The 284978-nt window shown below is 49.7% G+C and overlaps 7 protein-coding genes, 1 long non-coding RNA gene, 1 other non-coding gene and 4 pseudogenes across 19 annotated transcripts; 9 read left to right on the forward strand and 4 right to left on the reverse strand.

The window, feature by feature from the left end:
- Positions 1–13382: 13382 nt before the first annotated feature.
- On the forward strand, positions 13383–14356 carry LOC142423210 (keratin, type I cytoskeletal 19 pseudogene; annotated as a pseudogene).
- A 7245-nt stretch (positions 14357–21601) lies between these two features.
- SOX12 (SRY-box transcription factor 12) lies at positions 21602–24864 on the forward strand. Its single transcript, XM_075563832.1, has one exon. It carries the CDS (start codon positions 22104–22106, stop codon positions 23034–23036), a length of 933 nt encoding a protein of 310 aa, XP_075419947.1. The 5' UTR covers positions 21602–22103; the 3' UTR covers positions 23037–24864.
- An 8698-nt stretch (positions 24865–33562) lies between these two features.
- NRSN2 (neurensin 2) lies at positions 33563–41056 on the forward strand. The gene is made up of 2 exons (XM_075563834.1): positions 33563–35460; positions 38934–41056. The coding sequence occupies exons 1-2, from the start codon at positions 35269–35271 to the stop codon at positions 39357–39359; spliced, it is 618 nt and encodes a 205-aa protein (XP_075419949.1). The 5' UTR covers positions 33563–35268; the 3' UTR covers positions 39360–41056.
- Positions 41057–53409: 12353 nt separating this feature from the next.
- LOC142422410 (ferritin light chain 1-like) lies at positions 53410–54301 on the forward strand (annotated as a pseudogene).
- A 15133-nt stretch (positions 54302–69434) lies between these two features.
- Positions 69435–86178, forward strand: TRIB3 (tribbles pseudokinase 3). 3 transcript variants are annotated; one of them, XM_075563837.1, is made up of 4 exons: positions 69435–69809; positions 78007–78282; positions 80622–80914; positions 84981–86178. In XM_075563837.1, the coding sequence occupies exons 2-4, from the start codon at positions 78007–78009 to the stop codon at positions 85471–85473; spliced, it is 1062 nt and encodes a 353-aa protein (XP_075419952.1). In that variant the 5' UTR covers positions 69435–69809; the 3' UTR covers positions 85474–86178. The 3 variants fall into 3 exon arrangements, with proteins under 3 accessions (XP_075419952.1, XP_075419950.1, XP_075419951.1); XM_075563835.1 differs by having other exon boundaries at positions 69436–69677; XM_075563836.1 differs by having other exon boundaries at positions 69713–69843.
- A 1754-nt stretch (positions 86179–87932) lies between these two features.
- On the forward strand, positions 87933–88095 carry LOC142423724 (U1 spliceosomal RNA). The gene has a single exon (XR_012779324.1). It is a non-coding gene; the product is annotated as a U1 spliceosomal RNA (small nuclear RNA).
- A 3906-nt stretch (positions 88096–92001) lies between these two features.
- Positions 92002–113595, forward strand: RBCK1 (RANBP2-type and C3HC4-type zinc finger containing 1). 8 transcript variants are annotated; one of them, XM_075563839.1, is made up of 13 exons: positions 92002–92053; positions 92638–92727; positions 93604–93748; positions 103793–103886; positions 103990–104188; positions 105114–105235; positions 105361–105534; positions 106099–106259; positions 106452–106563; positions 108999–109178; positions 111472–111570; positions 111785–111928; positions 113076–113595. In XM_075563839.1, exons 2-13 carry the CDS (start codon positions 92706–92708, stop codon positions 113154–113156), a joined length of 1533 nt encoding a protein of 510 aa, XP_075419954.1. In that variant the 5' UTR covers positions 92002–92053; positions 92638–92705; the 3' UTR covers positions 113157–113595. The 8 variants fall into 8 exon arrangements, with proteins under 8 accessions (XP_075419954.1, XP_075419958.1, XP_075419959.1 ...); XM_075563843.1 differs by having other exon boundaries at positions 92003–92053; positions 93607–93748; XM_075563844.1 differs by lacking the exons at positions 92002–92053; positions 106099–106259 and adding an exon at positions 92075–92273 and having other exon boundaries at positions 103990–104027; positions 104152–104188.
- Positions 113596–116392: 2797 nt separating this feature from the next.
- Positions 116393–135703, reverse strand: TBC1D20 (TBC1 domain family member 20). 2 transcript variants are annotated; one of them, XM_075563847.1, is made up of 8 exons: positions 135511–135703; positions 125506–125691; positions 123941–124021; positions 120411–120597; positions 120171–120272; positions 119280–119421; positions 118153–118340; positions 116393–118025 (listed from the first exon to the last, which is right to left on the reverse strand). In XM_075563847.1, exons 1-8 carry the CDS (start codon positions 135575–135577, stop codon positions 117770–117772), a joined length of 1209 nt encoding a protein of 402 aa, XP_075419962.1. In that variant the 5' UTR covers positions 135578–135703; the 3' UTR covers positions 116393–117769. The 2 variants fall into 2 exon arrangements, with proteins under 2 accessions (XP_075419962.1, XP_075419961.1); XM_075563846.1 differs by having other exon boundaries at positions 123941–124112; positions 135511–135674.
- Positions 133661–135572, forward strand: LOC142462192 (uncharacterized). Its single transcript, XR_012787240.1, has 2 exons — positions 133661–133766; positions 134841–135572. It is a non-coding gene; the product is annotated as an uncharacterized LOC142462192 (long non-coding RNA).
- Positions 135576–137027, forward strand: LOC142422612 (cytochrome c oxidase subunit 6A1, mitochondrial pseudogene; annotated as a pseudogene).
- An 8613-nt stretch (positions 137028–145640) lies between these two features.
- CSNK2A1 (casein kinase 2 alpha 1) lies at positions 145641–192005 on the reverse strand. The gene is given in 14 exon segments (XM_075563849.1): positions 145641–146917; positions 146919–146995; positions 148710–148796; positions 150684–150832; positions 151532–151632; positions 152883–152984; positions 154473–154583; positions 156833–156916; positions 158291–158350; positions 159605–159655; positions 160133–160234; positions 167538–167649; positions 169758–169962; positions 191851–192005. Coding segments are annotated over 13 exon segments (1194 nt in total). The 5' UTR covers positions 169859–169962; positions 191851–192005; the 3' UTR covers positions 145641–146860.
- On the reverse strand, positions 168038–168193 carry LOC142423509 (U4 spliceosomal RNA; annotated as a pseudogene).
- A 70424-nt stretch (positions 192006–262429) lies between the features above and the next one.
- Positions 262430–267650, reverse strand: TCF15 (transcription factor 15). Its single transcript, XM_075528347.1, has 2 exons — positions 267129–267650; positions 262430–262504 (listed from the first exon to the last, which is right to left on the reverse strand). The coding sequence occupies exons 1-2, from the start codon at positions 267648–267650 to the stop codon at positions 262430–262432; spliced, it is 597 nt and encodes a 198-aa protein (XP_075384462.1).
- Between the last annotated feature and the right edge of the window lie 17328 nt (positions 267651–284978).

Genomic DNA, 284978 nt, shown 5'->3' on the forward strand with positions numbered 1-284978 from the left:
GGATTTTGTAGCAGTACTTTTTGACTTACCCTGGTAACCCTGTGTACGTATTTATGTATGTGTGTGCTTCGTGGTTATGCACCACTGGAGAACCCAGCCTAAGACTGCCGTCAAGTATTGTGCTCTTGCCTCGAACTGATAGGTGGTGACATTTTTTAGCAAACTATGGTAATGTCTTGAAAGAAACGAACAGGGTGATAGTGTTGGAACCCGCTGGCATCAGGCAGATTCCTTCTCCTGTTGGTGGTGATGGAGGTGTTGGTAGGTGCCACTGAGTCAGTTACGACCCATAGCGACCTTATACACAGCAGAAGGAAACACGGCAGGGGCCTGCAATACCCTCACATTCTTCCTGTCCCTGCGCCCACTGCTGGAGTCGTGGGGTCCATCCAGCTCAGTGGGGGGCCTTCCTCTCTTTCGCTGCCCCTCCACTTGCCCAAGCATGTTGTCCTTCTCCAGAGACCAGTCTCTCCAAAGTCTGTCAGACAAAGAAGGGAGCCGAGACCTTGCTTGTCTGATCTTAGTCTGGAAGGGCCACTGAGACCTGCTCACTCTGAGTGACCTTGCTGGTGTTCGAAACACCAGTGACACAGCTTCCAGCGTCACAGCAACACACAAGCCACCGCAGCACGACACACCAACAGACAGGTGGTAGAGAGTCCTACTCATAGCAACCCAGTGAACCAGGGTAGGACTGCCCCGTAGAGTGTTCAAAGCTGCAAATCATCTTTCTCCCATAGACTGGCTGGTGGCTTTGAACTGGCAACCTTCCGAATGGCAGCCAAGGGCTTAACTACTGTGCCATCAGGTCACCTTTTAACAATTATTAAAGAGAATCAAAACTCACTGAAATGTGGATGTAATGCTTATCTTGAGCTGTTGTGTTATATGTATGTGTACACACACATATGCCCATTACCATTGATTGTGATTCATAGCCACCCTGTGGAAGAGAGCAGAACTGCCTCAGAGGCTTTCCAAGGCTGCACTCTTTGCAGGATTAGCGTGTACTGCCTCCTTTGGAGCTGCTAGTGTATTTGAACCATCAAACGTTTGGTTAGCAGCTAAGTGCTTAACAGCTGGGCCATGTGCATTCCCTGTGTGCATATAGGGATACCATTTTGGTTCCAGAAAAGTCAAATGTCTCCAAGAATCAGGTATATTGGGCTGTACAAAGTGATAGACTCAAATTCACTGTCATCAAATCTGAGCTGTATTTCAGTATTCCTCTAAGACAGGATGGCAGAAAGCCTCGTTTCTCTCCAGCAAGAGGGAACAATCTAGAGCATCAACCATCGGATCAATGGTTATACATTACACTGCTAGCCTCAAGGTTATCAGTTCAAAACCAGCAACCACTCTATGGGAGAAAAAGGAGGCTTCCTGCTCCCGTAAAACTTTATAGTTTCAGGAACCCACCGGACAGTTCTCCTTTGTCCTGCAGGGTTGCTACGAGTCAAAATTGACTAGATGACAGGGAGGTTTTTTTGGTTTAGTTTTTGGTTTGAACACGATTGATTATACCCTGCCCTTCACCTCTTCCTGAGACCAGTGTTTAGTTCTGTCGTGCCTAGGGCCACGAGGCGGAGTCAGAACATCAGGGATACCAGTGCACAGGGTAGTATCTGCCCTACTACCCAATCATCACATCTTATTAAGATGCAAATTTCATTAGCTTGGCCTCCAAAAGGAAAGAAAGGATTTGCAACGTAAAGTGGAAGAAAAGCTATGGTCAGGTTAGTTTGGGTCAGATTCATTTAAAGTAAAGCTTGGACTTCATGGGTAAGAACACTCCAAAAGTAAAGCAGGAGAGCAGCTGTTACGGCTCGACTCTTGTCAGCTGTTCTGATGGTCTCTCTCTGACACAAGGCAATAAGGGGCCCCTGTGGCCCAGTGGTTACAGGCTGGGATGAGATGTACAAGGTTGGCAGTTAGAAACCCCCGGCCATTCTGTGGGAGGAAGATGGGGCCTTCTACTCCCATAAAGAGTCGTGGTCTTGGGAAGTCACAGGGGTGCCCCTATCCTGTCCTTTTGAGACTTTGGTTTTGACTCAGGAAAGCTGATCTGGTCTTAGGGGTCAAGGATAACTTTGAAAGGAAAGTGATGTTTGAACTGAAATCCAAAAAATATATATCAAGGTAACAGAGCTGGAGGTGGGGATTGAGGAGTGGCAAAGAAATCAGCTTAGGCCAAAGGAATACCACCATCCATTCTAGAAAGTTCCCGAAGCCCGACGTATGGGGATTTGGGAACAGAAACCAAATATTGGGGAAAGGGATGGACCGAAGGTCAAGCATTGGAATGACTCCTAGGGTGCCACAGAAGTGGCCTTCCAGAAGCTACTATCTCCTCATCAGAAATACACGTGGGAGCCTGGAGGCCACCAGGGGAAAACTCAGGACACACGCCATGCTGAAGAAGATGCTGCAAACAAAGACCCAGTGCCAACACCAGGAGGGGCAATGGTGTGTCTTGGCCTTTCCTAAACCCAGGACAACACTCAAGAATCTCTACAACTACACTCTGAGTAACCAAACTGTTTGCCTTACTTCTGCCTCCTGTAATTGTAATTGTTGCAGCCCTAGCTGCAGGGGCGTGGGGAAATGTTTTAGCTTTTCATCATCCAAAGAACAGGAAGGACATAGAATGGGAATGGACGCTGCCTGTCGACCTACCATCATCAGCATAGCCAGTGCAGTGCGGCTACCGTGCTGAGATAAAGAAGGAGATTGTGGTAGTTATACAATCTGTGTCAACTTGTGAAGGGGTGGAGTCTAGCCTGTCAATCAGATCACAGCTGGCTGACTTCATTTGGAGGGACCAGGGAGATAAACAGCTCACGGAGACCAGATACACTCACTCCCTGCGAGACACTACTGATGATGAGCCTGATGGAGCCACACTGATGCAGCCAGGGCGCTGGAGCTGGAGGAGCCACATGAAAACCCCTGCCAGTGCTGAGATGCCTCCACCACCACTGGATCCACAAGACTTCCCACCCACTGGCCTGTGATCTTCTTGCATTCGGCATCATTGCATGTGTTTTGTGAATCTGAAGAGGAATTTTTAGATTGATATCGGACATAAAGGCTAATATCGGACTAACACAGAGATGATGACACAAGATGAGGCAGGAGATTTCTGAGTGGTCTACAAGGCCCCTGCATGGCATAAATGGGACTCGACAGTGAATCACAAGTTCAGTGATTCCAACCCACCCAGAAGTCCCACAGAAGAGAGGCCTGGCATTAAGTTTCCATAGAAATTCCAGCCAAGAAAACCCCACAGAGCTCATAGAATCGGTAGCACATGGAATTGCCATGAGTCGAAAACAATTCAGTGGCAGTGGGTCTGGTATACTGGTTGTTTTGTTTCCATTTCTTCTTAAGCCATGCAAAGAATTTGGACTTAAAGTCAAAGCCCTCGCCTCTCCTTCCACAGCTACCTGAATTGTGCCCCGAAAGTGGGAGCATCTTGGTAGAGGAAAGACTAGGGCTGACGGGAACCCCTTCACTGTGATCCTGTAGTACCCATAACAAAACCCCAGTGAGGCTGGGCCTGCCCTCCCAGGGAACCCCTCTGCATGAGGGACAGCAGCTGCAACTGGAATGTGGCAGGGCGCTAAAAAAAAACCCCCAAACTTTGGTCCTTAAAGAAATGGCATCTTCTCCTCTGGGTGGGCCTAGTCTGTGCTTTGTGGGAATTTTTTTTTTAAGGGAAAACAAAATTGGGGCTTAGGAACTATAAAGAACCCTAGGAAGATTTCTCAGCAAGGGAGTGACTCGATCGGGGTCTTATTCTTAAAAGATTATCCGGGATACTTGGTGGAGAATGAGGTAGCGGGGCTGCCAAGTGGAGACCAGGAGGCCCGTCTTGCACCTGGATGGTGGAGCACGACAGAGCCAGGCTGGAAGGCTCGCAAGGCTGGAGGGTTTCGGTCAGTCAGACGTGGGGCTGTGGTTCTCAGGCACCGGGGAGAAGGGCGAGGGTCAACCCGACTCCTACATTCCCAGCCCCTTCCCTGACATGCAAGGCAAAGAGGAAACCCACGTTCGGGGCGGAGGTCTTGAGTTTGATTTTCAAAGTGTTGCATGTGAGACCTCCCTAGAGAAGTTCTAAGTGGGGCGGTATGGAGACAGGTGGGTGGATCATTAAATTCCCAGGTGAGTTCTAGGCAGGAAGAAATAAAACTAGGAGTCGTTACAGAGCAGTGACTTTCGTACTCTTTGGAAACCCTGAGTGGTGCAGACCGTTCACTTGACAGCTGGCTTGCAGAAAGGTTGTAGGTTTGAATCCAGCCACTGAAAACCCTGTGCAGCACAGCTGTACTCTGACCCACGTGGGGTCACCATGAGTTAGAACGGACTTGGTGGCATTTCGAGTAGTTTCAAACTCTTAACTATCTCTGATGATAAGAAATATGGTTTCCATGGTAGGCATATGATCTATGTGTACATAATATGTATGGGCATTATATAACATGTAACTGAACAAGTTTCTCAAACAATATTCACTTTCAGGGTGTGCAGCACACCCTGATATTTTCTCGTTGATTGCTTCATTCTTTTAGAAATGTCTCTGTGACCCATTACTTTGACATCACAGTCTCCTAATGGGCCATGCGAGGAGGCAGAAGGGAGGACGGTACAGCAGCTAAGATCACGCCTTGATGTGTGAGAGTTTTCCACGATGGAAAAGAATATGGTAACGATTCAACTAAGGGACAGCCAGAAACAAAGACGGAAACAAGAGGTTGTACCCCAAAGCCATGGAGTCGATTCTGGCTCATAACAACCTTTCTAGGGACGTTGGCAGGAGCGGATGGCCTCATTGTTCTTCCACAGAGTGACTGGTGGGTTTGAACCACTGACCTTGTAGTTAATAGCCCAGTGCTTTCTCAACTGTGTGACCAATTATCTAAACCAAGGGAGGATAACCGTTGCAAGCAGCAGGGGTGAACAACTGTACTAAGGACTACAAGAGGTCAAGTATGATCAGCATAGAGAAGTGTCGAGGAAATTAGCACTGATGAGTGGTCACTGGATTGAATAATATAGAGATCTTCGAGGAACACCTTATAGCGGTAGAGTGATGGGGGGAGGAGGCCAACTAAGGAACAAATGATGTTCTTAAAATGCTTATCTGCACTCTGACCGTTGTACCCCCAGGCCATGCTCTGGAGCTGCCTATCCCCCTGAGGACTCTACTTGGCATCCAAGTCTTTTCACAAGAGATTCCCAGGCATGCTTTCCGACCTGATTCTCCCTTCCTGCCAATTCCACTCAGGGCTGACAAAAAGCCCCCAGAAGGGGTTGGGCATGGCATCAGTGTGAACTGGCAGGGATGAAGCTAAGGCGATCCTGGGTCAGATCATCCCACGTTGCCACTGGAGTCCCACCAGGGTGTGCCAGATAATGTGCAAAACCATAGGAGCCAGAAAGCACCCCTTGCTGGCTTGTCAGTGTGGCCGAGAAGGTGTGGAGAAGGACGTGTTAGCAGCGGACAGGCACAGCTAGACTGTGCAAGAGAATGCAGGCTTTGCAGAGTCTTAAGACATGGACTAAAATCTTTGGATCTTAGAATCTTTGGAAAGTTGGAAGGTTTAAAATGTAACTCTTTGGACAGCAATCTGTTAGGCACTATCATAAAATTCAAATTCACATAATCTTTTAAACACACCATCATCATTTATAAGAAATTAATTATACCTCAACCTGAACGTGTGCACAAGATCGATATGTGCCCCAAAATGCCCTGCAGAATCGCTTGGAGTTGCCAGGACTGGAGATAAATCAATCGCCTATCAATGGGGGAATGGGTCAAATAGGCCATGGTACATTGAAACAGTGGAATACTGTCCAGCTGGTTATAAGAACAGTTCTCTGTGTATTCATGTGGAACAGTCGCTAAGACACTCCAAAGTGAAATATGCAAGGTATGGTACACTATTGTTTATTATTCAAAAGATCGATGTGTACATGTGTTTCTTTTTTTTTTTTTTTGTACATGTGTTTCTTTGATGACAGACAAAGGCATGCAACTGTGATCAGACTAAATGAGGGATAAGGTTGTGAAGAATGGGAATTCCATCTAATTGGACTTCTATGGAACCTGTACATAGACCAAGAGGCAGTCACTGAGAAAGAACAGGGAGATTCTAAGCTTAGGTTTAAAGTCAGAAAAGGTACACAGCCATTGCAGGCAAAACAGCCTGGCACTGATTCAATGACAGCTAGACAGACTGACAGAACAGACTTGAAAATCCAGAGGTAAATCCATCCACATACTGGCAGGGAGAGTCTCTTGAACAAATAGTGCTGACAAAACTAGATATATCCATTTGCAGAAGATTGAAACAGGACCCATATCTCACATCATAAAACGAACTCAAGATGGGTCAATGACCTAACTATAAGCCCTACAACTACAAAAGATCATCAGGGTTCAAAATAGGGACAAACTGAAGGGCCTAAATATATGGCTAAAGCACACTGTCCAACATTACTGTAAAAGAAAACAGCAGAAGGCAAAGTAGATGGACAGGGACCTCCTCAAAATTCAGACACTCGGTTCTCTTTTGTACTCTTGGGGGATCAAAATATTTCACCAAAAGGGTACCCACAGACTTGGGGAAAAATTTAGATAAGGAACTAATCTCTGAAATTTATAGAACACATGAACATCTCTACAAGCAAAAAAAGACACCCCCGTTTGTTTTATTTTTTTATTATTTTGTAAATCATTTTATTGGGAGCGCTTACAGAAATCATAACATCCTATAGTTCCATCACATCAAGCAGCATTGTACAATTGCGACCACAATCAGTTTCCAAACACCTTCTTCTGGAACTCCTTGATATCAGCTTCCCTTTATTCCGCCCGCCCCCCCAAACCCATATTCCTATTTTTTAAATCATTTTGTTGGGGGCTCATACAACTCTTATCACAATCCATACATACATAAATTGTATAAAGCACATTTGTACATTTGTTGCCCTCAACACTCTCAAAATGTTTGCTTTCCACTTAAGCCCTTGGTATCAGCTCCTCATTTTTGCCCCTCCCTTCCTGCTCCCCCCTCCCTCATGAACCCTTGATAATTTATAAATTATTATTTTGTCATATCTTACACTATCCAACCTCTCCCTTCACCCACTCTTCTGTTGTCAATTCCCCAGGGAGGAGGTTATATGTAGATCCTTGTCTTCGGTTCCCCCTCTCTACCCCACCTTCCCTCCACATATTCCTATTTTTTTGCCATAAAAAGTCAAACCAGTTTTAAAAAGAACGGAGGACATGAACAGACAGTGCATCAAAAATGCCATTCAGGTGCCTGACACACATGAAGCAATGTGCGGTCATTAGCTGGTCCAGAGATGCAAATAAAAGCAACAATGAGATCTCACCTCCCCCAGCATTAATCTCACTGCCATAGGGAACATGCCACTCAGAGCACCCCTATGGAGACCCTATAGAACTGCCACTTGTGAGTTTCTGAGACTGTACTTCGATATGGGAATTGAAGCCCCATCTTTCTCCTGAGGAGCAGCCGGTGGTTTCCGACTGCTCACCGTGCAGTTAGCAGCCCAACGTGTAACCACGACATGATCAGTCATCAGTCCAAGAACACCAGCAGTCTCAGAAACCCACCAGGGCATTTCCACCCAACGAGTCATATCGCCTCCATGGCAGTGAGCTATACCCCTTGATGTTGAGTTTTGCTTTTAGCTAGTTCACATATTACCTCTGGTTGGCCAAGAAGGATCTTGCACATCCTCAAGATGAAATCTGATCCCACTGAAGGCCGGGCTCTGCCTCCTCTCTGTCTGCACTCATCTCCTACGCCTGTGGCCTCGCCCCCTCACTCTGGCTTCCCCAGTCCATGCTAGTAATTTCTCAACGGTGCCCTCATCTATCCCACAGCCTTGGAAACCCTGGGGGTGGGGGGGGCGGGGGGAGCAGTTCTCCTCAGTTGTGCCCCCGTGAGCCGTGGGTATACCATCGGCTTAGTGCCTGAGCTTAGTGCCCCTTCTTAACTGGAGCGTGGTCTGAGCTCCTAGATGAGACCCTCTCAGGCTCTCCCCAGCTCCCTCACCCCTTCTTCCAGCAGCTGCGGAAGCTATGGTGATAGGTCATGTATTATTACTCTCTGCCTCTGCCGCTTTGAGCTCCCTGAGGGCCGGAACAGCCATGCCAGATTTTGGGTTTTTTTTCTCTTTTTTGTTCATAGTTTGTAGCAACACAGGGAAAGCCCAATAAGTATTTATTGTGCGAATGATCTAAAAATGGCCTGGCTGAGCCGTCGGATCGATGCACGTGTCCATTTTTCTTCTTGAGTGACACTCTCAGTGTGCAAAATCACCGACTGTGTATTGAAGAGGGGTGTGTGCATCCCTTTTCATAAGGCATCAATGATTCTCACCTTTAATTATGTTTTCCTGCGGTCTGGAAAGTCAGTTGCACTTTTGCTCCAGCCTCACAAATACCCATTTGGCTCTGCCATTTTCTACCTCAGTTGACCGGCCTGTCCTCTCTTTCTGTGCAGGCATGACATCGTGGGCTCCCAACCTGTGTGCCTCACTGTGAGGCCCACGGGAGGACCACTCGGTTCCTGGGCTCAGAATGCCTGCCTTCTGAAGCTTGGCTCCAAACCCTCCTACTTCTGAGCCCCCATCCCTTCTCATGAGATGAGGATTCTACAGGCATAACAGGAACTGTCAATGTAGAAATTGTGTCCATCCCTTCTAGAACATTCTGAAGCACTCCAGAATTACTTTCCAAAAGGTCACCGGGTTTGAGTAGGCTTCATCTCAGGATCCATCCACCTGAGGACAAATTGATGCACATCTAGAAGTCTGAGTGCAGCTGCTAGAAGGGGACACGGTGAACAGAATTTGTGTGCAGGCGCTAGTGGGAAGTGGGGGTGCTGGACAAGGGCTGGATGTAGAGGGCAGTTCTCCGGCCTGCACAATCTGGCACAGCACACCGAGTTCTAGAATTCTCTATTCCAATTTGGCTGTCTTTCCTGGTTCTTCTTTTTTTCCCTTGTATTATTATCATTTAATTAAAAGATCATTTTATTGGGGGCTCTTACAGCTCTTGTAACAATCCATGCATCAATTGTATCGATCATATTTGTATTTATGTTGCCATCATTATTCTCTAGACATTTACTTTCTATTGAGCCCTTGGTATCAGCTCCTCCCCCCCCCCAACTTCCCTGGTTCTTCTCCCTCCCCAGTTCTTCTGAAAGTCTATTTGTCAAGAAAGCAAACCGAACACATTACACTTGCTAGAATGATGGATAACTCCTGACTAAGTAGAGACCTGTGGTAAGCGGCCTTCCAATCGTGCTTTTGCCTTTTGGGCCGCGCAAGGGCTCCCATTTGGCTTTGTTGCTTCCTATCTCACACAAACCAGGTCATTTCTCTGAGCCTCGGTTGCTTATCAGGAAAATGGGTCTAATGGTAACTACTTTCCCCCCCCCCCCCCCCCCCCCGGACTGGTGAGAAAATAAAAGAATCCATGTCAAGGGCTAGGCAGAGAGCCAGGCCCTCAATAAACAGCGACATCATTGTAGTCTCTCTTCTTTGGTGCCCTCTGGCTATCAGCCACAGTGTTCTCTAAGACTTCCAAATTGGTCCTCTCTTGCAAGAGGCCACTCTTTTGGAACGTGGCCACTCTATCCCCCATCCCCCAAAGACCTCCCCATTCTCTCCCCCTGTTCAAATCTGATCCCTTCCCCTCTTCATTTATGATAACAATTACTGTTGACTGGCCTTTTGCTTTGTTTGAGCCATTGTATTAACAACGTTACATGCATCCTCTGAGCCCAGTTCTGACGCCCACTCAATGAAGTGGGTTCTGTGTATTATTCCCCCCAAACAAAGACGCTGGGGTCTGGAGAGCTGAAGCACTCTTGCAGCTGCCCTGTGGCAAAATGCAGCGGGAATTTGAACGCAAGGCACCCAATCCCGCCAGGGCCTCCAATGCAGGGCCATCCCATCAGGTCAGCTGTACACGTTTGTCTGTCTGTCTGTCGTCTTTCAGCCCAACAGCAAGGGCACATTGTCCCGTCACCAACCCTTTTCCCTTTTTCTTTCTTTCATTGAGCCTTGTGTATTGAATGCCTACGATGTGCAAAGTGTTACCAGCAGAGAGCTCGGGCGAGGATCTTACATGTATTTCTTCTTTTTGCCCGTTTGACTAATTTGCTCGTTTGCTCAAGCCCGGTTCCTCAAGCCCAGTTTAAAAACTGCACTGCTGAATTGAATTGGTTTGGTCCAAAGCCTGCCGGGTCCCCTCTCCCAGCCCCCACGCCTCCTAGACCGGCCCTCAAATCCAAGCCGCCCAGCCCCCTCCGGAAGGGGGAGATGGGGGTGAGCGCTGAAATCTGAGTGGCTCTTTCAAGCCTCTGTTGCCGTAGAAACCGTCCGCTCAGGCCTAAGCGGTCCATGACACCATCCTCCAGCGACCAGCCAATGGGCTGCAGGCGCCCCGCCCCACAGAGTCCGGGGGCCAGCTAATGGGCGGGCCCTCGACTTGCAGCCGGCCCTCGGCCCAGGGACATCACCAATGGGCTGAGACCTTGCTCTGCCTCCAGCTTCTATGTAGGAACCGACTCGGTTTTTTAAAAAAGGAAATCTCCAAATTGGAAAGGACTAACTGTAACGTCTCTGTCAGTTCCAGCCTGTACAATCCTTCGCTGGTATTTTATGTAAGGAGAGCAAAAATGCTTCAATTACGCAACAAGATGTGCCATTCTCTGCTAATACAATTGTGGGCAAAGAGAATTTAGGCAGTGGAGTTGACATTTAAATCTACTTGCTCTGTGAGGTTTGCTTTCCTTACAGAGTTTTTTCATGTGCATTACAATAATTAAGGAGCTAGGCATCTTCCCTTGCTTGTAACTCAAATACATACAAATGAGTGACCTTGAATTTTTTTTAATTTCTGCTGAATTCATGAGGCAATAACCCAATTAATTGGTAGCCTATATGTATTGAACCAATTTAAGTTCTGGATTCAGAACATATTAAAATTGCAAAACAGCTGAACATTTTTCTGAACCCATGGAAGAAATTCTACTTTTGAGGCCGGGGGTATATTGCTGCTTTGACACTCCAAAGTACACATAAACAAACTGTGCTTTTTAACAAATTTGTGCCATTAAGTGTTTTTTTTTTTTGGTGTAGCTTTTGATTTACAGAAAAATTGTGAAGATATTACCATTTTCATAAGTCCCTCAGCCCAGTTTCCCTATTATTAACATCTTTTGTTAATATAGCATATTCTTTCAATTAATGAGCCAATAGTCATGCATTAACTAAAGTTCATAATTCAGATTTCCTTATTATCATTTAAATTTTATTTATTTTTAATTTTTGTTTTTTTTCTGTTTCAGAATCCCAAGCCAGATACCACGTTACAGAATCTCTCCATCAGGGTGTTGGGGGACAGCGCTACACCACAGATATGGAGACACACAGTGGCTGTGGTTTGGAGGGCCTCCGGCAGCCGTGGGTGGATCAGGTTAACACCCCTCATGCCTCAGAATAACCATTACGGGACCCCTATTCAAACAGAATCTCCTTCCCTACCTTGTCACCTTAATGGCTCCTGAATCTTCCCCAACCCCAGTGTACCAGTGCCAGTAAAATCACTCTCCTCTTGGGGTCTTCTCCCCAGTTCTGGCCTCATCTCTGCTTTATGTTTCTCTTAGATGCAAACTCAAAATTCTCATGGATTGGCAATGCAGCAGCCCACCGGGGTTTCAAAATGTACCCTCTACTCACCACCACCCCAAAAAGAAAACACATTTTAAAATTTGGGGGGACTGCTGACCATTTAAGGGAGATCAAAAGGGCAACATTTTCCCAAGGAAAAAGTACAGAGGGTTAGGAAAGGAGGTGGAATGGAAACAGACCCAGGGGGCCTTGGGATCCGTGATGGGACAGGGAGCGGGTGGCAAGGACCGAGAGGAAGCAATGTGTGTGAAGTGTGGAGTGCAGACCTGCTGTCTGCACTGTCGGCCTTCACCTAATGCACAGTAAAAGGGTGGGTGGGAGGGCTGGTTTTGAAAAGTTGGGGAGACTGACTCTTTAGTTGGCCAAGATGGAAAAAGCTTCATCTTCTATATGAATGCTCACAGAAATATAACGCAGGCCAAAAGGGAAGTTTTATCTTTTAAAAAAATCTTTTCTAATAGTTACGTTTAAACAAGAAAGGAGGAATGGTTGACACGAATTTGAGTGTGTTTTATTTAACCCCAAAATAGCCAACACATACTTTTGGCATAAACAAAAATCAACAGGAAAAATTTCCATGTCATATTTTCCATTTAAAAAAAACATCAAGCCTTGAAATCTGGTGTGTATTGTACACTTACAGCACATCTCAGCACTAGCCACCTTGCAAATGTCACCGATCCTCTGTACAGTTCTATGCCATCATTCATTCCACCAGGGCTTAACATCAACCCACAATCCTCCTCTCTGAATGTTCTAGAGCAGTGGTTCTCGACCTTCCTAATGCTGCCACCCTTTAATACAGTTCCTCATGTCGTGACACCCCCCAAAAAAACCATAACTTTTTTTATATAAAATTATTTTAATTGTTACTTCATACTGTAATTTTGCTACTGTTATGAATCAGGCGACCCCTGTGAGGAGTAATGATGATTAGATGGATAAATGAACGCACCTAGTCTGTATTCTCTCTTCATGATGGACGTCTTAGAGGACAATGCCAGCTTGTAACGGCTGTAACAGGTCTACCTGGAAGTACAGCTGGGGTGGGTGGCTGGTGTGGATGGCCATGGCGACTTGTGCGGCCACCCCTCTCCTCCCTAGGTTGGGTCCTTTCTTTGTTGCTATTTGCAATATGTGTTTGTGTGCCAGGAACACTTGGGGAGTGTAAACAGGGAACCCGCCTGCTGTTAGCAAAGAAGCTGGAGATGGGAGGCCACTCGGGACACTGCTGAAGAAAACCCGGCCATCTACTGAAAGACAAAAAACCCGGCGACGGGCGCGGGGTTATCATGAGCCGAAGTCAACTCCATGGAAACCAGTTGGTTACCGGTTTGCCAAGTTCTGCTAGGTGCCCAGAGCACATTGGTGAGAGGACCCAGATGGGTCCTCTGACCTCAAATAAGGTGCCCTGGTGGGGTAGGGGCTACACGATGGGGCTGCTACCTGCAAGGTGGGCAGCAGTTCGAAACCACCAGCTCCTCAGTGGGAGAAAGACCAGGTTTTTCTCTTCCTGCAGTCGGCAGCTGCAAGGGCCAACGTCTTCAGCCTTTTCCGTCTCCAGCAATCTCTCCAGGACCTATCACCACTCTCCGGCCTCGTCCTTCCTCCGGGGACATGGGTGGCAGGACTCCATGCGCTTTGGAGTTGGTGATGCCTTCTGCGAGTCCATGGGGGCTCTGGTGGCTGCGGTGTGTTCTTCGTATCCCCATTCTCCGGGGGTTACGGCGGCAGCTATGCGGGCGTCCTGGCTTCCTCTCCAACACCAGACTGGAGGTGAAAATCTGCGACTGGTCCCCGAAGCACCATGGGGGCCCCACCTGGGACTACAGTCACTACTACAAGACCATCCAGGCACTACAGGACAAGATTCTTGGTGTCACCATCGAGAACGTCAAGATTGTGCTGCAGATCGACAACGCCCATCTGGCTGCAGATGACTTTCAGACCATGTTAGAGATGGAGCAGACCCTGTGCACGAGCTTAGAGACAGACAGACATCCCCGGGCTGCATAGGGAGTGGGACAAGCTGCCCCTGCTCGGCGTGGACCTGGGGTGCAGAGATGGAAGGGCTGAAGGGAGGGTCTGACCTCCCTGAATAAGAATCACAGGTTGGAAATCAGCGTCTTGAAGGCTCTGGTCAATGGGGAGGTGGATTCTGCACCCAGCAATGACCTGCCAAGATCCTGAGCGACATGAGAAGCCAGTCTAAGATCATGACCGAGAAGGACCGGAAGGATGCCAAAGCCTGGTTCATCAGCCAGACCGAGGACCTGAATTGGGAGGTCACTGACCACAAAGAGCAGCTCCCGGTCAGTGAGATGGAGGTATCCGACCTGCAGTGGAGACTACTGAGTCTGGAGATTGAGCTACAGTCGCAGCTGAGCATGAAAGCTGCCCGGTTGGGCCCCAAATCGGGCCTCCGTTTCTGTCAGGAGGATGTGCACACCAACCTGGAGCAGCAGAATCAGGAATACCAGCTGCTCGTGGGCATCAAATCACACCTATGACAGCCTGGCAGCCTGCTCCTGGGCCAGGATTCTCACTTACTACATGGATCATCAGGGTCCTCTGAGTCTTGGGCTTCCTACCCTACCCTCCTGCAGATGGGACTCCTGGGCTGGTGTATGGACTGGTGGGGCCCTTAACCTTGTCTCTTTCCCAGACTGCCAATGAAACTTATGGCATGAAAAGAAAGAAAGAAAGAAAAGACCAGGCTTTCTACTCACATACAGAGTTACAGTCTCAGAAACTCACAGGGGCAGTTCGGCCCTGACCTATAGGATCTCTATGTGTCAGCCTCCATTCAATGACAATGAGCTTGGTGTTGTTTGGTTCAGACCTCAAAGAGCTTTCCTTTTGCACAGATGAAGGGTTAAATACCCTGAAGAGGAGTGCTATGTGGGGGCACATGGACAGGAGGTGGTGGAAGCAGCCCCTGCAGGGAATGAGGGGTGACTCGTCTGGAGAGAATAATAAAACATATTGGTCTAACCTCCAGAAAGTGGATCTAAATCATGTCAGTGATAAAACACTCTTCTCTGGAATCTTTTGTTGGTCTAATGTACATTTTAATATTCATATGCGTCAAATCAGCACATTTTAATTACTTATACATTAATAAGCATTATATTCTACAAGGAAGTTAAAAGAGAGATCTCCCAGGTACAGCCAGCCCCCGATATGACTGGCCTACTCAAACTATGCAGGTCAGTTGGTAATAGCTTGGAATGGTGAAGGCCACTGGCCCCCACGCCCCACGACTATATTTAAACAGTAGTCTAAAAACAGGCACTATCGCTCAGTGATTGTGAAACTGGCGGGTTAGAACCTGAATTCCTTCAATTCTATGGGACCACTTGAAGCCTGTGTATTTAAAATTTCAAACAGTGAGGCAAAGAATCCACTGTTCGGTGTAATACGATTGTATGGTAATGGCTGTTATTATTTAGCAAAATTCTATGTTTTAGTAAAATTCACCCCAATTAAAAAAACAAAAAGGAAAATAACACTGCCATTAAGTTGTCATATATTTAAAATTGAAATAGATTTTTATTTTAAAGTGTTATTTCTCTTGTTTTAAAACTGTAATTATTTAATATGGTTAACATTATAACAAATCACCATAGGGTGATCTTTTTATTAAAAAATATGAATATAATTGAAAAGAATGGATCCAACCCTTTTTTCTTTTGGGGGATATTGTAACATTTCTTTTTTTAAATCATTTTATTGGAAGCTCATACAATTCTTATCACAATCTATACATACATCCATTGTGTAAAGCACATTTGTACATTTGTTGTCATCATTCTCAAAATGTTTTCTTTCTACTTGAGCCCTTGATATCAGCTCCTCCCTTCCTGCTCCCCGTCCCTCATGAACCCTTGATAATTTATAAATTAGTATTTTGTCATATCTTACACTGTCCAAAGTCTCCCTTCACCCACTTTTCTGTTGTCCATACCCCAGGGAGGAGGTTATATGTAGATCCTTGTAATCGGTTCCCCCTTTCCCTCTACTCTCCAGGTATCGCCACTCTCACCACTGTTCCTGCAGGGATCATCTGTCCTGGATTCCCTGTGTTTCCAGTTGTTCTCTGTACCAGTGTACATCCTCTGCTCTAGCCAGATTTGTAAGGTAGAATTGGGATCTTCCCCCACGACCCTTTAGTAAGGGAGTGTCCAGTTGCCAACAGATGGGCTTTGGGTCCGCACTCTGTACCTCCCCTCATAACATTTCTCTTTTTATTGACATGATTCTGGACACAAAATTTAGATGTACTTTCTACATCTCTTTCTGATCACTAGCAAGTACTTATTACATTTCATAACTGCTACTGAAAATTTTACCTTCCCTAAAGGTGATAGGTATTAAAATGTTGTCTGCATGTTGTATGCGCTAGCTAGGTCACTGGTGGGCTGAAGGAAAAAAATGACAGAAAATAAAAGAAAACAAACCCCATGGAGTTAGGAAAACATTCAGAAGCCAAACAGGCAGGAATGTTGCTGGGAAGATCCTGGAAACTGACCCTGTGTGGGGAGGCAGACAGAAAGGAAGAAATGGGTGGGAAAGGCAAGCCAGAGGTCCAACTGTAAAAACCCTGGTGAGCTCAGCTGAGAGCCTGATGTTGATTCTAACTGCAAATGGGGACCCCCTGGAAGGAGGATGGACAAACAAACCGGAAGTGGAGGCCGCAAGGAGGAAGTGGGAAGAGGGCTCTTGTTACATTTAGGGTATTGCTGTTTGTTACTTTCAGGAAGCAGAACGCGTAAAAGTTGTGGAGTTGGAAATGAATATGTTGTGTAAACTTCCACCCAAACCACAACTATATATATAATTATATATAATGTATATATATATACACACATTAATAAAAAGGAAGCTGTTGTATTTATGACCACAAGCTATCATTGCTCCGGGGCTTCAGAGAGGGGATGGTATTGAATGGAAGGAGGTCTAGGGGAGGCAGAGGGAACTCCTAGCAGGCCAAGAAGCTGCCCTGTGAGAGCTGGTGGTGGCCTGGACCTGTGGCATTGCAGCTGCAGCTATCTGAGTGAACAGCTCACTGCCCCTCTCCTGGGGCAGTCTGGTTTCAACAGCTCGATGGTACAGAATTCACTGGTCCACTGCGTTTAGATTCTGCAGCACCCATTAGAAGGGTGCAGAGTCATCTGTATGTGCTGACAACCTGGTGAAACACACTGCTGTGTTTCAGATTTTTGTTTCCAAAAATGGCCCTCTTTCTCTGGGCTCCCATAAGAATTTGAGTGCACCCATGAGAGCGCACTGGTTTGGGTTCATTCAGTAAATACTTACTGAACATCTGCTAGGTGCCAGACAGTCTCCTGGAGACAGAGTGAACAAGACAGGCCAAAAAGCTCTGCTCTCTTGGGAGTTGACATAGCTAGTGGAGAGGAGATTGGGCAAAACAAAACATTGTGAACAATGTTGAGAGAATGAGTAATTGGGCCTGGGGACTCAAGACCACTGTCTCAGGAGACCCCAGTTTCAACTGGCATAACACAGTCCACAATGACAATGTTCTACATCCTACTTTGGTGAGTAGTGGCTGGGGTCTCAAAATCCCACGCACTGCCACCGAAGATGCAAATATCGATCTCTTCCCATCCGGAGGGAAGATGAATTAATGCAAAGCGAAAGACATGGAAACAATGAGTCCAATGAACTAATGGACCATGGAGACATCAGTCTCCATAACCCTGAGACCAGAAGAACTAGATGGTGCCCTGCTACCACCACCGCGTGGTCTGCAAAGGACCACATTAGAAAGTGCTGGATAGAGTGGGGTGGGGTGGGGGCTGGCAGGGATGTGTGGAGCAGAACTCAAAATCATAAAAGAAACCAGACTTACTGGTTGAATAGAATGGAGGGAGCCCCCAGCACTACGGTCCTGAGTACCCCCTCTGGTCTGAAATTAAACTTCCCGTAGTAAACTAAACCATGTAAGATCAAATGGGCATTATTTACCTAATGACTACGTTCAGAGGGTCACACAAGATGGACCAAGGGAAATAGGAAACAAGGGGAGGAAGCAGGATCCGTGAGGGTACATTGAGGAAGAAGGCAGGTAAGTTGAATGAGTTGAAATAAAATGTGTATAAAACGTTGAATGTAAAACTGATTATTTAAATTAAAATTTTAAATGAAAATATGTTGTCTTCACCTAAATCAATAAAATGTTGTGTTTTTAAAAAAGAGTAAACAAAATAAGCTCAGCATGTGACTAAGTGCTCAGTCCTTCTGGTAGCCCCTGTCTCCCCAGATTAAGTCTAGCACAGGCCACTTTACAGGGCACCTGGCTTCCAGGTGGGAGAAGCTTAAGGCCCAACCTGAGGTGACACGACATCACTTCCATCATATTCTTTTGGTCAAAGTAAGTCATAAAACCAGCCCAGTTTTGAAAGAGCTCTTTTTGGAAGAAGAAGTAGTAATGTCACATTGCAAATGGTATGAAAGGGCAGGATTGTTGTGTATGAACTTATATGACATAAGCAAATATATAGAAGCCTAAAGATTATGAATGGTTACCACAGGTGGGGGGACGAGAAAGGGGGGAGTTCCTTGCTTAGGGGGCATTGTTGTTATATTAACGGTTGGCAGAAAGCTGAGAAAGGAGAGCAAGAATGGATGTGCAACTTGAAGAATGTAATCTCGTTTGGCATCTACCACCACTTCAGCCTTGTTCTGTTACTTAGAAGCCAGTCCACTTGAGACAGCCCACTCTTAAAGGGGGCAGAGAAGGACCTGGGCATCTCCTATTGAAGGGAGGCATATCAAAGACCACCACAACTTTGGGGCTGATCTTTGTGCCTCCAAATTTCCCTCAAGTATAACTCTGATCATGTCACCTTCCAGCTCAGAAACGTTACCTAGCTGTCTGAAGCCCAGGGACCACTTGCCAGTAAGTTGGCTTCTAAAGCTTAAATTTTGCCCTCTCACTCCGGCTCCACATAAAAACCTCTTGGGTTCCCCAGGTATGGGTCCCTCTCTCTGCTCTTGGAGACTTCCCATTCTCGGAATCTCTCAACCCACCACCCCATTGCTTGGCCGTCTCGGGGGACTTGCACGGTTTCTTTTGCCTGGAATACTTTCCCCCCAGGTCTCTGCACTGATAGCTCCTTCTCATCATGCCAACCCCTGATCAAGTCAGCCCCTACCGCAACCCCCACCCCATCTCATCGCCGGTGTCCTGGTCACTAACCATTCCCCAGTCATCTATGACCTTGTTTTATTTCCTTCACGGCACTTAAACTACTATCTGAAATGATGTCACTTGTTTTACTGCTGTGTTCCGTTGACCTAGTTCCCTAAGGAGTCCTGGTGGAGCACCGGTTAAGTACTGGGATGCTGACTCCCTCAGGCTGGCTGTTAGAACCCACTTGTTGGATCTCATAAAAGAATTACCGTCTAGAAAACGCTTACGTGGGCAGTTCTACCCTGTCAAATGGGGTGGCATCGCACTCCTTGAGGACAGAGGCCCTATCTCGGTCACTGCTGCAAACCCATCAACCTGGTTTCAGTCTCAGCGCCTGGCACCTAGTATGTGGTCAATAAATATCTGTGGAACTAAATGTCTTTTTCTATGGAATTATTTTATTCCACACTGGGAAGATGTATGTTGAAAAAGAGAGGATGAAGATGTTACCTCCCTCCCTGAACTCCCCACCCCATCTTGTCCTCTTCAATGCCGTCTGAGGGATTCTTCACACTGCTACCCAGTCTTTTCAGACTTCTAGCGATCTCCTGTGGGCTTCCCAGAGCCCTGTGAGTTCCTGAGGTTGTTAGACAGGGGCTTTGGAGGGCCCAGACACTGCACTTACCAATTCCTCTCTTCTCAGCATCTTTCACAATTCCTGGGAAACAGTATTAATGTTTGTGGAATGGAAGGATGGATGGTTGGAGAAGTGGAGAGTGGAGGGAGGGAGGAAGAGAACAGAGGGACAGTGAATGGATATTTTTCCTGACTGATAGGAGTGGCACTGCATTCTAAAGCAGACAAGCTGGCGATGAATAAGGTCAAGTACACGTTCTGTATTTTGGAAATCAGACAGCTGATGATCCTATTGCTTCTAACAGCTGCAGAGCCAGAGTAAGACCTTTGGAAGGCCCTAAGCATTAAACAGATGACAGTCCCCATCAGGTATCATTTAAGGGAAAACAAATACTAAATGGGGGCAGTTCCCAAACTTTGTTAATTTCAGAAAGCTTTGATTTTCCCCAGGACACCTTTTTGGAAATGTCAAACCCACACAGGCTCCCTTCCATTTTTCTCATTTTGTTCATGTCTCTATGTTATTGATTCCCTAGGAACCCACTGGGAAATCTAGCCCCGTATAGTGCACATTTACTAGGTGTCAGGGACGTGCACTATTTCATTATCTCAATCTGTGAACCCACCTCTGAGGGAAGGACTGTATTATGCCCATCCTAAGGATCACCCGAAAGGAGACCCGGGAGAACGATGAAAATTTGACTCCACCGACATGAAGTCCCTAAGCAATGCGGTCTCCCAGGTTGCAGCTGTAAAATCAGAGTGCAATACATTCAGCAGAGGGAGCAAGCGCAGGGCCCTCTCCTCTTTTCAAGAGCCCGGTCCCTTTTAAAGTCACTCACGGTCTCCTACCCAGGAAACTCTCATTAGCCTCGCAGGAATCCCGGATAGCAACACACTCCACTCCCCATGGCTTCCACAGAGCTGCACTTCCCCCACTCTGCCCTCCCCAGTCCCACAACCTCCAGCTCGGCTTTTGAAAGAAAGGATGACCTGCAGCCTGAGGCGAGTGCGCCTCGGTCCCAGATCGTACCCACTGGGCCCCGGAGTAAAGCCACCCTCGAAACTCTAATTCTGACCCCTCCCATCGACCGGGCCCACCGCGCGCCATGAAGGTGACCTCCTCCCCTGGAGGAACACGCCCGGCGGTACCCAGGCGGGCTCGCACGTGGGAAACGGGCAGTGCGCGCCCCCTCCTCCCTGCCACGCGCCTGCGTATGGCCCCGCCCCTTGAACTGGCCCCGCCCCCGCGCTCGCGCACGCTTCTCCAAACGGCTGGGGGCGTGCGGGGGGGCGGGGGTGAGAGACGCACCCAAACTGGTCGCTTGGTTAGGATGTGGGGTTACAGCACCCACGCATCCTCCGGCCCGAGACTGAAGAGCACGAGGATCGTTCTGATCCGAACCCCTGGCAAGCAGAAGAGATCCTCAGCCTTTAGGTGCGCAGAGCCCGGGAGGAGAGGGCTAGGACCGAAGTCCGCGACCACGGGCTTTGTAAAGTGGTCGTCATTCATTCTTTCTCGAGATTTTTGTGGCCGCTCGAACGACCTGGAAAGAAACATGGGGGGTTGTCCATTGGATCCCAAAGCATTTATTGAGTCCATAAGGCGCCGCGTGTTTTCTCTGAACAAGATGGATCTGTCTCCTTGAGGACTTTGTCTCAAAGACCTTAACCTGAGCCTAGTCCCCACCTCCTCCAATTCGGAGCTGGGACCATTCGAGAAGACTTCCTCAAAAGGGGGGTGGGGAGGATGGAGGTCCTACCTGCGGGCAAATATGCCGGAATAAGCTGACTTTTCAAAGGCAATGCAGCGCGGGGAGAACCTTTAGGAGCCAGATGGGAAGCTCGCCCGGCGTTCCCCCCACCCTCCCCCGAGCCCCTAGCCTAAGAAAAGAAACCGACCTCATCCGTCTCCCCCGCCCCCCGCCCCATCCCAGCGCGAGACCGCCCAACCCCGCAGTCTGAGCCCCGCCCCACCCCCGCGGCCAGCGATTGGGAGATGCAAATATCAGGTTCTCTGCCCAGCAACCGGTGACGCGCCGGGTGAGCGCGAGGCGTGGCCCGGCCGCAGCCCAAGCGGGCACCTCGGTGTTTACACGGGGCGGCCCCGCGCGCGCCGCAGCGGCCCGCAGACGGCGAGGGGGGAGGGGTGGCGCGCGCGCGGCGGGGCCGCGCGGGAAGAAAGACACTGGAAGGCGGCGGCGGGACGGGGAGCGGCGCGCACGGGCCGCAGCAGTGAAGGCGGCAGCAGAGCGAGCCCGCGGGGATCCGGGGGCTGCAATTTCCACGCCCCCGCAAAACAATGTGTGGCGTGCAGCGCGGCGCAACTTGCCGTAGGCGGCGGGGGCGCGCCGAGCCCGCTTGAGCCGGCGCTGCTGACCTTCTCCCCCCGCCGTCCGTTGGGCCGGAGCGCCCTGCTCCTCTTTCCCCAGCTCGTGGGGGCCGGGCCGAGCCGCGGGGCGGGGCCGCCCCTCCGTCGCCGCTGCCTCCTCCCCCACCCCCAGCCGCGGAGGATGCTGACTGCCCCCGGCGGCGTCTAGCGGCCCCGGGCCCAGGCGCGATGGTGCAGCAGCGGGGCGCGAGAGCCAAGCGGGACAGCGGGCCGCCGCCCCCGGGGCCCGGGACTACTGAGGAAGGGGCGCGCGAGCCCGGCTGGTGCAAGACCCCGAGCGGCCACATCAAGAGGCCGATGAATGCGTTCATGGTGTGGTCGCAGCACGAGCGGCGGAAGATCATGGACCAGTGGCCCGACATGCACAACGCCGAGATCTCCAAGCGCCTGGGCCGCCGCTGGCAGCTGCTGCAGGACTCGGAGAAGATCCCGTTCGTGCGGGAGGCGGAGCGGCTGCGCCTTAAGCACATGGCGGATTACCCGGACTACAAGTACCGGCCGCGCAAAAAGAGCAAGGGGGCGCCCGCCAAGGCGCGGCCCCGCCCCCCCGGCGGCGGCAGCCGGCTCAAGCCCGGGGCGCAGCTGCCCGGCCGCGGGGGCCGCCGAGCGGCGGGAGGGCCTTTGGGGGGCGGAGCGGCGGCGCCCGAGGAGGAGGAAGACGACGAGGAGGAGCTGCTGGAGGTGCGCCTGGTCGAGACCCCCGGGCGGGAGCTGTGGAGGATGGTCCCGGCGGGGCGGGCCGCCCGGGGACCGGTGGAGCGTGCCCAGGGCCCGCCGGGAGAGGGGGCAGCAGCCACCGCCGCCTCTCCAACCCCGTCGGAGGACGAGGAACCCGAGGAAGAGGAGGAGGACGGGGCGGTTGCGGAGGAAGGCGAAGAGGAGCCGGTGGCGTCGGGGGAGGAGCCGTTAGGCTTTCTGGCCAGGCTGCCCCCTGGCCCCGCCGGCCTGGACTGCAGTGCCCTGGACCGAGACCCGGACCTGCCGCCCCCATCGGGCACGTCGCACTTCGAGTTCCCGGACTACTGCACCCCTGAGGTTACCGAGATGATCGCCGGGGACTGGCGCCCGTCCAGCATCGCCGACCTGGTTTTCACCTACTGAGCCCACCGTCAGCGGGGCGCGTACGCCCCCAAACCAGCTGTTTACATACAGGAATCAGGTATTGGGGCCCCTCGGAGGCCGAGGCTGGCACCCCATCTCCCGCGCAGCCTCCATCCCCCTCCTAGACGTGCCCATCCCCCTTCGAATCCAGACATGCCCCTCCCCCGCAGACACACCCCAAGGCTGCCCAGCCCCCACCCCCTCTTTAACATTAATGCTCCTCCCCACCTTGCCCCATCCCGCACAGCCACCAGCAGCCAGCCCCCCTCCGATACACCTCCAGCCCTCTCCTAGGAACCTGCACCCTTCCCCCACTTTGCACACGCCCCTCCTCGTGGCCGGAGGACACGCCCCCCTGCTCCCGAATCCCTCTGCTTTTGCCTGGCCCGCCCCACACATTCAGTTTTGGGGGCGCTGCGGCTGGGCGGCCCCCGCGCTCTCCTCCCATTCCCGCCCTCCTGCTGGAGGGGGAGGGGCGCGCTACTCCCGGGGTCAGGCCCCGCCCCCTCCTCGCGCATGCTTAATGCTTCTTGGGAGGAGGGGGCTGGTCCTAGCCCGAACCGCCCGCCTCGGCCCCCCGCTTCGGAAAGAAGCGTGGACGGACGGGGAAGGGCATGGAGAGCCTTCCTGAGAAATCCTTTGATCTGGGAGCCACGCCACTTCCTCACCAGCCAACGGGGGGCGTCACTGCCTTATTGGGAGGAGCACTTGGAAGGGGAGAAAGAGACCATTTGGTCTGCTGGGGTGGTTTAGACTCTGGAGCTCTCCCAAGTGGCCCTGCTCTGCACCGCTCCCCTACTGCGTGACCGCCCCCACATCCAATTTTCCCCCAGAGACTTCTCCTTTCCCCACCTGGGAGTCGAGGGTAGGAGCTTTCTCTGGAAGCCCACCAAGAGAAGGGGCTGGCTGCCCAAGAAAACCCGGAACCAAGACCTCTACCAGACTGTTGGTGGCCAGGTCCCCTGATGCTCCCTTTTCTCTGGAGAAACGCCCTATCACTTCAGGGTACCCTCCCAGCTGGGGCCCCTCCCTAGGCCCCCTCTCCATACTCACCGCCGCAGTCTTCAGTGGGAGAAGCGGGCACTTTGGTGCTATGGGGCGGAGACTGAGTTCTAACAGATGGGCTGGCAGGACGAGCCAGGCGTTTCAACTGCTGGCTTGCTAGGGGACCATCGCTGGAGCCGGCGACGTGGAGCCGGTGCAGTCAGAGCAGTGGGGGTGGACCCTTGGCACCGCAGTGCTTCCACGTGAGAAAATGGGGGTAGGAGGAAATGGTGTCCACCTCAGGGTGCCCTCAGGACCCTGCCCCTGTTGCCCTTCATTTACTCCAACTAACTCCTTGCTGAAGCCCCGCCCCTCCGGCCTCCCCATGCCCCCTCTGCCCTCACTACCTGTATCTCACCGGCCGTGTGTTCACCCCGCCGCGGGGTGCTGCACACACTCATTCACACACACAAATCTCAGGAACAAACGGTCCCAGAGTCCTCCGGGACCCCTGCCCAGGGTCTCTGCAGGTCTCTGCCTCACGCGTTCCCGTCGCTGACAAAGCCACCAGCTGCCTCCTTTAAGCTTGGTGCTCCGGCTCTGGGCCTTTTCTTGCGCGCGCGCTCTCTTTCTCTCTCTCTCTTTTTTTTTTTTTAAGAAAAAACAAAACAAAAAAGACAATGAAAAAAATGTCATGTGAGTGAAGAGGTGTCGCTGTCTGTGGTCTTAGAGAACTAGTCTCGTAGCAGAGGGGAGGGGTCCCTCCTTCTGGGGCACTGGCACCCACCCAGCAGAACTTGCGCCAGTCTGATGCCAGGACTGAATAAAGTGTATTTGCCCCGACCTTGCCCTGTGGCTCTGCATGTCTGTGCATTTCCTCACTGCCCCTGCACTGTTTGCCAAGTTCAAATTCAGACGATTTAGCTCTATGCCAGCCCCTTGCAAGAAGAACTGGGTGTCCCAGACTAAAGCCCTTGGTCCTTCTAGCCTCAGGCTCCTCCATTTAGACCTCCCTGGTCCTTCTTGTAGGATGGAAAACCCATCCCTTCAGGGGCTGGGCTGGACACTGGCTTCATGAGTCAATTCAAAGTGGTGGCGACCCACCACCTCCCAGTTGTGACCCTGTAGGAAGTCCAGGATGACCCAGATGGTCAGTTTTTCAAGAGAAACTGGAAATCTGGATGCTTTGTTGAATCAATCTGAATTTTAAAATGAAAGCTGGCTTGAAGATCACTAAACCCCAGTGATCCCTCTTGTGTGAGACAGGTGTGCAGGCAGCGCTGGTCCAAGGTGGCCAGCTCAACCTTGCTCTCGGTGAGGATTACAAAGCAAGGGTTGCACACACGCAGTCTTTGCCCAAAGCCCAGCTCCACTGTGGAGCACCTGTGTGACCTGGCCCCTCAGCATCTGTAAAAGGGGAACGTAATACAGAGTATCTACATCATGGCCGGGAGGTGAAGTTTGAGGCAAGCAGCCTTTAGGATGGGCTCTCTAAAGCGCATTACTCCATTGCCCTGAGGAGGAAACTGGTTCAAGAGGGTCACACAACTTGGAGGAGGACATGTAAGCAACCCAGGTCAGAGGCAGGTCCCTGATTCCCAGTGGGTTTTGGTGCAGTATCATTTCAGGATACTGCCTTGTCCGTCCCCGTCCCCCCCCCAAGCCTGCGGGCAGCACAGACCCTCAGCTTGGATGATGGGATAGGTCCCAGTGCCTGGCACAGACCTCAGGGCCTGCCACAGCTGCAGGAAAAACCACCTGGCCTTCAAGTTATGTCCTCCCAGGGCAGCCTGAATATCCTATCTGAGGTGAGATAGAAAGACCTGGCTAATTCCTAGGTTTGGTTTTTTGAATCTCCTGAAGGGTTAAGAAAGCAATATCTTCCCCTTCATTGCTCCTCTACCCAATCGAGTTCTAAACATGAGCAAATTCCCTTCAAGAGCCAAGGCTCATCTGGAAAGGGTCTTTGGGAGCTGGGAGCCTACAGAGATTGGGCCTGGAAGTGGAGGAAGTACAATTGCTTCCCCTTGGTGTGTCTGTTTGGAAGCAAGATGGCAAACCCTTTAAAAAGGGCACCAAGGCGAAGGTTGAGAAGTACAGGCAGTGCTTAGATTCTAGCTGTCAGTTCCTCTCAGGGTCTGCTGCAGCTGCAGAGAGCCGCCGAGCCAGTCGATAGGGCCTCCCAGGACAGCTGGAATCTGTTCTCTGAAGTAAGGTATAAGGGTTTGACCATTTCCTAGCTGTTTCAGCCCAACTTGGGACAGAGGCAGACTGCTCACCGCAGGGCTCCACAGTGTGGCCAGCAGGTATGGACGGCTTTCTCCTCGGCCCAAACCTGCTTGCTCCTGCTTCTTTCCACAGGTGTTCATCCCTAATAAACATCTTACACCCCAAACTCAGTCTCAGTGTCTGCTTCTGAACTCAAGTATGCAACGGGAGGGTGCCAGGGCCTGGGGGCCACTGCGCTGGTCACCTTGGATGCCCTCAACATCGGGGGAGTCTTCCTTCTCCCAACACCACAGGCTCCAGCCTTGAGGCTGCACCCCTTTCCCGTCTGCAAAGCAGTTGGCATCAACTAGGACAGCGATTCTCATCCTGTGGGTCTCGACCCCTTTGGGGGGGTCGAATGACCCTTTCACAGGAGTCGACTAATTGCTAACAGGAGCAAAATGACAGTTGTGAAGTAGCAATGAAAATGTTACAGTTGGAGGGTCACCCCCACTTGAACTATTAAAGGGCCGTGGCATTAAGAAGGTTGGGAACTCCGGCTCCGCCAGCAAGTCATTCCAGAGCTTCCCTTCTCTCCAGGCATGCAGTTTGAACTTGCAGTCCCCTCCCTGGTCACAGCCCTGGGAAGGAGGTTATCTGTGTGCTTGACCCTGGTGCCCTGCTCGGAGGGAGGCAGGGTAACATGTCGGACTGAGTGATAGATTGTTCTAGAGCACTGGGATTTGGGGCAGGCCTGTTTCCCTATGTAAAGTTGGGGGGCGGGGGGGGCGGGCAGTGTCGAAGTAAAAGTAGAAGAGAAACTTTTTTTTTTGTTCCTCCCATTTCAGATTCTGACCAGTGAAAGGTGGGGCAAGGAGTGGGGGTTGGGGAGAACCTGCATATGGGTTTGCTGGGGACACCTAGTGGTTGGAACGAATTGAAAGCCCGGAGTCCTGGCCTGTAAAGGTGTTGGGGTGGTGGGCCTGGCTCACTCCAATCCTGTGGACATTGCCTCCTCCCTGGTTCGGCCCTTTGCCTGGGCGATTCTGTAACCGTCTTGGTTCCAAGGCTTCACAGATAACCACACGTGAATGTGCTGGCGTTGTGTCGCTGCATAACAAGTTGCTATTCAGTCTTTGTTCCCCCACAGCGGCCCAAGGGATCTAGTTAGAGTAGAAGACTGACACTCCTCTGCTCAAAAGCTTCCTGTGGCTGCCATCTCAAGATAAAGTACAAGCTTACAAAAAATAAAATTTTTTAAAAGTCCAAGCATTCGTCATGGTCTGTGAAGCCATGTTGGAACGGGCCTGGCCCATCTCCGACTGCCCTTTCTTTCTTCCCTGCGGCAGCCACACGTCTTTTTGCTGGCCCTCCTCCGGGCCAAACACCCTCACAGCTCTTGTGCACCTGCTATTCCCTCTGCCTGGAATGCTCTTCCAGATAACCACGTGGTTCATGTCCATCAGGTCTTTCAGGTCTAGAGTAGCCACCTCCAAGAGTTCTCCCCTGACTCTCCTGTACAAATATCAGTGCCCCCTTTTGACATGATCCCTTTCCTTGGCTTTATTTGTCTTCAAAGAATTTCTCCCTACCTGGCATTTCAGGTATGTTGTTTCTAGTTTGCCTTTGTCCATCGGGTAAGTAGGCAAGCTTCATGAAGGGCTGGCCTCTGCTCGTTCAGTCACCCATCTGCATCAAACAGTCCCATAGACAGACAACCTTACTGCCATCAAGTCGATTCCAACTCATAGTGACCCTGTAGGATGGCATAGAGCTGACCCTGTGGGTTTCCATGACTTACTCTTTACAGGAGTCATGTGTTAGACCAGGTTGGCTGGAGAAACAAATTCTTTGACACTCATGTGTATTAGCGCTTTATACCAAAGAAAACATCGCAGCCCAGTCCAGATCAAGTCCATAAGTCTGATATTGGCCTATACATCCAATACTAGTCCATGAATCCATCTTCAGACTCACGCAGCACATGCAATGATGCAAAACTGCAGGAAGATCAGAGGCTAGTGGGTGCAAAGTCTTGATCCAGTGGCAGTGGAAGCATCTCCAGAGCTATCGCAGATCTCAGCGTGGTTCCACGTGGCTTGTCAACAGGAAAGTAAAAGCAGAGAGATAGTGTGTGGCCCACCTCAAGGGAGAACAGTTTCAGAAAGCCATTTACTTGGTTGCCCTCCAACCAAGCCGGGACCAGATAGACAGTCTAAACCACCCACGTGTTCCCACTGGAGCCACGTTGACACAGGAAATCTCACTATCACACATAGGCAGCCACTAGCACTGCTCTAAGAACAATCGCCTACCGTTTCTGCGCGTTTAGACACCGCGCCAATGGCACTGCACCGATTCAACAGATAGATGGTCACCGCACATGTCACGATGCTGGGCTCTTGCTAGACAGCTGGGATGGAGCATCCCTCTCCCGAGGATTCTTACAGACTACTGAGGCCGGAGAGACAGGCAAGAAGCAAAGGAACCTCTTAATGAGAAGACCTCTGGCCTTCAAGGCGCTGTGACAGACTGAGTAACAGGTTAGGGACGCATGGGGTGGGATCAGAGAGGGCTTCTCGGACCAGGTGGCAGTGGAGCAGAGAGACTTGAATGAGAAAAAGCTGCAGATTGGCTGGTAGTTTTGAACTGCTGATCTTGATATTAGCCCAACTTGTAACCACTGCACCATCCAAGCTCCTTAATCACTGAATATGAAAAGGTGGAAAAGACAGACCTGGTCTCTTTGGACCTCACAGGTCTGAAGAGAAAGACATAAACACAGGAATGGACAGGTCACCGCCAGGGGGAGCTAAGGATGCTATGTCCCCAAGCCCCAGTAGACTCATGGTTTCAGACCATAGCCACCCTTTCTTCGACATGCCTCCCATCCATTCCCTTCCCCTTGAATCTGGGCTGGCCTTTCTTACCCACATCACCAATAGGAGGTCATGGAGGTGATGATTGGAGGGTTGCCAAGGCTAGGTCACTGAACATCATGTAAGAGGTCCAGATGACTCAAGATCATTACACCACATGGACAGATGGCCTGGGGTGCTCCCGTAAATAGGCTCAGCCCAGGCCTCCGATGTACGGCTTTGCTCTTGTTGGGAAATCTGAGGGTCTTTGTCAGAGGAAACCAGCCTCCAACAACCAAGGGACCAGTAGGCACAATTGGACGGCGATAATGTATACAGATTATAGTAAAGTCATAGAGGGTAAGATAGGAGAGAGAGAGTAAAATAAAGGAGTCAGACAGACACATTTTATGGTAGCATGCTCACCTCAGCTCCTCTTGATGGTCCACGTGGAACTGGGAGAAGTGATTGAGAACTTTTACTATCTTGGGACATTAATAGGATATTAATAATAAGACATGCATATTCAGTAGTTACATGCATCACAAGGTGGGTGGGATCTACATTAAGGACCCTGAGTTCATAGATGAAGAAATCGAATACCTGTATTGGGGGGTTTGAGGGGGCTTGGGTGACATGGCGGGAAGAGAGAAAAGGATGTCTGTTTATAGGGAGATATAATCAACCATGTGCTTATAGGAGGTAACTTTAAGGTAGCACTATTATGGGAGGGTATAGTGGGGAACAATATTAATTATGAGAATGTGACTGGGACTTACCTCCAACTCACAAGGGTGAAGGCCTCCCTCCCCCCAGAACCCCAGCCTGCCAGGCTTCTTAATATATGAGAATAAAAGATTCATCTGTGTACACTCTCTTCCTGTGCTTTGCTCCCCACAGGTCTTTGGTTAGTCATCTCGCCTCCTGAGGCCTCAGTTTCCCCTTTTATACCTTGACATGGCTGGATTAGGAGCCTTTAAAAATTTGCCCAATCTCGTACGCGACGAGTCACACATTTTAGACGTTATCAGGTAAGACCAGTCCCTGGAAAAGGACATTCTACAAAGTGGCGAATAAGAGCCCCTTGATGAGCTGGATCAGCACAGTGGCTCCAGCACAACCGTGAGGATAACACATAACCAGGTGGCGTTCGTTCCATTGTTCGCAGGGTCGCTATGAGTCAGAGTCAACTGGATGGCACCTACCGACAACATGGAAAGGTGCTCGATGCGCCTAATCAAACCTACCTGTCTTCTAGCGTCCAGATTGCCTAGCAGTGGATGCCAACCCTCTCCCCATCCTTGGAGGTTTCTTAGCAACCCAATTTCTCATCCTCAGCTGTTTGCAGGGTTTCCTTTTAACTAAATGTCAAGCTCTCTTTCTCTTCCAAAACCACTCCCCCCCACACACACAAAAAACAACAACCCAAAAACTGAGCCTGTGAGCTCTTTGGAGACCCAGATAGTGATGGATTCAAACCTGGAGTGGAAAGACCCGGTGTGAGGTAAGTGGGGGTTTTGCTAAGTGACTTGAAGAAGTCACCTGACGGGCTTGTAGCTCCTGGACAAGGCTTCTTTTCCTGCTCTTCTGTCTGTATTTGGTTCCAGTGCTGAATTTATTCACTTACTTGATAAATGTTGAGCACCTAATAGCTGCCAGGCACTGTCTTGGGCATTAGGGATCAATGAGTAAAATAGACATCCCCTCTGTCCTCGTGAGCATTTACGTGCTGGTGGATGGAAACACACAATAAGTCAACAGATAAGAACATACAAGAAGTATACACAAGCTGTCATGGTGAAGGGGAGAAAGCGTGGAGGAGGGGTTACAGTTTCAGATGAAGTGTTTATACTAGTCAGGTAGATGAGGGGAGGCCTGGTCTTGAAGGGGGAAGACAGTGTACCTACTCCCTTCCTCCCCAGTCTCCCATTGGCGGTCAATGGATAGAATATCAACTTCCTGTCGGAAGGACCCCTGGTTCTGGTTCTGCTCCCCTAACCCAGCTCCCTTTCCGGGTCAGGGAGACTGATCCTTCAAAGGGATAATAAGAGGATGCAGAAAGTGAGGGGGCACGCGGAGGGGAGGGGGGTGCTTTAGGGAGTCACATGCCCCTGGGTCTCTGAAAACTAGAGGGAGGGAGGGTGGTCCTCCAGGGCCCCTCCTGCCCAAGGAGATGTTTGAAAGAAGGGAGTCTGTGAAGGCAATAGGTACTTCGTTTCTCCATCCAGCTGGGGGCTCTTTGTCCTTAGGGAGGGAGACCCAGAGAGAGATGAAGGTTTGGTGCAGAAAAGAATCTTCATTGAGGGGGGAAGGGAGCCTGTGGGGTGATGGGCCCGGGTTCTTGGTGGGGTCTTCAGGAGGGGGCCTGGAGTCCCAGTGAGGAGAAGGGGGCTCTGGGACGGGAAAGGGACTCGGGGAGCTGCAGGGGCACGAGAGGCAATCTGCAAAGGCAGCCCCAGTGGCTGGCAGGCGCCTCCCCCTCCCCCTTCCCCCGCGCTGGCCCCACGGCGGCGCAGGCGCGGACCTGCGCGCTCCCGCTCGGCTCCCGCGCGCGCGGCGGCAGAGGCAGCGGGCGGAGAGGTGAGCTCAGCCGCTGCTCGCCTCGCGGCCTGACCCTTCCCTCGCCCTCCCCAGGGGTATGGAAACCGCCCCCCCCCCAGGCCTGCACCCCCGGCTCTGGCCGCACCCCCTCGGCCGGACAGACACTTGCTTCCGGCTTTAGGTGGGGGTCTCAGGGTAGTGGCCGGGTTGGGGTGGTTAAGAGGGTGGCGCGCCTGGACGGCTCCCGCCCACCACCCTTGGACGCCTCCAGGTTGACCGGCTGGGCAGTGTGCAAACAACGAGACCCCCACCCTGCTCTCTCTTGGAGACTTAGTCCCACCCCGGGCTGCCTCAGTTTCCCCCTAGGGGAAGACTACCTCGAAGGAAATGGGTCTGGCCCCAAACTGGGATGGGAGTCGACGGGAGATGGCAGAGCCAGAATTCACTTCCTGATCGATGGCCCCTCTCCCTCCCGGGGAGCGCCCCTGCTCGGAACCGGGAGGTCAGGGTGGGCGGGGTTATGGGGGAAGGGAAGGAGACCCGAGAGAGGCTATCCATCTTCAGGTCCTCGCGCCTGTCACCACCCGGTGTGCCTCTCCCGCCCCATCTCCACCACCACAACCCCCCACCCACCCAGGACCCCGCAGCGCCCTCCTCTGCCCCCTCCCCGCCAGCATCCTCTTCCCTGGGCCAAGGACACCGCCCAGCGGTTCCCATGGCAACCATGGTTGGTCCCGGGTTCCCCAGCATCCTCTTGTTCTCTCCCCCAGCCCGCCAGACTGTACCCCCCACTGCCTCCCTGAAATGGGAGAGGGTAGGGCCAGGCTGGCGGGGCGGGAGACAGCATCAAGGTCACCTTCCTCGCCCGCTACAGCAGGACTGAGCGGTTTTATATACCTTTAGGGGCGCGGGGCGGTGAATTGCAGGGGAGGAACCAACCCAGGCTAATATCCCCCTCGCCTCCATCCCGCTGCCCCTTCCCCGAGGGCCATTTCCGAACGGCCGCTGCCCTCAGGTTCCGGGAGAAGCTCCGGCGCCATCCATTCTCCCAGCCCTGAGCCCTCCAGGGTCGCTCCGCCCTCTCCCGGCGGCCCCTCCTGCTCCCCGCCGTGCGCTCTCGCACGGTCAGCCCGGATCCTGATTCCTCCCCAGAACTGTGGGTGAGGGGATTATGGGAGAGCTTCGATTTATGGGCAGGCTTTGTCCACAGCATTCATGTGTGTTCGTGTGGGTTCGCGAGGCAACCCCCTCAATATACTTTGTAAAGGGGGGGTGTGCCTTTATGTGCGCATTGCTGGTGTGTGTGTGTGTGTATGTGTGTGTGTACTTGCACCTTCGCCGTGTCTTTGTGCTGTGTGTATCTATGTTTCGCGGTGGCACGTCTGTGTGTCTCTGGGTGGCGAGTGTGTTTCTTGGCGGTGCTGTGTGCATGTGTATGTTGTATGGGCTCTAAGTTTCTGGAGAGGATTTGAGGTTCACATATGATTGGAAGGGCCTAGAGATCTTTCTTACCTTGCGGAGCAAGCGCATGGTTTTATTTCATTGGAAACTGCTCAAGGGGGCTGAGGACAGGTGTGTGGGAGGGGATGGGGGGAAGCACCCCAGCACCTCCTCGACTTTATTTTAATGATGTTGAATGTACACAACACAACAATTCCGCAGTGACTACATGTGTAATTCTGTGACATTGATCACATCCCACAGATTGTGCATTCTTTCATTTTATTGATTTTAATAAATCATTTTATTGGGGGCTCTTACAACTCTTATCACAATCCATACGTCAATTGTCTCAAGCACGTTTGTACATATGTTGCCATCATCCTTTCCAAAACCTTTTCTTTCTACTTGAGCCTTTGGTATCAGCTCCTCTTTTTACCCCTCCTTCCCCCAACTTCCTCCCTCCACACATTCTTGGTGCCCTTTTCCAAATGATTCCATCCCGTTAGCATAAAATCTCTGCCCCCGAAGCCCACCAGACTGCCCGTCTCCCTGCCACCCTAAAAGCAAAAGTCCCCCTTCTCAGCTCCAACCCACCCTCAAACTCCAGACTCACTACCATTGAGTCACCTCTGACCCTCCGTGACCCTCTGGACGGAGTAGAACTGCCTCTGTGGGTTTTCTGAGGTTGTCAATCTTGAAAGTCTCATTCCCCTCCCCCACTGCACCCCCTGCCTCCGAGTGGTGCCTGACAACAGGTTCCACCTGTGGAACTTAACTTAGGGTTCACTGTCCAGAACATACCCCACTACCCCACCAGGCTTGTAGCCACACATGACCTTTGGTTCCTGTGGATTTGCTTATTTCACAGAAGCAGAACCGTGCGGTGTTTGCCCTTTGGTGTCTCACCGACTCCCCTCAGCCTGCTGTGTTCCACGGTCAGTGGTGTTGGTGTTTGAGGCAGGGCTGTATTTCTCTGCATGGCTGAGCAGTATTCCCCGTGTGTGTGTGTGTGTGTGTGTGTGTGTGTGTGTGTGTGTGTGTGTTTCCTTTTGTCTGTCTGTCATCTGTTTATTTCTGGTGTTCCCCCCTCGGGGAACCTTGTTGTGAAAGAGCTGTGCTGTGGACTTGGCTCCTGTCTCTTGGCTGAGTGTGCTCACACAAGGACCTTCCATTCTTGAGCTTCCTCATCTCCCTCTAAGAAAGCAAACAGTCCTTGAGCCAACGAACCCCTAATCCTGAGGACCCCTGACTTTCACCTCACTTGGGATGAAATCCCTTGGGATGAAATCCCTTGGGACTTGGAGATTTGCTTTGTGTTCCAAGGGCAACCTAGGAAAGGACCTTCTAGGACTTTGTGACATCAGAGACCTGACTGATGAACAACTGTCAGCTGGGACAGTTCTCTCCAGGAAGAGCCTTGAATGGGATGGGGGGGGGGTGAGAATCTGTAAGTAGCATGAGGCTGAAGATCTGTTGTCCAAGATACAGGGCCCAAAATGCCCCAACAGAAATATTAGTAGAGAAATCACAGCAATAATAGAACAGTGATGGTTTCAGTACTGGGTAGAATCACTTTATGAAGCAGGTGTGATGATTAGCCGTGTTGTACAGATGAGGAAATTGAGCCCACAGTTCCAGCCACTGTCTCTCTATCTACCCTATCTCTCTATCTACCTATCAAAGATCTATCTACCTATATAGATAAGCATAGATTGAGACACAGATCTCTATCTATCAAAGATATATAAATCAATAGATCGATAGGGGAGGAGCCTTGGTGGTGTCATGGGTTAAACATTGGGCTGCTAATCACAAGGTCAGCAGTTTGCATCCACAAGACACTCCACATGAGAAAGATGTGGCTCTGTACTCTCATCAACCGTTATCGTCTCGGAACCCATGGGGACAGTTCTGCCCTGCCCTATAGAGTTGTTATGAGTCAGAATGGGCTTGATAGATAAGTGATAGGTAGATAGCTAGCTAGAGTTACCTAGATAGCTAGCTAGAGATAGCTAGCTAGAGATACCAGCTCTTGAGTCAAGCACTTCGTTGCATTGGTTCATTGGCAGTGTACTGAGGGAAAGACAGGTTGGGGTTCCAGAAGGCCAGGATGTGCTATGAGTGTTTGGTGTTGAGAAGTGAGGGGACCTTGGGCAGCTGTCACTGATGCCTCCCCTGTCGGCCGCAGCCAGGGATCCATGATGCTGAGCTGTGATCGTTCCTGGCGCTGCAGCCACAGCCCCGAGGTGGACAATGGCAAGTGGTATGGGGTGCGGTCGTATGTCCACCTCTTTTATGAAGACTGTATGGGTGCTGCCCTCAGCGACGATCCTGAGGGGCCCCCGGCCCCGTGCCCACGTCACAGACCCTGGCCCTCGCTGTGCTGGAAGGTAAGGCCGGAGGAAGAGCAGCACCTATGGCTTCCTGGCGGTGATGGGACTGAATGGAAGCTCAGAAGGGTGAGGGAAAGGCACGGAGCAATCTGGAGTCTTGCAGAAAGCCCAGCTCCCACAGCTTGACGCGATGAAGAGAAAGTGCTGTTCATTCTAGAGATGAGACCAGAGACTGAGGGACCGAGGCCTTCAAACCATCGCCCTGAGGAGGTCTCGAAGTTTCCCTTCGCTTTCAGACTACCCTTGGCACCCACTCCCTCTGGCCCATGCTCAGCCGCAAGTGCTTCCGTCCTGTTCCCTGACTGATGGTTACCACGCTGGCCCTAGACCTCCACTTCACGCACCAGCAGGGTCGTTCCTTCGGAAACGAGGCAATGCTTCTCGTTCCCAGACGTCCTGTCAAACATCACATGAGTTCTGACCCGGTCACTTGCTCATCCGTGAGCCAATGACCATGGCTGGGTGCTGGTGTACACTGCCTGGCTCAGGGAGAAAGATCAGGCCTAGATGTTGTTGTTAGTTCCGACTCATAGAAACCCTGTGTGCAACAGAACAGAAGCCCTCCCAGTCTTATGTTTGAGCCCATGGTTGCAGCCTCTGTGCCAGTCTGGCTCCTTGAGGGCCTTCCTCTCTTTCGCTGGCCTTCTGTGTCATCAGCGACATGATGGCCTTTTCCAGGATCCAGCTTCTCCTGATGACCTGACCAAGTACAGGAGATGAGTCTCACCATCCTCTCTTGTAAGGAGCATTCTGGCTGTACTTCTCCCAAGACAGCTTATTCTTATTCTTGGCCAACACCGTCCTTCAAACGCACCATTCTGCTCGAGTCCTCCTTATTCAGTATCCGAATTTCACGTGCGGAGAAGGCGATTAGAAATCACCATGCCTTCTTATATCAGGCGCACCTTAGTCCTCAAAATGACATCCTTGTTCTTCAAAAATGTAAAGTGGTCTCCGGCAGCAGATCGGCCCAAGGCAATATGTTGTTTGCTTTCTTTTCGTTTGCTCCCTGCCAACGTCATCTCATTTCTTGATTGCTGCTTCTATGAGCATTGATCGTGGATCTAAGCAAAATGAAATCCTTGGTGACTTCATTCTGTCTTTCGTTCTTTACACGTGGGTAAAGGTGTGGAGAGGGCGGTGAGCCAAGTCTCTACAATGGGCACAGCTCTTTGCTGAACCTCGTAGGAGATAGAGGCATAGGGCGAGGTACCAACCCAGGCAGAGCAAATACCAATCTCAGACCGGGTATGCAGAGAATGCCAGGAGAGGAAGTAGCCTTTGTCCGGAGAGCCAGAGGACACATCCAAGAAGGGGTGAGCATGTAGATCAATTTTGTGAGCATTTTCTCACTGTGACGCACTGCCCTCTTGTGAGGGAGTCCTGGTGGCATAGTGGTTATGCGTTTGGCTGCCAACGGCAAAGTTAGCAGTTCAAAACCACCATCCGCTCTGAGGGAGAAAGAGGAGGCGTTCTACTCCCATAGCGAGTTAGTTTTAGAAATCCTACCCCGTCCTGTAGGCTACTATGAGTCGGAACTGCCTCCATGGCTTTGAGGGAGTTCTCTCAGGGACACAGAATTTCAGAAGAGACGGTCTTCTTGTTATGGGCTCTGAAGCTCTTCTAGCTGTGGTTCATTTAGTAATTCAGCAAACATTCCTCACGCTGCTGCACTGGATTGTTGGTAGCACTATGGTAGGCAGTAGCCACTGCCCTTGACTCAATTCTGACTCATAGCAACCCTAGACAGGGTGTCTGAGGCTATATAGCTGTAAGGGAACAGACAGCCTCATCTTTCTCCCATAAGTTTACTGGTGGGTTCGAACCGCTGACCTAGTGGTTAACAGCCCAAGATTTTAACTCACTGCACCATATAGTGAGCCAAATAGTACAGCTCAGGGGCTCTCAGACCTTAGATTTAAGAAACATATATATAAAAAAACAAGCTTATGTTTAAGAAACTAGCTCCAAACCTGTTGTCATCAAGTCAATACCAACCCACAGTGACCGGGGGTGGTGGCGGGGGGGGGGGGGGGGGACAAAGTGGCACTGCCCGATAGAATTTCCCAGTCGGTGATCTTTCTCCTGGAGAACTGCCACACTTGTCTCCCAGGGAGCAGCTCGTGGAGTCGAACTGCCAACCTTGAAGTTAGCAGCTTCCTGCTTTCACCGTAGCCCCACTAGGACGTCTCTTCATTTCTCTGTTGTGAGGCCGCCATCAAGTTGGTTCCGATTCCCAGCAGCTTTGAGGGCAACAAGGAAACGCTGCCCGGCCCTGCCCAGCTGCACGATCACTCTGAAGTGTGAGCTCAGCATTGTCACCACTGGGTCAGTCCATCTTGTGGAAGGTCTTTCTTTTTCCCGCTTCCCCTCTGCTTTACCAAGCATGATGTCCTTCTCCAGGGACCGGTCTCTCCTGACAACGTTAGGTTCAAAGTATGTCCGAAGCAGGTGAGTCAAAGTCTCGCGATCCTTGCCTCTAAGGAGCATTCTGACTGTACTTCTTCCAAGACAGGTTTGTTTGTCCTTTGGGCGGCCCGTGGTACTTTCAATCATCTTTGCCAATACCCATAATTCAAATGTAACGATCCTTCTTCACTCTTTTTTATTCAATATCCAACTTTCCCCTGCAGTTGAGACAATTGAAAATACCATGGCCTGAGTCAGAAGCCCCTTAGTCCTCAAAGTAGCATCCTTGCTTCCCAAGGTCTTGGACAACAGACTGACCCAATGCAGGCATCAGTCTCTAGGAACCAAAACACACATCAGCGTGCGCCCCCCCGGGGAAGGTACTGAAGAGTGCCTATGCAGCCAGGTTGTTTGCCTGTGTGCGGGAGGTGGGTTGGGTGTGGGTGGGTATCCCGGAAGACTTCCTTGAGGAGGTGGAGTTTGAGGTAAGATCTGAGGAGCATGTAGGTATTAGCAGAGACAACAAAGGTTGGTAGGACACGGGGATTCGATGAGGCCCAAATCATACAAGAGGGGACTCAGGGTGGGCAGGAGAAGGCGGGAACTGAGTGGGGGCTGGGAAGGAAATCAATCAAGAAACTTTAAGAATCCAAATAGAACATGGCTGTTTGTGCTCCGGAATGGGTCACTTAGACCCCAACTGGTGTGTCCTGTACAGGAACCCTGGTGGGTGGCATAGTTCTTAGGCCTTGATTTGCAAACCAAAAGGTTAGAGTTCAAAGCCACCAGCTCCTCCTCCCAGGAAGGAAGAGGTTTTCTAACCCCTTAAAGAGTTACTGTGTCAGAAGCCCACAGGGGCAGTTCTACCCTGCCCTGTAGGGTGGCTCTGAGTGGGAATTGGCTTAATGGTAGTGACTGGTTTGGTTTGAATGTGTTCTGTGATTCCTACCTCTTAAGGCTGCACCAAGAGGTGACCTTTCAATCCCATTGGGATCCAAGGAGACTCTGTGGCCAGGAGGCCCAGGCTGACCCTGACTACTTCCTGGTCTATTTCTCTCCAGATCAGCTTGTCCTCAGGGACCCTGCTCCTGCTGCTGGGTGTGGCGGCCCTGACCACTGGCTACGCAGTGCCCCCCAAACTGGAGGGCATCGGTGAGGGTGAGTTCCTGGTATTAGACCAACGGGCAGCTGACTACAACCAAGCCCTGGGCACCTGCCGCTTGGCAGGCACGGTGCTCTGTGCGGCGGCCGGCGTCCTGCTGGCCATCTGCCTGTGCTGGGCCTTGACGAGCTGGCTGAGCCAGGACTTCAAGGCAGAGCCCTGGGACATCGACACGCCTGGCCAGGTGGAAGTCTTTGGGAACGAGCCGGAGCAACAGCTGTCCCCACTCTTCCGAGATGGCAGCAACCAGGCGTGGTTCTCACCAAGCACCAGCCCCTTTGGGCCGTCCTCTGTGCAGACCATCCAGCCTAGACGGGACCCTTGAGCTGCCCGCTCAGCCAGAGGAGGAGCTGGCTGAAAGGTCAGGGCCCTTTTTCCCTGCCACAGCCGCCTTCCCATGGTCACCCCAACTTCCTCTTTTAGCAGGGCCTCTGAAAGGCCTGATTCCAGGTCAGGAAGTCTGGAGACCAAATTTCCCAGTTCTAGAGCTCATCCAAGATGCTAGTCTTCCCCAAATCCTCCTAAAAGGTACCTCCTGCCTCTCTCAAAGCCATACAGGGGGGCAGAAAACGTCTTCCATTTGGACCCCAAATTGCCACCATGTGACCTTGGACAAGTCCCTCACTCTCAGACCCTCAGTTCCTACCTCGGTCCTAAGAGGGGTTCAGACCCTATGTACTCCCTCCATGGGCAAGGGTGAGGGGTGGAGCAAGGGGCCCTTCTCTTCCTCCCAGAATGCCTCAGGTGGGTCAGAAGGTACCCCCCACACCTTGCCCTCCAGGACGATGTGAAACACCCCAAGTCACTCCACAGAGCATGTTCTCTAGGTGTGCATGACACCAGCGTGGCGGAATCCACCCTGTCGGGGGGGGAGTTATTGGCTCCAGATTATAGATCCAGGGGTGGGGTGGGGGTGGGCTGTGTGCGCAGGGAAGTGAAGCATCCAGCTTCATGCTACCAGGCATCCTGCAGGAAGCTATTCCACATCTGCAGACCCTGGGCAACTCTAGGTGCAGGTTTGGCCTAAAGAGACCAGCCAGAGGCCTGATGGCCCCAGGGAGCTTGGACAAAATTTTGGACATGGATTTAAATGTGTCGCTGGAAGGCAGGAGAACTGGGATGACTTTGCGCTCCCCGGCCCCTTTCATTCACAAACTGACCTGACAACTAAAGAGCCCTCCCAGGAGCTGATAACCAACCTCTCCAGCCTGTAGGCTGCCGGTCCGAGGCATTGCATCCTCTCTACCCCTAGAGGGAGCTCCAAGCCAGCGGAACAGGTGCGCTCAGGCCCTTCCTCCCCAGGCCCCTCCACTCCCCGACCCCTGGAAGGGTCCTCAATCCCCATCTGGCCTGGCGGTACCGCCCTTGGGCCCCTTGCCCCTCCTCTCCACCCCCACTCCCGTTCAATAAACCGTTGGGATGGATGTTGGTGGGGTTGCTTCTTTTTTTCTGTGCCGGGCACTTAACATCGTCAGTTCTCAATCCCTTTTAGAAAGGGATTCATCTCTTATTTTCGGAGTTCCTGGTAGTGCGAACATTGAGTGCTTGGCAGAAGCTGAAAGGTTGGCTGTTCCCAGCCATCCAGAGACCCCTCAGAAGAACACACTCATTGTCATCAAGTCAATGCTGACTCAGTGTCCCCTGGGGGTCTCCAAAATTGTAAATGAGTAGAAAGCCCGGGCTTTCGGTTTCGAACTGGCAGCCTAGAAGATCGCAGCGCATTCGGATCACAGTCACATAACCACCAGCCACCAGGGCTGATCGCCCCGCTCAGATTAGAGGCCTGGAAATCCTCTTTCAAAAACCCACCTGCTTGGGAAACCCATGTGCAGCACAGCATATCTACAAAGGGGGTGGGGTGGGGGAAGGGGCACCATCTGATGAATTGCACTTGTGTTGGTTTCTGCCTCGGTTGTTTTTTTTTTAACATTTTATTAGGGACTCATACAATTCATCACAATCCATACATACATCAATTGTATAAAGCACATCTGTACATTCTTTGCCCTCATCATTTGCCAATAAGACTTTTTTGGTGTTTTTTTTTTACATTTTATTAGGGGCTCATACAACTCTTATCACAATCCATACATATACATATATCAATTGTATAAAGCACATCCGTACATTCTTTGCCCTAATCATTTTCAAAGCATTTGCTCTCCACTTAAGCCCTCTGCCTCTGTTTTTATGCAAGACGTTAACAATACATCATGTGAGGCCTTTGATTCGAAACAATAATCAAAAATTAAAAGCCAGGCTCTAACCCTCATTTTCTCAGAACATTCCTATGGCCCCCACCTTCTAAATGAAACAAACCAGTTCATTGTCTTCGAGTCAATTTTGACTCCTAGCAACCCCAGAGGGCAGGGTACACCTGCCCGTTGTTTCTGAGACTGACCCTTCACAGACCAGAAAGCCTCATCTTTCTCCTCTGAGGGCCTGGCGCTTTTGAACTCCAGACCATGCTGTTAGCAGACCAACGTGTAACTGCTCCTCCCCTGCACCCCCACCTTACTTAGAATAAAAACCAAAATCCTTGTCCATGGTTCAGCTATGGCTTTATGGCGCTCTGCTGGTATAGTGGTTACGCGTTAGGCTGCGATCCGGGATATCTACAGTTCAAAACCACCAGCTCCAAGAGAGGAGACAGGGCTTTCTACTCCCTTAAAGAGTGACAGTCAGCTTTCCTCCAGTTCCTAAATGCTTCCTCCCCCCAACTATCATGATCAGAATTCTACCTTGCAAGTCTGGACAGAGCAGAGATTGTACACTGGTGCAGATAGGAGCTGAAGGCACAGGGCGTATGATACCTTCAGAACTAGGGGTGTGAGAGGCGATACTGGGAGGGTTGAGGGAGAGTGGGTTGGAAAGAGGGAACCGATTACAAGGATCTACATGTGACCTCCGCCCTGGGGGACGGACAACAGAGAAGGGGGTGAAGGGAGCCGTCAGGGAAAGATATGACAAAATAATAATTTATAAATTATCAAGGGCGCATGAGGGAGGGGGAAACAGGGAGGGAGGGGGAAAAAAAGAGGACCTGATGCAAAGGGCTTAAGTGGAGAGCAAATGCTTTGAAAATGATGAGAGCAAAGAATGTACAGATGTGCTTTACACAATTGATGTATGTATGTATTGTGATAAGAGTTGTATGAGTCCCTAATAAAATGTTTTTTTAAAAAGAAAAGAACAAAAAAATTTTAAATGCACGGTTATTAGGTGAAAAAGAAAAAAAGAGTGACAGTCTCAGAAACCCACAGGGGAGGTTCTGCCCTGTCCTATAGGGTTGCTATGAGTTAGCATCCACTCAATGGCAGAGAGTTGAGTTGATGGCTTTGTCACCAATGGAAATTTCATATATTACAATATTACAGCTGTCGTGAAATATAATGCATGTCCATCATGTTCTCAAAATTATGTGAAATGTTGACTTACCTCTGGAATTTGTTATAAAAAGATGAATAGAGGTCTATCTATTAATAAACATATGAATAAGTTATGTCCCATTGATAGACTGGAACGCTGTAAAGGAATGAGAAAACGAGGCCATAGTCTGGATCCATTGTGAAGTCTGGTTCGATGAGAAGGAGAAGAACACGATGAATCCACTAAAAATATTGGTGTTAAAAGAGGAGAATATGTATGCTGCTTGGCTACTCCTAAAATCTATTCATCTGGCTGCCTTTGGGAAGGGGACCTGGGGTGAGAGGAAGATTTTCATTCTGTTTTTATTATAAACCCATGTGAATATATCACATTGTAATTGTGGTCTATGAATTACATTATATTAATTTTAAGCTTCAAATGAAACAAATACACCTGATAATAAATAAATAAGGGGGGGCAGGAACGGAGGCAAATCTTCCTTCTAGAGCAGTGGTTCTCAACCTTCCTCATGCCACGACCCTTTAATACAGTTCCTCATGTTGTGGTGACCCCCAACCATAAAATTATCTTCATTGCTACTTCATAACTGTCATTTCCTACTATTATGAATTGTCATGTAAATATCTGATATGTAGAATGTATTTTCATTGTCACAAATTCAACATAATTAAAGCATAGTAATTAATCACAAAAACAATATGTAATGATATATTATGAAATACTTATTTCTAATTACAAATAAATGAAATTTTGTCTTGAAGCATGGGTAACAGTCTTAATATAACAACAGTAAACTACATTGCTACATTTTGCAACAGTATGCGTAAATAGCCAACATCAGTGTGAAGATTGAGACAGCTTCTTTCTCACCAGATCAGAAATTCTCAGGGCAGTCTTCGCAAGAGCACAACAATGAAGATCATCTTCCACAACAAGTCTACTTCTGTATTTAGACTTGATAACCAACAAGCCGGAAAACCCTGTTTCACAAAGATATGTTGTTGGACATGGAAGAAGAAGGCGCAACCCAGTCTCAGACAGAACAGGATATGACTGCAAACACTTGATCCAGAATTTTGTAACAGGCATTGTAGAGAAATCAGGTCTTGCTGCATCACTGTTAATAAGTTCAATGAACTCCTCTTGTGCTGTCTCAGGAACATCTTCAAATTTGACTGTGAATGGCTTCTGGCAAGTCCAAATGGGGTGTCAGGTAGGTTTGGAAAGTACGATGAAATTTCATCTTCAAGCATGTGCAAGTGTTCTTACACAGAGATAATCATCGTAATCCTTTTGTCTGGCTCATGTTCCTCAAAGAAAACAGATAAGGTATGCAACATGTAAATTTTATTTTCATCCGGTTTTGGGGTGTTTTTTTGTGTGTGTGTGCCAAAGCTGAAGTTTCATTTGGAATGATCGGATCTTCTCAGACAAATCAAGGCATGTTGCATTTGGTCCCTGCAGTAATAAATTTCACTCATTCAAGATGGCACAGATGTCAACCAAGTAAGCTATTTTCTGCAGTTCACTGTTATTACTGGAAAGTGCTTTGAACTTTGGTCTTGCTTTCTGATTAAAAAACGTTTTGAGTTCATCACGAAGCTCAAAAACAGATTTTAAAGCTTTTCCTCTCAACAACCATCTCACTTCAGTGTGAAATAGCAGAGCATTATTCAGCGCATCCAACTCGTTGCACAATAGGGAAAACAGTCAACTGTTTAAAGTGCTTGCCTTTACAAAATTTACAGAACTTATGACGCTTTTCATTACTTCTTGTAATTCTTGTGGCAGCGTCTTCATTTCTAATATTTGCCAATGAATCATACAGGGAGTTCTGGTAACTTTTGGTGACTCACTCAGTACCAAACGTTGAATTCCAGATTGACATCCTAGCATAGCTGGAGCACCATCTGTGCAAACACACGAATTTTTCCCCAAGAGATCTTATGCTCTTTCAGAAATGAACCAATTGTGTCAAATACATCATGTGCAGTAGCTGTCGTTTCAAGAGGTTTGACATCTTTAAAGTTGCCATCATTAATATACCTCACATAAATCAGTCACTGTGAACAGTTTGCAATGTCTGTAGATTCATCAAGCTGGATGCTAAATATTGGAAGAGGAGCAGATTTAATTTCCTGGATTACCTGATCAAGAATATCAGCAGACATGTCATGTATTCTATGGACATTGTCATTAGATAAGGAAATTGCACTGAATTTCATAACAAATTCATCTCTGATCATAACTCGAACAATTTCTTTGGCTGCTGGCAACAGTAAATCCTCAGCAATGGTGTGAGGTTTCATAGCTCTGGTGATTCTGAGTACCACCAAATATGAAGCTTCAGTGGCTGCTACGTTTTGTTTGTGGTACTTGCCACCAGTGTCAAGTCTGCCTTTCTGGAGCCCATCAGCTTTGCTTCTAAAATAGTATCCTTGCTGGCAAAGTTTGGGTGCTTGCTTTCAAAATGGCATTTTAGTTTGTTCAGCTTCATGGATTTGGCTGGTAGAACTTCACAACAAATAACAGATTGCAATCTATCAATTCCTGCTGTATTTATTGAGGTAAAACCATACTGTAAAAAAATCCTTACTATATTTTCAGTTCTTAATGTTCTTCTTTACACGACCCATTGTCTTGGGATGGTTTGCTAATGAAAATAATATATAATAATAGCTTTAATAATACAAAAGATGATACATGGCATAGCACTCAATACAGTTCATTAGTTTTCTATGATTTACCATTCTGTGTTGTTGTTTTTACATACCTGTTACTCTCATAAGGGGACAGTATTCACATCAACCACAGCAGTATTTACAAAAACTGATCAGCATCCAGATTAAGTTCTTATGGCACAGATTTTTTAAAGTGGTTGATTATACAGTACATGACTTTACATTTACCCAGTAATTATGATTCATGAAGTGTCATTTTACCTCCAATACTGCTGCTTTCAACACAGTAGCTGCTCTCTACACAGTAACTTCTCTCTACACATGTGTGACTTGTTCGCATAAGTACATTATGGCGCCAATCCTGTCACATGCACCTGTATTTGTACAGAGTGTATGTGATGGGGTTGATGCAATGATGTCATCATGCCAGGTACTCGTAGGTGGGTGTATATGGGCAAACACCCCTGGAGATGGATATAGAAGTGGTGTCTCGGTTCCTAAGACCATCAGAAATATGTGTTTTCCAATGGTCTTAGATGACCCCTGTGAAAGGGTCATTCTACCACCAAAGGGGTCATGACCCAAAGGCTGAGGACCCCTGTTCTAGAGGATTTCTAACTCCTAAGTGTGAAGGAGTGAGAGAGATAGAACATTCACCTTTGGAACACCACAGTAATAACTTTTGCTCACAAGAGCCATTGAGGAAAGCCACAGAGATGGGTGAAGAACCAGGGTATTTGCAGTCTCAAATGAGCTCTGCCCAAATATTTATTTGTTACTGTGTTGCTGATAACTTGTGCCCAGAAGTTCTTTGCTGTTTCACCCTTCATGAGGTGGAGCTTCAGTCTCCTCCCCTTGAGTGTGGGTGGGACTTAGCAATGTGGCGGTAACAAGCACAACCTACCTGGACAGGAACACATACTGATTTTGGTGTGAAGAAATCTGGCAGACGCTGCCTTAACCAAATGACCCGAGTTAGCTAGCATCCCCGGCACCACGTCCTGTGAAAGGCAACCCAGAACTTCAATTGCATCATGACAAGACCCATGAATTGACATGCGACAAAATACTTGACTGCATACTTTCTCTTCAAGGTCATGAAAGATAAGACCAGCCCAAGAAACTGTCACAGATCAGAGGAGATTAAGGGGACATGGCAAAAAGACAGAAGGGGAAAGACAGAAAAGAAAGAACAGAAGGGAGCTCTCTGTGGTTCTTTTCAACCCTTCCAGGATTCTAATTAAGGGGGAAAGAAGTTAAGAAAATAAACATTGTTGTTCCAGCCAAGATGGATTAACAGGGATCAAACCTGGCACCTGAAAGAACCAAATGGACCAGGAAGTAAGTGAGTCGAACCTTTCCATTGGCTAGCTGACCTCCCTGAGAGTCTCCAGGCCCCAGAATAGAGTTCAATATCCTCTATTAATACTGATGGAACAAACAAACAGACCAAAGCTATAACCCATGTCCACCACTTGATTAGTGGCCCCTTACTGAACCCCTAAGACACAAGGTCACCTCCTATTATGGAACAAATCCCAAATCAGAATCCCACTGCCATCAAGTTGATTCTGGCATGTTAGCAATCCTGCGTAGGGTTTCTGAGACTATACATCCTTATGGGTGCAGACAGCCTCATCATTCTCTAGCAGAGCGGCTAGTGGGTTTGAACTACCAACCTTGCAATATTATCTTTTTGACCTAACTGACACTTTACCCAACCACAGCAGACTCTACAGGCTCTGGAAAAACCCTGGTGCACAGTGATTAAAGCACTCAGCTGTTGGAGATCCCAACCCACAACCACTAGCTCTACAGAAGAAAGATGTAGCAGTCTACTTCTGTACAGATTATGGCTTGGAAATCCTATCAGGCAGTCTGGCTCTGTCCTGTAGGATCTCTAGGGTTGGAATGGACTACACTGAAGTGAGGTGTTTGTGGTTCAGCTCCATCTGCCCCTGGAGGCCATAACAGAGACAAAGCCCATGGCTAGTCAGTCTCCTGCTCAGATGGTGGCAGCTTGGTGTTTAATAGCTTCCTACCAACCAGAGAAAGGAGCCCTGAGATTGCTGTGGGTTCGTTGCTGGGCTGCTTATAGTTCAAACCACTCCATGGGAGAAAGACAAGGCTGTCTGCATGTAAAGATGTGTAGTCTTGGAAACCCAAAGCATTGCTTTGAATTGAATCCACTGAATGGGCGTGAGTTGGGTGCTGACCAGAGAAGATGCTACATTTTCTCTCACCAGTATTCCCTGTCCACTGTGCAAGTGTGTGTGTGTGTGTGTGTGTATGACATGGGAGCAGGAGAGAGTCTGATTTGGAGGTGGGGCATGGTTACTTTTTGCTCCATTGTCCTTCATCTCAGAACCTGAGCATCCAATCCCTCTTCACTCCTGCCCCTCCTCCTCTGACTGCTTCTCTTCCCACCTCAAGACCCCTCGCAGGCCCCTCCAACTGAATCCTGTTTTTACCCTTCCTCATCACCCCAATCCAGGGGACGGGTTATTTCTCAAGTCCAAGGGATGCATACCCCAGTGTGCTGGTTAGGTTTGGTGTGCACTTGAATGGACCAGGATTCTCTGTGGTTTGGCAGTTGAGGCCTCTCCTATGATGGGATCTAACATAGTGTGATCAACTCCATGATGGGATCACCTGTGACTAGAGCAGCAGTTGTGGGAAGACTGGGGTGGACGGCAACCAAGCCTTACTCAGGTCCCAGCCTCGATGATATTCTCCAGGGGTGTGGCCTACTTGATATGTAAGTAGACACTACAGAAAGCTGCTTCTCTTCTTGCTGATCTGGACCCTGCATCTGGCTCGTAGAGTTCTCATTCAAGTGGCCCGCCATATTGCCTGCCCAACCCAGGAGTCTCCAGAGCCTGCCTTCTGACCTGCTGACCTGGGATTCATCTACCTCTGTATCCATCAGCCGTGGTCTTCCTGCTTTCTGGCTCATCAGTCTGGCAAGTCAAGAAAATCTTTAACATATGACCCACAGACTAGAACCTGACTGGATTTACCTACTACAATTGGGTGAGCAACTTTCTTGGTATAAAATTCTTTCTTCTATACATAGAAGCATCAATGGCTTGCTTCTCTACAGAACCCCAACACACCCAGCTTCTGAGAAGCCCCTCCAGCCTACCAAAAAGGGCCCCAAAAAGGTGACCTGTGACCACTGCCTATCATATAGGCATTGTGCCAGGTAAGGGTGCAGGCACTCTAAGCTAAGGAAAAAGCATGAGAGGGTATTTATTCATATAGATGGGAAGGGGCCTAAGGGGAGAGTCAGAGAGGCAGATGTCCAGTCATAATTCATGCCCCAAACTCTTAGTCACAAATCCCAGATCTTATATGCAGTTTAGGCTGAGGGAATGTCAGTAATCAAGTCACCGTGTGATCCTGGGCAATTTCTTAACCTCTCTGAGTCTCGGTTCCTTTGTCTCTAAAATAAAGACGATGATGGTAACAAGCTCTTGAGATTGTTTGAAGACAGAATGAGTTTAACACAGTGCCTGGCTTATAGAAGTGTCCAATCAACTTCCATTAATTTTAATATTATTCATTGTGCCCAATAAACATCTGTTAATATGCATATCAATATTGCACCTGAGTGGTGCAAATGGCTCAACCCTCAGCTGCTAACCGAAAGGGTGGTGGTTTGAGGTCACCTTGGAAAACAGTCCCGGTGACCCACTTCCCCAGAATCAGCCTCTGCAAATCCTGCTGGTCGAAGTTCTACTCAGGCACAGCAGGGGGCACTGCGGAGCTGACTCCACAACAGCTGGTGCTATTGTTACAGAGGCGGACTGAGGCAAGAGCAGGCAGCACAGAGGGGCGGACCCTGGGTGACTCAGACCTGGCCCCACTCTCCGGGGACTCACAGAGTCCATGGGAAAGAAGAGTCCTGTCGATAGACGGTGGCGACAATAGGATGAGGCAAATCAGGGAGACGCAAGGCCATGTCACTGGGAATAGACCCAGGGCAATTCAGAAAGTGACCCCTAAGAACTCTTACCATTGCCGGGCCCCGTACCCGTACCCAGTGTTTGACACATGGTAACCCTTTTCTGTCATCTCAAAAGACTCACCGCCACAGATGCCAACAGGGCAGACGCACAGAGACGGGGTCGAACTGCCCCTGTGGTCCCTCTTTACAGGAGCAGCAAGCCCCATCTTTCTCTTTAGTCTTCCCGTGATCATAACACCCCCCCAAAACCAAACCCGCTGCCACCAAGCCAATTCCAACTGCTGCCGACCCAATAAAGGGTTTCAGAAACGGTGACTCTTTGGGGAGCAGAAAGCCTCCTCTCTATCTATCTATCTATCTATCTATCTATCTATCTATCTATCTATCTATCTATCTATCTATCTATCTCCCCCCCCCACCCCCGCCCACAACTGGGGGATAGCAACTGCCAGCCTCATGGTGAGCAGTTCAAGGCCTACCCCACAGTGCCACGAGGTCCCCGTAAGGGGAGACTATCCTGCTCAAGGTTGCCCGCCAGGAGAGCTGAGATTTGAATCCAAGCAGTTCAGGTTCCGAGTACCAGACCTGACTCCTTCCTCCACCCACTCCGCCAGGGAGCCAGTGTATTAGGAGATGGGGCTTGTGCGCAGGCACACAGGAAGCAGGAAGCCCTTTGGAACACTGTCTTCCCTACGATTGGTGCCTTGCGGGAGGCGGTGGGCGGGGTCAACCAGTCCTACTTGAACTCCACCACACGTGCGCCCATATATGAACCGGTAGATCCCTGTACAACATCTTGAGTGCACACTCAGATGGATTCCTGTACACACCAAAGAGCATGCCGTCTGCGATGTCTGTGGGCACACACACATGCAGCTAGTGGTGCATGTATGCCTTCTCTGGGATTGATTTCAGCTGCTACATTCATGGAACACCTACCATGGGTGAGTGAGCGCAGATAAAGGTCAGAGAAGTGACGTGACTTTCCCAAGGTCACATGGCTCAGACATGGGATTCACACCCTGGACCTCAGAGATTCCCACGCTGAGATTCCCCATGATCTTGGCCACGTCATGCCCTTGTCCGACCCATATCCTCCCAGGTGTCCATGTTCTGTGGACAGGCATGGTGATGGGACCAGGGACTCCTAGGCCCTCTCCAAGTCTCAGCCTGGGCTGGCATCCCCGAGGCCCGTGAGCTTCCTGTCCCAATGTCACCATGCCCCAGATCACATGGCTCAAAGCCCAGCCCTGGGCACCAGGCCATAGGAGCCCTGGTGATGGAAGAACTCACGAGATTTCATAAGCCTCGGCATGGGGTGCAGGATGTGCTCAGGGCAAGCGGATGGGGTAAGCAAACAGGATGGCCCGTGGGATGTACCCCATGGTCCACGGACCAGGCATGGGCACACAGTAGATCCATGTGGTGTGAGGGGGCAGGATTACAGCATGAGATGACCGGGGTCCAGGGTGGGGTGGGGGTTGGGAGTGAGTGAGTAAACAAACAGGTAAATGAATGAATGATAGAATGAGGGAGGGAACTTGTTTTTTTCCACAAGCCTTGAGTGCTGTCTCTGAACTCACCCAGGGCAGGAGTTGCCTTCACCTGTACAGTGACTTACACTCTGTGGGTGGGCTGCTCAGTCTGGCAGGAGAGCAAGGGTGTTCAGAGTCCAGAGTGCTAACCATTACACAATGGAACCACGCAAGGGTGTTTAAGAAACGTGTGTGTGTGTGTGTGTGCGTGTCTACATATGCACACCCAGCTAGGGGTTGAGAGCTGGTCAGAGTGTCTGCAGTGCCAGTCTGGAGTGCCTGGGCGACCAGTCCATAATGCCTGGGTCTCCCTGCGGCCCAGTGCTGGGCATTCAGGGCATGTGACTGGGTGGCCTTGGGTTGCCTGTGTTTCTTAGGGCTCCTGGTGGAAAGGGACACTGCGGGTCCCTCTGGGGGAAGATCTCTCTTCTGGGCTCCAGGGCCTGGGCTGAGGGCCACACTCTCCCAGGGCTTCTCCAGCATGGTCTCAGGTAGCTGTGTGCAGCTTTTGGTCCTCAGGCAGAATCGCGATGGCAGCCACTAGCACTGCTCTAAGAACAATCACCTACCGTTGCTGCGCGTTTAGACACCGCGCCAATGGCACTGCACCGATTCAACAGATAGATGGTCACCGCACATGTCACGATGCTGGGCTCTTGCTAGACAGCTGGGATGGAGCATCCCTCTCCTGAGGATTCTTACAGACTACTGAGGCCGGAGAGACAGGCAAGAAGCAAAGGAACCTCTTAATGAGAAGACCTCTGGCCTTCAAGGTGCTGTGACAGACTGAGTAACAGGTTAGGGACGCATGGGGTGGGATCAGAGAGGGCTTCTCGGACCAGGTGGCAGTGGAGCAGAGAGACTTGAAGGAGAAAAGGCTGCTCGGGAAGATTTAGGCAACGGTCCGGGCACTTGGAAGCTGAGGCCTCTCCCGGACACAGTGGGTGTGGCCTGTGCCTTGTGTGTCCAATGGAGGTGGTGGTGGGGCCCTCCAGGGAGCAGTTCCTATTGGCGAGCTCCAGTTCCATCGCCAGCTGCTCAGGCAAGTTTAAGTTCTGTAGCGGTGCCTCTGGCTGGAAGAGCAAGATTAAAAAAGGTCTTGAGGCGGAGGCTGGCAGGGACCAGATTGATAACTCTGTTCCAACTTTATAAACAAGAAAACCAAGACTCACGAGGACAAGGAGCTTGTTCAAGGTCACAGTTCTTTAGACCCAAACAGGGATTGATGCCCAGGTCGGTCCTGAATCAGGAAACCAGGCATTTCCCTGCTTAATCCCAGGTGGCCACCACACAGGTATCCATGTGCTGCCCTCACAAACTGGCTACTATGTGGGCAGTGAACTTGGCGCTCCCAAGGGCTCCATCAGCAGACTGAGGTACTAACACTGTCCGTGGTGTCTCATGGCGTCAAGTTGGAAGCTGGATGTCCTCTTAGGCGGCCCTCTGGAATCTCTGGGCCAAGGAAAGGTTAAATGGCAGGAGAGGGAAACAACTTCCTAAGGAAGGGACAGGGACACAGGGGTGACTGGTGGAGGTGCAGAGCTGGGGTGGGGGAGACGCTAGAGATGAGAGCAAGAGCCTGTGGGAGAAGAGAGAAGGAGGTGAGGCTACTCTTGGAAGCTGCAGGGCCCCTATGCAGACCGCAGGCTTCTGCCTATGCCGGTATACCTGGCCTCCTTCCACCTTTGCTGAGCCACCCCAGAGACAGGGAGCTCAGTGGCCACAAGGCATCCTGGGCCATACTGATGTTGAATCTGCCTTTGTGGCTGGAAGACGTGAAAAGACTCATCCTCCAAATAAGCCTCCCACACAACTGTCAAAAGATCAAAAGGTAGATTGCATTGGGTAAATCAGGTGCACGGACCTCCTTCGAGTGTTGAAAAGCAAGGACATTACTTTGAGGACTAAGGTGCACCTGGCTCATCCCATGGCACTTTCCGTCACCTCATATGCATGCAAAGTTGGAAATGGAATAAAGAAGACTGAAGCAGAATCGATGCGTTAAAATTGCGGTGCTGGAGAAGAATACTGAAAGTGCCATGGACTGCTAAAGGACAAACCGATCTGTCTTGGAAGAAGTATAGCCAGCGTGCTCCTTAGAAGGGAAGCGTGGCAAGACTTCACCTTACATACTTTGGACATGTTGTTAGGAGGTGCCAGTCCCTGGAGAAGGACGTCATGTTTGGTCAAGTGCAGGGGCAGTGAGAAAGGGGAGGGCCCTCAAGGAGATGGATGGACACAGTGACTGCAACATGAACAGGAACAATCATGAGGATGGTGCAGGGCCAGGCAGGGTTTTGTCCTGTTGTGTATAAGGTTGCTATGGGTCAGAACTGACTTGATGGCACCTAAAAACAACAAACAGATTGGAAAAGATTTTTTAAAAAACCATTAACACTCTATGCTGGTGAAGCTGTGGAGAAACTGGCACTCATAGGCTCTGCTAGTGGGAAGCAAGTTCTTATAATCTCTGTGGAAGGTGATCCAGAAATCTCTATCATAACAGCAAATGCACAAGCTTTGATTGAGTAATTCTGCTATTAGCAGTTCGCTGGCAGGGTCTCTCTAGTCGCGTCCCTCCCCCCACCCCCACCCCCAATCTATGTATGGGCATCGCAGCGTTGTTGGATATAGCAAATGACAGGACATCATTAAACGTTCATTGATGCCCTATGAGTTACCTCCTCGGAAACCTTATATAGGATTGCTAGGGGCTTGAATTGACTTGAAGGCAGTGAGGTCGAGTACAGTCTACAAGATTATATGATTAAAAAAACCTCCATCGAAGCTCGCCTGGAGGTCCCGAGGATCTGTGTCTTGCTTCAACAGTGTTTGAACGGATCAGGTCCGGGGACTCCCTGCCGCCAACCCTCCGCCACGCAACAGGTTTCTTTCCGGAAGTAACTTGGGGACCAGCTTCTCGGCCAGCCCCTCCTCTTGGGACCAGCGGACACTTTTATTTGGCGTGTGGTGACCTCCAAACCGACGCATCATGAGCTCTCAGATCCGTCAGAATTATTCCGCCGACGCGGAGGCCGGCGTCAACCGTCTGGTCAACCTGCACCTGCAGGCCTCTGACACCTGCCTCTCTCTGGGCTTCTTTTTCGACCGCGACGATGTGGCCTTGGAAGGCGTGGGGCACTTCTTCCGCGAGCTGGCGAAGGAGAAGCGCGAGGGCGTCTCTGGAAGCTGCAGCACCAGCGCGGCGGCCGCACCCTCTTCCAGGATGTGCAGAAGCCGTCTCAAGATTAGTGGGGTCGAACCCTGGACGCCATGGAAGCTGCCCTAGCCCTGGAGAAAAAACTCAACCAGGCCCTTCTGGACCTGCATGCCGCGGGGTCCACTCACACCGACCCTCATCTCTGTGACTTTCTGGAGAACCACTTCCTGGACAAGGAGGTGAAACTCCTCAAGAAGATGGGCGACCACCTGACCAACCTCCGCAGGCTGGCCAGCCCCCAGGCCGGGCTGGGCGAGTATCCCTTCGAGAGGCTCACTCTCAAAGAAGACTAGGAGCCTGCGGCGCCAAGCCACCTGCCAGGGGCCCTCTGCCTCCCCACGGCCGGCCTTAGCCCCTCTGCCTGAACCGGTCCGCAGCGCCACCGCCCTGGAGCCCCTCCCCAGCTGGGGACCAAATGGAAACAATAAAGCTTTCTTTTGCAGCAAAAAAACAAACAAACAAACAAACAAAAAAAAACCCTCCATCTTCCCCCAAACACTTGGCACTCTCTCATTTGATGGTGACTCCACACTTCCTGTTGTTCCTTGACACCCCTTGTCCCTTACACCCCTCATCTGAAGCATTGACCATCCCCGTTGGCCCATTTTCAAAATATGCCCAGAATTCTACCATGTCCCAGGCCCCCTGCATCACTCCTGCCCTGCTCTGAGCTAACATGTTTTCAACAGAATGATTGCAAAGCCTGCCCCTGTTCGTCCTGCCGTGCCCCCTTTGAGCCTAGTGTCAGCGCAGTTCATTAAATGAGCCTACAGCCAGACCAGATTCCTCCTCTGCCTAAAACCTTCTATGGCTCCCCATGCCTCCCTGGAGGCCTTTCCAGGGCCTCCACAGATGCACATCGTCAACCCCTGTATCTCTCTGACCTCATCTCCCACTGCCTCCCCTCACCTTCTGCACGTCAGCCACACGGACCTCGTTCTCCAGCATGCCAGCACCTGGACATCCACCGCTGCCCTCCAGATGTCTGATGGTATCCACAGACCACCCTACTCAACACAGCCTGCTCCACTCCCCGCTCCTCATTCTCTTCAGACCTTGTTCTTCCAGCACGCTTTCCCATACTGCTTACCACTCTCGAGCATGCTCTGTGATTTAAGCAGTTATTATGTTGTTTTCTTCTGGCATAGTTCCCGTCTATGATGTAAACATTCATGTTGACACGAGCAGGTGGTCCTCGGGGGAAAGACGGGGCTTTACCCCCATATAGAGTGACCGTCTCAGAAACCCATAGGGGTGGCTCTATCCTGTCCGCTAGGGTCACTCAGAGTCAGCATCTACTCCACGGCACTGAGGTGGGTTTTGTTTTGTTTTAATGTAAGCATTATTTTTGACTGTTCTTTTCACTCTAGAGTGCTGCCTAGCTCCTCTAAAATATTTCTTGAATAAATATAAATGGTTGGGTGGCTGCTGGAGAGGTGGGTGAATGGATGGCTGAGTATGGTGATGCTCACACTGAGTGGCTGGGAGACGGATGGAGAGTGGTTGAGTGGAGTGTGCATGGAAAAGTCGAACGATCACAGCACAGAGTTTAGAGGGTGGATGCTGACGGAGAGACAGTGGATGAATGGAAATCCAATGGATGAAGGATGAATAAATTAATGGAAGAGGTTAATTAAGTCAGTTCTATTTACTAAGCACTTTCCCCATGCCAGGCACAGGGCCTGTGAGGAAGACTCAGTGGTGAATGTGGTAGTTACATAATCTGGTGTCAACTTGCGAAGGGGTGGAGTCTAGTCTGTCAATCAGGTCACAGCTTGATGACCTCATTTTGAGGTGCCACGGAGATAAATAGCTCCCTGGAGGCCAGATATACGCACACTCTCTGCTTGGTCTCCCTGTTGACAAGCCACATGGAGCTACGCTAGAGCCCTGGAGCTGGAGGAGCCACATGGGGACTCACACCAGCGCTGAGATGCTTCTTCCACCACTGGATCCACATGACTGTCCACCCACTGGCCTGTGATCTTCCTGCATTGGGCGTCATTGCATGTGTTTCGTGAGTCTGAAGAGGACTTTATAGATTGGTATCGGACATATGGGCTAATAGGGGACTTATGGACTTGAGCTGTACTTGGCTGGGATGTTTTCTCAATACTCAACTGCTCTTGTCTATAAAGCTCTTTCTTATACACATATGAGTGTCTCTGGATTTGTTTCTCTAGTCTACCTGGACTAACACCGTGACCATAACAAACTAGGCGCCCACTCTGATGGAACGTGCTGTCTAGCTGGGGAGACAGCCACTCAAATCCAACTACAAGGGAAAGCAAATACAAATGAGATAGAATATAGCCATAGAAGGCAAAAACAACCCAATAAAAAGCACATATGTGATTCCAACTGATAATAATTTCTCTGAAGGAAAGAAACACTAAGGACGTGCAACAGAGCAGCAAAGGGAGTGAAGCAACGAAGCCCCCTGGGGGCTTGCTTTGGAGCCAGGGCTTAGCACCCCATTAGATGACTGGAAAACACTCCTAAAGGTCAAAAACAGACCTGGAACTATTTACAGGCTTTTCTTTTGTTGTTGTTGTGTTTTGTTTGTTTAAATCATTTTATTGGGGGCTCATACAACTCTTATCACAATCCATCTATCCATCCATTGTGTCAAGCACATTTGTACATTTGTTTCTCTCATCATTCTTAAAACATTTGCTTTCTACTTGAGCCCTTGGTATCAGCTCCTCATTTTTGCCCTCCCTCCCTGCCATCCCCCCTCCCCATCATTTTTGTGTTTGTTTGGTTTTCTTTTGTTGTTTTATTTTGCTCTGCCTTGTTTTTATGCTTATTATTGTCTCTGCATGTCTACCTAGATAAGATAGGCAGGATAAACAATCCAGAGGAGAAAACAACAGGACCAGTGGTTCCAGGGGCACATGGGAGAGGGGAGGCAGGCAAAGGAAGTGGGTATTAACAAACCCAGGGAGAAGAGTACAACAAGTGATCTAAAATCAGTGGCAAGGAGAGTGTAGGAGGCCTAGTAGGGCTTTCTCAAGGGAAATGAAGGTGAGAAGAATTACTGAAACCTGAACATGATAGTAGGACAAGAGGAAAGTAAAAGGAAATAGAGGAAAGAACTAGGAGGCACAGGGCATTTATAGAGATCTAAGTACAGGCAGGTATATATGTTAATATATTTATATATAATGATAGGGAAATAGATCTATGTACATATGTTTATATGTTAAATATCAAGGTAGCAGGTGGACATTGGGACTCTACTCAAGTGCTCCTTCAATGCAAGAACACTTTGTTCTATTAACCTGGCATTCCATGATGCTCCCCTTCTGGACACGATCACTGAAGATAAAATGTGTGCATAAGCAAATGTGGTGAAGAAAGTTGATGGTACCCTGCTATCAAACAATATAGTGTCTGAGGTCTTAAAGGCTTGAAGACAAACAAGTGGCCATTTAGCTGAGAAGCAATAACGTCCACATGGTAGAAGCACACCAGCCTGTGTGATCATGAGGTGTCCATGGGATCAGATACTAGGCATCAAAGACCCAGAACAAAAAATTATATCAATGTGAATGAGGGGGTATGCAGAGTGGAGTCCCAAAACCCATCTGTAGACCATTGGACATTGCTTACAGAAGGGTCACAAGGAAGAGACAAGCCAGTTGGGGTGCAATATAGCACCAGTGAATCATACAACTTTTCTCTAGTTCTTTAATGCTTCCTCGCCCAGCCACCCACTATCATGACCCCGATTCTACTAATTCTTACAAATTCGGTTAGACCAGAGCATGTACACTGGTACAGATAAGTACTGGAAACACAGGGAATCCAGGACAGATAAACCCCTCAGGACCAACCATGAGACTAGTGATACAGGAGGGTAAGGGTAAGGTGGGGGGAGAAAGGGGGAGCCAATCACAATGATGTACCTATAACCCCCTCCCTGGGGGATGGACAACAGAAAAGTGGGTGAAGGGAAATATCAGTGTAAGAAATGAAAAAAAAATTATAAATGATCAGGGGTTCATGAGGGAGGGAGTGTGGGGAAGAGAGAGTAAAAAATTAGGAGCTGATATCAAGGGCTCAAGCAGAAAGAAAATGTTTTGAAAATGATGATGGCAACAAGTGTACAAATGTGCTTGACACATTGAATGCATGTATGGATTGTGATAAGAGCTGTATGAGTCCCCAATAAAATAATTTTTTTTAAAAAGAAAAGAAAATGGCCAATAAATGGTGGATACGTGGGCAACATATGGAAGTGCCCAGGACTGGGTAGGGTTGCTGACCTGAAGGCCCCTGATCAGTTGCAAGAACCAGTCAACATCTCCAGACCTGGGGCTTATCCTACCACCCCCATAGCTCTGGCCTCCGAAAAGCCATCTCTCTCTCCTCCCTCTGACTCAGCACCTGCCCCAGCCCCTCCCCTAAAGTCCTGCCTGCTGCCTCCTCCTCTAGGCCTCATCCTGCTGACTCTGTTCTGCCAGCTCAGGGAGCGCTCTGTGGGGCCTCCGGTGGAGTCCAGCCCCTTGGCTCTCCTCTCCTGTCTGGGAAAAGCCAAGAGGCCCAGAGGGAAGGTAGCAAGCAGGTGCCAGACACTTGCTGCCTGTGCCTAAGTGCCTGTTCTCTTTTCTCTGAGAGTCTGAGACCAGGTGTCTTGAGAAGCTGGGGTTTGTCTGGGGGCTGGCGTCAGGCCTACTGTATTAGATCCAAGTCTGCCTCCATTACTGTAACTCAGTCAGGGATCATATGGGAAGAGACAGGGATCATATGGAAATGTCTGCCCAAGTCAAAATTGTACTGTGAACCCAAGGCAGGGGTCAGCCGTGCTGGTCAGGAGTCAATCCTACCAGTCAGTGCTCAGCACTCAAGTTATGTCCAAGGGTCAGGTCAGAGTTCAGAGTCAGGAAATAGGGCTAAGACTGCAGCCAAGGTCAGGGATCAGAGATGAATCTGTTTTTCCTTTTTACTCCAGAAAAGGTCCCTGAGGAGTGGAATCTGCGTCGGAGTCCCATCTTTTGGCCTAAAGTTCAACCATCCAGGCAGCTTTTGTCCATTCCCTGTCCCTGTGTCCACCCTGGGTGCCCTTGGGGTCCAGGCCTGGCTTTCTCTCCCAGGAGGTCTAAGAATCCTGACTGATTCCTCAGGGCACTAGGATGTGGGTAGAGGCCACGGGGCGGGGTTCAGTGACTGACCCAGGAGTTCACTTTGCGCAAGGCGGCTGTCTGTCTGATGCAACCGGCTAAACACCTCAGCAAGCCTGCCTGACACAGTGTCCCTCACCCCCACCCCCACCCCAGCTTTTCTCAGAAAGGGAAGGGCTGGGCAGTGGCCTGGATGGAACACACATAATCTCTTTCCTTCCTTGGCCCTTGATGACTCCAGGCCCTGCAGGAGGCAGCCAGCCAGACTGAAGGACATGGGGTCAGATGATGCAACACCTTCAGTGTGGAGGCAGAGAAGAGCAGGAATCTGGGACTCCCTTCCCTCTCCCAGCTGGAAGCTAAGGGTGGAGAGCTACCTACCTACACACACACACACACACACACACACACACACACACACACACACACACACACACACCAGAACCCAGAGAGCCATTGGTGGTGGCCCGAAGTCACCCAGCAGTCACCAGGCAAGGCAAGAACCAGAAACCAGGGTTTCTGCTGCTCCTTCCCCACACAGCTGCCACCCGGCACTCCCCAGGGTCCCCAACCCTCAGCCCCTCCTGGCAACTGGGACATGAAAGAGGACACTTTACCTCTGAGGAGTGGGTGGGACTTCCTGGGAACTTGCCATCCTTGTCACTGGGGGTCCCGAACTCGTGGTACAAGGAGAGCTCTGGACCCTCAGAGATCATGGTTCAAAGTCCACTGGCTTCCTGACAGGTGGCCCTGGGCAAGGCACTTCCTCCCTCTGATCCCAGATTGGCTTCCTAGTACAAGCATCCTTTGCTCCTAGACGATGGTGGGATGATATAAGAAAGCAGATGAGGGAAGGGCCCACCGAGCTGACCTGCCAGGAGATAATGCTCAGGAAATGTATCCCCACCTCTCATCTTCATCCTCAGTTCTACTTGGGGTAGGGTGGGCTGGTCTCCTTGGAAACCGTAAGAGTCACTCATTACGGGTGTGTACCCAGGGCGGAGCTCTTACTTTTTTTAAGCACGTAGCTTCTAGAAGCTCATCGAATCCTCCTCGTAACACACTTCTACTCTCTAAACGAGTGCGAGCACGGGCTTTCTGAGCAGCTTGGTGAGTTACCTGTCATCATGTAGCTGGCACAGGCCAAGGACATGGGACAGGATGGTGGACAGGAGACTGTACTGGCTTGGAGTCAGGCTGGCTGGCTCCTAGTTCCGCGCCCCTCCTCACTCCTGGGGTCAGTGATGTCATCGTTCTGGGCCCCAGCTTCGTAGGTCTCCAGGGACAGAAACAGCAATTCCACAGGGGATGGCTCGTGGGTGCACTGAGATGATGTCAAGGAAGCGCCCACCCAGCGAGTCGCCTTCCTTATGAAAACAAACAAACAAACAGGAGCCCGAGGGGTGGCTGATCACCCAGTGGGGCATGGCTGCCTCTGGGCCACCCCTGGGCTGTCTGAGACTCTCCTGAGGCCCAGCTTGAGCTGCATCTATCTGGATGATGAAGGATTTCTGCAGAGCCCTTTGGGGGACCCGGACAGGAGAGATGCTGTCCCCACGAGGAGCAGGGGCTGCAATTCTTGAATCACCCGCTCTCCTCCTCAAGTTGATTGGCCCAGATCCATGTACCCGTCTGTCTCTGTAGTTTGAAAGGTGGTAAATGTATTTGTAGCAAAACATTTCCCATTTCAACATTCCTCCCACGTACCGCTTAGTCATGTGTACTGTGCTGTACAATCGTCACCATTAGCCATTCCCTTGTTTGTCTATCAGCCCTCACACATGCTCAGCATCTCAGCAGGGAGACCTCTCCCCTGCCCCCACCCCCGCCTTCCGCTCCCACCATGCCCTCAAACGCATGTCCATTCTGACTCATAGGGGCCTGATGGGACACAGCAGGACTGCCCCTGTGGACTCCCTCGCCTGGGACACTTCATGGGACTGGAGAGTGTCAGCTTTCTCCCGTGGAGCGGCTGCTGGCTTTGAACTGCATGCACTTACCTGTTCTGGACCGTTCATGTATGTGGAACTCTCCAAGAGTTGTCCTTTGGGCACAGGAACCCCTCCCACCCCCCACCCCCAGTATTTGTCCTGTGATGTTTTCTTTTAAGGAAGTCATTTAAAATGTTTTACATTCCTTTCTTTGAAACCTTTAAATCCCTTTCTTTGAGGTGCATCACTGACCTCAAAGGAACTCCAGGGCCATTTGCAGTCAGAGAAAGCAGCCTCCCCTGAAGCACAAAGAAAGCAAGACAGGTGACTGCATCTCAGTTACACCTTGCTGCCTGCTGAGGCCTGGGAGCCAAGGCCTGGCTCTCTTGCGGAACAAGTGAAGGGTTAAAGGTGTCTAAGACATGGACCCTTCTTCTCAGGTCAGTGGAGTCCAACCCCTGGTAACCCTGTCGCCAGAGGAGCCTGAGGCTTCCAGGGATGTCCTCTGCGTGGACCCCTTTGTGAAACACATATACTAAACAAGGCTTTTTCTCCCAAGCAATTAGAGCAACAGGAAACCGAAAGGGAAAGTGCATTGCCCAATCTGACGCACTGTTATTTAATACAGAGTCTTGAGACTGTCTGAGAGTCTAAATTCAGAGGCGTTGGGTAAGTGTTCACAGAGCCATCTGGAACAGAGCCTAAACTCCATAGTCAAATCTTGACAGGAGCCTAGCATCCGGGTGGAATTTCAAACACTGCCTTCTCTTTTTTAACATTTTTATTAGCACTTCATCCACATGGCATACAATTTGATAATTCAAATAATATCAAGAAGAGTTCAATTGTCACCATATTCAATGCTAGAACATTTTCTTCTTCCTTGTGGTCCTTGTTATTCATGTAATTACTATTTTTTTTCTAATTGTGGCAGAAATATACACAACGGAATGTTCTCCCATCCCACCACTTCTACACGTAGAAGTCAGTGCCACTGAGGATGTGCTTCGTGCTGTATGGCCCGTTATTGATGTCTTTTTCCTAACTATCCTGCCACCGCTGACATAAGCCCAATGCCCCTAGGCACCACCTCTTTCCTGTCGCCCATGGTAACCTTTGGTCAAGTTGAGTCTCTCTCGTGGTTTTCTTGATGTTTCTATATCATATACTTCCATGGTCAAATCACTTTTAAAGTGAGTTGTAGATACATCATCACAATCAGGTCTAGTGCTCCCACACTCATAGTTCCCATCAACCCTTGCATCAGTTACTGTCTCTATGAACCTACGTACTTCTGTGCTTCAAAAGCCGGGAGACCCAATAGAAACAACAAAAAATAAAATCCAAATAGAGAAGTCAGGATAAAAATCATAGTCATCATATCAAGATAAAAATGCAAATAATGAGCTAGAAAGAAAAGACCACCATCAATATTTAAAATGCCCGAGAAGCCTTTTGTTGTTGTTGTTGTCATGGAACAGCAAGAACTGCTTGAGCCGAGAAGGAATTCAGGTTGGGTCAAGAGGAAGGGTCAACTAACCAAGTATCAAGTTTGATCCAGCGTAATCAAGTTTACAATGCCCTCTGATAGTAAAGCCACAACCCTCCTGTGGCTAGAGGGGAGGTCTGCCCGTGGCTTAATCTGACCAGATCCTCTGCAAATGGGGTTTGGCCTCCCATTGTCCTCCATGGCCTTCTACAAATTGGGTGTTCATAATTTAAACTCTGATACTCTTCCCTTCATCGTATCTGGATTTTCTTATTGTCATCTTTGGATCACATAAACTGGTGGGCTTCTTCCATGTGGATTTAGTTGATTCTTCGCTTAGATGGCTGCTTATTTGAATACGAGCCTTTAAGACCCCAGACGCTGCACCATCTGCTTTCCTCACCACACTTAAGTGAAACACCCTTTGCTTCAGTGATCGATTCATGAAGGTGAGTACAGAGCAGGGTCATGTGATCATAACAAACTGCTGGTGACTGGGGCAAGAGTTCAGTGGGAGCCCAGAATCCATCTGCTTGTCCCTGAAAGTGAGTGACTCAGGTTGACTTCGGCGGTCATATGATGACAAAACCAAACCCCATAAGACCAACCACACCAACAACAGAAGCAAACCAACCAGCAAACAACCAACAAAACAAGCAAATGAAAGGGAGGAAAACAAAAAAAAAACCAAATAAATAAAAAAGCAAAACATTGTCAATCATGCCTCTGGGGTATCAGGCGATTGCACTGATAACCTCCTGAGTTCTCCCAAGCACGCAGCCTCTCTTGGGAACAGTCTATGCCAGGACAGTTCCACAGCCCATGAGTTGTTGCCTTGCCCGGTTCCATCCTCCAATGACTGCACTCTGTTTATCATGAGCACGGGCATTGATGCCAGAGGAAAACTTCCTGGATCAATGCTTACATGTGCAGACCCTTGCCCACCAGATCAAAACCTGTCATACCAATGCAAGGGCGGCATTGAGGTACTAAAGATATGACGATTCTGGGCCCCTTTCCATAGGCACCTATCAAGCCAGGGGGTTCCCCTAACTTCAATGACTGCCACTTCCACAACCCCGGGACCTCCACTCTGCTTCCTCTCCCATCAGAGTACCCCAGCGCTCAGCCCAAGGGTACAGGCAGATCTGAGATAGGGTTCAATGCATTAAAACACCGCCTTTTCGGCAACAGCAGTTGCTCTAACATTGATGTTGCCCTTACCTTGACACGGATCTAACTCTAGGCCCTAGAGGGGACATTCCCTAGAGGGGACATTCGTTTTTATTTGAGGTCTGGGAGATGTAGGATATCATGCTCTCTTTCCAATCTTTGCACCATGGTCCAAGAGATGTGAGCTTTGACCACTTGTGCCTGAAGGGCCTTGATGCACTGTGGAAACAGACCAGATCGAGAAAGTCCATTTCACAAATGATTGTGAATTGAGTTGGAGGGTGGGGGGTGGTTCACACTTCAGACAATCAACTCTGCAGTCAATAGTGCAAACTTCTCACCAGCAATCCCTTCCCCCCTGCCTACATCCCACCCCACCCTCTGCCCTGATTTCTCTTTTGTGGATCCCCATCCCCCTTTTCACCAGGTCAACACCTGTCAGCCCTCCAGTCTATTGTTCATCTCCCCTCCCCTGCCCTGACCTCCTTGGTAGCATCCAAAGTCTTTGTCTTGGTTTTTATCCTTACAGTTGGGGCCTCATACAGTCTGTGTCCTTTTGTGACTGACTGTGGTAGTTATATAATCTGGTGCCAACTCGAGACTATTTAGAGTGAAGGGGTTGAGTTTAGCCTGTCAATTGGGTCGCTGCTTGATTACCTCATTTGGAGGCGCTGGAGATAAATAGCTTGTTGGAGGTGGAACACACAGACTCTCTGCTTGGTATTCCTGATGACAAGACATGTGGAGCTACCACAGAGTCCTGGAGCTGGAGGAACCATGTGGAGACCCAAGTCAGCGCTGAGATGCTTCCATTGCCACTGGATCCACAAGACTTTCCACCCACTGGCCAGTGATTTCCTGGATTCGGCGTCATTGCATGTGTTGGGTGAGTCTGAAGAGGAATTTATAGATTGATATCGGACATATGGGCTAATATTGGACTTATGAACTTGATCTGAACTGTGCTGGGATATTTTCTCAATATACAATTGCTCTTGTATACAAAGCTCTTTTTTATACACGTATGAGTATCTATGGATTTGTTTCCTGAGTCAACTCAGACTAACACACTGACTAACTTCTCTCAGCATAAGGATCTCCAGGTCCATCCATGTCATGAGGGGCTTCATCATTGTTTTTCAGGGGTGTATAGTATTCCACTGTGTGTGGGTACTAGAGTTTCTTCTATCCATTCTTCTATCGATGGACATTGGACTCTTTCCAACTTCTTGCTATTGTGACCAGTGCTGCGATGAAATGGGCGTGCAGATATATGTTAGTTCTGTGACTCTTGCTTCGTTAGACTGACGGACTAGTGGAAAGGATTTTAAAATTTAATTTAATTTAAAAATGGAAGCAGCGAAAAAATAAGTTTCTCCATTAAATAAATTGTAGTTATTTTTTTGGGGGGGGGGCTCAATTTCATCTTACCCATGGAAAACGTGGTTGATGTCCAAACTGTGAAGCACCGTAAACATAAAATACATATCACACTTCAAAGACATTAAAACGCACTGCGATCGAGTTGATCCCGACTGACAGCAGCCCTGTATATCGGGTTTCCAAGACTGGAAATCTTTATGGAGCAGATAACCTCTTCTTTCTCTCACAAATCTGCTGGTGGGTTTGAACTATGGACCTTGCAGTTAGCAGTCCAATAATTAACCCTCAGAGCACCACAAAGGTGCTCATTGATAGCTTACATCTGTTATCTGTTGAAATAATAATATGGTGGATACTTTGGGTTAAATAGAATCAATTCTGAAAATGAATTGTATCTGTTTCTTTATCCTTTAAAAATGATATTTTAAATTAGGCAGGTGGCTTCCCTTTAGCTTTTATAGGAAAGTAAGTGCTGGACTGGAGAGTTGGGGTTCAGTAACCCCAATTACCACAAGTCCCCTAAGTCTAGGGGCTGTGTCCAAGGAGCGGTTCCAGTGTCCAGACCCACAAATGCAGGGGGAGCCCACTTGATTGCACAGATTGTAAAACGTCCCAGGGACAACAAGGGCCCTGGAGCCAACGGTTGTAGGTTCAAATCTCAAATTGGCTGCATCCAAGTCAGGTGGTCTTGCGTCAGCCCCTCCCCTTGACTTCCCCATGAAGATGGTAATGCCCACTGGCAGTGCCCACTGTCTGTCTTTCCTGTGTATCTTCGCACCATTTACCCCTTCTCTTCCTTAAGACCTCAGTTCTCCCATCATCTTCCTGCTGAGGCCTGCTGAAAGGAGCCACCCCTCTGCCCAGTTAGGAAACAAACTCGTCTTATTTTAGTCAAGGAAATAGCACAGGACACGTAACATTTGTTTACATGGTCTCCAGGCTCCCTTCCGAGGAGTGCTGGTGGCGTAGTGGTCACCCTTTGGGATGAATTTCGAAACCACCAGCCACTTCAGACACGAAAGATGGGCTTTCTGCTCCCAGAATTACAGTCTCAGAAACCCACAGGAGCAGGTCCAGCCTGTCCTCTAGGGCTGCGATCAGTTGGCATTGACTTGATTGCAGTGAGTAAGAGTTTGTTTTCTTGTCAATGGTCTGAAGTAAAGATCCAAGAGGGGCAAGGTGGATCCGTCTGGTCTCTGCTGAGTCAACATCAGCATGGGGAACAGTCCCAGCAACGCAGCCGAGTTCCACAAAGAGAGGGCTGTGTGGGCAAGCCCGCTGCAGTGCCCACTTCAGACGTGCTCGGAGAACAACCAACCTGGCCACTGTCTGCCCTTCTGGCTGTGGGACCTTCCAAACTGAGCCTTGGTGTTAAAAAAAAAAAAAAAGAAAGAAAGAAAAAGAGCTCAAACATTAAGTGCTGGTGAACACGTGAGCAACAGAAACCCTTATCCATGGCGGATGAGATTGGAACACGGAGCAGCTGCAATAGAAACCTGGAAGGTTAAAAAAAAAAAAAAAGATGTAAAGACATTGACATGATCTGGCAAATCCCCTCCGTGGTATCTACTCAAAAGACTAGAAAGCAGTGAGTTCAGACACTTGTGCACCCATGTGCCTTGGCGCTCTCTCCACATTAACCCAGAGGGAACCACGGCCCAAGGGTAAACAGATGAATAGCTAGAGCAGACGTGAGCCCTACATATACTTTAGAGTCAGGCGCACTTCTAAAGAGAAATGAAGTACGAAAGCAGGCTGCACCCTGGGCAGATCTGAAAATTTAAGTGAAATAAGTCAGTCCCCAAAGGACAAATATTGTACAATCCCCCACATACGAAGCATCTAGTGCTGGCAAACGTCTAGAGACCCGTGGTTGCTAGTGGGTACCAGAGAGAAGGGAAGGGGGCAGTCATTGGTGAGGTGAACAAAGTTTCTGTGAAGGGTGATGGGGACAATTGGAAACGGACAGTGGTGACGGCGGAACATGGTGGATGTCATTAATGTCACTGAAATACATGTGCAAAAAACATCGGAACATCATATGTTTTTGCTGGATGTGTGTGCTATAGAAATCGACCACAATAAACCAAAACATGAGCTCCCCGGAGCGTTAAATGCTACCCTAGATCCCTCAGCTGTGCCCAAGGCAGGGGCTGGGAGTTCTGAGACACAGGTGAGCCTGTCCCTGTGGCCAGGAACTGGGAAAACAGAGGTGGGTCTGCCCCTCCTCCCACCTAGCTTTGGCCCCAGGGGCTCTTTCTGGCACTGAGTGGATTCAGATAGCAAGACTTTACAGAGATTTCCAAGAACCATGCTGGGCCTCTGCGGCTATCACAGCCCAAACGAGAAACAGACACACAAATGAAGCTCATTGCCACTAGTGACCCCATAGGACAGGGTAGAACTGCTTCCCTGAGTTTCCAGGACTGTCACTGTGTATGGGAGTAGAAAGCGTATCTCTCCCTCGGAGAGGCTGGTGCCTTGGAACGGCTGACCTAGTGGACTGCAGCCCAACATGTAATCACTAGGCCACCAGGCTTCCACCAGGATATCGCTGCTGAACAGGAAATGGCACCAGGGCCTCCCAGGCCTGCCATTCCAGTCGTGGTGGGCCCCTTCCCCTCCCTGAGCCTCCCTTGCCGCCACACATCGCCTTCAGAATGTTGCATATGGTGACTTCGTTCATCTTCAAAACAGCGCTGTGAAGCGAGCACTGTCCTGAGCCCATAGGAGGGAGGAGGAAACTACCGCAGGAAATGCAATCACTGGGTGGAAGTAGGGCAGGGGGTCAAGGTCAGGGTGTATGTGTACACATTTAGGCACGCTCCATCAAAAGCGTCTTAACTGTTAGACCACACTGCCTCTGTCAATGAAGGCTGTAGAGTTAAGGAGAACGAAGCTCAGGCCGTGGGCACCTCAGTGGTTCTTAGGAAGTGGGAATCAGGGAGGGAGAAATGGGGAGAGAGGGGGGACATGAGGAGATGATTCCCAGGGCCCGAGTGTAAAGCAAATGTTTTGAGAATGATGGGGGCAACAAATGTACAAATGTGCTAGAAGCGATGGATGTATATATGGATTGCGATGAGCTGTACGAGCCCCCAGTAAAATGACTTAAATTTAAAAACATTTAAAAACCCAAACCTTTAGGAGTCCACTGGGGAGGGAAAGACGGGGATGGAAGGAAAAGGGGCAGAGAAGTTCCCATTCTATGGAAGGACAGCCTGAGACCGCTATAGGAAAGCAGCCCCGGAGGTTTTTAAAAAAACATTTTATTAGGGGCTCATACAACTCTTTTCACAATCCATACATATATCAATTGTGTAAAGCACATCTGTACATTCTTTGCCCTCATCATTTTCAAAGCATTTGCTCTCCACTTAAGCCCTTTGCATCAAGTCCTCTTTTTCCCCTCCCTCCCCCCCTCCTTCCTCATGAGCCCTTGATAATTTATAAATTATTATTTTGTCATATCTTTCCCTGTCCGGCATCTCCCTTCACTCCCTTTTCTGTTGTCCGTCCCCCAGGGAGGAGGTCACATGTAGATCCTTGTAATCGGTTCCCTCTTTCCAACCTACTCACCCTCTACTCTCACAGTATCGCCTTGGATTCCCTGTGCCTCCAGCTCCTATCTGCACCAGTGTACATCCTCTGCTCTATCCAGACTTGCAAGGTAGAATTCGGATCATGGTAGTTGGGGGGAGGAAGCATTTAGGAACTGGAGGAAAGCTGTATTCTTCATCGGCGCTACATGGCACCCTGACTGACTCATCTCCTCCTCTAGACCCCTCTGTGAGGGGATCTCCAGTGGCTGACAAATGGGCTTTGGATCTCCACTCTGCACTTTCCCCTTCATTCACTATGTTAAGAATTTTTTTTCTGATAATGCCTTATACCTGATCCCTTCGACACTTCACCTCATGATCGCACAGGCTGGTGTGCTTCTTCTTTGTGGGCTTTGTTGCTTCTGAGCTAGATGGCCGCTTGTTTACCTTCAAGCCTTTAAGACCCCAGACACTATCTTTTTTGATAGCCTGGCACCGACTATAACTCATTCCCCCCCCCACCCGACTATAACTCTTTATGAGTAGAAAACCTCATCTTTCTCCCAACAACCGGCTGGTGTTTTTGAACCGCTGACCTTGTCGTTAGCAATCCAACCCATAATCCAGGACACCACCAGGGAGAGCCACGGGGGTCAAATAGCTTGAGCTCTTTCTCCCCAGCACCATCTTGGGAAGAAAAGCTGTTCTTCCCATTTCACAGATGGGGAAACTGAAGCTCAGAACAACCCGAATTTTCCTCAGGGAATGGGGGACCCAGAAACTGGAATCTCCTCTGGGCCCAGACCAGCCTCGGGCTTGGCCCCGGCGCAGTGCCGGTAGGGAGGGGCGGGGCGGGGCGTGGGCGGGGCCACGAGGGGGCGGTGCCCAGATGCGGGGGCGGGGCCCTGTGGGGCGGGGCGGCGCCGGGGGCGGGGCGCGCGGGCTGGTGCAATCTCCCTCAGGAGCGCATCAGCGGCGCCGATTAGCTCAGGTTTACATCATCCGGCTGGGAGTGCGGCCACGCGGGGCGCCCCGAGACACTCGCCCTCGGCGGCTCCGCTGGCGTCGAGCGGCTGCGCGGGCGATGGGTCGGAACTAGAGCGGAGCCGGAGTTCGGCCGCAGCGGAGCGGCCCGGGGCCACGTCGGGCGGGGCTCTGAGCTCAGCCAGCGCCGGGACCAGCGCGGGACGCTGTACCGCCAAGGTACCCGCCGGCCGGCGCGGGGGGCGCTCGGCGCGCACGGGGAGCTTTGGAGAGACTTTGTGTTACACGCACACGCGGGGAGCGGTCGCTGGGAGCCAGAGGGCAGGGGAGCCCGGGAGTCACCCTGGAGAGGTGTGCGGCGGGGCCGTCTGCTTCTGTGCTTGTGGTAAGGGGGTGGGGGAAGGCTTGGGGCAGCACTGCTGGGTGGGGGGATGTTAGAAGGCTGGAGAACTCTGTGGGGTCTGTTTATGGGGGTGCGCGGGGGATCTCCGTGCCTCGGTGAATGGTAAGTACCGTGGGAGGCCTGGGCACCTGGTGGCACGTGTGTGTTGGATGTGTAGTGGACACGGTGGTGCCCTAGGGGTGGGGTACAGCGGAGGGTGGTGGGGTGAGCAGGCCAGGCGCAGGGTGTGGGAGCGAAGGGTGAGGCAGTCCCGGCGTGGGCGGCAGGCGGGCACCGGCAGCGTGGCTGCGGGTTTGCAGGTTGCGCTGTGCGGCTGGGGCTTTTGTTCGCTGGACAGTTAGTGCTGCCGGGAGGCAGGCTGTCGGGCAGACCCTGCGGTCCAACCTCTGCCCCCTGTCTACTCACTCTTTCCCAGGCCTGGGGCGATCCTCCTTCCAGACACCAGATTCCCCCTGCTTCCGCTCCCACGGGAGGGGCCTAGCTTCCGAAGGCGGGTGGACCCTGGACAGCTTGATTCCTCTCTCCCCAGTCCCGGGAGGTGTGTGTGTCCTTCCGCGCCCCTCACTGCTCCCAATGTGCTCCAGACAGGCTAAGATGAAGTGTGTGTTGGTGAGGGGGGAGGGAGGGACGCTAAAGGTACACCTGTGTGCCCCGGGTCTGGGTAAGTATTGGCATGAGTGGTCCTCATCCCCTTCCCCAGTCCTGGAGGACAGGCACAGCAGGAGGTAGCTTAGAGGGGCTGTCTCCATCCTGCAGTGCAGGTTCTAGGCTTGCTTCATGACCTGCAAGGGTCCTCTTGCATGTGGAGAACTCCGTTCCCCTATGCGTCCAATCGCGGTGATCCCAGGCCCTGCACCTGGTGTTGTTCGGAAACCAAAACGTGTGTGTGTGAAGTCTATAGCATGTACTCAGCCCAGTCCCATCTGACTGGCCTCCTGGAAGAGCCCTGTCAGGTGAGGGACTCCAGCACCATCCCGGAGAGGGGTTCCTGAGTCTCTGACTGAACAGTAGCATGTATGTAAAGTCTGTTCAGCTCTGAATAACAACAACAATAATAAAACAGTCAAACCAAACCTGCTGCCATCGAGTCGATACTGACTCATAGTGACCCTAAAGGACAGGGTGAAATTGTCCCCGTAAGTTTCTGAGATGGCAATTATTTTATTATGTAAAAATATAATCTTATTGGAGGTGCTTACAGTTCTTATAACATATCATGCATCAATTGTGTCAAGCATATTCATACCTATGTTGCCATCATCATTTTCTAAACATTTACTTATGATGGGAGCAGAGCCCTTGGTATCAGCTCCTCTTTGTCCCCCTCCCCCCCAGACTGTAATTATTTGAGGGAGTAGAAAAACCCAGTCTTTCTGCCATGCGGCAGCTGGTGATTTCGAACTGCTCACCTTATGGTTAGCAGCCCAACACGTAACCACTATGCAACCAGGGCTCGCAATAAAACAACTGTAGTCACCATAGTAATCACATGCAGTGGGTAAGCAGTTGGGCTACTGAGGTCAGAGGCACAAACCTGCAGGGGTAAAGGCCTGGAGATCGGCTTTGGTAAAGATTCCAGTCTCAGAAACCCAGTGGGGCAGCTGCACCCTGTGCTGTAGGGTCGCTCTGGTCCCAGTGTACTGTGGGACACACAGTGTCCTGCTGCAGGAGTCCCTGGGGGATGCAAGCACCCCAGTAGGAGTCCACTCAAAAGCACAGCTGAAGAAAGCCCGGGATCCACTTCTGAAAACTCAGTGCTAGCTGGGGTGTGGGGTCCCTGGGGCGCTGTCAGCCAGGATTGACAGGAGGGCCAGTTCTTTGAAAAAAAAAAAAACAAAAACAAGCAAACCCTGCAGCAGTACCACACTAAGCAATACCTGCTCTGTGTTGTCATTTTGTCATCCCAAATCCCCTGAGGCTTTGCATTCTGTTCCCATTTTGCTGGCGAAGGAGCTGAGGTTGAGAAATTTAGGGAATCTGCCCAGAGCTACCCATCCAGGACGGGACAGAGTTAGGATGAGAATTTAGGAACAGCTGGCTCCAGCCTCCCCTCCTCACACATTCTCTACCAGAAGGGCATATGGGCTTTCCTTCATCTGGGGGGTGTCCCCTCCCCTCCTGGTTCAGGGAGCTGGTGCTTTTTGACCTATGTGACTGGGTCTCAGTCTCGGAACGGATGCGGATGGTGCTTTTCCAACAATCTGCCTCTACTTGGCCTGCCCAGCCTTTAAGAGAGCCCAAGCCCAGCCTGCTCAGACCTGGGGCTCTATGTCCGAATCCAGAGCCTGACTGGGTGGGCAGGTGGGTCCTGGAGACAAGGTTCCAGTGTGACCTGCCTTCACCAGGGCCGCTCCTTCACCCAGCACACACAGTTCACAGCTGGCATGTAGCCGTGTCCTCTGCCTCTGCATGACCGAATCACGGGACCTTTGAGAGAGCCCCTGCCCACTCTCGTTCCTTTGCTGGTGATGTAGTTGTCTGTCTGTAGACTAACTGTTCCTGTGAACCCTGTGTGGTTCCGGCAGCTCGGGGCCATCGACCAAGAAAGCAGATAAAAATCCCATTGGAGGGAGAACATTGGGACTGAAACTCAATCCTGAAAGAGACCAGGCTACTGGTAGACTAGAGACAGGTGAGAATCCCCCCAGACCATAGCCCTTGGTCACCCTTCAGGTCTGGGACTCAAGCCAACCCGCTGCTGGGCACAAAAGTCAACCATTTAAGATCAGAAGGGCAACATTGACCCAGTGATTCAGTTCAGAGGCTTAGGAATGAAGGAGGAATAAATGGCAGCAGGAAACACAGGGAGGAAGTAGGGTAAGTGGTGGGGTATCGCGGATTGTGGTGGATGCATTCAAACAAGAGGTGAATGACTGCTGAATGTGAAACTGGTGATCAGCTCTGTACACCTTCATCTCAGCACAGTAAACAGGTTTTGTTTTGTAAAGTCACATTGGATAGAAGACCTACTCTTTTAAAACACCCAAGCAATACGTGAATGTAGCATCACTTTTTTCAGTGGAAAGCTCCCTTGCGTCTCCCCAGTCCCTGAGAAGCCCATCATGCTTGGTAAAGTAGAAGGGCAGTGAAAGAGAGAGGAAGCCCCTGGATGAGATGGATGGACCCAGCGGCCCCCAGGGTGGGCTCGGCCCGGCAGCGTTTGGTTCTGTTCTAACTGAGGTCTCGGCAAGTCGGAACTGAGCACAACTCACAACAGTAACCCTTCCCAATACTTCTGCCACCAAAGCTTTATCCCTGGGCAAATGCTGCCCCTGGACTGCTTTCCTCCCTGGTGTTCTTATCCCCCTGGCAAACAAAGCAGAACCTAGAGTCGAGCCTTGAGGCTGGTTTAAAGGGGGACTAAGGGCCATTGTGAGCCAGAATCAACTTGATGGCTGTGGGCTTAGCGGGTGAGGGCCATGGTCTCGGGGTGCTCCCAGTCTGTACATTTTTATTGTCATGTGCTGAGAATGTGCTCCGCACATTTCCCGGTAGCAGGAGGTCCCAGTGGTGGCAGTGTTGGGCAGTGATCCCTGGTGTATGCCTCTCTGTCTGGGAAGATGAAACACATCGAAAATTAAATTCAACTGCCTTCTGCCCAGCAGCCCTGATATGGCAGTGGGTTACCCGTTGGGCTGCTGGCTGCGAGGTCAGCAGTTTGAATCCACCAGCCACTCAGAGGGAGAAAGAGGAAGCTTTGTACTCCTGTAAGGAGTGACAGTCTCAAACCCACCAGAGTAGTTCTACTCTCTCAGATAGGGTTGCTATGAGTGTCTTGACTTGATGGCAATGAGTCTGGTTTTGGGGTACCTTCTGCCAGAGTTCCAGAAACAAGGACTTCTCCCCGAGCTCAGAGAGCGAAGCTATCATGCCTCCTCTGTACTTCAGGAGATTCCATTCTCTCTCTCAAGTTCAGTCCATGACAGTGTGCCCTCGATCTGCCTCCTCTGAGCCCTGGGATTCATGGCATAGAGGGTTTGAACAGGGATATGTATTGCTCACATCAGATGGATCCTTATGGAGAGCAGGAAAAAATACCAGAAAAAAAGTTTACTTGAGTCTCGTTGTCCATGCAGTGGCATTCGAATGTGTGAATCATAATAAAATAGACATAGAGATGAGTGGGAGATCCCCAAACACTTCATACTGCTTTCGTGGCAGAGACCAAGAGGCAGCTGTTCAACCAGAGCAAGGGGATATTGCTTGATTGGAGGTTAGGAAAAGGTGCCGGTCGGGGTGTACCTTTCGCCACACTTACTCAGTCTGCATTGCTGAGCAAACCACCCAAGAAGCTGAATTCCATGAAGAACCTGGCATCAGAGTTGGAAGGAGGCTCTCTGAACAATCTGTGGTCTGCAGACGCCACAACCTTGCTTGCTGAAAGCGAGGAGGATGGAGCACTTACTGCTATAGATCAAAGACTACAGCCCTCAGTATGGATTATAACTCAGTATAAACAAAAATCCTCACCATCAGAGCAATGGACAGTATCGTGATAAGCAGAGATAAGTTGTCAAGGATTTAATCTTCCTTGGAACCGGGAGCAACACCCATGGAAGGAGCAGTCAAGAACATCAAATGATGTGCTTCATTGGGCACATGTGTTGCCCATGGCGTCTTTGAGCTGTTCCAAAGCAAACATGTCACTTTGAGGGCGAAGGAGCACCTGACCCAAGCCGTGGTGTCTTCGGTCACCTCATATGCATGTGAAAGTTGGACAATGGATGGGGAAGATTTGAGAAGAATCGATGCATTCGAATGACAGTGTTGGCAAAGAATATCCCATCGACGACTAGAAGATCAAACACAGCTGTCCTGGAAGAGGCCTAGCCTGTGTCCTTCAAAGTGAGGAGAGCGGGATTCCATCTCAAGGACTTGAAACATGTTATCAGGAGAACCAGTTCCGGGCAGGACACCATTCGCGATAAAATGGAGGGGCGGTGAAAACGAGGCAGACTCTCAGTGAGCCGGGTTGACACAGTGGCGGCAACAGCGGGCTTCACCATAACAGTAGAAGTAAGGAGGGCACAGGACTGGGCGGTGTTTCCTTCTGCTGTTCATGGCGCTACTGGGAGTCGGACCTGGCTGAAGGGCACCTAGCAGCAGCAAGAAGACAGAGAAGATGGTCTACATTCCTGCTTCCTGGGAGGAAGATATGCTGGCAGGCCTTTCCTTTAAGGACCTGATCTTGGGAGGTGCATCTCTCTCTAGTCTATGAGCCACAGGCTGCTACCTAGGTGCTAGAGGGAGAGCAAAGGTGTCTTTATCGCCAGTGGCTTTGTGCTCCTCTGAGCTTAGGTCTTGATCGTGGGTCAGAAGGAGAGACCAGGGGTGCAAGCTTAGGAGCCCTGCCCACTCCATGTGCCTCGGTTCTGGAGCGCTCACACCCTCTGCCGCAGCCACACTCATTCTCCAGCGCAGCAGCGTGCACATTTGCCTCCTCCCTCTCCTGACCATTAAACTGTTGATGTCGACTCATGGCAACCCCAGATGTATCACTCTGCTCCCGTGGGTTTCTCTGGGATCACACAATGTGTGTGGTCTTTTGTGAGTTGTCTCTTGCACCTAGCAGAACGTTCAACAGTTCCACAGGATTTCAGCGACTGGTTTTTCAGAAGTAGATCCCCACCCAACCAGGTCTTTCTTCTTTGGCACCTCTGGGTGGACTTGACCCTCCCATCTCTGGGTGAGTGGAAAGTTGATGTGTTACCTCTTTGCACCATTCAGGGACACCTTCCTCCCTCAGACACCCACTTCACAGTCGTCGAACCAGTTCTGACTCACACGGACCCTATGGGACAGGATAGAATTGCCCCTGTGGGTTTCTGAGACTATAACTCTTTATGGGAGTAGAAAGCCTCCTTCTCCTCATTCCCCTCTCCCTTGGACAGTGGTTTTCAGACCTGGGAAGTTCATCGAAATGCAGATTCTCTGGCCTTCTCCCAGACTTCCTGAGTGAGCTGCTTCCGGAATGGAGCTTGGGCATGTGTTTCTCAGGAAATGCTTTTGATGATCTTGGTGCCTGGTCAAGTTTGAGAAGCGGTGGCCTAGACCGTGCCTCTCCACATCACCTGGCTTAGTCTTGCTTTAAGTCTTCCAGCCTGGGGGCCTCTGGACTCCCACAGCCCCCGTGACCCTCCACCTCTGTCTAAGAGCAGCGCTAACTCTCTCCTTTGACGATTACTTGTCTGCCCTCCTGTGGGCGAGAACACTCCCTACCTAAGACCACTCTCCTGCACCCACCTAGGGCAGGCACAGGGCAGCACCCCCGGGGTCTTACTGAGCAACTGGATGCAGTCACATCGCTGCAGCATCTTGGAACGTGCCAGGATTCAGACAGGCTGTTTTGCTTTCCTTTGAATTTTAGGATGAAGCTTTGTTTCCAGTTTGTTTAAATGTTAAAATAAAGTGTCCCCCGGGCCCCGTGGAAAATGATATCGTTGACTCCCACTGTAAATTTAAAATTTTTTAATAGAAAATACATCCACGTCGGCGAAAATTGGAACATGATAAAAGTAAAGGTCTATTAGGCCTGACCGAGGGTCACTGCCTTGGCTGCAGGCATGTCCGTGAAGGTGGTGGAGTGTACAGGAGGCAACGTTGTGGAAACGTCTGAGACAGGAACACACCTTGAGGGAGTGAGGCTGTGCGCCTGGGGGCTCCGAGCTGTAGTCTCCAGGGGCACCAAGGTCAGGTGGCAGAATGCAGCCCACAAAGATAGTATTTCACATCCTGCTTTGGGGAGCAGCAGCCGGAGTCTTAAAAGCTTGTGGGTGGTCGTCGGAGAGGCAAATTATTAGTTTCTCCTCACCTGAGGGCAAGAAGAGTGATGAGCATAAAAAATATACGTGGAAACAGTGAGTCCAGTGGGCTGATGAACCCCACAAACACCTGTCTCCACAACAATGCTGAGACCGGAAGAACTAGATAGGACCCCCCCACCCCCACCAGGTGCTCTGAAAAGAGTCACACTTGAAGGTCGTGGGTTAATAAATAAGAACAGGAGGAGGAGGAGGAGGGAGGGAGGGGGAACGGAGGAGGATGTAGTGCAAGAAGAGTGTGGGACAGAGTTCAAACTTACAAGAGCCCAAGCTGCGTGGTTGGATAGGAACTGGTGGGCGCGTGCAGGATGATGGCCTTGGTCCCCCATCAGGTCCTTGCTGGGATCATCACACGTTGAAGCTCAACAGGGCAGCTTTCACCCAGGAATGGAGGGCGAGGAAGGAAGGAGTGGAAACAGGAAGCACAGGGAGGAAGTGGTCGACAGCATAGGATACGGAGGGGATTGACCAAAAGGGATGGCTAGAAACAACAGGAGTGTAAGTTAATTTATGCCAACGTGGTGATTTGCCCTGGAAACCAAGCTCACTGCCATGGAGCCCATGCTGGCTCACAGGGAGAAGTGCCCGTGGGTTTCCAAGACTGGCACTCTTTACGGGACAGACAGCCTCCTCTTTCTCACACTCATGCACAAGGGGGCTTCCAAAAAGTATAGGACTATGGGGGGGGGCGTGGGAGGGGGGCAATGGGCCCTGAGATCAAGGAGGTCAAGAAGAAAGAAAATGTTTTGAACCCGATTGTGGCAGCAGTTGTACAATACTGCTCGATGTGATTGAATGGTGCAATGTTAGAGCTGTAAGCACTCCCAATGACACGATTTAAAAAAAAGCTATAGGAAGACAGAGTTAGAAAATAGTGAACTTTTCCCGTGAGTTTTTATAAGGAAATACGTTCTTCAGCTATGTAATTTCAAATTTAAGAGTATTAAACATGCATAATTTTTGTGTTACTTTTTTCTTGTAATATGACTGGGAGGTAAGTGCACATCAGTATGGAGAGAGCATCCTAATCCCTTTTCAGGGCCATATAATAGTCCATAGCATACGGCCCTGTGGTGTTTTGCTCAGCCCTCCCTGCTGGGCATTTCGGGGCCCCTCCTGTCTGCTGCCATTAGACACAGGCTCTGATGGACAGCCCTCTACAGACTTCATTGGGTGGGGGAAGCTTAAGCCGCTCAGTCTTCAGAGTAGAACAGACAAGGGTGTTTCCGTTTCTCACTTTGAGACCCCCTCCCTTGTGGCCAAGCCAGTGTAGAGAGTGGCCTCCGGACAGCCTGTTTTAACCTCTCTCTCGACTTCTTTCTAGATGCGAGTCACCCCTCTGGCTGCTTCCCGGAAGAAGCGGTTAGAGTTGGACAGTGACCTAGATGCTGAATGCCCCACCCGGAAACAAGCTCGAAGCCAGCCCCAGCCCTGGCTGCCCCCGTGCCTGCTGCCTCAGAGCCCAGCCTCAGTCCCTGACCCTGCACCTGCTGAGGCCCCTGTCTCCCGGCTTGGGCCCTATGTCCTCCTGCAGCCCGAGGAGGGCGGGCGGGCCTTCCGAGCCCTGCACTGCCCCACAGGCACCGAGTACACCTGCAAGGTACGGTATGTCCCCAGGGCCCAGCCTCCCCGGCATGTTGGAGGTCTGTCTGCAGAGGGTTTTCAGGGGACGGGATGCCCTGCTATTCGTTTAATTATTATTTTGCTAAGTTGGAAACAGCTCCGGTTCCCTGTCAAGCACTGGGCTAAACGGAGATCAGAGAAGCAGCTAGCTCCTGGACAAGGTGCAGCTTAGCCCTGAGGGTGCTAAATGCTGAATGGTGCGGGCCAGGAGGCTGGGGGCACAGAGACATGCTAATGTGTTCTAGGGAGAAAGGCGGGTGGGTATTGGCCAGGCAGATGCAAGGGGAAGGGATTTCCAGTCGGGCACAGCAGTGCAAAGGCCCGGAGGTGAGGGAGCAGGGAACTGCAGAAACTCCTGGGACAGTGGCTGTTGTACCCAAGGGGCGGAAGGGGCTTGGCGGCGGCTGGCTTCCCCTGGCCCATGGGGTACCACTTGAAGGTGTTTGTCTAGACTGACCTTAGCAACATCTCCAAATTGGTTCCAGCCCCACCGAAGGAATGCCAATATTAAAAAAAAAAATCACGGCTATGGAGTGGATTCTGACTTGCAGCCTCCCTGTAGGACAGAGGAGAGCTGCTCCCCAGGGTTCCTGAGATGGTACATCTCCATGGAAGTGGGGTCTTTGGCTTTTTCCATGGAGCAGGCAGCTGCTGGGCCCCAACCACCAACCTCGAGGCTTGATGCCAGCGTTCACCTTGCTGGACCGCCTGGGGTCCCTTGTGTGGGTTTCCCAGTGCATCTTCCGCTGATGCAAGGCTGTCGTCTGGTTAATTGTGCAAGAGCACTGGGGGAAAAAGTCTGCAGGATTCTGAGAATGACCCAGCGGGGACTCAGAGACACGCCTGCTGTGAGCGTGTGGGAAAGTGGCGCTGATAGACTTGCTCAAGGCAGGGTCGCCGCAGGCTTTGAATCTGTGACAAACGCACCAACCCACAAAAACCCATGCTAACACACAGTCGACTGAATGTGTGCCCATGTCTGGGAAGGGCGAGGGACCTCAGGGATCCTTAAGGTCACTGGGTCTGACCGCCGGCCGTTTGACAGATGGGGAGACAGATCAGGAGAGGCCCCGTGTGTGAAGCCACAGGGCACCAGGCCTGGCTCTGTGCTCACATCCTGTTGTGTGGCATCAAGTCCACTCCGACCAGCAGAGACTCCAGGTGACATATGAGCGCAGCTCCGTAGGAAACAGATCACGGGGCCTTTACTCTGAAAAAGCCGCTTGGTGGGTTTGAACTTCGAACCTCTTGGCTGAACACTGAACTATTGTGCCACCAGGCTTCCTTAAGGCAAAGCTAGGAGTGGGGGTGGAGGTCGAGAGGTCTGAAGATTCTGGGCAGGAATTGGTCATGGTCAGGGGCAGGGCCATCTGAGTGTCAGGCTGTTTGTCAGGTCGTAGCCCAGAAGGACAGAGATGAGACTCAAACGGATGAACAAGGGGCACAGATTTGGACCTCATGTCCACAGAGCTCCTAGCGCATCCCCAGCCTGCTTCGCCACCTGCCCCTCCTCCCCTCGATCTCCTCTCAGCCACCCCCGGCTCAGCACCTTGGTGCTGCCTATGCCTCCCCACCTGGACAGCCGGTCCCATCTTGGACTGGCCTGCGCTTTCTGAAACAGCTTCATCTTGAGCATCTTTCTGGGTTCCTTTGCTCCCTTCAAAACGTGTGGGTATTCAGTCTGGTGTGCGTGTCCGCCTTCTCCTGTGTGGGCGCACCACAGGCCTTTCTCTGAAAGAGCCCCAGCATGGATTGGAGCCTCCCTGCTGTGGGCAGACACAGCTGGGTGGTCCTTGCATGCGGATGTGGGGAAGCACTGCCGCTGGCTGAGGATGCTGAGTGACTTGACTTTGGGATTGCCTTGGCTGGCTTGGCGGGTGACATTTCCGTTTGGGTGGACGATCGTTTTTCAGTCATATGAAGTTTCAGGCTCTAAAGGGCCGTAGTCATAAGGAGCCCTGGGAGCATGAAGGATTGGGCACTGGGTTGCTTCACCGCAGCTCCACAGTCCGCCCTGCAGGAGGAAGAGGAGGAAGCCAGCGTGCAGTCCACGGCAGGGAGCTAGCTGTCTGGGGTTCAGGGTAGAAGTTGAGCGCAGAGACAGCGAGTTCCAGTCCCGAAGGCTGCGTGGCCTCTCTGCTCCTGGCACAGTGGCTCACGGTCCTTATCTCGCTGTGTGGAATGGCTTAAACCCTGAATGGCCTGTACCCAGTACCTGGCCCCGCAGTCGGTGTCTGAAGAGCCACTGTGACTATGCCAGAGCCCAGCCCGGGCTCCAGGGTCCTCACTTCCGCTCCTACCACCCTCTGTCCACAGGTGTACCCGGCTCGAGAGGCCCTGGCCGTGCAAGAGCCCTATGCCAGGCTGCCCCCCCATGATCATGTGGCGCGGCCCACCAATGTCCTGGTGCGCAGCCAACTCCTCTACGCCTTCTTCCCGCGTCCCTGGGGGGACATGCACAGCCTGGTGCGCTGTCGCCGCCGCCTCCCTGAGCCCGAGGCTGCCCTACTGTTCCGGCAGATGGCCACCGCCCTGGCTCACTGCCACCAAAACGGCCTGGTCCTGCGGGACCTCAAATTGCGCCGCTTTGTCTTCACCGACCCAGAGAGGTGAGTGTGACTGCCACGGAGACTCACTCTCCAACAGGTGGGCATGGACGGGGTAACCCGGGGCCCAGGAAGACAAAGTAACTTAAGGCAAAAGCCTAGCTCCCCGGGAGAAGTTTCCCCCACTGCTGAAGAAGCCCTTGGGGGTCATCACAGGAGCTGACCACCCTGAAAGGTAGTACCACCCTCCCTGGTTGGCTGGATCCTGACCCATCTGAGGGGGTACTGGCTATGTCCCTATATGATAGAAGAGGGGACTGAGGCCCAGAGAGGTTACATTACCTGCCTAAGGTCCCACAGCTAAGTGGTAAACTGGGACCCCAATCCAGATCTGACTTCCCAGTCTGGGTGTTAATTTGAGGTGAGCTTAAGACACAGAGGCCCAGAAGCCTGCCAGGACTTTTTGCTGACTGGGGTGTCTGCACCTCAGTTTCCCTCTTGGTAAGGGAAGGGGCTGAACACTCAGGATGTCCCCATGATTCCAGATTGACGGACCACAACCAGAGTGGGCCGAGAGCTTCCGACCCACATGAGAGCGTTTCCGTGGAGCTGAGAATCAATGGTTTTTCATGAAAGGAGTGAGACCTCCCCACTCTTCTTGCTGGGCTTGGGGGGCGGAGGGAGGGTAGGCTCTAGTCAGACTGGTCAGGCCTCTGGGAGGGGGGGTTGTCTGAGCTGCCCGGGTCACACTGACGCCCAGTTCAAGTCCACGTTCTTTTGCAGGGAGAGGAGGGTGACCCTGTGGCCTTTTTCAAGCTTTTTATTTTGAAGGAATTGTAGACTTCCACAGAAGTTGCACAAAGAGCTCAGAGCGCCCCTCTGTCTCCCTCCCGGAGTTCTGCTGTTGGAGACATCTCCTGTAACCATAATGCAGTGACCATCCCTGACAGGGTGGCCGGAGCTGCTGCTGCTGCTGCCTGGGAGCCCTGGGTGACTAACCCACAGCCCAGCAGTTCCCACCCGCCAGCCACTCCACCGGAGACAAAGCTTGGTCCTCTGCTCCCATAAAGATGTACAGCCCTGGAACCCCTGGGCCTTTCCACTCTTATCTTCAGGGTCACGGTGACTCACTGGCACCACCACCACCACCATACTATGCATGAAACCACCCTTGTTTACTGATGCCCTCAGATGCCCTGGTTTCCTTTCCCAGCCGGTTCCAGCCCAGGATCCAAGTGGGCAGTTTGTTCTTGGGTGTCCCTAACCCTCTCGTGACTGACTTCTTTCCTGCTTTGGATTATTTGTCGGTATCACACGTTTCCAGGCATGGAAGGCATGCTGAAATCAGGGAGGCAGTTTTCCTTGGAGATCGTCGGGATTGAGGAGCCGTGGTGGCGGAGTGGTTACCCAGTGGACTGCTCGTGGCAAGGTCAGCAGTCTGAGACCAGCTGCTCCACGGGAGAGAGATAGGCTTTCTGTTCCCGTCAAGAGGTACAGCCTCAGACACCCACTGGGGCAGTTCTAACCTGCCCCACTGGGTCTTCCTAAGTCGGCAGCTATGGTGGATTCAAACTGCTGGCCTTGCAGTTAGCAGGTTATGAAAGGGTTCAGTAAAAACAGACAAACAGAAAGCCCCACCGTTGCTATGGAGATAATTCCTGCGCTTGCCGACCCTGATCCCGCGTGTGCAGACAAGACCTGTGCTCCCCGGGTCTCCATAGAAGCAGATTGTCAGGCCTTCCAGTTGGTGGCGGAGTATGTAACCCTTGGGTGCCCTTTGTGTCTCAGAGAAAGACAGGCTTCCCACTCCCAGAAAGGGTTAAAGCCTGGGGAACCCGCAGGGGTAGTTCTACCCTGTCCCATGGGGTCCCCGGGGGTCGGATCGACTGGGGGCACAGGTGATTAAACACCGACAATTCAAACTCACCTGGCACTCTGGGAGGAATTTGAGGTTGCCCCCTGAAATAGAGACAGCCGCAGACACCCTGTATGGAGTCACTGTCAGTGGGCGTCCTCTCCCGGGCAGGAAGCCTGACTTTGTTTCCACGCCTCGTTGACCAGCCTGAGCTCGTCCCTCCTCCATCTCCTTACTTCTGACCTGGGCGCTCTCAAGGGCACTGGCCAGCTCTTTGGGATTTGACAGGTTTCTCTCACCGTTCAGTTGAGGTTACGGTTTCCCAACAAGCATAGCTCCAGGAGGGGTGTGCCTGTCTCTCAATGTATATGATGTCTGGTGGCACCAACCTCCATCTGCTGGTTAAGGTGGCATCTGCCTGCCAGGCTTCTCTACTGTAAACAGTCCCGGATTTTCCCTTCGTCATGAATAAACAAGGTCGCCTGGGACCCTGACTCAACGGTTGGGAGTGCAAGCCCACCCACTAGTGCCGGGGAAGAAAGGCCTGGTGATCTTGTGTGAAGGTTACAGCCAAGAAAACCCTGTGGAGCACAGCTCTGTTGCACAGCGGGTCACCATGAGCTGTTTTCCACTGGGGGCCATGGGTTTGGCTTTTTAATTAGTAAGTATCTTGGAGAGTTACTTTAAAGCACCATGAACATCCTGCTCCTCCCCAGCCTTCCTTTTGGCCTAGTCCACGGTGCCTGCAGTGGTGTTTGTCCAGACATCAAGGATTTCTTTCTTCTTTCTGCCCCTTACATTTTAGATGAAAACAATCCTAAGATATAGGAGATACATTCTTTTTTTAAAATTTTAATCAGTCATTTATTGAGGGCCCTAACAACCCAGACATTCATTGTTTCAAGCTCATTGGCACATATGTTGCCATCGTCCTTTGCCAGACATTTTCTTGCTACTTGAGCCCTTGCTATCAGCTCATCTTTTCCTCCTCTCTCCCCCACCTGTCCACCCTCTCCAACCCTTGATAATTTATCAATTATTTTTACTTTCATATTTTACACTGTCCGCTGTCTCCCTTCACCCACGTTTCTGTTGTTCATCTCCCTGAAAAGGTGTGTGTGTAGGGGGTGGGTTGTACATTGATCATTGTGATCTGTTTCCCCTCTACCCCCCAGTATTAGAATGATCTTTAAGCTCATACACAATGACAAATTAACTTGGAGCTTAGGATCTGCGCAGCTCGCCCAGCCACCTGCGGTGAGAACACGCTTCCTTTTCTTCCCGGGGGAGCAGTGTGAAAAACACTGAGATGCAGCAGCTCTGGTGGCGCAGTGGTTACGTGCTTGGCTTCCAGTTGAAAAATCAGTGGTTCAAACCCACCAGCCACTCCGTGGAAGAAAGATGAGGCAGGATGCTTCCATAAAGATACACAGTCCTGGAAAGCAAGGCAGTACTACGCTGCCTGTTGGAACGGGTCACTCCTAGTTCTTCCTATCTGCTCTTTGGCCCACCTGCCCTAGCCTTGGTTTCTCCATCTGTAAAATGGACCCGCAGTGCCATAATTGATTGATGGATATTTGCCAAATGTTATTAGCACCCAGAAAGGGAGTGTCTTCGGGAAGATGAATGACAGTTGTGTGGACACAGTGGCGGTAGTAGCATCTCAGCGCTGGCAGGGGTCTCCATTGTGGCTTCTATCAGCATCTTGCCATGTGTCTTGTCAGTAGAGCGTCTCTTGGGGAGTGAGCAGAGAGTGTGTCCCCCACCTCCAAGCAGAAAATATAGGAGTTCCCCGAATTCTCAGGAGAAGGTCGTGCTCACACAGAGGCCTCATTAGCTATGACCCGATTAACAGACTAGACTCCACCCCTTCACTCTTAATCCTCTCGGACTGACACCAGATTACGTAACTACCACAGGAGCCCAGCCCAGTACCCATTTGCATCACTCCGGGACCCCATGTTGTCAGTGGCACCCCTTTGGGCAGGTTTGTGCTGCAACATAGGCTTGGCATTTCCCCACCTCCTAGCTCTCTTGCTTTGCTGGCTGCCTGGACTCTCGGTGCCCACCTAAGAGAGAATCAGCCCCCGCTGATTCACATGGAATTGAACTTGCCCTCTCTGAGCTGAGGTGTTCTCATCTGTAAAACAGGCTGAGTTATGCCATGCTCGGGGACTGGTTCATATTTACCAAATGCCTGCAGGCACCCGGGAAGCGGGTGCCCTCCTGGGGTCTCGATAGGATCTGACCCCTGTGTTTCTCTCCCGGCTCCAGGACAAAGCTGGCCCTGGAGAACCTGGAGGATGCTTTTGTGCTGACCGGGCCGGATGACAGCCTATGGGACAAACGTGCCTGCCCAGCCTATGTGGGGCCAGAGATCCTCAGCTCCCAGGCCTCCTACTCTGGCAAGGCAGCTGATGTCTGGAGCCTGGGCGTGGCGCTGTTCACCATGCTTGCTGGCCACTACCCCTTCCAGGATACGGCGCCTGCCCTGCTCTTTGGCAAGATCCGCCGTGGGGCCTTTGCCCTGCCTGAGGGCCTCTCGGCCCGGGCCAGCTGCCTGGTGCGCTGCCTCCTTCGAAGAGAGCCAGCTGAGCGTCTCACAGCCGAGGGAATCCTGCTGCACCCCTGGCTGCGGGAGGACCCTCCGCCCCTAGCCCCATCCCATTCCCACCTCTGGGAGGCTGACCAGGTGGTCCCTGATGGGCCAGGACCAGAGGAGGCAGAAGAAGAGGAGGGAGACAGGGAGGTGGCTCTCTATGGTTAGGGCCACCCAACAGGACGTTCAGCTGCAAGCAATGGATTCATTCCAGGTGCTGCCCGACTCTCTGCCCCCTCTTGGAACCGATCCACGCCCAAAGTGCCTTCTGGGAGGGAGGAGGCACACCCGAAGTGTCCACATGCCAGTGCACACAGGTGTGGCCACGCCACAGGTTCCACCTGGATGCTTTCGTTTGCCAAGCCCAGTTTCACAGCAGTGAAAAAAGACACACCTCCTGCCTCACGGCATGGACACAGCAGTGCACTCGAGCCAATGATACCGCTGCTGTGCCCATCGGCCACCGTCAGTGCCCACCTGTGCAAGCTTACCAGCTACCTGCTGCCTTGGTGTCTGTCAGCTTGTTCAGAGAAAGGGGATGTCCCTGTGCCAAAGGCCTCCAGAGCTCAAGGCGTGCTGGGAATTGTGCTCCCCGCAGCTGTCTACTGGACCGAGAGAGCCTTTTTCCAGACCCAAGTCCAGGCTTTGGGCCTCAAGAACAGAAATCCAAACTATGGGACTGGCAGGCTGCTCAGGATGAGGGCCCAGGCCTATCCATGTTGGGGACCCCTGACGTATGTGCAAGGGTTTAGGCCCTCTGGTCACCTGCAAAGTATCAGGCCTTGTTCTGGGGAGCCCACTCAAACACTATGAGTCTTGGGTACCATGAGTATATGTATTTACCTTGTGCCTTAATAAAAGACTGGCAAAACACTTACTCTCTCTAGACTTTTCCTCTCCCCTCCCCTCTCTCTGCCTCTAAAACAGCATCTGTGGAGAGCAAGATGAGGCGGGGCGCACCCACAGAGGGGGTGAGGGCACGTTCCCAGCAACTCGGGCTGCGCTTCCTCCGGGTCTTCCCCCCAAAGCCGGGAAACTCACTGCTATCAAGTCAATGCAGATTCACAGCCACCGCCAGAGCAGGGCAGAACTCCCCTGGGAGTTTTCAGACTGTAGCCGTTTATGGGAGTAGAAAGCCCCATCTTTCTCCCGAGGAGAGACGGGTGGTTTAGAACTCTTGACACTGATATCTCAGTTGGGGGCTTTGGGGCTGCAAGTTACAGAAACCCTGAGTCCAAGTAGCTTCAACCACAAGAGGGCACTGTCTTTTCCCACACGGCAGGGAGTCAGTAGCGGGGAGCAAGGCCCGAGAGGCTCCTGGCCCATGCTGACTCTTGGCTCCCCCAGTGGGACAGTGGTAGCAGTCCACAGCTCGGGCTTGAGAGATCAATGAGGAAGAACCACGTGCTGACCCACAGGATACTGAACTAAATACAATAAGTGTGATTTAAAAAAATATCATTTTATTGGGGCTCATACTACTGTTACCACAATCACACACACACATCCATTGTGTCGAGTACATTTGTACATTTGTTTCCCTCATCCTCAAAACATTTGCTTCCTATAATAAGTGTTATCTTAAGCTACTAAACTTCCCCAATGCAGCACGTGCTGACTGATAACAAGGTCAATACCGTTATGCACACCATCTGGCAATAACAGTGATCTACCAGGAGCTCCATAAATTGGTGCCTGTGTTAAGTTGTCTTTTCTGGAGACACAAAACCAGGGATGCGTGTGTGTGTGTGTCCACAGAAGTGGCTCCCACAGTTGTAGAAATAAGTCCAGTTCAGTTCAAGCCTGTAGATCAGAGGCGTCTCCTGACCAGTGTAGCTACGGACCTTGAGGAATACAAAGCAGGATGATGAAGCAGGAGGGCCACGGCATGGTGGATGCAGAGGGAAATGAATCCGAGGTCAGAAATCTGAGGGCTTCTGGGATTGGCAGGTGGCAGAATGGGAGATTGATGAACTAGGATACAGAATTAATAGAAGGCAAAGAGGCTAAAGCCCTTGCTTTGCTCTGGGTCTCTTATCTTTTTTTAATCATTTTATTGGGGGCACGTACAACTCTTATCACAATCCATACATCCATCCATTGTGTCCAGCACATTGGCACATACATTTGTTGCCATCATCATTTTCTTTTTAAAAAAATCATTTTATTGGGGGCTCATACAACTCATCATAATCCATACATATATCCATTATGTCAAGCAAATTTTACGTATGTTGCCATCATCGTTTTCAAAGCACTTTATACTCGAGTCCTTGGTATCAGCTACTTATTTTTCCCTTCCCTCCTCCTTTCTCCCTCCCTCATGAACCCTTGATAATTATAAATTAGTTATTTTTGCTTGTCTTGCACTGTCCAGTGTCTCCCTTTACCCCCTGTCTGTTGTCCATCCCCCTGGGAGGGGGCTATAGGTAGGTCATTATGTTCGGTTCCCCCTTTCTCCCCCCACCTTCCCTTCCCCTCCTGGTATGGCTACCCTCAATATTGGTCCTGGGGAGTTTATCTATCCTGTATTCCCTATGTTTCCAGCTCTTATCTGTACCCATGTACATGCTCTGGTCTAGCCAGATTTATAAGGTAGAATTGGGGTCATGATAGTGGGTGGGGGAATACTTACCTGGCAGGGGAGATACCATGATCACAAAGGTAATTTTCTCAGGGCGAGGCTCATCCATTGCACTCCGGATGTGCTGACCCTGCAATTTCCCCAAATGAGGGAAACTCGACTGCATAATTTGTGGTAGTGGGGGACTGCATTCGCGCTCTCCCCTGTAAAAAAAAATAGCGGGGATAAAAAAAAAATAGCGGGGAGAGGAAGCATTAAAGAACTAGAGGAAAACTGTTTCATCAGTGCTATATTGCATCCTGACTGGCCCGTCTTTCTCCCCATGACCCTTCTGTAAGGGGATGTCCAGTTGCCTACAGATTGGCTTTGGGTCTCCACTCCACACTCCCCTCCTCATTCACATTATGATTCTTTGCTCTGGGTCTTTGATGCCTGATTCCTGATCCCATTGACACCTCATGATCACACAGGCTAGTGCGCTTCCATGTGGGCTTTGTTGATTCTGAGCTAGATGGTCGCTTATTTACCTTCAAGTCTTTAAGGCCGCAGATGCTATATGTTTTGATAGCCAGGCACCATCAGCTTTCTTCACCACACTTGCTTATGCACCCACTTTGTCTTCAGCGATGGTGTCAGGAAGGTGAGCATCATGGAATGCCAATTTAATAGAACCTAAGTATTTTTGCATTGAGGGGGTACTTGAGTGGAGGTCCAATGTCCATCTGCTACTTTAATACTAGACCTATAAATATATGCACATAGATCTATTTCTCCATCCTCATAAATATATTTGCATATGTGCATGCCTGTATTTAGACCTCTATAGGTGCCCTTTGCCTCCTAGCTCTTTCCTCTATTTCCCTTGACTTTCCTCTTATCCCACTATCATGCTCAGTCTTCATTTGGGTTTCAGTAATTCCTCTTGGTTACATTACCCTTGATCATGCCCTACCAGGCCTCCTATACCCTCCTCACCATCCATTTGGATCATTTGTTGTTCCCTTGTCCCTGGGTTTGTTAACACCACTTCCTTTCCCCCCACCTCCCCCTCTCCCATGTCCCCCCGGAATTCTTGGTCCCATTGTTTTCTCCTCCAGATTGTTCATCCAGCCTATCTTATTTAGACAGACCTGTGGAGATAATAACATGCACAAAAACAAGACAGAACAAAACGAAGCAACTATATACAACAAAACAACAACAACAAACCAATGACACACAAAAAAACTCAACAAAACGCAACAAGAAAGGAAAACTTGTAGTTAGTTCAAGGATTGTTTGTGGGACTTTAGGAGTGTTTTCCAGTCCGGTCTGTTGGGGGACCAAGCCCTGGCCCTAAAGTCCACCTTCAGCATTTCCTGGGGACCTCGCTGCTCTGTTCCCTTGTTGTTCTGTTGCACCCCCTTAGTGTTTTGCCTCAGCGTGGTGGGATCAGATGGGGTGCAATTCCCACACTGTGTCTCCAATGTTGTCCCCTGTAGGGCCATGGGTCAGTGAGGGACGTTGTGTCTCATAGTGGGGCCGGCCATGTGGTCCTCTCTGTGGACTGGCTGCTCTAATCAGGAACATTGTCCTCACAACCTGGTGGGCCAGGATGTGATTCACTCTCTCCTCTTCCCCCTTCATCTGCTCCATGTGCTCCAATCAGATATGTCTCTCTCCTGGAGCTGCCGATTCAGTGCTGTCCTCTGAAATAGAAGCATCTCAGGGTGGAGACGAGCCAGTAAGCGTGTGATGTAGCAAAAGTGAAACATACAAATTTCCTTTAGTTCCTAAATGCTTCTCACCCCCACCCCCTACTATCATAATCCCAATTCTACCTTACAAATCTGGCTAGACCAGAGGATGTACACTGATACAGATAGGAACACAGAGAATCCAGGGAGGATGATCCCTTTAGGACCAGTGGTGTGAGTGGCAATACTGGGAGGGTGGGTTGGAAGGGGGGAACTGATTACAAGGATCTATGTATGACCTCCTCCCTGGGGGATGGAAAGCAGAGGAGTGGGTGAAGGGAGATGTTGGACAGTGCAAGATATGACAAAATAATAATTTTTGAATTATCAAAGGTTCATTGGGGAAGGAGGAGCAGGGAGGGAGGGGAAAAATGAGGACCTGATGCCAGAGGCTTGGGTGGAGAGCAAATGTTTTGAGAATGATGAGGGTAATGAATGTACAAATGTGCTTTACACAATTGATGTATGTATGGATTGTGATAAGAGTTGTATGAGGCCCTAATAAAATGATTTTAAAAAAATTTTAAAGTTAGCTTATAGTCCCCCCACCACCACCCCCCCCCAAAAAAAAAAGTTAGCTTATAGTCCAGCACTTACAACTCAACCCTATAATTAAAATGGGAAAAAACAGTTTGATATAAATATAAATACATATTATGAAAAATAGATTTTGGCTATAAGTAAAATGAAAGTTATGAATATCTAGGCAAAAGAATATAGCAAATCAATTCCAAATAAACAATCTTATTAATTAAAAAAAGAAAGAAAATATATTGAAAATGACGATGGCAGCAATTGTACAACTATGGCTGATGTAATGGAACTATGGCTTGTAATTATATATGTAAGAGGTCCTAATAAAAATGTTAAAAAACCAAATATATATAGAAGTAGATTATGTGATTGCTAAGGTTCCTTCTAAGGAATCATTAGACCTCAATTTTGATATTTTCTTATTTTTTTAAATTGTGAATTAGGTGAAAGATCATATATCAGATCGTCATTTTTATACTGAACAACTCAAACAACTTAGTAAGCCCCCTCAGGCGTGCCCTATTTTCCTGCCCCTTTGATGGGGTCCCTCACCATATCCCTCCTGTAGGGTTGATTGTGTCTTCTGCTTCACCCAAATTAACTTCCAAATACTCCTTAGCCTATTTCTCTACCTCCCCTCCCCCCCCTCTCCAAACTCACAGTGCCATAGAATCGATTCCCACCCTAGGAATTCCCGAGACTGTAACTAGAAAGAACCGATTTTGTTTGTTTGTGTTCCCTGAAGAGCAGTTGGTGGTTTTGATCTGCGAACCTTGGGAGGCGCAGCCGACGACACTTAACCAAGATGCTACTAAGCTCCTCCCCCACCGCTGATAACCATCAAAGTCTGTTTCTTTGAGTTTGGAAACCGTTGAATCAATGCTATCGTCTATCTAGGATGAAGCCTTGATAGCTTTATCAAGGTATCAAATTGTCTTTTCAAACAAAAAAACAGAGCGCTTGTCACCAGGAGACTGACCCAGTGGGGAAGTCTAAAGGGGTGGTTTTCAAATAAACACCAGAAAGCTTCACACACACACACACACACACACACACACACACACACACACACACACACTCCCTGTTTCCAGATATTCTGAATCACTTGAGCTGAGATGCAACTTTGGACATAGTTTTAAATGCTCTCCAGGTGATTCAAGTGTTCATTTATTCAACAAACAATCCTTGTGCACCTATATTGTGCTAGGGATTTGTTCTAGACACCAGGCACACAGCAGACAAGACAAACAGGAGCACGATCGATTCTGTCCCTGGGCTCCCGGCGCCGGCCCTGAGCGGGCGAGAGCTTGCCAGACCCGGGGCTTGAGTGGCTGCCTGCGAGAGGATTCCGAGAGGATGGCGGTGAGATGGGCGTGGGGGTGGGGTGCTGGTTGCTGTATGTCAGCAGGGACTGAAACTTTTGAGTCTAAAGTGGCAGTTTGGGCAGAGGGGTGACACCCTTTGATTTATCTTTTAAACCAGACTGTCTGGCAGCAGGTGGAAAGCCGGGGACTCAGAGAGGACGCTGGTGCCCGGCACCTGCCGAGCTCAGAGCTCCCTGGGGCCGCTCCGAGGGATGCAGGGCGGGCGGAGGGTCCTGGAGGACGCAGAGGCGTCTAAGGGTGGGCCGAGGGCTTGCACCCTTCACTCGCGACTCGGAAGACACGTGGAGAGGCCGCGTCCTCAGCACCGGCGAACGCGGACAGGCGCAGGCATGGCCGCGCCGGGGTCAAAGGCTCCAGGCGCGGGGCCGGGAGCTCGCGCGCCGGACCCCGCGGCCCCGCCCCCGGCTCAACTAACCACGCCCCGGACCCCGCCCCCGGCTCCACTAGCCCCGCCCCGGGCCCAGCAGCCCCGCCCCTTCCTCCGCGGGCGGGGCGTGCGCGGCCGGGCGGTGAGTGGGGGTCGGGACGCGGGCGGCAGCGGCGGGAGGCGGGCCGGGGGCCGCCGGGACCCCGCGGCGGGCGCCTCTGACGGCCTAGGCCTCGGCGGCGGCGGGTGTGCCCTTTCCCGCTCCCCCCGCCCCGGCTCACTTCCGGGGCCGCCACTATCACTTTCTCTTCCGCCGAAGCGCCGGCCGGCTCCCCGCGAGGGACGGGGCCCCCCGGGGAGAGGTGCGAGGTGGGCTGGCATCGCCGGCGGGGTCGCTCGGTGGGGAGAGGTCGGTGGGGGTGGGGTGTCCCTCTGCGGGGTTTCGGTCGCCGGGCTCTGCGGCCTGGGCTCTGACTCCCTCAGCTGCCCGCCCAGTGTCCAAAGGAGGATGTGGCCCCAAGTCGGTGGCCCCTGCCCTCTGGCCCGCCCCCGCGGGGGTCCCAACGCGTGCCCTTGCACGCGCCCCGTCCCGGGCCTTCGGGTCACGTGAGGCGACCCGCCTGCCGCCGGGAACGGCTCGGCCCAGAGAGGGCTCGTGCCCGAGTGGGGGGAGGGGGGGGCCCTCGGCCGGCTCTCAGCTGTTCCTGGTCGCTCGTCCTCCCCCAGGTGACCCCGAGGTAGCATTTTCGTGGAGCCGCAGCCCTCGCCGGGGGGGATGGGCCCACCCGCGCCAGATGGATGAGAAAACCAAGAAAGGTGGGCATGGATGGGAGGTGGTTGGGGAACTTCGGTCGTGCCCCGCCCTCCCCCTCCCCCGCAGGGGTCTTCGATGTGCCAACCTGCCCCCCACCCTCACCCTGTTTCTGCCCTGGGGACCCCAGACGGCCCCTGGCTCCTCTACGTGTCTAGTTAGTCACTTACTTGCCAATCCTGGGACTTTCAAGGGCCAGCTCCATGGGCATTGAACTTGGAGACCGACCTCCTACCAGGGAGCGCGCTAGTGTCAAAGGGTGCCTCCATTCAGCTTTGCAGAATTTCCCCTACCCCGTGCCTGCGGTTTTAGAAAGGCCTCAGCACTGTCCTCCCTGCCTTCTTCTTTCTCATCCAACCGCGTCTTCTCACAAGATCTTTGTCTTTGCTCTTCCCTCCACCTGAACTCTCTTCCCTGATTCAAACCCTGCCTGGATTCCCACAGGCCTCTGCTTCAGCGGGACCTCTCAGAAGCCTTCCGACCTCCTGAGCTTGTTTATCTCCCGAGCAGGGACCGCAGTCCAAGTTTTTTTAGCTTGTTCCTTTGTTAAACTTGTTCGTTGTCAGACCGTTCCTCTTGGTCACTGACAAATCCAGTTCCCGAGGAGCTGATCTGCACACAGTGGGAGCTCATCATGATGTGTGTTGGGTGAATGAATGGGACTAGGAAGGGGCAAAAATCAACCCCACTGAGCCTGGATTGGGGAAAATGTCAAGGTCTCGGAGGAGGGGAGTTTCAAGCTGGGTGCTGAAGGTTATGTAAGAGTTGGGCAGGAAGATACAGAGTAAGCCACAGGTACCTGGTCACCTCCCCTCCTCCCTCACACCTGATTCTTGAAAGAGACTCTGGTATTAACCTGTTCCTGCCCTTATGGCTTTCAGCAGAAGAGGTGGCCCTGAGCCTAACTCGGGCAGTGGCAGGCGGGGATGAGAAGGTGGCCGTGCAGTGTGCCATCTGGCTGGCAGAGCACAGGGCGCCCCTGAATATTCAACTGAAGCCTGAGGTCGCCCGGACACAGGACATCAGGTGAGGACATATGCCACTGTGGGACCCAGTAGTTCTAGAACAGTTCATGTGGGGAAAGGGGTTGCATTCCATGTCACCTCTGCCATTTATCAGCTGTGTGACTTTGGGCAAACCCTTTCCTGATTCTGTACCTGAGTTTTCTAACGTGAAAATTGGAATAGTAACAATGGCTAGGAGTTATTTTTTTATTTTTCATTTCGGAATATTTCAGACTGCAGAAGACTTGGAAAAGTACACAAGGAATTCTCATGTACCTTTATGCCGATTCTCCAAACATTTTATGCTATTTGCTTTGCTTTATCATTCTTTTAGATAGAGAAAGGTTTTTTAAAATCATTTTATTGGGGGCACATACAACTCTTATCACAATCCATATATACATCTATTGTGTAGAGCACATTTGTACATTCGTTACCCTCATCATTTTCAAAACATTTGCTCTCCACTTAAGCCCTTGGCATCAGCTCCTCATCTTTCCCCTTCCGTATCTGCTCCCCTCCTCATGAGCCCTTGATAATTTATAAATTATTATTTTGTCATATCTTGCACTTTCCGATGTCTCCCTTTACCCACTTTTCTATTGTCTGTCCCCCAGGGAGAAGGTCACATGTAGATCCCTGCAATTGGTTCCCCCTTTCCACCCCACTCTCCCTCCACCTTCCCGGTATCGCCACTCACACCACTGGATCTTGAAGGGATCATCTGTCCTTGATTCCCTGTTTCCAGTTCCTATCTGTACCAGTCTACATCCTATAGAGAAAGTTTTATATGTAATGTATATGATTTATATATAAGTTAATACAGTGGTACCTCAGTTGTCGAACTTAACTGGCTCCAAATTCATGTTGGAATACTGAAAAGTTGGAAAATGGAATGCATTTTTCCCATAAGAAATAATGGGAAACCAAATCCCTAGTTCTGAGGCCCAGAAAGGACACTTATAAATTCAGCATGGAGGCTTCTCGGGAAGTACTGTCTCGGACACACCATTGTCATGGAATGGAGTTGTTGCTAATGGATCCACTTTAACAGTAACCTTTCAGCCTTTTCGATGGTGTGGGCTCTGTGTCTTGTTAAAGACTCTCTCCATGAGGGAAATGCGAATGAAATCACCCCCAATGTTGCTAATGTTGATTTCATTGTCGACTTGGCCACATTGTACTTAGCTGCCAAACCAGACAAGGGGTGACCTGACTCAGATTTCACAATGAGGTCTCTCTTTAATGCTGCCGGGCACCTCACCATTACCCTCCTCAGCTCTACTCCTGGGGTCACCACCTCTCTTTGGAGCCATGGTTATGCTATTGTATGCAAATTAAGTGGGGAGAAAACCCTGTAATGATGACAATGTTAACACTAACACAAGCATTACGTGTTGCCTGAGCAAGACGGAAGCGCCACCCCTTGGTGTCCTTGGCGGGTATGACTCTCAACCCGCACAGGTTTTTGTTGAGTTTGACTTTTGGTCTGACTGTCGAGCAAAGTTATAGACACCAAGCAAATTTTTTTCGAGCTTGTTGTTTGAGTAGCGGAAAATTGGAGCTTGGAACCGCTCAACAACCAAGGTGTGGCATTGCTATCCAAGTGGGTGTGGCCTTGCATGAGGTCAGTCTCCTTGCACAACGCCTCTTTAAAGTGTGGGAAAGCAAGGGGGTTACTTAGAGGACTGAGGTGCACTTGACCCAAGCCGTGGCATTTTCAGTCGCCTCCTATGCCTGTGGAAGTTGGACATCGAATAGGGAAGACTGGAGAAACACCGGTGCATTTGAACTCTGATGTTGGTGAAGACTGTTGAAAGTACTGTGGTCTGTCAAAAGGTCGAGTCCATCTGCCTTGGAAGAAGTACAGTCTGAATGCAATCATGAGCGTGGCACACAAGCAGGCAGTGTCTCCTTCTGTGGGGTGGCCGTGAGTCGGAACCCAGGCGGTGGCACCCAGCAGCAACAGCAGTGGGTGTGGAGCAGGAGCTGCTCGTGGTTTTAGCTGGCATGCTCCTGGTGGACACTGAGGTCGAGCATCTTCTCGTGTGCTTGTTGCTGTTGGCTTTTGCTCGGCCTTCTTTGGAGAGTTCCTTATTCAGAGCTTGCATCCATTTCTTAATTGAGTTTCTTTTTTAATTATTGAATTATAAAAGTTCATAATAGCTATTTTTAATTATTGAATTATAAAAGTTCATAATATTTTGTTATGCTAGAACTAACCCTTTATCAGAACCATGATTTGCAGATATGTTCTTTCCTAGTCTGTGGATTTTCATTTCACTTTTTTGATGGTGTTCTTTGAAGTACAGAAGTTTCATTTTGAGCTTGTGTAAGTTATCTGTTCTCTTTTGTTGTGTTTGATGTCATAGCTAAGAAACCATAATCTAATCCAGGTCATGAAGATTAGGACCTATATTTTCTTCTAAGAATTTTATCATTTAGCGCTTAAGTTTAGGTCTGTGGTTCATTTTGAGCTAGTTTTTATGTATCGTGTGAGCTATAGGCTCAATTTCATTCTTTCCCATGAGATAGCTAGTTGGCTTAGCATCCTTTGTTGAAAATACAGTTCTTTTTGTTTATCTTCTTGGCACCTTGATAAAAAATAATTGACCTGCACGTGAGGGCTTACTTCTGTACTCTCATTTCTATCCCGTTGATGGATGCTTGTCCTCTGCCAGTACCACACTGTTTGAACAACTGCAGTTTTTCAGTAAGTGTGAAATTTTGCCTTTGTTCTTTTTCAAAAGTGTTTTGGCCATTTTGGGTCCCTTGGAACTTGGATATGAATTTTAGGATTATCATCCATTTTTTACCAAAACTGTCAGCTGGGTGTTTGATAGCGATTGCATCAATTGATCGTTTCATGTCAAAATAAAATACATATACATCTATTTCTTGACACAGTAACATCAAAGTACCTGTGCGTTCTTGCAGCAAAAGGTGACCAATTGAACCTACACATCTCCCACCTTCCCTTTCCTTGGCTTCCCACCAGCCTCTGTGGGAGAGAGAGGAGGCTGCCCACTCACAGTCTACTGCTGCGCGTCCGCATCAACTTGACGGCAGCGAGTTAGGCTTCCGTTTTGTTATAGGAGGAGCCTTGGTGTCACCGTGAGTCAAGTGCTGGGCTGCTAACTAAAGAGCTGACAGTTCAAACTCAGTCAGCTGCTCCCAGGGAGGAAGGTGAGGTCTCTGTTTTTGTGGAGAGATGATGGCCTTAGGAGCCCCATGGAGCAGTTCTGCCCCGTCTTGTCTGGTGGCTATGGGTGCAATGGAGTCCACATAGTGCCTTCGGTTTGTTGGTTTGTTTCTTATCAAAATAGAAGCTGTCCTAATTGAACTCCACTTGACCCCCCAAATTACCTGGCATGGCAGCAGGTAGCTCCCTCAGGAGCCTCAGTGGCACAGTGGGTTAGAATAGCTAGCCAAAGGTCAGTGGTTCAAGGCCACCAGCTGCTGTGAGGGGAAAAAATGAGGCTGCCTGCTCCTGTAAAGAGTTACAGCAGCAGTTCTCAACCTGTGGGTCGTGACCCCTTTGGGGGTTGCCCAATTCATAATGGGAACAAAATGACAGTTATGAAGTAGCAACAACAACAATTTTATGGTGGGGGGGGTCACCACCACATGAGGAACTGTATGAAAGGGTCGTGATATCAGGAAGGCTGAGAACCACTGCCTTACAGTCTCAGAAACCCAATGGTGCAGTTCTCCTCAGCCCTCTGGGGCTGCTGTGAGTTGGAATTGACTCACTGGGCAGTGGGTTCAGTGGGCGGGTAGCTGGGTATGCCAGATCAGCCAACATCTTGCTACTCGTCAGGTGTTCATGGATCGGCAGCCCCCCCCCCACCCCCACTCAGGCCGGCTGCGTGGGCACCTACGTTTGTCCCCCCTCAGGCTGGCTGCATGGACACCTGCGTTTGCAGAAGCTCTGGCCTTTCACACAGACCTGCTTTTTCCTCAGGGCTCCCCTGCTGAGCTGAGCTGAGCTGAGCTGAGGGGTCCCCGCAGGGAGTTGAGAGTTGTACTCATTATTGTAAGAATGTAACTAGCTGTGACATTAAACCTGAGCACTAAAGGGAAACTGTTTCTCTTTAAACTACAAGATGAAGGCAAGTCCTCAGACACACCTGTCACTTATTGTTAGGCCCTCCAGTCGATTCTGACTCAAGGACCCTTGTGCTAGATAGGACTGCCCGAGAGGGTTTTCTTGCCTTGAATCTTTAGGGGTGCCATGACCAGCTGGCTGTATTAGTAGACCAGAGATACAAATCCAGGAGACTCATATATATATGAGTTTTATATAAAAGAGCACTTGTATATTATGAAAACGGCCCAGTCCAGATCAAGTCCATAAGTCCAATATTTGTCCATATGTCCGATACCAGTCTATAAATTCCATTTCAGACTCACATAACACATGCAATAATGCAAAATGCAGGAAGATCAGTGGGTGGACAGTCTTATAGATCCAGTGGCAGTGGAAGCATCTCCGTGCCAGCATAGGTCTCCGCATGGCTCCTCCAATTCCAGGGCTCTGGCCCCATCAATGTAGCTCCATGTGACTTGTCAGCAGGAAGATGAAGCAGAGAGTGTGTCTGTCCTCCAGTGAGCTATTTATTTCGGTTGTGCTTCCAAGTGAGGTCATCAAGCTGCGACCTGATTGACAGGCTGCACTCCACCCTTCTTCAAGTTGACAGTAGCTTATGTGACTGCCACACTGGTGTCGGGGTTTGAACCATCAACCTTGCAGTTAGCATCATACTGTATTTTTGAAATCACATTTTATTTGTTTGTTTGTTTGTTTGTGGGTGAGACGCCTGTCACATAAGGTAAAAAGCCACCAGGTTATGGATGGTGGATTTGCGAGCAGAAGTGTTTACTCTGCTTTTGAAATGCTGACACTTGACCTCACAGATGCTGTGCTGCGGATAGGGGTTCATACCCAAAAGCTAAAAACCAAGATTTGGGGGCGCTCTAGTCAGCAGATGTGGGCTCTTTAGGAAAGCTGTTGGCTGTTAGGACCAGACGTAGGCGGATGACCGTGCATGTAAAGCTGGCAAGTTAAAGATTTTGGGGTTCAAGGTTTACTTGCCACCGTTTCTGCCTTCTTCCCTTTAGCTGCTGATCCCGACTGTAGTGGGTGATGTGGCTGTCGGGACAGCTTGCAGGTTGTCTCTCGTGTATAAGTCTGGCTTCTCCACTTGGACACTAGTTGGAGTCTCAAACTCTGACCTCATTAAAATAGCCTGTGTAGGCTTCTGAGTATGGTTGGACTGCTCCCTGGAAAGCAAGTCTCGTTAGCTGCCACCGAGTCGGCGCCTGCCCCCCACCAGGGAAACGCTGTCCCCCCTCCCCACACCTCACTCCCATCGTTAGCAATCCACGGAAGCACTGTGCCGCAGGCTTTCATTAGCTGACTTTCAGGGCCCTCCCAAGTCTGTCCCATCCAGAACCCACTTTCCTCACGTCGATTCCAACTCCAAGTGGCCCTGTAAGACCACAGGGCTTCCGGGGTCATCCGTCTGTCTGGAAGTACGCAGCCTCATCTTCTCCTGGGGAGCGCCTGGTGGGTTGAACTGTTGACGGGGTGACTGCGTAATGAGGTGGTGGGGGGTGACTGCGTAGTGAGGTGGGGAGTGACTGTGTAGTGAGGGGGTGTGACTGCGTAGTGAGGGGGGGTGACTGCGTAGTGAGGTGGGGGGTGACTGCGTAGTGAGGTGGGGCTGGCCAGGATTTGAACTTCAGCTGCCTGCATGGAAGGCCAGCAGTTGACACCAGGTGCACCTAAGTTTCATCTTGCTGAAGAGGAGCATTTGCAGGGTTACGAGCCAGTCTTTGCTTTCTCTTGAGTTTCCTCCTGTTCTCTTGGGTATGGGACTCGTGCAGTCTTGCTTCTTGCATTTCAAAGACTTGTCATGTGGAAAAATAATGGAAAACTTTTGGAGTCTCTGCATGTCTACACATTATTTATTTCATTGTTCAAAATCTTTTCCTAAAGGACTTGGAAGGCGTTTCCTGGAGTACTTTTTTTTTTAAGCACATCTGTGATTTCATTTCACCCATAAATAATTTTTTGGCATGTACCTCTGGGAACGAAAAACAGCAAGAATAGCCTTACGACCCTTGTCACGCCTAACAAATTAAAAATATGTCCTCACGATCCTCTAATAAATCAAATCTATAGGGTCGTTATGAGTCAGCATCGACTCAATGGCAGTGAGTTTTGCTTTGGTGTTTTAAAGAAATTGTGTTATCGCCAAGTGGATCTGGCTCACAGCAACCCGAGAGGACTGGACCACTCGCCATGTTTCCAAGGCTGTGCATCTTCTGGGAGTAGGCTGCCTCCTCATTCTCCCGTGGGGGGGCTGATGGTGTCATACCTCGAGTCCTGAACACCGAACCACTGGGGCTCCTGAAAAATCCCCAATACCCAACTTGTCCATTCACATTCCCTGGTTACCTCATCAGTGCTTTTTGCAACTGGGTTTTACATTTTTTCAAATCAGAAGTTAGCCAAGATTCATACATAGCATTTGGTTAACATCGTTCAAGTTTCTTTCATTTTCTTATTTTTAATGCCATTACTCCCTTTTTACACAGAGACCTGGTCTTTCGGCATCTGGGATTCTCCCACATTCTCTGTTCAGCTGACTGCCCGGTTCCGCATGGTGTTATGTCCTGGTTTCCCCTCTCTCCCGTATTTCCTGTCACGTCCACTTAGAGCTAACAGGTGAACCACTTTAGTGGTCTTCTTTTTTTCATGGCCAGAGACCGTGCCTCAGTTTCCCATTGCTTCTTGCCTGTTGCTTTATGGAGCCATTGCTTCTGCAAATCTCCCTGAAGGGTCTAAGTAGACATGGCTGTGGTTACAGTTCTATTCCTCAAAATGACAGTTTCTGTTTTTTTAAAACCTTAGGCCTTTCCATGCTTCGAGCCTTGCACAAATACTGGAGGACCCTTGAGGAAATTGGTGCTTAAAACAGCTTTGCCTGGAGTTGAAAATGTTAGGATTTAAATCCTAAATACTCCTCACTGCCAGCTAGTTGACTCCGACTCATGACAACCCTCTGGGACAGGGCCGCCTTGCCCCTGTGGGTTTCCCAGACCATAACTCGTCGTTCTTGATCACTTGCCTTGGCAAAATCCCTGTGACCTGCCTGTACTTTGCTTTATCTGTAAAATAGGGCAACAGCGTAACCCCTGCGTGGCTTAGTGAGGGAACCAGAGAGAGTTAAAATGCTCTTTGAAGAGTCTTCCCTTCCTGCCACCGAGGGATTCACCTCATAGCAGCCCTCTAGGACAGGGCAGACCTGCCCTGTGGGTTTCCCAGACTGGAACTCTGCCAGACTAGGAACCCTCGTCTCCCTCAGAGCAGCTGGTGGTTTCAAACTGCTGACGCTGCAGTTAGCAGCCTAACCTGTAACCTCTACGCCCCCAGGCTCCTTGGCAGGTTGCAAAAGGGAAGAGAGGATGGAGAGGAAGAAAAGGGAGGCCTTGTTGGCTAGTTAAGGAGTTGGAAGTTTAGGGACACTGTGAGCCATGGACGGAGCACTGGGGCATATGGGTTATGTTCTGGGCTCCTTACCACCAGGTCAGCAGATTGAAACCGCCAGCTGCTCCATGGGAGAAAGAGGAGGCTTTCTACTCTTCTGAAGAGTCACAGTCTCGGGAACACACAGGGGGCGGTTCTACCCTGTCCCGTAGGGTCAGGCGTGAGTCAGACGTGACTGGATGGCAGCGTGGTTGGTTGGGGTGGTAGAGCCGGTGGACAGAGCCCTGAGGGGTGCCATCCGCTAAGCACTCAACGACCGACCGAGCGATCGCCCGCCTGAGGGTTGCTGTGCTCTGGTGGGTCTGTTTTTCGTTTGGGAGGAACCAACACACTTTTCCATGGTGACAATATCACTTCACATTCCTGCTCACAGTGGGTAAGGATCATAATTTCTCCACAACATCTGTTATTTGTTACTATTAATCTTAGCCATTTTCCACTCACGGCCATCGAGTCAATACCAACTCAGAGGTAACCCTAAAGGGACAGGGTAGAACTGCCATCTTTGTAAATCTTGACAGGAGTGGAAAGCTTCATCTTTCTCCCTCAGCGAGGGTGGTGGTTTTGAACTGCTGACCTTGAACTGGGTTACTTGACCACGAAGTGACCCAGGACACTAGCAGGCTCCACTAGTCCGAGTGGCCGGGAAGTAACACCTCATTGTTGTTTTGATTTGCCTCTGTCATGTGCTCCGCGGCCATTTGAATGTCCTTTTGAGCGAAAGGGCCATTTTATGATCATCTTTGTGGTTCCGTTGTCAAAGTTTCATATGCATTTTGGCTGTTAGATTATTGTCAGGAAAAAAAAGATTCTCGTCAGATACATAGTTTGGAAAGATACTTCCCCAGTTGATAACTTCTCTTTTCACATTTCTTTGGTAAACTTTTTTGATGAACAAAAGCTTTTACTTTTTATGAAGTCTCACTTTTAAAAATCATTTGATTGGGTCTCATACAGCTCTTATCACAATCCGTACGCCCATCCGTTGTGTCAAGCACATTTGTTTGTTTGGTGCCCTCCTCATTTTCAAAGAAGTCCCATTTTATTGTGCCTTTTGCTCACACTGAGTCAGCATCCGCCTGGTGGGGGTTTGCTCTCTGCCTTCGTTCTGTTGCAAGTTAGGCCTGATGGTGTCGCCTCTGCTTGTTCTAAGAATTGTATGTTTTTTTGCTGGCACATTTCGGTCCTTAATCGTTCTCTTGGTGTTGTGAATTTCTTTTTGTGCGTGGAGTGATTGATGGATCCTGTTTCATTTTTCTACATGTGGCAATCCAGCTCTTTATGCATGGTTTATGAAGAAACTACCCTCCCCCCACCAACAGCAAAAGACTTAGCGCCCTTATCAAACATCAGTGAGCACAGATGTGTGGATTTATTTATGTCTGGACTCTCAATCCTGTTCTATTGGTCTTTTTCCCCTTGGTCTTTCTGCCTCTCGTGACACCAGGATCCTGGCTCTTGATTCCTGGAGCCACATGGTGGTGTTGGTAGCTAGAGAGCCTGGCTCTTGATTCCTGAAGCTACACGGGCAGGTGCCATCCAGTTGGTTGTGGCCCGCAGCGACCAGCCACTCTGTGGGAGAAAGACGGGCTCTCTACTCCCACAGAGAGTACCATCTCGGAAACGCACGGGACTAAAGTCCTGGCCTTTAGGCTCACTGTGAGTTGGCTCTTCAAGTTCTTGGGCATTTCATTTACTTGGATGCTGTTGTAAGTACAAGTGCCTCCCTAACTTCCATTTTGGATTTCTCATTGACGGGGTAGAGAACCCCGGTGGGTTTTCTGTGTCACTTTGTGCACCTTTTGAGTGGTGTGGGCATTGGTTTGTAATGTCCTTCAAACCCTCTGCTCCCTCGGTGATCTTGGCAAGATCCTCCATCCAGGATGGAACGTGGCGTGTTCAAGTCTCCTGTGATGACTGTCGACCGCTTCTCACTGCAGCCCCGGCAGTGCTTGCTGTTCACACCTCGGTGCCCAGATATGAGCGCGTATGGAAAGGCTTGAAGCAATGTGGGGAAAACGGCAGGAATTTTCCCATGGACCTTTGGAAGTCCCTGCGGGTTTGTGATTGTCAGAGCTGCTTGATCCACTCTTTGGTCACACTGTGAGGAGGCCATCTCTAGCTCGGCTCACAGACTACCTCATAACCGACGTTGTCTGGGAGGATCGATGCCGCCCGCTCTTTTATTTGGCTGTTATTCACGTGAATATTTCTTTTCCATCATTTCACTTTCAGCGTGTTTAGATCCTTGGATCTATGTGTGTCCCTGATAAACAGCGTGAGGTCAATCATGTTTCTTTATTCATTCTGTCACTCTGCCATTGTGGTCTTGGTTGAGACTCGGGGGGGTGGGGGGGCGCTGAAGCAGTGAGTTCTAATGAACAGGGAAGCCTGGGAAGGCCCCTAACCCTAACGCAGGGTGGGGGTGGCATGTGGGTAGACCTTGGTGTAAATGTGGATGTGTCCACAGCTGGTGGCTGAGGCTGGCCTGTCCTTCTGGGTTTCCGACAGGCTGTGGGTGAGGGTGGAGGACGCGCAGACGCACACCGTCACCATCTGGCTCACAGTGCGCCCTGACATGACGGTGGCCTCCCTCAAGGACATGGTGAGTGGGGAGATGTCAGGAGGCCGGTGGGAGGCTCGTCCTGGTGTTCCCACCATGCCCTGGCTTCCCCCTCCCAGCACCCTCACTTGGTGTCGCCTGTTAGGTATTCTTGGACTACGGCTTCCCACGATCTCTGCAGAGGTGGGTGATTGGGCAGCGGCTGACCAGAGACCAGGAAACGCTGCACTCTCACGGGGTGCGGCGGGATGGGGACAGCGCCTACCTCTATCTGCTGTCAGCCTCCAACACCTCACTCAATCCCCAGGAGCTGCAGCGGGAGCGGCAGTTGCGGATGCTGGAAGGTTCGTGTCCAAGCACACCCCCGCTCCCCCAACACCACCACCCAGGACTCACCCGAGGTCATAGGGCAAGAGGGGACAAAGCCCACGGGCTGGCTCAGGACCTTACCCAGAAGACCTTATCCAGACTGGGGAAGAGGAGACCCTCAGGGCTGAGGGGCTGAGATCAAGCCTGGCTCAGACATCCACCAGCCGGGTGTGGGGCTTTGGGCAAGTCTATTCCCGTGCCCATGCCTCAGAACTTTGGGGATGACGAGGATAACTGCACTGACGTTTCAAAGTTTACTTGAGACATTCGGACTTACAGAAGAGTTGCAAATCGAAACCAGGAATTCCCTTCATCCGGAGTCCCCAAATGGTAGCATTTTCCCTGACTCACGGCCTGCCCTTCTCACTCGAGGCGTAGTCTTCTGAGAGTAACGTCTGCGTATGTGCTCCCACTCTCTGAAAACCTCAGTGTGTGCCTCCAATGAAAAAGGTTTACTTCAAGACATGAACATGGATGTGGAGCTGGTTACTCTTGTCTCACAAATGCCCTTGCTGGCCAAGGCCTGGCACACAGCTCCTGTCTGGCCGCCTCCCACCTCTGGCCCCTCATGCTTCCCTGGACGTGGTGGTTTGGGCCTGCAATGGGTCAGACAGCTCCTAGTCCTGTCCTCCCTCGCTCGTGTGCACCGGCCACAGCCTGGGATTGCTGGGGGTTCCTCTTGAGTGCGTTCAGACTCCGCATGTGGGCAGAGCCAGTTTCTGGGCAGGATCTTGACGCCCATGAGCGTCCATAGATGGCGCAGGGATCCTGGCCCTTGGGAGTCAGGGCACCCAGCAGGCACCGATGGGCTCTCCAAGGAGGACAGTATGGGAGCTGGAGTCAGTGAGGGGGGTGGGCCTGGCCCACACATGGGTCCTCCAGTCCCTGACCTCTATGCAGATCTGGGCTTCAAGGATCTCACACTGCAGTCTAGGGGACCCCTGGAGCCCGCTGATTCAAAGTCCGGAGCACCCCAGGAACCGGGGCGGGGGCAACCAGAAGCCACGTCTGAGCCCCCGCCGGTAAGTCCCCTCCATTGGCTTGAAGCCCTGTTTTTTCCTCCCTGCCTTCTCTGTCCTCCCCACATACCCCCCCCCCCCGCAACCCTGCAGGGCCCCTGCCCTCACAGCTGCCCTGCCCCCCCCAGGTGGGCTGGCAGTGCCCTGGGTGCACTTTCATCAACAAGCCTACCAGGCCTGGCTGTGAAATGTGCTGTCGAGCGCGGCCAGAGACCTACCAGGTGCCCGCCTCCCACCAGCCTGATGAGGGTGAGCGGGCGCGCCTGGCCAGCGAGGAGGAGGCACTGCGCAGGTACCAGCAGGTGAGTGTACCACCCCTCCTCCCCACAGCATCTTCCTCTGCTGGCCTTTGAATGTCCCCAGCTGTGACCCCATCTCCCCCAGTCACCTCGACCTCCCCTGTGACCCTTTTCCATGGCTTCCTGGAGGGTTGACCCCACTTCCTGCCCTATCCCCCAGTGGTCCTGCCCCACATTGTGATGCACCCAATTACGACACAGCTATCGACACATGCCAAACCCTGAGTGTCCCCTCATTGTCATCTCATGCCCCCATCCCAGCCGCATTCCCCTTGGACTCGGCCCTGCCCCCCTCTCTTTGACCAGGATCCCACTCCTGATTTCTGACCTCTGTCACCCTGACATGGCCCTGCCCCTGGCCTCTGGCTCCAGCCTCTATTCCCCACTACCTCCCCACCAGGTCCCTAGCCTCCTTTCCCTTCCTCCATCCTTCTGACCCCCGACCTGAGGGCTGCAACCTCCTTTCCCAACCCAGCTGCTCCTCCCGGGGTCCCTTGTTTACCAGACCCCCGGTCTGACCTGCCCCATGCACCCCCGCCCCACCCCTGCCCCGCCCCCTGTGCCCAGCGGAAGCAGCAGCAGCAGGAGGGGAACTACCTGCAGCACGTCCAGCTGGACCAGAGGAGCCTGGTGCTGAACACCGAGCCCGCGGAGTGCCCCGTGTGTTACTCCGCGCTGGGGCCCGGTGAGGCAGTGGTGCTGCGGGAGTGTCTGCACACCTTCTGCAGGTGCGGCCCAGCCCCTCCCCTCCCCCGAGGAGGGGGCGGACAGACCTGGCGGCCTTGGTGAGGGGTTGGCAGGCAGGAAGGGGGAGTCGCCAGAGTAGCCCACTGTTAGTGGCTGAGAAGGCCGCGGGGTCAGGCATTGCCGTGCAGGGGGCGGGCTGGGCTGTGCTAACTCCGCCCCCCGCCCCTCCCCAGGGAGTGCCTGCAGGGCACCATCCGCAACAGCCCGGAGGCGGAGGTCTCCTGCCCCTTCATTGACAACACCTACTCTTGCTCGGGCAAGCTGCTGGAGAGGGAGATTCGGGCGGTAAGGCCTGGCCCCAGGGCGGGTGGGGATGTCCCTGGCCCAGGGCATGGGGCCCTGAGTGGGCAGACAGGACCTGGCTGGAGAGCTGACCCCAGACTTCTCTGTAGGGTGCTGGGGACCCACAGAGTGAACAGGCCAGCAAGTGGAGGATGCTGGGAATAATCACCTCTGCCATGAAGGAGGGGAGGGGCAGCAGAGGGCGTGGGAGTGGGAGCTTCTGGGGTCAGATGGCCTGGTGTGTGACTTGCACCTCTCTCTGCCCGCCGTTTCTCATTTTGGTTTAGGGTAGGGTTTGTTTGAGTTCTCTTTCCCGGTTGCCAATATTTGCTGAGAATCCCTATGCAGCCTTTGGAGAGATGTGTTGGACACTCCGTGTAAACCGATGTAGCCGTTGGCTCTGGCTGTGTCACAAACCACCACAAGTTCAGTGGCTTCCAAGCAAACGGCCACTGCTGAGCTCGTGGTTCTGTGGGTTGGGTTGGGCTTAGCTGGATGATTCTGACCCTCTCTGGCTGCCTGGTAGAGGCGCGGGTTGCAATTGGCCTCTCCTCATGGGTCTAGTCCACTGACAGGCTGTCCAGGGCCTGCACCCCAGGGCACATGCACTTGCCAGGTCTCTGCTTGTCTCATGACTGCTGCTGGCCACCTTGCTGTGTGCTTCTGCTTCAAACTCTGCTTCTGTGTGGGAGGGGACGACCCAAGGGCTTGGGGTGGGCAAGCATGGCCGCAATGGTCTGCCTCGGTGCTGTATGTGCATGTGTGCACTCGCGCATGCGCCCTTGCTCTTATTGACGCTATCAATGTCGTGGTCTTACCGATGTCGTTCTTAGCGTGTTCTCTTAGGCAGCCCTTCCCCTTCTCTAGAAGGGAAAGCTGTTGGCCTTGAGTCATGGTTTTTATTTTCGCTCATTGTGGAGACCACGACAGCTAAACCTACGCTGGTCCCAGTTTTCACAGTGACACCCCTGCCATTGGATCACAGTGATGGCACTGTAGGACACAGCGTAGAACTGCCCCGTGTATATCTTTACCAGAGTAGGAAGCGTCATCTGTCTCCCAAGGAGCGGCTGGTGGTTTCGAACTTGGGTCATTGAGGTTAGCAGCCCCTGCGTCACTGTGCCAGCACAGCTCCAGTGTTGCAACTTGGTGGCACTGACCACGTTGTTCCAGTTGCGCCAACGCTCTCATCCTGTTTGATGTATGATCTCCAAAGGGCTGGGAATAGGCCTTCCCCAATGTGGGCATGCCAAGGTTCGTAGGCCAGAACATGGAGGCAGGGTTGGAGGTGGCTGAGGTCCAAATAGGAGACCCCTCAGACACATGCACAAGCCCCCATGGGTCCCCATCACTTTTGCCTCTCTCTCAGGAGCCTATGCCCTTGTTTCTCACTCCCTGTCCCCATCCCCAGCCTCACTGATGTGTCCTGGGCTATGCCTCAGTGGGGAAGGAGAGGCTCATGGTGTAGAACTTTGGGACTCCAGTCCTTTCACCAAGAGCTGCTCCTTGACTTCGTCACCTATGGGGCTTGGAGGCCGCTCTCTGTCCTGGGGAGGCTCTGAGAGATGCAGGCAGTTTGATGCTCCTTGATTTTCCACATGGTGGTCCACATTGTGATGGGGTCAGAGTGCAGGCCATGGGACTGCAGGACCCAGCTTTCCCTGGGAGCAGAATGTTGACCCAGGCCTTAGAGGACAGTCAAATATGACAGAGAAGGGGGAATAGGTCAGCAGAGTACCTGGGCAGCAGTTCTTCTAAAACATCTGCTGAAGCCACACAGAACATGAGCAGGACTCTCTGCAACACCCACCGCGCCATCTCAGGACCCGCACAGAACCAGAGTAGTGTGGGCACCATGCAACCTCCACCCGCCGTCCCAGGAGGTCGGTGTCCTGTTCCCCTCTGCGTTTTTCTTTTAAAGCAACTTTTTAAGGTATTCTTTGCACACAGTAAAGTTGAACACGCAGATGTGTTCTGATGAATGGAGCTCACCTACCCACCACTCAAATGAGATACAAAATTTTAGCACCATTTCTACTTCCTTGTAACCAGCAGAGAGACAGACAGCAGCTTTGCTGCTTGGCTACAATCATTTTTCAAAGATGATTACAGCTGTCTGTGGTATCCGAGGGGGCTGCAGGAAGACAATGGCGTTTGTATGATTCCCACTCGTGTATTCTGTTCGGATTCCTTCCCTTAGGCACTCTGTTTCGCAGCTTGCCTCTTCCTCCTCCTGCGCCATTTCCTTTGGCTATACCGTACGGCGGGGTGCCCCCTAAAGGACCCCGTGCTTTGCTAGGTTCCATCTGCAGGTCTCTGATGACCCCTGTTGTTGAGTGGGGTCAGTTTTGTACAGGAGAGCATCTGGGGCTGGGCGGGGCTTCCTAGGGAACCCTGGGTTCTGAGTCCTGAGGGAGCCGCTCTCACTCTGTGGGCAGCTGCTGAGCCCCGAGGATTACCAGCGGTTCCTGGACCTGAGCGTCTCCATCGCGGAAAACCGCAGCGCCCTCAGCTACCACTGCAAGACCCCCGACTGCAAAGGCTGGTGCTTCTTCGAGGACGACGTCAACGAGTTCACCTGCCCCGTGTGCTTCCACATCAACTGCCTGCTCTGCAAGGTGGGGTGGGCCCAAGCCCCTGGTCACCTGTGCGCCTTGCTCGTCAGTGTTTGTTCTGAGAGGGGGGCTGGGACCTGCCTGGAGTTGGTGGCATAGGGCTGGGTGTTTTAGGCCCCAAACTCAGCTTCAGTCACAGTTGGTACATCCCGTTCCATACTGAGCCCGGAGCCCTGGCCACACAGCCTGAACCACTGCCCACACTGACTAAGCATGAGCCCCAGCCCTGGTCTCTCATGAACTCCAACCCTGGTCACAGCCCGACTCACTAACCCCGTCTGTTGTTTTTTTTAAAAAAATCATTTTATGGGGGCTTATACAACTTTTATCACAATCCATACATACATCAATCGTGTCAAGCACCTTTGTACATTCATTACCCTCATCCTCAAAATATTTGCTCTCCATGTAAGCCCTTGGCATCAGCTCCTCATTTCCCCTCCCTCCCTGCTTCCCCCTCCCTCATGAACCCTTGGTAATTTATAAATTATTATTTTGTCATATCTTTCACTGTCCTACGTCTCCCTTCACCCACTTTTCTGTTGTCTGTTCCCCAGGGAGGAGGTCACATGTAGATCCCTGTAATCGGTTCTCCCTTTCCACCCGACCCTCCCTCTACCCTCCTGATATTGCCACTCTCACTACTGGTCCTGAAGGGATCATCCACCCTGGGTTCCCTGTGTTTCCCATTCCTATTTGTACCAGTGTACATCCTTTGGTCTAGCCAGATTTGTAAGGTAGAATTGGGATCATTATAGTGGGGAGGAGGAAGCGTTTAGGAACTAGAGGAAAGTTGTATGTTTCACCGTTGCTATATCGCACCCTGACTGGCTGGTCTCCTCCCTGCGACCCTTCCATAAGTAAAGCTATAAGCAGAGTGGGCTACAAATGGGCTTTGGGTCTCCACTCCGCACTCCCCCTCATTCACAATGATATGATTTTTTTGTTCTTTGATGCCTGATACCTGATCCCTTTGACACCTTGTGATCACACAGGCTGGTTTGCTTCTTCCATCTGGGCTTTGTTGCTGAGCTAGATGGCCGCTTGTTTACCTTCAAGCCTTTAAGACTCCAGATGCTATATCTTTTGATAGCCGGGTATCATTAGCTTTCTTCACAACATTTGCTTATGCACCCATTTGTCTTCAGTGATCGTATCATGTAGGTGAGCACACAATGAAATGATTTTTTGTTTTGATGCTTCATAACTGATCCCTTTGGCACTTCATGATCGCACAGGCTGGTGTGCTTCTTCCATGTGGGCTTTGTTGCTTCTGAGCTAGATATCCACTTGTTTGCCTTCAAGCCTTTAAGACCCTAGACACTATATCTTTTGATGGCCAGGCTCCATCAGCTTTCTTCACTACATTTGCTTATGTACCCACTTTGTCTTCAGTGATTGTGTCAGGAAGGTGAGCATCATGGAATCCCAGTTTAATAGAACAAAGTATTCTTGCACTGAGGGAGTACTTGAGTAGAGGCCCAATGTCCATCTGCTACCTTAATACTAGACCTATACATATATGCACATAAATCTATTTCCCCATCCTCATATATAAATATATTTGCATATGTACATGCCTGTATTTAGACCTCTATAAATACCCTTTGCCTCCTAGATCTTTCCTCTATTTCCTTTGAGTTTCCTCTTGTCCCACTTCATTTTGGTTTCAGTAATTCCTCTTGGTTACATTACCCTTGATCATGCCCTGCCAGGCCTCCTACACCCTCCTCACCACCGATTTGGATCACTTGTTGTTCCCTTGTCCCTGGGTTTGTTAGCACCACTACATTTCTCCCTACCTCCCCCTCTCCCATGTCTCCCCGGAACTGTTGGTCCCGTTGTTTTCTCCTCCATATTGTTCATCCAGCCTGCCTTATTTAGACAGACCTGCCTTCCCACATCTTAAGCTGAGCTCTGGCCCTAACACAGACTGGGTCAGCCTCAAGCCCAGTCCAGCTGGGTTCTGGCTCCCATCCTCAGTGTTAACCCTGAGACAGCGATCAGGAGTGGGCAGGTGCCTGGCGCGCAGTCTGAAACAGCCTGTGTCTCAGAGCTGGGGTTGGTGGGACTACACCTGGGGGTTGTTTTGAGGTTCGTGTGCCTGCTGGTGCCTGACCATGTGCTGTGATCCGATGTCACTGACAGGTGGCCCATGCCTTGGTGTCAGCTTCTGTGCACTGGGCAGTTGGTTTAGTTTCCCAGGCAGGGTCCTGCTTGTGGCCACAGCTGGGGACAGGAGGCTCGAGTCGATGCTGCTCTGCCACCAGCTTCTCACCCAGCCCCCTCCCTGCAGGCCATCCACGAGCGGATGAACTGCAGGGAGTACCAGGACGACCTGGCCCTGCGGGCGCAGAATGATGTGGCCGCCCGGCAGACCACGGAGATGCTGAAGGTGGGGCTGCACCAGGGTGGTTCTGGGGGCTTCCAGGGGTGTTGCTCATAAAGGCCATGGTTCACTCGGCCCTTCCGGCTGTCACCACCATGCAGGGCAGGTGGGTCGTGGGACAGGTAGTCAGGAGACAATCAGCCTGGGGTGGGGGGGGGACAGGGAGTGGCAGCCTGGCTCACCATTTGCCCGGTGCCCTACCCACCCACCCGCCGGCCAGACAATGCTGCAGCAGGGCGAGGCCATGCACTGCCCGCAGTGCCAGATTGTCGTGCAGAAGAAGGACGGCTGTGACTGGATCCGCTGCACCCTCTGCCACACCGAGATCTGCTGGGTCACCAAGGGCCCCCGGTGGGGCCCCAGGGTGAGTTCCTGCAGTGGAGGGTGCAGGGTGCGTGGGGAGGTTGGCCTTGAGGGCCTTGCTCTGGAGTTGTTCAGCAGTTCAAAACCATCGGCCACTCCATGGGAGAAAGAAGGGGCTTTCTACAATGACAAAGAAAACAGCTAGTTCTATCCTGGACTGTGGGGTCACCATGAGTCAGAATTGACTTGGTGACTTTGCACGAAGAGTAACTGTTCCCCAGTGGTTTCAAGGCTGAGACCTCCCACAAGCAGATTGCCAGGCCCTGAGGCCCCTTCTTCACCTCCTAGCTAAGCACTGGGCCACCCTGCTCCCTGGGAGGTGCATGTGTTATTGATTAGGGCTCAGTGACCAGAGACAGAGCAAGGCCACGACCATGACAGAGACAGGCGCCAGCTGGTGGTTTGAACAACTGACAAAACGATGAAGTTTTGGTGCCCTTATTAAAAACAGCACCACGCCCACTGCCATCAGGTTGATTCCGATTCACAATGACCCTCTGTGGGGTTTCCGAGCCTGTGTTTTCCTGGACACAAGCCCTTGCACGTTTGATCCGCCACTGCCACGCACGGCACCTTATTGGTGCACAGCCACGCTGGTGCCTCACAGGGCCTGCGCCCCGCCAAGTGCATGCAGTGTGGGCAGCAAAGCCTGAAACGGCTGGCTACGCCCTGGTGCGCAGTGCTGAGTGATCCAGTCTGGACTCGGAAATGGGCTGGCCTCTAGCCCTGGCGCGCGCGCACGCGCGCGCACATACACACACACACACACACACACACACACACACGGCGTGGATCGGAGTCCCTGAGTCTCTGTGTCTGCTGTTGTGAGGGGAGGATAGCACACCTCTCTCAGGTTGTTGTTGGAAACAGTCCATGTAGTGTTTCTCAGCAGGGGGTCCGTCATAGGGTGAGTGCCCCCCAAATGGCAGCTGGCACCATTAGGGGATGTCCCTGGATTGGGGCATCTTCAACAGGTCCTGCCCGGCACTGGGTCTGGGTGGGAGCCCAGAGTTCACCTTGGTGACAGCCCACACTACCAAGTGAGGCTTAGCACAAGCCCCTTAGAAACCAGGGCTGTGGGGACATGTTGGGGCAGCACAGGGACCTCTGTCTTCATTACTCTTTGTGTTTTTGCCCCCATCCCCTAGGGCCCTGGAGACACCACTGGGGGCTGCCGCTGCAGGATGAATGGGATTCCTTGCCACCCCAGCTGTCAGAACTGTCACTGAGCTGAGGGTGGTCCCGTCCCCACACCAACTGTGAGGTAGGACTGGGAGTGTGGCCTCGGCTCGGCGGAGATGGGTCCTGTGGCCTTTGAGAGGCAAGGCCCCTGTGCTGCCCAGTGCCTTTGTCCTTCCCTGGGACTCACCGCTGGACTGCTCCTCGACCCCCTGGCCACCAGCTCCATCTGACCCAGCCAGAGGCCTTGGTGGGCCCACCGCTCAGAACTACTCTCATCCGCTGCCCCCTGAGCAAGTCTGCAGCTGCCCTGCCCCTGCTGTGACTGTCCTCTTTCTCTGCGGCCCAAGGCCCAGGGTCTCCAGGAGCAGCTGCTGGTCCGGCAGGGGGCCAGGAGTGCGGTCAGGCTGGTTTTAAAGCTCAGCCCAGCAGATCCAGTGTCAACACCTCCCTGTCACTGTGTGAGTGAATTAAAATGGTTTCCAGGAAGCAGCACGTATGTGTCCTTGAGGGTGTGAGAGATGGTCATGGCGAGGACCTCGGGGGAGGAAGCTGGTGCTTCTTCACAGGGGTCCCTGAGTGGTGTCAACAGTTAACGCACCTGGAAGGAAGTTCAAGTCTGCTCAGATACACCTGGGCAGACAGGCCTGAGTTGGGAGGAGGCGGTGCTGTTGCGTCAGCATGGCCTAGACAGGGGACTTGCCGTGTGTCAAGGGTTTCCAGCAGAGCGGTACAGGGACGAGGCAGACCAGAGGGATGTGGTGCTGGCGAAGAACAGAAACCCCACGGCAGCCGGGAGAGTGAGCAGTCTGCTTGGACGAGGTGGTGAGGCTTGCTGCCTGCTCTGACCTCCCAGGGCCTCCAGAGCTGGGGACGGGTATCTTAGCACTAACGTAAGCTGTCACGGCTGCTTCTGAGGGGGAGGGTTCGCAGCCTGTTTTAAACCTGCCGGTCAGTGATGCAGCCAGGGCCCTGGGAGGCCCCTTCTGTGCGTTTTCACTGGGACTGCCTTTCTGTTGACAAGGTGCAGAGGCCTGAGGTGGGCCATCAGCATCTATTTGTCTCCAGGCACCAGAATCTGGGCTTGAGCTTTCAAGGGGAAAGCCTGCCCGCCCCCTGGGAAAGGAACTGCCACCTGTCGTCGGTGCTAAGGTGTAGCTGAGTCGACCCAAGGTGCGGGGGTGGAGATGGAGAATGGGTGATGGACAGGGCTCCCAGCGCTGCCCTGAAGACTCACAGAGGTGTAGCTGTGGGGACCCACCAGGAGCCCCCCCTAGTCCCAGGAGCCCGTTGAGGTCAACAGAGCCCCCTGGCCGGGAAAGGAACATGGAGACCTGGGAGCCCAGTAGGGCAGGAGGCGCCTCCTCGCCTACTAGGGCCTGTCTGGGCATCTCTCAGGAGCCCAGAGAGAAGAGCCCCTTCTCTTGGTACAAGCGGGGTGTCAAAAGCTTGATTAGTCCACGCGTGACAAAACCCTCACCATGTCAGCCCCTGGCTCTTCATTCCATGGTGTCCATTACGTTCACCGGGTTCCACCAGCTAGCCACTCCCAGATGTTCTCTGCACCCTCAGCAGCAGCTGTGGTCCCTCGGCTGTGGGCTGCCGGTAGGGTCCGGTGGAGAAGCAATGGCATTAACATCTAGGTGTCTAGCTTCTGTTGAAAAGTGGCACACGTGCCAAGTTCATCACCATCTTCGTCACCACACACCAGCACTCTCCTAAGCGGATGGCAATGCATGCCTTTGCTGACGGCTCCCTTGGAGACATGCTGAGCAGGGGGCTGTGTGGTTGCCAGGTTGCACCTCCACCCCATCACATCACCTGCAGCCCAGGGTGGAATCAGGAGGGAGCGGGTTTCCTCGGGGGCCTGAGCCTCCTGCTCCATCCCATTCCAGGTGCCTCCACTTCCCCAGGTCATGTGCCCCACTACCCACTCCAGGGCAGAGCTCAAGGCAACATTGTCCCTGGAATTTGGAATCAAACTACTTGGGAAGCCCCAGGTCCGAACTGTAAGTGAGCAACATGGGGGCAGAGGGATGCATGCCAGAGGAAGCTACTGCTTGGATAGTGTATAGCTGCAATGGATGGAGTGCCCTTCAGCCTGTGCCAGGGTGACATGTGTCCAGTGTCTTGGGCTGGCAGAAGAGCCATTCACTGGGAAACCAGGAAGCTGGAAGCTGGTCCACAGCTGGCAAATTCCAACCATATGTGACTCCCAGCACGGAAAGGGCCCTGGGGAAGGCAGGGGCAAGGGCAGCGGGGTCACCACACAGCACACGGAGGGAGGTGGCTGCACGAGAAAGTTGTTCCAGGGAACCGAGCAGTACTGCGGGCTTGCTTCCTTCCTGTGACTCACTGTCCCGAGGAGCCCAGAGGCAGGTTCATTAGAATGCCCATGTGGTTCCAGTTTGCGTACACCCAGCTCTGGAAAACCAACCCCGAGGAGGTGACATGGCAGAAAGCATGTTGCCCAGCCCGAGCCTGCTACCCAGCTCCTCCCTCCTTCCCAGGTGGCTTTTGTCTCCTTCCCCAGGGATTTAAAGCTTTGGCCCAGACCCTAAACTCATGTCCACTCATGTCACACCCACGAGACCTCAATGCAAACCCCAACTCCAACCTTCCTGGATGCTGCAGCCCCCACACACCCCCATTTGAGACTGAGCTGTGGTCCTCTCAGCTTTGCACACCCAGTTACCAAAGGCCACACCCTTCATGTTCCAACAGCAGCTCCTGTGAGACCACCCACACACCTTCCTCAAATCCCCGTTCCTCCAATGCCCCCTTGGTGCCAGATTCCGGGGGCAGGCCCTCTGGTGCCAGATTCTGGGGGCAGGCCCAGCACCCCACCAAAAGGCAATGGGGGCCACAACTGGTCGGCTCAGCCTAGGTCCCCTTCAGTAGGCAGACTTATAATATCCCAGACTACAGGTATCCTGGCTCCTCCAGGGACCCATGCGTCCATCCTCAGGGTGGAGGCAGCAGGCCCTTGGCATGACTGAGGTCAGGGAGCATCAGGGAGACCAAGTGGCATTTCCACCAGGATGTCAGGGCCAGCACTGCCTGTAAGCCTTAAGCCCTTAAATGTTCCCCGCCCCCCCCCCCCACCCTCCGGGCTACGTGCCAGCCACTGACGTGTGGGAGCCTGTTTCCTGCAGGTGAAGGAGAAACAAGACTGAGGGTCTGGACCCGGTTTCCAGCAAGTCCAGGCTAACACCCAAGGGTGACCCTAGGAGCTGGGGCTGGGCTGGGAGGCCCAGGGGCTCCAGCTCAGCAAACAACAGATGGGTAACCATGTATGGCTGTTTATTTCAGACAGGGCTCTGTACAAAACATTTACACAGATTCTTCACAGCGGAAGAAGGGCGCATGCTGGCGGGCCGAGGGGCTTCCTTCAGAGGTGACCCTCTCCGATCCAGAGAGCCTGCCGGGCATCGGCGACCCCCTGACCTGCCTTCTCTTTCGTCAACTTCACCTGGGGAAGGTGCTACTCCCCGTTTTGTGAGGGGGACAAACTACTGTGAAGAACTGGGACTAATTGCCATGTCAACTCAGGCTCCAGCCGAATCTCCTTTGTCCCCAGGAGTCTGTCCCCATCATGCCGTGGTGGGTCCTGCCAGGGTGAGGGCAGACAGTGCGCACTCTGGGCGGCGTGCTTGCCACGTTAAGGAAACACCTGCTGAGAGCGAGCGGGTAAGTGAAAGGGCGTGGCTGCTTCAGGCTGTACCCCGAGTCTGGAAAGCAGCAAAGGCACTTTTTCCAGCCAGTGTCCATCCAAGATGAACCTGGCCTCACTGACGGGAAAAGCCGCTGGGCCGAGCACTAGGCCTGCAGAGCCCTCAGGGTGCGGGGACCAGGCTGCCATCCAGCCCTCCAGGCTGCAGTCTGTCCCCTTCCAAGGTTCCGGTGACATTTCCAACCAAGCATGGAAGGTGACACCGGGGTAGTGAGAAGGTGCCTGTCTGGGAGGAGAGGCCGAGAGGAAGTGCACCACAGGAGTCGGGGTGCAGGCTGCGTGGAACACGCAGTTTAGGGGTGCATCCTCTAATGGGAACGATAGCTGTGAAGGGATGGTTATTCTAAAAGTGGAGACGCTTTCTAGGTCGGTGTATGGAGTTCTAAAAATAGTATTAAAAAAGGCTCTAAGCAAGGCCATGTGGCTAATGGAATTGGGAGGGAGGAAGAAAAAGGGGCAGGTTAACCTTGGTCCAGGTCCTGACAACTGATAGTCCTTCCTGGGGGTATCCAGCCGATGCCCGCCCACCGGCCACTGACCCCAGCAGAGCCCTGCCCACCAGGATTGTTGGTCTGCAGCCCAGGCCGGAGCTGGACTCCCTGGCTCCCTTTCCTCCCCAGGCCCAACCCTGCCGATGGCAGGCGGGCGGGAGGAGCCGCATGGCTGCTATAGGCAGCCTGGGCCTCATTGGTTCCAAAGGCAGTTGGGCGCTGGAGAAACCACCTCCTCCCAGTTGGGCGGCACCCTCAGGCCCACTGAGGCACCCAGTGAGGAGAGCTAGGAATGCAGCGCCGGGTCCCACTGGCCCTGGAGAAGGGCAGGGAGGGAGGGGTGGCAGGAATAGAAACTCCCTGACAGGACCCTTTTAATAAAGGACATTCCATCCCCTCCCATGTAGACCCCCCCCCCTCAAAGTGTCTCCTGTGGCTTTTAAGGGAACAGCTGCAGCTGGAACTTGGGGGCCCACTCCAGGGCGCTCTTCACCACAGCCAGGGCAGCTGCCCCCAGGGCCACTGTCAGCCCCATCACCGCCAGCTTCACGAAGCGGTTGGTCCTGGGTTTGGTCAGGACGACTTTCGCCGGGTCTTCGGGCCGCAGGAGCCCCTGGAAGCGGCGCCGCAGCACCATGTCCGGCCTCTGCTGGGCAGACACCAGCTCAAAGTCCTTGAAGGTCGAGGCTGCAGTTCTGTGAGGAGGAGACAGGAGGAAGGGCGAGCATGAGAGGAGTGGGCCGAAGGAGGGAGTGCTGGGGTGGGAACTGGGGCTGAGGTCTGTGGGGGCGCCCTTCACTCCTACTCCCCTCCACGGCTCACCTCTCGGCCTGCTGCTGGGCGGCCACCTCCCGGGCGAGTCGGGATGGGGGGAACTGGACAAAGAGGTCTCCGGCCCGGCTGATGAGTGTCTCATAGGGCAGGTCCTGGGGGATCTGGGAGAGCAGGTGGTGGACGGAGGCCATGTCGCAGTCGCAGTCCAGGACCTCCTGTTCTCGGTGCAGCACGATCTGGGGAGAGCCGGTCACGTTCTGAGGTGGGCAGGCCCTCGCGCAAGCTCCTTAGGGACGGGCTTGCTGCCATGCCCCCGAGGAAGTGCTCCTTGCTGGGGGGGGCCGCCACCTCCCTATGCCAAGGGGCCAACCAAGTAAATGCTCAGCCCTTCCAGGTGCACCTGTACGGACATCCCTTAGACCCTATAGGAATGCTTTCGGAGAAAGGAGACGAGAGGCTTGCTCAGAGCATCCTAGAACACCAGTCAGCAAAGGCTCAAGACAGGGAGGACCTATCAAGAACTCCCAGGTCCCAGCCCCAGTCCCCTCTGTCCCCTAGATTCAGACCCTTCTAATTTCAAGCACCAGACCTGCTACTGTTAAAAAAAAAAAAAAAAAGGGATCAACCAGCCCTGCCCACAGCAGTTGGGGTGATGCTGACTCACAGAACCAAACCCAGACTCCCAAGGCTGGAACTCTCCCCATTAGGAGACAGCCTGTCCTTCCCCGGGCAGACACTCAGGGCTCCGACATGCCAGTGTTGCAGTTAGCAGCCCAGCACCTGACCCAGGTCTCTCAATGCTAGATTCTCGTCTTGTCCTCCACCTGGGGACCGTGTCCCTAATAGTGTGTGGCGGTAAGATGGACACAGGCCAGGAGATGTCAGCAGGGAGCTGCTCACTTGCAGCGCATGCTTTTATTTATTTATTTATTTTTGCAGCGCATGCTTTAAGGCGTCTGAGTTGCTCGGGTCACTGAGACTCCAGAGGTCTGTGTACATAGAGTGCTCCCCACCTCACCCCTCAGGGAAACGCCACACAGGCCCTCAGGGAAACGCCGCACATCCACCCTGCAGGGCAATGCCCTGCTCATCGGGCCTCCCTTCAGAGAAGGGAAGGTGAGCCAAGCTGGGCAGGGGACGCTGAACCTAGTTGCTGGCTGGTGGCCCGTACCTACCACAGCTGCAAAGTATATGGGCATCAGAGGGTGGCAGGCCAGGAAGAAGTCGTATAACCGCACGACGTGCCTGAAGTCAGACAGGACGTGTCCAAACCAGGTGATGAGCCAGCTGAGGGCAAAGATGGTCCCCACCTCGGCACTAGGAGCAAAGGAAACCCAGCCGTTATCCCCTGCGGGCTCACCCCCTCCCTTTCTCCGGCTCGTGCTCAGTACTGGTGAAAAGGAAGCATAAGGGAAACAGGTTTTGGGGAAATCCATCACCTTTTCCTCATAAACATGTGGACACTGTACCCACAATCACAACACTCATAGCACAACATGGCCCTAGGTGCCTTTCTAGCTATGCTCAGACTTGAAAATACCGCGGATAAGTTTTTCAGGAAACAGAACTCCAAAACGTCTTAAGACTAGTTGTTACCAAAAAAAAAGGCATAGGTCATGTGGGTTCAAAATAAAACTGTTTAAGTAAGTAGCAAGCGAGCACTGATTAAGGATACATTTCCAACTAAGCAGGAGAAAGGAAACACATCATGTCATATGAGATTTGCCAAGAGACAGTTGCTTCGCTTCTGACCCACCCGACCCTGGTGATCCGTGTCCCCGGATCCTGCAAGGCTCGCTCCTCCTCGGCGGCAAGCCCTCCAGGACCCCTGTGACATACTCCAAGCCACACAGGAACTCCTCCGGGGGGAGCTGCGGCCTCTTCTGTACCCCTAAAGTGCTCAAAGGCCGTGCACAGCCCAAATGGCCCAGGGAGCTGGCAACTGCAAAGGGCAGCTCAGACCAGTGTCACCCAAGCGGCATGAAGCCGCTGACGGCCGAGAGCTAGACTCCTGGGGAAGAGCGAAGTTCGTAAGGTGGGCAGCAGAGAGATGCGGACACATGTACCTCTGCATGAAGTCATGGAGTTCTGGGTTCACTTGGTCAATGATGGGCATCAGATAATTTAGGATGTGTTTGGTGTTGTCCATCGTTGGCTCCATGAAATCCCTGGAGGGAGAGAATCCAAAGAGCTCAGTCTGATCACAGGCGGACAAGGACCGGAAAAAGCGGAGGAGAAGCTGAGGAGTTAGCCCCAGAGGGACCTGGAGAGTGACACTCATCCCTCAAGTTCCCCTGCATTGGTACCTGAGGTGGTGGGTAGACAGTTTCTCTACCAGGGGTGTGGCCAGCTTCTCGCCTACCACCAGCAGAAACGTGACCACGATGTCATGGTAGCCCTGGTAGTAGTGCAGCTGCGGGTTCTGCTGCAAGACGAGGAGGATGACATCAATCAGCTCTTCCTGGAGCCCCTCCCTCTGTTCGTCGGGCATCCCTGGTGGGGGGAGGAGGAGAAGCACTGAGCGACCAGGAGCCGGCCAGCAGCGGGCTTTCAGAGACGGTGTTCACAGTCCTCACGGGCGATGCCCTTCCAGCACCACCAATAACAAGTGCCTACTATCTGGGACGTGCCTCTGAGGGCTGCTGGTTCACGTCACTTCACAAGAATAGGAGCACACAACATGCGTGTGTTAACTTCACTCAAGAGAATATCCTCTGGGTTCCTCGTGCCTCCAGTTATCTCAGGAACTCATTTTCTTTACTGGGGCGGAGTCCTTCATTGTATGTAACCACTACTTTTTCCTTACCCATCCATGCAACTGTGGATGGGCACCTAGGCTGTTTCCAAGCAATTTACTCGTAAATGGTCCAGGGAGAAAAACGTGTGCGCGTGTGTCGTGCACAAGAGACAGAGAAAGCACTCCGTAGCAAATGTGGAATGTTAACAGAGACGGAAATGGGCAGAAAAGGTACCTAGAAATTCCTTGTCTTATTTTTGTTACTTTTCCATGGGCCTAAAGTTATCCACGACGGAAATTTAAACGCTGTGTGTTCTCCGCTAAACCAAAGCATATCTTACGGAGGTACTAACTAGTCCTCTTGACCTGAAGATGCAGGTGGGAGCAGCAGAGCCTCGGAGGGGACGCAGCTCGCTCTGTCCGTGCTCAGCACGGCTTCTCTGCCCCAACTCAGCCTGCTTAAGGAGAGCCAGCCACAGCACCACTTTCCTGTCCCGACGGCTCTGCCATTGACGTGCATACTCTGAAAGGAAGCAGCTGCTGTAAGGGCCTAGACTGATAAGACTAAACTGAACACAGAGCTTAAGATAAGAGCAAAGTTCACCTCCGTGCCCCATTTACCCAGCTCTCTCAGAAAGACACACTCCAGAATCATAAAATAAAATGGAATAAACCCAGTACTATAGGTAGGTAATGGAATGAAAGAGAAAAAAGTACACCTTGTTTGAATCTGCTACCAGGAAGGGTCAGCAAGCCCAGGGCAACACAAACTGAAAGGAGCATGCATCTCATCAAGGATGCATAGAAAGCTGATGGGCAGTGCGCCACAGAAACCAGCTTTTATGGAAGGATGGCTTCTCTTCAGAAGGTATGAGATGAGATGGAAGAGGTGGCCAGAAGCAGCAGATCATCCACATCAGTTTTTGAGGGAAAAAAAAAATCTTATTGGTGCCCTAACCAAAGAGGACTGACAATTAACAGTAGAAATAACAGTCAACATCACAGGCATCTCAACGCACATAATTCTGACTGAAAGAGGAGCAAACTTTCTGCTCAATGGGTGCCATACAGTTGCGTGCAGATCAACTGCAGCCAAGGGCAGAGCTTTCCACGGGATCAAAATGCTGAAGCATGGCTCTGGGGAACTTTAACTTGACCAGCACAAGCCTGAAACTCTGCACAACCGGAGCAAAGATCACCGCAGCAGTTTGGGGATGCGCCAACAGGTTACTTGGTGACTTTCTAAAAGGTCAAAGAGCGACCATTTGAGAAAGTCAGGCAAAGCTCTAGCACAAACCACTGGGGAAAACTTCACCAAAGAGTCCTTCCCACCGTGATGATGCTCCTGCACACCCTCCTCAAAGAAAAGCACACTTCAAAAGTTTCAGTGGGAAAGTATCAGGTTATGGTCCTGATGTGGCCCTAATTTCCAGGTCACTCATTTTCCCCAGTTAATAATGTGAAATCAACTACACAGCTCAGTTCCCAGGAGCTTCCACTCCTTGGAGATGGACGAAGGACCTAGTACAATCACTTATAAAAGTATCGACCTGATGCCACTCGTGTTGGGAAATAACAACTAATCTGTATTTTAAAAAGCAATATGAAGCTTACGTGGAAAATCCCACCTACAGATGGGATTTCAATTGATGTGACATCAATGAAAACATCCTCTCCCCTCAAAAACGAACAAACAAAATTACGGCCTCCAACTGAAACCTTCATAATTTGCTGATGAGACTGAAAAAGGAGTAGGGCCCTTTAGTTAAGTGCACCCATGATTCATTTGTCCCAAGTGGTTCACGGTAATTGTATGAATCATCTTCCTCCCTCCTAAGTAGGGTCCCATCTTTAGATTGTTGTATTATGAATTGTCAAGTTATAATTGTAAACAACGAAGCACATGCAGTCACAATGATCATTTATCAAAAGGCATCGCAATCAGCAGTGGATGCTGGGGGCCCGGCGTGTCGGGAGAAGTGTGCTCCACCTTGTCCAGAGACTGCATTTTGGAAGCACGTCCCCAGGTCTTGCTTCTGGTGGCCTCAGACAGCCTTGCCATTAGCAGCTGAGTGAGGGGGCGGTATGTGTCACCCAGGGTCCCATAAATACAAGGGGCGTGAAGGGCTCAGAGGGAAGACCGGTTCCCTCTGCAGATGAACACGAGGGCATCCATCTGCGTGGTCTCCTCCGGAAGCATCGGGCAAGGAAAAGGGACACTTCTATGCACACGAGCGTGGCAGCTATGGACAGGGAGCTGCGCGAGCCCCTCTAGTATCAAGGCTGCGGCCGGGAAAGGAGGCCCTTGCAATGGGAGCCAGAGCCGGGTTTCGGGGTGAGGCAGCCAGTTCGGAGGCTCTCGTTCCTTCAGCAAGTCTCCTCCCTTGACGGCCCGAGAGGCAGAGTGACCAGGTCATAAGCACGAGGTTTGTGGCCCAGCTTCCTTTGCTGGGAAAACGGCGGCCATGGCCACTCTTCCTCTTTCTGGAGGTGAGGAGCAATTCCAAGAGCACTCTGTCCGCACACAGGGCTGGCCTCTGAGTGTAACACCAGGTAGCTCACAGCCACCTTCTAGCACAGGGTAGGACTGCCCGCATGGTGGGTTTCTGAGACTCTGACTCTTTCCGAGAGGAGAAAGCCTTGTCGTTCTCCCAAGAACAGCTGGTGGTTTCACACGGCTGACCTACGGTCAGCACCTCAACTCATCACCACTGTGGCACCAGTCTTCCACAAGGTGGCCCTCTATAAACCCAATCTACAGAAGGCACGACCCGTTCTCGCTGGTGGCCGGATCTAAACCACTCTGCACTTTCAAGCCAGACCAACGAGTCTTGGAATCCCCATAAAGTCCCTTCTGGGGTCCTAAAGGGGGAAAAAAAGCCCAAAGCACTCCACTCTCCTTCCCCACCTCTAGAGCAGGCTTGCCTTGGGTTTTCAGAGTGGAGACTGAAAGTGGCTGCATTATCCAGAGAATGACTCAGTGGACGAGGCGTGCAGCAAGTGCCAAGGAAGCAGCGTCCCCCGAGGGAGGTCACCTGGGAGACTGCCGAGGCTGGCGTGGGGAGGGCAGGGGCAGGTGCGGGGCGCCAATTTGCTCACCGGGAGGGAAGCGCCGCAGAGACCGCCGGACGTCCAGCAGCACTTGTTGGTAGTCCTTGCTGATCTGCCGAAGGCTCCTCCCTGCGGAGAAGGAACTGTCCCTGTGAGGACGTCTGGGAGGCAGGTCCGGGGCCAGCAGAAGGACACGCTGGACACGTGCTGGTCCTGAGGACTGCGCAGGAGGGAACCCGGTGGGGAGGGGAGGGCAGCAGAGGGCAGTCAGGGCCATCACTGTCCGCAGCTGTGCAATGGGGGACATGCCCTCCCATGTGTTACTGTAAGTATCCGATAATAAGGTCATGGCTGTGGAAGCCATAGCCCCTGAGCAAACGCTACCATCTACGTCGTCTGGGGAGCACGGGGCTGTTCAGGACACACACAGAGCTGCTCTGCTCTCTCCAGTGACTGCCATTCTCAAACCGAAGACACTGCCGATGGGAGACAGCGCTCATTCTGGGTTGCTAAGCCCAGGACGGTGTGAACAGGAGTGTGAACATGAGACTCTAGCTGTCCTGTAACAAGTGTCTATTTCCCTCACAACCCTGATGGGCCCCAGAGGGTCCTATGCAGTCCTTCCCCTCCCAGCCTTCATCTGCTCAACAGATGTGAAGGTATGGAGCTAGAGAGAGGGACGTCCTCTCCGTCTGTGCAGTGGGAATGCAGCAACGTGACCTGTGGCACTGGCCTTCTGGTGACAGTGGCCTGCTTCACTATCTACGTACCTGGCACCCAACAGGTGCTCAACTAAGAGTTGCCAAATGGCAGAGAGCACCTCAGCTCCTGGAACCCTGCCACACTGACAGCACGGCAGAACCAACCCCATGGTGGGCCTCCTGGTTTGGCAGCATTTCTTTGGCTCTCTCACTGTGGGCACAGGGATCTTCTTACTACTACCTGGGCCTTGACAATTAAGCTTTCACAGAATCACAGAATTTTATAATCGACAAGGATCTTGGCATTTTTCCAACCCAAAGGGGTTTTAACTGTTGCTGGTTTTTGAACTCTCTCTCCCTGCAGCCTGGCATCACCCAAACTGTGTTCCAGCTGCACCTGAATCAACGAGAGAGCGTCTTACCACACACATTCCTCAAACTCACACCCAAGCACGGTAGACTCCCTAACCAAGCTTACCACATGGAGACGACTGGCTGACAGCGATCCCGTCGGGCACGGAGGCACTGCCCCCCCGCTCCTGGACTGCCACTCTTCACAGGAGTGGAAAGCCTCCTCTTTCTCCCACAGAGCAGCTGGTGGTTTCTAGCCACTGGCCTGAGAACATGTCACCAGGGCACCATCAGCACTCCTGGCTCTAGACTAGAGCAGGTGATTTTAATAAGCTCCCTACCTAGCCAACCCGTTGACCCCTGAGAAAGTGCATTCCGCCTCTGAAGAGCCTTTCTTCGCAGTGGGCCCTGCCTTCAGGGTGGCCCACACAGGCCCACGGCATTTCTGCTTTGCCCACCTGCTCGTGATCTGAGAGGAGCATGGAAATCAAAGATCCTGGTAGGGGTCTCCCTGCACCCTCCTCCATCCTCCCCTGCCCTCAAGGTCACCCACGCTGGTACCTGACACAAGAGGGAGGTCACTGGTGCTGACGTTGAGGAGCTTGGGCCACACTCTCTGGCGGATCTCATCAGTCAGGAGGCCGCCTTCATCGATGGCCAGGCGCCGGAGGGCGTCCACGTCGGCGGGGTCACTGTTCAGGGCCTCGTATATGTGTGCCACTTTCTTTTTCCTCTTGGCGTTCAGGTCTGCCAAACACAGGGGTGAGGCATGAGGCCGAGGCGGGCCAGTGCACCTTCCCTGCTCAGGGCTCGGCGCAGCACACACAGGGGCCTCCTTTTAGGCACACGGTGCTGGCATCACGGCACACACTCCCTGCCAGGCAGCTGCACCATGAATGTCCGCATTGGGCCCTGACCCTCACCAGGAGGGGAGAGAAAGCTCAGGATGGGGTCGGCTCCTATCGCAGAGCCGCTCTCCTTCTGGAAGGCACAGGCCAGGCAGCATTCGGCTTCTTCCTGGTTGCTGGCACCACTGAGAATAGGCCACGAGCAGAGCCATGTCACCAGGCGGTGCGTCTGGTGTTGAGGAGAACCTGCTGTAGGCCAGCTCCCTTGAGAAGGGTGCCCGTAAAATGGGGAGACAAGGAGCACCACGCCCCTTCCACTGCCAGCGCTGCGGGGGCAGGGTGAGGCGGTGAGGCTCAGCGGAGCTCTCCCTATGCTGAAGTGGAAGTCCATGAGGAAGCTGCACACGAGCTGGGTCCCCTGCCTGTCAGGACCGAGGCTCTGTGGGCAACAGGAAGTGCAGACAGGGCAGTAAGCCACCCAGTGCCTTCTGACCCAGACTAACCTGTCCTCCTGGCTAGATGAGACTGCAGTGTCTTCTCTCAGTGCCTAGGAAGTGCCCACGTGTTCCAGTGAGACAGCCTCCGGTGCAGGCCTTCAGAGCACACCCTGCCCAACCCGACGCTCTCCCGAGGGGCCTAGGCTAAACGCTAAACCACCGGCGACTCTACCAGAAATCAAGAGCCCTGGCGCCGATGGCCACCACCAGTACAGCTTCCAACTAGTCAGTGGTTGAGCAGGTGCTCCAGGCCCTGGCTAAGCTGTGACTGTCCGTGTGTCAGCTTCCATCAGGCCGTCCACCCATTCATTCGTCTACCACCGAGTGAGCGCCTACTTACGCTGGGCTGACAAAGAGGCCAGTGACTCACTGGCAGCCCTTGAGAAACTCAGAGGGCTCTGGGAGGGGCAGGGACAAAATCTGGAAGGGTTTCAGCACCCAGGGGAAAATGACGACGGAGGCAGTCAGGAGAGGCTGAACGGAGAACATAGTTTGGTACTTTCTCTCTCTCTTTTTTATTAAATACTTTCATTATAGGGTTCTTACATCTTATATCATCCATACATTCATCCAGTGTGTCAAGTACATTTATACATATGTCGTCATCATTTTCAAAGCATTCTCTGCCCACTTGAGCCCCTGATATCAGCTCCCCATCCCTCCCCCACCCGCCTTCCCTCATGAACCCTTCTTACATCATCCTCTGTCACTCTTTACCCACTTTTCTGTTGTTCGTCCCCCTGGGAAGGGGTTATATGTTGATCCCTGTGATCAATTCCACCTTTCTCCCCCCATCTTCCCCTAATCCTCCTGGTATCTCTATTCCCATTGTTGGCCCCCAAGGCGTTTGTTTATCTGTCCTGGATTCCCTGTGTGTGGGCTCTTATCTGTAGCAGTGGCATGCTCTGGTCTAATCTGATTTATAAGATAGAATTGAGGTCATGATAGTGGTGGAGAAGAAGCATTAAAGAACTACAGGCAGGTTGTGAGTTTCGTTGGTGCTATGCTGCACCCTGACTGGTCATCGCTTCCTTGTGACCCTTTTGTGAAGGGATGGCCAATTGTCTACAGATGGGCTTTGGGTCTCCACTCCACGTACCCTCCCTACCCCCCTTCACATTGGGTATGATTTTGTTCTGGGGCTTAGATGCCTGATACCTGATCCCATCGATACCTCATGATCACACAGACTGGTATGCTTCTTCCATGTGGGCTTTGTTGCTTCTCAGCTAGATAGGTTTATCTTCAAGCCTTTAAGACAGGGGTCCTCAAACTATCGTCCGCAGGCCACATGCGGCTCGCCGGGTGTTTATCCCCCCCCCTTTTTTTTTACTTTAAAATAAGATATGTGCAGTGTGCATAGGAATTTGTTCGTAGTTTTTTAAAAAAAAACTATAGTCCAGCCCTTCAACGGGTCTGAGGGACAGTGAACTGCCCTCTGTTTAAAAAGTTTGAGGATCCCTTCTTTAAGACCTTAGATGCTATAACTTTTGATAGCCAGGCACCATCAGCTTTCTTCACCACATTTGCTTATGCACCCATTTTGTCTTCAGCGATCATATTGGGAAGGTGAGCATCATAGAATGCTGGATTATTAGAATAAAGTGTTCTTGTGTTGATGGAGTACTTGAGTGGAGGCCCAATGTCCATCTGCTATCTTAATTCTTAACATATAGATATGAGTACATAGTTCTATTCCCCTCTCGTTATATATATATTTACATATTACATGCCTGTATTTAGACCTCTATAAATGTCCTTTGCCTCCTGATTCTTTCCTCTATTTCCTTTTACTTCCCTCTTGTCCCACATCATGTTCGGCCTTCATTCAGGTTTAGTAATTCCTCACTGCTACATTGCCCTTGATTAAGCCCCACTAGACATCCTACGCCCTTCTCTCCATTGATTTCAGTTCACTTGTAGTTCCCTTTCCCTGGGTTGGTCTCCCTCCCCCCCTCCCTTTCTTTCTCCCACCTTCACTTCTCCCAAATCCCCCCACTCTCGCATCATTGGTCCCATTCTGTTCATCTCTGAATTGTTTATCCCACCTAACTTATCTGGACAGACATGCAGTTACATTAATAAGTGAAAAAAAAAAAAAACCAGGGAAAGCCGAACAAAACAACAAAGGAAGATAAAACCAACAGAACAATAGAACAAAACAAAATAACAACAAAAAGCAAGCCACTGACAAAAATGGAAAAGCCTATAAATAGTTCAAGGTCTGTTTGTTGGCCTTTCGAGTCGGAAGGGGTGCCACACTCTGTCTCCAAAGTCTATTTTTGGCATTCCCCGGGGATTTCCTTTTCTTTGCTCCTCTTGCTGCTCTGTTGCATGTCTTTAGTGTTTCGCCCCAGTGTGATGGAGGCAAACTGGGTGCAATTCCCGCACTGTGTCTCCAGTGTTGTCCCCCATAGTGCTGTGGTTCAGTGAGGGACGTCGTGTCTTGTGGTGGGACGGGCCCTATGGTCCTCTCTGTGCATTGTCTGCTCTGAGCAAGAATATCGTCCTCAGGACTTGGTGGGCCAGGATGTGTGCCCCTCCCTCTCCATCCCTCTTCGTTTCTCCTGTGCCTGGCACTTTCTTAAAGAGAACATCACCCTGAGGAGAACGGCATTGCAGGCAGAGGAAAGATTCGGTAGAACGTTCTTATTCCATGAAGGAAAACGGAAATTCTGTCAGGTCCAGGGGGATGGGAGATGGGAAGGGCTAGCCAGGAGGGGATTTCCTTTGGCCCTTAGGGCCGTCCTTAGCAAAACCAGGATGTACACTGTCAAAAGGGGGTGTACCTGCTCAGGAAACAGAGAAGATGTTTTTTTGTTTTGCCAACAACATAAGCTGAGAGAAAATGTGAGCAGGGGTTGAATTAATTTCTAACAACAAAATAATCTTACCAGAAAATAGGACAACTGCTGTGGAAAATGGTATAGTGCTTCCTTTAAAAACTAAAAGAGACTCCGTATAATCTAGCAATCCCACGACTAGGAATCCATCCTAGAGAAATATGAGCTATGGCACAAATAGACATGTGCACCTGTCTTCATCACGGCATGATTCAGAACAGTAAAAAAGATGGCAGCAGGCCAAGTGCCCATGAGTGAATGAATGAACAAACTATGGTATTTAAACACAATGGAATACTATGCAGCACTAAAGAGTAATGGTGAATCTCCCAAACACTTCAAAGCACGGGCAAACCTGGAGGAAACTCATCCCGCTGAAAGCAGCCAACTACAAAAGGGCCTGAGATCACTACTATAAAAAGACAACATACAGGCTTACACACGGAAAGCAACATTTTTTTAAATTGATGGTTACAGTGCGGGGGGAGGGGGTTGGGGGGCAGGTATAATCACTACCTAGAGAGCAGACATTCACTTGAGTGAAGGGAAAAGAAACCGGCAATAATGGAGAGGCCAGCACAACACAGGCAAGGCAAAGGCAGACAGACCCTGGGAGGCAGCAATGGGAAATACTATTTATTACACACACTCCTGCAGTACCAGTCACTGCAAACACTCATTTACGGATAAGCACGTAGGCAGAGCTATAAAGGGAACGGAAGTGCCATGTCACACGAGAGCACACCCACCCATGCACGCAGGTTTGGGAGGGTCAAGCTCTACGTAAGCATGTGCGTCTGCTTGCAACAAGCACATCTAGTTAAGTAGAGCACCCAGGGGAAGAGCTATACCAACTTCTTAGCCATAACCAAACACCTTGAGGGACTGAGTCACTGGGCTTGAGACCTTAGGCCACAGGTCAGGGGTCATTGTACTCAACTGGTGTACCATAATGCATACAGATAATGCTCTACATTTTACTCTGCAGAGTAGTGACCGGAGTCTGAGCAGCCTGTGAGTGGCCATCTGAGGTACAAGTACTCGTCTCTTCCTATCTGGAACAAAGGGAATGAAGGAAATCAAAGACTAAAGAAGCTATCAGTCCAAAGGGCCAACAGCCCACACGAAACGTAACTTCCATTTGCCTGAGACCAGAGGAACTAGATGGTGCCCAGCTACAAGACAGGCTGAGAGAAAAACGTAGAACAAAATTTTTTAGAATAAAAAGACTACAGTAAGCCGAATGAAATTAGACCATCACAAAAGGCTAAATGTTGCATTGATAAAGATTGAGACCACTGTTATAAGGGGGGGAAAAACTAAGACAAATATTTTTATACCAAAGGGATCAGACTTTGGAAATTACCAATCGGGGAGGGCAATGAAGGGAGATGAAGTAACAGTCTGGAGGGTTGACAAGTGTTAACATGGGACAAGGAGAAGACAGTAATCTACAACAGTGCGAAATCAGGAGGGGGGTGCACACTGCTGAATACAAAATTCAAAATTGATCTGAAATGTAAAGCCTCCACTTAATACACACACACAGTTTCAAAATGATTTACTGGTCTGTGGAGACTAGTGCAACCACCAAGCCTGGGCCTTAAGAGGCTCTTCCAAACTGGAGCTGAACTCACCCCTGGAGCCACATTTCAACCAAACACTAGACTAGCCCAAAAAATGAGCAATTATACCCAGGATGAAGGAGGGTCCCTAAGAACAGTCAAGTCACACATGGCATTTCCCTCCTAAACAAAGCTCAGACAGCAGTTAGGGCAGGACCCAGGAGAACCGAAACTTGAGAAGTGGGAGGGATTGGGGGTGGGTGGGGAGGGGAGTATTGTTACATTGAGGAGATCCCAATAAATGTTACCAAACAAAATGTGTATACATTGTTGAATGAGAAACTAATTTGCCCTGTAAACTTTCACCTCAGCTACAATGAAATAAAATTCCAAATTGAACGGGGGTGGGGGGGTAGAAGGGGACAGGGAGAAGATCCCAGAACAATGCAATAACCCACCAGGTATTTATGCATATTTTTAGCCTCTGAATCCCTACATGCCATAAACTAAGGGGATTTAAACTGTAATACTGAATGTTGCTTCATGTAGGCTGATACTGAAAACAGCTATTAGCCTTGTTGCTAGGCATATCCCCTCAGTTTGGGTAGACATATGGCATCTGTCTTTTTGAACAAGCCATGGGGCAGTGCCATTCTGAATCTGGGACAAAGAGAAGCCACTGACTGTACCCTGGGGAGGAGAACCCGGCCACTGGCTGGCTTTGCACTCAGTCTTGCCACCTAATAAGCCCTTATGTTAACTAGTTCTGAACCCAACTTATGAAAGACGCTATTCCTATTTTCAATGCACATTGCACGATCTTCTCATTTTGAGGTCACTCAATGGAGCCCCGGTGGCCCAGTGGCACAGCTCTTGGCTGATAAGCAAAGGTGGATGGTCTGAAGCGGTGGGGGCTTCCATACAGACAATGCCCTGGAAACCCGCGGGGACTTCCACCCCATGCCTTGGGGTTGCTAGGAGCCGAGATGAACTCGATGGCAATGGGTATGAGTGTGGGTGTGGGTGCACACTCAGTAAATACATGCTGAACACGTGATTTGGCAGTTATTGCTCTTCTGGAAAATGATGACCTACATGACACTGCTTCTCCCAAATGAAGACCACGCAAAGAACATGCTCAGGCAGCTCTTTAAACTGACCCGTGGGTTCGGGCCTGTCTCTAAAGCTGCCCGGGCTTCCCCGAGAGGAGGCTGTTGCTCAAGTGATGATTTTAGCTGCTGTCCATTCAAGAGCTGCCACCACCTTCATGGACCCCAGATTCCTGTGACAAAATGCTAGCGGTCAATAAGGAAGCCACTCCTACCCCTCCATGAGCTCCACCCACCACCTCACAACAGCAATGCACCATCTAACAAGCAGCCTTTCACTGCAGCATAAAAAGGGAGAACACAGAAACCTCGGGGGAGTTTGAGATGTATAAATTACAGATAGATCAGGGCCAACTGTAGATACAAAGGACAGGAACAGACAGGCACACTTCATCACAGAGAACATCAGACACTAACTACACTTGGGGAGCCCAGGAAAAGATGAAAACGGAGGTGCACTGGCTACCATTTTATTCTCAGGTGAGCTCTCTATATGGCCTTTCGACTCAGGCATTCCTGGTTTTGGGGTGTTTTTATGACATAGCATATATAGGTCATTCAAACCCCCTTGGATCCTTTCTTCCCCAGTTCCCTTATTGTCCCACTTAATAGCCAGGTCCTTCCAAATTCCTTTATCGCAGAGGTTCTGGGTGTCATTAAATGAGAGTAAAATACAAGGCTGTGCTAGAATACCCCGACAAAAGGAAAGTAGCTCTACGTGATCCAGACACCACGTTGGTCTGGTCCAGTGAAAACGATCATTGTCCATAGACCACTGACGCGGCAGTTCTTACCAATAGTTCAGACAAGGAAGGCTAAGCCCCGGCTACGGACTCGAGTACCTCATGATCTCTGGCTACACAACCACAGGTACCACCCAAAGTTCCTGCTGGGGGAGCAGAATTCACTGGGGAAGAACCTTGACTCACTAGGGAGCAGCAACTGGAGTCTTAAACCACTGGCCTCTCTCTGTCTAAAGGATCAGAGAGTGTGGGAAATAGAAAGACACAGAAACAATGAGTCCATGCAAACATCAGTCTCCACAAACCCGAGACCAAAGAACTAGATGGTGCCCGACTACCACCACCACCCGTCCTGAAAAGGATCACAGTAGAGGGTCCTGAATGGAATGGGAGTAAAGGGTGGAGCAAAACTCAGTTGTAAGAGACAACATGGGACCCCCCCAAGGCAAAGGACCTTTATGTCAGGAACTGAACTCACCTTTCCCTGCTAGCCGATCAACCATTTAAGATCAAAAGGGCAGCATTTAGATGGAGGGCTAAGAAAGGAGGAATGGAAACAGGAAGAAATGGGATACGTGGCAGTATACAAACAAAAACAACGTCAAGGACTCAAGACGACTGGCGCACAGCAGCCCTCTAGGACAGGGGAGAACGGCCCTGTGGTTCTCAGAGACTGTAATTCTTTATGGGATGAGAAAGCCTCATCGTTCCCTCGAGGAGCAGCTGGTGGTTTCAACTGCTGCCCTTGCGGTTGGCAGCCCAACGCATACCACGCTGTCTCTGAGGGGCGGCCTGCCATGAGTTGAAACAAAATGAGCACAAGTTGTTGGAATGTGAAACTGCTGATCTGCTCGGTAAACCTTCACCTAATTCCCAATAAAAATAAGCTGATAAAGATTATCACTCGCTATATTTCCTCTACAAGGTTTTCCAAAGAAAGCATTTTTAAAAATCATGTCACCCCCACCCCCCCCAACTTAGTAACTTAAATCAAGTAGATGATCTACACACTTAATAATGGAATCTTATGTGAGAGTACAAAATTCCACGCTGATGATTTAAACGTATTGAGTAAGAAAGCTTCACAGATGTTAAATTCCAATTTAACAATGCCAGGCTTCATCAAGACAGTGCAAGAGCCAGCCGGGAGCAAGAGGGCAACCACCTTCTGAGAACTCAGGCCATGAAACCTGAGATCACAACAGACTACAGCCCAGGTGAGTGCTGGGAGGAGGCGGGAAGAGAATTTCGGAGGAAGGCACTCACAGCCCACTCCACCCACTCCACAGCAGTGGGCTGATGGAAGGTCCCTGGGTCTGGAAGGTGGCAAAGGAGCAGGCGAGGATGCACTCTGTTGTCCATGGGCCACCATTGGTGGCAATTAGCGATAGCCATATGTTTCTATAAAACAGTGCCCACAGCGCGAGGGACTCAAGGGTGTAACCACCTGAAACTCAAAGATGGGCATAGACCAAGGGTGTTTGTTTCAGGCCAACAAGGGAGAAAAACCACCTAAATCACCCCGATCATAGACTCTACATGGCAAGGCTTCTTGTAACTTTACCAAGAATTTTAATCTGATTAAATATATATATAGTTAAATTAAACATCGATTAAATATTATTAAACATATATCTCACATATAAGATAAGTATATGTTACTATTATTAAATAAATAATAACTAAATATATAGATTTAAGTTCATATCTAAATTTTTCCCATGAATTGGCTCAGGAGCAAAACTGAAGGTATGGGAGGAGAGAGGTAGCAGGCGGGAGGAGTCAGATTTTGAGATCTCGAAGGATCAGACACAGAGACACAGCAACAGGTCACAAGGCCTGTGCCACTTGGGTGTTGACTACTAGGCTCTGAGGCCAGGCCAGATGTCACACAAATATCGGCAAAAGGTTAGGATGCTACAGGGCCCAGGGAAGTCTTATGAGGAGCCAGCTCCACGAGCACACAGGATCAGGACAGGAGAAAACAGGGCACTGGAAAACTAGTCCAGAGGTGACACCAGATGTTTCCTTAAAAGGCAGGTGCTCCGCAATGGGCACTACTCCTCAGAGAACCAGGAAATGGGAAAGCGACCTGCTTCCTCCTCAGGGATCCTAAGATTATCTTAATTGACACAGGGTGAATGTTGCTAATTTTGTCAGGTGTGTATGCTACGTAAGCCACTTTCAAAAATGTAGTGCGCCACAAAACCAAAATTTCATTGGAATTATTGCTTAAGAGGAAACGAAGTTTAAAAAATTTTTAAAAAAAGAACAACGTTCATGTTTTACAGAACGAAGGGAACGTTAAAATGGACGGCGCAGCGTGGAAACAGAAAGTAGATGCGTGGCTGTCGGGAGGTTGGGGAGCCAGTTTCTTTGGGGGCGGAGGCGGCATCATCGGCGCTGGATTCGATCCTGGCAAGTGGCGGATGGTGGCTCCCGCAGGCGGGTGTGCGAACACGCACGGAGTCGCACTCCTTGGCTGAGACGGGGGTGTTCGAGGGCGGACGTGAATGACATTTCAGGAAACAGGGGCACACCGACACCGGGTAAAACCCAGAAGCCGAAGCGATGAATGAAGTTTGGGTTGCCGGCTTCCCGGCCGCGGGAGCGGGAGCCGGAGTGTGCGGACGTGGCCGGACAGTCCGCGCCTGTGGGCGAGGCCCGGCCTCCGCTCCCGGAAAGTCCCGGTTCCACGTCTCCCCAAATGTAACGAGTCAGGGTCGCAGGGCCCCCGCCCTTCCCACGGAGGACGCGACTCTGCCACCGGCTCCTCTGGCCTCCCGACCCCCAATGCCAGGCCCTGTGCCCCTCCGAAGTGACTAGACCCTTCGGCCTGTCGCCCTGCCGCCCGCTGGGGCCCGGCCGCCTCCCTCCCACAGGGCCCCCACCCCGCCAGCCGCCCGGCCCCTCCGATCGTCCCCGCAGGCCGCTCCGCCGAGCCCCAACCGGCTTCCGTACCTGCCTTCGTGCCGCCGGCCCAGCGGCTGGAGGCGGGACCGTCGCCCTGGGCTCTCCGGAGGGGCATGTCCCGGGGGCCCGGGCCCGTGCCTGGGCCCGAGCCCCGGCTGGCGACGGAGCCCTGCGGAGACGCGACGGGACCCAGCGGCCGCCCCGTCAAGGTAGGTTCAGCGGAGTCGACCTCCGGCGCGCAGGCGCACAAACGTGCCTGCGCCGGCTCCGCCCCCGCGCCGGCACGTGACCGCGGGGGCCGGAGGGGCGGGGCGGGAGCGGAGGGGCGGGGCCGGTGGGGCGGGGCGGGGCGGGGCGGGGCGAGGCAAGCTCAGAGGCTGCGCAGCTGTTGCGAAGTGGCTTCCGACTCGAGGCGGGGAAGAATTCTGTTTTCAGCTTGGAGAGACCAGACTGGGCTGTGTGGGTTTTCTGTCTTTCTTTTTTCCAGCACAACTTTATTGGCACTTAATACAGACATCATATTGAACCATAGTTCAATCACATCAAGCACTATCATGCAATTGCTACCACAACCAGCTTCAAAACATTCTTTTCCCTCTTGAACAGCTTGACGTCAGCTCCCTTAACCCCGCCTCCTCCATGTTTTGTTTTTCCTGTCTGTAAAATGGGACTGATGATAAAAGCAATACTGCACTTACAGGGTTGTTGGGAAAGGGCGTGGCTATATCTAAAAGGGGTTCAAACGCTGGTGGAAAGATGAAATGGGAGTGGAATTCTTTTGAGGATCACGTTGCGCCCCGTTGTAGTATGTACTGTAATGAATGTAGTGTGTCAATCGAAACCTGCCACCCAGTTGGCGCCAACTCATAGCCACCCTGGCGAATAGATGTCCTATAGGGTTTCCAAGATCTTTGACTCTTTCTAGCATCAGACTGCCACTTGTCTCCTACTGAGTGGCTGGTCGTTGGTTCCAACGTTTCCTTACCGGTTTAGCGCTTTAATTACTCTGCTGCCAGGGTTCCTGTACATAGTGCCACACATATTAAGAAACCCTGGTGGTAGGTGTTGGAATCTGAAGGTCAGCAGTTCGAAACCACAGCCATTTAGTGGGAGAAAGACAGGACTTTCTACTCCAGTAAAGAGTTTATAGGTAGCAGTAGAAGTCAAAACTGGCAGCGACTGGATCCTGGGTGTCTGGGCTACTGGTTCGGTCCTGGTCACGACCGGGTCAGCCGATGGCGACCAGTGCTCACGGTGAAGAGGGCTTGCTTGCATGTGGAAGGCCCTCACTTCTTCGTAGCCTTCCAGGGGTGGGGTGGTGGGGTGGGAATGAGCATGCTGAACACTGTCTGGAGTTGCAACATGGGAGCACGGGAGACCCGAGTTCGTCCCCTACCCTCATCTCCGCATCAGGTCTAAGCCTTTTCCCTGCAGGGATGGTAACTGTGTTTCATAGTCCTCATGTGAATTCACTTCCAACTGGTGTGAAGGTGACCAAAGAGAACATGGACCGCGGTTGGAGCCCACAGCACTGTTTGGGACCATTATTCTGCACGTGGATCTGAAAATGTATGGGGCTTGGAGCTCACCTTTTCTTGTATCAAGTGATGACCTATCGATACATTGATATTCCATCCCTCTGCTCGTGGCGGGAGATGGCTGAAAGCAATAACTTGGTCATGGGACAAAAAAGGGGTTGATAGTCTTGGAAACTCACAGGGGCCGTTCTACCCTGCCCTACAGGGTCTCTCTGACTTGGCATCCGACTGGAATGGCACAAGTTTGTTGCTTTTGCCGTATTTGTGCCTCACCGCAGGGATTGGAAGGGCGATCATGGGTTGGGTAGCACAGAATGGGAAAGGGGTACCCTTCGCCTAGACAACTGTGTTACAGTACCCCCCTCGGATTGCGCAAAGCTACAACCACCTATTTAAAACAGGGCTTTGAATTTTCAAGTCCTTGACCTCCTCCTAACGGGAAAGAACTCTCCTTTCTGTCCAGTTGGTCACTTATTACTATGTTCCCGTCTCTGAGACTGTGGTCGGTAACTGCCTCCACTTCCCAAATCCGAGGCCCTCCGTCTTCAAGGCTCATGATTGGAGTTGCCCGGTGACTCCCACAGCAGCGCTCTCTCCTCCTGAGACCTGCAGCCCTGAGGAGCCCATTATCGCTGCTCCCTCCTGGCTCTACTCCCATCCTGTCCACTCCCATCCTGTCCAGTTTACACTGGGCTCCACCCCTACCTTGTAATCCTTTTAAAGGCTTCATTTTTTTTTCTTAAGGTTTTTTGGTTTCTTTTTAAGGTGGCCTTTCTCACACACTCTGGACATGTGATCAGGAGTGACCAGTCCCTGGAAAAGGACATCATGCTCGGTGAAGTCGAGAGGCAGAAAATAAAAGGCAGACCCTGGACCAGATGGATTGAGCTAGTGGCTGCCACGCTGGGCTTCAACATGGGAACATGCATGAGGCTGGCTCAGGACTGGATGTCGTTTTGTTCTGTTGGACCAACTTGAATCAGAACCGACTCATTGGCACCCAACAAAAATGGACAGGGAAGAATTTTAGGAAACTTCCTTTGGCCTATGCCAGGTTATGATTCATCAGACATCATGATGGTTGTGCCCACTGCCCAGTGACTTAGGCTTGGAGCTGGACAGTGAATCGGAGCCTAACAGGCTGACTAGCGATGGGCCCAGGACACCAGAAAACATTAACATCTCAGAAGAGCCTGACTTTCCATGATGTTATTCAAGGCTCACAGGATGAGGAAAGCTACCTGAGACTGGGGAAGAGGTCACGTTCATGGTGGTGCACTGTTTACAGAAGAGGAGATGAGGATGGTGACCCAGGGTTACTTTGATCTGCTTCTACCCGGGCCCGTGCAGTTCAAATACTCATTTTCCTCCTAGAAAAGGGCCAGCCGTGGAGCAGCTTGGAGATCAGCAGTATGGCTGGAAGGGGCACAGGAAGGAAGTTCTTCTTGCCCTCAAAGGGGGGGGGGGGGCGGGGCGGGGGCATAGTCTTGCAGGTTTCAGAGTTGGATCTTGGCCAGTGGGGTTCTGGAGCGTGGCATGAACAAAAGGCCAGCTGGAACCCAGGGATGAGGATGGGGAGGATGGGGCCACCCAAAACGGAGATGAGAGTTGCTACTTCAGTAGGCCTGGAAGGCAGAGCTGAAGAGTGGGACCCAGGGGCCTCCACCCAGAATCTAGAGTGGGGTCATTGCCCAGATGGTCTCAGGGAACAAGGTTATTTCAAGGTCCTTAATGAAGGACTAATATAATTTGTTCTGCTGGGTTTGGGACTTGCTTGGGGCTTGTTATCCCATCCTTCCTTCGATGGTCTCCCATTTATAAAGTATGTATCTACCTTGTGCTAATTCTACTGCTGTAACTTGGAAATGGGTAACTTACAGTCTTGATTTCTCAGGTTCATGGCTAAAGAATTTTGCCCGGATGTGGAATATCTTAAAGTCTCACCCATATTTGATTTAGTTGATTCAGATAAGACTTCAGACTTCTGGGCTGATTCAAAAGGAGCCCCAAGTAGCACAGTCAATTAAGTATTGGGACCTAACCTCCGAGTTGGCTGATCCGGCCCACTGGCCGTTCCATGAGAGAACGATGAGGCTCTTGGCTCTTGTAAAGATTTACAGCCTCAGAAACAACTTCTGTCCTATAGGGTCACGGTGACACAGTATTGACTAGATCAGGGGTAGGTAAATTTTAGAGACAGGAGAGCCAATTCTGTCCCTCAAAACAATTTAAAAATGACAACAAATCACCTGAAAAAAATCCTTAGAATTTTTTATACATAAAACTGTGGCAGTTTTATTCTCACTTTACATCAGAGCCACAAGGACATACCAAAAGAGCTGCATCTGGCCCAGGAGCCCCATTTGCTGAGCCTTGAACTAGATGGTCTTGGGTGGCGCTGATAGAACGGGTGAAAGTGCTCTGCACAATCTCAGGGGAGGGGAGGGCAAAGGGTGGAAAGTCATAGATTGACTTGACTTGTGCTCTCCCCAAATTTTATATCACAAATCCTAAGCAGTTTCCTAGTCCCCAAAAGATTCACGGTTTTGGACACCCACAGGGGCATTCTGCTCTCTGAGGCAACTTCTTTGGAGAAACAAGAGACTGCACAAGATGGGGAAGACAGAGGCCAGGCCACATGAAGACAGTCTAGGAACAGTAGCCTGCAAGAGACAGAGACCCTCCCCCAGAGCTGGCAGCTGGCATTCAGACGGGTAGTAGCTTTTTATCAGCAAGGAAATAAAGTTGCTGTTTCAGCCACCCCCTGAGGTATTACTGTTGCCACAGCACGAGAGAACTAGGCTGGGCAAATGCTCTCTCGAAAGAGCAGGCAAGTGGCGGTCAGGGTGAGGTGGACATCAGGATGCAGACACCAGAGGTCTAGGGTAGGGAGGCTTCTGCACAGGAAGTTCAACAGGGAGTCCCTGGGGACGTGTGCAGTACACAGAAGCAGAGTCTCTGACTCATAGGCAGGGAGGGATCAGGAAAGCACGTGGCAGCGGCTGCTTTTCTCCCTGTCCACAGACAGAAGAGCCAAGAAAACTGTGGCAAAGCAGCTGATGCAAGAGTGACACTGATTTGGAAACATGCTATCCCCGAGGAACTTCTCCCAGAAATGGGCTGGCCACCCCGTGAGCTCCTTTCTGGAGGTCCCCGGGGAACATCGTGCACTGAGGCCCTTAAGACTCCAAGTCCCGATTATGGCCAGAGCGAGGCAAATTCAGTTTGTTAATTTGCTACAGGGCAAAATACTTGACTTTTAGTGGAGTAATATAAATTCAGAGGCACTAAGGATGAATAGACTATTAGAAGGGGCTAGGACAAAGGGTAGGAATCAGTCACACAATGACTTAAAATAATAAAATTAAAAAATGACTTGTTTATTAAAAAATAGTCATATTTAATGTATGGCCAGCCTCCCCTCCAAAATAAGGCACATTACTGCCATCTGTTGTCAGAATAAAAATACAAATCTATATTTTCCTATATAAGGGTAAGGCAAAAAAGCATTGCAACAAGATATAGAAACCTTTAGCATACAAAATATAAAAATGGAAAGCTATAGTTTCTTGACATACCCTCAGCTAAGTGTGCCACTTTTGAAAGCAGTGCCCCGAGAGGCGGACAGTCTTAGAAACCCTACACACGGGCTGCTATGAGTCGGAACCAACTGGCTTGTTCTAGCCAGCACCTGGAGGAGCTTACTTCTGAACCAGCTTAACAGCCCCTAACAGCAGCAGCAGCAACAACAGAGGCAGCATGAACTCCAGGGCAGTGGGCTAATCCTTCTCTAAGGAGTTTGCTCTCCTCAACTTACATCAAGAGATTCAAATCATGGCCCTTTTAAATGCTCTTTGAGTTTGGGAACAATGAGAGGTCTGAAGGGACAAGATCGGGGTTATATGGTGCTGGGATAGGTTTCTCACGAGATTCTTGTAAGAAAGGTACGTTGTCATGATGGGGGATAAATAGCTTAACTTTCCTGGCGTTTTCCTTATTAATGCAATTTTCTATTTCCTTTTTAAGAATTACAATTAAAGGATCATTTTATTGGGGGCTCATACAGTTCTTATAACAATCCATACATCAATTTTATCAAGCACATTTGTACATATTGCCCTCATTATTTTCTAAACATTTACTTTATATTTGAGCCCTTTGTACCATCTATTTTGTCCCTCCCTCCCTCCCTCCCTCATGACCCCTTGATAAATTATTATTTTCACATCTCATACCGACCGCTGTCTCCCTTCCCTGTTTCTGTTGTTTGTCCCCCAGGAGGTGTGGGTGGGATGGGGAGAAGAGAGGTTATTTTCTTAAAAAGCTTTTCCTCTAATAACATCCATGATTATTCTATGTCCTCTGAGAAAAATCTATCAAGATTATGTCTTTAAAATAAACAAAAAACAGTTGCCATAAGCTTTGGAGCTGACAGCTGTCTGGGGTTTAACTAGCCCATCCGATTTCCTCAGAAGCCATTGCTTTGGTTGGACTTTTTAAAAGGCCTCCCTAGTGAGACTAAGACAAGCATATTACTGTGAGAACATGGCTGCATTCATTGATAGCACATACATGTTCACACACATCCATGCACCTATGAGCGATACTTTTTGACTGACCCTATGTGTGACATCGCTCCACTGCTTATAGCCTGCCCAACTGTCTAGTTCAGTGCAGAAAAGAACACTTGGTCAAACCCTACTATGCACCACGCATGCTAGGCACTTTCCATGCTTATCCTGCCATCAGAACCACCGGGCTCTGAAGAAACGCTGACCTCTAGGGTAGGGAGGAGTCGGGAACAGGAAAGACCTAGGAGGGGCCATACCCCTGTTGGTACTATTGGATATAGTATAGTTTCCCTTTCGTTTGGCACTCCTGTGAAATCCCGGAGACTCGAGTGTTCATCCAGGCCAAGCACTTGTGGAGGTCTAGGGCAGCAGTTCTCAACCTGTGGGTTGCGCCCCCTTTGGGGGTCAAACAACCCTTTCACAGGGGTTCCCCGATTCAGAACAGTAGTAAAATTACAGTGATGTAGCAGCGAAAATAATGGTATGGTTGGGGGGTCACCACCACATGAGGAACTGTATAAAAGGGTCGCGGCTTTAGGAAGGTTGAGAACCACTGGTCTATAGAGCGATGAAAGCTAGAAAGGGCTTGTTTGCATAAAATCAGAGTCAATCTTGTGAAACCCTGTGTCCATTCATCAATGAAATTCCAATTTCACGTTATTGTATCCACGTGGCAGAAAGCAGGGAAATTTCAGGGCCTAAGCCCACTAGGTTGGTCAAGACCATTGCTTAGTATTCAGACAACCCCATCAACAAGGCTCATTAATACACATTTTCCTATAATGCTGGCCTGTGGCTTTTAATTAAAGCTGCAAACCCCAGAGCAATGTTCTTCCTGGGTTCAAGGCTGAGCGAGCTGCTGTGTGCAAACATACTGAGAGGGGGCGTGAGGGATCAGCGATGAATGCTACAAGGTATGGTGACGTCTTTTTCCTGCATTCAATCTTATTCAATTCTGAGGGATAGTGGGGTCTACTTTAAAAAAAAAAGTTAAGCCTCGGGTCAGCACGGGAGGTAGCTAATACAACCAATGAAATATACAAGTTCAGGCCAGTATTCTAAGGGGAAGTAATGGGCTAGGGGCAGTGATGGCAGTGGGAGAAAGGGACCAAGGTGCCCTCCTGCAAGGCCTGATGGTTAGCGAGTGCAACCAGGGTGCAGCCCTGGGAATAACAGTCCCCAGCAAGCCAGCCAGGTGATCAGCGCACTCCCTGAAGCCCAGGCACAAGGGAGAGAGCAAGGACCAATGGGTAACAAACAACTCAAAGCCCTTTCTCATCTCCAGAGAATATAGGCAGCTGGGAATCTGTAGGCAGTGGAGACAAAATCTAGGTATTTCCCCCCAAGAGAGGTTCAAATGGCAGTCCTAATTTTAAGCACATGCGACATTATGTGGAGGTGAAATTTAAAGACAGGGGAACCAAAAACCTCCTAATCTGTCACGGAATCTCCTATTTTTCTCTCCTGCATTTAGCCTGCCCTGGAAGAGGTGATTTCACCAAATATACTCATGTTTCTAACAAGTCCCCTCTAAGAAACATCTTCCTACGCTTCCTCTATAAGGTGGAAGTGTATTTGAAAGGAAGGTGTGTTACAGGGCACTGCAGATGCAAGACCCCTACCAGGTAACTTGTCTGGAAACCTGGCTTCTCAAGTCGTCTTTGATCTAAGGGAAACCAGGAATCTGGGGTACCTGCACTTTCAGTACTTAAATTCTTTTCCGTAGTTAAGTGAAAAAGAAAGGTGTTTCAAGTGCACGCAGGGGCTTTCAATGGGACAACCCCATTCTCTGAAGGCCCATTCCCATCAACTGTCTGGAGCCCTTGACTCGTGTGTCATTAACAAGTCAGCCGGGTTCCCTTCCTTGGCCAACCCTTCCCATGGATGTCCGTGAGCCGTAAATCAGGTTCCCACAAGCTCACAGCAGACCCTCATCTATGCACCCAGGCCAAGTTGCCTTCTTCAACTGGGGGCTACCCAAGGCTGCTGCCACACTGGCTCTCCTCCAACAAGCGGTCTCCGCGGAGCTTCCATTGAAATACCACGTGGACTTCCTCAAGTTCACGCGGGAGCTGAAGAGAAAAGCTCTGGGGGCAACACCTTGTCTAGTCTTCCACTCCTTGGAGACAAAGGACTGGAGGAAGGTGGGCAGGCGGACTTTGTTGGCGGTTGCAGAGCTTATTATGGATGAGCCCAGGGGAAAGGGCTAAGGCTCCACACCTGAAGGTACAGGGCTTACTTTCCCAAGGGCACCAACAGATACCAGTCACCGCAAAGACATTCAATGTCAAGGGCACAAACTGTGCTGCATTTCACAGATAATGGAGCCATCTGAGCAGTTAAGGACTCGCCAGAGAGCCGAGTCCAGAGCAGGAAGGCGACCAGCGCAGTTGGACTGCACGCCACTCCCTTCACTGATTTCAGAGCCCCCTGACCATCTCCACCAACCCAGCGGTGCAGGCAAACCCCGAAGATCAAACGCTTTCATACACATGGTGGCGATCGGAGAAGCGTGCTGCTCAGGCTGCAGGGACATTTCATTTGTTTAAATGTTTTTATTTAAAAAAAAATTAAAGACCTTCATGGCACAACTTCTTCCCAGCACAGTCATGTTTTAGTTATTATCAGTAACAATACAATTACAACCAATAAATCAATGGGAGGGGAGAAAAACCCTTCTGACCTCAAACCTTAAAAAAAAAAAAGTGGGTGCGGGGGTGGGGTGGGGGTGCGGCACTTCAAACTTAACACCAGAAAACCTTTCAAAGTTCATTGCCAACACAGCGTTCTATATTGGCATTCCATTTTCTACCACTGAGGCAGGCCCAGGGAGTGCTGAGAAATAAGTGTCCCGATACAAGGTGTACAGATGAGGTAATTTACAACACAGAAGTTGTTACTCTGTAAACCCTTGCCCCGCCCCCCAATTGGGTCTTTTAGTTTTGTTTCTCGTGCTTCTGCAGTGACTCCGTAACAGCGCTGTTGCACTTCTATGTATTTAGAAAGGCTCTTGGGAGGCACCGGAGTCCCTCTGCATTCACTTTCAGCTCCATGTGAGGTCTGCTGGGCGCCAGCACGTCCAGCGGTCTGCAGCTAACCCCGTCAACCTCAGCTACACCTAGATCTCTGGGCTACATGGGTGGGGCTCTTAAGACTTGATTTCCAACCCCTGCCCTCGAAAGAAAGTTCATTCATCAGAAGTGTTCTGTTCAGGTCGCAATCCAGTGCAAATGTCATCACAAATCGCACCTCTGGAACGGCTGGTGCTTTTAGCCTTTGCACAAAGGCAGCCTGGCAACCCCACAGCATCCCAGGGCACGAAAGGGTCAAGTACAATAAATATTGACTGTTGAAGTGGCCACAAGGAAGAAAACCACCCTGCCACACAGAATGCGTCCCTTCAGCTCTGCCCGTCCAAGACAGCCGCTATGAAAGGAGGTTCTGGCTTCGTTCAAGGTTTGCCACTACAGCCAGAAAAGCCGCCACCTCACTCAAGTGACCAACGCTAAGATGGGTTACAGAGTGAGATGAGGTTTATTAACTTCAGCTTCCCGATCAGTCATTATGCCCAGGCAGGAAAGGCTTGTGAGTCTGTAAGGAGAGAATGGGGAACTAAGACACGCCGGAAGTTTTCCCAGTTCCCACGAGCAGCTACGGTAATGAAAGAATAGGAGAAAACACGGGGCTGATGGTTTTGCTATTGTGCTTAACAAACTAGGCTTCCTCAGTGAAGCACCTGATAGACTTAGGTGGTTGGAGTACAGTGGAAAGTCCACTTTACACATACACACAAACACACAAAAAACTGGCAACTTCTTCCACCCCCAATCCCTGCACTGCTGAGACACAAAATGAGTTTTTATGGCAAAGGATCCTTAATCCCCAGAGACGCTTTGGCTTGTGGTGCTTTTTTAAGGCCTCTCTGCCCTGCCCGGTACCATAGGTCGAACGAGGGGTATATAAAAATGGGGCCTTGGGAAGCCCCCTGGTACAGGGCTGCAGGCCCCTCGGATGTGAACATTGAGACACCCACCCAGCGAGACCTTTACACAGGGAACTTAAACCTAACCTTGATAAATAAAACCAAACGTTTATTTACACCAAAGAATTCCAACATTGGATCTTTCACATATGAAGGACAAAGTATTATATACACACATAGCAAGGGGTGGGGCGGCAGGGCTGGAACAGAGTCCCGTTTCCCTACAAGCACAAGTCTTCAATGGTGGCTCTGCTCCTGCCTCTCGGGTCACATTTACAAGTCCTCTCACTGGATGATGGGCCGTGAGAGGGGAGGGGAGGGGAGGGGAGGGAAGAGAGGAGGAGGAGGTGGGAGAAAGCGTAAAATATAACCCAGTGTGGCCACAGCTCCCTTTAGCTCTTAAGAGTTGCTAGCAAGAAACCTATGGAGATAATGTTTGTTTGTTATGTATAAAAGCAAGGAGTATGTCTAGTAATAAAGTAAATTTCAAAGGGCCTAGTCAAAGAAAACCGGGGGCGGGAACATGGACGGACACCTTTTGCCTTCCCTCCTGCCAGATAAAGAGCACACAGCGCCCTGGCAAGAGGAGAGGCGAGAGAGGGAGGGTGTGAGATACTTACACTGACATTCCAAACCAAAACGACGAGGGGAGTGCGGGTTAGGAAAGTAAGACATGATTCAAACTGAACAGAAGACGTTAGGGTCTGTCTGAACTCTGGGTAGATTTTTAACATCTTAACGTAACCAAGATACGTGTCCGTCTGTTCAATTCACCGAAGCTCTTCTGGAGTCAAGTGATCAAGTGAGGAGCAGTACAGTGCTTCCAATCGGGGCCCCTCTTCCTCCTTTCCTCCCTGCCCGCCTCCCCTGAGAAGCTACATCTGGTGATCCCTGGAGAAGAGCGTGCGAATCAAGCCCCCGCCCCGAGTGTGGCTGGTGTGGCGGCACTGGTGGGCCCGGGGAGAAATCTTCACCCAAATGCAGCAGCCGGATTGAGGCCGCTTCATCGTTGCTCTTTAGGGACGCGGAACTCAAATTTGGAAGGGGAGGAAAAAATTTGTCCATGAAATATTCCACCAGCAGGTAATTTTTCAGGGAATCCCCTGAGTTATGAAAGTTCGAGTTAAAAAAAAGAGAAAGAGAGAGAGAGAGAAAAGAAAGTCAGCCTATTATATTTTTTTTATGACTGAACTACTATAAATCCACAAGCAACGGGTCAGACACGGTGCTTCTGCAGCGACTCCCCCTCCCCGCCAGGCGCGAGCTGTGTCAAGGGGAGGGCGGGCTCCCCGACCTCTGTTCAGGCATCAGGAGACAGAAGGACCATTACTGCTGAGCGCCAGCGGCAGCTGGGACAGGCATCCCGAGGGGGTTGGCAGCCGCAATCACTGGTGAGCCTGCCAGAGGTCCGAGAGGTGAAGGGGTTGGCACTGAAGAAATCCCTGAAAGAGAAGAGCAGGCAGTGAGCTAGAGACACCAAAGAGAAACCAAATCTACTGCCATCGAGTTGATTCTGACCCAGTGACCCCTTAGGACAGCAAGCAGTGCCCCCGTGGGATTCTGATGCTGTAACTCTTTATAGAAAGCCCCGTTGTTCTCCTGCAGAGCACCTGGTGAGTGTGAACCACTGGCCCTGTGGTTAGTAGCCCAACTGGTAACTCACTAGGATACCAGTCAGGGCAATCCCCACAGCCAGTTTTCCATGGCCCTGATCGCAAATGTGACACAAGGCAGTCGCCTCTCTTTACTCAGGGCACAGCCTTAGCCAGCTTCTACTGTGCCTCCACCCAATCCTCAGAGTCGAGTCCCAATAAAGTTTAAGGAATGTGGTAATAAGGCTTGGACCTAGATCGAAGGCAGTGCTGGCCAACAGAGCTTCCTGTGATGATGGAAAGGTGCTGTTAATTTGTGCCACCAACAGAGGTGGCCCACTAGTCACACGTGTCGTGTCACCACTGAACACTGAAAGGAGGAGCAGTAGCAGAACCAAGAGCCAGACACGGAACAACAAAGTGATGGACTCCCCAACGCACTGAGCAAGTCAAGCTGAGCGGTTTGGGCGGGACGCTGGCTTGTGGAGTGGGGTGCTTCTGGGTACGTAATTGGGGGAGGCTGGACTGCTGATTCGTGGAAGTGCTGCTGAGTGCCTCTGGGCTGAGGCTTACAGGAGGTTTATTGAACCATGGGGCTTGAGGTCAATGCCTTCAGTCTGGAGCTTAAGGGACTGGTATGCCCTCTGGGCATTAGCAGATCTGAAAGAACTGTGTAACATGTTCTGAGAAGTAACTCTCAGGCATTACAACTTGTTACCTTCCTTAATCAACTCTTTAGTAGTGATTTTTCTTCTGTGAGTTCTGTGCAGTCATCAAATGGATAAACTGCATACGAGTTAAATAGAGAACACTGATTTAGACACACCAGCGGGTCGATGTCCCCAAACAGACTTAACCAGCACCTGCTTTTGCTGTTACCAACAAGGCTGCCATGAGTAACCTTCCATGTATGTTCTTTTGCACATGGGCAAGATCCTATGCAGAGATCAATTCTGGAGGATGGGTCTGCGTCTTTGAAACAGAATGGTGACAAGAGTGATGATCTGAGTGATGCCCTCACTACCACGAGTGTATCCCCTGGGAGGCTGCCTACGTATGTCATGGTGCCTTTTGATTACTTCTGCACCCCCTACAATATTATGTAATAACAAGAAAAATGAATTTCATATAAGTCTTTACGATTTACTAGGCACACTGTAGTTGGTCTAACTATCCTCACACCATAAATCCAAGACATACTCATATACAAGCCCCCCACCCCCACCCCTGTCTCCTAGTTTTGTTTCTAATGGCCGTGATGTGGATGAATGGTTCTCGCTGTGTACTTCATGACTTGCTGGAGTTTCTATATCTTTCTGGGAGAAATCTGCAGTTAGGGAAGCTGGAATTCTGATCTGGAAACACTTTTTAAACCTTCATTCAAGCTGGTCACAAAAATCTACCAGCTGCCAGAAACACATTGCAGTCTGTTGTGGGAAAGCCACACATGCCTCGGCCAGTGTGGCTAGAAGGCTGACAATGCAGAGGAGAAAACACCCAGGCACCAGAATGAAAACAGTCACGGGTTTCTACTTCTGTAAGCGAATTTATCGAATGAACTAACCTGACATCATGTTGGCGCTGCTGACAGGCGCGCTGCCCCCAGGCATGCTAGATGCGCCCATCCGAGCCTGGTCCTTCACAACTGTGTCTACAAGAGAGAAAAGGGTGAGGCTCTACGTCCTTGAAGGATTACGCGAGCAGTCTGGAGCATTCACCAGCCACTTTCAGTTTATTTAGACTCCTCTCTGCCATCCAGGCCAACTCAGAGACACGCTGTGCAGGGTTCCCGTGGGAGCAGAGGGCGTCAGCGTCCCTCTCATGGCGCAGCTGCTGGGCTTGAACCACCCACCTTGCAATTCAGCAGCCCAATGCTTAGACCACAGTGCCACCAAGAGTTCCAGAGAACTCACAGTGGAAGCACCTTCATCATGAATGCAGGTAAGTAATTAGAGACGCCTGCGCTGTCAAACAGATGAAGGCTAGCTCCTGAGTAAAGCAAATGATGTAAAGATGGAACCACTTCCAAGAGTAGAGCCAACTCACACAAAAGATGTTCCACGGCTCGATGGGAAATGGCATAACCTAAACTAGTCACCAGCAATTCCCAGCATCTACATGCTTAATCAAATGATGCCTTACATATATTGTTAGATTTTACCACACACCACAGCTCAGCATTGTGGTGCTGGAGAAGAATATTAAAAGTACCATGGACCGCTAAAAGGACAAAGAGATCTGTCTTGGAAGAAGTACGGCCAGAGTGCTCCTTGGAGGTGAGGCTTTGTCTTACGTACTTAGGACATGTTGTCAGGAGAGAACAGAAAAAAACCAAACCCCAAAGACAGGTTCTCCAGGAGAGAGACAGACGCAGGGTCCGGGCGCTGGTGGTGTTCCGCAGTGTTGTGCAGAGGGCTGCTCGGAGCCAGGACCTGCTCCATGGCACCTCACAACAGAGCTCAGCTGGGGAGCACGGCCGCCAAGAGGCACAGTAACAACAGCCCACACTCTGCTCTACCTGTCCCGTTGGCCTATTTCGGTGCATTAGATTGGGCCAGAACGTAAGGGGTTCGTCATAACACCCCCCTCCCCCTCCCAAAGAAGAGCTTGATTTAAGTTGAAACTACCACCATAGAGATGGCGGGGGTCTAAGTGGCAGTCTCACACAGGACAGAAGTCAGAAATACTCATGGGAGGGGATTCCCTGGTTTGGAGGGTAACCCCTCTTTTCACAAAAATTGGTCTAATAATGTGTTTAGTGCTTCCTTTCTGGCTCCAAGGTCATCGGCTAATTGCCTCCGGGCCTAAAGGCTTCCAAGAGGTCATCCAAAACACAACCATTACTTTTCACTTGGAAGAGGAGCAACTGAGGAAGGAGGAGTGTTAGCAATGGGGGGGGGGGCGGGATGTGGAACTCGGGGTTCACTGCCTCCGTGGGCACGAAACCAGAAGAACTAGAAAGTGCCTACGACCACTGGTGCATGTTAGATCCAAGACTGCAAGAGAAACCTGATTCAAGGGAGAAAACAGAAGTTCTAATTCTTGTGGTCCCAGACTTTCTTGAGCCATAAAAGCTGGATGAACCTCTGAAACCATGGTCTGGACATAATCTTGAAACCATAAACTGGAAAAAACCCCTACTACAGTCTTCTTAAAACAGTTTATTTAGCTCCACTAATGAAAACCAGTCTGCGCTGAGCCTTCTTATGCTCTTTTTAAAAACTATCAAATTGACACCAGCAACTGGAAAGATTAGACAGAAACCTTTAGGGCAGTGAGTTTCTATCAATGAGGAAATAAACCAGAAAAGGAGGCGAGAATGGCTGTGTAACGCAAAGAACATAACTCATGTCATTACACTGTACATGCACAACACTTGAATTGCTGTATGTTTTGCTGTACACACACACACACACACACACAACGAAAGGGGCCGACTCTGGGCCCAGAGCTTTTCTCACAGCAGGTAGTCCCCCTGCAGTGGTGGGAGGGAGGGCCTGACCAGGCTCTCGGCACAGGATAGACTGTGGGGACTCACAGAAATAGGGGTGTTCCATGGCCTCCCGAGCGGTGAGCCGGGACTGGTGGTCGTATCGCAGTAACTTGTCCAGGAAATCCAAAGCCTCCGGGCTGACGAGGTGCTGGTTTTCACTGTGGACAAAGCGTTCCCATCGCTTCCGCGAGTGCCTGCAAACCGAGAGGGGGAATAAGACGTGGACCGGAGGCAGCCAAGCCCACGAGCCCCCAGATGGTCCTTAGTGGACAGGAACCCAGCCAATAGCAACATGGGACCAAATGGCAGGCCAGCATTGTCAAAGCACTCGCTGGAGAAACACCACCTCTAATGGGCGGGGGGTTGGAAATGGTGGTGGTGTACACATCTGAAACACAATCCAGGTTATTTTGTAGAACGAGTGCCAGGTGGCTAGGCCAATCAGGTTCCACTGCCCTCCCCGCACACATCCTTTTTCTGCAACTTGGTCGGCCAAACAAAGCCTTTCCCTCCCCCAAAGCCCACCTTCTTTTAGAGGTGAATTTGTTAATACTGTGCTCGGTCACTATTGCCAGTCAGCTGTCGGCCTATCAGTCTTGAAGTGCACATTTTCTTTCTCTTTGGAAACACTGAGATTTTACAAGAGATTTAAAAAAAAAGTTTTGGCCTAAAAGTAAAGCTTCTCTATTAAAACCCACCTTCCATTCACTTCCCAGGAATCCTTAGCCCTAAAAGTGAGTGTGAGGAGATGGTCGCACAGAGCAGGCCTGCCCGCGCAGCTCTCCGTGGCACGGGGCTCTTTGACCAAGACACCACAACCGCGGAAGACCAAACTATCAGCTTACACTCAAGTGCTCAAGCCTTAATGCGTGGTCTTGTATTTGACGACTTACCTGCCCAAGATGTCATTGAAACGTGGATCTAATTCAATGTTGTATTTGTCAATATAGTCGTATAAATCTTCTGTCCCCAGAACCTTGGCTATCCTCACCAACTAGGATCAAAACAACACAAAGGCCCCAACCGCGTGAGTAGGCAAACAGTTAATTATGGCTAAGTCAATAGAAAGGGATTATCATGACTTCCACAATGAATAATACCTCTTAATGTGTTTCAAAAAAAGGATGAGGCTTTTTACTCCCATAAAGAGTCGCTGTCTAGGAAACCCACAGGGGCAGTCCCACTGCATCTATAAGGCTCCTATGGGCTGGCATCGATTCAGTAGAAGAGACTACAGATTTACTTCAAATGTTTGTGAACAGCAGATTTCCCAGTAAAATTCCATAAATTTGACTTGAAATGTCTCCGTAGTGAAGGTGCTATTTTGCCCTCAAAAAGCCAGCAGGTGCCACATTTCCCTGCAAGTTCTGTTTTTAGACAAATCACTCATGTCTAACACCACTGCCTTTTGTACCTTTGTCCACACTGCAGCTCCCATGCTTATGACATAAGTTACACCCAATCCTCACTTACCGACCACCGTGCTGTCTGACATTCCGCCTCACGACAACAGGGACACAAACCTATCTAGCTGACCACCTGGCAGTCACACACACTGAGGGCGGGAGAGCAATGCTGGCTGCGATGCTGCGTTACAGGTCAGGGCCAATTTGTCTGGGCCCCGATTTTCAGTGGTCTGGGAGTTAAGTAACAACATAGGCATTCTTCATTTCACATCTGAAGTGGCGCTGCCTCCTCCATTTCCACACAGTACTAATTTTCCCATAATGACCTACCTGGTCTTTGGAACCCAACTGGGTGGGTAAGTGAGGGGTGAACGTATTTCCTTATAAAATTTGCTTTACTAGACTGTGAGTTCTCTGAGAATAAGGACTATTCTTTCTTTTATTCTGTAGTCTTCAGCTTTCCACAACATCTGAGAGTAATTTGATGACTTAAACTGGATGACAGTCATATGGGTGTTCATGTTAATATTATTTGAATTATACATGTCTTATGGAATATTTTACCGGTACATCTAACAACACAAGTACAACTAATAATCTTGGGGGAACTGTCTGATTTTAATAAGCTAAAACTGATAGCTTTCAAAAATAGTAAAGTGAGGCCCAAAGTCAAGTTTGCTGAACAAGTGGTGAATTAAAAATTATTCTAGAGTTCCACTCCCAGAGAGTGGACAGGCCTTGGTGGGATAGGCACCTGTGTTCAAGCAAGATGCACGGGGCCTTCTAATGAGTAGACAAGCCTGACATCATTAGGAAGACTGATGGGAACATGTCTCACCTGATCGTAGTTATCGTGTCCATGGAAAAACGGCTCCTTCCGGAAGATCATACTAGCCAGCATACAGCCCAAACTCCACATGTCCAAACTATAGTCGTACATCTGTGTGCGCGGTTAAAAATCACTGTTATCATACACAGATCCCCAAGGTCTACCACTTCACAATGAAAGTGCTTTTCACTATGAAAGACAAAAAAGCTCTAAAGCTCCACAGCCTCAAACCCAGACCATCAACACCCTTCGTGTATTTTCTAGTCTTTTCTTCTATGCATTTCCCCCTTTAAGTTTCAAAACAAGACAACAAAAAACCCTTTATTATGAATTGGATTGAAGGGTTTATAAACTATTTTCCATTGAATAACTCACAATTTGTTTCACATCACTGACTGCAGTTCCCACAGTGTAACACCACTCCTCCTCCTGTTTCCCGACGCCACGCATCCTTAACCCTTCCTGATTTCGGAACTCTCTCCTTGGGAAGTATCAGCCTGTTCGTCTCAAATAGCTGATTACTCTTAGGAATGCACACCTCACTTGTGTTACGGTTCCCCCTTAAAGACCTGTCTATTGTTTGGCTGAAAATTGATTTCTGCTCCATATCTTCAGGGTGACTAAGGGCCACCGTCTCAAGGATTCTACCTGCCACCACAATTGTAGTCTGGCCAGTAACCGTGGTCTTTAACCGAACTGTAACATCTGCATTGGGAGCCCTGGTGGCACAGGGGTTGGGATGCTAACTGCAAGGTCAACAGTCTGAAACCATTAGGTGCTCTTTGGGAGAAGGACAGGTTTTCTATTTCTGTATAAAAGTCAGTGTCTCAGAAACCCACAAGGGCAGTTCAACCCTGTTCTCTATGGTTGTTAGGAATCAGAATCACCTCGAATGGCAGAAAGCTGGTTTGGGTAACCACATTTATTCACTTTCTGATGTACTGAAAGTAGGGGGTATGCTCTAAAATTGAGGTGGTAATGAGTGTACAATTCATATGACTGAACTATTGAATTGTATGGTATGTAAATTATGTGCCAATAAAATTGTTGGGGAGGGAAAACTTTTAGAGTCTCAGAAATTCACAGGGGCAGTTCGAGAGGGTTGCTATTAATGGGTATTGGCTCCAGGTGGTTTGGCATAAGACAGTACATGATCTTTCACCATTACAGTATTGTAAAGAATATCCTTCTGCAAGAAGGGCTTTTTGAACTCTGGAATCTTGCGGTTAAAGAGTATGCAACATTTTAAAGTATCTGATAATATCACCTGGACTTTTATTGTCACTGGGTCATAAACTAAGTACTGCAAGAATTTCAAAAACACATGGCAACTCTTTCATGCTACATAAACTAGATCTGGAGTTTCAAAAATTAGAAAAAGCAACTTAGTTGCATAGTCTCTCAAGTTAGGACCAATTGCAAAACCATTCATATTCTACTGACAACAATAAAAACAACATGAGAGATCAATCAGTGACTCTTATTTTACATCCCATACAAAATGGTCTGCTCCAGGTGGAGGAATGACAGAAAACACCGTAATTCCCAATATGTGCACAATACCAACGACGGGGCTGGAGCTCCTTTCTCTCCTCTCACCTGATAGTCTACAAGCAGCTCAGGACCTTTGAAATAGCGGGAAGCGACTCTGACATTATATTCCTGGCCAGGATGGTAAAACTCGGCCAAACCCCAGTCTATTAGTCGCAGCTGAAAGGAGGAAGAAAAAAAAGAGGGAAAAATAATGAACGATCGTGTCTTCCCGTATGCTACCCATCGCCCTGCCAATAGAGCCTTTGTACACAAGACCAATCACATCGCTCCCTCAGAAATATTTGCAGCGCCTACTGATTGCCTTTAGGATAAAGACCTAACTTCTCAGCTGGACAAACAGGGCTCTCCATGACCTGGTCCCTGCGCTCCAGTGAGACTGACAGTTCCTGAAAGACACAATCTCATTCTGTGCTTGTAATTTCTTAATTTGCTCGCATGATTAGATCGTTACCAAAATCTAATCAGTTCCATTATTGGCAAACATCTCATCTTCTGAAATATTACGTATATTAGCTTCTCAATGAAGTCTTTTCTAATCATCTGAGAAGAACCAACCCTACTTCTTGAACCTCAGACATATCTCTTCCACAGAACTTACAACCCTTTATTACACATATAAGGACTCCCGTTTTCTGACTGTCCAGTTTACACACAGCCAGAATGATGGGCAACTCCAGAAAGCCTATTATGTTGAAATTTCAAGGTACAAACTTTGATCCACAATAATAAATGGGCATACATCAAAACATTATTGCATCATTGTGTTAAAGATGTCTCAGTGTCTCTGGAAGGGCTTGTGTTTTTTTTATGCATAGAAAGATAAACTATAAAGACAAACACTCGATTAACTAACATTAGATATATAACTGTGTTCCAAATTGGTTCCAAATTCATTTTAGACCCAAGAACGAACTTGCTCATAAACCTGGATTGCCTGTACACACCCAAGATGCTTTCTGTATTCACCTTTGTAATTTCCAAAATTCAACATAATGTCACGTATACAGGGAAGGAAAAAATATCAATAAATTCTTATTGAGATAATGAAGTAACAAAGATACACTAAACTGATATATTTTTTTTAACCAAAAATGTGCATTGAAGACAGAAAGAATGGGGACAAGAGGCAACCTTATGTAGTCACTGTGCAAACAGTAGGGACACTGACATGGTAATAAGGCCTGAGTGCCCTGCAGGGACAGAGCCTCTGAGCTCCGGCTGACAGGCCCAGTGTCTTCTTTGTTTCATAAACAAAGGGCTATCGAGCAAAAGCATTCCCAGATGATGACGTCTGTTCTTCTGGCTAGAACCATAGCCTCTCACTGTGATTCCTACCGGGGCTCCTGTCCGATCCACTCCTCACTGTCAGTGCTAAACTCACAGTGATCCACCCTGTGGGCTCCTGAGACTGTAACTGCTTACAGGAGTAGAAAGCCCAATCCTTCTCCCTCAGAGCTCTTGGTTTCAAACTGCTGCCCGTGTGGATCGCAACCCATCTTGTAACCACTTCGCCACCAGGGCTCCTCTAAATGAAACCCCTATCATTCACAAAAGCTGTAGAAAAGGGGATGGACTCAGTACAGCACATTTATGCAGGATGTTAAGCCTCGGCAACAGGATGCTCAGTGAAGTAGGTGAGATCGCAGAGGACAAGTACTGCATGACTCCAGGTGACCTGCTCCTCAGGAGAAAGAGGCTTTGCTCTGGCAGAGATTTACAGCTTGCAATCGCTATCTAGGGGCACCGAGTCAGAAGTGACTGGTGGCAGTGGGGTTCGGGTATATAGTCTATTACACTTTAACAAACAAAATGAAAGCACTGATTGTTCCCTGCACTCACTCCAGTCCCCATGCCTGCTCCCCTTCTCAACAACAGCAACCCCACCAATCCCATGACTCCGGTGAGAAACTTCCCATGTGCCCTTTCACACTTCACCCCTGTCTGTCATCAATGCTGCTAGTGCAACCATACTCTGACCGTGACCATCACCTCCTCTGTCACTGCCTGGCTCCAGGGGACTACCATCTCATATCTGAGTTTTCCAATAGCCTATTCTCCTCACCGCTCTCCGAGGTTTCACTGCCTTCCATTCTGCTCTACACAGCATCCAGAAAGCCTTTTAGTTTTGAATGGCTCAAGACTCATGACACCTTCCTTAGTCATTAAAAAAGTCTTATTCAATAAATAAGACCCAAGACCATAGTTTTCTGAACTATACTAATCTTACTACTTAAAACTATTCTCATAACTATGAATACTATTTTAAATAGGCTGAATGGTTAACTATTTCACTCATTTATCAAATGCCTCTCGGGTACCTAATAAAATTGTGACGGGTTCATGAAATCAAGTGTTGAAGATAGGCTATTAGCTCCATTGTGCAGATAAATGATCTACCATTTTACCTTTCTGTGTTCATGATCAATCATGACATTGTGGGGCTTCACATCTCTGTGCATAATTCCCATGCTGTGACAATAGTCTAGGGCCTGGAAGAGGGAAAGAGTGGATTTGAGTAAGCATGTTCACAGTTAAAGTCCTTGACTTCAGCTGGTCTTCAGACACTTGCTCAACAGGCCGTGTGTGTGTCAAGCAAGCTCAAACGCCGGTCTTGGTGCTCCAAGCCCCGCTCTTGACACCGCTGCTTCAGTACCCGTTCTTTTCCAAATGGCCCGAGTGAGCACCAAGTGTGCCCCTTCAATTTCTCATTCACAAACATAAGCTCCTTAAACGAAAGTTGATATTATAGACTTCTTATTCCAAACAAAAATCTGCCACAGGGAAGCGTCTACCCCGTAGGCTGGCAGACTATGGCCCACCGGGCCAGTCTGACCCGTGGGTGGCTTTGGTGATGAGCGCTTTATTGCAGCACCGCTGCGCCAACCCGTTTGCTCAGTCTCGTGTGCTACAAATGCAGTGTTGGGTAGTTCCAAAGCCTCTGCGGTCTATAAATCTAAAATATCAAATATTTGACTCCTTAAAATGGACTTTGCCAATCTCTGACTTCACACTGGAGTGGACTGAGTAGTATAACCTTTAGGGTTCACTAATCTTGGCCTTTCGAACAGCTGATATCAGTCATTCAAGTTCTTGTCCTTCCTGAAGGGCAACTTGGGTTTCTCTGGTTTCCAGGGCTCACTCAGCAAACATATCCAGGAATTTTCTGAAGCCCTGCTTGTTCCAAGACTGCATGAGTCAATGCAAAGCCCAAGCATCTCTGCCGGCAAGGTCTCCGCAGGGACTTCAAGGGCTCCAGCACCAGGCTTTATTTATGGCAGCTCTCACTTACTACGAATCCTCAGCCAAGTCTCAGCTGACCCATCTCGTGATTACTGGAGGCGAGGTACTTAGTAATTTCACTTTAGAAATCAAGGACCAATTTCAAGAGCAATCTTCAGGCAGAGATTTACATAATCCTAAAACAAGGATCCTTTGAGAGCCAAGTTAAGGTTTACTGTTTGTTGAATTCTTAATGAAATATAGTACACCAGAAGCCAGGGTTATTGGGGAGTTAGTTTTAGAAGGTGCAATGACTTTGTTGTGACTTATTTAGGAGGCATGGTGGAGGGTACAAAATACTTATAAAAGCTCTCTCTTCTGAATATCCTTTTCCAAGCATTCTAAATTACAGCCCTGTAAGACCCTATCCCATACCCTTACACATTAGAACAAAAATTCTGATACTGCTACCGTATTAAAAACATTTGTGCAAAAAAAACAAAAACAAAAAACAACCCGCTTATGTAGAGGTGCTTTCTTTCACTATACTTTACAGAAGTTAATTCACTGGCCTTTTTTTTTAAACCCGTTAACTAGACAATTTTAACAAAGGAAAGCTCAAGTAGTATCCAAAATCCCCTTACCTTCAGAATCTCATACATGTAAAATCGAATATCATAGTCTGTTAGCGTCTGATACAATTGCTGTGAAAGAAGAATGCAACATTGGAGTTAGGAAACAATGCTGATAGGAAGACAATTTCTGATCCTCATTGGTAGTAATTCAAACCATGACCTCACTCATTTGGCACTGTTCCAAGATCTGTCTGTTCGCTGGTCACCTACATCACGTTTACTTGAGAGCAGTGGTTCTCAACCTGCGGGTCGCGACCCCTTTGGGGGTGGAGGTCCAATGATCTTTTCACAGGGGTCGCCCGATTGAAAACAAAACAGTAGCAAAATTACAGTGATGAAGTAGCAGTGAAAATAATTTATAGTTGCAGAGGTCACCACAACATGAACTGTATTAAAGGGTCGCGGCATTAGGAAGGTTGAGAACCACTGTTTTAGAGAGATATTCTGGGGCTTTATTTGTGTGTGTTTTTTTTAAAAGATACTTTGTGTTTTTAACTCTACATGCAAAAGGGAAGAACTATTTAAACTGATTGCTGACACTGTAGCCCACTGCTGGAAACCTACCAGCTTAAACATGCAACATGCACTGATAAGACACTTGCAGTTTTACTTTGCCGTTCATTTACCTTCAACTCTCACAATTATTTTGGCAAACCCACAGCACCTCAGTAGGGACTAACACACCTCTGGCTCAGACATGGTCAGTAATGCAGGACCAGAGGGCATGCAGATCGGCATTTTGCCAAACCTGTTGAGCCATGTTAACAGCCTATCCCTGTTGACAATACATTTTGCCTTTCCAAGTTCTAAAGAATTTTTTGGTTTTGGTGTTTCTTGGGGGGAGTCGGGAGGGTGTGTTACATGCAGTTATCAGAATTCGCCGTAAAGGGTTGCTGGTATTCTCGATCATTGAATCAGCACTAACCATTCTAAGTTTGTGTTAGAGCAGAAGCCAACACGATCCCTACCTTCCTCTGAAGATCTCCACCCTGGAGTCCCTTAGTGCCATGCTTCAACACACACACGCCTGGACATTATTGTGTCACTGCCTCCTTTGAAAATCCCCACCGTGGAGTCCCTTAGTTCCATGCTTCAATACACACAATGCATACACACACACACACACGCCTGGACATTATTGTGTCACTGCCTCCTCTGAAGATCCCCACCCTGGAGTCCCTTAGCGCCATGCTTCAACATACAAAATGCACACACACACACGCCTGGTCATTATTGTGTCACTGCCTCCATTAGATTGGACGCCAGTGGAAGCAAGCAGCAATGTGCTCTAAAGACCTCAAAATAGTTGGTTACATATTATACCTTGAAATCTGTGTTGTTTACATGTTCAAAAACCAAGGCGGGGGTTCGTGACTAGAAGGAGAAAGGAAAACAAAGTGTTAGCCATAGGCACGGCAGGTTTGGTGGCTATAATGTCTGTAGACTGTGGGGTGAATCGGTGCTCACCTCAAAGGTAGGAAACCCTCTATTGCTATACCCCCTTCCTGCTTCTGGTCACCACTTAGGTCATTCTGGGGACAGATGTCCAACAGAAGACAAAGAGCTTCAGCCTCCCCAAACTCTCGGCAACAACATACCTATGACCCATTAGCTCCACCCACCCTGAGTTTGCAAAATGAATCATTCCACTTCCGTTTCTAGTGCTACCAGTCCCATAGCCTAAAGGATAAGAAATAGTCTATGGGTGGAAGTCACCTCGGAGAGAAAACCCACGTTCGTTCTATGGTGGATCTGATTAAGCACTTTGGAGAAGGGCAGAAAAGAGGCGAGCTGTGCTCTGGGTCAAACATTACTCCAGCCTGTGGGCCTGCTAGCGTCTACTATACTCACCACAGGGTCTTTGACAATGTCTGCCAGTGTGATAATGTTGGGACCACCTCGCAAATTCTCCAAAATCTTTATTTCACGCTTGATTTTCTTCTTCTTTACTGGCTAAAAGGATAAAAGGATATCAGTGAAATAAACCATTTCAGAGTGTTTCAGCAGGTAATGGCACACAGAAAGGCTCCTCTCTTAATCCCGCCCTACTAGCAGTGCCAGGCACTCTGCCGGTACTTAGCTAACAGTGATAGGGGGGTGGGGGGGGGGGGGGAGAAAAGAAGTCCATTCCGAAAACCAGACCTCTGTGGAATTAACATTTAATTCTAATAATAACCTTGAATGTGTTAACTTTTTAAAAATCTTCAAAACTAACAATTTAAATAGTTGGTAGTACACGGAGGGACCCTATAAAACTCACTTAGGGTAGACCATGAGAGATGGCACTTTCCCTCCCTCTCTCAATGTAAAAATACCGGACAGAAGAGCAGGACAGCTGAACCACCTCTGCGGCCTTATGGGTAAAGCGTGGGTGCTGGAGTCAGACTGATTCATGCAACTGCTGCCTTCATCACCAGCCAGCTCTGTGCCAAGGGGCAAGTTACATGCCTTCTAGAAGCCTTTTACCGTGTGTAAAACGGAACAAGACTCTTGCAACCGTCAAGAGGGGCTGGAAATTGTCTTGGAATGTGGCTGGAACGTAATAATATCCTGTCTAGCCTGTCACCGCTGAACAAATCCCTCCATTTTAAAGAGACTAGCCGGTACTTCCCCTTGATGGGGCCATCTATATTTCTTTGTCCTCACCCATCATTTTCCAATCAGGTCTGCTATGAAAATCTTTTCCACTTTTCCGAAAAGTCCCGATGGCATAGTTGGAGAGTTAGGAACCACCAGCACTCCTTGGGAAAAAGCTGTGACGGCCTGTTCTGCGAGGACTACTGCCTGCGAAAGCCGTTGGGAAGTCCGGAATCCACTCAACAGTAAGGTGGATTTGCTTTAAGTCATTGTGTTGGTAGTTCTACCATCATCTATATTGAACTAATAATAAGCACTGCAAGGGGGTCAATTCTGACTCATAGCGTCCCTAGGGTTTCTGAGACTGTAACTCTCTAAGAAAGCAGAATGCCACATCTTTCAGAGCCCAATGCCTGACGCCCAGTGCCACAATGGCTCCTTTTCATCCGCACAGCCACAGTAAAATACTAGTTAAGACCGAAACCATCAATGGCTTCTACCTACCTAGAAGTCCTGTACTTTTTAAGACTGAAAGGGAATGTAGAAATACCTTTCCCAGGCCTTCGCCAAACTGATCTCCTTTCCAAGTTCACTGCCTATGTGTGCTCACACAGCATCTTTCACATGAAACACGGTCCTCACTCGTTTCCTCCCTCCCCACTTTCTCTAGTGTATGTACTAGAGTGTGCACCCCTGCTCCTATACAAAGCTATCCGCGTTTTCTTCCCCTTCAGGAGGAGCGCTGGGGATTTTCAAAGCACCACCCTCTTCTGAGCTTCTGTAAGCACCACTGGCTGCACCGCTCCTGGGGCTCTAAATAATTCACCACCTCCCTCTCTCATGCACCTTTCCAAATGAATAAACCGCACCAAGTGAACTCACTGCCACGCAGCTGAATCTGACTCAGAGCGACCCTATGAGGACAGAGCCGGGCAGCCTCATCTTTCGGGGGAGGGCCTGGTGGGTGTGGCCCGCGGAGCTTGTGGTTAGTGGCTCAATGCATAAGAACACTTCAGGTTAGCAAATCGTATGCATGTCAAGGCACCCCGGCCACTCACGGACACTAGAGGATATTTAAAAATTTGAGGATGCACAGCCACCGCGTGCACCACTAGCCTAAGGTGGGAGATTGTTCTGCATTCCTCTGATGACGTCCTATCTTTGTGAGGCTGACTTGTGGTTCCTGTGTCCTATGTAAAAACCCACGTGAACAAGGAAATGAGAGCAGTGATGCCAGATCAGATTTCAGCCTTGGAGAAACTGCTTAGTGCCCAACAAGTGTAGGTCTGCCACTAAGGTCATCAAAACAAAATGAAAGGATTGCTTTCTCTTTCAATGTATCTACCGTATATACTCGGGTATAAGCCGAGTTTTTCAGCACAAAAAATGTGCTGAAAAACTGGGGTTTGGCTTATACATGGGTCGGTGGTACCACAGCGAGGTGTAACATCTCGCGGGTGATTGCCGTTCCTCCGCAGTTCATTCAAAGCCCTGGCAACACTACAGGGCTTTGAATGGTTGTTTACTCACATCTAACCAATCAGAGCCGTCCTAAGACGTGGACAGTCCAATTCACAGAAGCACCCGTAGTGATTCGCTTATGCCGGCAGCTGAAGTGGTAAGGATGTGTCTGTGGCTGCGCTCCGTCTCTCCCCTCTGGTCTCTGTGTTAATTCATATCCTGCATTTCCCACCCTAGGCTTATACTTGAGTCAACCACTTTTTCTGGTTTCCTAGGTAATAATTAGGTACCTATACTCGGGTCAGCTTATATTCGAATATATACGGTATGTAACTTTTTAAATGGTTACCAAACCCCACAAACACGTCACTAAAATAACACTTGTTAGTTTAACCTAACTCTATTTAATATACAGAAGACCTGACCAACTGGGATCACATCAAGAACATCATACACGGAGAAAGCACTCAATGGCCAGGAAAGAAAAGATCAGTGTGGCAGTCGGAAGAGACTCTGAAGGTTGTCATTGATTGCAGATTAGCTAAAAAAAAAAAGGGTGCTAAAGAGTTTACCAGAGTCCCAGCACCATAAATTAAGTGGATTCCTGCCCCACCTCCGAAAAGAATTTTTTCCAAAGGACGACATTGACTGCAGCTCTGGGAGATGGACATATTTGATCAGAGCACACGGGAGCAGATGAAGGGGCAGGAGGAGAGAGTGGAGCACAGCCTGGCCCACCAGGCCGTGATGATGATGTTCCTGAGTAGAGCAGCCAGTCCACAGAGAGAACAACATGGCTGGCCCCACTATGAGACATGATGCCCCTCAGTGACTAAGGGCGATACAGGGGACAGCACCGGAGACACAGTGTGGGAATTGCACCTGACCTGATCCCACCACACCGAGGCAAATCACTGGGGGAGTGCAGCAGAACAGCAAGGGAATGGAGTGGCAAGGTCCCCAGGGAATGCTGAAAGTGGACTTCGGGGCCAGGGCGTGGTGCCCCAACAGACTGGACTGGAAAACGCTCCTAAGGGCCAGCAAACGATCCCTGAACTAACTACAAGCTTTTCTCTTGTGAACTGTTTTATTCTGTTCTTTGTCAGTGGTTTGTTTTTGTTGTTTTGTTGTCTGGTTGTATACTGTTGCTTTGTTTTCCTCTGTCTAGTTTTCGTGCATGTTAGTGACTCCACAGGTCTGTCTGAATAGGACAGGCTGGATGAACTATCTGGAGGAAAAACAACGGGACCGACAGTTTTGGGGGGACTTGGGGTGGGGGGGTAGGGGGGGTAAGGAAGTGGTGTTAACAAACCCAGGGACAAGGGAAAAACATGGGACCCCAAATGGTAGAGAAGGGGGAGTGACAGGCCTGGTGGGAAATGATCAAGGGTAAGGTTGCTTAGAGAAGAGGTATACTCTAGCCCAGGTGGCGATGAAGCATGGTAGTAGGGCAGGAGGAAAGTCAAGGGAGATGGAGGAAAGAGCTAGGAGTCAAAGGGCATTCAGGGAGGTCTAGACAAAGACATGTACATGCAAATATATATAGGAGGATGGGGAAATAGATCTATGTGTCTATATTTATAGGTCAAGTATTAAGGTGGCGGAAGGACCTTGGGCCTCTACTCAAACACTCCCTCAATGCATGAATACCTTCTTTTATTAAATTGGAACTCTATGATGCTCACTCTCCCGACACAACGGCTGGAGCCAAAGTGTGTGAACAAGTAAATGTGGTGAAGAAAGCTGATGGTGCCCGGCTATCAAAAGAGATAGTGACTGGGGTCTTAAAGGCTTGAAGATAAACAAGCGGCCATCTAGCTCAGAAGCAACAAAGTCCACATGGAAGAACACACCAGCCTGAGTGAGCGAGTGGTCCCAAAGGGATCAGTTACCAGGCATCAAAGAACAAAAAATCATATCATTGACTGCACACCTCCATGATAGGATCGCTGAAGACAAATGGGTGCATAAGCAAATGTGGTGAAGAAAGCTGATGGTGCCCGGCTATCAATAGAGATAGTGTCTGGGGTCTTAAAGGCTTGAAGGTGAACAAGCGGCCATTTAGCTCAGAAGCAAAAAAGCCCACATGGAAGAAGCACACCGGCCAGTGCGATCACGAGGTGCCAAGGGACCAGGTATAAGGCATCATGCAAAAAAAAACCCAACGATATAAGTGTGTGTATGTATGTGTATATATGTGTATATGTATATATATATACCATATTAAATGAAGGGGGAAGTGCAGAGTGGAGACCCAAGGCCCAAGTGTCGACCAATGGAGATCCCCTCATAGAGGGGTTTAGGAGAGGAGATGGGTTAATTAGGGTGTGAGGTAGTATCGATGAAGAACACAGCTTTCCCCCGGATCCTGGATGCTTCCTCCCCCCAACTACCATGATCCGAATTCTACCTTGCAGGGCTGGATAGGACAGAGGCTGTACACTGGTGCATATGAGGGTTGGAGGGTCAGGGAATCCAGGGTGGATGATACCTTCAGGACCAAGGGTGTGAGGGACGATGCTGGGAGAGTGGAGGGTGAGTGGGTTGGAAAGGGGGAACTGATTACAAGGATCCACATGTGACCTCTTCCCTGGGAGAGGGACAGCAGAGAAGGGGGGAAGGGAGACTCCGGATAGGGCAAGATATGACAAAACAACGATGTATAAATTACCAAGGGCATATGAGGGAGGGGGGAATGGGGAGGGAGGAGGGGAAAAAAATGAGGACCTGATGCAAGGGGCTTAAGTGGAGAGCAAATGCCTTGAGAATGATTGGGGCAGGGAATGTATGGATGTGCTTTATACAATTGATGTATGTATATGTATGGATTGTGGTAAGAGTTGTATGAGTCCCTAATAAAATGTAAAAGAAGAAAAGAGAAAAAAATGATTAGGGAAAAGACTGTACAGATGTGCTTTATACAATTGATGTATGTATATATATGAACTGTGAAAAGAATTGTATGAGCCCCAATAAATTGTTAAAATTAAAAAAAAAAAAAAAGAGTTTACCAGAAATTTCAAAGTGCAGCTTGAGAAGCCAAAGTAACATTATAATGAAATGTGCAAAGACCCAGAGATGGAAAACCCCAAAGGAATGATAGGCTCAGCATGTAACACGCTGAAATATGTTCAGAAAAAAATCAAGATCTTATGAGCAAAATATTGAGCGACGTAGAAAGTATTAAAATATGATGAAAAAAATAACAGATCCATATAACGGAAAGCACTAGTTGATATTTGACCACTTCAAGAGGCGGTCCACGATCAAGAACTGATGGTCCTGCAGGAAGGAGTTCAAGCTGCACCAAAGGCATTACAAACACGAGGCTCCAGGAACCGACCAAACAGCAACTGAAATATTTCCACCCGCTGGTGAAGCACTGGAAGCACTCCCTAAGCCATGCCAAGAAGTTTAGAGGGCAGCTACTTGACCCCATGACGGGAAAAGCCCCTTATTTGTAGCCATTCCAAAGAAAGGTGATCCCACCGAATGTGGAAATTATTGAACAATATCACATGCAAGTACAATTTTGCCTAAAATCTTTCAACAACAGTTGCAGCTGCCAGAAATTCAAGTCAGATTCCTAAGGCCATGGACTAACGATATTGTTGCTGAGTTCAGGTGGACCTTGGCTCAAACAAAGAATACTGGAAAAACGTTTACCTGTGTTTTGTTGAATGTACAAAGGCATTTGTATGGATCCTAACACTGAGAAGACTGGGAATTCCACAACACTTAATATGCTCATACAGAACCTGTACATGGATCAAGAGGCAGTCAGTTGAACAGAACCAAGGATTATTACATGGTTCAATATCAGCAAAGGTGTGTGTCTGTGTTGTATCCTCTCGTGTGACCTATCATCATATTTATTCAGTCTGTATGTTGGGCAAATCATCTGAGATGAACTCTATCAAGAATCCAGTATCATGAATGGAGAAGTTGGACCAGGAGTACTCGGTGATGATGATGATTAGGGACTAGTCTTCAGTAGGGATTACAATGCAAGGTAAAGAAAAACAAAAGCCTCACAACTGGACCAACAGTTAACATCACGATAAATAAAGAAAAGACTGAAGTTATTAAAGGTTTTTTCCTAGCTTAGACCCACAGTAAATACTCATGGAAGCAGCAGTCTCGTGTCAAACGACACACCGCACTGGGTAAATCTGCTGCACATGATCTCTGTAAGGTGTGCAGGGATATCACCATAGAGGACTAAGGTGAGCTTGAGACAGCCACGGGATTTTCAAGTGCTTCTTCATATGCATATGAATTACGGTGCTGGCAAAGAATATTCAAAATGCTAGAAACCGCCAAAAGAAATCTGTATTGAAAGAAGTGTGACCAGAATGCTCCTGAGAAGCAAGGATGGCAACACTTTGTCTCCAGTACTTTGGACACATCAGGTGAGAGCCCAATTGCTGGGAAAGGCGCTCGTGCTTGGTAAAGTAGAAGGGCATTGGAAAAGAGGCAGAACCTGGACAACATGGACTGATACAGTAGCTCCAACAAGGGCCTCAAACCTAACAACTGCTGAGGATGGAAAGGAGCAGGGATGTATTTCGTTCTGTTGTTCTTAAGTGTTGCCATGAATCACAACCGATTCCACAACACATAACATCACCACCACCATGTAATACATAGCAGGCTTAGCAATTTTTGTGGCTTCGAGATAACATGAGAATATCACATATACTCGAAGTCCATGGCCACTGAACCACTTTATATTCATCAAAACCCTGCATAGGCAGGTTTCTGAGGCTGGAAACTTTTAAGGGAATATACATATACAGCCTCGTCTTTTCGCCATGGAGAATGGCTGGTGGTTACGAACTGCAGCCACCAAAGTCCTTTCACTGAGACACTCCAGTCGGAAGTCCTCACCACTTACGCCATCTAAGCTTGTGCTATGCGTATGTCACCTGTCTTAGTTTGAGTTTCCACTTTCACAAAGTTGGAGCAACAATTTTTTATTGAGAAAAGAAAAAGCCTGCAATGTAACAACAAAGAAAGAAAACCAGACTTAAACAAAACTTAAGAGATCTAACATTTATTTGCCTTCTCCCACAATCTAGTTATAGGAATTGAGTTAAATCACTATTCTTGCCTGTTTCTGTTGAATGAAGATACTTAAAATATTCTAAGAACTCTTAATTCTATAAATATGTACTACAAGCAATACTAAAACAATAATTTATTTTTTTGCACATACCTTGAGGATTTTAACAACGACTTTTTCATTATTTGTGATGTTGATGGCTTCAAACACCTCACTGTATTTACCCCGGCCTAATTTTCGAACCAGCTGGTAGTCATCTTGATTTCTGTTTAAAAAAGGTCAAAGTCACAAGGTTAAAAAGTTCAAGTTACTGAACCACCAATTCAGTTAGAATAAAGGGTATTCCAAATAATTCCTCAACTAGTTCAATCATATTGGCTTTTATGTTTAAATTAGTACAACCAAATATGTGTTTTCATAAATGCTAGGGTAAAAAATGTGTCTCTCTGACTCTCTGACTCAGAGTCTCCTCTGTGTGCACAGCTAGATTCCATTAGGGTGTGCACGTATATGTGGGCTGCCAAGGACGGACAGACAGCTTTCCCTCGGAGAGTGGCAATGCCGCTTCCCCCAGTTCTCTGGCTCGAGTGATCATTTCTTGGTGTTTTTAACAGCCTGATTGCAGATAAGGCAGCTTCACAAACATACGAAGGGACTCAAAGGTTTGTAGAATAATTTCGGTAACTTTTCATTCCATGTCCTCCCCAGGGAACAATTCTACTCTGAATTTTTGGGGAAAAGTTTTCAATTAGCAATAATCGTGCCTTGGGTAAACCTCACAGGCTACAATACTGCCACTGAGCAAAGCTGTCTACTTTGCCTTATGCACAGGGTTGCACAAGTCAGATCAACTCAGTGAAAAGGAGCTTTCAATCACAAAGCCCTCAATTCGAAGACAGTGGAGATTTCTGCTATAGAAACATAGGCATTACCCTAGATTGCAAAGAGAATACTTGAAAATTATGAAATCCACAACACTGGTAACATTTTTGGGGTATTTATTCCATTGGTTCTTTTATTGTTTGTTTTTGGCTCCATTAGTATTAGTACTTGATGGCATCTAACGTACAATGTCTTCCCCAAGGAAACATACAACATTCCTCAAGTTCCTAAATGCTTCCTCCCCTGCCTTCCCTTATCATGACCCCAATTCTACCTTACAAATCCGGCTAGACCAGAGTATGTACATGGGGACAGATAAGAGCTCGCAACACAGGGAATCCAGGACAGACAACCCCCTCAGTACCAATAATGAGAGTAGCAATACCAAGAAGGTAAGGGGGAACCGATCACAATGATCTACATATAACGCCCTCCCAGGGGGACAGACAATAGAAAAGTGAGTGAAAGGACACAGCAATTGGTGGAAGACATGAAAAAAAAAATCATTTATAAATTATCAAGGGCTTGTGAGGGAGGGTGAGAGAGGGGAGATGTGGGAGGGGGTGAAAATGAGCTGATACCAAGGGCTGAAGTAGAAAGAAAACGTTTTGAAAATGATGGCAACATATGTACAAAGGTGCTTGACTCAATGGATGTATGGATTATAAGAACTGTAAGAACCAAAAAAAAAAAAAAAAGAACTGTAAGAACCGCCGATGAAACATTAAAACAATGTCTTCTTGTGCAGAGTCATGTACTCACCCTAAGAATCATGGCTTAAATCAGGATTAAAAAAACACCCTATGTGTGTATAGGAGCTGTCGCTTGCAACTGTAAATTGCTCTTTTGCAATTGAGTGTCAACATGCATGCTTTTATTGCAAAAGATCAATGAAATACTCTGGGTCAGGACACGCAAGCATTCAAAGGAGACTGCAGACCGAATCAAGAGGGCAAACAACCCATTCAGGCAGACGAATTGAACTAAGTGTTCAAACTGGAATTCAGGCTGAATTCCACTACACACACACACACACACACACACACACACACACACCGTATCATGTAAAAAGGGCATGTGCTTAAGGATTTAATTTTGCTTCTCACTATCAGCACGGGACAGTATTCTCTGACCTCAAGAATATTTTAATGTGCCTCAACTATCAGTTCTCATCTGTGTGCAACATCCTTAGCTTGAAAGGCAAGCTGATGGGTAGCTGTTACCAGTAGGGTTTACAAAGGACAAGCAAATCGGAGAAAGGGGTAAAAAATACTGAAGGGATTTCTAAGTGGAAAGCCTCTCCAATCTGCGCGTTTGTCAAAGCAATGCTTTGCTTGTTGACTGAATAGCTAAACTTGCAGCTCCAGAGAATTGGACTTTCATCTTGCGTTTTACAGCTGCAGAGTCAGGTAGGTTTCCTGACATAAATTATGCAACAAATCCTAAGAGTCAGCAATTCTGGTGAGCAGTGAAGTCCGCAGGAACACTTACCCCCACTCCACCACATGTGACTCGTAATCCCAGTACTCCCGGGGTCTGTGTGTGTTAACATCTGTGTAAACTCTGGCTCTGCTTGGCACGGGTCCCGACATGTCAGACAGGTTGGCGAACAAAGCTGAACTCGATGCTTGGAGATCCGGCAGTCAAAGTTCAGAGGCAACTGGGTAAGACCTTATTTCAGACTGGGTTTCTTCAACTGCAGAGACAAAATAAACAAAGGTAAATGAATTATTTTAAAAATGTATATATTAAAAAAATATTACTACGAAGAAAATTTATCTTCAAATATATCTCTGATTCTCTTGGCTGTTTTAACAAAGAATACATCTCAAGTGTGTCAGCCTCGTGTAACATGGGGCAGGGTGGAATCCTTGACACTAATTATACTACGTGAAGCAGCGTGCTCCTTCTCCGTGGAAGGACGGGAGAGTTCGATGGGGCAGCCCAGAAGAGCCGCATCAGCATTATGATGATGTGCACACTGGCAAGAACAGCGCTACCCTCTCAGGAGTGCCCGCAGCTCACGTAGGGCGCGAGCAGAGTCGACAACGGGGCCAAGCGGAGAGCACACACTGTGGCTCTATCGCCAATACCTAACAAAACCAAGAAGGAAGTCTTGTTCTCAGTCATCAAAATTAAACATCTTATATTTATCTAGATGATTTGGGGAATTGTTGCAATAACCAACAGAGTCTTGACCATCATTTGAAGTCATCCAAGTAACACTTCAAAGCTCCGAGGGACCCAAAACGCTTCAGCAATCCTACGTTCATTGAACTTCAGATATCGGTTTCCTCTGGACTTACTTAATATGGGATGTAGGTCGAACAAAAACTGTATTGTCAACAGCCGCATATACAGGTGAAAGCTGGACAGAGAACGAGAATTGCTGATGCCTTTGAATGCTGGCACTGGCAAGGAGTACTGAATCTACCATGGACTGTCAGAAGAATTAAGACAGTCTTGCAAGCTGTAAGCCAGGATGCGGCTTAGAAGCAAGCACGATGCACATGATGAGACTTCAGCAGCAAGTGTGAGGACGGTGCCAACTTCCAGTTTTTTGTTCTGTTGCACATAGGAATTTGAACCAACTTAACACTGAACAATAATAAAGATGTTAACCTTTTCAATCCTCAGCCTTTTCTTTGAAATCTAAATTCCTTTCCTGGCATCTTTACGCTTCCCTTTATGAGGGTATACATTTCTTGTGGATCTCAAAGTCCTTCCTCTATCAAGCTTATAAAAGCAGGACAAATTTACCAACTGGGACTAGGTACAATAACAGGGTGATGAAAAAGTAGTGGAATCCTAGGTTCAAATCCCTAGTTGGTTGCAGCATCTAAGTTGGACTTCTGCCAGTAATGTATGAAACCTGTCTAACTGCATTTGCAGATTAAAGGAAGATCCAATGATAAGATTTTCTAGAAAGGACCAAGAAATACCAAACAAATAAAAGCTAAAGAAATAGAAACTTATCTTTAAACTAAAACTTTTATCTTTGTTTTCTCATTTCATCATAGTACCATAAACTGATCGCTCTCTATAGTATTACAAAATGGGATTTCAATTTCTCTCTGAAAACCTGCCAAGGCCCATGGAAAAAACCTTAAGCGCGTGTGTGCGTGTGTGTGTCCACTGTCTTCTTCACTCTTCAGGGTCAAACTAATGCAAGTCCAGCTGTCCTCCAGGACTGACACGAAGGGCCTTTGCAGCGTGGGCCTCTTCAGCTAAGGCCCAATTTAGGAATTTGTCGATCTGGTTGTCCAACTAGCTGCTCTGTAGTACCCCAAAGAGGTACTTCACTGTAATGTAATCCATATCAAATAACCTGCTTATACCAAGAGAAGCACTAGCGTGAGATTTCACGATTGGCCTTCATTAATTATATGAAGATAACGAATGAGTTTTTGAACTGCGGCTCAGTAACTAAGTAAAATGACGTGAGAGGAATGGGAGGTAATAGGATGAAAACAAAGAACTAGCCATCAGAGATGACCATTACTCGGAAACTAGCATTTCACTCAATTCTCCAGTGCGATTTGAGAAGGCTTCATAAAAAGCTGAAGGAAAGTGAAACTGAAACATAACGGGAAATTTCCACAAACTTTTTGAAGCCTCCCCCCCTTGAAGCATTAATAGGAAAAAAATACAGGGACAGACTACATTTCTCAATATTGGTTTGGGTCTTCCATAAATTCCTATTATAATCATCCCATCATTTGCTGAGCACCCACTATGAAAAAGTATCGTGCTAGGCCTTGGGAATGTAACCTTGAGCAAGGCCACCATCAACCAAATAATCCCTTGACGCAAAGCCCACCATGAAGAGTTTTCAGTAGAAAAGTGACCCCTAGGTGATTTTTGCCATGTGTACTCTACTAGGGCATGGGGTGGAGAAACTGTATTTAGGGAATCAGAAGGCTGTTATAGGAGCCAATGTGAGAGATGATGACAGCTCGACCTAGGGTGGTGACAATGAAGCTAAACGGGCTAATTTGAGAGGGGAGGTAGAGATGGTGTAATTTCAATAACTGGGCAGACTGGATAATGGAGTGAGGAGTAGAGGTGACTCAGATTTCAGGCTAGACAGACTGATTGCCTGCAGTGCCATTCCAGGAGAAAGGACGGGGGGAAATCAACTTGAGGTTAAACTGATTCTGAGATATCCAAAGTTGGTACTGAACAGGCAGTTAGATACCACAAGTCTATGGATAGAAAATCTTTCTCAGTTTCAAATATCTGATCCTCCCTACTATATTATGAGGTAGACATTATTTTCCTTAATCTACAGATAAGAAAACAACCTTACTAAGCAAGTTTAGTAGCTTGATCAAGAATATCCACAGATGCAGTTGGCATTCAAAGTCAAGCTGGCTAGTCTTCAAGACTTGTCAAGTCCAGTCTTTCCCATAGAACTTATTATTTCCCCCCCAGAAGAATTCATTTCAAAGGACGGCATTGAATCTGCAGCTCCAGGAGAGGGGCATATCTGATCGGAGCACACAGGAGCAGATGAAGGGGGAGGAGGAGAGTGGAGCACATCCTGGCCCACCAGGCCTTGAGGACAATGATACTGATTAGAGCAGCCAGTCCACAGAGAGGACCACATGGCCCGCCCCACTATGAGACATGGCGGCCCTCACTGACCCATAGCCCTACAGGGGACAATACCGGAGAAACTGTGTGAACTGCACCTGATCTGAACCCACCACACTGAGGTAAAACAACAGAACAGCAAGGGAATGGAGTGGCGAGGTCCCCAGTGAATACAGAAGGTGGACTTTGGGGCCAGGGCATGGCGCTCCAACAGACTGGACTGGAAAACATTCCTAAAGGTCAACAGACAATCCTTGAACTAACTACAAGCTTTTCTTTCTTGTTGTGTTGTGTTTTGTTTTTTTGTCATTGGTTTGTTGTTTTGCTGTACATTGTTGCTTGGTTTTGCTGTCTTGTTTGTGTGCATGTTATTATCTCTGCAGGTCTGTCTAAATAAGATAGGCTGGATGAACAATAGAGAGGAGAAAACAGCGGGACTGACAGTTCCAGGGGGACATGGGAGAAGGGGAGGTGGGGGGAAAGGTTGTGGTGTTATCAAATCCAGGGCCAAGCGAACAAGTGACCCAAATTGGTGGTGAGGGGCGGGTGTGAGAGGCCTGGTAGGGCATGATCAAGGGTAATGTAACCAAGAGGAATTGCTGAAACCCTGGTGGGGACTGAGCATGAAAGTGGGACAGGAAGAAAGTCAAAGGAAATAGAGGAAAGAGCTAGGAGGCAAAGGGCATTTAGAGGTCTAAATAAAGACATGTACATATGTAAATGTATTTATATATTAGGATGGGGAAATAGATTTATGTGCATATATTTATAGGTTTAGTATTAAGGTAGCAGATGGACTTTGGGCCTCCACTCAAGTACTCCCTCAATGCAAGAATACTTTGTTCTATTAAACTGGTATTCTATGATGCTCATCTTCCCCACATAACCGCTGAAGACAAAGTGGGTGAATAAGCGGGTGAATAAGACAAAGCGGGTGAATAAGCGGGTGAAGAAAGCTGATGGTGACGGGCTATCAAAAGAGATAACAACTGGGGTTTTAAAGACTTGAAGGTAAACAAGCTCAGAAGGTAAACAAGGCCATCTAGCTGAGAAGCAACAAAGCCCCCATTGAAGAAGCACAACAGCCTGTGCAATCACAAGGTGTTGAAGGGATCGGGTATCATCAGAACAAAAATCATACCATAGTGAATAAGGGGGGGAGGGGAGTAAAGAGTAGAGACCCAAAGCCTATTTGTAGGCCACTGGACACCGCCTTACAGAAGGGTCTCGGTGAGGATACAAAACAGGCAGGGTGTGATGTAGCAACGATGAAACATACATCTTTCCTCTAGTTCCTAAATGCTTCTTCCCACCCCTATCATGATCCAAATTCTACCTTGCAAGTGTGGCTAGACTAGAGGATGTACACTGGTACAGATAGGAACTGGAAACACGGAATCCAGGGCGTTCTGAGTGGCGATACTGGGAGGGTAGAGGGAGGGTGGGTTGGAAAGGGGGAACCAATTACATGGATCTACATGTGACCTCCCTGGGGGACAGACAACAGAAAGTGAGTGAAGGGAGATATTGGACAGGGCAAAACATGACAAAATAATAATTTATAAATTATCAAGGGTTCATGAGGGAGTGGGGAGTGATGAGGGAGGGGGAAAAATGAGGACCTGATGCCAGGGGCTTCAGTGGAGAGCAAATGTTTTGAGAATGATGAGGGCAATGAATGTACAAATGTGCTTAACACAACCGATGTATGTATGGACTGTGATAAGAGTTAAATGCACCCCTAATTAATTAATTAATAATAAAATAATGAGGTCTTATGAAGTAAAAAAAGAAATTATTTTCCATCTCGTATAAAACAAAATTTATGCAAAATAAAAACAATCCCACTTGTAAGATTTTTAATTGAAAAAAATTGAGACGAAAGAAAATCTTTACAAAAAATTCCAAACAAATATTGACTATGTAATAGAAAAACAGTACCATAAGTACTAAAAAAATAAATAAAGTTAAGACAAAGGACAATAACAACACATAATATTCTTTCATTATCTGAAGAAGAGAAATGTATTATTAGATTTTAAAAAGTTATGGCTACAAGTTATATCTCAATGTTATCTACCAAAAGAACTGAGAGGTCATGTCTTGACAAACTAGAACAAAGGGGGGATGATTAAAAGAATACAAAAGAACGTTAAAGAAGAAAAAAATAACCCTTGGAACATAACTCTTATTAGTATACTTGGGTATTTATATGCAAAACCAGAAATGTCAACCTAAACTTCCCCTTTTTTTTTTTACAAAACATAGCCCATGATAAATTATAATCTAAAAGTAAAACTATAAAGCTTTTAAGCCATAAAAAAGAAGAGGGGGAATACAGTGCTGATAGATCGTGTGCCCTGGGAACTGGAGAAGCCATGTGGAGAACCCTGCCAGCGCTGAGCTGCTACCGAAAATGGATCCACAAGACTTTGCACCCACTGGCCTGTGATGTTCCTGCATTCAACGTCATTGCATGTGCTCCATGAGCCTGAAGGGGACTTTATACATTGGTATTGGACCTATGGCTAATATTGGACTTATGGACTTGATCTGGACTGGGCTGGGATATTTTCTCAATATTCAATTTCTCTTGTATATAAAGCTCTATCTTACACATAAGTGTCTCTATGAATTTGTTTCTCTAGTCTACCCAGACTAACACAATAATATTTTGGCTTAAATCAAGATGTGGAAAAAAAAAAAAGATGTGAACATATGGTTCTCTCCTGATAGAAAAACAAGAAAAGCAGTATGGCTATATGATATTTGGCTCTATGTATATTATCTGTGGATAGTTTTAAAGAAGTCCTTCAGTTTTACTTGTAAATGTCATCACACTCATTACCAATGAAACCCACTATGGGCAAGTCGATTCTGATTCAGTGACCCTATCGTGCAAATTACAACAGCAGCTTCATAGGGTTTCCAAGGCTAGAAATCGTTAAAGAAACAGCTGTTAAATCTTTCTCCCCCAGAGTGGCTAATGGGTTCAAACTGCTGACCTTCTGTTTAACAGGCGAGCTCTTGAACCACTGTGCCACTAGGGCGGGCTCCTGCCCATTACCAACACCATGTAAAGTGGTTTCATACTAGGGCTTCCCAAAGAGATATAAATCAGTCAGTATACGTGAGATGTTTCTTTGGAGCTAGATGAGCTCCATGAAATCAAAGGCTGGGATAAGCAGCCATGTGATAAGCACAATGCTGAGCAGATCTTGTAATGAGCTACAGAAAAAGTTCCGTGCTCTAAATGGAAGATATCATAAACCTTGGATTTAGAAGGCATCATAAGGCTGTGAGAAGAAAAAAACCAACCAAACAGGAACTTTGGACCATCAAGTTTCAGTTCTGCCCTTCCACTAAGGGACTCTGCTGAGATTCCCATCTTTATGGGGCTTTGGATATGTCATTTACCTATCTGATTACACTGAAGAAATAGGAGAATAAGTTTTAATGGCCCAGCCCCTTCTATCTTGTACTGTCAAGGAGTAAACAGGTTACATAGGAGAGAGCCATATTCTCTGCAGGTGATCAATAAGTAATAACTAATACAGGGGGCTCCCTAGATCTTCCACCAGTGGACAATGGAACTGAGGGCAGTAAATAGAGCCTGGCTTTCAATTGCCAAAGATATATGAATGTCAAATTGGAACCTAAAAAGCCCAGGGCCTACGTACTGTCTTTCCCATTTACAGGAGGCAAAACTAACTAACCTCTATCACAGAGAGGTGGTGATTTGAAAATAGCCATTTAGCTATAAAACCTATTCGCTCTCTCCTAAAGAAAACATTGTAAACTCGTAGGCTACATATTTGCTCTATTTGGTTCACACAGTAGTTTTTTCAATTAAAAAATTGAGATCATATCCACAAACACAAAACTCACCATTTTGAAGTGTATAATGCTGAGCAACCACCACCACCTAATTCTAGAACATGTCTATCCTCCCCAAAGAAACTCTCTATCTCTTCACAGTTATTCCGAATATCGGCTAGCATTTCTGGGGATCCACTAATTGACTTTCTCTATGGATTTGTCTAATTTGGACATTTCATATGAAGACAGGTGAGGCTTTCCACTCCCCTTGAGTTAAGTCTTGGAAACTCATAAGGGCAGCTCTACCCTGGCCTGTAGGGTTGCCTTGAGTAGGGTTTGACTTGATGGCAGTGGGCTTGGTTTTTGGTTTGGCTCCTTTTATTTAGCCTAAGTTCATCCATGTTGTAGAACATGTATCTAGACCGCATCCCTTTTTATTCCTGAGTAACATTCCATTGTATGGATATGCCACATTTTGTTTATCTATTAATCACCTGAGGGGACACTTAAATTTTATTTCCACTTTTTGGGTACTACAAATATTATTGCTACGAACATTTCAGTATACATTTTTTCACAGTATTTTAAAAAACAAATTGCCTGTTAAGTTGATACGAGGTGACAGGACCATATTATTCCATCTTTGTTTAAATATTTTCAAAAGCAATGATAATTGTCATTATTAAAAGAAAAAGCAATCTTCAGTTTCTCAAAAGGAAGAAAGGGAAGGGAGACAGGAAAGTCTATCTATCTGGTGGCAGCACTGCCATCTCTGGTTGATGCTGACTCACATTAACCCTACAGGGCAGGGTAGAACAGCCATTGTGAGTTTCCAAAATTTTAACTCTTTATAGGAGTATAAAGTTCTGTCTCTCCAGTGAAAGGAGCGCTGGTGGTGTACTGGTTATGTCAAGGGCTGTGACCTGCATGATTGGCAGTTTGAGACCACCAGCAGCTCTGGGGGAGCAAAATTGGGCTTTGTATTCCCGTAGCCAGTTATAAACTCAGAAGTGCATAGGGGGTCATTATGAGGCAGCATTAACTCGATGGTTGGGAGTTTGGTTTGGTTTCTGATTCTCCAGAGTGGCTGATAGTTTCAAACCGCTGAACTTGCACTTAGCAGCCTAACAAATAACCATGATGCCACCAGGGCTCCTGTATCTGCCTATAGCATTACCACCACCACCCCCCGCCCCCCAAATCAGATGATCAGCAAATCCATGGCTGTCCAGCATTAGGCTCTAAAAACTAGCCAGTGGAGATGCCCCATGTAAACATGGACACAACTCACTGCCATCCAGTCAGTCTGTCTAAGAGACCCTAAAGGACAGAGTAGAATTGCTTCCTGTTTCGCAGACTACATTTCTATGGGAGCAGAGAGCCTCATCTTTCTCCTGAGGTCCCCATGGGTTTGAATCGCCAACCTTGCCACTAGCAGCACAATACCGTGCCACCAGGCGCATAAGACAAACACAGCTTGCTCCATTCATTTATCTCCTTGTCCAATTTCTACAGGCATGAATAATTCCTGCACTATGCGTGGGGTATCTATCCCCCACTTAAAAAAAAAACCAAACAAACAGAAAGAGCTTTTGGCTTTCATAGTAGGCATCATTCCAACCCCCAACCCGGAGGATGAGCAACTCACTCTGAGTTAGCGTAACCAGTGCTACCACCTGGGAAGGTTTTCTCTTGTCACAGTGAATTTTTCTTAAAAGCAGTTTCACTTGAACCTTGTTTTTTGTTATGGCTGATTTAAGAGAACAGTGTGTGGCTGTGAAATTTTCTTTCCTACTAGGGAAAAATGCTGCAGAAACTGTTGTGATGTTGAACACAGCTTACAAAGACAGCACTATGGGAAAAACTCGAGTGTAAGTGATTTTCTTGTTTCAGAAATGTTGATTGATGACAAACCTTGAGCTACATATCTGTCAGCTTCTCAAACGAAAATGTTGACTTGTAGTGCATTTGGAGTTCATTCCATCAAGTCAGACTGTTAATCAAGCGTTCTGTTTAGAGCTCCTGAAAAGACTGCATCATAGTTTGCGACCGAAAAAAGGCCTGGTTTGTGGCAGACAGGGAAGTGGTTTTGCTACCAAGACAATGCATCACACAGCCATCTCAGGTTTTAGGCACACACAAAAAAATAATAATAACAAAAAAACTCAAAAACCCAGCATGCTTCTCTTGCCCCACACACCTTACTCACCTGACTTCGCTCCATGTGACTTCTTTTTGTTTCCAAGAATGCAAAGGGACAGGAAAGGGCAGCGATTTGATGACGTAGAAGAGGTGAAAAAAAACAAAACAAGGGAGGTGCTGTCAGGTATCCAAACAGATGAATTTGAAAAATGTTTCCAAGAATGGAATAGTAGATTTGACAAATGAAGGTGATAAAAGTTGTTTTGTAAAAAAAAATTTAAATACAAAACTTTGAAAAGAAATCCGTTTTTGGGTGGTAGCCCCTTCATAGAAGTAACAACTGGGGAAAAATATGGGCAAAAAATTTTCAGCATCATTACATGCAATGACGAAGATATTTTTGTTCTTATTTTCAAACTGTTCCTAATTTAGTTTTCATGACTAGTTCAATCAGAATATTTTTTAAAAGCACCTTGAAGTAGCTTACAGTCTTCCTTTTGCCAAAAAACTGCCATGAACTTACAGGAAAATTCTAATGATCCAGGCTCCTCCTCTGTGTCCCAACAAGGACTCACACTGCGCAGTGTACAGATTCCTGTCTGGCTAAACCAAGTTCCACTAGCAGGACATAACGCATCTATTAACAAGAGTCTACCATAGATGTTGACACATGAAAACAACCCAGAAATACTAGTTTTGGGGTGTTTTTTTTTTTGGTTGGGGGGCTGGGGGGGGGATGGGTAGATACTGCAACAAATAAGCCAAGCAAATGTTACAGTTATAACAATGAAAAGGGGAAAGTCTCTAAAATGGATCAAGGACTTGACCTCTCCAGCATATACAATGTAGCATGGGTATATATATATATATATATATATATATAGAGAGAGAGAGAGAGAGAGAGGAGGTTTTACTAGATGCTCAGAGGGTTGCCTTACTCAGGATTAAGAACTCTGAGCTAGATAAACAGGGAAAGTAGTACAATTGAAAGACTATAAACAGAGCTGTTAATTTAGTAATGTACATAAATCCCTTTAAGAATTAATTTCTTAAACCAAATACATTGTATTCTTTCCTGAAGGAAGAAAGGAAGACAATGTACCCTGGGTTTCAAGAACGTGAGATTCTAGCTTGATAACAAAGTGTCGCTTTAAAGAAGCTCCAGTAGCACTCAGAGCCAGGCAGAGACAAGGGTTACAAAAGTGCGCTTTACTTCTGCCTCACCTCCCTGCTTAAAAATAGGAACTTGGATTTCTTCACAAGTATCCAAATCTTAAAGATTCTTTTAGACTCTTACTTACATTTTTACATATTCTTCTGTGCAACGAAAACTGGTCTTTTCCCCAAGTGCTAAATAAAGCCAAGATCATTCCATGATTCTGGCCTCCTGAATTTTAAAACTGACATGCCATCTAATTACTAAACTTTCTTTACATCTAAACCACTGTCTGCCAACATTATTTAAAATCACTCGGAGAAAATAGTATCCGCATAGTTAAAAAAAAAATCAAATACATTGCCATTGAATTGATGTAGACTCATTGCAACCTTGACAGGGTCTCTGAGGCGATAACTCTTTAGGGACCCGAAAGCCTTCTTTCTCCCACATCTGAATGGCAAGCGGGGCAAAATGACCCAGACTCCTCACGGCATGAAAAGCTATGGCCAGAGGCTTAAGAGGACGACTTAGGACAGTGGTTCTCAACCTTCCTCATGCCGCGACCCTTTCATACAGTTCCTCTTGTTGTGCTGACCCCCCCAACCATAACATTATTTTTGTTGCTACTCTTTAACTGCAATTTTGCTACATTATGAATCGGGATGACTTAGTCTGTAATCCCCATCACAGTACACTGGCTGAAAACTGCTGGTTGAAATAATCTAGAGATTGACAGCCGAATAGTCAAAATCCATGTAGCAGGTCAAGAAAAACATTCCACGACTCCCCTTTGTCAAGATATGCAATGATGGCTAACCAACAGATAGAGAACCATTCATTCTAAGATCTACTTTGAGGTCACAGGTAGAAAATGAAAAAAGAACAAACATAAACTAAATCTCCTAACCTTATCTTGGGAGAGTAAGTCAAAACAGGTTAATGCTAAAAAGATATATAAATGAAGTTGTCCCAGCCCTCCCTGCTCAATATTGTTTCAGTTTATGGCAATATGAGGGCCAATAATACTTTCTCTCACCTGCCAGGCTAATGATTCACAAGTAGTAGGTTTATTTTTTGTTTGTATGTGTGTTTAAAACAGGAAAAAAACAACTACACAGCTCAAAAAGATTACCAACTTCCTAATCGTTCTTCTAACCTGCTCTGACTTCAAATCCCAAGATTCCAAGTATACATATGGATCAGTAAGGAAATGGTCCCTTTAAAAACAACAGTGCTAAGTTTTCCTAGTTTTGATAAGGCCTGGAATTCTGAATATAAATATTAAAAATAATATTTAACTCATGAAACTTCCCCCCACAGGATTATTTAACTTTGAGCTCACAATCTTAATATTACTGTGCCCTTCTGCTTTTAGGTAGGCACCTACAAAAATGGGAAGAAAAACCACACAATTTTGTTTTCTAAACATGGCATGGTAGGAGCTGCACACTCTCATCATAAAAATAAACAGGGTGAATGGAGTGGGTAAGACATGACAAAATAAAAATTTATAAATTATCAAGGGTTCATGAGGGAGGGAACAGGGAAGGAGAGGGAAAAATGAGCTGAAACCAAGGGCTCAAGCAGAAAGGAAATGTTTTGAGAATGATGCTGGCAACAAATGTACAAATGTGCAAAGGAAATGTTTTGAGAATGATGCTGGCAACAAATGTACAAATGTGCTTGACACAATGGATGCATGTATGGATTGTGATAAGGGCTGTACGAGGCCCCCAAAAAATGATCAAGAAAAGAAACCAAAATAGGTTCAGAAGTTCAACGACCTGCCATGGTCACAGTACTAGTAAACGGGCGAATGAATTGGTAGTCTGTTTGGACTCGAGGTCTGGACAGGCTCCATTTGTGGCTTCAACACTTATTTTCTAGACTCCTGCACACTGCCCACCAGAAACACCACAACTGCATGGGAAGCAAGGGGGTGACGGTGAGTTTCAACAGCCAGGAATTAATTTTCATTGTTCTCATAAGGGGGCCTGGCCACTATTGCGTAAAAATCAGGTTTTAAAAGAAGGAAGAACAACCCCCAGGCCACTGAGTATTTGTAGTCATTCTGTGGATAGACATGAATACACAAAACACCCGCAACTACTTGAAGGGACTGATACACACAGGTTCTTGCTCTGCCTAGGGAATTTGTAAATTAAGAATACAGAAAAGAAGGAGTCAAGATTATGTTAGAGAGCAGGGAAAGAAGAAACTGCTTATAGGAAGAAGTTCTCCTTTGGCCATCCCCAACACAACTAACCTGCAATCAAAGAACCACTGGGAAAGAAGAGCTGTGCTCCAGGCTCACCAATCTACTGGGGAGCATACCTAGAAGACTGAGCTGAGGGGCCACTGCACCGCGTGGGAGGGAGAGAGCCCAGGAGCACCAAGCCTGGCAGTCAGGAACGTCACACAGCAAATGAGGCCATCAAAACTGGGCACCCCTCAGTAACAGCAATTCAGGACCTCAGCTGTACCTAGCAGGCCACATCAGAAACAGGAAATACTCATAAAATAAAAATAAAGAGCTACTGGCAGCAGAAAAAGGAACTCAGGAAAAATAAGGTTTGAAGAGTTAAGAGCACTGGCAATCAAGTGTCTTCAGAGACTGAAAAGGAACTGATATTAGCCAAGCACCTACATGCCAAGCACTTTATAAATAGCCCCTTTGATCCTTGCAACAGCCCTGAGATAATACAAGTTAATTCACATAGAGCACTTACTATACAAAAGGCAAGCTTCTAGGGGCCTTAGTTATTAATCCTGGTAAGAACTCTACAGTACATCTAATCTTTTGGAAGCACTAGAACAGTGAATTGTAAGACCAAGGTAGTTGTTAACCCAACTGTAGAGATGAGACCAGCCAGGTTCAGAGGTTAAGAAACTTTTCCGGAACTTGGTCGGCCTCACTCAAGTTTGAGTTCTTTCCCATTATCCAGCTGTTTTCCCCTACCCAGTAAATACAGCTTAAACACTGCATTAAGAATGCAAAAGTTGTCCCACCTCTGCAGCCATTTCAGAAACCACATCCAAAACAAAAACAATAGGCTTTTCAAAGGACAATCCCTTGGAAGGTCACTGAGTTGTGTTGTGATGTGTCCATGTCTTTTCCACAGGGTGCCACTCAACTGGGAGTGAGGGCAGGGACAGGCTGAGATCCTTGGCCCAGGATCTGTTTTAAGTGCAGAAGGTACTCAAAGTCTGCTGGATGCATTTGTCCACTCATTTTAAAAAGTTGATGAAATGGTTAAATTTTGAACAGTTTGGAAACCCTACTATCACCAAGGAAAATTGGAACATGCTCATTAGGACATTAGTCATAACCTCAGAAAAACTTTCAAGTGGTCACTTTTCAGGCAGATTAAAAGGTTTCTGCTAATAAAAACCTGTAAGAAAAGCCTATCTAGAATTTTTTTCTTTAAGTGGCCAACCTAAAGTTGCTTGAGGTATGACTGCACAGTATTAGCCAATAGGGTGGCTATGAGTTGGAACCGACTCAAATGGGTTTGAGGTTGTGTGTTTTTTTAAATAATACAGTGTTTCCTATGCAGGGAAACACTATCACCACTAATGTAAAAAAAAAAAACAAACAACAAACTTGCCCACCATAGCAACTGTTACTAAGTTCTTTATGTCTAAAACTGAAAGACAGAATTTATTGCAACCAGTGAAATGGTACCATTAGAAGTATCTTATGAGAAACTGTAAATTCTTTTACCCTAAACTTTTGGAAAGACTGAATCCTTGATTTTCCCAATGTGGAAAACACTATTTCTGGTCGGCAGCTAAAACCAAAACACAACAATTAACCAGTGGCCAATGGAGGCACTTCTGACTCAAGGACGACTCCATTTATTTTACAGAATTGGGACCCAAGAGCCCCACAATGGCTGCTGTCTTAGGCAATCAAGCGCCGGGCTCCTGAGGCATCTCTGGGTGGATCGGAATCACCAGCCTTTTGGTTCGTAGCTGAGAAGTGAACCATTTGCACCACGCAGGGACTCGAACCAACAGTTCCAAAAACCCAAGCCACAATCACTGCCGAGTCGATGTCAACTCATAGCGACGCTACAGGACTGGGTAGGAAGTGCCCCGTGAGTTTCCAAGATAATAACGCTTTTCAGGAAAAATCTTAAACCCTGTCTTTCTCCCTGAGAGCAACTGGTGGCTTTGAACTGATGACCAATTCATAACCAATATGCCATTAGGGGGTCGCCTTGCTCTGTCTCAAGGTAGGTCTGCTGAAATGCACCCAGAAGCAAACTATCAACTGTCTTAACTCAATGCAAATAAATTCCTTGTTAAAATGACAGTACACACACACACACACACACAAAAGGGGCGGATTAAAAAAAAAGATAGCACACTAATTTTTCCTAAATAATCTTAGTGGATAGTTGGTTTGAAAAGCTCGCTGGCCTAGATTTCTCTTTACAAACAACCAAATGATGGTGACTACTTCTGAAAAGAATTCATTTTAGGCTTCTTAAGAAATTTAGGTATGTGAGCATACTAATATTCTTGTGAAATTAGAAAATAGAGAGCTTGGCTCAAGTCATCCAATGAATTTGGATAACCTAAAGATCAACAGAGAGCTTCTTATTTTAAATAAGAGTGACACAAGCATTACTTTTACCTTAAAATCCTTATCTAGTACCTAATCCAAGATTATAGCTTCATGGAGTTAATTCTGACTCATGACAATCCTACAGAGAAGAACCTCCCCTGTGGGTTTCCCATGTGAATCTCTATGGGAGCAGAAAGCCTTATCTTTCTGTGACTGGTGGTTTTGAACCACTGACCCTGTAGTTTAGTAGTGAAACGTGTAACCCACTACACCACCAGGGCTGCTTATAAACACATCTTACCAGTTCTCAATTTCTAAACTTGCAGAAGTTAGACTGGGATGTGATACTTATGCAAATGTTTCCATGCAATTGTCCTACAGCTATCTAAATGTTATACCTATTGGTGTTTCAGGGGCACTGTGTTAGGCACTGATGGACCCTGGTAGTGGGTTACACATTGGGCTGTTAACCATAAGGTCTTCAGTTCAAAACCACAAAGGCAGTTCTCTGTTCTTCAGGGTCACAGTACATCTGAATGAACTGGATGCATTATGTGAATCTTTACAAAGATGCTAGGAGTTAACAAGTGCAGGAACAACCAGTCTAAAGTAAGAGCATTGAGAGGAGCAAGGGAGGGGTTTATCGTGAAGTGTGGGTCAAAAGGCATAGGATCCCACGGTCTGGACTGGGGTTGGTGGACAGCCAGTTCCAGGGATCAGAGCCTTGGTTGAGTTGTTCGAGCTTTGGTTGAGTTGCTCGAACCTGTAGCCCAATGTTCCTTACTCTTACCCAGAAGTCAAGCAGACCATCTCAAAATCCTTCGATCCTAATTTGCTGTTAAGTCTATCTAGTCAGGTAAAAAAACAAATGGTCTAATTTCTTCCATCTTCTGAAGTTCACTTAATATTTTTGAGGAAATACTTTATGAATCCAGCCAATAGAATAACAACAAAAGACTTCCAAATCTGACTCAAATGACAATGAGCCCACAAGTCTAGGGGTGGGTTGGGGGGGTGGGGTAGAAGAGAAAAGACTGTTGTAGAAGAGGCCATCAATGAAAACAAAATAAACAGCATTCCATCCATTTCCATTTTACTATGTGATGCAACTGACTTAATGGTAGCTTTGTTCCTAAGGAAACCCCTAAAGGTTTTTCTTTAGTCAGTCAATAAAAATCAGTAAGGATATGATATCATTTATCCAAGAATTACAGTAACTGATAATATTTTTATAAAGAAATCCTACCCCAAAAGCCTCGAGCTCTAGAATCTATGTATTACCAAATTTGTTATCTAGATTCTTCAAGTTGCACCCAAAGACACTGACAGGGTATTTATATATCCAGAAGGAGGACTAAATTCCACTCAACAATGTTAATCTGCGAAGTCTTCCAGGACCAATCGTTTTACGAAATTGTACTTTGCTGCCTTTGTTCTCTGGGAATAATTCCCAAACCAAATCCTGTATTTGTTTTCTATTGCTGTCATTACAACTCTCTAGTTTCTATAGAGCAGCCGTAGGCTTGGCTGTTCCTCAGCTGGTGGTCTCAAAAAGCCCAAGTCAAGGTCTTTGCAGAGCTTATGTTCCTTGCAAAAAACAAACTGGAGTCAGAAAGTGCTTCTGTGGAGGTTGTTTGCAGAATTGCATTCCTTCCGGTTGAGGGACTGAGAGTTTCCTGGCTGGGACAAGCCACCAACATTCCATCTTATGCTTTCCATAGGCCCCCTCCAGCAATGGTGGCTTGGCTCTCTCTCAAATTTAAAATCTCTCAGACTTCCCATTTTGGCAAAAAATAAAAAGTTTAGTTGGTGGCCTGTAGTTACAAGCAAAAGGTCAACAGTTCAAAATCGCCAGCCATTCCTTGGGAAAGAAAGGACAGGGCCTTCTACTCCCACAAAGAGTTACAATCTCAGAAACCCAGAGGCATTTCTGCCCGGTCCTAAAAGGTTGCTATGAGTTGGCATAGACTTGTAGGCATTGAGTATGGTTTGGGTTTTGGAGGATTAGGGAGGCGTTCTGGAATCATAGTCAGTTGTGAGCTGGACTGCTAAGGTCAGCAGTGCAAAGTCACTAACTAACCACTGCTTTGAGGAGAGATGTGGCTTTCTACTCCATAGAGAGTTACAGTCTTGGAAACCAACGGGGGCAGTTCTACCATGTCCTACAGAGTGGCTGTGAGTCAGCAATGATTAAATGACAGGGAGTTTTCAGTTTCAGGATTACATTTAGTGTCTGGATGATGCTTAATACTAATGCTTAATTAATACTAATGGAGACTGGACTTGTTGAACTCTAGGGAGCAAATTTGACTTTCACACACCTGAAGTGGCCCTGAGTAGGAATCAACTCAAGGGCAAATGACCATTTTAATGAGATTGGGCTCTTCCAGAAAATACAGGATAATCATCCTACCTAACTTAAGGTTCTTAACCTTAATTTTACCAACAAAGTCCCCTTTTCTCATTTTAGTAACAAAACCAGACTCAAGTGATGAGACTGTGAGCATCTTTAGGTAGATTAGCTAGTCCTTTGTCCCACAAAGATTCACTACCAAACTCACTGTCATTAAGCCGATTCCAACAGAATGATCCCACAGGACTGCCCCTGTGGGCTTCTGAGAGTAGAAAGCTTCATGGGAGTAGAAAGCCTCGTCTTTCTCCTAAGGAGTGCCTAGGTTTTGAAGTGCTGATCTTGTGGTTAGCAGCCCCAAAGCCCAACCCACTTGGCCAACCGGAACTCTTCCCAAGGATTCACAGTTCTTGCAAATGCCAAAAACTTTCATCCCATTCCAAGGTCCTCAAGTTTGTTGTCATTATACCATTAAAAAAATCTCATTACTTCAAAAGCCTCATATCTCATAATCTAAATCAGGCATTGATGAGGCTCTGGTTAAAATCAATTAAGTCCAATTCCTGGGGGAAAATACCCAAGAATGCTACACATCCCCCAATTATAATGGCAGGGCCTAGGATAAATGAGACACCCCAGTTTAAACTGGGGTGTGGTGTTAAAACAAATGGCAGGCTCCAGTCCAAAGTTGTTTTGAGATCCAGCGAGGCAAACGCTCATGTGTGTCAAAGTCTGTAAGTGGACTCTGGCTTGGCTCCACCCTCTGGGAGCCCAGTCCCATCCTTCCCAAGTGAAAAGGTAGCCTGCAGTTTCCTGAGGTCGCTTGTCAGTAGAATGTGCACAATATAACAGTCTTCTTCAATTTCTTCCTCCCAACCACGTTAGAATGAATTTCTCAAGAACCCTGTAAACTTTCTGTGAAGTTCTCTCCACTGGACAGGTGTCTGGTGGTGGAGTGGCTGTGCGGGGCTGCTAATCGCAAGGGCACGCAGTCGGAAACCACCAGCTGTTCCGAGGGAGACTTTTACTCCCATAAATAGTTATAGGCTCCATACAACTCGGAAATACGAAATTGGATAACATGTGAATTATATACAAATAAAACAATAAATTAAAAAGCCAGTCTCAGAAATCCATGGGGCCCGTTCTACTCTGTCCTGTAGGGTTGCTAAGAGTGGGAATTGACTTGATGGCAGTGAGTTTGAGACAGAGGCCAAGGAGTTCTGGTGGTACAGTGGTTGCTCACTGGGTTGCTAACCACAAGGTCAGCAGTTCAAAACTACCAGAAAAACACGAAGCTTTCTGCTCCTGTAAAGAGTTACAGCCTCAGAACCTCACTGGGAGAGTTCTACCCTGTCCCGCAGGGTCACTATGAGTTGGCAGGCATCGACTGGATGGCAGTAAGTGAGATAGAGGCTCCATCTACAATTAAAAAAAACCCCAAAATACCTTCTCTAATCATTGGCTTTGGTTGAGATAGTTGGGGACTGGACACCCTTAAGTTTCCTTACACTAGAGGCCCCTAGTTTGATTCTAGAATCTGTGAGTCACACCCTGAATCTCTTCAGACATTTTAATGTGACTGAATACTCTCATCTTTTGATCTCTGAAGTTTTAGTAAAAAGTTATTTTGTCATTTTTGGAGGTAATCTCTTAATTTTCGTATCTTTTATCATCCAGATGGGCTGAATACTTCCCAAGTCTTGGTCCTTTTGATTTACATTTTTCTCTCAATTTATCTCTTTCCTCTCACATTTTAAAATAAGAAGCAAGAAACCAGGCTTCATTTTTAACACTTTAAGCCTGGAAATCTCCATAACTAAATATCCAAGCTCATCATTTACAAGGTTTTTTTTCTACATAACTGTAAGACACAGTCCTGTTAAGCTTTTCAGCTACTATGTAACAAGGATCCCCCCTCTTCCCCTTTCCAAAATATATACTCCATTGCCTTCAAGGCTCTCAGGGACAGTAGTTTTAGCATCCAAATTCTAATATGATGGTGCACAGGTTGCGACAGGGCAACTGGGGGCTCTTATGTTTCTCACTTCCTTCTGAGCTCGCTAGCGAGAACCACTGGCCTCCAGATTTCTACTAACATTCTGCTCAGAGCTGTCTGATCTTTTCCTTTCATGTTCCTCAAACTGCTGAATCCAAAATGACTCCCGCTTTTTTAGCCAGCAGCACCCCACTCTGCCACCATTAAAAAAAATAAGCTAGTGTTCTGCTACCATAACAAATTAGCACAAATGCATGGGGCTTCACAACACAACACAAATATATCATGTAAGTTTCTGTAGGTCAGAAGTCAAGTGAGCTTGGCTAGGTCCTCTGCTTAGGATCTCAAAAGGCCAAAATCAAGGTGACCAGAGGGCTATGTTCCTTGCTGAGACTTTGGAAGAATATGTTTGCAAACATTCAGGTCGTTGGTTGAATTAAACTGGAAATTGTGAGACTAAGGTTCCCATTTCCGGCAGACTTGGCATGCAGAGCCCCCTCTCACGTTTTGAATCTCAGAGACTCCAGCTAGAGAAACTTTAAGCACTCACAGGGTTAGACCAAGGAGCAGTGGTGACATGGCAGTTAAATGCTTAGCTGCCAACCAAAAGATAGGTACTTTGAACCCACCAACCTGTTCATGGGAGGAAGATCTGACTGTCTGCTTCTGCCAACCTGACAGCCTTGGAGAAACCTAACAGGGCAGTTCTACCTTGTCCTAGAGTCACTATGAGTGGGAACTGAAGTGACAGCAACAGGTTTGTAATTAGACTGAATGCATCTTAAAGCCCTCAATCGTAATGATTAGCCATGCAATGTAACACCCAGATTCCAGAGGACGAGGGAATGGGCACATTTGGGGTCATTCTGTGCACTATCAGGTGCACGGTAGATTCTGACTCATAGTTACCCAATAGGACAATCAAAATGCCTACAGTTTAACCTTTAAGGGATCAGATCCTTTGGGACAGGGTTTGAATCGCACACATACCTTCACAGCTGGGCATGTACCCAGTGCTGCCATCAGCCCGCCTGAGTCTGTCTACTACAAGCCCCCAAGCCCTAACAGAGGCTTTAAATTCTGGTTAGGACAAAAGTGTCCCCTTTCTTCCAGTGTATGTGAGGTATGGGTGTATGTTTGAAGGCAACAGTAAAAGCACAAACTCATTCCGGAAGAGAGTTGGTAGGCAACTGGAGAACTAAAAATACATCGTGGAAAAGAAGCTGCCAACAGTTTCACCCCCAAACAGCAAGGCAATTCACTCATTAGTCAGAAACTACCCTATACTTCCCCCACCCCCTTCTCTTCATCCCTGTATTCAGTCTAAGAGAACATAAGAAGGCACACTTTTTTTAAAGGTAAAGTTGCCCCAGGGCAATATAATTTTTTAATCAGTTCATAAATCAATCTAAGCAGTCTCCAATTGTTTCATTCTTTCTCCAAGTCATACCTCCTCCCCCCAAAGCAGATGAAAGCCAAGTATTTCAAAGTCAGAGAAGGACGAACTTGCCAGGTAAGGCAGACTGCAAGTAAATGTCCCCAAGTGAGTGGAGGGCGCATTAGTACTTGGTCCAGGGCCTTCAGCCCCAGGTACAGCAAGCCAACTGACTTGGAACGAAACAATGCAGCTGCTCCCAGGAGACTGTTCTGACTATTCTTGATGACCAGTTTTACTCAGAACTGCATGTATACCAGCAAGTCCCTTTCACATGGTGCAGGTCAGATCTCTTGAGCGCTTACTACTGGCCAGGAACAGTCAATCTACTTCTCACCACCAGTGGCTGAGCTACATAAAATATGACCATCCCATTTTACAGAGAGGAAAACTGAGGCACACAGAGAGTAGGTCACACAGTTAAGCAATAGTGGCATGGCTATTATTCAAGTGGGGTAGTTCTAACCACTGGCCTCCATGGCCACCCCTTGGGTGGAAAGAGCTGTCCAACTCAGTCTCCCCCTTCTTAGCTCCCTCTTCCCCCCCCCCCAGCCCCCCATTTCCTCTATCCAGACTCACATGTTCCCACAACCCAACAGTGGCAAAGTGATCAAGTCTTCCCAAATAACTTGGTGTTCGCCTCCTGGCCCAAACTCTTTCCCTCCCCATGGAAGCATGAACCAAGAAGCCAAATTCTGACCCCGACGTCGCTTCCCCCCAACTACAAAGCCCCACCCATCACCTGCCTCACCTCGAAAATGTTCCAACACGGCGAAACACAAACAGTAACACACTCAACTCAGAAGTCCTACTCGTACAAAAGGTCATCAACTTATACCTGTAGGCGTACATATACTTTCAGCCAACCCTTCCGTCCACAGACGGCTCTCTCCTTCCACCCAGGCTCCCAACCAACCTGTAACTCCCAACTCCACCCGGCCGATCCTCTTCGGGGCCACCTTCTCCTGCCTCCCCAGCGACCACACCCGGAGTTCCCTTCACCTTGCACCCCAGTCTCCAGGTGCTCGGTCCAAACCCTTCCTCGAGGGACCTTTGAGGGGCCCTGCTCTAGCGGTCCTCCCCCGCATAAGGGCTTACCCCACAGTACCCAGCAGGCACCACTCCCTTCTGCACCCTCCCCGGCAGCCCCCTCAGCCCCACCCCACATGCTCCCACACCCCCGAGGGCGACTCCCTCCCCCCAAGTTGTCTCCTAGTCCCCGCCCCAGTCCAGCCCTCTTCCCGGCAAGAAGCTGGGCTCCAAGAGCTGGCTCCTACCCTCGCCTTGGCCCCTGTCCCCCCAGCCGCGCTCCCTGCCCTCGGTGCGGGTGGCCCCAGGCCTCCCGATGGGCTGCAGGGACCTCGGCTGGTGAGTATGTGGGGAGGGGGGGCAGGGGAAAGCGAAGGGCCGCTCGGGAGTCTGCTGGAAGCTTGAGGAGCGGCCGATCCCCGCTGTCCCACTCGGGGCCACCCCCGGCTTTCAACGACCCTCCTTGGTGGCTCCCAACGTACCGGTGGTGGCAGCGGCAGCGGCGGCGGCCGCTCTCCCGTCTCTTCACACAGACAATATGGCGGCGGCGGAGGAGGAGACACACGGCTCGGCCGCCAGCCGCAGGGACCAGAGCGAGGCTGCGGCCGCTGCCGGAAGCGGAAACCCCTCCCCTTCTAGGAGGTGGGGCGGGGCCACTTCCGACTCCTCCTCCCTCAGCGGAAGCTCGCTGACTGCGGCCATGCTGGGCTGTGCTATTTTCTCTGTGGGGGTGCAGCTCCCGATTGAGCTGCAAAATGTAAGGAGTTGCCGGCGTAAAACAGGATGAAGAGGCTTGAAATGGTGGCTCACATGTTATTTCAATACTCCTCTGAACAGACGAGAAAGTGAACCGGAGCCCCCCTCTCCAAGTGGATACTTGGTTTGACCCAAATGAAGATGGCGGTCCCTAAGTTTCCCGCACTTGACCGAGCTGGCGATCCCACCTGCCTAGAAGTCGGCCCCGCCTCTCTTGAAAAGAAGCATGCGCCATCTGCAGGGCTGGAGAGCTAAGTCTTCTGGGAATTGAAGTCTCTTCTGCTGGTACTCCTTGTCTCCTTAAGGGCTCCAGCATCACTTTTTTTCCTGTCCAAACTTCGAATTCAGAAGCAGAGAAGGAAAGTTGGGTCCTGGGAGAGGCTCGGCACAGGAGCCCGGGAAGTGATGATACGCACTCTAGTATCTACGGGAGGTCTGCAGCCAGGATCAAGACCTGTCATCTACCCATTTTCCCCTCTCCCCTACAGAATCAATGCCCCAAAGCCGCCTTAGAGGTAGGTTGCATATCTGATCGTGGCGCGTTGCCCCTGTGCTTTCGAGTGGATTCTTAATGCATGGTAACCCCCATGTAACAAAGTAAAACGGACCCATCGGGCTTTCCTAGCCCAAGCAGTATCTACAGGACCAGATGAGTAAGTCTTTCCCTCACAGACCCATGCGTGAGTTTGAACCTCCTACTTTGTGATTTGTAACTGAGTGTTTAACAATGAAGCCACTTTCATCACGCCATGTTCTTGCCCAGTTATCTCCCAAGGCTCATTTTGCCCAAGCTCTTCAGCTTTGGTATCCAAGACCCTGCATCACTTGTTCAATCCAACACGCCGCCCCAACCCACCCCATCCCTGATTTCAGAGCATCTGTTCTGCCACTTCCCTTCAATTCCTGGTGCTCCTGCCTGCTACATACTCTTCCTGGAACTTGGCTGTGTGGCCTCCGTGCATTTGTTCTGGCCCATTCCCACTGTGTCTCAGAATGTTCTCCTCACCCTCACAGACTGCCTCACGACTGTGTACTTAGTGAATTCATTCAAGGGCCCTTTCTTTGGAGACTCATCTCTTCTTCAGAGATCCCCACACCATCACTCAGCAACCTGATTGCTCCCTCACCAGACTCTCTCTCACCAGACTCTGAGCCCCCAGTGGGCAGGGCTGAGCCTGATGATCGGCCTGCTTGCTTCAGGCTCTGCTAAAAGCTGGAGATCCGAAGTATTCAGAAGAGACATTCAAGTGTTAGTTTCACCTCAGATGGGGCAGAGGTGTGAGGCTTGGAACAAAGGTGAAGAGGTTGTCTCAGAATAGCTTCCTGGCCCAGGGATGGGCCTTTACACCCTCCTCCCTGGCCCTCCTCACACATGGTCAGCTGACTGGTGCTGCTGGTCCCTAAAAGACAATGTCTTCCTCTGTATTGTGGAGGAGGAGTGGAGACATACTGTAAGAATCCCAAGGAGGTGGCAGTATCCCTTTCTGGACCTCATCCTGTCAGACACATCTGTTCCATTTGAACAGTGTGTTTGGAATCTATACCCATGGCTCTCTGGATGCCCAGAGGCTCTTTTCTAGGCCTGTTTCCCCACCTGTGGATTGAGGAGGTTATACAAGCTGATCCCAAGGCTTCTGTGAAAATCTCTGGGAAATGACTGTCCTCCCACTTACCACTTATCTGGGGTTTTGTCCTTTCTACTCTCATGACTCCTCCCCCATCTTGCTCACTCACTGATTGACATCAAGTCGGTGCCAACTGCCAGGGACGCTGACCCTATTAAGACAGGGTAGAACCGCCCCTGTGAGTTGCTGAAAATGTAACTTTTGACAAGAGTAGAAAGCCCTGGTCTCCCCCACCTTGATTCAGGCCTATTCAGCTAACAGCTACTGATCACTTGGAATGTGCAGTAAGTGCTGAGAATGGTGTGAGCCAGCCAGACACCATTTCTTCTTCGCAGAGCTTCTCAAGTGAGAATGAAACGATGCCCAGGCAGATGAGTGAAGCGAGGGAATATCACCTAGTGGTGAGTGCTGTGAAGGAGAAAAGATGAGTAGCTGTGACATGGAGCAAAGTGGGGAAGAATTTTAGCCTGAATGATTCAGGAGGTTCCTCTAAGAAAGGACCAGCAAGCACAAAGACTTGAAAGGGGAAAGACCCCAATAAGGGTGAGGAAGGAGACCAGGGTGACTGACACACTCTAAACCTTCTTAAATCCAGGGAACAGAAAGAAAGAGAGTGTCGTACTGTAGATGGCAAGAAGCCACTGCATAGAAACAGTGGCAGCAGAACCTAGAGACCAGTGTGAGGAGGCCCACAGAAGAAGGTGATTACAGTAGGCTTGTCCACCCACATGGCCCAATGTTTTGCCTCAGTCTTGTGTCAGTGTTGTATAGTCGATGCTGTATAGTGGATGATCATCTTCCAATTCCCACTTCTTGAAGGAGTGACCCCAGACAATGTGGGGTCTCCTCCTTCACGTCACCTCTTGTGTGTTACTCTGGGTAGACTAGAGAAACAAATTCATAAACACACATGTGTATAAGGAAGTGGTTTATATACAAGAGGAATTGAACATTGAGAACACAGTCCAGATCAAGTCCATATGTCCGATATGGGCTTCCCCATAGGAATGGAAAGAGAAGCATTCCTGAATTTCAAGCCAAGATTATGAAAGGAGACCACCTACATTGTGAAGGAGATGCTGGTAGTTCGGTTGGTAAGTATGGTGGGTGATTGGGGAGAACTAACCGCATAGCGGGAAGGGATGCTAAATAAAGAGTGTAGGGAATCTAGGGGGACAATTTTAGGTGCCTGGGTAGACACTATGAATTTGTTTCTACTCAGCCTTCAGTGAACCACACCATGGACTAAGCACCAGCAAGAGAGCTGAGTGTCTTTGCCTGGGAGACTTCCTGGCAGAGTAGATTGCATCTGGGCACATATTGGGTGATCTGAAGAGCTTGGTAAGTCTTGTTCTAGCAGGGCAGAGGCCAGCCCATGGACCTAAGGGGCCTAGGGGCCAAGAGTGTGGCTGGCCTGCCTGCATGTGGGCATGGCTAAGGAGCTATTTTCACCAAAGAACTGTGTCCTGAGTCATTCCTGATCCTGAACTGTAATCTGTAATAATTGTCAATATGGTCTGTGAGTTCTGTGTGGCCATTGTAAACCCAGCAGAGATGCCGAGTGCCATGGAGCCATAGCTGGTGTGGGAATGCATAAATAAGTTGAAAAGAGAAGGTGTCACAGACTCCCCTGACTCATAGGGATCAGCCTGGGCTATTGATCTTTGTTTCTTCCTCTTTGTGAAGTTAGAGGAAGTCAGACACTTCATCGCACTATTTCAATTTTATTGTCTTTAACAGTTTTATTGGGCACATAACTGACATAGCATACCACTCAATAGTTCAATATCAAGGAAAAACTGTACAGTCATTACCATATCAATTTTAGAACATCCCCCCCACACCCATCATGGTTAAATCACCTTTAAAATGAGTTGTACAATCACAGTCAGTTCTAGTGCTCCCTTTCCCTGCCCGTCTTTATCTCCCCTCCGGAAATCCTCCTTCCCTCCCTATCACTCACTCCCCACCCTGCATCTCCCATCAACCCCTGTACTCAGTGATTATCACTATGAATCCACTCATGTGGGTCACAAACTGGGAAATCCAACAGAAACAATAAAAACCGAAATCAAAATAAGGGGGTAAGGATACAATAATAATATAAAGACCAAAATACAAATAAGGAGTAAGAAAGAAAAGATTCTCATCAACATTCCAAACACCAGGGAAGAATTTTCTCTCCCAGAACAAGTATGATAGGCTTGCATGCAAAGCCAACTCAGGTCGGGACTATAGGGAGCTCATCTGACCAAGTACCGAGTTTGATTCAGCATCTTCAAGATTACAGTGGTCTCTGTGTGACAGCAAGGCTGTTCGAGACTTTTGCCTATAGATACAGTGGATCTGCCAGTGCCTCATTCTGACCAGATACTCTGCAGTTGAATTTGAATTTGTCCTCTGTAGCCTTCTACAAATTGGGTGTTCATAATTTTAGCTCTGATACTTTTCTGGTCACCATATTTGAATTTTCTATTTGTCATCTTTTGGTTCACACAAGTAGGTGTGCTTCTTCGGTGTGGACTTAGTTGACTCCCTGCTTACATGGCTGCTTGTTTGAATACAAGCCTTTAAGACCCCAGACACTATTCCAATTCATAGCCAGGCGCCATCTACTTTCTTCACCACACTTTGCTGTAGAATCCTTATCTTCAGTGATCCATTCATGAAGGTGAGTATCCAGCAGGTCCATGTGATCAGAACAAGTTGTTTTCGAAGTGAGGCTCGAGTTAAGTAGGAACCCAGACTCCATCTGCTTGCCTATGGGGTTTGCACAACTCAGGTTTACTTTGGTGATCATAATATGACAAAATCACAACCCTATGATATCAACTGCATCAATAGCAGCCATAAGCCAATCAGCAACCAAACAAACAACACGCACACACCCAAGAAAGAAAGAACCCCTCCTCATAGAAAAGCAAGCTACAAGCAGGATAGCAAAAACAAAGAAGTAAAGCATTGTGGATCACCCCCCTGGGGTTTAAGTCGATTGCACCATTATCACCAACCATTCCCCAGTGAACCAGCACTCCAGGCCCTGTGGGCATGAGGAGTCTCTGCCAGTACAGTTCCACAAGGGTTTGTTTGTCTTACACAGTTCAACCTCTCATCGATTTGGTCTGTTGAGCCTAAGCATTGGGGTTGATGCCACGGGGGACCTTCCTGAGCCAACTCCCCAAAGTGTAGATCCCTGTTCAATTGATCCCAACCTATTGAGTCACTGCAGGGTGGGCAATGAGGCATTATATGTATGGTCATCCGGGGTCCTCTTCCACCAGACACCCACTGAGCTGGAGGTTCTGCCCAAGGTCCAATGACTGCCACTTCCACAATCCTGGGGTGGCCACTCTGTTTCCACTTCCGTCCAAGCACCCTAGCCTTCAGTCCAAGGGTGCAGGCAGCTTGGAGGCCGGGTTTAGTTCGTTCAGCAGGTCCTCTATGTCAAGTCCTTCTGGTATAGCCATTGTGTTGTGCCCTGCTGCCTGCCAGGTCAGCTTCTGTGATCTTCCTGGTGCTTAGTCCATGGTGTGGTTGGTTCACTGAAGGTTGAGTAGAAACAAATTCATAGTGTCTACCCAGATACCTAAAATCTGGCCCCAGGTACCTAAAATTGTCCCCCAGGTTCCCTATACTCTGTTTAGCATCCCTTCCCACTATGTGGTTAGTTCTCCCCAATCACCCACCATACTCACCAAGAGAACTACCAGATTCTCCTCCACAATGTAGGTGGTTTCCTCTCATGATCTTGGCTTGAATTTCAGGAACACTTCTTCCATTCCTATGGGGAAGCCCAGTGATTTGCCCCAGTCTTGTGTTGATGCTGTATAGCCTCAAGTGGATGGTCATCTCCCAATTCCCACTTCTTGAAGGAGTAACCCCAGACAATGTGGGGTCTCCTCCTTCACATCACCTCTTGTGTGTTAGTCTGGGTAGACTAGAGAAACAAATTCTTAGACACGCATATGTGTATAAGGAAGTGGTTTATGTACAAGAGGAATTGAACATTGAGAAAACATCCCAGCTCAGTACAGATCAAGTCTGTAAGTCTGATATTAGCCCATATGCCCAATACCAATCTATAAAGTCCTCTTCTGACTCACGAAACACATGCAATGACGCCAAATGTAGAAAGGTCACAGGCCAGTGGGTAGAAAGTCTTTGGATCCAGTGGCAGTGTAAGCATCTCAGCATTGGCAGGAGTCTCCACATCGCTTCTCCAGCACCCATGGCTGTATCAGGGTAGATCCAAGTGGCTTCCCCTCAAGGATGTCTCGCAGGGAATTGGCCTTGTCAGTAGACTGTCTCTCAGGGAGTGAGCAGAGAAAGTGTGTCTCCTTCCTCCAAGGAGGAAATACTGGAGTTTCCCAGGATCTCAGGAGAAGGCCAAGCCCACACAGAGGCCTCATTGGCTATGATCCGATTGACAGACTAGACTCCACCCCTTCACTCTTAATCCTCTCAAGTCCCAAATTGACACCAGATTATATAACTACCACATCTTATGACGCGTGTAAAAGGGAGATGATGTATGGCTCATAGCTGGTGGGTAGCCGTCTCTCCTTGTGTTCAGGAATTGGTTCTTAGGATTTGTTAAGTTGGTGTTTCTTCTTATAGTAGTACACTCATATCATACTTGTCCTTTTGTCACTTAGCATAATGGTTTCCAGGTCCTTCCATGTCACAAGAGTCACACCATTTTTATACTTAGCTGTAGTTGCGGCAGCATTTTTGACCAAAGCTAGTGCTGTGGCCAATTCAGATCCAACTGAAAGGAAACTGACTCACTGCTATGAGCAGATGCAGACTCCTGGCAAGCCAACAGGGCTGGGGAGAACTGCCTTGTGAGTTCAGAGATGGTACCTCTTTAAGGGAAGAGGAGGGGCTGGGGGGTTTGAACTGCCAAGCTTGCAGTTAGCAGCCCAACTCTTAACCACTGTGCCACCAGGGTGCCTGGAATTCAGATTCAAGGAGAGAGAAAACAGCCTCCATCCCTTGATGGCCTTAAAAGCAAGGGCACATTTCAAAGAGGCCCGTGTATAGGGGTGGGCAGGATTGTTATGGCTTGCTTTGCAACACAATGTAACACACTCAGTGAAAAACTGGTTCAATCGATTATTGGACATGGAGTTACAGTGTATACTTAGAACACAGGTCCCTGGTTGGTGCAAATGGTTTTCCCTCGGCTACTGACTGAGGAAGGTTGCTGGTAAGAATCTAGCTAGTGCCACTGTGGAAGAAAGGTCTGACAGTCTGCTACTGAAAGGCACAACCATGGAAATCCTGCAGGGCACAACTCTGCTGTGACGCACACGTGCTCACCGTGAGTCAGAACGGACCCCATACAACTGGTTTGGTCTTGTTTAGTTGTTTGATTTTTCACATGGAATACATGTAGCTGTTCTCAACAATTAGAGATATGATTTTTTGACCACTTAATATGTCTCACTGGGAGCATTGATGGGGAGTGGTTATACCTTAGGCTGCTAACCACAAGGTCAGCAGTTTGAAACCACCAGCTGCTCCTCGAGAGAAAGATAATATTTTCTATTCTTGTAAAGAATTGCAGCCTCAGAAACACACAAGGGCAGTTCAGTTGTGTCCTTCAGGGTTGCTGTGATTTGGAATAGATTCAATGGTGGTGAGTTGGTTGGTTTTTGGGGTTTTTTTTGTATAATAATTGCTCTTATTGTATAGTATTGCTACCATCCTGTGGCAATAGTATGAACACACAATTTATGAATGCACACATAGGTAGAGAGGTATGCTAGAAAGGTGTAGCAAGGTGCAAGGGAGCACACCTACCTGCAAAATTAGGCTGGGTTGTGTACATTTCTACATACATAATAATAGGTGCTGCATGTACATTAATACAGATAATAGAGAACACACGGGGCACAGTCATGGAAACTTCCAGACTTAAGCAAACACCTCTAAAGTGAAGTTCCCAGGCCCAAGGGCAGAGAACCATATACACTAGGGGGTTATCTATGTAACTGGCACCACATAGTTTGAGAAGAAAATGTTCTGTGCCCCACCTCAGTCCTTAATGCCTGGGGTCTTAAATGCTTGTGAAAAACCTTTTCTAAGATACAACTGTTGGTGTCTTCCTGGCCATCTGGAAGCAAAGGAGATTAGAGAAAAGCTAAGATGCAAGGGAGCAAGTAATCCCAAGGACTAAGGAACTAGTGAGCCACAGCCTACATGACCCGGAAGAACTGAATGGTGCTCGACCACCACTCCCAACCCCTCTGACTGGAATCACAACAGAAGGTCTCAGACAGTAGAAGAAAAATGTAGAACAGCAACAAAAAATCAAGTTGACAGAAAAAGCCAGGCTTACTAGTCTGGCAGACACAACTGGAACCACAAGATTATTGGCCCGGAACTCTCTTTTAACCTGGCACAATAGTCACCCCCAGAGACCATCTTCCAGTCAGACAATAAAGAGGCAACCAACTTCACTACCATGGGGTCATAGGGACCCCCGAGTGGTTTCGGAGCCTGTCGCTGTTGAAGGGAGGAGAACCCGGTCTTTGTCCTGCAGAGCTGCTGGTGGTTTCGAACTGCCGACCACACAGATCACAACCCACTGCCCCACCAGGTCCTCCTTCAGTCAAACCAGAGGCCTAGAAAATAAACATCAGCACCCCAAGGAATGTAATCTTTACAACTATCAAGTACATGGGGTCAAAAGGATAGCATGTGCCCAAGAGCAAGGAGAGAAGGCAGGAAGGGGTGGAAAATTCCTGTGACAGGAAACTGGGAACCCTAGGCGGAAATAGCCAGTGCAGGCCCTCAGGAGGAATGTAACCACTGTCAGAGTGCTTTAGGTACAAACTATCCCATTGGAAACCAATGTGCCCTGTAAACTACTTTCCTCTGATGTCAAGCATGCTAAACAATGAATAAAAATAGCAACATAAAAACAAAAACTTCAGTGGGTAGAAATGTGAGGGCTTCCAGAAGTCCTTGGAAAGTCTTCATCATCTTTTCATCCCGTTTCTCCACCCTCTTGCTGAAGCGTCCCTGTGTGTGGATGGTGTAGTTTTTGATGAAAGCCAGGAAGGATTTGCCACAATGTTTTAATGGAGCTTATCTCTGAAGAGAGGAAGAGGAAATAACTCTTACTTTAAACACTTTTGTCTACATTGTTGGTTGGTTTTTTTACAGCCAGCATTGGCAGTTTACTTCCAAACTTCCAAACCGGTAAAGAAGAAAATGCCTTTTAACATGTCCTTTTAAGCTTGTCCCTCACTGCCTTTTTTTTCTACTTGGTTTTTACACAGACAGTTTATATTTGTGTTTGACACCACCCTTATCAATTCTGGCCTGAAGTTGCCTGACTATCTCAGAGCTCCTCCCCTTGCCCCACCCCAGTGGGGCCGTGCACTGCGGCTGGAGGAATGGCTAATAATCACCACACTTCCGTCTTGCTCTAGAGTTTTTAATGGCGTTGATTTGCCTGCAGGAAGAATTTAAGCTCTGGGCCTGGAAAGTCCAAATTGGATGGAATTTCAGCTCAGTCACTTAATAGCTGTTGTGGATCACATGATGTTCCCACAAATACCTTGTGGGAATGGATCACTGGGTCTGGAAGCTCAGGACTATAATCTCAGGGGACACCAAGGTCAACTGGTGTCCTCCACAAAGACAATGTTCTCCATCCCACTGTGGTGAGTAGTGACTGAGGTCTCAAAAACTGGCGAGTGGCCATCTGAGGTGCCGCTATTGGTCTCACCTTGTGTCGTGGAAAGAAACATGATGAGGATTGAAGGCACATGGAAGCAAGTAATCCACTGGATGAACGGACCCTGCAAACACCAGTCTCTCTGATCCTGAGACCAGAAGAACTAGATGGTGCCCGGTCACCAGTAGAAGGCCTTGGATAGAGTGGGAGGAAAAGGCAGCAAAAAACTCAAAGTCACCAAAGAGACCAGGCTTAGTGGTTGTCTAGACATCGGTAGAACCCCTAAGTCATGGCCCTTCTCCACCCTTCAGGCCTGGACCTAAGCTCACCTCTATGGCTCAGTTTTCAGCCAAACAATACTGCAGTTTGTAAGGGGAACAAAAGCACTAGTGAGCTTCCCGCATGTTAGAGGAATCGTCCATTGAAGGACAAAGTTCAGAGGGGAGGGGAAGGAGGGGAAGCCGGACCCCCAGGGGCCAAGGTGGGGTCAGGGGTATTACCTTTGAGGGGATTGCAATGAACAAGATTAAACAACAAGCTAAAGTAACTGATAACCTGCTCTGTAAACTTTCACTTAATTCACAACAGTAAAAAATTTAAAACCACTTTTTTTAAAGAATACATTTTTAACAGGGGAAGGGTCCCGTTGGGGTTCTCACCCTTAATCTGTGGAGGTAATACTGTTTGAGAATAGGATTTTATTGGTTATGTTAATGCATCACATTGTCTCTGCTATTGAATTCGTTTCAATACAAAATGACACCACCACCCCCTGCACCCCCAAGAATCAGTAGAACTGCCCCACAGGGTTTTCTTAGTCGGAATGTGTGGTGAATGTATGCTGGGCTGCTGACTGCAGTTGGAAAACACCAGCCGCTCCATTGAGACAGACTTGCAGTTCAGCCTCAGAAACCCACGATGGCATTCTACCTTGTCCTGAAGGGTCACTCTGAGTCGGCATGGCCTCGATGGCCAGGAGTTTTGTTTTTAAACTTCATGGAGGCAGCCTGCTAGCTATTGCTCCCATGAGCCCCTGGGTGGGTTAGAAGCCAGGCACCATCTAGCTCTTCTCATCTCAGGGTCACCAGGGCGGGTGTTCGCACAGTCCAGTGGTCTCCTGGTTCATCGTTTCCATGTGTCTTTGATCATCCCTTTCATTCCCTTAGCAGCAGAGATCAGAACCATTGTGCCACCGGCGCTGCTCCCCGTGCCTAAGCAGTGCAGAAACACCCACCACGCCTAACCCCTGGCCAGGGATGCGGAGAGCAGTTTGCACACGGAGGCCAGCCCCAGTAGAGGCTGGAGACAGACATCCTCTGATTGCTGTCGAGGTGGATGGATCTAGAAGCTCAGAAACGCTAAAGACTGGCGGCTTCTAGAAGCAGAAACAGGCCATCCTTGGGTGGGACAAATGGTTAAGTGCTTGACTACTTGCCAGGAAGTTGGTTTGGACTTGCCTAGCAGCATGTAGGAGGTCGAGCCTCGGAAAGCGCATGCGGGGTGGGCATCCACTCCATGTCCCTGAACAATAACAGCCGCTGAAACAGACACAGGAGCCTCTCGAGGGCCACACTTGGGATTCAGCCACGGGGCCTCCTGATCTGTCCGAGAACACATTTCTGTTCTCTCAAGCCCCCCTCTCGTGTTGTCTCAGTTTGTAACAGCACCAGGAAATGGCAGTGCGATTTGGCCTGTCTGAGCCGTAGTTTCCTCATTTATTTGAAAAAATAGAAGTTAAAGAGGGGGTAGCATGGCACATCATGTGGCATGTGGGAAGTTGGATGCTGATACTTCCCCGCCTCGCTGATAATAGGTTTGCCCATACAACGTGGAGTGTAAATGGAAGTGTCACTCTGCAAAGGTCTAGTCCAGGCCGTACGTCGACTCTCTTGTTTTCATCGGCCACCCTGAGGGGACTTCCCAACCTCTGCCACCAGTCAGTCCCTAGTGGGGTGGGGGTGGGGGGAAGGGGCACAAAGAGCACGAGCTCGATGACCGAACACATGTTTGGTGATTCTAACTCACTCCTCCGTGCTGCGGAAGAAAGGCCTGGCGGTCTGCTTCCATAAAGATGACAGCCAGAAAGGCCCCAGGAAAGAGCCCTACTTTGCAACACACACGGGGTCGCAGCGAGTTGGAATTGACTTGAGAGCAATTTGGTGTGCTGTTCTGTGTGTGCGTGTCTGTGTGTGTTGTCTGAGTTTGAGCTGTCATTGTCTCACTCCATCGTTCAAAGCAACTTCCAACAGTCAGCATTGCTGTAAGCAAGTCTGAAATAATAATTTTTTAAATGGTGGTTTAAAATTTTTTTTGTGTCTTTTTGATGCTTATTTCAAAAGGACAGTTTTTCATGAGTCCCCTCTCTTCTGAATGACAGGAAGCTAAACATGTAGGAAGAGAAAGTCCTGTCTCAATTCAGGGCAGCAACAGCCCCTCTGCAGAACCCCAGCAGGAGGCGGGGCTGTAGCAGAGGAAAGAAAGGCGCAGGGAGACCAGAGCTGAAGCTGCAGCTTGGAGCCACGCCCGGCAGGGCCCGGCAGAGATCTGCCAAACTCCAAGCAACTGCAGATATGAGAGAGGGAGAGAGAGAGAGAGAGAGAGAGAGAGAGAGAGACAAAGAGCTCAATGTTATTCCTGTGAGCCACAGAGTTTAGGGGCGGTTTGTTGTGCCACATTATTGTAACAGTAACTAGTTACTGTTGACACACTCCCCTTAGGGTGTCAAAGAATATTGAGTAGACTGTGGACTGCCAAAAGAAGGCAGCAGTACAACCAGAATGTTTCTGAGAGCCAAGGTGGCAAGATTTCAGCCTACTTACTTTGGACACGTCATCAGGAAAGACCAATTGCTTAGATGAGGGCATCATGTTTGGGAAAGAAAAGTAGAGAGAGGGCCATGGAAAACGAGGCAACCCTCAATGAGATGGACTGACACCATAGGGACAACAATGGGCTCAAACAACAATGCACACACACACACACACACTGTGCTCAACATCACATGATGGCATGGGTCTGGGCACCATGGTATTTAAGGTGGCCATGAGTTGGTGTAACTAACCACCACCCCCCACATTATAGGGCGTTTGTCTGGAATAAATGAGTCAGTACCACAAGGCTTTGATTTGATGATGTTGCTTATTAAATGAGTTACTAACCTAAGGTCAAATTCACTGCCCTCATGTTGATGCTGACTCATAGTGACCCTATAGGACAGGTTCTAGAAGGATCCAGTGTTTTTACAAGAATAACTGTTTCAGAGAGTAGAAAGCCTCATCTTTCTCCTGAAAAGGGGGCTGGTGGTTTCAAACTGTCAGTCTTTGGGTTAGCAGCCCAATGTGTTGCCACTATGCCACCAGGGCACGACGCTTAGCGGTGTGTGCTAGTGCAGGAGGGATGCAGCTGTGGATGAAACGCAGCTCCTGCTCTGTTGCACCCGAGGCTCGGGTCTTTGAGACGGTGAGTGCTTTAGAGGAAAATGAGCTGGGAAGGAGAAGGTGATGTGGGGGCACGGTCAGGTAGAGCCTCAATGAAAATTTCCCCAGACAGGCAATCCTTTGCAAATACCCCAAGGGGTTCTGTGAGAAGATCATTCTAGGCAGGGGCAGAGGGCTATGCAAAGACCCCGGTGAGTCTAAGGAACAGCTAGCAAATAGGGGGAGTTCCTAGGTAGCACAAATGGATTAACACACTGGACTGCTAACGGAACGTTTATCGGTTCCACTCCATCCACTAAAGGGAAAAAAGGCCGGGCGAGTGCCTCTGAAAAACCAGTCGTTGAAAACCTGATGGAGTGTATTCCACTCAGCCCTCTGTGAGATGACCAGGAGTTAGAGCTAATTCCGTGGCAACAGACTGGTCCATAGACGGGGTGGCTGATGCCGAGTGGGCAAGGGGAAGCTGACGTCAGGCTCACAAGATCCCGGGCAGCCTAGGCCACTGTCAGCATGGTGACTTCTGCTCCCAGAGAGCCGGGGATGGATTGGAGGGCTTGACTAGATGGAGGACAGCATCAGCCCCCTAGTCCCACAGCATCTCTCTGGCTTCTGTTGCCCTCAAGTTGATTTCGACACACAGCAACCTCGTAGGACAGAGTAGGAAGGCCCTGTCGGGGCCTTTCCCACATCAAATCTTTATGGAAGCAGACTGCTACATCCTCTGCTCTTGCTCTTGGGTGCAAACATGGTATGGACCGTGGTACCACCAAACCGTGGGTTCTCAATTCATGGAATACTGTCCCCCAAACCCAAACCTATTACCGTTGATTCTGACTCACAGTGATCTCACGGGCCAGAGTAGAACTGTCCCAGAAGATTTCCAAAACTGCACTCTCTACAGAAGCACACTGTCACGCCTCTCTCCCTCAGAGAAGCTGGTATGTTCGAACCTTGGGTCTTTTGGCTAGTAGCCAAATGCTTATCCATGGTGCCTCTGGGTCTCCTTCTCTAGGGTGACAATGAGTCAGAATTGAGGCAACACCAATGGGTCCGTGGGTTTTCCAGCTGTTGGAGATAAAGAGGGCTGCCTTAGGGAGAGCAGACAAGAGAGAGGCTACTTCCGTCATTCAGATGGGAGCCGGTGGTGCTTGGAGCCGGTGCTAAATACTGGGCATATTCTGGAAGTGAAGCCCAAAGGGTGGGCTACCAGGTTGGGTTGTGGTTTTGAAGAATGAAATGATTGTGAGGCCCACTCTTAACAGCCTTGGTCTGAGGACATGAACGAATGAGTTTGCCTCTTACTGAGATGAGGAAGTTTAGAGAACTTCACGGCTTTGAAAAAAAGTTGCTGGTTTTGTTCTCTTTTGCGTGTGCTTATTTCATGTGGGCAGCAAGGGTCAGGGAGGTGGGAGGGGAAAGACAGACTCCATTTTGGACTTGTTAAATTTGAGGTGCCCAGCAGCACTCTGAATCCACCAGCTGCTCCACAGGGGACACGTGGCAACCTGCTTTGACCAAGATGACTGTCGCGGAAACCCCGTGGGCCAGTTCTGCTCTGTCCTGCAGGGCTCTGTCTCTGGGTCAGACTCAACTAGGACACTGTGGGCTGATTCTTTCACTCTGAAAAAGAGGCTTCACTTGTATGGATGTTATTAGCTGCCTTGCAAACATCCACTTCCAGAAGTAGTGGGGGACAAGGCAAAGAAGCAAGATAAAAACGACTGGCTCTTGAGTTAGCAGATTTATTTATGTTTTAAAGGCATTTTATTGGCATATACTTCAATATTACACAGTTTAATTGTTCAAGCATCAGTCATTACCAACATCAATTTCAGAACGGTTTCTTCTCCTATTCATGGTTGTTGGCTCCTCATTTCCCCTTGGCAGTTATCAATCCAGTGACTGCCTCTACAGATCTCCCTACCCTGGATTTCATACACAGAAAATTATGCAAAACACAAACAGGAAGCAAACAAAATCCAACAACAATGATTAGACAACACAGAGGGGAAAAACCCTCAATCAAAAAGAAAGTAGAAACCATTGGAAACGAAAACAACTTTAGAATGAGTCAAGAGGGAGCTCAAATGATAAGGTATTACATTTAACCTCACTACATCTGCCGTGACCTACTTTACAATCATCTCTGTTTGTGAATGCAATACCTGTGCCTGCTAGCATGGCTTTTCCCACCCCCGGACCATGGTCAGAGAGTATTTACCAGAAGCTTAATCAATCCGGGACCCTTCACCAGGGATTTTGGACTTTCATTGTCATCCATAGCTTTCTACAAAGCCAGGTGTTCATTATTTAATCTCTGATCCTATTCCCTCCTTCAGATTTGGATTTTATTATTCACAGTCCTTGGATCACACAGGCTGGTGTGCTGCTTCCATGTGGACGTAGTTGACACCTCACTTAGATGGCTGCTTGTTTAAAGATAACCTTTAAAACCTGGGTGTTATTTTGATAGTCAGGCACCTTTTTTTTAAATCACATTTTTCTATTGCATACCTATCTTCAGTGATCTTTTCATGAGGGTGAATATTAAGGAGGGCTGTGTCATAAGAACTAGTTGTTCTTAGATTGGGTCTAAATTTAAGTGTGATCCCAAAACCCATTCATATACCTATGGTTTATATATGTCTCTGGTTCACTTTAGAGATATCGTTATCATTTTGTGATAGAAAATATTATAAATTATCCCTCTGTTATATAAGGTAATTCTGTGGATAGTGTCATTAATTTAGGCAATGGTATAGAATTTAAAACACTTTTGAGAAGAGATTATACAAGTATAGGCCAGCTATGAACCTCATTAAATTGTTGACTTAAGTGATCACACACTATTTACATAAACAATGGAGGTTGGTGATAAGGCAAAACTTTGAATAACACTCCTTCACAAAGTCAGAACTATGCCTACTAGACTCACTGATGTCGCAAGAAAGCAAACAGAGCATTAAAATATATGATAGTCTCAGGACACTCTCAAAGCAAGAGATATGAGGCCAATTCCATAACCTTAGGACAGCAGTTGTCTGCTCCTTCTCACACAAGGGGAGAACATGCCCAGTACTATGTTCCTAACTGGACACTTTTGACCTAGTTTTTATCCAGTCCTTGGTGACCCAGGCTGTGTGCTATAGGTTAGACTGTGCTCTCAAGGTGCACAACATCCTTCATAGGCAAATATGTCACTTGAGCACCAAGAAGCACGTGGTAAGCAGGCTCCGGTCTCGGATTCACATGACCGTTTGGGCAATGAAGAAGGAAGGAAGATGGAAGAACCGGTGCCTCTGAGGGATGGTGTTGGCGAAGACGACCGAGGACACTGCGGACTGCCGGAAGCACAAGCCACTCCGTCTTGGGTGAAGCACTGCCAACATTCTCCACTCATCTCAGGCACTTGAGAGAAACCAGGAGAGACCAGTCCCTGGAGAAGAACATCATTTGTAGCAAATAAAGTAAGAGGGTCAACAAAAAAGTTCCTCAACCAGACGGATTGCTACAATAGACTCAAACATAACAATTGTGAGGATGGTGGTGGGGGTGGGGAGACCCAGGGTGAGGGGGCCCAGTGTTCTGGGTGGTGGGGGGCAGTGTTCTGTGCTGTTATATACAAGGTTGCCATGTTTGGTCCGGATACAACAGCGGTACCAACAGCAACAGTTATTTCAGGGAAAGAACCACTTGGTGCTCCAACTTGCAGATTAAAGTTTGATGAGAAACAAAGTATTTGTGTGGTCTCAGAAAATCTCCACAGATGGGGTAGGACATTAATTTGACTAATTACAAAGGGTAACAGTTAACAGTGGAGAAACCCAGCAGGGACCCCATTACCCAACGGTGGAAGTGAAGGTCACCAGCAGGGGGCAGACTGATACCACAGTCCCAGGTTCCCTGAGAAGGTCTTGGGATCACCAGTGGTATTGTTGCCAAAAGGGGTGTAGTGGATTTATGAGGAAACCCAAATTAAAGGATGTTTCCACAAGATAGCTGGCCTGGACTCTTAATGAGCAGAACTGCCCTGACCAGAGTCTGAGACTGTAACATTTTATGGGTGTAGAAAGCCTGGTCTTTCTCCCACAGAGAGAGGCTGTGGTTTCAAGCTGCTGACCTTGCAGTTAGCAGCCCCAGTGCGTAACCACCACCCCAGTGGGCTATGAGTTGGGCAGCTAAGTCACAGGGTTAACAGTTCTGTCGAAACCACCAGCCTCTCCACTGTGGGGGGACGTGGGGAAGGATGAGGCTTTCTGTTCTTGTGAAGAGTTACAGTCTTGGAAACCCACAGTCCTATGAGGTCACCGTCGTTCAGAATCATCCGGATGGCAGTGAGTTTGGTTTGAGATGCTAAAAAAAAAAACCTGCTATGAACAAAGATAGATTAAGGAAAAGTTCTGGGCCTATTGTTTCCCAAAGTTGGGGATACTGCAACCCACCCCACCCCAGGGAGCACTGGAAAAATTTACCCATGAAATCAAACTCACTGCCATCAAGTTGATTCTGACTCAGCGACTCCTGTGACTTTCCAGGACTGTTACTCTTCACCAGAATAGAAAGTTCCATCCTCTCCCGAGGAGCTGGTGGTGGTTTCGAACTGCTGACCTATCGGTTAGCAGCCTAAGTGTAACCCTCGATGCCACGAGGGCTCCTTGGAAAGACCCAGCGGGGCTAGGCAAGCAGACACAGGCTATACTTTATTCTGGATTCTGGGTCATAGCACAAAAGTTTTTCATTGCCAGTTGGGGGCTGAGTAGTTTTGTTGTTAAAAAACTTTGGGGACCAATGTTCTGAACTAGAGAGCTCAACGCCCTGCAACCAGAGATCCAAGGCTGGATCTTGAACCAGAAAAACAAAAACAGTGATGGCTTTACACCCCTGTAAGACTCTCTGATGTGGGTTATTATTCGTGTAGGAGAATGGCCTCACCTTTAGGGATTGTGCATGGAAACATTCGGATGTCACAAGGGATCATGGCGGTGACTGAACGGTACGGACATGGAGGAAGTCGCTCCCCTCTTTCTGCTAGGGTGAGCAGTGCCGTGAGGCACACAGGTGTGTATGTAACCATTTGTGCCATGGCTTTTATGTCTCAAGATCTGTATCAAGGAGTGAGAACACAGGAGATTTCTATTGGTTGAAGGAAGCACCACCCCATTTTCAACAAGGGCTGCACCATCCTTCCCTCAGTACCCTCATCAGTGGATGAGGCCGGGGTGCGCACCTGGCCAGCATTTGTGGTTTCCTCTTCTTTCATTTGAGCGTTGCTGGCCCTGCTGGGGTGAGGGGAGACGTCCTGGTTGGCTTCTTTTGCATCTCTCAAATGACTAATGTTGGTGAGTCTTTCTTCACATGCTTTGTGGCTACCTGAATCCCTTCTTTGGTGAAGTGTCTGTTCATGACCTCTGTCTATTTTTGAATCGAATGATTGCCCTTTTTGTTGTTGAGGCTTTGAATAAGCATTTTGATGCTCCTAAAAATAGTGTTTTTGAGCTATAATTGATACATCATACAATTCAATAGCCCAATCATATTGAAAAGGGGGTAGCTTGCCTGTAGCCCTTGAACTTAAGGCTGAAACTCACTTGTGTGTGAAGCAGATGACTGCTACCCCAAGGGTATAAAACTTTCCATTTTTGGGCTTTGGTTCACATCTCTAGCCTTAAGGGTGCCCAAGGACTGATTGACCTGGAGTACCTACCAAATACTAACTATTTTAATGCCCTGCTTGCTTTATTATGCAAGTATTAATCTGGTAGGTATGGTTCTACTGTTGTCAATGAATGTGTTGAAAGTTTTGCCCTATCACCATCTCCCACCATGTGTGTACATTGTGTCCAGTCACTTAAGAGCTTAATCTGCACACGCCAGCAATTCATGTATTTCGGTTCATAGCCAACCCAGACTTGTAACATTTCCTTTTCTCAACTGTGTTTTAAATCCTATACCACTGGTTAAATGAATGACACTATCAATGGAGTCACTTTATGCCTCAGGGAGATGATTGATAATGTTCCCTAACATAAAATGACAATGAAATCTCTAAGAAGAACCAGACACATCTACAAACCATAGCTATATGAGTGGATCGTGGGCTCACACTTAATTCTGCCCTTAATCTAAGAACAATTGGTTCCTATACATGGAACTGTTCAATACCTTCATGAAGAGATGACTGAAGATATGGGTGCTGTAGCAAAGTGTGGTGAGGAAACTAGATGGTGCCCGGCTATCAGAAAGAATAGTGTCTGGAGTCTTAAAGGCTTGTCTTCAAATAAGCCCCATCTAAGTGAGGCATCAACTAAGTCCACATGGAAGAGTGCAGCAGCCTGTGTGATCCAAGGATTGTAGGTAATATACTCCAAATCTCACGGAGGGAACGGTATCAGAACTGAAACTGTGACCACCTGATGTGCAGAAGAGTATGGATGGTAGTGGAAGCTCAAAATCCTTTTGCAGGGTTCCCCATAGATCACGCCTTGGGTGAACCCCTCTGCCCATAGACCAGGCATGTGAGTAGCGTTGCTGTCATGCAGAGTGCATTGGAAAGTGGATAACCGCAGGTGCGGTTAAGTTAAAATTTAACACCTGTGGCGGTCACCTAATCTGGTGTCAATTTAAGGATTAAGAGTGTGTGGGGGGAGTCTAGGCTGTCAATCTGGAGATAGCCAATGAGACTTCTGTGGGTGTGTTCTTCTCTGGAGAATTCTTGGAAATCTGGTACTTCCTCCTTGGAGGTGGAAGACACTTACCTCTCTGCTACTCCCTGGGAGACATTGCAGAAGACAAGCCTCATGGATGCAACCAGACCTCAGAAGCTGGAGAGGTCACAGAGAGACCCCTGCCAGCACTGAGATGCTTACAGCACCACTGGACGCAAAGACTTTCTACCCACTGGCTTGTGATTGCCCTGCATTTGGCTTCATTGCATGTGTTTCGTGAGCCTGAAGAGGACTTTATAGATTGGTATCGGACATATGGGCTAATAGCAGACTTATGTCCTTGGACTGGACTGGGTTGGGTTGTTTTCTCAATCTTCAATTCCTCTTGTACATAAAACTCTTTCTTATACACATATGCATGTTTATGAATTTGTTTCTCTAGTCTACCCAGACTAACACATTATGGTACCTTGAGAGTGGGGTACTGGAGAAACAAATCATAAAGATGGAGAATAAATGTTTGTTTGACCTCTCCCCTCATGGTAGTGTTTCTTCTCTGGCTAGCCAGAGTCAGATATGTCCTTGCAGTTTACGGAAAGAATATGGGGAGTTAAAGCTTAGGTTATTCGGTTTGGTTTGTAGTCTTTGGTTATTCCTGTGTGAAATGGCAAAAATTAATGTGATTAATATATGCTTTGCGCTCAAGGGTAGAAACCACTGTTTGAATGTCTCAGAAACTATGCTTCTTAAGGAAAATGGCTGACAGAAGGTCAACTGACTGACAGAAAGCATGGATCTGTTTTGATGCCTTCAGAGACCTAATCCCATATTTTTGTATAAATAGAATAGTTTAGATAAGGATTTAGATACACTAAGGACTGAACTTGACTGGTTTAAGAATTGAATTTAGTATCTGATTCTACTTTGTTTATACTGATTTCTTCTGCTTATTGTTATTGATACAATGGTTGAAAGAAATTATCTGGGGAAGTATGAAAATAGAGAACTTGTAAACTCACTTGCCTGGAGCCATTAATTTGATCTGTAGATGTGTTTAGGACACAGTGAAGGCTCTGAAAAGATAAGCCCCACCCAGTGCTTTGGAGTACTCAGGACATTCACATTCCAAAGAGACTTGCCTGGGGACAAGATTGACAGATTGGAGATTAAAAAAAAAAAAAAGGAACTCTTTGGATTTGAAGTTTGAACACTAATGGTCTTTGTCAGAAGCTGGAAAACATCCCAGCAGCCAGCGAGTCACTTTCCTGGCATAATGACACTGAGCAAAGTGGAATTTGGTCCTAAGCCGGGATCATTATAATAAATGAGGTTTTCGCTTGTGCAGATTACATAAGGGCTTTAGGAATATTGGGTGGGACTTGGAACCTGTTGAGAGGTAAACTGCCCTGTAACACCTGCAGGCAGAGCTGCCCTGGCTGTAGCACTCCACACTGACCCTGGCCCTCATCTCTTTAACTGATGGGGCATCTGCCCACTTGGGACCCCAAGCGATGAGCAAAGGGTGCCCAGATTGCTGCTGCCGGGACTCCAGGGACCCCGAGCTGCCAGAGTGGAAGCAGCTCAGATTGGAGCATTCAGAAATCCCATTCCAGAGTGCATGGCACCACTGCTACAGAAGGAAAAAGCAGGGACAACAGTTTTCACCCCAAAGAAGCCCGCTTTGAAGGTGACAGTGAGGGGGGAGTGGGACAGAGGTGAGAGGATACTCTCAGCTGCAGGAGGCTCTCACTGTTCTGTTGAGGTCACTGAAGAACTGTGTTTCTTAGGTTCCCCTCGTGTGTGTTATACTCCAGGAGCCCTGGTAGCTTAGTGGTTACACGTTCATCTACTAACTGCATGGTCACCAGTTCAAAACCACCAGCTGCCCCTTAGGAGAAAGAATGGGGTTTTCTACTCCAGTGAAGAATTATGGTCTCAGAAATTCACAGGGGGCAGCTCTACCCTGCCCTGTAGGGTCACTCTGAGTCTGAACCAACAGGATGGTGGCAAGGGTTTGTGTGTGTGTTATACTCAATATAAATAAACTAATTTTAAAAATCAAGGTATAAAAATCAATTGGATCCCTATACACTCATCAAGTGAACTCTGAAAAGGAAATCAAGAAAAAAATTAGTATTTACAATAGCTATAAAACTCAATGACTGGCATAAACAATCCAGAGGAGAAACCAACGGAACTGTCAGTTCTAGGGGTGGGGTGGGAGGAATGATGACATTGGAGAGGGGAGACAGGGAAAGGAAGTGGGTGTTAACAAATCCAGGGACAAGGGAACAACAAGTGATCTAAAATTGATGGTAAGGAGGGTGTAGGAGGCCTGGTAGGGCTTGATCAAGGGCAATGTAATTGAGAGGAATTACTAAAACACGACTGAAGGCTGAACATGATAGTGGGGTAAGAGGAAAGTAAAAGGAAATAGAGGAAAGAACTAGGAAGCAAAGGGCATTTATAGAGGTCTAAATACAGGCATGTATATTTGTAAGCATATTTACATATGACAGGGAAATAGATTTATGTACATATATTTATATGTTAAGTATCAAGGTAGCAGATGGACATTGGACCTCTACTCAACTACTCCCTCAACGCAAAAAAAACAAACACTTCATTCTAATAACCCAGCATTCTGTGATGCTCACCTTCCCGACATGATCCCTGAAGACAAAATGGGTGTACAGCAGTGTAGTGATGAAAGCGAATGGTGCTTGGCTATCAAAAGATATGGCGTCTAGGGTCTTAAAGGCTTGAAGACAAACAAGCAACCATCTAGTTCAGAAGCAATAAAGTCCACATAGAAGAAGCACACCAGTCTGTGTGATCATGAGGTGTTGATAGGATCATATATTAGGCATAAAAAACCCAGAACAAACAAATCATATCATTATGAATGAGGGTGTGTGTGTGTGTGTGCGCAGAGTGGAGAACCAAAGCCCATTTGTAGACAATTGGACATCGCCAATAAAAGGGTCACAAAGAAGATATGAGCCAGTCAGGGTTCAATGTAGCACTGATGAAACATACAAATTTACTTCTTTAATGCTTCCTCCTGACCCACTATCACGACTCCAATTCTACCTTACAAATCTGGCTAGATTAAAGCATGCACACTGGTACAGATAAGAGCTGGAAACACAGGGAATCCAGGACAGATAAACCCCTCAGGACTAATAATGAGAGTAGGGATACCAGGAGGGTAAGGGTAAGGTGGGGATAGAAAGGGGGAACCAATAACAATGATCTACATATAACATTATGCCTTGGGGGCAGACAACAGAAAAATGATTGAAGAGAGACATCAGTCATGTAAGACATAAGAAATAATAATAATAATTTATAAATTATCAAGGGTTCATGAGGGAGGGAGGGGAGGGAGGGAAAAAATGAGGAGCTGATACCAAGGGCTCAAGTAGAAAGAATGTTTTGAAAGAATGTTTTGAAAGAATGATTATGGCAACATATGTACAAATGTGCTTGACACAAAGGATGTATGTATGGATTATGATAAGAGCTATATGAGCCTCCAATAAAATGATTTTAAAAAACTCAATGACCAAACTCTGCCATTGAGTCCATGCCAACTCATAGTGACCCTATAGGACAGGATACAACTGCCCCAGGGAGACTACTGTTTACAGGAATAAGACAGCCCATCTTTCTCCTGTGCAGCTGCTGGTGGGTTTGAACTGGGGACCTTGAAGATTGCAGCCCAGTGCTTAACTACTTGGCACACATAGTCCTGAAAAGATTAAATATTTAGGAATAGAAAACACAAGGAAATCCCTCAGAGCCAGTAAATATTTATTAAGCAACTAGTGTTAGTACTAGGTGCACTTTGCTGATGGAGATCAAGGGCCGCAACCTTCAGTGTGGGTTACAACTCAATGTAAAGAAAGCCCAGATCCTCACACCTGGACCATTGGGTCCCATGGTGATAAAATCTGGAAGGCAGCGAGTGGAGGGAGAGGAGATGAGGGCAGATAGGTGAGGGAAAGGTCGGCTGCATTTGGAGTCTGGACAGAGAGAAACTTGGAAGAGCTTGTCACCAGGGTGAACGTCCCGCACTGTATGTTCCTGCGTGTAAGAAAAGGGATGGGAATGCTCAAAGTCACCTTCCTGCCCATAACTGTGGCCGTCTTCACAATTGTTCGTATGTTTGAGCACATCGTTGCAGCCACTGTGTCAGTCCATCTCCTTGAGGGCACAACCTCTCCTCTTTTTCGCTGCCCCTCCACTTTACCAAGTGTGATATCCTTCTCCAGAGACTGGTCTCTCCTGACAACCTGTCCAAAGAACAGGAGGCCAAGTCTTGCCATCCTGGCTTCTAAGGAGCACTCTGGCTGTACTTCTTCCGAGACAGATGGGTTTGTTCTTTGGGCGGTCCATGGTGCTTGTCTGCCAGCACCATGCCTCAAATGCATGCCTTCTTCTTCAGTCTTCCATATTCAAGGTCCAACTCTCACATGCCTATGAGGAGATTGAAAATACCATCGCTGGGGTCTGGTGTACCACAGTCCTCAAAGTAACAAATACCCTTGCTTTTCAACACTTTCAGGAGGTCTTGTGCAGATTGACCCAATGCAATGCATCATTGAATCTCTTGTATGCTACTTCCATGAGCATTGATTGTGGATCCAAGCAAGATGAAATCCTTGACAACTTCAACCTTCTCTCCACCGATCTTGATGTGACCTATTGGTCCAGGTGTGGAGATTTTGGTTGTCTTTACATTGAGTTGTAATCCGCAACAAAGGCTGCAATGCTTCATCTTCATCAAGGGCTTCCAGTAAGTCTCACTCCCAGCAAGGAAAATGTTGATTTTCTTAAAGACCGCCAGGTGGCGACGCTGGACCATGTTTCTAACTTGGCTGGAGGGGTGGCTGACAAACTTGACTGTCCTCAGAATCACCTGGAGAAAGGACGGATGATTGGACCCCCGCACCCAGGAGGTGCTGGATCTGTATTTCTAACAGGTTCCCAGTGATGGTGCTGCCGCTGGCTCTGAGACCACACTGTCAATTGGAGCTCTGGTTGGAGCTTTGAGATACAGAGGAAATCGTACCAGCTTCCTATCAGAAGCGCTGGTGTCCTAGAAGTCACACACTGGGCTGATAACCACACGGTGGGCAGGTCGGAACCACTAGTTGCTCTGCAGAAGAAAGATGGGGTTTTCTACTTCTGTAAAGAGTTAGTGTCACGCAGGGGTTGGAGCAGAGACGCAAAGCCCATCTGTAGACAATAAGACATCCCCTCACAGAAGGGTCACAAGGAAGGGAAGGTCAACCAGGGCTCAGGATAGCACTGATGAAACATAAATATTCCTCTGATACTTTGAGGTGACCTCACCCCCCACTATCATGACTGCTGTCCTTCCTTTCAGGTCCAGCTAGACCAGAGCATATACACTGGTGCAGATAAAAGCTCAGGACACACAGAATCCAGGCTGCTATCCTCAAGGTCGGCAGTTCAAAGCTACCAGCCATTCTGTGGGAGAAAGATGAGGCTGTCTGCTCCGGTCACGATTTACAGTCTCAGAAGCTCTCAGGAGCAGTTTTACTCTACTCTCTAGTTCAGTGGTTCTCAACCTTCCCAATGCCTCAACCCTTTAATACAGTTAGTTCCTCATGTGGTGGTGACCCCCAACCATAACATTATTATCGTTGTTACTTCATCACTGTCATTTTGCTACTGTTAAGAATCAGGTGACCCCTGTGAAAGGGTCGTTCGACCCCCAAAGGGGTCATGACCCACAGGTTGAGAACTGCTGCTCTAATTGATAGGAGTCCCAATGAACTCAGTGGCAGTGGGTTGGGTTGGGTGGATAGTCAGTCTACTGCCTTGTAAGTGCTCTTAGCTCACTGTACACCTGAACTGGGCAGTGTAGGGCGTCCCTCAGTGTTCTGAGTGTGGCGGACAGGCCCACTGCACAGGTGAAAGCCAAGAAACACGTAAGGCTTGGGGATCCATGTCCTGTCTCCCTCCAAGATTACGAGCCCTGCTGGCACAGTGGTTACTCATCGGGCTGCTAACTGCAAGACCAGCTGTTCGAAACCACCAGTGACTCTTCAAGAGAAAGATGGGGCTTTCTACTCCTGTAAAGAGTTGCAGTCTCAGAAACCCACAGGGGCAGTTCCCTCCTGCCCTCTAGGATCACTGTGAGTTGGCACTGATGTGATGGCAGTGAGAGCTGAGATTCATGTCCCTTCAAATCGCTCGGTGGCTCACAGGCTGACAGTGAGCATTCTGGAAGCAGACAGACCTAAGTTTCAGTTCTGATTGGCTGGCACTCTGCTTTGCTCTGAGAACTCACACGTCAGGTCTCTCAGCGAATAGGAGCTTCCCCCATGAAGTAACTGTTAGTTTGTATGTATGTATATGTATGTGTGTATAAATGTGTATGTATATGTATGTGTCTGAGTATAGCATGTATGTGTATGGATATATGAATGTACATGTGTGTATGAATGAATGAATGAATGTATGCATGTATGTATGAACAAAGCTAGGCTTGGGGCCGCCAGATTCCCAAGACTCTCCTGTCTGGAAGGGTGGGGAGCAGGAGTGACATTGGCTTGGCCTTGGCTATCCCCTGCCTGGCTGGGATCAGAATCCTGGAGGAGTTGGCATGTGCCCAGGGAAAATTGGAGAGGGGAGTTACAGAGTAAGCGTGTGGAGGAACTTTGTGGAGTAACTTCATGGAGGTTGGGGGTGAGGGGGTGGGTGGGTGGGTACGCAGGTAGGTGCAGGCACAAGGGTGGAACAGGGATCAGGTAGGTGCAGGCACAAGGGTGGAACAGGGATCAGGTAGGTGCAGGCACAAGGGTGGAACAGGGATCAGGTAGGTGCAGGCATGAGGGTGGAACAGGGATCAGGTAGGTGCAGGCACGAGGGTGGAACAGGGATCAAGTAGGTGCAGGCACGAGGGTGGAACAGGGATCAGGTAGGTGCAGGCACAAGGGTGGAACAGGGATCAGGTAGGTGCAGGCACGAGGGTGGAACAGGGATCAGGTAGGTGCAGGCACGAGGGTGGAACAGGGATCAGGTAGGTGCAGGCACGAGGGTGGAACAGGGAGCCCAGTGGGCCAGGCCGGCGCTACAATGGGGCTCAGACTTTGGGAGTCGGGAGCATGGAGGTCTCTGCCTTCCAGCTTCTCAATCTGTAAACCGGGGCAATGCCGAGGTTTCTCTTTCTGGATGCTAGCGCGGCCCGGGGGGTTGGAGGTGGGGCGGTTGGCTCAGCCTTGTTGTTGGGGTTCAGGTTCACCGAGTCGGTTCTGCAACGCTGCCCAGCCCTGCCGGCAGCCTCCCGGGGCTCGCCGTGTCTGAGCCCGTGGCTGCAGCCAGGGTGGCCAGCCGACTCCTTGAGGGCCTTCCTCTTGTCAAAGGATGCAAGGCAAGGTCTCTGACGCCTTCACTTGGAAGGAACGGTCAGCAGGCTTCTCCACGGCAGACGGCTCAGTCCTCTGGCAGTGCCGTCGTCCGAGGCCCCAGCTCTTGTGCAGCCATCTGTCTTCAGAGTGCAGCTTGCACGCTCCCCCAGGTGAGGACACCCCCTCCCCCCCACTGTGGTCCTGACTGGGGACATCTTTGCGCTTTAACCCCCAAGAGAGGCCTCGCGCAGCACACTGCCCAAGGAAACACTGCCTTTGCTCCCGGCGGCTGCCGCCATGCGTGTTGATTTAGTGAAACGAAATCTTTGACCTCGTCAGGCTCTCCTCTGGGTAGCACGATGATGTTTCCTGGCTGGATGCATCCTCTTCTTGATGTGGATGGGCAAAGTGGTGTCGTCTGCAGGTCGCACACTGTGGATGAGCCTGCCTCCCCGGGTGCTGCGCTGGCATGTTCCCTGGGACCTTGCCTCTATCTCAAAGATGGACTCTTGACTGTGGCCTCCTTGAAGCCGGGAGGTACTAGAGACCATGCGGCAATATGAATAACGACAGTAGCTCCTGGCTCGGATAGAGAGGGGCCATCAAAGCTCCTCTTGAGGTCAAGGTCGATTGAGGCTGGGGCATGATGTGCCTCCCCAGCGGAGGGGGGTGTAGGGTTTTCCATCTGCAGAATCCTCACACAAGACCTCACTGCATCCTTGTGCTGAGACAAGCAAATTCTCTGGATGGCAAAGATTGAGTGAAGTGCTGGTCATGCCACACTCCATCCGCCCAGGAAGACTTTGAAGTAGGTCTTGTCTCGCCTCTCATTTTTCAGTGGGGAACTGAGTTACAGGGTTGTTAAATGAATTGCTGAAGGCCACTCGTGTTGCATTGGATGAATCTGCTGCACAGGATGCCTCTAAAGTTTTGAAAAGCAAGGAGGTTACTTTGACGGGACAAACAAATCTGTCTTGGAAGAAGTACAGCCAGAATGCTCCTTAGAGTCCAGGAAGGCACCACTTGGTCTTACGGCCTTTGGACATGTTGTCCAGTCCCTGGAGAAGGGCATCCTGTTTGGCTAAGGGGAGGGGCAGTGAAAGAGAGGAAGGCCCTTGATGAGATGCAACAATAGGCCTAACCGTTGTGAGGGGGTGCAGGCCAGCAGTGTTTCGCCCACCGTGAGGAGAAGCTGACAATGTCACCGCACAACAACAAGGGGAACCAACCAGCGGGTGCGGGGCAGAACTGAGGCTAGAGTCTGAGTAGCCTAGTACCTGAGTCGGCCTCTGAGTGGACAAATGGGTAACCTAGCCTGCCAGAGGCAGAGATCCGGGCTCCACTAATCCCTACCCCCCCACCCCTTCCCTGGCCTTTCATCCTTGAAGGGACTAGACGGGAGGGGAGAGGCGGGGTAGGGTAGTGGAGGAGGTGGAGGGGGAGGTTTAGGGCCCAAGTCTAGGAAGGTGGGGAAGGAAGGGAGGGAAGGAGGTGAGTGGGTGGAGGTACTCTGGGACAGCTAGGGAGGGGGTGGGGGGTGGGAAGAGAAAGGTCTGAGGAGCTGTCGCCAGGCCAAGAGGAGCAGGAGAGGCTGGACAGTGGAGGACACAGCTGCGAGGGGAGGAAGTGGAGTCCGGAGCGTCAGGGGAGAGGGCCAGGATGGGGCAGGCTAGGATTTGGGCTGAGGTTCTGGGCCCCAGACCTCAGATATCCTGGGCTCTGCAGGTGCTCGCCCTGCCCTGGGCAAAAGGTTTCCAGCGGGTGCCCCATCGCTCCATGCTAGGTGATGTGGGGGCCACTCATGTGCACTGCTAGGAGCATCAGTGTCGGGAAAGGCCAGTAGGCACTACCCTGGGCACTTGTCCACCATGTCACAGCTGTCCACAGGGACCCCTGTGTGCCAGGCTGGGCTCGCAACAGGACTCTCCAAACCTTTTTGGATGGAGACCTAGATGGTCATCAAGGAGCCACCAACCTAGTGGGACAGGTGGGCAGACGGCAGAAAACAAATCAGTGGGCAGGGTCAGGGGTGGTGAGAGCTTTGAAAGAGAGAGAGACAGCAAGCCAGCTGGGGCAAAGGCAAGGGGCTGCACAAGGAGGAGCTGGAGCAGAGCCACTCCATGTGAGCTCTCACTCTGTGTGAGCAGTCAGAGACTTGAAGGAGGTCGGGGAGCAGTCATGGGCTCTTGGGGAGTGTGTTCCAGGCACAGGGGCAGCCAGCACAAAGGCCTCCTGGCAAGAGAAGACCTGACATGGGTGGGAAGGACCAGGAATGCTGTGTGCCCACCCAGGGGGCTAGAGCCATGAGTGGTGGGAGATAAGGCAGAGAATGATTTTAGGTGGGGCAGATCAGGCAGGGGGTCCTAGGCCATTGTAAGGACTAACAATTACTCTTGGGGTGGAGTGAGGGGGGCGGGGAGGGCATGTTTGGAGCAGAAGAGAGCCATGCTCTGATTTTTTTTGTCGGTTAGGTTATTCCCATTCCCCGGCTGCTACTGGAGGATGAGACCGAGATTGTGATGGAAGTGGGTGGGGCGTGGTGGCCAGGGCTGAAGCAGGCGGACCAATGAGATGCAACCTGCAGGCAGGTGAGTGGCTGGCAGTCTGGGGTGTTTCAAGTCCATGGAGATAAAAAAATACTGCTGCTCACTCCAGGGTCGGACACTGTTCTAAGGACTCAAAGTTTATTGTGATTTTAATCTACCCTGCAGCATGTAGGTAGAGCTTATACTCATTTTGCACATCTGTCTATTGGTTTCTGACCTGATGTCACTTCACGGTTACAAGATATCAGTATCTATATAGTTTCTCTCTTTTCAATTGAGGGGAAATCTGCATCATATGACAGGAATCATGTTAAAGCGGACAGCTCGGTGGCATTCAGTATGTTCAGAATGAAATCAGCATATAGTTCCAAAACATTTCCCTCACCCTAGAGAATGGTCTTGCCCATTAAAAACAATATCAATCAATCAATCAAACCCTAGCATCAATCAGTTCAGACTTGTAGTGACCCCATAGGATGGAGCAAAACTATTCCATAGGGTTCCTGAGACCATCTCTATGGGAGCAGATCATTCGACCCCTCTCTTGTGGAGGGGCTTGTGGTTTTGAACTGCCAACCTTGCCACTTGCAGCCTGACACCACTAACCCTCTACACCACTACTCCTCGTGCCCATTAAGAGCAGGTCATATTTTTATCCTAACTCAACTGATGAATGGGCAGAGAGGTCCAGAGTCACTTGCCCTGGGTCCCACGGAGAAGAAATACAAGATCCTCCCAGAGAGGCTGCAGGTAGCTGGAGCCCCCTACAGGCACCATCTGGTAACAGCACCAAGCTGCCTTTTAAGGAGATGTGGCTTCTCTCCTCCCTTCCCACCCTCCCTTGAGGCTTTGTAGAGGGGAAGGGGAACATTTGGGGCCCCAGACGAGGGGCGCTGTCTGGAAGACTGAACACTCGCTTCCGAACCCTGCCCTACTGTGAAGCAGGGTGAGGATGTGGTGGAGGTCTCCCGGGCCAGGCTGCCCTGTGCAAAGCTCCTTCTCCCACCTGCTAGTTGTGTGCCCTTGGGGCCGACCTACCCATCCCCATTTCCTTCTGTGCAGTGGGGATCAGGAGAGCATCCATTTCGGGGACTGGGGGGGAAGCGCTCGGTGCTGCCCAGAGTCTGTGCTCCAAAAGCAGTCACTGGATCTGCCCTGTGCGGCACCCTGGAGCCTCGCTAAGCAGATACCAGAGGTTAGGTCTTGGGAGACCTCATGACTAGCAAGAGTGCAGATGGCATCAGAAGGGATCATGAAGTTCTCAGGGTGCAGACAGAAAATGGTGCTAATTTTTTCAACCAACTGCAACGGGATATCAGGAACACAAAATCACATGCATCTATTTCCATCCATGTCTGAGCATAGCTTCCCCAGGGAGGGAGGTGGGTCCCCTCCAGTCGATGAGACTCATGGTCACCTGCTGGACAGCGCAACACGTGCCCCTGTAGCTTCTTCACAAGGAGCTGGAAGCTCTAATTCAGTGTCCAGCCAGTAGTGGCACCTCAGTTCAGGGAGGGTCTCTGTCACCCACGTGGCTCCTCTCTGCACCAGACATGATGGCCCCTTGCAGTAATCAATTCTCCCTGATGCCGTGTCCGAAAGCTAGCAGGCTGGACACAGTTCTGTCTCAATTCATAGGGTTTTCATCAACTCCTTGCTGGAAGCTGATCGCCAGCCCTTTCTCCCTGGTCTTAGCTTGACCACCTGCCCACCCTGGTGTTTGAGACCTGGTGGCATGCCTCCCAGCAGCCTGACAACACACAGTTCACCACAGTGCAGCGAACTTGACAGGCTGGATGTGGGGGGCGGGTGGTGTGACTTAACAAATGTACACCTTGTGTGATCACCACCCAATCCAGATGCAGAGCCTTAAAAATAACAACAAAACATGCCAAAAAACAAACACCCAGCCATCAAGTTAACGCCTATTCATAGTGACCCTGTAGGAGAGGGTCACTGCCCTCGTGAGTCTCCAGGACTATCATTCTTCATGGGAGTAGAAAGCCCCATCTCTTCCATGGAGTGACTGGTGGTTTTGCATGGCTGACCTTGCCGTTAGCAGTCCAATGTGTAACCACAACACCACCGGGCCTCCTCCCCAAAGATCTCTTTTGTCCCTTCCCCATCAGTCCCCACCTCCCACCCCAGGCCACCCTGGAACTGCTTTGTGTCTTTATGGGCGAGTTTCACCTCTAGAATTCTGTACAGATGCAAGCGAACAGGATGTACTGCCACTGTGGGTCACTTCCTGCTCCATCTCTGTTGTCACGGATGGTGGTGGTCTGCTCGTTTTTATTGGAGAGCAGTTTTTCAGGGAATACTTTGTAAGCCTCTCCAGCAAGCCATGATTTCCTCTGGGCAGAGACTGGCTCGAACGCAGGCCCAGAGATCCTTGGCTTTGGGGTTCGCTCCCACATCCTTGGGTACAGCTCCTTTGGTGCGAAGAAGAACCTTGCTCTGGGCAGGTCCTGGGAGGAAGGCAGCTCCTGTTGGAGTGAACCAGCCCCAAGCAAGTGACTACGTGTACGCGAGCGAATCAGGGTAAGTGTGCACATGTGAGGGGATGAGGGTGTGTACGTTGTAGTGTGAGCTGTATTGAGAGGATAGATATGAGTGTGGGAATAATGAGTAGCAGGGTGCTGAGAAAGAGAACGAGTGTGTGTTTGTGTGAGCAGTGAGTGTGAGTGTATGAGAAGGAGTGTGTGTGTGTGTGTGTGTGTGTGTGTGTGTGTGTGAAGTGAGGTGAGTGTATGGGACAGAATGAATGGGACCCGAGTGTCTGAGTACAGAGTCTGAAATGTCACTTCTGCCCAGTCCAGGCAGCTGGACGAAGCTCCCGTTTCCCCTTGGTCTGAAGGTCTCCTCCTGGTCCCCAGCTGCCCTGATGGGCCAGGTCAGCCCCCCCACGGGAGCCCCAACCGCTCCCCACTCGGCTTTCCTTGTATTGTGCACAGCCTGGTTCCTCGAGGAAATGGGGCGGCTGCTGGGTGCGGGGGCGGCCGCCAGCAGCCCCACCCCCTTCCCCCCATTGTCACTCCTGGCCTGGCCCCTAGCCCCTGCTGCCGACTCTAAAAATAGGCCTGTTCACAGGGAGATGGGCCCCACCCCTGAGTGGGCCTCCAGGCTTGTCAGGAGATCAGGGTGGCCAGGACAGAGCTGTCCCCCCTTGGGGGGTGTGACCCCCCAAGTGAGTCAATAGATACCTGAGTTAAGGTATATGTCAGCTGTGTTATCTCAGGCCACCTTCTCCCTCCACTCTGATGCTCAGTGTCCTCCTCTGTGAAATGGGGACATCCTGCCAGGTTCGCTCTTGCGAGTGACAAGAAGTGTGACTTGACCCCAAATGTCCAGGGGTCGGTGCTGCACAGACGTGGTGAGAATATGAACAGACTGGGACGAGGACGGCCCTTTGTCTCCACCTGCGCTTTCAGGGGCACCCAATGACTTCCGATTTCCCCCAAACAGAAAAGTGCTGCCCTGCAAGACCCCACCCGGGAGTCCAGACGCATCTGTGGGTCGCTGCGAGGGTCCCCGTGGGAAGGTTCTCTCTGTGTCTCTGAGATGGGGGTGAGATCACACGTGACTTGAACTCTCCCAGGCTCCGGACGCCGGAGGTTGTATTTTTCCCTGTTCTTGTGTAACCTCCATAAAGGTGACTTCAGGGACTTTCTGGGTGCTCTCACCCCGTCTCTGCATGCAAACACAATTCGTTCATCTTGAAGGCAGACGGCTGGGCAGTGGGCGTGGAAGCACTGGGCTCAGAGCTGGGCAGGCATCGTCCAGGTGCACCCAGCCAACTTACATCCCCTCCTGGGTTCTTTCCAAATAGAGTGCCCTCTCTACACTCTGCTGCTTCCTGGTTGTGGCGTTGGTGAAGAGGGTTCACTACACTGGGTACTGTCAGAAGAAGAGCCAGACCCGCCATAGGAGAAGTGCAAGCCAAAGGCTCTTTAGAAGCGAGGATGGGGAGACTTTGGCTCGCTTACTCTGACCTCTCTCCAGGAAAGACCAATCGCCAGAAAGGACATTATGGTGGATGCGCTGGTCTGGGCTTTGTAGAGTTGAGAACCCAGTGACACCTCTCAGCTCTCTGACACTGAGTCAACGTTGACTCACAGTGACCCTATAGGACAGGGTAGAACTGCCCCTGTGGGTTTCCGAGACTAATTCTTTTTTTTTTTTTTAATTTTTTTTGAGACTAATTCTTAACAGAAGTAGAAAGCCTCATCTTTCTTCCTTGGTGTGGCTGGTGGTTTTGAACTGCTGACTTTGCAGTTAGCAGCCCAACGAGTAACTACTACACCACCAGGACTCCTTCCATGAAACTTATCCATGTGCACAGACAGAGGCAGATACAGGAGTGGGTGCTGCTCTCAGGTGGCGGGTGGGCTGGGCTGTGCCAAGGAAGGAGATGTCGGCCTACTCTGTCTGTCTGTCTGCCAGACTCCTTTTCTCTTTCGCTCTTCGTTTGTAGTTTGTTTCGAAAGCAAACACACATATGTATTTGAATCATGAGAAAGACTTGCTGAGTTTCAAACGCTTAGAGTTTGCAGTTTCACGTATGTCTGGGGCTCATTGAGGGTACTCCCAGTCTTGGGGCCCACAGTGACAGCACAGCAACGTGTCCTCTAGGTCTGCACAGAGCCTGGCACACAGTAGCTGCTCACTAACCAGGTGCTGAGGTGCCCCTGCTTTCTCTGCACATGACGGTTTGTCCCCACTGCGGTTACCCTGCCACCCAGTTTTGTCACAAATGGCACCCATGGATTGTGCTGTGGCTGCCAAGTTGCTTTGCTGGATTTTTTACTTCTATTATTTATCTAAAAAAATGTTTTAAAATTGTGAATTAGGTGGGGTTTTTACAGATCGGATAATCAGTTTTGTGTTTGACAACTTATCAAACCTCCCAATGGCTTTTCCTGGACTCCCCAGTTCCCTTGGTTCTCCCATCTCCCTCCTGTAGCACAGTGTCTTCTGCTGCACCCCACTGAACACATGCGCCCTCTGAACCATGGCTCTCCAGCCGTATGGGGCTCTTGGGGTATGTACACGTGGCTCTGATGTACAATCAGAAATGAAAATAAAATGATCACAGCGTCATTTAAGGAATGGAGGGGAGGAAGGGGGAACTGATCGAGATGATCAGCATATGACCACACACCCCCTCCTCCAGGGTGACAAACAACAGAAACTGTGGGGAAAGGGAGACACTGGTTGGTGTAAGATATGAAAATAGTAATAATTTGTAATTTATCAAGGGGTCATGGGGGAGGGGGGAAGGAAAAAGAGAGGAGCTGATCCGAAGGGCTCATTAGAAAGTCAATGTCCAGAAAATAATGATGGCGACATATGTACAAAAATAGGCTGGATACAATTGATGTATAGATTGTTACAAGAGCTGTAAGAGCCCCCAATAAAATGATTTATTAAAATAAAAATTTAAAAAGTGGTATTCACAAAGCAAATGTTTTGAGAATGATGATGGCAACAAATGTACAAATGTGCTTGACACAATGGATGTATGTATGGATTGTGATAAGAGTTGTATGAGCCCCTAATAAAATGATTTAAAAAAAAGACTTGTATATAAAAAGAGTTGTATGAGCCCTTAATAAAATGATTTTTTAAAAGAGAGTTGTATGAGCCCCAATAAAATGATTTAATTTAAAAAATGGTATTCAGATAATGGTGGTTTAATTTCTTTGTGAAAATATATTTACGACTCTTGAATACTTTTCAAAGTGTTGCAAGGGCCAGGACGGGCACTTTTGTCTCAAAAGTCTGCCGACCCTGCTCTAGCCTCTTCCCTTCCCACCCCGGTAACCATCAAAACCTGTTTCTTTTGCTATGAAACCTATTTCTTGATTACAGAATATCACCAGGGCCTCACCCAATAGCTGTGACCAGTCAGCTGCTAGCTGCAGTACCGGCGGTTCAAACCCACTAGTCGCTCCAAGGGAGAAGGAGGGGGCTTTCTACTCCCTTAAAGAGCAAGTGTCTCAGAAACCCACAGAGGCAGGTCTACCCTGTCTTATTGGCTGGCTAGGAGTGGACCAGGACTCGATGACAGTGGGCTTTGAATAGTCCCCCGTGTGCATGCACCAAAGCTTATTTACCCGTGCTCCGTCGAACAGGCATTTAGAGGGCTTCCCTCTCCTTGCCACTGGGATTGGTGCTGCGATGAACCGAGGTGTGTGGTGTTCACGTGCGCATGTCTGCTGTGGGTAGGCACCAAGAAGAGCGATTGTTGGGTCACGCGGAGTTTCTAGTCCCAATTGCGCCCCCCCCCACCCCACCCCCGCCAGAAAGCAGATGAAGGGTTCAAGGTCCCCATCCCCCCCCTCCAGCATGTGCTGCTCTTGGCTCTTTGGAGCTTAGTCCTCCATTCTGGTGAGTCAACGATGGTATCTCATCAGGTGCTCATTTGCATCTCTCCGGTGGCTTTGCCTTTTTTTGTGTGTGTGTTTTTCCCCCTCACTGGGGATTTGAGAAGATTTAAAAGTGACTCCCAGTATTTCTTTTTCCTCCTTAGACGTAAATAACTTCGGAGTCCATGAGACCGGAAGAGGAGGCGAGATTTGCATTGCAGACTTGGAAAGACGGGAGTAATGACTGTTGGCTGACAAGATTAAATGCAGCCCGTGCGTGTGCTCCATTGTATCAAGTCTTCAAAGAATGCAACAAATCCTCTATGAATATATATATATATATATATATATATATATATATATATATATATATATATATTTTAAAAGACTCCCATGGAAGCCATAGCTATCTTCTCCAAATCTGGCTCTTTCTAAATATATGTGTTCTTAGGGAGAGAAAGGAACTGACTGGTATTCCAGGTTATCAGTGATGGGTCCCCTCACACCCTAGAGGTGATCCCAGTTCCTCCCTGCTTCTTGCAAAGACCGTGTCGCCGTGGACACACGGCTGCATCCCCATTGTTGCCGTGCCAGCCAAGAAGACTGGCTATGCTGTGAACTGCCCAAAGAACAGTCGAATCTGCCTTAGAAGGGTCACAAGCAGGACTTCAGCTGGCTTTCTTTGATGGACCATCAGGAAAAGACCAATCGCTGGGAAAGGCCATCGCGGTTTATGCCTTAGTCTGGGTTCTCTAAAGAAGCGAACCCAGTGATGCTCGTGTATGTGTGTGTGTGTGTGACACACACACAATGGCTTCAACAAAGTGGCTCAACCATAGCAACAATTGTGAGGAGGGCGCAGGACCAGGCAGTGTTTTGTTCTGTTGTACACACAGAACTCATAGGTTGCTGTGGGTCGGAGCAGACTAGACGGCCTCCAACAGCAATGGACAAGAGAGGCTTAGATCAAGGAAATGGCTCACAGGCAGATGCTGGCAAGTTCCAAGTCTGTGATACTCAGATGTTAGTCTGATTCATGTAGCTGCAAGGCCTGATGAACCCGATTGAATCCAAGGTTGGTAGATAAGATGACAGGCTGCTGATGAGTTCCTGGCTCAGCAGGCAACACGGTAAGAGGCTGGGTTACATCCCAAGACCAGAGGTCCCATGGCAAGCCAGAAAAAGGATCCAGACCCAGCAAACAGCAAGCAGGCTTTCCCACAGCACCCACTTATATTGGAAGCAGACCACCCCGCTCAAGGAGGTCTCATCATGGGCGAATTGCTAAGTCTTAAACTGCCAAACCAGTGATTATGCTGGCCTGGCCTCGTTGACCCAAACTTTGGACTCTCACAGTTGGCTGGTCAGAGAAGATGAGGAAGGCCCTTGGCGAGATAGATGGGGGCAGTGACCGGAGCAATGGACTCAAACATCGCAACGGCTAGGAAGTTGATGTTGGACTGGAGCTGATATAGTTGATGTGCCATTTCATTCTGTTGTACACAAGGCTGCCATCCGTGAGTCCGCACGAACTGGGCAGCAACATATGCACCGTGCTGCACCTTGCCTTTTGTGCTTCGCCATGCCTTTCCAGATTGCGCCAGATCAGCATGCATAATAATACTCCTTTAAAAAGAAAAACAGCAGGGTGGTTGTTTTTTTTTCTTTTGCCTTTTGTACCTGAGATGTCTACTCTTTGGTCTCTGGTAAAGAGACGAACCCCTTCTTATAATATCTTTAACCACAGCAGATCAAAAGCCATAGGGCTCCAAAGGGAGCCAGTGATACTGAGAGACTATCATCATGGTACTAAAATGCGCGTGTGATTTTCGTATTGTGGAAATAGCATCTCAGGGTAATTGACTTCCTTTGTATGAGATGTGAGATGCACTGATAGATGCACTTCCCTATTAGCACACTCAATAACAAGGTGTGGGGTGGGTCTCGGCTGTGATGAGTGTAAACAATACGTGGAAGCACTGTGATGAGAAACGAAAATATCTTCCAGTTCTATTGGGACAAAGCCACGGGCCACACTACCCTGGTTTGTGGCCCACATTCATCCTCAAGGAAATGGCTGCATTTCAATTAGAGGTGAGTGAATAACGTGTGTGTGTGTGTGTGTGTGTGTGTGTGTGTGTCCCCTCATCCAACTTCGCCGAGTGCCTGAGTTTGAGACTCCAGGTCAAGAGTCTGTTCAAAAGGATGGCCATCTATCACGTTATCCAACCAGCCTCCACTGCATGTCATCAGATCGTGTCCCTGCACACATGGGGAAGCAGAGTCTTGGGATGGGGAAGGGAGTGGGCTAGAGTCAGTCTGTTGAGGTGGGGGCAGAGCCCAGGGTGCTGATCCTGGCCCAGGCTCCTGCCCAGCTCCTTCGCAGCCAGGCTCATGCCTGGGGAGCCCCCCTGCCGACGTGCCAGGAGCAGGTTGGCAGCTGCTGTCCTGTCCTGAGAGTGACCCAGCCCCACCTTGCGCCCTGGACCCCTCCCTGGCCGGCACAGCTGTGGATGTGACAGGAGGCTTGGCTCAGATTCAACCCGGCACATTCCTGGCCCAGTCACTGTTGCTATTTTTTTTTTTTTTGGTGATTTTTCTCCCACCCCTTTCCTCAAAAATGCAGTGTCTCTCCCCAGAGGGTCCCTTTGGGCGGTGGCTCCGGGAGGGAAATTCGGCCTGGATTTCCGGGAACACACGGAGCTGGAGTCCCAGCAGGGGGAGGAGGGAAGCTGCTGGCAGCAGAGTGCCCTTCCTCCCCACAAGCATAACCCAGGTTCCCTGGAGGAGGGAGAGCCAGAGCCTCCCTATCCCCATTCCCAGAAGAGGTGCCCCTCGCAGCTGTGAGTGGGCTATTGTGGCACAGGGGTGGGAACCACGAGGGCATTTGAGGGTGCTGTGTGACTTTGAGAGAGCCTTGGTGATGCAGTGGATATGAGATGGGCCACTGACTGCACTGACCCAACAGTTCGAAACCACTTGCGGCTCCTTAGGAGAAAGGCGAGGCTTTCTACGTCTCTAGAGAATTACAGTCTCGGAATCCCACAAGGGCCATTCTACCTGCCCTGTGGGGTCACTATGAGTCAGAGTCAACCGATGGCAGTGGAGGTAGTTTTTGAATTTGGCATACCCGTGGGAAAACAATGCACCTCTCTGAGCTTCTAGTATGGTGGCAAGCCCTGACCCTGGAGGCGACAGGGAGGTGGAGGAAACCGATACTTGCCAAAGGTTTGCATGCATGAGGAGCACCCACTTCCCCAGGCTCTGTGCTCAAAGCTCTGGTGCAGTTAGTTAGTTGATGGCAAGTGGGATTTTGCTAGTGACCTACACTCTTCAGTGCATGCCCCCATTTGCCCCACCCGGCCTGCCCCAGTTCTCCAAATAAAAGGCAAACTCCTGTGGAGGTGCGCTGGAGATGGGGGCCAGGCACCTCCTAGCTCTTTGGGTTCCCAAGCCCCCAGGCTCTTCTTCCTCATTTAAACCAGCGAGTCCCAGCCTAAGGTCCTTTGCACACTTCCTGCCTCCTTTCCCTTACTCCTGTTCTCTGCTCAGCTCAGTGTAGCTGTTTCTGCGGACAGGGAGCCCACTCACAGAGACGAGGCTGTGTCTCTTGGAGCACCCTGCTTTTCTGGTGACTGCTGTCAATCCGGTCACTTTACGCCTGTTGGTGTGTGCACTTGCCTGCCTCTGGAGTCTCTCTGTGTGAAGACTGTGAGCTGAACGAGGGCAGGGATGCAGACTGGCTTACAGATGTCGCTCCAGCACCCAGCACCAACCCAAACTCACTGCCATTGGGTGGATTCCAACACCAACTGGCTCTATGGGACGGGTAGAACTACCCCTGTGGGTTTCCCAGACGGTAGCTCTTTATGGGAGCAGAAAGGGCCATTGTTTTCCCACAGAGTGGCTGATGGTTTTGAACTGCTGACCCTATGGTTAGCAGTCCAACGCCTAACCAGTAGACCACCAGGGCTCCGTGCAACCAGCAAAGTGCCTGCATATAAGCCGGTGATGTTCCATAAATACTTGGATGACGGAGAGATGGAATCCTCTTGACAACCAGAGGGAAAAGGTGTATTGTCCCTGTCCCCCTCCCCCATCTTAAAGGTAAGGAACTAAGACCTAGAGAGGTAAGGGAAAATGTCCCCAAGGTCACCCAGCCAGAAACAGCCACAATGAGAAGGTGTCCGTCTGGGCATGTCTCTGGAAGCCGGGCTCACAAGGTGGGCGGACAGGGCTTTGCTGTGTGAGGCCCGTGGGCCATCTGGAGAGGTATGGGGACCAGCCCCGCCTGCCCACCCTTGTTTTCCTGGGTTGGGATGGCAGTGTGTGGTTTTTGCCTTCAGGACGACTCAGGTGACCTTCAGGTTGGGGCCTGAAGCGATCCCAGGGGCCAGCTGGGCGGAGGGCCCAGTCTGGCCAGGGCTGCTTTTCTTGCCCCTCTGCCCACCCCTGGCTTCACGCACAGATTACAACTTCCCCTCCTGGCTGTCTTACGCAGGCTACCTCCGGCTCACTATTGTCTCATTGTTTGCTGAGGGAAGCTCCAGGAGGAAATGAACCTGCTGCTCACCCCAAGCAGGGAGTTTCACCCCCAGTCTCTCCTGGGACCCACTGGAGGTAGGACTGGAGGGGGGCAGCGGGGGTGGGGTGGTGGGGTGGGGTGGGGGTGGAGATGACAGATAATGCCACAGGATTTTTCAGGGAGGTAGGGAGGTAGGCCAGCAGAGGCTGAATGAATTAACTAGTGAGCCTTTTATTCATCCCCACCATGGGCTAGCCCATGTATCAGGGAACTGGAGGCCCGGGTCCTAGGCCTGAGGGACCCTGGAGCCCGTGAGAGGTGCAGTGCAGAGGCGCCCCAGTCAAGTGCCTCTGTGAGCCCAGTTTGCAACACCAAAGCCAAGGACACATGAGCACAGAGGAACGATGGGACCTGTGGTCAGACACAGACTGCTGGAACCTCCTAAATACACATTTCATGTCAGCGTGCTATTAACCCAACAAAATGATCCTGCTACCCTGATGCAGCCTGTAGACCCCCTCATCTGGAGCTCTAGATGCGAATTCTTATCTTGGGGCGAAATTGGACAGTTCTGTTTTCCTGGACTCAGGAGGACTGGGACTTCAACTGTATCGAAAGGGAGTCCTTTCCAACACACCTACAGCCTCCCTTTCAGTTAGTAGGCTTCTCAGGAGCTGTGGGAACTCTTATCAGTCTGGAGCTGATGTCCCTGGGGCAATCAGAGGAGAATTAATCAGTGGTAGATTAAAGTCCCAGCCTTCTGTCCATTGACAGGGCTGCTCAGAAAGTCTGAAGTGGGGTGGGGGAACTTGGTGTCCGCAGTGGGGACAGACTCAATAACTTGCCTTTTATTGCCTTTCCCACCTTCCCCGTCTCACTCTCCTGGGGCCTTGTGGCTTCCTGAGCCGGAGCAACCCCATGTGAAAAAGAGCGACTCCCTGCCCTGAGCCTGTACCTGCCTCCCAATCCTTGCTCCACTTAAGCTCCTTGTTGTAGCCCTGGTATCAGTCCATCCTGCGAAGGTCATCCTTTCTGTTGCTCAATCTCTACTTTTCCAAACATGATCTTTTTCTACAGGGACCAGTCTCTTCTGATCACCTTGTCCAAAGTATCAAAGACGAAGTCTCACCATCCTCGCTTCTAAGGAGCATTCTTGCTGAATTTCCAAGATCGATGTGCTTGTTCACTTGTCCAGGTATGGTGTGCGTTTCAGAACCCCAATTCCCGTGCAGAGGAGGCGACTGGAAATACCATGGCTTGGGTTGGGTGCTCTTAGTCCTCAAAGTACCATCTTTATTTTTGTTTTCAACACTTAAAGAAGTGGTTTGTAGCAGATTTGCCCAGTGTAGCACACCTTTCGATTTCTTGACTGCTGCTTCCGTGAACATGGAGGATGGGTCCAAGGAAAACGAACTCCTTGGTAGCTCCCATCTTTGCCCTCCATCGGTCCTGGAGCTGTGCTTTGGGTTCAGCGGTGAGGGTTTGTTTTCTCTGCATGGAGGTGCGATTCATAGCGGAAGCTGTGCGTCTTGGTTTTCATAAGGGCAAGCTTTAAGTCCTCTTAACTTTCAACAAGCAAGCTTGTGTCGTCTGCATATTGGTAGCTTGTTCATCCGTCTCCCTCTGGTCCGGAGGCCAGAGATATGGTGGAAGGCTTACACCTTTCCTGCACCGTCCCCTCGTCCTGTGTGAACGATGGCTTCTTCGTCTGTGTCCAGGTTCTGCACGAGGACAAGTCAGTGTGCAGGATTCTCATCCTTTGCGATACAGTTTGTTACGACCCACACAGTCGGATGCCTTTGTGTAGTCAGGGAAACCCAAGTTGGCATTTCTTCTGGTGTTCGCTCCTTTCAACCTAAGCCCACCTGGCACCAGCGATGACAGCCCACGCTTCTTGTCCTCTGAATCTTGCTCGAATTTCTGGCACTTCCTTGTTCAGGCACTGCTGCGACTATTTTGGAACGCTCTTCTACATGATGCTACTTGCATGTGAGGCTGATGAGATAGTTAATTACATCTCACAGTCTCTTGGGTCACCTTTCTTTGGAATGGACACAAGAAAATGGATCTCTTTCAGTCTGTTGGCCATATTTCTTGATAAAGACTGGTGAGTGCTCCCAGCACTTTATCAGTGGGTTGAGCTATCTGCATCGATATTCTGTCAATTCCTGGAGTCTTCTTTGATACCACTGTCATCAGGGAAGCTTACATTCTTCCTTCAATACCAATGGTTTTTGGTCCTATGCTACCTCCTGGAGGTGGACTACTAAGTATAAGGTCGGTGGTTCAAGTCCACTAGCTGTTCTGACGGAGAAAGATGAGGCTATCTCCTCCCATGAAGACTTACAACCTCAGAAATCTTACACAAGGTTGTTATGTGTTGGCATTGACTCAATGGCAGCAGAATGGTAGAACTGGCTGAATGTCAACCAATTGTTTTTGGTACAGTGAGTCAGCGTATTCCTCCCACCTTCTTTTTAATCATTTTATTGGGGGCTCATACAGCTTTTATCACAATCCATACATACATCCATGTGTCAAGCACATTTGTAGATATGTTGCCATCATCCTTTTAAAACCAATTTTTTTCCTACTTGAGCCCTTGGTATCAGCTTCTCATTTTTTCCATTCATCCCTCTCCCACCCTCCCTCCCTCATGAACCTTTGCTAATTTATAAATTATTATTTTTTTCATATCTCACACTGACCAATGTCTCCACCGACTTTTCTGTTGTCTGTCCTCCTGGGAGGGGGTTATATGTAGATCATTGTGATCAGTTCCCCATTTCTCTCCCCACCTCTCCCTTCCCCTCCTGGTATCGCTACTCTCAATATTGGTCCTGAGGAATTTATCTGTCCTGGATTGCCTGTGCTTCCAGTTCTTCTCTGTACCCGTGTATATATTCTAGTCTAGCCAGATTTGTAAGATAGAATTGGGATCATGAGAGTGGGGGGAGGAATCATTCTTTAGAAGTAGAGGAAAGTTGTACTAGAGGAAAGATATACTGCATTCTTACTGGCTCATCTCCTCCTGAGACCCTTCTGTACAGGGATGTCTAGTTGTCTACAGATGGGATTTATATGATATTTTGTTCTGGGTCTTTGATGCCTGATACCTGATCCCATCTATACCTCATGATCACACAAGCTGGTGTGCTTCTTCCATGTGGACTTTGCTGCTTCTCAGCTAGATGGCTGCTTGTTTATCTTCAAGCCTTTAAGACTACAGACACTCCTACCTTCTTTTGATCTTTTGCATGTCTTTCAATAGTTTGTCCCTAGAATCCTTCAATATTGCAACTTAAGGCTTGAACTTTTTCTTCAGCTTGAGAAATGCTAACTGTGTTCTTCCCTTTTGCGTTTCTAACTCCAGGTCTTTGCACATTACGGTATAAAGTAATGCAAACAACATGATCATGTAAAAGAACATTACTTATGTGATGTAAGCAAATTACAATTTAATGTAAACATTACTCTGTCTTCTCTAACAACCCTTTGACCTCTTCTGTTCAATACTTTATCATTTCATTCTTTTGCTTTAGCTACTCCATGTTCAAGAGCAAGTTTCAGAGCCTCTTCCAACATCCATCTTGGTCCTGTCTTTCTCTTCCATCTTTTCAATGGCCTTTTGTGTGTCCTTGACATTCTCTGACAACTTGCCCAGTCTTGGGTCATTTATGTTCAGCACATCAAATATGTTCTTAATGTTCCTCAAACATTAAGAAATATGCTCTTAGATTATACTTCAGATTGTACTTTGGCTCTCATGAACTTGCTTTACTTTTCTTCAGTTTCAATTTGAACTTGTGTATAAGTATTTGATGGTCCATTGAGCTGTCTGCCACCTCCTGGACTTGGTCTTCCTGATGATTTTGAGCTTCTCTATGGTGTCTTTCCACAGACGTAGTCAGTTTGATTTCTGATGAGGTCCAGGTGTGTAGTTGTGGTTTATTTGTAGGAAAAGGTCTCTCATGCAATATCCAGCATTGTTTCTATCACCAAAGTAATATTTTCCAACTACAGATCCTTCTTTGTTTCCAACTTGCACATTCTAATGACCAGTGATCAGCAATGCATCTTGATGGAATGTTTGATTACTGTCAGACGGAAAGAAATTGATTTCTTTATCTTTGGCATTAGTGGTTCGTGAGTAAATTTGAGTACTAGTCATCTTAACTAGTCTTCCCTGTAGGCATGTTATCCTATCACTGATTGAGTTGTACTTGAGGATAGATCTTGGAATACTGTTTTTGACAATGACATGTATTATCTTTGGCACAGTAGGCCACATGATTGGCCAATTCAAGATGGCTAATACCCATCCATTTCGGCTCACTAATGCCTATGGAGTAGTTCTACTCTGCTTATAGGGTTGCTATGGGTTCGAATCAATTGGACAGCAATGAGGTGCTGAATGCCGAGGATATTGATCTTTGTGAATTCCATTTCAATTTTTATGGCTTCTAATTTTCCTAGGGTCATACTTTGTACAATACATGTTCTGATTATAATGGATGTTTTGCATCTGTTTCTTCTCATCTTAAGTCATTTTGGCATGACTCAAAATTAGAAAAATTCATGGATCTTGATGCCCAAAGCCTTGTTCCAGGTTCTAACTTAGGGAAACCAAATTAAGACAATTTGAATACAGTTTATGATTCTAACCTTAAGTGATTCTAAGATTCAATGACTAAAACCAAGCCCATCGCTGTCCAACTCATTCTGATTCATAGTGACAGTGTAGAACTGGCCCATAGAATTTCTGAGTGGAAGCCAATGACTTCCTGCTTTGCCCCTGAGCAAGTGGGAGATTTGAACCACTGACCTTGTAGTCTGTAGCAAAGTGCTTAACCACTGTGCAGTCAGGGTTCCTTTCAATGACTTTAATGTCATACGTTGACAAGTTTTTAGGAATTAGCCCATTTACGGTTCTAGAATGACACCATTTTAATGAGGCCAAAACTCTGCTATCAGTCATGTACTCAGAGATGCAAGAAACGTAATGCCTTGTTTGCTGTGATTGAATCTTGCTTCTCCCGAGTGCCTCTTTTTTTTTTAATGCCAGAAAATGAAAACTTAAACCAAATGTAGACAAAGGACTGTCACTTCAGATTGACTAAATCTGGGTCAAGATGTCCCTATTTTCTCCATTTTTCTCTGGATTTGATCTACGTTCTGAATGGCTGAGGGCACTTTTAGCACTGGTTGGGGGCAGATGAGGTGGATCTGTAACTAGTGCTTATGTTTCTCAAGATGCACTAACTCATCCTGCTTGTCCTCCCCCACCTTTCCCCCAGCTTGGCATCCACTGGGAAAAGTGCCACCTGCTTGGATACTTTGGTCTCTTCCGGCCTGGCTCCGCTCCTCGTGCTCCTGTAAAAGAGATACCACAAACGGGCAGCTTTGATGAACAGAAATGTTATTTTCTCATAGTTGGGAGCCTAGAAGTCCGAATTCAGTGTGCTGCCTTTGGAGTTTAAGCAGGGGTGGAGGATCTTTTTTCTACCAAGGACCTGTTGGATATTTATAACATCATTCGTGGGTCCTTTGACCAAACACTGAATGAGCTCACCCCAGTGTGATGGCTGGAAGGGCTTCTCTTTGGTGAGGCAAAGCTGGTATTGTGATGTTGAGCTGGGTGATGTTCGCTGGTATTGATGTTTCCTGTGCCTGGAAGACCCCCTCTGTCTGCTCGGGGACATCCTCACTGGCAGCTTCCCCTGGCTTTCCTTCTTCTTTGGTGAGCTCGCGGTATTTATTGTTCCCCTTCTATACTTGCTTGCTTTTGTGACTAATCTGTGCATTTGAAATTTTAGTCTTAAAACACACACTACAGTGATACGACCTCATTGACATAACAAAGAACATCCTAGTTTCCAAATGGGATCATACCCACAGGTATCACAGTTAAGGTTGACAACCCGTATTGTGAAATTCAACCTACAACAGGGTCAAAAAAGCATAGTTCCTCTTGGGCCATCAACTATAAATGCAGCCATGTCTACTCTATGTTCAATCTTCTGGGAAAACATTCTTTGCACCTCATGAGGACATGCATTTATCATGCAATCAAGTGTGTTTTCTGAGCACAGAGTCCACATGTGGGCTCTGTGGATACCAGGATGGAAAGACCACTACAGGCTTTACCCTCCTGGCCTTTACAAGTCAAACGAAGTCTGCATGCTTGTCAATGGCAGATTATGGTGTCTACTGTGAAGGAAGAAAATTGGGTGAGCAGAGAACACCCCTTGAGGAGTTGTTATTTCAGCCCAAACTAAGGGTCTAAGCAAAAGGGGAAAGCATAAAAGGGGCTTAATAGGGAAGGGAGATGCCTGCATTACAGCTGTAGCTGTGAGGCATTCAGTGACATTGAAGATTGCTTTGCGCCTGTGTTAGTCCAGGTTGACTAGAGAAACAAATCCAGAGACACTCATATGAGTGTGAGAGAGAGCTTTATATCAAAAGTAATTGTATATTGAGAAAACATCCCAGCCCAGTCTAGATCAAGTCCATAAATCCGACACTTGACCCTATGTCCAAATCTAGTCCATAAATTTCTCTTTAGACTCATGTAGCACGTGCAATAATGCTGAATGCAAAAAGATCACGGTCTGGTGGGTGAAAAGTCTTGTGGATCCAATGGCAGTAGAAGCATCTCCAGGACTCTGGATGCCATCAGTGTGGCTCCATGTGGCTTGTCAACAAGAATGTGAAGCACAAGTGTGTCCAGCCTCCAGGGAGGATGAGAGGAAGTTCCCAGAATCCTCACCAAAAGGTCACAACACAAGGAGGTATCTTCAGGCTGTGGCCTGATCGACAGGCTAGATGCTACCTCTTCACTCTCTTTATCAAGTTGACATGAGATGATGTAACCACCACAGTCCACTTTACCTTTCTCCTCGTTATCGGTGACCTCCTTCACCTTCAAAAACTCTCAAAATCAACTGCTGTGGAGTTGATTCTGATGCATGGCAACCCTGCAGGTCAGAGTAGAACTGGGTTTCTGAGACTGTAAATGTTGTTTTCTTTTGTTTGGGTTTGGTTTTACACCCCAGCCCCGAGACTAAAATTTTTTTAAAACGTTTTCTTAGGGGCTCATACAACTCTTATCACAATCCATACATACATCAATTGTGTAAAGCACATTGGTACATTCATTGCCCTCATCATTTTCAAAGCATTTGCTGTCCACTTAAGCCCTTGGCATCAGGTCCTCTTTTTCCCCCTCCCTCCTCACTCCCCCATCCCTTCATGAGCCCTTGATAATTTATAAATTATGATTTTGTCATATCTTGTCCTGTCCGATGTCTCCCTTCACCCCCTTTTCTGTTGTCCGTCCCCCATGGAGGAGATCACATGTAGATACTTGTAATCGGTTCCCTCTTTCCAACCCACTCTCCTTCTACCCTCCCACCCCTGGTCCTGAAGGTATCATCCATTCTGGATTCCCTGTGCCACCAGCTCCTATCTGCACCAGTGTACATCCTCTGCTCTATCCAGACTTGCAAGGTAGAATTCGGATCATGATAGTCGGGGTGAGGGGAAGGAAGCATTTAGGAACTAGAGGAAAGCTGTATTCTTCATCGGTGCTACATTGCTCCTTGACTGACTCATCTCCTCCCCTAGAGCCCTCTGCAAGGGGAGACTAAATCTTTACAGGAGTAGAAAGTCTCATCTTCTCCCACATGCATCACCTCAGTGAAGGGTAAATAAAGCATAAGTGGGAGAAATTGTTTTTGGTTTATAAGAGCCATTTAGTCAAAGCTCTGGGCAATTTGAAAGTATCTGATTTATGCCATAAATAATAGATCGAGAAGAAGAGGCAATTGGTTTCCTTTGTAGGAAATGAGATAAAGAGTTTTCAGGGAAGGAGGAGAAGGAGACAGAGAAGGGAAATATAGCTGAGATGTCTAGTGCTTGCGCCCTATCTGACTTGCTCTTCGGTTGCTGTAGGCGACCGTGTAGCTAAAGACTACATTTCCCAGTCTCCCTTGTAATAGGCAGGGCCACATGATAAGGTTTAGGTAAAGGAGATGTGAGTCATGCCGTGTGCAACGCTGCGTCATGTATTTAAAGAAAAACAGGGATGCGCTCTCTGTCCTCACTTTCCCTCTCCTCCCCTTCCTCTCACCTAGACTTGTCATGGGGGTAGGAGCGCGAGCGGGCATCTTACACCACCAAATGGAAGTCACATCTTAAGAAGGCCAGAGCAAGGAGATGAAAGGAACCAGGGGATCTAATACCACTGAACTTCTGATCAGCCTGGATTGCTACCCCTCTAGTAGTTAGTGAGAGAAAAATCAACTTCTGTTTTATTTACCAAAGCCAACCTAGTGGCCAGGAAATCCATTTGACCCCAGGCACCCCATTGTGTTTTGGGGTAGAATGGAAGTCCATGGGGTTTAGGGCTTTCAAGACCCACACACCTCCCCCCAAAAGGTGACTCTAGTGGGTTTGAACATTCTACCTTGTTGCTTGTCTAGCATCAAACTGTTTGAATCATCCAGGAATGACTTCTACCTCATTTAGGACTTAGCTTTGGGTACAGTAGCTGAGCTAACAGTCCAAGTAATACAGGATACTGTGGAGTGTTTACACATCAGTGTGTGGCACTGAAAAATAAATAATGCAGAAATTGCAGGTAGATTTCAAATATTTTTGTTTTTGTTCTTATAAATAATTTTGTTGGGGGCTCATACAACTCTTATCACGATCAATACATAAATCCATTGCATGTCAAGCACATTTGTACATTTGTTGCCCTCATCATTCTCAAAACATTTGCTTTCTACTTGAGCCCTTGGTATCAGCTCCTTATTCCCCCCTCCCCCTCCCTAATGAACCCTTGATAATTTATAAATTGTTATTATTTTGTCATATCTTACACTGTCCGATGTCTCCCTTTACCCACTTTTCTGTTATTGGACCCCGATTTCAGATATTCTTAAAGATTATGTGGTAACACACATCTCTTTAGAAATTGCTCACCCATCATCCATCGATCTATCCAGCTATCATTGATGCTTTTTTTATACATCCATTCAAACACTAACAATTCACCACCATCCATCTTGCCATGTCCATTCATTCTCCACCCACCATCTATTCTGTATCCATCATCGTGCATTCACCATGAGCACACCATCCATCTACCTATCATCCATCTATCCATCTACATTCATCCTTCATCCACATATTTCTCATCCATCCATCTTTTCAGTCAGCCATCATTCTTTCTTGTATCTATCTATTTGTTGCCCACCCATCATTCATCTATCCATCCTCTATCTACAATACCACCAACTAGCCAGGCACATATTTCCTCCTGTCTGCCTATTCATTATCCATTCTTTATTCATGTACCTGTCATTCATCTGCCGTCACTCACCAGCCATCAATTACTCATCTGCCAGCACCTATGCCTTAATTCATACCTCAGCCTTCTAGCCCCATGTATCTAGCTGTCTGTTTATCATCCATCTGATCCATCTACCCATTAACCCCTCCATCAAATATCCACCCATCATTTCTCATGTATGTATGTATTCATCTAACATCTAATCTTCCCCGTTCATCACTCATTCTACACATCATTCACAAGCTGATCACCCATCCCCTCATTTTCTTCATTCATTTCCATTCTAACAACATCCATCCTGTATTCACGCTTCCATTATCCATCTGTTATCAACTTTCCACACCTATCATCATCTGTGCATCTTCTCCATCTTTAACCACATTCAATTTACCTAATCATTTATCACCCATGCATCTCCCCAACCATCCACTCATCCATCCACGTATGTTTTAGTTCTTGTTACACCTGCCAGGTGACAAGGAGTAGGGATACAGACTAAATAAGCTACAATTTGTCTCCAGGTAGGACAGAGACTAGCAGAGGAAGGAAGACAGGACAAGAAGTAATTCATACGATGACTTCTGCAACAAAGGAATGATTGTGCAAAGCACCACAAAGGAGAACGCTCCTAACTCTGTCTGAGGGGATGAAGGAGTCTTCATTGAACTGGGTCTTGCCTGTTTTTCTGACATGGGGAAACTGAGTCCTAAGGTGGTCAAGTGACTGTGTACAACCACACCGAGCACTAGCAGTGTGGCAGAGGCTTGTGACCAGGGTTCCAGCCTCCTGGACTAGCCAAGGTTCAACTTCCCAAGTGTGGGAGGCGGAAAACCCACCTCAAAGCAATGAGAGAAAGCGATTACCTCAGGATCTGGCTTTGGATGGCTAGGAGATTTCCTTAGACCTCAGCTCCCCATTCAGGAAGAGGTGACAGTAGTAGAAGTTCCAGAACCGGGACCGAGGAGGCGAGAAAGACTGGCCTTGAAAGGGAGGGAGCGACTCAGGGAGGACGAGGTGAGGAACGTTTTTCATACAGGTGGATCAGAAACAGACCCCTAACATATGTTTGTTTCCTTTACTCCTAATAAGGTTTTTGTCCTAGCAGCTGTGCTTGCTTGTTTAAAGAGCTGTAAAAATATGTACAGCACAACGTGCGTCATTCGGCACTGTCCATGGGCCCCATTCCATGATGTCAGCTCCATCCGTAATGCTGTGCAGCCATCACCAAATGACGTCATTGAGAATTGCTGTAGGGAGTTGTTCACTGAGCTGCTAACCACAGGTCAGGGTTCCGAGCCCACCAGCCACTCCATAGGAGAAGGACGAGGCTGTCTGTCCCTGGACTCTAGGGCCGAGACCAAGGGGTCAGTTCTACCCTGTCCTGTAGAGCTATAACGAATTGGAATGGACTCATTGTCGCGGTGCTGAGTGAGATAAACAGAACGTTTCAGAGTCTCTTCTGACATCCACTTGAGTTTTCCTTTCTTTCCTATCTTTTCAATGACCTTTGTTTTCTTCATGCGTGATGCTCTCGATGCCATCTCACAGCTCACAGGTCTTCTGTCATTGGTGTTCAATGAGTCAAATTGATTCTTGAGGTGTTCTCAGAATTCAGGTGCAACATAGTCAAAGTCGTATTTTGGCACTCATGGACTTGCTTGAAATTTCTTCAGCTTCAACCCGAACTTACCTATGGGCCATGGATGGTGTGTTTCACAGTCGGTTCCGGGATTCATTTTGGGCAGCTGCTGCGGAGCTCCTCCATCACCTCTTCGCACAGACGCGGTCACTTTGACCTCTGTGTACTCATTAGGAAAAGCCCAAATGTGATTCGCTGCCTGGCTGTCGAATCCAGGTGTTCGCAACGAGGAAGTGTCGGGCTTGCACAATTCCATCAGGTGACCTCCAGCTTCGTTCCCATCACCAAGGCCCTATTTGCCCGTGATGGGTCCTTCCTTTTTGTTTTCATCTTTTGCTCTCCAATCACCAATAATTATCAATGCAGTTTGATCTCACCTTTCCTTGGTTTCAAGCTGAAGAGGTTGGTGGAATTCTTCACTTGCTTCATAACTAACGTTAGTGGCTGGTGCTACATTTGAATAATAATTTCACTAACTGGACTTCCTTTTGGTGTGCCAATATTATCCTATCACAGGCAGCATTGTACTTCAAGGTAGATCTTGAAATGTTCTTTTTGATGATAAACACAACACCCTTTCTTTTGAATTTGTCATTCCCGGTCTAGGAAACTTTAGAATTATCAGACTGTAATTGGCCACTACCAGTGGATTTCAGCTCACAAATGCCTGGGATGTCAATCTTAATGCAGTCCATTTCATTTTTGATGACTTTCCCCCCTAGATTCATACTTCATACATTCCATGTTCTGATGATGAATAGACATTTGTAGCTGTTTCAAAGTAAAGATTGCCAGCATCTGAGAACGACACAAACAGAAATCAACCCCTAGACTAGGCTCTCCGCTCTCCCTTCCAGTCCTGGTGGCCACTAACATTCTTGGGTTTCTGGACATTTGCCCTTCTAGGCGTTTCATCCAAGTGAGACCATACGGTATTTATGATCACAGCCTATGAGGAGCTTTTCATGCATAATGTCATTTTGTTCCCCACTCCTAAACCCTGCATGGTTAACCTGTTGCACAGAGGGTGACACGGAGTCTTGGAGAGGCTCAGTGAGGCTTTAGCTGTAGTTTGTCGTACTATAAGTCCCCTGACCTTCTGTTCCTCTTGGCTGTGTCTCTCTTTCTTTGGGTGTATGATTGTGGTAGCAAGCCTCCAACATGGGGACAAGTGAGGAGGGAGGAAGGGGAGTAGGAGGAGGGGATCTCATCGATGACTTTAGGACTTACTAACACGTACACTCTACCAAGATGCCGAGTCTCTGTATCCCGACTTTTAAACTGTCCCTGGCACATAGTAGACACTCAATACTCACTAGGTGGCTTCAAACAGTTCATGGGGAAATTCCATTCTCTTCTCATCTCCTTTTCCCATGAGTGTTTGGAAGCACCGTGTATTTTCTCTTTCTTGAAGTGTATTACAAAGGGCAGAGAGCTGAATTAGAATATAGGAAATATAGGTTCCTTTTTTCGCACACTGCCAGGCTCTTGAGGGCAAGAGGCAACATTTACTTACCCTGTTTTCTATGGAAGCTTCTAGCTCAGACTTTGAAGAAGAGGACTTCTCAAACCCTGGATGAGTCTGATGGAACCAGAGCAAGTGGGTTAGAGGGTTTTTGCTTGGTGTTGTTCAAAGCGGAAAAGGCTAAAGTTCAGGCTGGTGGTCTGGGAGGCGGCCAGCAAGAGCGGCGAGGCACAGGAAGGTGACTTGCGAGGGAGCTGGATTGGGTGAAGGGGCAGAAAAGAGTCTGCAGAGGAGGCAGCAGGGATGGAGGAAGGGGAGACTTAGTAATCACAGCTGTCACCTCAAGGGAAGGCTCTGTGCTTCCTCATCTCATGGGTGAAACCCGATGGTGGCAAGCTGGTGATGGGGAAGATGGAGGGGGCCAGGATGGAGACCCACCCTGAAATCCACCCCCTCATTTCCATCAGAGGGGAGCAGCATTGGTTTCCTCCCTTTCTCTTTTCTTCCTCTGTTTGTTTAATTTGCCCACCTTCTTCCAGAAGAAGGAGCTTTGTGGTGTAGTCTGTTGTGTGTTGGGCTGTTAACTGCAGAGTTGGCAGTTCAAACCCACCAGCCACTCCTCTGGAGAAGGATGAGGCTGTCTGTTCCCATGAAAGATTGACAGTCCTGAAAACCTTCCACAGAGATACTGTGAGTCAGAACAGACTCAATGGCAGTGGGTTTCACTTTGGTTTTTCCAGAAAGGACTCCATTTGTCCAAAGAACTTCGAAGAAGGGTCCTGGTGGGTTTCTTGACACAATGGATGGATGTATGGATTGTGATAAGAATTGTATGAGCCCCTAATAAAATGATAAAAAAAGAAGTATCCTGGTGTATGCATGGACATACAAAGGAGCTTTAAGAAGTTTGTGCAAAAGCCCATGATATTTTCATTGCATTCACCCCACCCCATCCCAAACATTTTGGAGCCTGTGTGTGTGTGTGTGTGTGTGTGTGTGTGTGTGTGTGTCTAATACCATGGTAAGAAAGTCAGCATGGACCTTACGATTGAGGGAAACAGACATTTCACAAATAAGTGCATGAACAACTGTATGTAATCATTAAATGCGGTCAATAAGCAGTGCTATAGAGACGATGCATTGTGAGCATCTTCATGAATTACCATTCAAGTGATTCATTAAATCCCTGTTTCACAAGGATTGTGTTCCGAAATCCAGACTCACTGCTTCCAAGTCAGTGTTGACCCACAGCGACCCCTGGGGTACTGAGACCACAACTGTTTCTGGGGGTAGAAAGTCCAATCTCTCTCCCTCAGAGCTGCTGGTGGTTTTGAACTGCCGATCCTACAGATCACAGCTCATCAATAACCACTATTGATCTTGGGTCTTGGATTAGAAGATTTTTTTATTTTTTACAGAATAAAGTCATGCCTCTTGTTTAAATATAAAATGAATGTGTATCAAGATTTTATTTAATTCATCAACTTACAAGAGAAACAACCGAAAATAAGCCCCAAACAAAACCCCAAATAAAATGAAAACCAAACCGTTCGATCCCACTGCTGATCAACTTGTGTGTTTCAGACTAGACCTGCTCTCTGCCATGGGAAACAGGGTCAGGTCTTTCTCCCAGGGCCCTCTGAGCATCTTCTAGCTGAGAGTGTCACCGTTTGTGCCACCGGGGAATCCTTAAGAGACCAGGGAAGGTGTTACAATCTGATTCCGAAGAGAATCCAAACAGCAGACACATCCGCAAGGAAAATGAAGACTCCTGGGATCAATTTGCTCAAGATGCAAAACCGGCTTCTTCCACGAGGTCTGGGGAGGGGATCAATTGTCCTTCCATCCGATACAACTGATTTGCATCTTGGAGAACAAAGATGATTTGTGTTAGGATCATTTTGTTACAATTTACAGAGAATGTGGAGCCTCCCATGGGCTCTTTCCTGCCTGCGGGTGTGAAGGCGCCAGCCCAGCACAACCCCCACCATCATGGGAAGAGACAGCCTGGTCCCTTGTTCCTAAGAGTCGGTTGGGGGCCACAGGTTGTACCTGTGGGAACAGCGCAGTCTCAAGTGAAGACATTCTTCTCTTCCCAGTTTTCCTTCAATTTGTTGTTAAGGGGAAAATCCCTATTGGTTGCTGGTGTGATTTTAATCGCTTCTTTTTCCTTTGATAGAGAGTAGCTCTCCATCTCTGAACTGGCAGCAGGCAAGTGTATCTGGCCAGAACTTAATGACATTGTTTTGTTTTCATTGTACTTATTTTTATGGGGACTTTCTATTTATGGCATGAGCTACTGGTTTTCCATTTATAGGGGGGGGATCTAAAGTTTCCTTTTGGAAATGAATATATTTATGTTTTCAACAAGAAGGCCCATTTAAAGAGAGCGATATTATGTAATTGGTAGAACAGGTGGTACTCAGACATGGAGCACAATTATAAATAAGTATGGTGAATTGATAAATCGAAAATGAGGTCATTGTTCTTAAGTCCAGGGTTTCCCCCCACTCCCCTTTAACAGGAGTGAACACTGAGGCTTAGAGGAAAGGGACTCTCTCAAAGTCACACCACTGATGACATGGAGTGAGAACTGGGGCATCTGGAGTCCTCTTATAAGCAGTGGAGCTGGGAGTCCAGTGCCCAGGCAAGCCATGTGCAATCCTTTGTGCCACAGGACAAGGGCAGGGGCTAGAAAATGGAGTTCACTCCCACCAGTCCAATGGTTAGGGGCTCCCAAAGCTGGCTAAGTCATGCGACAGGTACAAAAAGCAGTTAGGGACCCCATGGCACTACCTTGTAAGGGCCCTGCAGGAGAGGAGGAAAGGGTGGTCGTATTAGCAGGCACCAACGGGATAGAAGTGGCCAAGCACTAGGTCCCAATGCTAGACATTGGCCAGGAAACTCACAAATCCTTAGGGAAGACACAGCCTACAAAAGTAACCCAGGTTCCTGGCAGCAGAGAGGAAGATGCTTTAAAAGAAGCACCCCTAGTAAAGTCTGGGATCCCTGCCTACCATCTGGCCACCCTCCCATTTTCTTTCGGGAAAACTCCTTCTCTCCTCTTGGTGAGGAGCTCTGGTGATCTAGTGGGTGAACACATCGAACTGGGAACCACAAACTCAGAGGTTTGAACCCACCAGGTGCTCCATGGGAGGAAGACGAGGCTGCCTTCTCCTGTAAAGAGTTCAAATCTTGGGAACCCAAAGGGGCAGTTCTGCTCTGTCCTATAGGGTCGCTAAGAATCAGAACTGACTTGGTGCCTGCTTTTTGCACTCTATAGCCCTGGCCTGGCAAACACTAATTGGAACACTTCATCTGACCAATCAGATCATCGTGATTGGTTCATGAGTGAGCATGTGACTCAAGACAGGCCAATGAGGGCCTTCCCGGCTCACTTCATAGGGGTTGCTAAACTGAAAAACAGCCATCTACATAGGCTGACAGCTGTCCTTACCATCCGAATGAGAGGTTCTATAGGAATTGATACTGACATAAAGAAAAATGTAAGTGGGAGAGAGAGCGAGTTCTGATAACATTATGGGGTTGCCTGTATCCAGCCTGGAATGTCTCAATAATTATCTTCCTCCTCTATCTTCTTCTTCCTCTTCTTCTCTGCCCTTGGCCTCTTGAGATGGGATTCTGTCACAAACAAAAGACATCTGAATAATTCCTGGCTGAAAACACAGAGAAAGAGAGAAAACTTGTAGGTCTGAAGATTGTCTGGGAACCCGTCCTTGTTGAGGTGGACTTTGAACCTTAGTTAGAAAAATTAAGATTAAAAAAGATTATTGTGGTGATGTACATATAACAAAAAAGTGTTCAATTGTGCAATTTAGTGACAGAAATGACACCCACCATGTAGTGAAACAACTGTCATGATCAACTTCCAGAGGTTTTTCACGACCTCAGACAGAAACTCAGCACCCTGAATTGCTAACTTCTTCCCCATAACCCCCACTAACTGCCGATACACGTTGGTCTCCATGCATTTGCCTAGTGTAGATATTTCATGTAAGTGTGATTATATCATACTTATCCTCTTGTGATTGATTGAGTTCCCTGAGCATAAAGTTTTCAAGAGTCATCCACGTGGTATCAGGTGTCCGCACTTCATTTCTCTCCTAGGCCGAGTAATATTCTGTTGCCCGGTTACACCCTATTTTGTTTATCACTTAATCTGATGAACATTTTGTTTACTTAATCTGATGAATTTGGCTATTGTGAATACACGTTACCATGTGGGCATCTGAGTCTCCGCTTTCAGTTCTTCGGGGTATGTATCCAGGAGTGGAATTGCTACTGTTATCTGGTAATTCTTTATGGTTAAATTTTTGAGAAGTCACCAAGTTGCTTTCCATAGTGGGTACATCATTTTACAGTTTCACCAGCAATGCATGGTGGTTCCAATGTTTCCACATCCTTGCCCGTGCTTGTTGTTCTCTTTATTTTCCTGAGATTGGCCATCCTGGAAGAAGTACAACCAGAATGCTCCTTAGAAGCAAGGGTGGCGAGATGAAGTGTCAGGTACTTCGAACATACTGTCAAGGAGACGGGTCCGTGGAGAGGACATGTGTGTGGAAAAGCAGAGGGTCAGGAAAAGAGAAGACCCTCAAGGAAGTGGATTGACGCAATGGCTGCAACACTGGCTCAAGCATGGCAAGGGAGGGGAGCGTGGTGGGCGGTGTCTGATTCTGTTGTACACAGACAGGATTCTGATGAATCGGAACCTGTGGAAATAGGTATCTTCTCATGTTCATTGGCCATTTGTATAGCTTCATTGGAGAAATGCCTTTGCAAGTCCTTTGCCTGTTTTTTACTGGTTGTCTCTGGTTGTTGAGTTAAAGTCATTTAAAAAAATATATTCGCAATACTAACCCTTATCAGTTATATGGTTACTAAATGGTTTCTTTCATTCAGGAGCTTGTCTGGAAAATGAAGATTTTAAAACACAAAGAAGTCAAGGAAACAATATTTCCTGTGAGGGGCATATACTTGGGGGCCACAGGATGGGAAGTGGCCCAGTCTAGTGGGGCTGGAGGGAAGGAGAGAGGGGGACAAGCGGTAGGACTGGGGCTGCCGAGGACAGATGTGCCCCAGTTGTGCAGGGACCCAGTCTGTTCTTTTGTCTACAACCCCTCACTCCAGAAGAGCGTGTTTCCTCAGCTCATTGATCCACAAACGTTTGCTGAGTGTCTTTGATGTGCGGGGCGCTGTGGAGGGCTGGTGACATGGCAGTGTATCTTGTAGCTTCCATTCTGGTTGAAGAAGACAGCGTAGAAGTCAATTACTCTCATGGCGTCCTGCATGATCATTGTTCAGAGGAAAACATAAAAGAGTTAAAGGGATAAAGTTGGGTCAGGGGTGCTGTTTGGGTTGGGACAGTCAGGGCAGGACTCTGAGGCGATGACCTCGGAGCAGGGAGCTGAATGGAGGGAGTGTGTAAGCCTTGAGGGTGTCTGTGGAAAGAACATTCTAGGCAGAAGGAACTGCAGGGTCAAAGGCCATGAGAGTGGAGCGTGCTCGGGGGTGCCAAGAACAGCAAGGAGGCCGGTGAGGCTGGAGCCCCGAGAGCCAAGGGAGAAAGGGGCAGCGTGGGTGGCAGGGGTTGGTGTGACATGCCTGCTGGGGCACGCTTTGGCTTGGATTGTGAGAGCAATGGGAAGCTACTGAAGGCTTGGCCAGAGGAGAGACGTGGACTGGCCTTTCTACTCAGCACCTCCCTCTCTCTACACCCCCATCCATCTCTTCATCAGGCAGCTATCTGAATACCCGCTTCCTCATGCTCACTCTGAGCCACTGCCCTCTTCTGCTTATCTTGGCGACCACTGCCTAGCTCAGGCATGGTCACTTGACTGAGGGGACTCCCAGCTGGCCTCTCTGCCATCTGCCAACCCAGCCTTCAGACCCCAGGGGCTCTTTCCACCTGCAACTCTGGCCTCTGAGAGCCCTTCCATGGCTCCCCACCGCCTGGTCCAGCCCACTCCATCTCTCCAGCCTCTTCTCTCCTTTCCCTGAAGCCCCACGTTGTGCCAGCCTGAGCCATCCAGAGATGCCTCTGCTGCAGCAGGCTCTCCCCCAGCAGAGTTCTCTCCTCTACCCAAGTTCCTGTTTACCTGGATGCCCCCTGGCCAAAGGTGTCAAGACCTTTCCACAAGCCAAGGAAGAAGACACAGTCATCAGCTCTCTTCTAGAGTGCAGGAAACCAAGAAGACTTGAGATGAGGTCATTTGTCCATGGCCATGTAACAGACGCAGCAGGGCTGGCAGGCCAGAGCCCAAGCCACGGGCACCCCACACTGCTGCGATGTGTTGGCATTATTCTATTCACAAGTGGGCGTGGATGAAGGCTCTGAATGGATGAAGGTGTGGATGAAGGCCACGGAAACCCCCACATTTAAGATGCCCCTCTGTATGGGGCCCCTCTGTAGGGGGGGCATGGAAACGTTTTGACAAATGGGGTCGAAGCATTCCTTTAGAAAAGACCCCTTTAGCTATTTATTCTTTGCAGTGTTTTCCAAAAGAGAGAAGATGACGAACATCCTTAATACCACCCCAAGAGTGTGTTCAATAACTCTAGGCCAGTAGAGGTTTTCCTACAAGGGGACCCTCTTTGTGTGCTCATATGGAGTGAATCTCAAGACCTCTTCAAGTAAGTCAGGTTACATGAAGCAAAATGCAAGCCAATGTGTGGAATAAGCTTGTGTGTGTGTGTGTGTGTGTGTGTGTGTGTGTGTGTGTGTAGGGATGTAATACAGCTCTAGACGTGCTTCTTGACACATAGAATGTCTTTGGCAGTACCTGCAAGAAAATCGTCCACACAAACCCTAACTCCTAGGGTTTTCAGGAGGGTGAAATGAGCTCAGATTGGATAATTACTCTGAAGAGTACGGGGCACTCTTCGGAGTAAGCACTGTGGGAATTTTTGTAGGATAAAATTGGTTGAGTCAGGGCTTGGGAGCCAGGCGACGGAGGGGCGGGGTGGGGGATGGGCAGAGTCACACTCTCTTTCGAACTGATAGCTTTTAGATGTGGGGGTTTTGCGGGTGTTATGCTTCCTCCGGGTATTTTTCCGTGACATCAAGCACATGTTTCATGTGATGTTCATTTCCCCTACCCCTTCCCAATCTTTCCACCTCCGCTTGATTGCCGTAGACGCCACGTGCCCTCCGCCTGAGCACCGATAGGCCCCTCCTCCCGCCAGATAACCACTCACACCTTTGTTGGCTTTCCTTTGACTCGCTGCTCTCTCACAGGGCTGAGTTCTCAGAGCCCACCCTTCGGCAGCTGACGGACTAAGCTCGGCATAAAGGCTTCTAGACTCATCCAGGTCCAGGCATTTGTCAGGATCTCATTTCACTTTATGACTGAGCATATCAATCATTACCGTAAGACACAAAACTTTCATGGTGCCTTGGGTGAAGGGGTGCATTCGACGCTCCACACACGTTTTGCTCCGTCTCCGACATTGCAAGCCCCTGCGAGGACCGTGTAAAATGAAACTGGACCCAGCTCGATAGTGAGAGGATTCCAAGCGCTGGGCCGGAGCGGCCATTGGCTGAGCGAGGCACGGGGGTGTGAGAACCCCGGCTGGGGCGGACAGCGGGGAGGGGAGCACCAGAACACCCACACCCCAGGGCCCACTATAAAAAGCACATTTGAAAACACCAGACTGGAAAGGTTTTTATTATTATTTTCTTAAATAGCAAAAGCACGTCCCCCCAGGAGGCGGGTTGCAGCTGCGGCCACGGCAGTTCCCAGGTGATGTCAGCCCTGGCTGGGCGCCAGCCCCGGCCCCTTAGAGACGGTCTTGGTGGGTTCAGCTTGACTGTTTTTCCTTCCTGAGACTTGTGGACACCTTCCTGTCTCAAAGAAAGCAGCCTTTCCAGGGCTTTCTGAGCAACAGGGGAGTGGGAGGAGGAGGCCCTGGACCTGGGCTCAGAGGGGGACGGGGCGGGGGTGGTGCGGTGCGGTGCTCGCGGGGAGGGGGCAAAGCGATGGGGACACTGTGGGGAGGAGCAGTCAGGTTAGGGCCCCACACCAGTCAGGGTTCTGGCCCTGCTCCAGAGTGGTTCCTGAACCAGCCAGTGGGGGGTGGGGGTGTTCCTCAGGACTCTAGCCCCGCCCTCTGACCCCATCTTCTCCCTCCAGGCTGCTGCCTGGGGGAGGCACGGGGTGGGGTGGGGTGGGGTGGGGGGGTAAGAGCCTTTCCCACGGAGTTCTCAGCTGGTCAGCGATTTCTCCCTCCGCGGGCCCTGGGCCCATCCCTCCTGGAGCCTGCAGGGTCAGAGGCCTGTAGCTGCTGTCCTCCAAGCTTCCAGGCAGCAGAGCTGGAGGGAGACTGCCACTGTGTACGCCCCATCTGTGAAGTGGGTGAAATCCACCTTGCGGGGCGGTTGTGCAGACTGGGTGGGGCAGCACCACCTTGCTGGGTCCTTCAGCGAATACCTGCACCTGGCCCAGGCGCTCACTGCACTGCGAGCATCCTTCTGTGTGTCTGCAGCCAGAAGCCAGCGCTCTGGCCTTGGCTCTGCCGCTGGCTGGGGAGAGCTCCCCCTGCCCATGAACCTTAGCATCTAACACAGATGTCAAGATGTGGGGTCTGGGCACGCGGGGTCCCCATCCTGGCTCTGATATTTAGTGGTGGTGTGGCCGCAAGGGGCCATGGGGGTGATGACACCCGGGCTTCTGTGGGTTGGGGTGGAGGAGAGGAGTAACAGAGCTGAGTAAGGCACAAGGCACCAGGTACACAGGCGGTGCTAAGCTGCCCTTGGGGTTATTATTATTTAAAAAATAATTTTATTGGGGCCTTGTACAGCTGTTATCACCATACATACATCCATTCTTCAAGCACATATGTTGCCATCATTCTTTTCTTTCTTTTTTTTTTTTAAAGCCATCATTCTTTTCAAAACATTTTCTTTCTACTTGAGCCCTTGGTATCAGCTCATTTTCCCCCTCCCTCCTTCATGAACCCCTGATAATTTATAAAATTTTTTTTATATGTCTTATACTGACTGATGTCTCCCTTCGCTCACTTTTCTGTTGTCTGTCCCCCTGGGAGGAGGTTATAGGTAGATCATTATTATCAGTACCCCCTTTCTTCCCCCACCTGGGGTTATTATTATTACCTTTCTCAACAGGGATACTGTTTCTCAGGGTTTCTCTGAGCACTTGCTGTGGCCGCTGAAAGATAGGTCAGGGATATGGGATTGTGTTCCATTCTGGGGAGACCCAGGGATGCTGAGTTTGAGGGGAACTTTGTCCTTCTGCAGAATCTTTCTAGCTTGGCCAAGTCTCTTGCTTGTGGGGGAGGGTCCTGAATGGTACTGGCCTTCCAGTCACGTGTCCCTGCATGTTCACCTCCTCGGTCACCGCCCCAGTCTCCACATCTGTCTCTCCTAGGATGTGGCTGAGGCCTTGCCCACACAGAAGTCCAAGATGTGCTTGGTGGTTGACTGGCTGATGGCAGAGCCCACCCGGCCCTCCATTGGCATGTGAGATAAACTTTGACCTGTGCCTCCTGCTGAGATGTGTCTCCCCACTATGACTCCAGCCCTAGACGCTGGACCTAGAAACCCCACCTCTCCCAAACCTGGTTAGAGCCCTGGCTCCCCCCACCCCCACCCCATCCTGGGGCTGTGCCATCACCTTGGTGTGACCTTTGGCCTGGGTTGCTAGCCTGGGCAAGGAGGAGGCCATCACTGCTTACCTGCAACCTCTTGTTGCAAGATCACCTGAGGCATCCTGTAACTCACTCAGAGGTGAGCCCCGTGCACACCAGTACCTCTCATATGATTGCTGCTCCAGGGGTGTCACCAGGAGATGGGAACCAGTGACACAGAGCCCTGGGATCTGGTTCTGGTTTGCCTGTGACTCTCTGTGACTGGGCCTTAGGGAGCTCCAGAGGCCCTGTGCTCAGATGTTCCAGGAGTCTGTGATTGGATGCTGGTTTCTTGCCCCACCCCCTCCCACACGGGGTCTCCGATTCCATGGTGAAGGCTAGGCCCTGGCCTCCTCTGGGCACATGAAGCAGGAGTAAGCATCCAGACTGGGGGTTTCCTCCCCCCACTTTTTTTCTGGGAACCCAGCACTAGAAACAGGTTTGCAGACAGGTGGGGCCATGACTGAGTGCTCAGTGGGCCTCTGCCACCAGAACCCTTGGTTCAAATCTGTGGGGAAAATAGGCCAACACAGATCTACTCATTTGTCAGCCACCTTGTGATTCTGGTGCCTCAGTGTCCTGACCTGTGAAATGGGGTCAGTAATAGCCCAGGCCTACATTTGTCGAGTACAACCCTAGTGGGTTAAGTGTCAGACATCTAACCACAAGATTGGCAGTGCAAACCTACTAGTTGCTCCCTGGGAGAGAGATGAGGCTGTCTGCTCCAGTGAAGACTCACAATCTCAGAAACCATATGTGTTGGAATCAACTTGATGGCCGTGGGTTTTGTGTGTCACATAGTCTGTATTAGCTGTGTAACATGTGAGGTCTGAGGACTTCTGTATAGTCTTCAAACTCACCGCCATTGCGTTCATTCTGACTCACAGTGACCCTATAGGATAGGGTAGAACTGCTCCTGTGGGTTTCTGAGAATATAACTCTTTATGGGAGTAAAAAGCCTCATCCTTCCTTCACAGAGCAACTGGTGGTTTTGAACTGCTGCCCTTTGGGTTAGCAGGCCAATGTATAGCCCACTTCACCACCAGTCATTCCTCAAAAAAGTCAGGCTTTTCTGAAAGCTTAGATGATCTAGACCATTCAGAGAAAACCACCCCCTAACTTTTACCTAAATTTTATTTTCTTTCTCATGAAGCCAGTCCCTTCTAATTTTCAAAGCCCCTTTTGGTTCACCATGTGGTCTAAGGAAAACCAAAGACCAGAGAGGGGCAGACAACCAGCCTGAGTCACAGAGGCACAGTGGCCATAGTAGACCGGACTCAGATCTGACTTCTAATGGGTCCACCCTGAGTGCCTCCCCAGTTGCCTGGTCCTGTTGGCCTGCCCTCTGACCTGGGCTCCCCCTGGTCTGGTCTGGATTAGACACGCTGAGAAGCAAATGCCACTCCCCACCCCCCACTGACTGCCCGGCAGGATGGAAGCTCACAGCTGCTGAGACTCAGAGGGACATCAATCACAGTGGCAGGGGGCTCAGGGACTGGGACCACCTTTGCCTCCCAAGGGGCCGGAGAGTCCTGGGCAGCGACTCTTGGGTCTGTGGGGGTGTTTTCCATCCTCTGTGGAACCAGCTGGAGGCAGGGTGGCTCAGAAGGGCCCAGAGACCACTTGGCAGGGATCCAGGCTTCTTTAATGTTTCGCTTGTACAGAGAGGGGGCAGACACAGTGCAGCAAAGCCAGGATCCTCTTCACCAAAGGCTGATTGGCCAGCTTGCTTGATCTCTCCTTCTTTTTGGTAGTGGTAGTACTAACCCCTTGAGAGTATGTTACCAACTGCATCTTCTTCTGCACCTTTCTTCAGGAAGGCTGTCCAAAGTCCAAGGATGCTCTATGGCAAGTCCCCAGTGCAGGCTATCACACTCAGAACATGGGACCTTGCTACAGTCTTGTTTCATCTATTGTCCATATTCCAGCTCTTGTCGGCGATCTCAATAATAGCCTTCCCTACATCCCCTGCTTCCAGTCCAGGGTTATGCATTACATCCATAGACTTCCCAATCATCCGGCACAGTAGGGCGACTTACGGTAGCTGAGAGTAGATGGGGTCAAATGACCCACTTAGTTTTCCACGTCTGTCCTGTGAATGGATATTTTTGTAAATTCTCTAATGATTTCCTGGTCTCACAGAATGCATTGAAGCTTTTGATTGTGGGTGGGTGGGTGTGGGGAGTGGTGATGGCCAAACCAGGCAGTTTTCAGAACTCTGTTCGGTGGTGTTTGTTTGTTTGTTTTACATCTATTAGGAGCTTCCTGACAGGAAAGTGTCCTGAGCCAATGAATGGGGCAAAATCTGGTTGGGGACCCCAGGACCCTGATTTCTCAGAAATGCTGTGTGACCTTGGCTCATCTTTGCCCCTCTCTGGGCTCCAGTTTCCTAGTTGCCATGGGTGAACTTGGAGACCTTCCCAACTGGGGAGGTGGAAGAAAGACCTGGATCCCCCGCCTAGCAGGACCTGGGATTCCTGGGGCACCGTAGGCAGTTTGGTTCTTCTCTTGACTCAGTTTCCTCATCGTGACGTGATGGTTTACTCCGTTTCTAAGCGTCATGAAACGAGGGTTCTTCAGTGACGCTTCCTGTATTTTTACTAGTGTTTGGGCGGAGGGTGTGGCCTGGGATCTAGATGGTGCAAACACTGAATGCGTTCAGCCGCTGACAGACAGGCTGGAGTTTCTGTTCTACTACAGCACTTCAGAAGGAAGGCTTGTTGCTCTACTACAAACAAACAACAAACAAACAAAACTCACACATTTCCGCTCTGGCGCCCATGGGCTGCCATGCTTTGGAACAGACATGCCGTCATCCGGTTTTGGTGGCAGGGTCATGTCGCCCACTCAGCCCTGGTTTCTTCTTCCTGGGTTTCTTGGCACCTCTGGCCCAAGCTGGTCTTCCTTTGGGGAGCCTGAGGAAGCCTACCTGAAAGCAGAAAGTGGATAGCCCCAGAAGTACTGGTCCACAGCTGAGCCTCTCCTGAGCCGCTTGTTGGGTCTGCCTCAAGGACAGTCATTGCCTATGACCCAGAAATAAGGTTCAAAAAAGACAGCATGCTGCAAAGCTTGCTGAACGGAGTATTATGCAGCCCAGAAAAAGCACTTGGGGGCTCCTCTTCCCCCCAGAAGTTCTCCGAACAAGGTGTATCATGAAGGTCCAGAAAAGACAAAAAGGAAAAAAATCAGATGAACCAGGTAGGGTGCAGGGTAGCAACGATGAAACATAACTTTCCTCTAGTTTTGAATGCTTACTCTCCCCCACTATCATGATCCCAATACTACCTTGCAAATCTGGCTAGACCAGAGGGTGTACATTGGTACAGATAGCAACTGGAAACACAGGGAATCCAGGACAGATGACTCCTCCAGAACCAGTGATGAGAGTGGCAATGCCTGGAGGGTGGAGAGAATGTGGGGTAGAAAGCGGGAACTGATTACAGGAATCTACATATAGCCTCCTCCCTGGGGGAGGGACAGCAGAGAAGAGGGCAGGGGGAGATGTCAGACAGTGTAATATATGACAAAACAATACTAACATATGAATGATGAAGGGTTCCCGGGGGGAGAGTGGGGAGGGAAGGGGGAAATGAGCAGCAGATATTAAGGGCTCAAGTAGAAGGTAAATGTTTTGAGAATGATGGTGGCAACAAATGTACATATGTTCTTGACACAATGGATGTATGTATGGATTGTGATAAGAATTGTACGAGCCCCCAATAAAATGATTTCTTTAAAAAGATCCAATGGCAAAATAGGATGCTTTCCCATGTGTGGGGGAGAGCAATTACAGGTGGGTTGGGTGGTGGTGGTGGTTAAAAACTTCATGGGAAAATGGAATTAAATGATCAGGGACTTTACCCCCAAACTTGTCAAAGGCCCCGGGAAGATGTAGTTGGCTGGTCCATGCCGGCTATCCCAGCCAGAATTCCTAAGGCCCTGGTTGTGGTGACTGTCTCAGATCCAGGTCTGAGTGTGTGCTGGCTATCCCATTGAGAATTCCTAAGGCCCTGGTTGTGGTGACTGTCTCTGAGATCCAGGTCTGAGTGTGTGCTGGAAAGAATTAGGGTCAGTTTATTCCTTTTGTGTCTTTTGAATTATGAGCACTGTGAAAGTATTGGCTACTTCAGAAGAGGTCCCATCGGGAAAGCCAGTATGAGAAACAGAGGAGAGAGGTTAACTCTGAATTTCCTGAGCTGCGGATGGGGACCCAGGTATCTGCAGTTGCTGAAAATTCACTGAGCCACATGCATGCAACACATGCGCTTGTTGCGGTGCATGCTACGCTTCAGTGGCAGGTTTGCAATTGTTGCCAGGCGAGGTTGAGTTGGCTCTGACAGAGTAGAAGTGCTCTTCAGGTTTCGGAGATGGCAAATCTTTACAGAAGCAGTCAGCCTCATCTTTCTCCCGAGGAACGGCTGGTAGGTTTGAACTTTCCACCTCTTAGTTAACAGCCCCAAAGTTATCTACTGTGCCACAAAGGCTCCTCATGGCAGCCCTCGGTACAACAGGATGAACCATCGCCGGGTCCTGTGTCCTCCTCAGGAGCCCTGGTGGCACAGTGGTGCTGCTTCATGCTGCTGACCACAAGGTCAGCAGTTGGAAGCCACCAGCTGCTCCTCGGGAGAAAGAGGAGGCTTTCTATAATCTCAGAAATGCACAGTGGCAGCAGGTCTTTTCCGTTCTGTACAGCAGTGGGTTGGTTGGGAGTGCCTCCCAGCACAGTTCCATTTGAGCCCATTGTTGCAGTCAGTGTGTCATCTTGCTGAGGGTCTTCCTCTTCTTGTCAATTGGTTACCAAGCACAGTGTCTGTGTTCCAGAGACTGGTCCCTTCTGAAGTTTTAAATCCCCTCTCACTGTCATTTGGGTCAATTCTGGCTCATAGCGACCCTAGAAGACAGAGTCAAACTGCCTCTGCCAGACTGTAACTCTTTACAGGAGTAGAAAGTCTCTTCTTTCTCCCTTGGAGTGGCTGGTGGCTTCGAAATACCAACCTTGACGTCAACCCGCTATGCCACCTGAACTCCTTATTTCTGGGGGAGGGGGACGTGTCTCACAAGAACTCTGCAGAGCTACAGCGCTAACCTGCGGCTGTCTTTGGGATGGGTCATATTTTTGCAATGTGTGAAAATATAAGCAGAGAAACCTATGGTTTTATTGCCGTCCTCCCTTCCCCCCCAACAAAACAAGACAAGCCATCAGTAGAAAGCACTTCTGGAAGGACCCACAGGAAACTGCTAACAGTAATTGCCTTGAAAACGGAGTAGGAAGAACATACTTTTCATTGCATGCCATTTAGTACCTGAATTATTTATCGGAATGAACTTGAAATATGTATCAGACGTATCACTGGCCTATGAACAGGTCTTTAGCAAAATGATGCAAAGAATTCACCTTTGGTCCCAACAGCACTGGCTGGATGGAGAGAGAGGGAAGAGTGAAGATAGAGGGAGACCCAGAGGGGTCAAGCACCTTCTCGGGTGTCAGCCCAGCTTAACTGGTGGTGGAAGCGGGCCTCCAGCTCAGAGCTCCCAAGTGTCTGCCCTGCGCCCACTCCCAGGCATTCTGCCACAGGCGGGCCATCATCCGGTCCTGTGCTCAGCCAGGGGCAGCCAGTACCTGCACCAGCGCAGGCGCTGTTGAGTGCAATGTGCTTTTCTAATCAGATAGCTCCCAAATAGGCGACCTGGCTGGGCTGGGATACAGGATAGGCCAGGCCCCAAGGGAAGCAAGGCGGAGGGCACTTGGAATGCTCTCCAGGGCGGGGACCCCTGGCCCTGGGGAGCCCTTCTTCCTTCTGGTCTCATACCAGTGGGGCTGAGCCAACCTGCATGGCCCTTCAGGGGGCTCCCTGACGCTCCCTGGGCCTCTGTTGTTGTGTGGGAGGCAGGTTGGGCGGGCCCTGTTCTCCCCCTCTGGGTCTGGCATGGTGCCTGGCTCCCAGCAAGTGCATGATCATCTGCTGATCTGCAGACTGTGCAGCTCTGCTTCAGGCACGGTCCTTGGAGGGTTGAATGCGGTGAGCTGGCAGAGCTGAGGGGACCCAACCGAGACTTCAGTTAGTAACAGGTGTTCGGTGCATTTTCAAGCAGGTACATGAACACAGCTGAGCAAAGGCCTGGCCGCTCCGGGGGGTTTCCCACGCCTTCCCTCCCTCCAGCCTTCTGAATTCCTCAGGCCTTGGCTTCCCAGGGACAGAGCCCAGCCAGAAAGGGCCAAAGACGGCTCCACCCCTGGGCTGCCCCATCCCACTCCTGGTGCAATCTGTCAACTGGCAGGAACACCGACTACCCCCACCCCCCCACCTCCCAGGGCGGTTGGGAGAGAAATTAGGGCTGGGCTCCATTTGGGCAGCTCCAGCTCCAGGGCAGAGGGAGGGAGCCCAGGTGGTACAGTGGGTGAAGCACCAGGGGGATCACTAATCTCCCTAAAAGGTCAGTAGTTCTAACCCACTAGTTGCTCCTTGGGGAGAAGACGAGGCGGTTTGCTGCCATTGAGATTTGCAGCCTTCCAAATGGCAGGGGCCGTTTCTGCTCTGTCCAACAGGCGGCTCCACATGGTAATTGACTCCATTGGCAGTGAGGGGGCGGAGGATGGAGCCCGTTTTAGGCTTTCATAGTGGGCAGGCTTCAGATCCACCAGTGGTGATCCCCCAAGTCCCCTCAGCTGAAACAGGCTTAAGAGTGTCACCCCACAGGCTGGCCACAGGGGCACATCGAGGGGGTGCCTGAGAGGAACGGCTGACCCTGCGGCGAGCAGCCAACCCCTCACCCAGGGCTCCTAGGTGCTCAGCAGGCTGCTAGAAACACTCCACTGGGCATTAAATTTATGTGCCCATGTGAAAAGGGGCATGTATAGGTAGCCTCTACAGAGCTCAGGTGTCAGAGTGGGTTAAGCAATTGGCTGTTAACGTCAAGGTCAGTGGTTTGAACCCACCAGCTGCTCTGCAGGGGAACAAGGAAGCTGGCTAGCAGTTTACCGTTGTGGAAACCTAAAGGAGCAGTTCTATTTTGCCCTGTGGGGCTACTGAGCATCGGCACTGACTCGATGGCAGTGGGTTGGTGGCCTCTGCGAGAGCAGGGGACACCATGTTCAGTCTAGGGGACAGGCCATGCCTGGCATATGCAGAAAGTAGAATCGGCAGGTACTAAAGACAGGAGGGCACCCTTTATGTACTGCTTTGGATAGACTGTCAAGGGGTAAACACAAACAAAGAAACCAGCAAGGAACAGAAAAGGGTGTACACCGTGTGACCAGCGGGAGAAAAAGAACACCCACGTCCGGCCCCACACTTCCTTATTGTCAGGGTGGCTGCCGCTGCGGGCAAGCTGGCGGCTGGAGGACAGGGAGTGCTCACACTTGACGCCCTTGGACCTTTGGCATTTGACCCATGTGACTGGACGTTGTCCTTGTTCAAAAACAACTAAACTTAAGCTGGGCCCCCCTCCCCCTACCATCCTCGCGGGCACAGTATGGCAGCTTTGACTGTTTCTAGGTCCAGGGTCCCCTATGACCCACCAGGTCCCCAGGCCCCTCCCTTCCTCAGTTGGGAATGTCTTTTATTTAAAAATATCTTTTTATTTTAAACCCACCACTTCTCTCTCTTTCTCTCTCACACATGCACACACACCCCCACACAGCCATGTACACACAGCCTCCTTCAACAGTCTCTGTTTCCCCCAAAGCTCTGCCTTGTCTCTGATCAGCTGGAGCCTGGCGCCGCTGGGCAGCTCCTCACAGCTCTGCAGGCTGGGATCAGGCTGTCCCAGGGGCCCTGCCCAGAGAGGCAAGAGCCCAGGCCATTGTCCCCTGGTTCCTACGTAAGAGCAGGGTGGGCTCGGCTCCTGGGGTCTTCTCCCCTATCCAGCCAGTGCCGGCTTCCGGCCTCCGCCTTCAGGGTTTTGCTTGGATGGATTCAAATGCTGCCAGGACTGGTGCTCATCTCCGGGGTACTCGAAGGGGAGCCACGCCCCTCCCCTTCAAGCAGCTGCTGCCCATCTCACGACGGCCACTCTGTGCAGGGAGGAAGGGAGAGAGAAAGGTGTTGAGAGGGGCCATTAGGTCCCAGGGAACGCTGGTCCCAGGGAACACTGGCAAGAGGGCACAAATAAACCACGGCCCGGGCACAGAGCAATGTTTCTGCAGCAGGGAGCAGAGGAAGGGCTTTCTGGCCTGATAGGGAAGGGCCGCTGAGATAACATCGACCAAGGCCGGACAACAGCAAGGTGCAGAACTGCCTGATGGCCCTGTGTCCCAAGACTCTCTGAGAAGGGTACACAGGAAACTGCTAACGGGTTTCCTCAGGGGAGGGGCATTCAGTGACCGAGAGGCAGGGTGGCAGGTCACAGTGGTGGGGGCAGGGAGAAGGATGACTTTCTTCTATGTACTTTTATGCCTTTTCCATTTCTCCCCCCATGTGATTTATTGCCTCTTAAAATCATTACAAAATTCAATATATTTGCAAGCATCATCTTTTATGTCAAAGAGCAGGAGTCTCCTCGGCCAGACCATCCTCCCAGGAGGACTGATTCTTCAAAACCAGACTGTCATCTCTGGCTTCCTTGACTTCACCCAAGAGCCCTGGTGTTGGCATAGTGGTCACCAGCTGGGCTGTGATCTGTGAGGTTGAGAGTTTGCAGCCACCAGCTGCTCCTTGGGAGAAAGATGAGGCTTTCTATTCCCATACACAGCTGCAGTCTTGGAAACCCACAGGGGGCATTCTACCCTGTCCTATAGGGCTACCAGTGAGTTTTGTCCCCTGTCCCCTTCACCCAGGGTATTTCTTCTGACAGGACCCCTCTCTCTGTTTGTGTCTTCCACAAACGGTGTCTCTTACTTCTGTGGTCCCCTTAACACTGACCACTGTTTGGGGGGCATTCCATGGGGACAAAATCAGAAAGGGAAGCCAGGTCTGGCATCTTTCCTTCTCAGGCTGGAAGCTTACAAGGTGGCAGACCAAAAAAAGTTCTCTTACTCTGAGCCCTAGCCCCAGCCCAGGCCCTGGCAGGTTTGGATGCTGAGCTAAGGACAACAGCCCCCGAAGCCACCAGCCCCTTACTTGCAGGGGAGCTGTCCCCACCAACCAGATCATATTCCCAGGGATGCCACGTGAGATTTTTCCTGTCAACCAGAGAGGTCACACACACAAGCGCATCCCGAGCAGCTGAGCCCAGGGGCCTGCAGGCGACCTGCTAGTTGGTCAAAGAGCTGGCTGGGAAACTTGGGTCAGATGGGCTCAACCCACTATTTTACCTAGTCCTCTCCCGGGAGCCTGGTAGGAAACGAAGGGACAAGCCTGCTCTCAGCCCAATGAGATAGACCGCTGACCATCTGGGAGCTCTGCCCCCTGCCCTTTGACGCCCGCCCCCTTCACTCTGGGGCCCAGGTTGGGGCAGATACATCCAGATGTGGGCCCAGCCTCCCCGGAGGCTCTCCCGCTGGGGACAGCATGTTCATTCACAGGCTGGGCTATTTTGAGAGCTGAGGCTACTGGTCCCAGCAGAGCCTGGGGCTTGGGCTTCTCAGACAAGCTCTGACTGAAGGGGCTGAGCGAGGCGGATGAAGGATGGAGGGTGATGGAGGGGCAGTGCTGAGGTGGGGGTTAGAACACTGGCTTCCCACCCTTCACTCTGAGTCCTCATGGCCAGGGAGACGCCACCTCCACTCCAAGTCTGCAGATCGCCTGGAGGCCCAGCTTCCAGGAGGACACTGGGTCCATGTAACTCCCCAGACCTCACTTGCTTCAGTTACGAACCGGGCACAAAATGACTTTCCCTGTTGCCCCAAGGCGCTGGCCAGATGTGGATGCCGTTGTCAAAGTGAGACCAATATCAAGAGGGCTCCATAAAGGTCCTAACCAGGCCCCTGTGCTCCTTGGTCCCTTAAGTACTCAGCGCCCTGTGTTTCTGGGAAGCCCGGTGGTTGGGCTCTGGTGTTGGATCCACACAGCTCTGCCCACAACCAGGAGTTCACCTCACTGGCCCTCCACTCCCGATCTGTACAGTGGAGGCAGCGTGAGGATCATAAGACAATGCTACTGACACCCTTAGCACAGTGCCAGCCCACAGTGAGTGCTCCAGGTTCTCAGGCACTAGCACCAACAGTGTCTGGTGACAGTGGCTCCTCACCCTCCCATCCTTCTATGCTACCTCCACACCCATAGCTGGTCCACCCAGCAGGGAGGGAGAGCCTCACAAGAGGGTCTGGTTCAGCCTCCACCTCCAGGAGATACACAGGAAATCAGGGCAGAGACAAGAACTCCTTTTCCTAGGTTTACCACAAGTGGCCATAACGAATCCCTACTGAAACAGGAAGATGCTACAGGGAACAGTTTCTAGGGGGACCCCCAACTCCACACCAGCCAAAGTGGGAAGGAGGCAGTGAGGGGATAAATAGATAGCTCAGAGCCCACTCAGGATTCCCCAAGACAACCAGTCTTTTTCTAGTTGAGTTTTCAAGGGGCCGGTGCTAGCCAGGAGTGTCCCTCGCGGAGCGCTGACCCCCAGGGCAGACTATGAGGTTGCGCGCCTGGGTTTTGAGGCCAAATTTGGATGGGTTCTTAGTCTCACAGACTTATCCCAGGGGGCAACCAGGAGCAGACAAGATCCTGTGAGCTGAGGCGTGCAGAGAAGCCCCCCAGTCTACTTCTCAGGGGTATGGGCACGGGGCAGACATGTCCTCTCCTCTAGGCCCTCCCACAGCCACCTTTCCCACTCCCTACAAGGCAGGCGGACCTGTGTTCGAATCCTGCCTCCGTCCTTGGATGTGTGCCTGTGGACCGATGACGCTCAGCAGATGGAGAGGACCACAGAAACTCTTTCCCCAATGTTGAGAACATGAACAATAACCATGCATGGGGACCAGAGCTCAGAGGGATTACGGTGGCTGTCCTCACTGGCCTCCCGCCCCCACTATGCTCCTGCCACCTTCAGCAGTTTTCCTTTTTAGGTCACATTTTCTGACTTGGGGCTTCGTGGCTCTGCTTCTAGAACCTCGCCTTGCCCTCTGGTCTACCTCCAGTCCTAAGCATGCTGGGAGCATGTAGCCCAGAGGCCCTGCCAGCTTTCACCTCCAGTCAGGGGCTTTATCTGGCCTGCAGTCCCTTGGGCTCCCTCCTCGATGGTCACACCACAGAACCCTGATGTAGTCCCGTGAGCTGGAGACAGTGGTGGGTAGGGACCAAGGCTTTCCCTGGGTGTGCGCTCAGTCACCTGAGCGAAGTGGTGGGAGGTGGCTCAGGGATAACAAGACCCTGCTGGCCCTGCACTGCTGGCCCTGCATGCCCGAGTGGGGACTGACAGGAGTCACAGCTGGAAGCAGCAGTGCCCTAGAGTGGGTGCAAGCCAGAGCCTAAGGAGGCTGGTTTATGGAAATGGAGGCCGCCATGGGGGTGACAGGCCAGGATGGGGAGTCAGTTAGGACACAGAGGCCACCTCAGGACACAGACACTCAGAGAGGGGACCTCAGGCAGCCTTGAGAACCACAGACTTGGGGTGGGGAGTGTAGGGGAGCCTCTCTCCAACAGCACTCCCCATGCTCCATCACTTTCGGTCTCCGTTTCCCTAGCTTAAAAGGCAGCTGCTGCCATCCCAAGCGGTCACACAGATAGGCGTCATCAGGGCAGGTAGAGACCATGTCAGACACACAGGCTGAGGCTTGCAGGCTCCCTGGACCCAGTAAGGGGGCAACAGCTTTCAACTGACCTTGGGGTCAGCGCATGATGCTGCCCAGCTCCAGTCATCCCGAGGGTGTCCAGCTGACCCCCTTAGCCACAGCTCAACTCTAGCTATGCCCAGCACCCTGGGAGAAACACAGGCTTTCTACTCCCATAGAGGGTGACAGTCTCAGAAACCCTCAGGGACAGTTCTACCCTGTCCTGTAGGGTCACTATGAGTTAGAGTGGACTAGATGGCAGTGAGCTTTTTTTTCTCCCCTTTTCTTTCTTCCCAGGCCCCTACCAGTGGCCCCGGACCCTCTTGGGGCTGCATACCCTCAGGGGACCCCCTTCCTGCTCAGCAGCTGGTGAGCTCAAACTCCTGTTCAGAGCAGGAAGGGACCCTAACCTTTCTGCTTGGTCGCCTACCCTTGGGTTAGGGCTCAGGACAGAGAACGCAGCCAAGCCCGTGCCTGCACCGGGCTTCCCAGCTGAGTACAATGGAGGTGGGTGAGGGGGTTGGGGGGAGGATTACGGCAGAAGGACTAAGTGTCTCTTAAGTTTCTTGGGGAAGTAAATGAAAGGGCAAGGGAGGCGCCAAGCACAGAGCCCGATAAAGGATGGCAGATTCTCGCTGAACAAGTGTGTGTTTGCGGGGTACCCGAAGCACACGTTCAGCTGAGCCACGTCGCTCAATGAACAGTCTCAATCCAATCTCAAGATCCGAGATCAGATGGGGGGAGGGGGTGAGGAGTGGGGACCAGCGTGCACTCAGCTCGCTGCAGCCAGACCAGACCTGTGACCTGACTCCCCTGCACTTCTCCTGTTCGGAGGGCGCTAAGATCGGGAGCCCCGGGTGCCGCACTTCCACGAAGCCCACTCAGCCTCCCCTCCACGTCTCTGGGGCATCAGCTCTTTTTGCCACCCGGCCCTGGGCCCCGGCCCCCCCTGCCCCCCCGCCCCCCCCCCCCCCCGCGTACTGACCCCTTTCCGCTGGTTGCTGAGGCAGAAGGTACAGATGGAACGCGGCTGGCGGCTGCCGTCGGCGGGGGCAGCGGCCGTGCCCTTGGTCCCGCCGGCGGCTCGGAAGCACGGCTGCCCGTCGTCGGCCGCGTCGCCCCACAGCAGCACGTTAGCCAGGTGCGCGATGTAGCTGGACGCCAGGCGCAGCGTCTCGATCTTGGACAGCTTGCGGTCCACCGGCTCGGTGGGGATGAGGGTGCGCAGCGCCGTGAAGGCCGTGTTCACGCTCTGCGTGCGGTCCCGCTCCCGCGCGTTGGCCGCCTGCCGCTGCCGCACCACCACCACGGGGCCCGCGCCGCCGCCGCCCGCCCGCCGCCCGCCCCCGGGGCCCGGCCCGCGCCGCGCCGCCTCCAGGCCCTCGCAGCAGCCGAAGGACTGGTCTGACCCGTCGCTCTCGCTGCGGTTCTCCTCGTCCTCGCTTAGCAGCCGCACGTCTGGGTAGAGCATGTGCGCGCCGACGGGGCGCAGCAGCGCGAACGCCATGGGCGCCCGCTGGGTCCCTTTTGCGCCGCGGCCCTGCGTTCCCCGCGCCCCGCAGTGCGCTCCGGAGCGCTCCCACCGCCCCGCGGGCCGCCGCCTTATAGCCGCGGGAGGGGCCAAGCGGGAAGCCGCCCCGCTTGGGGGCGGGGGGCGCCACCAGGGCCAATGGGAAGGCGCCCGCCGCGTCTGGGCCAATGGGGACGCGCCCACCATCCCCGGCTTCCAGGTTGAAAGCGGCCCCGGGAGCTGGTGATCCACCCAAAGCCTCGGAGATCCTCTCTGGGCTCATCAAGATCAAATACCCGAGATCGGATGGGTTGGGGGGACCGGAGTGCGCCCAGCTTGCTGTGGATCAAGCTTCTGGTCTCCTAGTCCTTAAAGCCCTGCGGGGAGACGCCAGGCAGGGCCCTTTCCCTTCTAGGGAACCTCGGGTAGCCTGGTGACCCAGAAACGGGCAGCTCGGGTGTTCCCACCCTCCCATCCTACCGCGGAGGTCGTACAGTTGGCGGGTGCATGAAGAATTGGGGACCAGGAGGCGTGTGGGACTTTATAGAGGTCCTGCTCGCCAGCATGCTGACTCAGCAGCTCACGGACGGGGCCCAGGAACCTGCCTTTTGTAAAGGCGGGAGATGATGTGCAGGGAATACCTTGGAAAAAAGCGATTTTCTCTCCAAATAAGAATTACCCCGTGCGGTGAACTAGGCCTTGGGCTGCCAGCCGTGAGTTCGCGGTTCACACCGCCGGCTCTTTCCCGGAGAGAAGGTGGGCGCCAGCGACCTGTTCCCGGGAAGATTTAGTCTCGGAAACTCTGTAGAAGGTGGCTGTGGGTCGGAATGTCTCGAGGGCAGTGGGTTTACCTTCGGGTGGCCACGCTGTAGAAACAAAGCGAAGCAGAACACACACCGCACCATTCAGTCATCTTCTCACCAAAGGATCTGTTACATTCCTCCTGTGCGCCAAGCACGGTCCTGAGGATCCAGGCAGGAACAAAGCAAACTCCTGGCGCTGGCGGAGCTGACCTCTTGGTTGAGGTCCTACTGCGTGCTAGACACCGGGCTGGGTTTTTTTACTGCACCCCACTGAGGTCCTGGACGACTCCTTGCTTGATCGATGCAGTACGGTACTCTTACCACCTGAGCAGGGCTGAGGGCACAGCTTCCTGCTGTTCCTCTCCTGAAAAGCCTACACATTTATACATACACATATTCATACGCACACACGTTCACAGGTGTCCCTCAATGCTCAACTGTTCTTCCCTTCAGAGAAGGTGCCGACCCCTTGGGGGGTGGGGTGGTTGACCTACCCTTTCACAGGGGTCGCCCAATTCATAAGTGTAGCAAAATGACAGTGATGATGAAGCAATGAAAATAATGTTATGGTTGGGGGGGGGTGTCACCACAACACGAGGAACTGTATTAGAGGGTCACGGCATCAGGCATTAGGAAGGTTGAAAACCATTGCCTTAGATGGTTCAGCCTGACCCTGGTTCCCTCCTCCCACCCTCAGAGCCCCTGGGAAGAACTTCTGAGTGTGGCTAGCTGCTAGTGGGATCGCCGTCTCCAGTGCCCACTTCCTGGCCCTGTTCCGGAAGTTGACCAAGCCAGCATGCAGTTGTCCTTGAAAATAACGTTCTCATCAGCTCACATGCCTCTGGAGTAGAGTGGGCCCTGGAATTGGAGAAGAGCTGGTTCTAGGTTCTTTCCTCTCCCTCTCCCTTCCTGGGCCTCGGTTTTCTCTAAGATGCACCCAGCTGCTATGTGAGCTTCCCTGAGTTCCCTGACCCAGGCCAGAAGGGGCGGAGGCTGCGGGGCAGCAGGGTGGGAGGTGACCATGTCTGAGGCGGTTCCCTTGCCTGTTGGGAGGGCCGCCCTTTAAATCTTCAGGCTTTCCTGTCTGCAGAGAAAGCCTCTTCCTACACCTGGCTTCCTTTCCACTCCTACTCCCCCAACCCCCCCATGTAACCATTACCTGGGCCAGGCTGGGCTTCGGTGGGGAGGAGGGGGAGGCTGAGCAGCCCCCTCCCTGCAGGCCTTGCCTCACATGCAGCCCCAGGCCAGGCTGCTGCTTCCTGCACTGATGAATTATGACCAGGAGATTTCCTCCTCTGTCTGCGCCTCCTCACAGGGGCTCAGGGCTCCCTACACTTTCACTTTCTTCCACTTCTCGCCCCTCCCCTGCCCCCCCCCCCCAAGCCTCCTTGAAATTCCTCTGCTCTGGCCCCTTCCCCACCCCTGCTAAACCTTGAGATTCCAAGCAAGGCTTGAGCCGGGCAGGAGGTGGGGGCCAGGGCTTGCTCCATAAACTCTTTCATTCATTCCCTCGCTGGCAGCTTTGACCCAGGGGACTCTGGGAGTAAAATAAAACCATGAATGAGCTGCCTGCCTTCTGCAGCCCAGGGGAAGGCGGGTTGTAAACAAAGACTTCCAGGACAATGTGGTCGCAGCCACTCAGGGTCTGGCATCAGACAGACCCGATTCCGGCCCAGGATTTGCTGCCTCTGGGGGTCTCCGTTTCCTCTCATGAAAACTGGGGATAATAATAGTTCCCTGGGCTGGCGAATGGAGCCCTGGAGGCGTAGTGCTTACACATTGGGCTGTGATACGAAAGGTCCACAGTTCGATACCACCAGCTGCTCCTCGGCAGAAAGACAGGGCTTTCTATCCCCGCAGAGAGTGGCAGTCTCAGAAACCCACAGGGGCAGTTCTACCCTGCCCTACAGGGCTGCTATGAGTTGGCATCGACTCGACGGCAGTGCGTTTAAGCTCTGTGGGTTTATGCCATTAAAACCAGGGCATGGCGAATGGGAGGTCTTGGTGTTGTTACGGGAGTCAGGGGCTGGCCCTGGGCGCAGGCAGCACTCTCTGTGTTGGTCCTGGTGCAGTGACAGGGAGGGGCTCCTGTCACTTTCCGAGCCACAAAAGGGCCTCATTCCTTGTCTCTCACTTGGCTCCAGTCACAGTGGCCTCCACTGTTCCTTGAGCAAACCTCTGCTGTCACCTTCTGTCCTCAGATATCCCCATGGCTTCTCTCACTTCCTGTAGAACTCTGGTCACCTCTGACCCCTCAGCCTCCGACAGCACCTACCCCTCTGACCCATCGGCACCCTAGGAGCTCCCCCGTGGGCGCAGAGCAGAGTGGCCCTGAGGGCAAGGTCGTTGGTGCTGTGTTGGCCAGGTCTTTCTGCTGACCACTGCCAGCCTTTTGACGAGTGCTCAAGGGCTCCGCTGTGTGTACTTACTACTCGGCCACCTTTCTGCGCCCCTTCTCAACATTCTCACGTTCATTGAGTCCATTCCAACTCCTACTGACCGTACAGGACAGGGTAGACCTGTCCTGTGGGTTTCTGAGATTGTGATTCTTTTCAAAACCATGTTATTGGGAATTAGTACAGATACCGTATCATCCCACAGTTCAATCACATCAAGCAGTATTTCACAATCGCTACCACCATCCACTCCAAAACATTATTTTCCTTCTTGAACTCCTTGACATCAGCTCCCCTTTACCACCCTGCCCACACTATAATTCTTCACAGGAGTAGAAAGCCTCATCTTCCTCCCGCAGAGCGGCTGGTGGTTTTGAACTGCTGACCTTCCTTGCAGCTAACAGTCCAACGTGCAACCACCATCCCACCAGGGCTCTCTCGTCCCCCGCTTATGTTGCTGGAGGACTTCTCATCACAAGCGCCTCTGCCATTCATTCAGCCTCCAAATATGGGGGGAGCGCCTACTGTGTGCAGCCGCAGTCACAGTTCTAGGGACGGGGAACACAGCAGTACCTATGTCACCGAAGACCCAGCCTGGGGGCCACGCCTGACCTCCTCCGGCCTCACACTGGGAGAATCCAACTTCACACCAGGCCCAGGCTGATCTTATGAGGCAAAGGCCAGACAGGCGTCTCCCTCCCAGCCTCTTTACCCTATTCGGACACCAACCGTCCTTCCCAGGGCACGCTGCTCCTCCGCTGCGTTCCTTAATCTGCAGTAGTGGTCACCCAGAACTCACAATTTTCACAATGATGGGCTTTCGTAGGGAAGTTAACATTAAAGCCACGTGGCTCCCTGGCCTTGGCCCTGTCTGGGTAAGTGTTAAACAAAAAACTGTGTTAGCCCTGAAAAATACCCAGAGGCACCACAATCAGCAAGCCCATCTCCTGTCCGACCCAGCTTTATTGCCCTCTGGCCTGGGAAGCCCTCGGTCCTCGGTCTCAGGGCTCTGCTGCCACAAGGGCTCCACACAGGGACCTCGCCTGCTCTGCTTTGTTGGTGCGCATGGGATTCTCTGTTCCTGCTTCTGAGGGCGCTTGCTTGGGACCCAGAGGAATGGCAAACTGTCCACTCCTCTCATTAGGGGCCGCTGCACCTTATTACCGTGCCCCCAGACACCTAGCAGGTGTTTCAAAGACTACGATAGAAGAACCTACCAAGTCATTCCGCTTCACCGCACAACTCCCTCCCAGGGGATTTTTGTGCGGACCAGCAGCTGTTTCAAAGGATCCTCGGTGGCACAGTGGTTACATGTTGGGCTGCTTACTACAAGGTCAGCATTGGAAACCACCAGCCGCTCCTTGGTAGAAAGACGGGGCTTTCAACTCCCATAAAAAGAGGTACAGCCTTGGAAACTCATGAGGGCAGTTCTGTCCTATAGGGTCACTATGGGTCACTATGAGTCCTCATTAGTTCAGTGGCAGGTGAGTTTTATTTGTTTATTTTGGGGGGCATTTGTTTTGCTAATGAGTTAGGATTAATGTAGGGCAAGTTCACCAAAAAATGGCTGGAGTACCTTAGGCCAGCAGAGATGGGTGGGGATAGATGCGGTGCTATCCGGATCCCCAAGGACCTTCCCCTGGAACCAAGAGGGAGAGAAAGAGATAGATAGATAGATAGAGAGAGAGAGAGAGAGAGAGAGACAGAGCCAAAATTCCGACTTGTAGCCTCCTAACCTGTAGGAAAATCAATTTGTTGATGAAAGCCACCCACCCACCTGTGGTACTACTGTTACATAATGTCACATCATTACAAGGGTGCCCAGACCCCCAAGAACTGTGGCCCCGCCCACCAGGTTGACACATAGTTGTTGTTGTTTTCCCTTGGTGGCTGGAGGCAGAGACAACCTATGACACACTAAACCTAAAATACTGAGCAGGTTTCCATCCAGCTTCCAGAATAAGCGAGGCTCAGAAGAAAGGTCTGGCTATCTCCTTCCAAAACACGAGCCAATGAAGACTCCATGGCTCCCAGCCGTGGGTGCTGCAGGACCCGGCCACACTTGGGTCTGTGGTGCACTCTGGGGGCCACCACGTGTCAGGGTCGTACTTGACAATAGCAATCCTCCCCTCCCCCCCCACCTAAGCACTTTTTTAACGGCTGTCCAGGATCACACCTAAGTCCGATGCCCCCTCAGATGGTCCTCAGCAGTTGGATCTATCGGACTTCTTGTTCCAATCTTCGTTTCTCAGATGCCAGAGAGATGGCTGATTTCCCCATGTCATTGTGTTCACCTCGCCCCCGAGACCAGTGGTTCTCAACCTGTGGGTCGAGACCCCTTTGGGGGGTCGGACGACCCTTTCACAGGGGTCGCTCGAGTCATAAGAGTAGCAAAATAACAGTGATGTAGTAGTAACAAAAGTAATGTTATGGTTGGGGGGGGTGGGTCACCACAACTCCTAGACCATGAGTTTCCAGGGTCAGGAGTGGAGCCCCAGGGCTTAGCACATTGGTGGACAATGATAAACACTTGCTCGGTGGCCTGTGGTAACAAGTTGGGCTGCTAACTTCAAGGTCAGCAGTTGGAAACCACCAGTCACTCTGCGGGAGAAAGATGGGGCTTTCAACTTCCGTTCAGATGTAGTCTGGGAAACCCACAGGGTCCGTTCTGCCCTGTCCTAGAGGGTTAGCAGCCCAAACGTGTAATGCAGGATGCCACCCGGCTCCTGTGAGTCAGAATTGATTTGATGGCAGTGAGTTGGTGTGGCTTTGGGGGGCACTTGGCTATGAATTGACTTGAAAGGTGTTTGACCCACCAGTGGCTCCGTGGGAGAAAGACCTGCCATCCTGCGATCTTCAAGCTCTTTGTGGCTGTCAGGGCCACCGAGCCAATTCTGACTCACCGTGACCCTGTGTCCAGCAGAACCCAACACCGCCCGGCCTGCGCAACGTCCTCCGCACCAGCTCTGCCACAGTTGAGCCCGTGGTTGCGGCCACGGTGCTGGTCCATCTTGTGGAGAGTCTTCCTTTTTGTTGCTTCCTTTGGCTCACCCTCTACTTTACCAATCAGGAGGGCATTCTCCAGGAACTGGTCCCTCCTGATAACGTGCCCAAAGCACAGGAGACAAAATCTCTCCTCCTCACTTCCATGGAGCATTCGAGCTGTACTTCTGCCGAGACAGAGTTGTTCCTCTGGCAGTTCGTGGTAGACTCAGTCTTTGCCAACGCCATGATTCACAGGTGTCAGTTCTCCAATCTTCCTCATTCGTTGCCAGCTTTCCCGCGCGTAGGTGGTGGTTGAAAACACCGTGGGGGATGCCAGGTACCCCTTAGTTCTCAAGAGGACCTCTGCTTCGTCACACGGTACAGAGATGTTTTGCAGCAGATTTGCCCCATGCACGTTATCACCTGACTTCTTGACTGCTGTGTCGGGTCCTTGAGGATGCAAGCAAAGTGAGCCCCATGCCAACTTCAGTCTCTGTTTATCACGCTGTTGTCTGTTAGTCCAGTTGTGAAGATTTCTGTGTGGAGGTATGGCAAGTACACAAGGCCCTCTTCACTCTCAGCGGTATATCCACCGTTAACGAGCCTCCTTCCGGTCCCAATACCATGCCATTCTTCAAGTGATCCAATGTATGGAGTTTTCTGCTCAGCATCCTGACTGAGTGTGGTAAAAGGAGACAGCCCTGACACACTCCTTTCACAGCATCTTCCCTTGGGTTACGCACAGGTTTTACACGAGCCCAATGAATTGTTCTGGAATGTTCTAGTCTGCACAGTGTTATCCATAATTCATTATAACCTACATACTTGGATGTCTTTGCATAGTCAATAAAACATCAGTAAACATCTTTCAGCTTTTAAGTAAGATCCAACAATGATATGCCTCATTATATGTCCTGTTCTCAATCTGGCTTAATAACACTAATAAAGAAAGATAAATAAATAAAAATAATAAAGAACGGGTCCCCCCCCCAATAAAAAAACAAACAAAAGAAGGAGCCCTGGTGGTGCAGTAATAACTGTTAGGCTGCAACCTACATGGTCGGCAGTTCGAAACCACGAGCAGCTCCGTGGGAGAGAGACTGAGCTTTCTACTCCGGTAAACAGTTAGAGCCTCGGAAACCCACAGGGGGGCACTATGAGTCAGCGTGGACTCAATGGCAGTGAACTTGGCTTTTTAGGAAAACAAAAGACGAAAAAAATATTGTCGTCAGTCCCAAAGTTTAGGATGCTTGGTTGACAGCAGATGCTCTTAGGGACCTGAACTCCTCTATGGTTGCTCTGCCGTTCATGCTTTCCGCTCGCTCCCCAGAGGGCCTCCCAGTCCATGATAGCTGCGGGAGCCACGTTGTCTGTATCCCGGCTGGCAGAGCCAGGAGGTCAACAATTCCTCCTCAGGGAAGATGAGAAGACGGGCAGGGAAACTAGAGCCCCGGAGAGGAAAGAACCCAGACACAATGAAAGAGACTGCCCCACGTTGTTCACATAGAAATTGTTCTATGGGAACTGACTCTTCTGCATAAACTTTCACCAAAACACAGTGAGATAGTATTGGGGAGAGAGAGAGAGATTAGACACAGAAGCAAAGAATTGCTGACGAGGGAAGGTCACGTCACGGCCCATGAAGACCACTGGGTAGGATCTTCTCTGGAGTCGACACCGAGAGAAAGCTTGCCTGTGAGCCAGCTCTCTGAATTTGGCATAGCAGGTTACAAACGTCGGGCTGCTAACCACAAAGTCAGCAGTTCAAATCCACCAGCTGCCCTGAGCAAGCTTTTCAACTGCGGGGACCAGGTACAGTCTTGGAAACCCATAGGGCCCATTGCATCCTGTCCTACATGGTCCCAACGAGTTGCCTCAACCACAGGGAGAGCCTCCTCAACTTGAGAAAATACAGCTCACACTTGTCTGGGAGTTGCCACAGCCCAGGGACCAGACCTTGCACTTGACAAGGGGACCAAGGGCTGTAGTCTTCCTTGCAGGCGGCCAGTCCCCAGCAGAGTGCTGACTTTCTGTTAGTCAAGAAAGAGGAGGGAACTCAGGAAAAACAAGGGCAGCTAGCTGGTGATGCCTGCCTCTCTGCAGAGAATCCACGGCCATCGAGTTGAGTGGGCAGGCTCAGGGGCCTGACTGCCTGGGGATGTCCACTCTACCACTGACCAGGGGGGTGATCTTGGGTGACCGAGTGAACGTCTCTGTAAAACAGGAAGGTAGTAGGGTCTGCCTCGGAACACGGGCTTGCAGGGAGGACTTAGTGAGTCGAACACGCTCCTGACACATGGCACATGCCGGGTGAGTGTCGATGTATTAATGTCAAGGTCACACAGCCGGCAAGGGATGGGAGCAGAATTTGGTCTGACTGCACAGCCCAAGCGTTTCCTCACGTCCCTCACCTCATTGACACTCCTGAGAGAATGAGAGCCAGGTCCAGATCGGTACAGGGCACGTGGTGAGGAGTCAGAAGTATCTGTTGAAGGAGTCTGTTACATAAACGTTTAACAGCCTGGCTTAGGCATGCGGGAGGGGTGGTGGTGGGGATTGTTGTCTGTGTTAGATTCGGGTTCTCCAGAGAAGCAGAACCAGTGCCACTTGTACATGTCACCCGTGGGAAGAGATTTCTGTCACGAGATGGCAAGTCCAGTCGGGTTTCTGCTCATGCGTGGAAGCTGATGAACAGGACGCTGGATGAGGACGCTGAGATAGCAGGGGGCATAGGCTGGTGGACAAAGATCCACAGTCAGCTGGATGAATCCACCATCCACAGTCAGCCAAAGGCTCCTGGGATCGGCAGGCAGCACACCAGGCGGTCAAGGAACCAGATGCAAGATCCAGCTCCAGCAGAAAGCAAAAGGCCAGAGCATTCACCTCTGCTCCGTCTCTCTCTTGTGCAATAAATAAAACCGGCTTCTGACACCGATGAGGTGTGGTCAGGCTGTGACGCCCTTGGCAGGTTGAGCTGCATCACTCCCTTCACACAGGTGTGTCTCATGGACATAACCCCAGACCATCACCGTGTGGTGCTCCTGTGCAGGTGACCGAGAAAGCGACTTTGGCCTCCTTATAGTCCCAGGGCATGGAACCGATGCCTTGATTCTACTGGAGCTCAGTCCTGTGAAAGTCCCCATTGAGAGTGAATTCCTGTGGGGGGGGCACTTCCCTGGGAGATGCTCAGGGTTCTAAGACCAAAACGAACAAACTCCCCAAACCCTGGCAAATCATTTCGTGAAGCAGCGTTTTGCGTCCCTCTTCTTGAGGGCAGCAGCACCCCGGTGTGCAAAAGGTGGGGGAAATGTTGCCGTGAGCAGACTCAGCGGGCTTCTTTTCAGCCACATTTTTCTCCCCTTATTTGACCAGAGAGCTCTCAGATCCCCCAAGACACCTAATGGAGAAGGAAGTCTAGGAGACAGGGGATGCTCATCCGGGGTCTTTTCAGTACCTTCGACCTTCCAACAGGTAGTCCTCTGCCTTTGCTTGAGGGCATGTTTGATGGGCATGAGGGTAGAGGGGGGTGAATAATGGCCACTAGGCAAGGTTGGGTCAAGAGAGGGGGCAGCCAGGCATATGCCCAGAGCCCCACTTTCTGAAGGGCATCCACACCACATCACATTGCATGTGGAATATATCTGAGAAAAAAATTGTATTTCCCAGCACTTCTTTCTGAGCAAGTGCTGTGTAGATAATATAGACAAAGAACCAAACTCGCTGCCATGGTCAATGCTGACTCACAGCGACTCCCCCCACCCCCGACTGTGAGTTTCTGTGACTGTCACTGTTGACGGGAGTAGAAACCCAGTCTTTCTCCCGAGAAGCTGCTGGTGGTTTTGAACTGCCCACCATGAGGATCGTAGACCAACTCAGAACCACTATACTACCAGGTCGCCCACGCGGATAATACTAATGATATAATTATGATCGCTGAAGGGTTGATGTATGTTGGGTACTCTTCTAAAAGGGGCCTGGTGGCAGAGTGGTTACAAGTCAGGCTGCGACCTGCACCTCAGTGGCTGGCACCTACGAGCTGCTCCGCGGGGGAAAGGGGAGGTTGTCAGTGTCTGTAAAGCTTTGCAGCCTCAGAAGTCCTAAGGAGCAGCTCTGCTTTGTCCTGTATGGTCATTATGAGTTGGAATCACTCAGTGGCACCGAGTTTCCCTTTGAGTTTATAAATCAGCCTCTAAGGAGCCCTGGTGGGGCACTGAGTTATGTGTTGGGCTGTTAACCTCAAGGTGGGTGGTTCAAACACACCCGCCAGGCCAGGGGCTAAAGATGAGCCTGTCTGCGCCCATAAAGATTGCAGTCTCAGAAACTCAAAGGAACAGTTGCATGCTGTCTTACAGGGTCAGTAGGAGTCAGAATTGAGTTGATGGCAGTGGATTTGGTTATAGGTTTATTACATGGCTGAATATTGAGCCATGGAGGTAGATTTCATTCCACGCCTGGCAGGTGTCTATGGGGCCACAGTCTTGGGGCTCCCCCAGTCTCTCCATTGTGATTTTGAACTTTGCGCCATCTCCCTACACCCCTCCATCTCCTTCTACCCGGGTCTTCTTTCAGAGAGGTTGGCAATGGTCTCTGGGCACCATCTGCTGTGTCAAAGTGGTGGGTTGAAGACATCAAGCATGGGGGTGGGGGAACGTGTCACACAGGGACACTGTGAATGTTCTCACTGCACTGCCCTCCAAATACACCGTCACCGCTGAATGAGACCCCCAAACTGAGAGCATCCATTTATGTTTTGAGCAGGGCCAGGGAAGACAGGGAGAATCTGGAGTCAGACACCAGAGTTCCTGCCCACAGAGGGTTAAAGCGCCCGGTGGAGCGGAAGTGAGAGCCTGAGAGCTGAGCGGGCTCCAGGGGGATGTTTTTCTTCTCCATTTGTCTGCTGGTGGCTGGCCCGTAAAATCCCCCGGAACTCCATGCTGAATGAGGAATTCCTACCCGACGGGACTCCTTGGAGAAGGGTGGGGTGGGGTGTGTGTGTGTGTGTGTGTGTGTGTGTGTGTGTGTGTGTGTGTGTGTGGTGGGGGAAGTGGTAGAGCGGGACCATGACCCCGTCTTCAAGGACCCATGTCCGGGTCAGGCAGTCCCCTCTGGAAGCCCCACTGGGGCTCCTTGTGGATGTGTGGGGGTGGGGTGGGGGGGCTGGAGTCAGATTCAAAGAAGAGATGACTGTTCCTGTCCCTGTCCCACAGCCTTTTCCAGACTGCACTCACTCACTCACTTTTCAGAATGAACTTGGCGAGTGTGGAGAGGGAGGACACAGGGGTGGTCAGGCTGTGGCAGGTCACTGGGGTCTGATTCTGGTCCCTCTTTGTATGTTGTGTGACTCTGAGCCAGTCCTTGTCCATCTCCTCCTCGGTGCACATCGGGGTGATCTCTGGGAGGCTTTTACAAAGCTAGGCAGTGCTCTGAGAGGGCTGCCCCACCAGAGGCTTGGGAAGCAGGGTGGCCTACTGGTAGGAGCACGCAGAATTCAGACTTAAGACAGAGCTCTCCCAGTGTGAGTGTTTGGGATTCTCCCTGCTGGGAAGTCAGCCGGCCCTCTGTAAGACTCCATTCCTCCATTCCCTCCTCCAAGAAGCTGGCCCCGAGGAGCGAGGAGTGAGGCTGAGCTAGCTGCCCATATCCTTGACAGTGACGGTTTTGATCACCTGGCTGTGTGCTTGGTGCACAGAGCTAGGCTGGGTCCTCCTTGTACCGCCTGTATTGGCTAACACAAAACCCAAACCAAACTCAGTGCCATCCAGGAGATGCCAACCACTAGCGACCCTATTACACAGGGTAGAAGTGCCTCTGGAGTTTCTGAGACTGTCGCTCTTCGTGGGAGTAGAAAGCCCCGGTTTTCTCCAGTGGTGCCACTGGTGGTTTCGAACTGATGACTTTGCAATTAGCAGCTTAGCATATCACCACGAAGCCAGCAGGGCTCCTCCAGCAACACAAGAGCTTTTCACTTGGCCCTGAAGGCCGAGTGCTTGGGTGGTGATCGAGCACTGCTCCATGGAAAGCTGGGATCCCCTGGGGTCTGGGTTGGGCTTAGAGGGCTCTTACCATTTCACAGATTGAGGACGTCAGAAGCGACTCTTCTGGGCCTCCCGAGGCCAGCGTGTCTCCGGAACACAAGTGTGTGGAATTGCATGGAAGGAGACCACCAAGCTATGGGGAGGCCTGGGTCACATAGAGAGGCCACTCTAGTCATGAGTCATTCCCATCCAAATGCCTCCAATCATTCCAGCTCCACTAAAATTGCAAGACTTCCCAGCTGAGGCCAAGACACCCTGGGACAGAGGCAGGCTGTCCCCACCATGCCTGGCCCTGAATCCTGAGCCTAGAACACTGGTTGCTTTGAGCCATGTGGAGGTGGTTTGTTCTGCAGCAAGAGTGACTGGAACATCGCTACTACCCTGGGCAAGTGTTCCTCATTTTCCTCTTTTTTTTTTGGAGGGTAGGGGATGGCTCAGGATTATTGTAATCATCTCCTCAAAGGGCTCCCTCATTCCTCTCTTTCTCCTTGGCTCTGGACAGCACAACCAGGGAAGCCCCATAAAACAGAAGTCAGACCCTGTCTCTCCTCCCTTCCAAGCCCTCCGTGGCTCCCAGCTCACACAGAGCACAAGCCAAGTCTTTACCTTGACCTGCAGGCCCTGTGACTGCTTGGGCCTATCTCTTGCCCAATTTCCTCGATGGCCCCTCTCCAGCCACACTGGCCTCCTTGCTACTCCCCAGACCCCGATACACTCTGCCTCTGAGCCCTAGCATCTGCTGTTCCCTCTGCCGAGAACACTCTTCCTGCAGTCAGTGCTTGGTTCATTTCCTCAAAATCATGGCTCACAGGTGACCATCTCAGTGAGGTCTTCTCTGTGCACCCTATTTACCACCCCTTCTCCCTCCCCCCTCCCACACACACACTCCTGCCTCTGAATAACCACTTCCTTGGCTCCACTGTTAGTTTCTCCAGGGCCCTTACGTGGAACATACTAGACACTTCCCTTGTTCATTGTGCTCAGTATTTATCTCTCCTCCCCCTAAACTGTCAGCATCATAGAGTAGGGATCCTCCCCAGCCCCTACAGCGGTGTCTGGCTCTCAGAATGCATGGGTGAATGAATGATGAGCGGTCCAGGTGGGCAAGCGGCTGGGAGTCAGGCAAAGGCAGGAGTGGAGAGGCTGGGTTAGCCGCCTTGGCCAAGACCGCAGGGCATTCTGCGGAAGTGACAGCTCACTGGCCCTCGGTGGGGCCCTGAGGATGGGAGCGCCCGCCGACCATGGCTTTGAAGATACAAGCTGGGCGTCCCCACAGACCTCCCTCCTTCCTGGCTTTGGGCCTCTGGCCCTGCCAGTAAACAGGATCTCTGGGCAACTGCCCGAGAACCCTGCCCAGTGCCCCTGAGGAGGCCTTGGCTCGCTCCTTCCTGCTCCATAAACAGGGTCCCTTCCAGCTGTGACATCCTGGACATGCTGCTGCAGGGGGTGGGGCAGGGGCAGGGCAGATCTGTTGCTGAGACTGGGGGGCCTGGCGCAGGGCTGCATGGGGCCTCAGCTCCCTTGTCTGCAGGTGGAGATGCCAGGAGCGCTGACTTCAAGGGGCCACTGTGAGAATGGACTGCGACCATGATGGTAAATCCTTGGTTTGGTGGACGCTGTGGACCTAGTGGGCCGAAGCACAGAGACCCAACCCAGCCCCACTCTGGACGCTGTCTCCTTGACTGTAAAATAGGGTTCAAGTGAGCTCTGAATCACCTAGGGCTGCCCAAACTCACTGCCCTCGAATTGAGGCCCACTCAGAGTGGCCCCATGGGACAGGGCGGAGCTGCCCCCTGTGAGTTTCAAAGACTAACTCTTTGTAGGAGTATAAAGCCCCATCTTTTCCCCGAGGAGTGACTACTGGTTTCGAACTGCTGACCTTGCAGTTAGCAGCCCAATATGTAATCACTATGCCACCAGGGCTGCTGCCTAAGGCAGTAGGGGAGCCAACATACAGAGGACATTTCAACTCCCACTTAGCATCCAGCAGATGTCAGCTGTGACTGCCAGCAGTTACTAGAGTCCTCAGGAGGCCAGGTGGCATAATGGGTTGGCCTGCTAGCCTCAAGGTCGAAGGTTCAAACCCAATAGTGCTCTAAGAGAGAAAACTGAGGCTGTCTGCTCCCCTAAAGATGTACTGTCTCCGAAATCCTGTATAGAGGCGCTCGGAGTCAAACTCAACGTGACAGCAGGGAGTGTGCTTTTTAAAAGCGGAATCCTGGCAGAGGGTCAGGTGCTAGGGGGAAGCCCACCAGAAGTCAGGGAGGCTCCATTCACAGCCTGGACTCAACACAGGCCAACTCTGCCCCTTTGCCTCTGGTTAAGTTTCATGTTGGCCACAGAACTTACCTCTGTGCACAAGGCCACCTCTTACCCCGCCCCCAGAAAGGCCATCACAGTGAACTAATCACTTCCCTAAAATGTGTCCCAGGAACAAACATCTGGCCTTGAAGCCAACCTGGGGATGAAGGGGTTGCAAGTTCAAAGCCAGGCCCCACCACTCCCCAGCTCTGGAATCTTTCATGTGTAGTTATTTTCTGTGTGCTTCAGTTTCCTCATCTGAAAACTCACTGCCATCGAGTTGCTTCTGACTCCTAGCGACCCTATATGGCCAGGTAAAACAGCCCCTGTGGGTTTCCCTGGTGGCATGGTGGTTACGAGTTGGGCTGCTAACCACAAGGTCTACAGTTCGAAACCACCAGAGACTCCTCAGGAGAAAGACAGGCTTTCTACTTCCCTAAGGAGTGACAGTCTCCGAAACTCATATTGGCAGTTCTGTGCCCCAGTGGGCGGCCAGGAGTCGTCATTGACTTCCTGGCAGTGAGTTTGTTTGTTGGTGGGTTTTTGAGACTAGATCATTAGGGGAGCAGACAGCCTCCTCTTTTCCCCATGGAGCAGTGGGTGAGCTCAAACGGCTGGCCTTGTGTTTAGCTGTTCAGTGTGTAGCGCACGGTGCACCAGCGCTCCTTTCATCTGCAAAAAAAGAAAAGAAAAAAAAGGGAAAACCAGGAGGGATTTCCAAACGCTTCGTAGAAAAATGAAATAAAAAGTGAATGGGGGTCCCCCACCAACTTTGAATCCCCTGCTGTGGCCGCCTCTTAGAGCGGCTGTGTGGCTTAGATGAGCTCCGATGTCCCCAGTGCCCAGCACTCAGTGATCACCCAGGTGGGAGCGGGGGATTCCGTTCATTCCACGGATCTTGGTGCGATGGGTAAACCGCGACCCCATCAGGAGAAAGGCCTTGGTCCTCATGATGATGTGCATTTATTGGCTTAGAGTCAGGATTGGTTTCATTACACCAAAGGAGCCCCAACCAGAAATCGCCTTCAGTGAGATGGCCCCTTCCTCCCGTCCTGGTGTTTTAGTTACGTGGGGGCTGGGGCAATAACTTAAGAAAGAAACACTTCACATGGAGAGACCTTCCCTCTTTGAACTTCCTTTCAGGCTGAGATGGTCTGAGCAGGGTCACAGGGAGTCCTGGAAAGCTCTGGAGCAGGGGAAGCTGGATTTAAAAGGCGTGACGCTAACGGTGTGTTTGGCTGATGCAAATCGCTAAGACGCCAGTGTTCCTGTGGAGGGTGCAGATTGCCATACTCTCGCCAGAGGGTCATGGAATGCCATAAATCATGTGCGAGAAGGTAAATGCCTGTACTCAGTGCAGAGACCTTGCACAGTAAACAAAGCCAACCGGGGCCCCTCTGCCTGGTGCTCAGCGCTCTAAAGAGGAGACAGGCAGTCAATGAGTGGGCCACTCAACAGACCAGGAAGAAGCCAAAGCAGGGCTAGGGAGAGAGCATACTCCAGGACGGTGTTCGGCTTCACCCAGGAAGGAAGGAAGGAAGGAAGGAAGGGAGGGAGGGAGGGAGGGAGGGAGGGAGGAAGGAAGGAAGGAAGGAAGGAAGGAAGGAAGGAAGGAAGGAGTGAGCCAGGGAAGCTTCCAGGGGGAGAGCATTTGAAGTAGAGGGAGCATTAAGGGTAAAGGCCAGATGGAGTGTGCTTGGCAGGTCCAAACTCCTGCTGGGAGTGGGGTGGGGGTCAGGGGAGGGCTGAGTTAGTGAAGGGGCAAACAGAAGGTCATGGGGGAGATCATCCCTATGGTCATAAGGATGGTTGACTCCCAGCAAACTTCTGAGCCAGGGATGGACAGAGGCTCTCTGGCTCTGTGTGGAGGAGGGGCTGTGCGGGAGCCCAGGGTGGGGGATGGCTCAGAGCCAGGTGGAGCGGGCGAAGGTGGAGGGACGTCGCCAGATTCGGGATCTGCTCTGAGACATGGAGCCCAGGGGTTCTTGAAGGGCTGGCCATGCCACTGAAACTTGGAATGGCACATACCCACAGACTGGCCATTCTGATTCTGGGACTTTATTCTAGAGCTGCGGTTCTCAACTTGTGGGTCGATACCCCTTTGGGGGTTGAACGACCCTTTCACAGGGGTTGCCTAAGACCATCAGAAAACACATATTTCCGATGGTCTTAGGAACCAAGACACCGCTCCTCTACCTGACACCCCATTTGCACCTGCCAGAAGCCCATTCCCAGTCCCAATTGAAGATGTTCCTGAGACAGCACAAGAGGAGTTCATTGAACTTATTGACAGCAATGAAGCGGGAACTGATTTCTCCACAATTCCAGTTACAACATTCTGGATCAAGTGTTTGCAGTCATGTCCTGTTCTGTCTGAGACTGGGTTGCACCTTCTTCTTCCATGTCCAACAACATGTCTTTGTGAAACAGGGTTTTCCAGCTTGCTGGTTATCAAATCTAAAATACAGAAGTAGACTTGCTGTGTGAAGATGATCTTCGTTGTTGTGCTCTGGCAAAAACTGCCCTGAGAATTTCTGATCTGGTGAGAAAGAAGCTGTCTCAATCTTCACACTGATGTTGGCTTTTTACGCATACTGTCGCAAAATGTAGCAATGTAGTTTACTGTTGTTATATTAAGACTGTTACCCATGGTACACCATGCTTCAAGACAAAATTTCATTTGTAATTAGAAATAAATATTTCACAAAATGTAATTACATATTATTTTGTGATAAATCACTGTGCTTTATGTTTAATTTATAACAATGAAAATACATCCTGCATATTAGACTCACATAGCCATAT

The sequence above is a fragment of the Tenrec ecaudatus genome, chromosome 12 (genome assembly GCF_050624435.1).
Source record: "Tenrec ecaudatus isolate mTenEca1 chromosome 12, mTenEca1.hap1, whole genome shotgun sequence".
NCBI classification, from domain to species: domain Eukaryota; kingdom Metazoa; phylum Chordata; class Mammalia; order Afrosoricida; family Tenrecidae; genus Tenrec; species Tenrec ecaudatus.

What these genes read in the sequence shown, in the direction of transcription:
- SOX12 (XM_075563832.1), top strand. Translation starts at nt 22,104, where the DNA reads ATGGTGCAGCAGCGGGGCGCGAGAGCCAAGCGGGACAGCGGGCCGCCG.
- NRSN2 (XM_075563834.1), top strand. Translation starts at nt 35,269, where the DNA reads ATGATGCTGAGCTGTGATCGTTCCTGGCGCTGCAGCCACAGCCCCGAG. An exon ending in GGCCCTCGCTGTGCTGGAAG is followed by an intron (nt 35,461 to 38,933) that starts GTAAGGCCGGAG and finishes ATTTCTCTCCAG; the next exon opens with ATCAGCTTGTCCTCAGGGAC.
- TRIB3 (XM_075563837.1), top strand. Translation starts at nt 78,007, where the DNA reads ATGCGAGTCACCCCTCTGGCTGCTTCCCGGAAGAAGCGGTTAGAGTTG. An exon ending in GCACCGAGTACACCTGCAAG is followed by an intron (nt 78,283 to 80,621) that starts GTACGGTATGTC and finishes CTCTGTCCACAG; the next exon opens with GTGTACCCGGCTCGAGAGGC. An exon ending in GTCTTCACCGACCCAGAGAG is followed by an intron (nt 80,915 to 84,980) that starts GTGAGTGTGACT and finishes TCCCGGCTCCAG; the next exon opens with GACAAAGCTGGCCCTGGAGA.
- TBC1D20 (XM_075563847.1), bottom strand. Translation starts at nt 135,577, where the DNA reads ATGCCCCTCCGGAGAGCCCAGGGCGACGGTCCCGCCTCCAGCCGCTGG. An exon ending in TGACCTCCCTCTTGTGTCAG is followed by an intron (nt 124,022 to 125,505) that starts GTACCAGCGTGG and finishes CCTTCTCCGCAG; the next exon opens with GGAGGAGCCTTCGGCAGATC. An exon ending in CCATATACTTTGCAGCTGTG is followed by an intron (nt 118,341 to 119,279) that starts GTAGGTACGGGC and finishes GGCTCTCCCCAG; the next exon opens with ATCGTGCTGCACCGAGAACA.
- TCF15 (XM_075528347.1), bottom strand. Translation starts at nt 267,650, where the DNA reads ATGGCGTTCGCGCTGCTGCGCCCCGTCGGCGCGCACATGCTCTACCCA. An exon ending in TCAGCAACCAGCGGAAAGGG is followed by an intron (nt 262,505 to 267,128) that starts GTCAGTACGCGG and finishes CTCCCTGCACAG; the next exon opens with AGTGGCCGTCGTGAGATGGG.
- RBCK1 (XM_075563839.1), top strand. Translation starts at nt 92,706, where the DNA reads ATGGATGAGAAAACCAAGAAAG. An exon ending in CCACGTCTGAGCCCCCGCCG is followed by an intron (nt 105,236 to 105,360) that starts GTAAGTCCCCTC and finishes TGCCCCCCCCAG; the next exon opens with GTGGGCTGGCAGTGCCCTGG. An exon ending in TCAACTGCCTGCTCTGCAAG is followed by an intron (nt 109,179 to 111,471) that starts GTGGGGTGGGCC and finishes CCCTCCCTGCAG; the next exon opens with GCCATCCACGAGCGGATGAA.